This window comes from Cervus canadensis, chromosome 8, assembly GCF_019320065.1.
Source record: "Cervus canadensis isolate Bull #8, Minnesota chromosome 8, ASM1932006v1, whole genome shotgun sequence".
Lineage (NCBI taxonomy): Eukaryota > Metazoa > Chordata > Mammalia > Artiodactyla > Cervidae > Cervus > Cervus canadensis.
Window position 1 is genome coordinate 80,828,284 of NC_057393.1, and position 262,376 is coordinate 81,090,659.

Genomic DNA, 262,376 nt, shown 5'->3' on the forward strand with positions numbered 1-262,376 from the left:
TTAACTACAATCTATTATGATTTGAAGCATGCTAAATAAGCAGATTGTACTAAGAAAAAAAACACACAAAAAACCCACAGAACAAAACCCAAACTATTCTCAATAAAAATATCCATTTGCTGGAGCCAATCTGAGATTTAACCAGGATTAGATACAGTTTATATACTTTAAACTGCAACACTGCATACCAGAATACCATGAAATAAACATTTCTCCTGATTTGGATATCATCTCTTCCTAATGCAAACTTTACCCCGACCCCCACTCCCCCAAAAAATCCAAAAATCTCAAAACCAGCCAGCCAACAACAAAAAAAAAACCAAAGACCCAAAACCAAACAAAAAACCAAAGAAACCACGCCCATTACTATACTAGAATTCTCAAATATTTGAGCGTCTATGGTAACTGCTCAAAGAAGTATTTTTTAAATGCTCATTTAACTTAGGAGCTTCCTTAGTAGCTCAGTTGGTAAAGAATCTGCCTACAATGCCAGAGACTCGGGTTCGATTCCTGGGTCGGGAAGATCTCCTGGAGAAGCAAATGGCAACCCACTCAAGTATTCCTGCCTGGAGAATTCCACGGACAGAGGAGCCTGAAGGGCTACAGTCCATGGGGTCGCAAGAGTTGGGACACGACTTAGCGACAAAACCCTCACCATTTAACTTAAGAGCAGTGCAGCTTCGCCAAAAGTCGCCCTATTGCTTGAAAAGCCTAACGCAATCAAGAAAAACTGTTCACCATACCCCAAAACATAAAAAGGCGGGAATAGTTTTATTTCAAACTTTGCTTAGATGTTAGTATGTCACAAACTGCCCTCCAGGAAGCGCTCTTAGAGTCAGCGACCGTCAAGAAAGCCTGAAAACGCTGAAAGTGAACTTTAACCTTTTTGTAGCAGATCCTCCAGAAGGCTTTAGGAAAGAGCACGGAGTCCCATCTGAACACCCGCTGCCGGCGGCCAGCGAACAGGATCCCCGAGCTGTGCGCCCCCATCACCGGCGCGCATCCCGGGAGCAGAGACCTCCTCACACCTGCGGACCCACCGCGCCCGACGCGCACCCCGCGGCCCCAACTTCGGGCTCCTCGGCTGCACCTCCCCGACCCGAACCCGCGAGCCCGCGGCGACCGGGTCCAGGCGGCGCCCACAGACCCAGAGGCCGCCCCCCGCGGTAGAGGGGCGCCGAGCAGGGAGGGCTGCGAGCGCGCGGGGCGCCCACCGCTCCACGACCGCCTTGGGGCCCCGGCCCGGCGTCCTCACCCTGCGGCCGCTGGCGGCGACCCCGGAGCCGAGGACCGAGCGAGGCTCGCGCTCCTCGAGGCTGGAGGAGTCGGGGCCGCTGGCCGTTGGGCAGGCGGGGGCGCGCGGTGAGGGGCTGCGGGTAGAGCTGCACTTACTCGTGTCTGCGCTGCTCCCCGGTCCGGGGCGTCTCGCAGTGGGGACCGACCCAGTCTCCACCTTCCCTTCCCTCAGGACCGGCCCCGGGAGCTCAGGCGTCCCTGCGCCTCCGCCCCCGCCCCTGAGGCCGCTCGCGCCTGCGCACTCGCTCCTGCAGCCGCTCCCGCCTGCGCTCTCGCTCCGGGCCGGTGGGGGCGGGAGGGGCGTTTGTCAGCCTCAGGGCTCCCGGCTGGGATATCCTCATTTTACATTTCCTTCAAGTGTTTGACTTGATATCAGTCTTTTTAAAAATAAATGTCAAGTTTTCTTATCCTAATCATAATTTCATGACTATAGGATTCTGTCTCTGTAAGATTTCTTTAAGAATAATAATTTGTACTTGGTCAACTGAGTCAGATAATAGGTACCAAAATTATATATTGCTTCTATAAATTTTCAGTCAATACGTTTTAGCCTGTGAAGTTTTATTTACTGTGTGTGTGTGTGTGTGTGTGTGTGTGTATGTGTGTGTTACTACCAATCAGCCTTGGCAGGGGCAGAGTCTTGAGATGAAGGGAGAGTTAGGATCTCCTAGGCTAAGGCTGTCTCCCTGCCACATAGTTTGCTGTGGGAATTAGGGGTCCTGAGACCCCAGGATATTTTGGCAATGTGGAGTAGATTCTCTGGGTGTGCGCACAAGCATACACTGACACACATCAGAGGAAGGCACCATAGGGAGTGGGGTCAGGGGAGGGGTGGGCCTTGGGGGAGCAACACTGACAGAAACATGCGTCATCTTTCCTCGGACTAAGGCAAAGACCACCTTGTTGGACCTCATATGGAATCAAGGTCAGAACGTCTGCACTGGCTGTGGTGAGGAGTCCTCAGAAGGGCATTAGACACCCCACGGCTGAAGTGGGGGGAGGTTGAGGGTCCTCTTCAAGGTCCCTCCCAAAGCCCCTGGTTCCTGTGGATCCTGTCACATCCCCTCCTGGGGCCCAAGGAATGTTGGTGTCCTGAAGTCTCTCAGAGGTATGGTTTGTGCTGTGGTTTCCCTGCTTGGTGTGTAGTATGAGTGGTTCCCATCAAAGGGGTGATGTGTCCAGTCCTGGGGTGAGGAGAGTGTCCCTTGCACTCCTACACATTCCCCTGCCCCTGACCTGGCCTATACCTCCTCCTGTTAGCATCCGAGCTTCTCAGTGGAGGAATGGAGCCTCTTATCTACTCAATTACCAGCTGTGCCCTGAGCATTCAGTGGGGGCTGTGATGAAAAGAAGCACCAGGGTCACAGTCTGGAGGGGGAAGTGGAGAAACACAGAAGGAAGCAAGTTCTATGTTGAAAAACAGTAGGTGCCACAATGTGGTCATGGAAAGGCTGCACTGAGGGGACATGTCTGTCCCCAGCAGGGTAATGAGAAGGTGCCAGCCATTCACACATCTGGGGATAATTATCCTAGAAGAAGGCTCAAGTGTATGGACACACAGAATGTGTTTGTCCAGAGATGAAGCCAGAGGGAGCTAGTGTGGCTGGTGGGAGCTTGGGAGGACAGTAGGGGACAGCGGGGAGCGGGGGCCAGGGCCTGAATGCTTGATGGCTGTTTGAGTGGTCCATTCTGTGTGACAACATTAGCCAATCTTGAGTGACTTAAGCAGCAAACATTTATTGTCTCACACTATCTGTGGACCAGGAATTGACCATGATTCACCTGGAGGCCTCTGCCAGTGTCTCCCTGGGGCCTAGGACTGTGAACTCACTGAGTCAGGACCCAAGGGCTCCTCTGTCATGGTCTCAATGCTAAACCACACATGCCTCTTCAGATGGCAACTTGTAATATACAGGCTTGTTCCTTAGAGTGAGGGACCAGAGAGAGAGAAGGACGGAGAGAGAGGAAACTGCAATACAAATGAAGAAGTGGAAATTAGACACCTAAACTCTGGGGATTGTCAAATGGTACTGCTGCTGCTGCTGCTAAGTCGCATCAGTCGTGTCTGACTCTGTGCGAACCCATAGATGGGAGCCCGCCAGGCTCCCCCGTCCCTGGGATTCTCCAGGCAAGAACACTGGGGTGGGTTGCCATTTCCTTCTCCAATGCATGAAAGTGAAAAGTGAAAGTGAAGTCACTCAGTCGTGTCTGACTCTCAGCGACCCCATGGACTGCAGCCCACCAGGCTCCTCCGTCCATGGGATTTTCCAGGCAAGAGTACTGGAGTGGGTCACCAGGGCCTTCCCTGTCAAATGGTTACAACCACTGTATAGAACACTTCAGCAGTTTCTCAAAAGGACAAGCCTACAGTTTTCAGTCAATCCCAAAATTCCCCTCCTACATCAATACCCAAAAGCATGTGAATACACATATTCTCATGCCTGTACAGAGGTATTCAGAGCACCACTGTTCAGAAGAGCCCAAAGGTGAAAACTCTAATGTCCATCAACAGATGAAAGCCAGATGTGCTGGTTCCTGGATGGAATATTCTTTAGCAATGCAAAGAGTGAAAATGTTCTCAAATAGACATTTAATAGGGCTATGTAACATTGTGAATGAACTTATTGTAATTTACATTTACAGTCTAAGATAATCAAACTATTAAATTTTCAGTGAACTTTATATCATAAACAATTTAGTATACATTAAAGAAAATACCAAAAATGGACTTGCTCTAACTCTGGAGCTCTGGTGGGCAGTAGAGGTGTAGTTGGCTCCAGGTCTGGAGATGTCTCCAGAGCTTGTTCTGGAGCTGGTGCTGTAGTTCCAAGGAGAGAAAACATCAATAGGACTGCTTTTCCAAGTGTCTCCCAAAAACAGAAAGGAAAGCCTCTCACTGCCACTCAATGATCTCTCGGAGATGCCAGCCCCAGAAAGTCTTCCCAGACTGCAGTCCAGGGCAATAGTGATCTGAGCTTCCTCATTGCTCCTGGCCCAGGTCCAGCCTCAGAAGGTTCTGCTCTGTGTGGTTCAGCTCCCTCCCATCCTCGTTTGCTCCCATCACCTCCCCCTCTGCCTCAGTGGGCTCCAGGGTCTCCAGCTGTGCCAGGAGGTGTAGGGTTTGGGGCTCCAGGTCTGAGTCAGGCATGCTGAGCTCTATTTAAGCCAGTAGCATCCTCGGGCAGGGAAACTCTGGGGGCTGGTGGAAACCCTCAGGGTAATGGTGCAGCTAGGTGCCCAGGATGGTGGACATGGCCCTGGGGGGAGTCAGGTGGGCAGAAGAGTCAGAGACCTGGCCTTTCTCCCACTCTGGGCTCCAGGGCAGCCCCGTGGGGTCTGGGTCTTTTTGCCTTCTGCTCCTGCCCATTCAGAGGCCAGTTCTCCTCCATGTCACATCTCCCTTGGTGGTTCTTTGGAAAACTGAGTCCCTCCCTCTTGAATCAAAGTCCCACTCACATTTTCAGCTGGTGTAGGGGTCCACTGTCCTCATCAGAGTAAGGGAGGATGCATCCATACCTAGAGGAGGCCAGGAAGGCATCACATGGACAGTGCTGGAGACACGCCCAGATGTGATGGCCAGTGTGACAGTGTGAGCCCCGGAGAACTGAAGCCCTGGAGGGCAGGACTGCTGTCTGCTCAATGGATTACAGGATGGTTGTTCCTAGAAAAGTGCCTGCGCTTTTTTTTTTTTTTTTTTTATTAGTTTGAGGCTAATTACTTCACAACATTTCAGTGGGTTTTGTCATACATTGATATGAATCAGCCATAGATTTACACGTATTCCCATCCCGATCCCCCCTCCCACCTCCCTCTCCACCCGATTCTCTGGGTCTTCCCAGTGCACCAGGCCCGAGCACTTGCTCTCATGCATCCCACCTGGGCTGGTGATCTGTTTCACCATATATAGTATACATGCTGTTCTTTTGAAATATCCCACCCTCACATTCTCCCACAGAGTTCAAAAGTCTGTTTTGTATTTCTGTGTCTCTTTTTCTGTTTTGCATATAGGGTTATCGTTACCATCTTTCTAAATTCCATATATATGTGTTAGTATGCTGTAATGTTCTTTATCTTTCTGGCTTACTTCACTCTGTATAAGGGGCTCCAGTTTCATCCATCTCATTAGGACTGGTTCAAATGAATTCTTTTTAATGGCTGAGTAATATTCCATGGTGTATATGTACCACAGCTTCCTTATCCATTCATCTGCTGATGGGCATCTAGGTTGCTTCCATGTCCTGGCTATTATAAATAGTGCTGCGATAAACATTGGGGTGCACGTGCCTCTTTCAGATCTGGTTTCCTCAGTGTGTATGCCGTGCCTGCGCTTTGTGGGCTTCCTGTGTATTTCAAGAATGGATGAGCCCAACCAGCCCCATCTGAGTGCCTGGGGCACTACTGATCACGCCCAGGGACCCCTGCTCTCACTCACCCAGGACAGGGCACCTCTCACAACTCACCTTGCAAATGGGAGTCAGTTTGGCCCAAGGTCAAAGGCCAGAGACAACTGAGACAGAGACTGCCTTGAGGGGAGGAGGAACATGATGACTAAGCACAATCTCAGCCCCTCCAGCAGACTTTTCCATGGGGCCAGGTCCCCGGAAAGCACTTTCCAGCTTTCTAGGAAGGACCCACTGAGTCCCCACATTCACCCTGAGGGCTGGTTCTCCCTTTGCCCTTCTGTGCAGAGGGACCAACTGGGGCTTGGAGAGGTGGAGAGAGATTGCTGTGACTCCAGCTGGAACGGGGCCCACTCCCCAGTGTGCCACAGGGGGAGGGAAGTGCTCTCCTTGTGAAGAAGGCCCAGGACCTGCTTTGCTGTTGTTGTTCAGTCACTTAGTCCGACTCTTTGCAACCCTGTGGCTGGCAGTACACTGGCTTTCCTGTGCTTCACTGTCTCCTGGAGTTTGCTCAAACTCATGTTCACTGAGTCAGTGAAGCCATCCAACCATCGCGTCCTCTGTTGTCCCCTTGTCCTCTTGCCTTCAATCTTTGCAGCATCAGAGTCTTTCCCAATGAGTTGGCTCTTTGCTTCCATCAGAATATTTCCCATTGAGTCAGCTCTTCCCACCAGGGGGCCAAAGTATTGGAGATTCGCTTCAGCATCAGTCCTTCCAATGAATATTCAGGACTGATTTCCTTTAGGATTGATTGGTTTGATCTCCTTGCAGTCCAAGGGACTCTCAAGAGTCTTCTCCAACAACACAGTTCAAAAGCATCAATTCTTCGGTACTCAGCCTTCTTTATGGCCCAACTCTCACATCCATCCATAACCACTGGAGAAACCATGGCTTTGAGTGTATGGATCTTTGTTGGGAAAGTAATGTCTCAGATTCTTATACGCTGTATAGGTTTGTCATAGCTTTTTTGCTTTTTATATGCTGTGTAGGATTGTTATAGCTTTTTTCCCAGGGAGCAAGTGTCTTTTAACTTCATGGCTGCAGTCACCATCTGCAGTGATTTTGGAGCCCAAGAAAATAAAGTCTGTCACTGTTTCCATTGTTTCCTCATTTATTTGCATGAAGTGATGGGACCAGATGCCATGATCTTAGTTTTTGAATGGTGAGTTTTAAGCCAGCTTTTTCACTCTCCTCTTTCCCCTTCATCAAGAGGCTCTTTAGTTCCTCTTGGCTTTCTGCCATGAGGGTGGTGTCATCTGCATATCTGAGGTTATTGATATTTCTCCCAGCAACCTTGATTCCAGCTTGTGCTTCATCCAGCCCCACATTTTGCATGATATACTTGCATATGGGTTAAATAAGCAGGGTGACAATATACAGTCTTGATATTCTCCTTTCCCGATTTGGAACCAGTCCATTGTTCCATGTCCAGTTCTAACTGTTGCTTCCTGACCTGCATACAGGGATCTCAGGAGGCAGGTAAGGTGGACTGGTATTCCCATCTCTTTAAGAATTTCCCACAGTTTGTTATGATCCACACAGTCAAAGACTTTAGCGTACTCAATGAAGTAGATGTTTTTCTGGAACTCTCTTGCTTTTTCTATGATCTCCAATGAATACTGGCAATTTGATCTCTGGTTCCTCTGCCTTTTCTCAATCCAGCTTGAACATCTGGAAGTTCTCAGTTCATGTACTGTTGAAGCCCAGTTTGGCAAATTTGGAGCATTACTTTGCTACCATGTGAAATGACTGCAATTGAGTGGTACTCTGAACATTCTTTGGCATTGTTGTTCTTTGGGATGGGAATGAAAAAAGACCTTTAGGAACACTGCTGAGTTTTCCTACTTTGCTGGTATATTGAGTGCAACACTTTAACAGCATTCATCTTTTAGGATATGACATTGCTCAGCTGGAATTCCATGATATCCACTAGCTTTGTTCATAGTGATGCTTCCTAAGGCCCACTTGACTTTGCATTCTAAGATGTCTGGCTGTAGGTGAGTGATCACACCATCGTGGTTATCTGGGTCACTAAGATCTTTTTGTATATTTCTTCTGTGTATTCTTGCCACTTCTTCTTAATATCTTCTGCTTCTGTTAGATCCACACAGTTTCTGTCATTTATTGTGCCCAAGTTTCTTGTTCCCTTGGTATCTCTAATTTTCTTGAAGAGATCTCTAGTCTTTCCTATTCTATTGTTTTCCTCTATTTCTTTGCATTGATCACTGAGGAAGGTTTTCTTATCTCTCCTCCTTGCTATTCTTTGGAACTCTGCATTCAGATGGTTTTATCTTTCCTTTTCTCCTTTGACTTCAGCTTCTCTTCTTTTCTCAGCTATTTTGTAAGGCCTCTTCAGACAACCATTTTGCCTTTTTGCATTTCTTTTTCTTGGGGATTGTTTGAGAATGGCCTCCTGTACAATTTTTACGAACCACTGTTCATAGTTCTCCAGGCACTCTGTCTATCAGATCCCATCTCTTGAATATGTCACTTGCACTGTATAATTGTAAGGGATTGGATTAGGTTTTACCTGTATTGCATAATGGTTTTACCTACTTTCTTCTATTTAAGTCTGAATTTTACAATAAACAGTTCATGATCTGAGCCACAGTCAGCTCCCAGTCTTGTTTTTGCTTACAGTACAGAGCTTCTGCATCTCTGGCTGCAAAGAATATAATCAATCTGATTTTGGTGTTGACCATCTGGTGATGTCCATGTGTAGAGTCATCTCTTGTGTTGTTGGAAATGGGTGTTTGCTATGAGCAGTGTGTTCTCTTGGCAAAACTCTTGTTAGCCTTTGCCCAGCTTCATTTTGTATTCCAAGGCCAAACTTGCCTGTTACTCCAGGTATCTCCTGACTTCCTACTTTTGCATTCCAGTCCCTTATGATAAAAAGGATATCTTTTTCTTGGTATTACCTCTAGAAGGTCTTGTATCTCTTCATAGAACCATTCGACTTCAGCTTCTCCACCGTTAGTGGTTGAGGCATAGACTTGGATTACTGTGATATTGAATGGTTTGCCTTGGAAAGGAACACAGATCATTCTGTCATTTTGGAGACTGCATCCAAGTACTGCATTTTGGACTCTTCTGTTGACTAGGAGAGATACTCCATTTCTTCTAAGGGATTCTTACTCACAGTAGATAGCAAACGCCCTGTAGGTGCCCAGGAATGTGGGGAGGTAGGAGGGGGTTGCTGCCTAGGAAACAGGTACCAGGTTCCCACTAGCATCTCTAGCCTATGTCTTTGGAAACTGCACATCATGCAGGTCTCATGTCCCCTGTGGGACACATTTTCCCTCTGGGGTGTAACACAGCAGACACACAAGTCAGAGGCAGCACCACGGACACCAGGAAAGCAGGGGCTGGAGCTCAGACTGAGTCCCCTGGACTCACGGCAGGAGGAGGGGCAGGAGTGCCTTCTGCAGAATAAAGGTCCTGGCATCACAAGTGAACTGGTGCTTGGTGATGGTTTCATGTGTTAGCAACTCGGGGCAGTTTTGATTGGACAGCTCTCCGTGTGTTAACTTCATCATCCCTGTGGTGGTGACCAAAACATCCCATTCTGGGGATGAGAACTGGGGTGATAGGGGATGATCCTGGGGTGAGAGGCATCAGGATTCTCAGGCCAACATGGATACCTGGGGATGGAGTTAATACAGGATTAACTGTAGGAAAATGCAGAAAGGCTCCTTGGGGAACATGAAGGGAAATCCTATTACAACCTCTTACTGAGATTCCCACATGTACATGAACAGTGATTTTGCATCTGGACAAGTTAGGGCCTGGGCCTTGAGGGCAGGTGGGAGAGGAGATGGGGCCCAGGTGCCTTTGGAAGCAGGACTCTAGGAGGGACCCAGGGGAGGGTCAGGGTGCCTCTGGGACCTGAGCATGTGCCTGCCATGGGCTCTGTCGCTGGTGGGGGTTCCTGGCCCTTGAGCGGGGAGATGGAGCAGGGCGCTCCGAGGACCGGCTCCTGTCTGCAGTCCCGTGAGGAGCCCTGTGAACAAGTGCCCGGCAGCCGGGCAGAAAGTCTCAGGCCGCCGGCCAGCCGTGTGTGGTGCTTCTCGGACCCCAGACATCTCCCCTCCAGACACACGCCCACCACTCTCTGCACAGACCTCCACCGAGGATGCAGACACCCGACCACCCGACAGTCCTGGGTCCACACTGGCACAGAGAGGAGCACCTCAGGGATCCTGTTTCCCCACTGCCAGCCCGTCCTCAGGTGTGACCGTGACAGGACCACCAGGCCACCACGTGCCCACCAACCTGCTCCTGCCCAGAGGGAGAACCTCCCCTCAAGCCCCACTTCCCCGCCCATGGAGATGAGGGCAGCTGGCGCTGCCCAGGAAGGGCTCCCAGTGGCGGCCAGGCCTGGTGTGGCCAGCTCTAGGTCGACTGGGGTTACCTTAGGTGACCTCCTGGTAAAAGACCAGAGGCATCCAGGTTGAGCGCTCAACCGCCTGAAACATCTGAACAACCTCTCCCTCCAGGGTTTCCTGAAGCAGAAGCCCTGGCCAGTCGAGACGCAGCTGGAGAACATCCTTCTGGATGAAGACTCTCCAGCCGAGTGAGCCCCAACTGGCTGTGGCGCTGTTGCTAGAAGGTGGGTGCCTGGTTACAGGGTTCCGAGTTCTGCTAGGGTCTGCCATCCAGGAAGTGACTTCACCACCCGGGGGCCCTTCCTTGGGTTGACAGTGGACACCCCTGCACATAGCCCTCGGGATCCTGACCGCTCACCCCTCACCCACGCAGCCCCGGGCCTCACACGCTTGCACCACACAGCCCTCCACACGGCTCCCGGGCAGGCTGTGTGTGCAGCTCTGAGGAGACAGACCTGGGCCCAGACTCACCTCCCGCTTCCCACCTGTTCTCCGTCCTGGATGAGTCCCTGTCTCTCAAAGCCTGTCGGTGTCCCCACCTGCACACCTGAGGATGATGTCCTCAGACACAGGTGGGACAAGACCTGGAACATGTGGGAGTCGTGTCTCACGCAATCTGTGCCTCCAGCCCCTGTATATTCTTCTTATTACCTTCCTCATATCTGTCCCTCTTCTGATCCCACCTCATAGTCTTTATTATATTCACTGTGCACCTGTGTGTGTGTGTGGAGTGCTCACTCCAAGAGGTGAAAAGAAAACTACCCCCACATGGGAAGGGATAGGCATGAGCTTCCTAAGATTTTCCCTGGTGGCTCAGATGGTAAGAAACCTGCCTTCAATGCAGGAGACCCAGGTTCAATCCCTGGGTTGGGGAGATTCCCTGGAGAAGGGAATGGCAACCCACTCCAGTATTCCTGCCTGTAGAATTCTATGTTCAGATGAGCCTGGTGGTCTACAGACCACGGGGTCACAAACAGTCGGACACAACTGAAGAACTTTCTTTTTTTCACTTTCTTAAGATCCTAGGGTTCCTAATTTTCAAGGCAATTCCTTCATGGGGCTCACATCCTGGTAGGCTCTGCTTTTCTGGCTGGACTTACAGTGGGCCAGAGACAGATTGGGAGATGATGGGCTGCCAGCATCAGACAGACTTGACCATCTGATTTGCTGCTGCCTTTATGTCCCTGTCCTTAAACACCCCTCCTCAAGACTGAGGCTGGCTGTCTCATTTTATCCAGGCCCAACTCTATATAAATACCAGGATGAAGAGGATTTTTAGTTAGCTGGAGGTAAAAGCTCCTCAGCCTCACCTGAAATCCCGATAAGTAGTTGCTCCCAGTGACTTAATTAGGAAAGGGGCTTACAGCTTACCTAACTTCATAAGTGTCTAAGATTTAATTGGCCCCAAATTGCCCTCCGGACATCCCTCCCCCGCCCCCCACATCCATGCAGCAGCAGCTCCATCTCCCCAGCTGCTCAATCCAGGACCCCAGGGCTCCATCTGCTCCCTCTTTCCTCCTCACCCCCACATGTCATCACCCCATCCCCTGGCCTTAGAGCCCAAGTCTAGAATGCTTTCCTCACCTCTCTGCCCTTCCCTCCCCTCTCCTAGTCCAGGCCCCTGCCAACACTGTCCCTGATTCACTTTCTTCTGTTTCTCACTCTCTCTGATCCAGCAGGAGGAGGTTGAACAGACAAATCTGATCCTGTCACTCTGCTGACAAACAGGAAACCTATCAGCTGCACTTTGGGGAAAAGCTCCAGTCCTCAGCCAGACCTCAAGCCCCTCCTCCTGTCAGCAGATCCCTAGCCTGCTCCCCTCAGTCCAGTCACACTGGTCTCTGGCTGTTCTTCCAAGGATGCCCCCTCCCCAGCCTTCAAGAGCCCCAGACTGGGACCCCATTGAACACTTTACTTGGATGGACTCCTCCTTCAGGTCTTGCTGGAGGTTGTTCCCAGTGCTCTCTGTTCCTCCCCCAGGGCTATTTCCATAGTTCTGGGAGTTGTTCTTCTGGCCTGCTGGGCCCCAGTACTTGCCAGAGAGTAAGGCAGGAGGCTGGGACCCCAGATAACCTCAGGTGCTCAGACCTGGTAATCCTTCAGCCACTGGTGGGCAGGTGAGAACAGAGGGCTCCGTCGCTGCCTGGTGACCAGGGAGAAGAAGCCTCACAGTACTTTCTGAGCCTTGCCACCAGGCTGGTTTTCCAGTCGTAATTTGGAGACCAAGAAAGCAAGTCAGAGCTGGGGTGAGCCTCCAGAGCCCCGGCTCCCACCCAGGCCTCGCCCCCTTCAGTCTCCTAGGTTGGTCTCTTAATGATCAGTGCAAGGTGCAAATCCTGACTTCTGCTGTTCCACCATGCGGTTGGTATGGCTGTTGCATCATTTTTATTCTTTTATTAAATGTGCCTGGAAATATTCCAGAATCCAGGAGTGCCTGCCGACTTGGAGCTTACAACCTAGTGTGGGGAGACTGATTATCAGTACGTTTACCTGGATCTAGACTCTCCCATCCGTCTCCAACTACTACCCCATCGCTTCTTGTCCTTAATGCAAACACTGTCAAATGCATGTCTAGACTCCCCTCCCACTGCTCTGATGGAAAGACCTATCTGGGAGAAGAAGATTCTGGGCGGAGGAAATAGCCAGTGCACAGGCATGTTCAAGGGATTCAAATAGGCCAGCATGCTGGGGTGGGTGGGAGGGCACAGTGGGATGAGTCCTTGGAGGAAAGTGTCGTGGGAGGTGTGCTTTTCCTCCCAGGGAGGCGAGGGCAAGAGGCTTCCTGGCCTAGGAGTGGCAGGATGGACACCTGTAACTGAATTTCTTTGGCTGCTGAAGCTGAGAAAAGACTGCAGGGGACAAGAGATGAGTCTTGAGACCATTATGGGCTATTGCAATGGGCTGAGAAAAGGCTGGATTCTGGTTCTAAGTGGAAGACAGAGCAGACAGGATTTACTGTTTGAGGGTTCGAGGGATCTCAGAAGTTTCTGACCATCAGAAAGGTTGGAATTATCAGAGTGTCAAAGACAGTTGGAGAAGCATGTTTGGGGGAGGGGAGATGAGGAGCTCACCTTTGAACACGACCACCTTTGAACTGAGTAGATGACCTCTAGCAGTGATGCTGGTTACATGCTGAGGATACAAGAGCCAGGAGTTCACAGGAGATCTAGGCTGGAAATCAAGGTTTGGGAGTCACGGGCAGATGGCATTTAAAGCCCTGGAACCAGTTGAGACCATCCAGAGAGTGAAGGTGAAAACAAAAGAGTAAAACATGTGGCTATGCTGTGGGTGGGGTGGATAGTAGAGTAGACTGAACCGGAGAAGCCGAGAGGTAAGAGGAAAACCAAGCAGGAAGCTGGAGGTGGTAAGACCTAGTGAAGGGAATGTTTTCTGTAGAAGGGGATGACCATCTGGATCAAGTGCTGGTAGGACAAGATGAAGACTGAGGTGGGAATCCCAGGTTTCAGCAACATGGAGAGGTACCTGTGTAACCATCACCTGGGGTTAAAAAAATAGTAACACCTCAAAAAAAATCTTCCCAGTGCTCCTCTGCAGTCAGAATCTTTCCCTTCTGCCCTAGATGTATCACCAGTCTGCCTTCACTGATGTTATTTTAAAAATAATTTTGCCATCTAAATGTACTCTGGAACCATTTGGACTGTTATTTAACTTTGTTTTTTTAAAATTTTAGTTAATTTTTTCCAGCTTTATCAATGTATAATTGATGAATAAAATGTAAGCTATTTGAAGTGTACAGTGTGATATTTGATATGAGTATACATAGTGAAATAATTCTCCTCATTTTAATACATCTATTACCACTCATATTTACTTTCCTTTAGGTAAGAATATGTAAGTTCTACTTTCTTAGCACATCTTAACTTTATAATGTAGTGTTATAAACTATATAGAGTCACCATGTTATACATTAGATCCTGAGACCTTATTCATCTTATAACTGAAGGCTTATATCCCTTTACCAACCTCTCCCTATTTCTCCTACCTAAGCCCTGGAAACCACTGTTCAAATCTTTCACTCACTTTTTTAAATTGGGTGCTATTTTAGTTCTTTATTGTTGCATAAAAAACATCCTAAAACTTAGTGGCTTGTCACCAACAATAATGTACCTTGTTCACAAATCTTCAATATGAGCAGGGGTTGGCCTCAGCTGGGATGATTCAAGGCTGCGATCTGAATTAGCTAGACAAGGACTTCCTCACAGCATGGGGGTCCAGATACTGTCAGATTTCAAGGGCTTCTTCACAGCATGGGGGCCCAGATACCATCAGATTTCTTACAGAGCAGCCTGTTCCCCCAGAGCAAGCACTGCAATACATCTGGCTGGGAGCTGCAAGGCTTCTTCTGATCTGGTCTTGCAAGTCCTGTGTGTGCTAGGTCGCTTTAGTTCTGTCCGACTCTCTGTGACCATGGACTGTAGCCCACCAGACTCCTCTGTCCATGGCATTCTCCAGGCAAGAATGCTAGAGTGGGTTGCCATGCCCTCCTCCAGGGGATCTTCCCAACCCAGGGATTGAACGTGAATCTCTTACATCTTTTCCATTGGCAGGCAGGTTCTTTACCACTAGCGCCCCCTGGGAAGCCCTTGCAGATCCCAGGTGTGTTCTATTCATCAGGCAAGTCACTAAGGCCAGCTAGATTCAAGGGAAGGGAAATTAGATGTCACCTTTCACTGTGAGGAATAGCAAGGAATGTTTATTTCTTGCAGTTACAGTTTTTTTTTTTTCTTATTGATTTATAGAAGTTCTTCATATATTCTGTTTGCCTAATGTCATCATGTGTTTTGGAGTGCTCTCTTCCATTAGCTTTCTTTTCACTCTCTTTATATCTTTCCCCGCTTTGTGGCTAATGCTTTTTGAATCTTGTTTAAGAACTTTTTCTCTCCCTCAGGGTCATGAAAAGACTCTCTTAAAAAAAGCTTTCCAACTTCTATCTCTAAAAGCTTTCTATACCTTTTTAATTTACACCTTGAATCCACCTCTCTTTTAGTGAAGTAGAAGTCTTTTCCCCATATACATGTTTAAGTGCCACTGATTCAGAATATAATTTTCTCACTGTCCTAGTGTGCCACTTCTGGCAGATATCAACTGTTTGTGTGTGTAAATGTCTTTTTTATTAGTCTGAATGTTTCCTTGATATCTGTCTTGGCAAGATGTTTCAAGCTCATCTTGTACATTGTCTGCCCAAGACTAGAATCAGCTATTTCTTCAAGATGCCTTGGTTTCCTTCATTAAGAAAGGAATCCTCCTTGCTACTGGGTTGATCACTATTTTTAGTTCTTTCCCATGGGAAGAATTAGAAATTACATGTATGGTAAAATACTCTGAGTGTATATTGATACATCCAATTCAAATAGAAACTGTATAGCTTTTACTTAATTTCTTCTGTTACATCTGTATCTCCTTTCCTCTACACTGACAATTCTGATTCTCAAGGACATCAGAAATAATTAAATTTGAATATCTAATTAGTCACTTGTTTTATCTCAACTTATGCACACACAGGTTCAGAATAATAATATTCCTAATACCACACAAGATAGGATATACAAATAAATGGAAAGATATTCCATCCTTATGGATTGGAAGAATTAATATTGTTAAAATGTCCATACTATCTAAAGAAACCTATATGAGTCAATATAATTCCTATCAGAATTCCAATGCATTTTTTCACAGAAAAAGGGACAATAATCCTCAAATTTGTATGGAAACACACAAGACCCTGAACAGCCTAAGCAATCCCGAGAAAGGAGAGCAAAGCTGTCAGCATCACATCCCTACTTTCAGATTCTGTTACAAAGCCGTAGTGATCAAAGCAGTGTGGCGTTGTCATAAAAACAGATGAACAGATCAATGCAATGGAATAGAGAGCCCAGAAATAAACCTACATGTATACAGTCAAGTAATTTACAACAAGTATGGCAAGAATATACAGCGGGGGAAAGGGCAGTCTCTGCAATCAACGCTGCTGGGAAAACTGGACAGCTGCACATAACACAATCAAACTGGACCACTATCTTAACATCTTACACAAAAATAGATTCAAAATTGTTTAAAGTCTTGACTAAAAGACCTGAAATTATAAACCAGCTGGTAAAGGACCAGCTCCTTAGCATAAGTCTTGGCAATGAATTTTTCGATCTGACTCCAAAAGCAAAACAAACTAAAGCAAACATTGACAAGTTGGGATTTCATCAAACCAAAAAGCTTCTGCACAGCAAAGGAAACCAAATTAAACAGCCACGGGGGGCGGGGGGTGGGGAAGATAAACATTTCTTTTAAAAAGAGAAAAATAAAATCTCCTTCAAGGTATTATAAAAAATTAATAAACAGAAACCTCAAAGGGAGTTGGGAAACCAGAAGAGGGTGCTCCCAAGCTCTGTGAGGACAGCAGAGTCCAACAGGAAGAACTCCTCTCCTGGCAAGGACTTGGCCTCTGAGAAGCCATGGACTCTGTTTCCTGGAGCCCTCCCAACTTTCTTTGCCCCTCAGGAAAAGTTTTCTCCTTCCCTTGCTGTCGGAGGGCCTGCAGAAAGCTTGCCAAGGTTGCAGATCCCAAATAAACCCATCTTTGCTGTAGAAATAACTGGTAGTCTATTTGTGTTAGATCTACAGCATATATCTAGAAATATTTTTCTTCATATGCAGTCTGAAAATTAGGATTGTGTGTGCATAGATAGTTAATACATCCTTAATTCATAGTCCTAAATACAGGGTATTGTTTTGAGTTACGACAGCAGCAAAGTTCATGATGAAAGTTCTGGTGCATGTAAAAGAGAGAAGTCAATGCAAATAATGGTCTGTTTCAGAATTTTCCCTTCAGTGTAAATACTCCACCGTTTTATATAATAAAAAGCTGTTGCTGTATTATAGACCTTGGATTAAAAAGAAAACCAACCACATTCTTTGTTTATTTATAGTTTTATTTCCTTATTTCACTATTAAACTTAGGGGATAATATCACCATAAAGTTGCAGGCATCATTTTATAGTACAGACAATTGACTTATTTTTAGGAGAAGGAATAAAAATGGCATATGACATATCTAAAAAGACTACTGAGGAAGTGCTGGACACTAGGAAATAAAAACAGGTAAAATTCAGTGCCTTTGATAAAGATGGGGACACTAGTTTTAGATGCAACTATGATACATGCCTTTTGCTTACAAAGCAAATATATAGCCATCTCTTTGGACAGTGGTTTGTACATCCTCATGAATTAGAAGGATGTGAGCATCACTGAACACTTCACAGACATTTTCCAGAAAGCTTTCTGCCAAAAAAAATCAATGTGCTAATTCACTGACTTGGAAGCCTATTTTAATTATTCTTCAAACCTGTACCAAACTTAAGAGACAGTTCCCATGTGTTTGAAAAGAGGGGGGCATTCCTGAAAATGTCACCATTCCATAGCCTTAACCACAAGCCCCAAAGAAGTTCCTCTGGAGTGTTTTATGTAGGAGGCTGAAAATACCCATGTGTTATATAAGGAATGAATAGTGGATATGAAGAGTGGGCTTTTGTTCAATGCTTGCAGAACAGAATAGATTCTGTCCTAACTTTCATGCCAAGCAAAACTACATGCAAGGATGTTTTAAGCCAAACTACAGAACTTCACCTGTACAAACAGAAGATCTATTTATAGACTCTCCAGGCTCTCCCAATATTTCACTTACTAGGACTAAGTAGAGTTGACTAATCTGGTAAAAATTTCTGAATACTAGGGATCAAGAGTGGATTTTCTTTCTTCCCTGTCCTCTTAAATATATTTATTACTTCAAATCTATTAAAATGTTTCTCCTTGTTGCTTAGTAATATTTTATTAGAAAATCTCACCTGACTGACCATTTTTCATCTATTTCACTTTCCCTGCCCGATGACCTCTGGCTGCAGCTGAAACGTAGGGCATGATGTGCAGTAATTCTGATAACTATTTGCTGTATTAATCATAAAGAGTTTATTAAACATTCAACAACATTTATTGAATGTCTACTGTCTGTCAGATACTGTGCTAGCCACAGGACAAATAAGACCTGCTTTCTATCATCAAGGAAATCACAGAATCTAGGATAAAAATAGTTTGGGATTTGGAATGTAAATTACAGAATTAATAAGTATTTTGGATTTCAAGAAAGAACAAAAATAAACCTTTATAATCTGGGGATAATATTTTAGGATAAGGTTATTTGGGTAAGCGAAGTGTTATTAATACTTCTCTGCAACTGAGGGTTTGGCCTGCTTTTCCCTTTACTTTTCATGTAGAATTTCTCACACAATTCAGTTGAGAGTCACTTTGGATTTGGGTGATTATTTGGGGGTATTCCAAGCCAGGATAAGAGTGGTAGACTCTACTGAATCTTCCTGATTCTATCAGGGCAACCACAGTCTTAAAATTATATTGAAGTGTTTGGGGGTCCACTTCCATATGTCTAAGTGCACTGTCCATCTCTGTGTGATGCAGTAAATGTAACAAGTGTCCAATTAACAGCAAGACTAACACTTGCCTACTTTGAAATGCAGTGGCAAAATATTATGCATTTACAAATTTATGTTGAATATAGTTATTTTATGAACTTGTTTTTCTTTATCCATTTTTATAATCTCAACATGAGCCTCCTTTCTCAGACAGAAAAAGAAAATGTAATTCCCGGTTCTAAAGAGCTCTCAGCTACCATCCTGAAACCAATCTCTTGGGTCTGGAATACAAGGCACGAGTCCTGGTAGAGACTGAATTCCTACAATATAGAGTCATGAAAACACAAGGAAAGTCAGCCTAACCTAGGACTGTAAAGGGAAACAGAAAATACTCTTTTAGAGGAGCTGGTATTAATACAAGGAGAGATGTCAGATTGAAGAAACGATCACTGTTTTGGGTGTTGTGTTCTACAGTTTCAGTCCATTTCAGGAAATGCCACTGAGAAACCAAAACAAACACTAGCTACCCAGCAACTCTGCTTTTAAGGTCGTCAGGCCTTAGGTGATCATCCTGGACTGAGGTATTTGCAATAAAATTCTAGGTTTATCCACAAATTGTGAGAGTTCCTTAGAGTTTGCTGTGTTGAAATATAAGGAAATAACTCTGATGGATATATAAAATCAAAATGCTTCAAGTGTTCATCGACAAAGAATTTACATTCATCATGGTAGTTATTTACCTAATGCCCTGCCTCAATTTGACCTGTTTGCTACAAGAAGGCGATGCTTTTATGTCACTAATGAGTAGGAGCAGATGGAGATGACCCAGTGAGTTTAAGGGTAAGTGACAAGCATGGCAGAGGACACGTAATTACTTGTTGACAGAACTGGGCCAAGAGTTCAGGGTTCCTCATGCTAAGTTCAGAGCTTCTTTGAGGACCTTCACTTGTCCTCTGAAGCTGCTGTGATGAACTGTCCAGTTTATCAACTATATGTCCCCATCTGGGAATCTTCTCTACTTGGATAAGTCTTGGGGCACCCAGAATGATCCCCAGGCTCTGCCTCTGTCTCACATTGTCTCCAACAGGTTTCTCCACTGTGCCTGAGCCTTGGTGTCTTCTCCCTTCCTAAGATAGACCTGAGGCAGCTAACTCTGCATCAGAGCTGTGTACCCCACTTCTCACAAGTGATGCACAAAGGGCTCTCACCCCATCGCAGAGCAATGAACTTGCCTATCTGTACACAGAGGGGGTTGACAGAGAAAGCTCCTATGCCTTCTAGATCTTTAGATCCTGCAACTTCTAAAGCTTATGCTTTCTTATGTTTTTTTTTTTTTTTCTACCAGAATCTAGAACTATTATATGTGAAAGAGTGACTAGAAATGGAACTTATTTGGAGATTCAAGGCTAGATTTGAAGTCAAAGATGATTCAGGATAATACAGAGAACTAGAGAAAGGCCACAGGTATAGGTGATGGATAAAAGAGAGCAGTGAAAATGAAAAGTGAAAGTGTTAGTCACTCAGTTGTGTCTGACTCTTTGTGACCCCATAAACTGTAGCCTACCAGACTCCTCTGTCTATGGAATTCTCCAGGCAAGAATACTGGAGTGGTTTGCTATTCCCTTCTCCAGGAGATCTGCCTCACCTAGGGATTGAACACAGTTCTGCATTACAGGCAGATTCTTTACCATCTGAGCCACCAGGGAAAAGACAGAATCAGGGGGAATGCAGGATCATAGAGCTCACTTCTCTTAACCAATTGGTAGACCCTGGAGAATAGAGAATGGAAGAACATGTTTGTGTATGTTGGGGTGGGTGTAGATTCTTCACATGTAGTTTATTTAGGTTTGATTCTTTTACTTTCTCAATTTTACATAATCATGAAAACTCTGCAAACTTCATTTTTATGGAATGAAGCAATTTGTTTCCCATTTTGGGGATGATCATATGTAAATGCTGAATACCTTTGCTGGTGACAAGTCCTTTGAGAAATGCATGGTCCAGTTTTAAACATTTCACTACATCTTGATTATACTTCTAAATTCTTCGTGTTCAAAATAATTTTTCTTATTTTCCTCTCCTGATAATGATCTAAGAGTTGGACATACATTTCCATAAACAGAGTCAGTGGGACATACATTTCTATAAACAGAGTCAGTCAGTATTTAAAAGCAGTTTTCACCCACAGGAGATTTAAAAATAATTCTATAATTAAACCAGTAACACAAAAAGAGAGCTGATGTCTTAAATGTCTTTCATTTCTTCCATTGTCAGCATCATAAAGGGACAGGATTCAGGAGATAATCATGTTTAAGTATACCTGTTATTAAACTTCACAGTTCCACTAAAGCTTAGGGTTTCTCCATGTCTTAAATTTAATTCTATCTTTTTAAAATACAGGAAACAGCCTTTCAAGAGGAAGGCAAGATAGGAGTTTCAAAGAGAATGGGAATTACTGATGTACAGGGAGACTTAAATCAGCATTCACAAATTTATTAGTGCCAGGCCAACGTGAGTAATAAAATATAGATGCACTTGCTCACTAGACATTTCACAGGTTGATAATATAACATTCTGTAGTCTGCTACACACGTTAGAGAGTAGTCTCTGTTTTTTCTTACTCTTTGGTCAAATGTGGGCCCCAAAAAATCACTCTTTCAATTATGCAGATTTGCTTTTTACCCCTTGTCATGTGATTTCAAGCACACTGGTGGAGGGTTGCTTTGATCAGTTCCCATCAGGTTTAACTAGAACAGTATCAAACCATTACGATAAAGTTGCAGTTGACTTTTTACTACCTAGACAGAGTTAGGTACCTCCTGACACCAACAGGATGACGTTTTCCTCTTCTTAGCAACGAGAAAGCACAATATACCCTACTCATTGCTTAAGTGGACCTTAACAATCACTTTCAAGGGACAACCATTGCTGAAGACTGAAGAGTAATATTTATCAACATTAAATAGACACTTGGTGAAATATGCATAAATATGTCTTCTTATAAACATAACATGAAATTAAATAGTTCAGGAACACAGACACAACTGAGTACAGTTCCACTGTTGTCAAAATCTGCTGTAAACACCAGCTCACACTGAACACAGAAGCAGCTTCTAACCTGGCTCTGGGTTCACGACACAGAGACCCTGTACAGACAGAAGATTTCTCCTCAGCCCCCCGCCTCCCACCCCTCCCACTCCCCACGCAGCCCCCACAAGGAGAAAAGGAACCCCAACGACTATAGCAGCAACACAGATGACAGCCACAGCAGCGCCCCTCCCCTCCCCCAAACAGAACGGTTAGCATTTGGGTCAATTCAGAAGAGAACACAAAAATCACTTTTTAGAAACGTACTAAAGAAGTCAATTTGCAGCAATACTTTTCAGAGTGTAACACTTTCTTCAGAGGATTTGGGACTTGCCAACCCCCACCTATTCTGGGTGAAGGTCACACAAAAGCACTGGCCCCAGCAAAGTGACAAGAGTGTTAAGCCCTTTTGCTTTTAAAGATGTTGAGTAGCAGGAAATCGAATCCTGTGTTCCTCTCTGGCCCTCACAAGGTCTCTTCTGCTTTGCCCCAGGTAATGTTGTGCATGAAATTCAAATGTGACACTATTATTAAATTTCAAGCAGGTAAGATAGCAAAGGTTTTGGTTGGAAACATTCAGATTTGGACCATGAAATTCAAACCCGTGGATGTGACTCATTCTTTGGGCACAGAGGGGGCCCCCATTTGATTTAGCTTTGTTGAGGGTGTCAACAAAGGTGACAACTTACTCAGAATCTGGTCAGACCGTGGTGCTCATCTGACTCACTAGGCTGACTGTCCTACACAGATCAGCCCAGAGGGCCTGGCTGCTGTCTGCTGCCTATTCTCCAGGAAAACAGCCCTGGCTTCCAAAACACTACTGGGTTTATTTCAATCCTACGTTGCGTTAGGATCCTAGAGAAACTTTAGTCACCAAAGTACTGAAAGAATCTATTGCCGGAGTAATTTGCCAGTTCATTAATTCCCATTATATTATATACACTACGTGTGTGTGCGTGGAATTCACACACATACACACACACACACACACACACACATATATATCTACATATATACTTATATATCTTTTACTTGTATGAAACTTGAACTGCACAAAATAGTACTTTGCAAGAATCAAGTCCACAAAGAGAGTTTAATGACACACCCATGAGAAGACGGAGAGCTCTACTGGGACGAGGAGGTGCTGTTTTGCAATGTATGAAAGAATTTCAGAACCATGGATTCACTAGCCTGACATGTTCCACGTGGGATCCGATGGACACTTTGGGGATCCTTGGAGAGCATGTGACAATGGGCCAGCTAGTTACGCTCACCGGGATTCCAGAGCCCATGGGAATGAAAAGACCCAGGCAGACCAATCTGGGTGTGTAATTGCTATGAAAAAAATTATTTCCTTCTCTTTAAGAAAAAACAAAGTCTGTTTCAGAATAAATTCCTTCATATTCAGTAATGAGCTTACTTATTTTTGGCTGAATAGGTATTTGACTTTTGACATTAAAATGGGTCTATTTTAACGGACCGGGAAACAGGCAGCTTCTTTCACGTCTGGGTGATAAAAACATGTTAATCCGCGCCAGAGATCACCCCCACCCTCACCTTACGCCCTGCTAAGGTTCTGGGTTGACGTGTGCGTGTGCTGACGGCTGCTGAACGCACCCCGTTCTACAAGGCCGGCTCGGGCGCCCGCTTGTGGAAGATGACCGACTGTCTCTGCTGGTATTGCTGCTTGCGCCTCTTCCTCTTGTCGCACTGGCACAAAAGCAGCATCTTGAACGTGTTTCTGAACGTTTTGTTGCACAGGGCATAGCACACGGGGTTCACCGTGCTGTTGATGTAGCACAGCCAGTAGCCCAGATTCCAATAGGTTTTGGGGATACAGCTGTCACAAAAGGTGTTCACCAGGACCATGATATTGTAGGGGGTCCAGGTGATGATGAAGGCAAGCAGGATGGCGCTGAGGGTCTGGGCCGCTTTCTTCTCCTTGATGAGGGACATCCGTTTTCGCTTCGTGATCTGGCTTCTGGTCTTCAGAGCAAACCTCTTGGCCAGCGTGGCTTCCTTGAAGGACAGAGGTAGAGTGGCCGTGGTCTTACCCACCGAGGAGTTGACATCAGGGGCCTTGGCTGTGTCCACGGCAGACTCTAACTGGATGGGAAGCTTGGAGAAGCTTTTCTGAAAGCTGCCTCCGTCGTCCATGCTCTGCTGGGCCTGAAGCTTGCTGGTTTTCTTCTCCAAGCCCACCGTCCCCAGCTCCTCCTCCGGCACCTGCAGGTTGTCGGATGAGGGTAGTTTGGTGGAGTTGAGGATGGTGCTGTGACCTGGGAGCTTGAGCACGATGGAGTAGATGGCTCTGGTCTCTGAGCCAATGTCCTCCTCATCGGAGGAGGCAGAGTTCTCCAGGGAGGCAGCAGCATCATTGTTATTCCAGCTGTCGCTGCTGCTGTGGTCTTGATCCATCTGCTCGGCGCTTGGCTTCCAGCTCTTGGTTGAGAACCAGAAGTGGCAGCGTCCGTACTTCCTCCTGGCTGAGCGTTTCATGCTCTGCTGCTGGAGCTCATAGCTGCTGCAGCTTCGAGAACTGCCCGTGGGGTGGACAAAGTTCTCTGCCTCGGCCTCTGTTCCAGAGGCCTGCAGCCCAGCAAGTTCTTTGGTACGTTTTTCAGTTTCCTTATAGATCCTCCAGTATAAAATAGTCATGATGGTGACAGGCATATAAAAGGCAGCGATGGCCGTACCAAAGGTGATGGTGGGCTCACTGAGGAACTGGATGAAACACTCCCCTGGAGGCACAGTCCTCTTGCCAACAAAGTATTGCCAGAACAAGATGGCAGGAGCCCAAAGGATGAAGGAGATGACCCAAGCCAAACCTATCATCACACCAGCTCGCTTTGTTGTTCGTTTGGCTCGGTACGTGAGTGGCCTCGTGATGGAAAAGTATCTGTCAAAGCTGATGACCAGAAGGTTCATGACGGAGGCATTGCTAGCCACGTAGTCAATGGACAGCCAGAGGTCACAGGCCAGGTTCCCTAACGCCCATCGGTTCATGATGATGTAGGTAGTAAACAGATTCATTGAAATGACCCCAATGATCAGGTCAGCACAGGCCAGACTTAAGAGGAAGTAATTGTTGACTGTCTTCAGCTGCTTGTTGACCTTGAATGCCACTATCACCAGGATGTTGCCAATGATGGTCACCAAGGCCAGGACGCCTGTTAAGAATGCAATGAAGACCACCTGCCAGATGGTATGACCTCCTAGAGGGTCACTGGTGGTGCCATTTGGAGAGGAGAGATTCCCAGCTGCCCGAGAAATGTTGTAGCTGCCAAAATGAGTAACCGTTCCTGGGGGCAGCCCTGTATCCGAAGGGCCGTGAATCCAGGAAGAGCTGATGTTCAGAAACAAGGGTGAGGTTGTATTGTTATTGTGCAAGGTCATGGTGACTCTCTGACATAGTCTGGGGAGAAAAGAGAAAAGATGGAGTCAGGACCATTACTGCCCTCACTGGATTTGTTTTCTGCATTGCACCCTCTAAAAGACATGGAAGACATATCATCGGATGATGTGTGTGCCCCCAAGGACTGTAGCCCGCCAGGCTCTTCTGTCCATGAGACTCTCCAGGCAAGAACACTGGAGTGGGTTGCCATTTCCTTCTCCCGGGGATCTTCTCAGCCCAGGGATGAAACCCGGGTCTCCTACACTGCACGCGGAGTCTATACTCTGAGCCACCAGGGAAGCCCTGTTAATATGAACCTGAGACGGGCCTCCACATCAGGTTCATTCTCTCATTTTAAAGATCATGAGTTGTCAACTTTATTTCGATAAAAATAAATAAATTAAATCAAGGTGAGGAGCACAAGGCAGGCATAGATTGATTTGTTCGAGGTAGCACAAATAGCTGGTGGCATGCACTTAGCTTTGTGTTTTTTCTCCCCATTTTCCACATTTCTACAGACCACAAATACTTCCACATGATGGCGCTATCAAACAAAATCCTCCTTCCTTCTCATATTTTGAAAAGTATGGGAAATACTGGAGATGCAGTTATGATATCCAGCACCACTTTAGTCTCATGCTACATGAGAAGTTGGTCTTACTCACTTGCATTTTATACACCTGGGCATTTAGCTATCCCAGGCTTTAGACATAAGCAACTCTAAGGCAATTCCAGCTATGTCGGCTTCATTGGAATAAGCAACAACAACCTGGAGCAAGGGGGGAAGTAAGCATATATTCATGTCACTTGATATTTTCTCTTTGACACACAGTTAGAAAAAGGAATGTACTGGTTCTTTGTAATGGTTGGGAACAGTATACAAGGCAGCCATCTTATGCTTGATAATATGCAGAACCCTGATGAGACTGTTCTGAACTGAACAGTCTGAACTGAACCAGTTCTGAATATTTCTAGTATTTAGACATATTATCTCTAGTTATGAAAATGCCTTTAGTACCACACACATGCAATAAACAGTTGCAACACTAAAATTAGCTCTTTGAAAAAAAAAATTTTTTTTAAATTTGGCAGCACTGGGTCTTAGTTTCAGCTCATGGGATCTTTTTCAGCTGTGGCATGCAGAATCTTTTTTAAAGTTGTGACTTGTGAAATATAGTTCCCTGATCAGGGATCCAACCTGGAGCCCTTGCATTGCAAGCAGAGTCTTAACCACTGGACAACGTGGGAAGTCCCAGTTCTTTTTTTTTTTTAATTTTTAAATTTTATATTAGAGTATAGTTGACTTACAATATTGTGTTACTTTCAGGTGTACAACAAAGTGATTCAGTTATACATACACATATGTTCATTCTTTTTCAGATTCTTTTCACACAGAGGTTATTATAGAATATGAATAGAGTTCCCTGTTTGATATACAGTAGGTCCTTGTTGATTATTTATTTTATATATAGTAGTACATATATGTTAATTTCAAACTCCTAATTTATCCCTCCCCCACCCACATTTCCACTTTGGTAACCATAAATTTGTTTTCAAAATCTGTAAGTCTGTTTCTGTTTTGTAAATACATTCATTTGTATCACTTTTTCTTTTTTTTGCAATTAGTTCTGTCAATCACTTGTTACCAAAATAAATAAATGACCAAGAATGGTTACAATGAATGCATCTCTAGTAAGACCCTCTGTGCTGTCAGAGAAAGCCTTAGGTTGAGACCTGCTTCAACCTCTTAGAACCTCCAGGCTTGTACTTTCATGTCACAGCTGACGCTGGGATTCTCATACCACCAATCTCTGTGGACTTTATTCAGTGAATCATCCCTCAATGAGAGTCATACCAAAAATTCAACATTTGAGAATCACAGCAAAAATCTATTGAGACCACAGTCTAGTGTGTTGTGGCTCTTGGTTAAAAGTGTTCAACTGTAAACATTTACAGTGCAAATATGTTGACACATGCACATGGTAAGAGTCCTAAATTAAGCCTTTAGATACTGCAGGTCAGGGCACCTCTCAAAGGAGTGCAGTGAGGTTCATAGAATGCCTTCTGGAAACAGCTTAAGGAGTAGCAGGAAGATTCTGGAGTCCCAAAGGCATAGGTTCAAAGCTTAGTTCAAAAATTTCTGGGGGTGACATCTTGGGTATTATTTGAGTCCCAGTTTCCTCACTGAGAAATGAGTATGAAACATTTTGTATAATGGAATAAATTCAATCTAGAATTAGATAGTAACTGGTCAAAGAAAGTTTGTCTCTCATCAAAATTGGCTTAAAACTCTACATTCAGAAAACTAAGATTATGGCATCACTGCATGGCAAATAGATAGGGAAAAGGTGGAAACAGTGAGACTTAATTTTTTTGGGCTCCAAAATCACTGCAGATGGTGACTACAGCCATGAAATTAAAAGATGCTTGCTTTGTTATGACCAACCTAGACAGCATATTAAAAAGCAGAGACATTACTTTGCCAGCAAAGGTCTGTCTAGTCAAAGCTATGGTTTTTCCAGTAGTGACGTATGGATGTGAGAGTTGGACTATAAAGAAAGCTGAGCACCGAAGAATTGATGCTTTTGAACTGTGGTGTTGGAGAAGACTCTTGAGAGTCCCTTGGACTGCAAGGAGATTCAACCAGTCCATCCTAAAGGAAATCAGTCCTGAATATTCATTGGAAGGACTGATGCTGAAGTTGAAATGCCAATACTTTGGCCACCTGAGGCAAAGAACTGACTCACTGGAAAAGACTCTGATGCTGGGAAAGATTGAAGGCAGGAGGAGAAGCAGACAACAGAGGATGAGATGGTTGGATGGCATCACTGACTCAGTCGACAGGAGTTTGAGTAAACTCTGGGAGCTGGTGATAGACAGGGAGGCCTGGCGTCCTGCAGTCCACGGGGTCGCAAAGAGTTGAACGCAACCGAGCGACTGAACTGAATTGAAATGAACTGAAACTACTTAGATCAGTGCTTGCTTATAGCACATGCTGCATAAGTGTGGTGTCTGCCATTTTATTTTATTTTCATTTTATTCTTTACTGAACAGTGAATTTACTTTGCTTTCGTAGTCAAAGAGCTCAACGTAGTGCAATAATAAATGATAGAAGGAAATATTTATTAGACACTTCCTACATGGTACACATTTTGTAAGTTGTCATACGCACTATCTTATTTAATTTTTAAAATAACATCATTTTTAACAGGAACTTGAGACCCAGGTGGTTAAGTAATTTGTCTAACAATCAAACTAATGAGGAAAGGTAAAGGGACAGAGATTCATCCCCAGATAATCTGAGCCTATTGCTTCTTTGTTTAACTGTGGTATTCCTCTGCCTCACCATCAGGTCATCCACACAACTGTGCTGGGCTTAGTCACTCAGTCGTGTCTGTCTCTTTGTGACCCCATGGACTATAGCCCCCCAGGCTCCTAACTAGTCCCTCCTAACTGGGTACAATTCATTATATACCTCTTTAAAGTCTAACTGAAGAATATCTAAAGTGACTATATGTGGTATATATGTATCATGTGTATGCATATACGATTGGACATATGCAAGCACACACACCTTTACATTCATAAATACACTTATATACATTCACTTCAGCACCATTTGCAATAGTAGAATATTGTAACTAGTCTAGATAGAATGTATTATTATATTATATAGAAGAATAGTTTAAAAACTGTATAACCCATCACTATTTTCCCATAGATGAAATCTACATTGCACTAACTGCTGCGGTTTTTTTTTTTCTTCATTTCTTTTCATTTTTCTGGGTTTTATTAGGTGCTGTGAGCTCATCTATATCTCCAGCTCCCTCTCAAAGGGATGTCCATATTTAGGAAGGGCTACATGCTGTTTGGGGTACTCGACAGCATTTATGATTTCTTCCAAGGTACATAGGGATTCCCTGGTGGCCCAGCTGGTAAAGAATCTGCCTGCAATGCAGGAGACTTGGGTTTGATCCCTGGGTTGGGAAGATCCCCTGGAGAAGGGAACAGCTACCCACTCAAGTATTCTGGCCTGGAGAATTCCTTGGGGTCACAAACAGTCAGACACAGCTGAGCGAGTTTTGCTTTCACTTTCCAAGGTACATATATGGAAAGTCAATATGCTCTCCCTTCTCCATGCAGATCCCAGTTTGGCATAGTTCTAAAGGTGTTTGCCTTGGTACCTCCTCCACTGCACCTATAGCTACATATATGAGATCAGCCTTGTCTTTAGTGAGACACTTTTGCTCAATGATCTGCCTAGGAAATTAATGACCACTTTTCTATTAGGGGGTTGAGGATGCATCTCCAAAGTCCTCCACTACGTTTGTTCAGATAAGGGTTATTTTTTTTCCTATCACTCTTACTCACGCATTTCTCATTTTCAGACACCATACCCTTGCTAATTTTTTATATACAGACAATCCCCAGATTTTTGACTTTATAATGGAATAAAAGTGATATGCATTCCAGCAGAAATCACACTTTGAATTTTGCCGTCTTCTTTAGGTGAGTGATACGAGTTATGGGACTTTCTCGTGATACGAGGCAGTGGCGGAGAGTCACAGGTCGGTCAGCCTGTGATGACCACATCAGCCACATGATCAAGAGGGTAAGCGACTGATACACTAGCAGCCATTCTGTGCCCAGACAACCATTCTGGCTTTCACTTTCAGTACAGTATCCAGTAAGGAGTATGAACCATTCAACTTCATTATAAAACAAGCTTTGTATGAGACGTTCTTGTCCAACCATAGGCTCATGTGAGTGAGTGTCCTAAGTAGTTAGGCTGAGCTATATGTTAGGTAGGTTAGGTGTATTACACGCATTCTCAACTTAACATTTTCAACTTACAGTGGGTTCATCAGGAGTATCCCTATCATAAGTTGAGGAAGATCTGTGCTCGCTGAGTAGCTTTTATATTCCCACCACCTTTCACTCCACAGCTTCCTGGACACAGCAGCTGAGCCCCCTGGTCAGGGCTTCCCTGGTGGCGCAGTGGTTAAGAATCTGCCTGCCAATGCAGGAGACATGGCTTCGACCCCTGGTCTGGGAAGATCCCACACGCCACAGAACAACTAAGCCTGTGCGCTATAATTGCCGAGCCTGTACCCCGGAGCCTGGGAGCTGTACCTACTGAGCCCTCACTCCACAGCGAGGAACCACTGCGATGAGAAGCCTGTGCACCACAATGACGAGTTTCAGCCCCCACTAGCCACACCTAGGGAAAAGCCAGTGTAGCAACAAAGCCTCAGCACAGCCAAAAATACATGCATAAATAAATAAAATATAAAAACATGTCTCCTTGTCCACTGCTGGGGTTGTGTTCAGCTGATTTTACATTCCTCGCTTCATCTTACTCCCGCCTCACTCCAGTCACTTGCATGCTCTGAATCTCATGTAATCTTGTATAGCACCTTTTAAAGTGCCTTAAACACTAAGTTTCTGCTCCCATGTCATATGGAATTGATCACATCCTGCAGAACTATTTTCATCACTTAGGCCATGCTGATATTATTATAAATAAATACCATGGCTAATAATCCCAGTGCTTTATATAAAAAGAGAATATATCAGTCTTCTTTCTTTTTCTTTTTTTGCTTTTTATCAAGACCATGCAGTTGACGTTATTTGTCTTTCCTTCAGTCATTCTTTAGGAAGTGGCCTGCCATCCACGGTACATAGTTCTGGATAGGCATCAATCACATGGTTCTGATTCCTCTACCTTAGTTATGGGCCTGAAGAACATGCAAACAGGAGCAGTAAGAATAACTTTGGGGAACTGATATGGATGCTGGCAAGAAAGAGGGTAATTCTCTGTTCCTTGGGATTCTTGGGTGCTGCTGACTATTTACACCCACATGAAAAATTGGTGAAGCACGTAAACACAGAGGAAAGATATGGGGGAAGGAGAGAGATGGGAAGGAATATGAGGGAACAGAGATGATGTGATCATGATGGCCTTTCAAACCTGGATCAAGTCATTCCTGAAGACAGCCCCACCACTTTGAATTTGCCAGTTATATAAGCTAACCACTTCCTTTGCTGTCTGGTCTACCTGAGAAAGGTTCCTGTTACCTGCACCTGAAAGGGTCCTTATTAACATGACAGTCATGTGCAATATCAACCGTTTTCACTGGACCACTACTAGCTTTAGGTCATTAAGACCAGCGCTACTGAATTCAATAAGTCAAGACTCTGCCTTCCATGGACTTACACCTTAGATGAGAAACAGGACATGGATAAAACAATTTTCAAAAGCACATAATTTTTAGGCAATGTCAAATTGCTCCCTGGAAGTAACACATTATGTTTAAACTCAATATCAACTCATTTTGCTCATCTGATATAATGGTAAAGAATATAAGTAGGAATTTTGGAAATAAGCTAGAGACCAATTCTCTCTTTCAGTTCATTTCTGTGAATCGTCAGGAGCACCACAAGTTGTATACTATTCCAGTCCAATTATGCTTTATTGGAATATGGAATATAAAAGGAACAAGAATTGATGAAAGACACCTACAGTTCAGACCAGCTATTTATAATGTGTTCATTAAATACCTGCCCTAGTGTTCCAGGCATTAGGGGCTTTTTGACTCATCATTAGAAAGCCTGTGAATCATGAACTGTTAAGTGATATTTGAGCTGAATTCTTTGGCATACTTACCAGTGGTAACTGTTCTTTTTATAACTCAACATTAATTCAATATCTAATACCACTTAAAATTTCAGATACTGCGTGTACTAGCACTATGCCTGAAAAAACAATGTGCATACCTTAATTGGAAAATAATGCTATTGGAAAAATGACTCTGATAGATTTATTGATGCATGGTTGCTACAAACTTTCAATTATAAAAATGAAGTATCTATGAAGAGGAGTAAAGCTAAGTGCAATAAAACAAGATACACCTCTTCTGGCCTAAATGGACACTAATGTAGCCAGAAAAGCTCAGAAAGCTCAGAAATAAATCCATGCATATATGGTCAATTGATCTTTAAATACTCTTAGTAAAGACAGAGCTTTAGAGATAAGGTCTATTGAGCCGCAGACACATCGATCTTTGAGCATCAAGGGATGGTATAGTGGCCTAAACATTAGGCAAATGAGAAAGAGCTTCTCCCAACCTTCACTCAGGTCCCTGTATCTGAGACATTTTCCATGATTGTCTCTTTGGACTCTGTGTCACTGTTCCAGATTCATCTCATAAAAGGGATCCTCCTGCTCTGGGAGGACGTCTTACTGCTGTACAGTTTGACATCAGAAAAACCTGGTCAAAAGTTCATAAGGAGTATAATAAAAATATTAACAGAAGTCATTAGATATGACAGTCACTCAATCCCTTTCTTCCTGTGTAGTGATCATTTTATAAGTACATGTGACTTTCTAAGAATCAGGGGTTCTAGGTGAGACTCAAATGAAACAATGATAAACCTGGACTAATGTCTTTGGCTTAAGGTGCTTTTTCTGAGAAGAGATGATCACTTCTATGCTCCATATTCTCTTACTCATCCTGACTCAACAGCTTATATGCTGTATAGGCAGTAAATTTTGAGTCAAGAGAGTTCAGAGCTGATTCTCACTGAAGTGACTTATGTCAGAGAGGAGGCGAACTAAGGGAAACTTTGCTTTTGTATGCTCAAGAATAAACAGATGCTGGGACCAGAGATGCCTGTAAACCTGCTGCTTTAATACTTTATAAGTGGTCCCAGGCAGGAATTCTAGGAGTGCAGCCTGCGTAACGGCAAACGGGGTCATCCAGTAGGAGAAGAAGTGGGCAGGGGGCAGGCTCTAGGTCCCCTCTGGATCCACAGCAGGTTCCTGCCCTGTTCAGGTGGGAGCTGGTAACTGGGGTCCTAGGACATTTAGAGTGTTGCTATTGAAGTGGTCCAGGCCCCAGACCCCAGGCAAAGGAGTGCAAAACAACACAATCTGCCCGTGGGTGAGACCAACACCTTCGAGAGCCCTCCTGGGTTCTGGGCGGAGGACAGTTCTTTTATGTGGATTAGTTACAACTGTACATACAGGATGGCTCTTGATTTCATCTCTGAGTGTATATTTTTCTAGATTGTTTTCACTACATTCTATCTAGGAGCACAAGAAGAATGGATTCACTTAGTTTTTTAAAAAGTCAGGAGCTATAATATTAAGTGGGCCAGCATGAGAATAAACAAAAAAATAAATAGAATTGAATAGGATATACCAGAGCACGAACCACATAATGACCTAAGTATTATTTCACAGAAGTTCTGTTTAGCATGTGTGCACACACACATGCACAGACAAACACGTATTCAGTACACAGTCATGATGTGAAATGTATTTTGTACTGTGGGTCAAGATCAACCATGTTTGAAAACCATTGCAGTGGCTAATTTGACATCTTTTATTTAAATTTAAAAATAAGACTTAAAGAGAAAACATCAAAGAACAATTTGAGAGTACTAAGTTTAGGGGAAAGTGAAGAACAACCGTAAGAAATTTCCTCCCTTCCCCCTAGCTGTGGAATAAAAAATATTCGGGGTTAAACATCTGTAAAATATACAGATGACTTTTAAAAATTAAAAAAAATACATGTTTAAGATCACCAGCCCAGGTGGGATGCATGAGACAAGTGCTCGGGCCTGGTGCACCGGGAAGACCCAGAGGAATTGGGTGGAGAGGGATGTGGGAGGGGGGTCGGGATGGGGAATACATGTAAATCCATGGCTGATTCATGTCAATGTATGACAAAACCCCCTGAAATGTTGTGAAGTAATTAGCCTCCAACTAATAAAAAATAAATAAATAAATAAATTTAAAAAATACATGTTTAAATATCTGATATCTGTGAAAACACATGTGAAAGTTCTTAGAGAATCCTAAAAGGCCAATATAAATCTGAAAACTTTTAAAATAATGGATTCCAAGGAGACAAACTTTATTTTCTCCGACCATTCTGGCAGCTTATTCTGAAGAAAAGACTGAGGCTTCTCAATTTTTAAACCTCCTGAACTCAGAAAAAAATGTGTAGCTTACTTTTTAATATAAGTCTGAATGAGTTCGACTATTATTATTGTTTTAATCATGAACGGAGGAAACCAAAAATATCTTTGCAATTCACAAACATGCTTTTCTCTAAGACCAAATATGCTTCTTCCATATTTGGAATCCAGTACACATCATGTTGCAGGGCTTGTTTTGAGTCTCTCTTGGACTGCTTTCTTTGCTAAGAGTGTGTCTCTGTTTTCTGTCACAATTACCACGGTATTCAACAACTGAAACGACTTTTCCCAAAGCGAACTTGGCCGCACACAGGAAATGCCATCGCTGACCACTAGGTGGCAGAGCTGACTCGGAGAACAGCCACTCGGGCAGGCGCCAAAGCGCCGCCTGATCCCCCAGGCTGGTGACGGGGAAACTTCAGCTTAGTTCAGTCACGCAGTCCGTGGAGGATATCAAACAAGATCAACACACGCTAGGCAATCAAACATGTCTTTAAAGGGCATCCAACCTTTTCAGACGCGCACAGTCAGAATCAAACTCTGTGAACTTAGCTCGTGTGATTCATTTCAAGCCGCAGGGAGGACAGATGAGCCCTAATATGGTGCAGTCACTCCTGGTGCAAACAGAACATCTCAGAAGCCAAAACTGGAAGAGAATTTCATTTTTAAAAGGACAAAGCTTGTTTTTAAAAAGTGGATGCATCGTGCTGCCTCCCTTGGTTGCCACCTTTCATAGGTTTTGTTCAATTTGACAACAAAAATGAAGGATGCTTGGAAAAGTTCTTGCCTCAGCACTGCCTAGGCATAGCAATTGCTACTAAAATAACATGATTTTACCTCAAAAACAAAAGCTTAAGTGGGACTAACGGTCGTCTGCCTCAGTACTCCCAAGCCTAAAATCTCTGTTGTTAGAACTTCTAGAGATATGACAAGAAATGAGAAAACATAGGTGAAGATGTTCTTTCTAGATATCTGTAAGCCCCCTTTGCCCCCTGGAGCCCACACACTCCCCATGTGGTCCTTTTCTGAGGGAAAAACAGGAGCAGTGACCAGCTGCTGGATCTGCTCCCACTGCAAACCTTTATGACTGCAGATACATTCAGTAGGGTTTCAACATTCTGCAAATTCATTGCTATTTATTTCAAAGACTCTGCTTCTGTAATGCTATTAGAGCTAATATAATTGTAGAAATAATTCTGATTGGAAATCTTTTAGTGAAAACAGTCATTTGGGCTAAATATTTCTGACATTTTGGTTTACATTTGGAAAGGACACTTGGGAAGAAAGTTCTTTTGGCTTGATTTTGATGTCTAATGATTACTTTTTGGGCTTCCCTGGTGGTTCAGTTGGTAGAGAATCCACCAGCAATGCGGGAGACCTGGGTTCAGTCCCTGGTTTGGGAAGATCTCCTGAAGAAGGGAATGGCAACCCACTCCAGTATTCTTGCCTGGAGAATTCCATGGACAGAGGAGCCTGGCGTCCATGAGTTTGTAGAGAGTTGGACACGACTGGGCAACTAAGCATACAGCACATGATTAAATTAGAGGAGTTATGATTTTTTTCAAGGTCCACATATATCAGAGTTATTTATTTTTGCATCTGAACACAGACAATACATCTGATTTCCTTTTAAACTGCAGGCTGTATGTACCACCACCCCGTCATTCATCCATATACAGAAGACTGCAAAAAAGCAGAAGAAGAGGACTTGTAGAAAACAGTGTTAACGAGTCCTGCAACAGTGCATTAGGGCCAGAAACAGACCGACTCTGCCATGTAGGCAAGCTGTCTGAGCACTCTGATTCTGCTTTCTCATCTATAAAATGAGGATTATCATTCTTGAGGATTGGCTAGGATGGTAGAAAGCACTCAGGATAGTCAGATGGGTCCATGAAAGTTTCTCAAAATAAGGTTAAGACTAATTGAATAATTTTCTATGACTGTTTGATTTTATAGATTGGCTTTTTTCGAGGCTCACAAGAGCTGGCATTTGTTGAGCGTAAGACATTTGTTGGTTGATTTCTCAAACCAGGGTGACTCTGCCCCTATCTGGCAACATGTGGGGACATTTCTTGTCACAGTTTGGGGAGAACATGTTACCAGCACAAGGTGCGAAGAGGCCAGGAGATGCTGAGAAACATCCTACAATGCACTGGACAAGTCCCTACAATACGGAATCATCCAGTCCAAGAGGTCAGCAGTGCAGAAGTTGAGAAACTCTAGTATAAAGAGACAACAGAGATGTAGAAAATGTTGTAACATTCCATTTGCCAGGAAAATCTGGAAAACATCCTGGCACTTACATGCCTGGCATACTCTAAGTCTCTTCCGGAATCAGCTCACATTTAATTTCCCTGGAAATCACACTCTCCATCTCTCCCCACCAGGATGAATCTCCTATTCATTTATTCAGCTCTTCCATCGTTAGTTCAGATAGTCAGTGCGTCTGAGGGCTTACTGCAGGCCTCACACGGGGATCAGAGTTCTTGTTGTCCAGGAACCACTAGGAGACACCATCGACTAAACAAAATCCCTTCCACAAAGGGAGAAAGGCGAGGCTATTTTGTGAGTGTGAGGAATATGAGCTCCAGGCTGCCAAGCGCTAAAAGCAGAACACAGCCTTCTGAAGACCTGGCGCCGCCTCTGCCAAGCCCACCACTCCGTGGTCCCGCATGCCCTGCGCATCCTGCCATCCCAGCACACAGTGATTCAACTTGTCTCTCTCTCTACACTGGAGGGTCCATCCTCTGCTACTTGACGTTTTACTCTGACACGCAGCATAATTTCTTTCCCAGAGTAGACCCAGAACTACTGCCTCCGCCCAGCATCATCACTGGGATTGACAACATTACTGGACAGGAGAACTAAGACCAAGAACAGAAGGGCTCAGGGGATATACTTGGAGGATGTGAAGGTGGTAGGAAGGAAGAGATAGGCATTGTATTTGCAACAGGCTCAGGGCTCCAGATGTAGAGAGTGCTGAGAAACTACTCTGGGATTCTCAAAGTGACCTTAGATATGGCGGCATCTGGCTGGGACTGACCCCAGAAAAGGGGATTTGGTGGAATCCATATTTGTGAACTGGGAGAGAAGGTGAGGCTGGGAGAGAGGAGCCTCCCCTGGACCACCAGGCTATCGTCCAGAGCCACATCAGCCTCTTCCACCTCAGAGAAAGAGAGACCCGTTCCCAAGTAACCACACCCTCTCTTTCAAGGTTCATCTAGCAGTCAGCACAGTACAAAAGCAGAGTTCTCTGGAAAAACAGCATCACAAAATACACAAATATTGCAGTCCCTCTTTGCTGCTCCGTCATGTACTCTGGACTTCACACCCTTAACACCTATCACACACCCTGATGGCGTTAGGCCTCCTGCAAGGGGGCACCCTGGGTTTCAGTCCTTGCTCACTGCTCACCAGCTGTTGTGCCTCTGGTTAGTGATAAAAGCTCTGAGATCCTCAGTCTCCACATAAGAACATTAAGAAGAGCAATAATAGTAAATGGCAACCCACTCTAGTATTCTTGCCTGGGAAATCCCACGGACAGAGGAGCCTGGTGGGCTTTAGTCCATGGGCTCCCAAAGAGTTGGGCATGGCTGAGCAATGAATTTCAGGTCATAATAGTAATGCTGTGTGGCTGTGGAGCAGATTAAGTGAGAGGACAGGTGAACATCTAATACAACTGCCATCCCTCAACAGATGTTTTGTAAGTGGGAGGCCCCTCCTCTCCCACCGCATCCTCACACGCAGAACTGGGGTCCCTGGAATATGCCAGCAAGGTGGCCACGATGAGGGGACCACCTGGCCTGGCAGCCAGGTGCCTGTGCCATTCCTTGTTTTTAAATATTTGAAATATTACTCTGTGTATGTATGTATTTTCATTTGCCTAGTAGGTTATAAATCTTCAGGGACAGTACCAAAGCTTTATTTTTGCTTTCCTCTTTTCTTTCCTCCTTTCTTTTTTTCAAGTTTCCAAGTCTTTCTTAGAACTTTTAATTGTGATTAAAATAGAGTGGCTTCTCAATAGATAACATGTTTAGTGGATGGATATTTGATACACATGATTTTATTAATGAATTTTATTTTATTAATATAAAACATACATTTTATTAATATGAATATTCTTATTAATATAAAATATTTATATTTTATTAATAAATGCTAACTTTTTCTTATAAAAGCAAATCAGGCAAGAAAAAGGCATAGTGATCATGATTTCTCTCAACAACTTGAAAGCAAAAAGCCCTGAAGATCACAACAAATTCTACTGAAGAAGATGCATTGGAGGATGGGGACAGGGAAAAAACTCTACCACTCATCAGAGTAAAAACCTAGCAAGATGGCTTTAGATACTCAGTGAAGAATTGTATGCATGGTTAAGAGATTTAAAAGCATTGTGGGAAACTAAAACAACATTTTAAATCAACAATACTTCCCTTGTAGCTCAGTTGGTAAAGAATCTGCCTGCAGTGCAGGAGACCCAGATTTGGTTTCTGGGCTGGGAAGATTCCCTGGAGAAGGAAATGGCAACCCATTCCAGTATTCTTGTCTGGAGAATCCCATGGACAGAGGAGCCTGGCAGGCTACAGTCCATGGGGTTGCAAGAGTCAGATGCGACTTAGCGATTAAACCACCACCCTACTTCAATTTTTAAAAAAGCATTAGGGGAAGAATAGGAAACGAGGGAAATGAAAGCAAGACATCACAATTTTAATTTCTTTTGTCCTTCCAGGGACATGCTTTCTAAGTTCTTTTTTTATGACTTTGAGGAGAAGCATCATGATGACCTCAGAATGCTGCAGGTTTTGCTCTTGCTGTTTGCTTTTTGCTATTGTGATAACATCTGTCCTTCAAGGAGACGGGTGCTTTTCTAGGTGATGTGCATGTGTTAACTCATTGAATCCTCAGCATAATCACGTGAAAGTGAAAGAGTTAGTCATCAATCATGTCCGACTCTTTGCGACCCCATAGACTATATAGCCTGCCAGGCTCCTCTATCCATGGAATTCTCCAGGCAAGAATACTGGAGTCAGTAGCCATTCCCTTCTCCAGGGGATCTTCCTGACCCAGGGATTGAACCTGGGTCTCCTGCATTGCAGGGAACTTCTTTACCATCTGAGCCACCAGGGAAGCCCCATAATCATGTGAAGTGGAGACTATTGGGCTTTCCACTTGAAGCTGAAGAAACTGATACAAGTGCTTGAAAAACCTGCCCCAAGTTCACACAGCTACTAAGATGCAGGTGTCCTGGCTTCTAGCCCTAACCCCTACTCTAGTTGTGGACTTGTCATGAACAAGCAGTATTTCCACATAATACCTAAGTGTCTAAAGCAGAGATTCAGCCCTCTTGCCCTTGCCTCTTTCATTCTCATGCCCTTGAGGTAACCAGTGGTAACAGTTTACTTAGTAAGTAAATATTTGTTAGATAAATGGATATGTCCTTCCCAAATGTACTCTTCTACAAAATAGCACATGTGTATTTTTAAGCACTCACTATGCACCGGACACTGTTCTCTCTGTTTACACACATTAAAACCTTATCTGCACAACAGCCCTGTGAGTTGTGTCGTCTTTTACTTAATGTCCCGATGAGACGATGGAGGCACAGAGAGGTTAAGTGCCTGAGCCAGGTCACATAGCTCCTCAGTGGCAGAGTTACGATGCGAAGCAAGGCAATCTGACCTCAAAGTTTACTCCCAAACAATGTATATTATGTTCCCTAGCTTGCAGCTAACTAAAAAACATAACGAGGGACTGTTGCGGATTCATCTATTGGCACATCATGCTTTTTGGCTCAAACAGAATTTTCAGGGCAGGAAAGTGCATGAGATGCTGTGTCTGCTGAAGATTCTTTCTTTGAAGTGAAATAGTGTGGAGCCTTAGTGAAGCCAATACAAATCCCTGCTGCTGCTAAGTCGCTTCAGTCACGTCCAACTCTGCGCGACCCCATAGATGGCAGCCCACCAAGGCTCCCCCGCCCCTGGGATTCTCCAGGCAAGAACATTGGAGTGGGTTGCCATTTCCTTCTCCAATGCATGAAAGTGAAAAGTGAAAGTGAAGTTGCTTAGTCGTGGCCGACACTTAGCGACCCCATGAACTGCAGCCTACCAGGCTCCTCCATCCATGGGATTTTCCAGGCAAGAGTACTTGAGTGGGGTGCCATTACCTTCACCGACAAATCCCTAAGACACTCTAAAAAGTAAAATAGTAAGTATCTGACTCATTTCCCCCTGACAAGCTCTACTGTAATTTTATAAGGCCTTAAAGGGCAAGCCTCAGTTTACCAGTGTTTAAAAGAGCTATCCATTGACTACCTAGCCCCCATCACAAAATTGTGTAGAAAATCAAACAAATGAATAAATATGAAAGCACTCTGATGAAATACATGATGGATTGGGAGCTTAAAAAATTCTTAAAACACTAAACTCTAAAGGCATTTTCAGTTTCTGATCAAAATATAAAATGGAAATGAAATTATTGAAATATAAGTATGAAAAAGAGACTATTTTATTGAAAGTACTACCTATCTCTTAAAATGAAACAATGAGAACAGAAACTGTGAGAATTGAAATAAAATAATAATAAAATATATATTTTGGCACAGCCTGTATAATTAAATATCGGAAAACAATGATCTCTTGTTTTGAATTTCCTGAACCCAAATGGAAACTAAAGCTCACATCACTATTAATTCTGGCTCCATGGGATGAAAAACAAAGAGGCCAAGGAAGAAAGTTGAGCTAGTCCAACAAAATGGTGTGAATCTGTGAATCCTTACTCTAAAATGCAAGAGGAACATGAATTAAAAATTAAACCCTGAAGTGTGAAATCAGTAAAATGAAAAGATTTATTCAGGCAGAAAAGAAGAAATTATACTGGAGATTATGAACAAAAACAAACAAAAAAATAACTTCAGGTTGAATGCTGTGGTTTTGAGCCTGGAATTACTTTCAGAAGGAATTTGCTCTTCTTCTGAGTGATACACTGGCTGCCTGGGTCTTGCCTGAGGATCTTGACATGAGAATACCTTTCCCTGATGGGTTCAAAAGTATCATATCTCACCTTCTGCCTCTAAGCTCCCAGAGGTTAAGAAATTGGGCTCATATGCATATACAATCCAGTGAATGGATTATTTGAAGTCAGATACACCTGATGGCAAGCTGTCCATGTACACCTAAGTTACCTGGGCAGGTGACTTCACCCTTTGAGGTGAGGCTTGTGTTTCTCTTTCCTGGGATAATATAAGAAAAGAGTTGGCTTCCCAGGTGGTGCTAGTGGTAGAGAACCTGCCTGACAATGCAGGAGTCTTAAGAGATGCGGGTTCTATCCTTGGGTCAGGAAGATCCCTGAAGAAGGAAATGGCAATCCGCTTCAGTACTCTTGCCTGGAAAATTCCATAGAAAGAGGAGCCTGGTGGGCTGCAATCCATGGGGTTGCAAAGAGTCAGGCATGACTGAGCTCTCATACACACACACATATAATTCAATGGTTCAGATAAGAAGTGTCCATCTGTATAAGCTCTATCTTCCTGTTGATAACATGCATCAAACACTTCATAGAACTAATATGCAACAATGGGGTGACCATAATTCACCAAGGGAATTCTTTCAGCAATTGCTAGCCCCAGATTCAAATGATTTCAAGGTCTTCATGATCTAAGTGACCTAGCATGGAATACCACATTCATATTGGGGGTTGCACTGCATATTGTAAAGAGCTATGCATACTGCTGAACTGATATATTTCGGGGTCTACAACATGGCCAATGATGTAACCAATTCTATAATAACCAATGATACCTTTCATCCATTGAGTGATTACTATGGGCCATTCCACATATGGCATACATGTCTCCATAAATGCCGTATATATAATGTGTCACTCCATATAATGTTGGCTGTCCACTTGTTGTTAAAGAATGTTGCCTATGGCCTGAAATATACATGAAAACCCATTCTCAAGGCTTTGGTCTTTAAAGGTTTAACATTTTTACACTCATATAGAGATAAAAAGTTGCAGAACAGAAGATAATAATTGTCTTGTTGGAGGTTTATAGGAACAGTGTTGCTGGACCTACAAGGATGGCTGCAAGAACAAACCACATCTCATCCACTTCTAGTATCAAAGAAGCCTGAGTTTTAACTTGGGGAAGATAGTTCTTGGGGACACTAGTCTGCCATCTTCTCAGTCTGCTGGCTTTTCAAATAAAGTTGCTGTTCCTTGCCCCAACAACTCATCTCTCAGTTTATTGCCCTGCATGCAGGGTGCAGTATAAGCTTAGACTCAGTAACAATACTAACATGACCTGAGACCTCTGGGTCATTGTCACATGTCAAGGGAAGCGACACTGAGATCACTGCATTCTTCCCCTGATTCTAGCACATTAGGAAACCTGGCTGTAGGAAGTTATTGATGAAAATTAATTGTTTGGGGAAGCTGATTAACAAACTGGTTAGCTTCTTTGTGAGGGCATTGACATGTCTCAACTTTATCCAGTTCATTTTTCATTGCCATACTTAATTTAATGATATACGAGAGTCGGTATCACAATGCATCTGCCTCCAGAGAAATACATCACAAGGACCATCAACACAACAATAGCCACAACAAGAAGCCTTTCAACTCTGTGTGTTGGTCACTCAGTTGTGTCTGACTCTGTGGCCCCACACCAGGCTCCTCTGGTTTCCCAGGTAACAATACTGCAGTGGATTGCCATTCCTTTCTTCAGGGATATTCCTGACCCAGGGATCGAACCCAGGTCTCCTGCATTGTAGGAGGATTCTTTACTGTCTGAGCCACCATGGAAGTCTTTTCATCTCTAAAAGCAGGCTATATAAGAACAGGCTTTTAATAAAACTCATATTTCAATATATCCCAACCAGAATACAGACTTTGTGGAGACTGGAGCTTCTCTAAATGTATTGTTCTCCTTTAACAAAAAGAATACAAAATGATGAATATAAAATGCCCTCACTCCCGCTCCTCTCTCCCCCAGGGATCCTGTGTAAGTGAAAGAACTTAAAAGTTTTTGTCTTATTAAACTCACAGTAAATTTTCTCCTGATTCCAATAAAAACTGAGATGATCTAGTTATGATTATGATATTGAAAGTTTAAAAATCTCCGCACATAACTAAGTACTCAATATGTGTATTCCCATATTTAGAGGTAATGAAAGTCTCCCCAAAAACATCTCAACAAACACACGCAAATAGAGTGGCTGGAAATCCTGATGTTGTGAGGAAGGGAAATTCAGCTTGCCCAGGTATAATGTATTTCAAGGAATTAGACGTCTGATGGTGTAATCAGCTTTTTTAGATTGTTTGAGAACCCATGAGTTCCCACTGTACACCATCAAATGATCCCATCAGAAAAGAGGAGAATAAGGAAAGAAGGAAGAGTGAATTCCCTCTGATGGTAAGCTGTTATCAATGCCCAGCCAGAAGTAAGAGGACTCATCCTACAACACTGTGAGACACATAAGCAAGTCCTTTAAGGAGGACAAAAGGACCAATCAAGACATGCAAATATCACATTTGGGGGATTTAGTATCCCTGAGAATAATAAAGAATAACAAGTAGGAGGTCATTTTGATAAGACAATATGCCAAAGCAACATTTATGGGACAGTTTTCTCCCTGCATTTGGTACAATGTCATGCACCGATGCCCCGTAAGGCTGACTGGAGCCCAGCTGGACTACCACAGCATACCTGTGACAAATGAATGGTTCTATATCCAGCTGCAGGCCCGTGTCTACTGTATGTCCTGAAGGGATGTGAGGTTCAGCAAACTTAAAATTCTTAATTACAGATCTGGAACTGAATGCTAATGTGGTCTTCACATGATACGAGACCTGCAACTCTTATAAGCAGACCTACAGAAATCTAAGGAACTGCCCACAATTACGCAATTTATTTAAAGAACACTGTTGACCAGATGTTAGGCTATCTACGGCCACTGAAGAAGGCATACAGAAGGATTAAGTGAAAACTGATTCCAGGAAATGTTTAAACAAGATATGATAATAAGATAGAAGAGCTGGTCCTGAGAAAATGTTTCTATGGGAACGTCTATTTTCTCCTCCCTGTGATATTTTAAATTAGAATACATATCCATCAGGGTTGGAAACTCTCAGTGCACATACCCAAAAGTAGTATCATTGGTCTTTAGCATATCTCCCCGCTCTGCTGGCCATTCATGGCTCAAAATCAGGTTTGGGCTGCCTTCAATCTCAATCCAAGACTCTCCTCCTCACCAAAGTTTGGATATGAGAGAAGATTCAATTCAAGGCTTAGACTTTGTTTCCGCAAGCATCAGGAACCATTCTTACCTTCCTTGCTTACTTAACTGCTACTGCTGCTAAGTCACTTCAGTCGTGTCCGACTCTGTGTGACCCCATCCCTGGGATTCTCCAGGCAAGAACACTGGAGTGGGTTGCTTAAAGATATCACCATAACATGACTTACTCTGGCTTGACATAACAAAGCATACTTAAGGAGAAATTATGGGAGCAGACTGTATGGTACGAAATTTCCTAAAAGAACTCTGTGGATCACTTAGAAATGGTTACAAGATCATTTAGAAACAGTTTCAGGAGCTTTTTATTTAGTCTTCCCCTCAATAATATATTGGGGAACCAGAGAGAGGTTAGTTTCTATTTGACATGAACAGAGAAGGAGCAACATGTAGGACCAACTTCAACCTAGTGAACTTGTATCAGTTATTTAGCTTAGTTGCCTTCCACTCTATCAGAAGGGCCTGCTAGGGAGCTAAAGGTTCCCACTGGGACCTTTAGGGCTTCCCTGGTGGCTCAGAGGGTAAAACATCTACCTGCAGTGCGGGAGACCTGGGTTCAATCCCTGGGTTGGGAAGATTCCCTGGAGAAGGAAATGGCAACCTACTCCGGTACTCTTGCCTGGAAAATCCCATGGACGGACGAGCCTGGTAGGCTACAGTCCATGGGGTCACAAAGAGTCAGACATGACTGAGCAACTTCACTTTCACTTTCATGGGACCTTTAAGGGAAAAACCACAGCAGGTGTCACATTAACAGAGGATTAATGGCTTAGTCACTGTATGGATGTAGGAAGCACCGAGCAGGTGTGCTGGCGGCTTGATTAAAGTACAATCAAGTACCCATTTTAGGAAGTCATTGTTTAGTACCAACTTGGTCTCCTAATAAACTCAGCTGCTGCTAAAAATATGCTGAGAGCTTTAGTACAAAAGCCATGTAGTAATATTTCTCTCAGGGTACAAAAAGTGATTGTCAGTAACCGTCAACAAGCCAATAGGTTTACTTAGATGAGAATAGACTTCACTCATATGAGTTTCGTCAACCATTAGTTCTCAAGAACAGCAACTGAGTTTATTTGGTGACAAAGTTGGTACTAAACAATGACTTCCTGTTTCAGAGATATCAATTATTTTTCATTTCTTCTAAGCCACGTGCTGCCTTTTACAATTTTTTCCAATGATCTCTATAAAAATTCTCTTCAGTAATTACTGCCCATTTCCCAAACGACAATTCTTATCATCAGATTCTACATAGGCAGTTAGACTATGAGCACTTTGACAGGAAGAAGGAATCAAGACCAGTAGCCAGACCCTGTCTTCTAGCTGTAATACATCTGAGGTGGGAGCTAAGCATACTTTACTTGTTTTCTACATTCACTCGGCACCTTTCCTACGTATTCAGCCTTCTATGGCTTCGAACAATAATTAACAAACTTCAAGGCATGTATTTTTAACTCAGGGGTTTATAGTCCAGTTGAAAAGAATGAAACGATCAGAACCATTAAAGTCGTGAGACAGGTTTCCATTTTGCTTTCTTTCCACAACATCCAATAAAATGATGGGCAGACCTTCAACAAAGACATGCTGAATGACTGCCTAGGAAGAGTAATATTTAAAACTTACTAGTATGCACTGTCAGTTCAGTTCAGTTCAGTCACTCAGTTGTGTCTGACTCTTTGCGACCCCATGAATTGCAGCACGCTAGGCCTCCCTGTCCATCACAAACTCCCAGAGTTTACTCAAACTCATGCCCATAGAGTCGGTGATGCCATCCAGCCATCTCATCCTCTGTTGTCCCCTTCTCCTCCTGCCCCCAATCCCTCCCAGCATCAGGGGTTTTTTCCAACGAGTCAACTCTTCGCGTGAGGTGGCCAAAGTATTGGAGTTTCAGCTTCAAATCAGTCCTTCCAATGAACACCCAGGATTGATCTCCTTTAGGATGGACTGGTTGGATCTCCTTGCAGTCCAAGGGACTCTCAAGAGTCTTCTCCAACACCACAGTTCAAAAGTTCTTCGGCACTCAGCTTTCTTCACAGTAGGACTGATTTAATGTGCATGCACAGGCATGAACAGTAAAGCCAGAGTTACTAAAAGAAAGAAGATATTTCAAGATGCCTATGGTAAGCTATTTCTCTTAGGCCTTATCATCCATTTACACAAAAGAGGTGAACCAAATCAGCCTCAAAAAGCTTCATTAATGAAACCAAGAAGATTTAACATAATCATCATGTATCAATGTACTAAGTTTCCTTTGGCTGCCATAACAAATTACTCCAATTTAGATGGCTTAAAACAACAGAAATTTATTCTTTTGCAGTTTTAGTGGTTAGAAGTTCAACAAGATGTTGTAGGGCTACAGGCTTCTTCCAGTTTATAGTAGCTCAGGCATCCCTTGGCTTCTCTGCCTCCATGGTAACTTTGCCACCTCCTCTTTGTTTTCCCCTCTGGATATCTTTTATAAGGACACTTGTCATTAGGTTTGGGACCCTCATAGATAATCCAGGATGATCTCGTCTCAAGCTCTAAATTTCATCTCTAAGGATCCTTTTTCCAAATAAGGTAAATTTTCCAAATAAGGTAACATTCTTAAGTTCTCAGAGGTTAGGATGTGGACATATCCTTTTGGGGGCTAAAGTGAGCATAGCATAAAGCAGGCAAATTTAGCTCTTCTGACAACAGAACTTTCATCAAACAGGCTGATGTTTGTGTTTGTTGATGGGGTTCTCTTTTCATATGATGAATATATTTCCTTTGGGACACTGGCTTCATCAGGGTGGTTTTTACTTGCATTAAAAAAATTTTAAGAGAAGCACTTTCAATAATAATTCCAAAAAAGAAAGGGACCCAAAGATTAGAGGTGTGGATAAATGTATACACAGATGTAGGAGGTAAAGTGGCAGGAAAGCAGACATAGGTAAGCAGATATTTCATCCTCTGCTGTTTTACTTACAGTTCAATTTCATTTATTCATATGTTTGTAATAGGGAAGAACACATCTGACTCCTTATTAGTTCTGTTCCTTTTACTTTAACCTCTGTGCTCTGTTGCCTGTGCTTAGTCATGCTGGCTCTGCACCTTTCATAAAAGAATGTTGCCAATAGCCTGAAATATACAGGAGAACCCATTCTCTGGGCTTTGACCTTTAAGAATCTATCCATATAGAGATAAAAAAATTACAGAACTGAGAATAACATTTGTCTTGTTGGAGGTATAAAGGAACATTGTGACCTGACCTACGGGCACAGCTGCAACAACAAAGGCTTTCAACACCAAGAAGTTTGCAACTAATCGCACTCCTCCCTTGCTGGCCTTTAACAAGCCTCCTGAAATTCTTTGAGGGTTTGGGGTTTTGGGGGCACAAGCCACCCTCTCCTCGCATGGCCCTGTAATAAATCTTTTTCTGCTCTAAACTCTGATATTTTGGTTTGTTTGGCTTCACCATGGATTGGGCACATGAACTTGCATTCGGTAACATGTTCATACGTTCAACAAGAATTCAGTGTGTATAGACTGGTTAAAAATAATGGCTGAACACAAACCCAGAGTTAGTGTGAGTTCGAATTCTTATACATGCTTTGTCTGGAGTTGTGTAATAACCTAGAGGGGTGGGAAAGGGTGGGAGGTGGGAGGGAGACACAAGAGGGAGGGACATATCTATATTTATGGTTAATTCATGTTGATGTATGACAGAACCAAACCAATATTGCAGACAAAAAATATCCTGTGATAAACCATAATGGGAAATATGGAAAAAATATACATATATATTTATAAGATATGTATATAAATGTGTGCATATATATAGATATATAAAATTGAACCATTTTGCTGTATAGCAGAAATTAACACTGTAAATCAACTATACTCCCATAAAAATTTTTTAAAAAGAAAAAAAAAAATCCTTATACCAGTTTTTTGCCTTTGGGCAAGTTACTTAATCTCTTCTCCATGCTTCAGTTTCCTTATCTGTAAAACATGAAATGAGTGCCTGAGTAGGGGTTAAATAAATTCATTAAGCATTTCAAATGCAGAACACATATAGAATAGATTATGTTTGCTAAAGACAGAAAAGTGCCAGATTCTGGGCTAGTTTTTGGGATGAATAAGACAAATGAAAGGTTACATTCTAATAGTAAGGAGAATCCTTCAAAAAATGAAGGGACATAATTGTGTTGCAGCAAAGAAATAAAGCTCTGAGCTGCAGTTAAAGGGCCTGTGTAAACTGGAAGCTCGATTTTAGAAAATAAGGGCAGGGGTCAGGTCTCTAAGGAGGTGCCATTTAACCTGAGAACTGAAGCATAAAATAGTGGAGCCATGCAAAAAAGTTGGTGGAGTAGCACTGTGGACTGAGAGACATGGCTTCCTGATAAGACAAATTGTTTTACATTAATATTTGATAATGATGAGTCAAAGGGGGACACACTTATTCCCTTGAGTAACTGGTTAAATGTTGCCATTTGATATTTCAACAAAACCTATAGAGGGAACTTCCCCGGTGGCTCACAGGGTAAAGAAACTGTCTGCAACGCAGGAGACCGAGACCTGGGTTCCAGCCATGGGTCAGGAAGATCCCCTGGGGTTGGAAATGGCAACCCACTCCAGTATTCTTTCCTGAAGAATTCCATGGACAGAGGAACCTGGCAGGCTACAGTCCACAGGGTCGCAAAGAGTTGGACATGACTGGGCATAGCACAGCAGTCTATACAGGGTGAACACAGGTGGGAAATTCTCCAGAGTCACAAAGAAAACATCCCCTGCAGAGGGGATACATGAGTGTGTGTTTTCTAAGCTACTATAGCAAAGTGTTAGTTGCTCAATCATGTTCAGCTCTTTGTGACCCCATGGACTGTAGACCAAAAGGCTCCTCTGTCCTTGAGATTCTCCAGGCAAGAATACTGGAGTGGGTAGCCACTCCCTTCTCCAGGGCATCTTCCCAAGCCAGGGATTGAACCCGGGTGTCCTGCATTGCAGGCGTATCCTCTACTGTCTGAGCCACCAAGGAAGCTGTCAGCAAGATGACCCTCAACGATCTTGGAGAGAATCCTTCCCATTTCAAAAAGTAGCCTCAAAACTGTGGAGTACCCTGGAACAGAAATCCCACCACTGGTAAATTTCAATTTACTGTAGCTTTATCGGACACTGCCATGTGGGTGCAGCCAATTTGCCCTACACAAGGGGCTACTTTCTAGTAGTTCATAGCCTGTGACAAAAGACTCAGTCACAGTGGCCTTGTATAAAGATATGTACATATCAGGTGGAAATTTAGCATAGATTTCCTTTCAAATTTACTTTCCTATTGCTCCCATGTAAATTAACCATTGAACGACTCTCAGTGTTGCCTAAATATGCATGAATATAAATTATTGCTGTACCTCAGTTTCCTAAACAGTCAAGTGGAGATGACAACAGCACCCCCTGTCTTAGGATTGTGCTGGAATTAAATGAGTTAATTTGTCATTTGCACAGTGCACAGGGTAAGGACGCAGAAAGTGTTGAATGATTATAGTTATCCTTTACTAGTATCACCAGGAAACTTCTTAATTCAAAACTCCTTAATTAGTAATAGCAAGCCAAATGAACAGTTAAAATCACCAGCATTTGGAGCCGGTCTGCACTAATTAGCAGATGATTTGGGGCAAGTAATTATTCCCTGCAGGTTTTGTTTTCTCCCAGGTAAAATGAGGACAGTGGAAGGAATGGTTGTTCTCTAGCCGTAACTTTGTGTTTCTAAATCCCTCAGTGCTTCTTGCTGAAGGACTTCATTAACAGTCCATCAAGAGAGGGCCCTTCTTCCTTGCAGGGAAAAGAACCATAAAAAGGTTTTCTTCCGATGGTGAAACTGGCACACAACTTCCTTTAAATAGTTATTTAAAGGGCACAGGAAGCAGATGGTTGAGGGTGAGTTCCAACTCGGTGGCTTAGGGAAGAACCCTGGGGGAATTAAGGTAAAATCTGGAGATGGGGATTTTTCTGTTTGATTTAGGCTACAGGAAGCTTTTGGGGAAATGTGATGGAGGGCATCATGAGGCAGCTGACAATGATCTGAATGAGAACCCAAGTATATTTGTGGATGGAGCCCTGATCAATTTGCACTCTCTTTAATTTTTTCTCATGGCTTCTACTTTTTTCCCTTTCATTCTTACTCCTCCCACTTTCCTGTTAGGTGAGTTGGCAGCAGCTTCAGCAACTGGCACAAACTTCTGGCTGGGGGTTCTTTTATTGAGCACTTGCTTGCCACCTTCGTTTCTAAGTATCTTACCCTCCGCTTCCTCCGCTGAGAACTGGGATTGCTGCTGTTTCCTTTTTTGAACTCAGAGGAATATCAGACAGATTACAGCAACAAGAGATGTTTGAAACTCTCCACTGCATCTTCATGGCCATTAGAAACAGATACAATCAAAGTACGTCTAGTGCTGTTGTCATGACTGGGAGGCAGAGATTTTAACTGCAGCAGAGGGACCAGATATGAAGCTGTCTGTGAGCCTGGAGGGATGGTGGTTGACTGGCTCTGCTTTGGACCAGCAAGTACTTCTCTAAGGGCATTGAAGGGTGAGAAGGAAGGGAGCAGTTCTCTCTCTCTCTGGATTTCATCAGTCTGACTTTCTGCTCACCAGGTACTACCAGCCTGGTGCCTGGTGCCTGGATCAACCAGTTCACAGGGCGACCGATTTTCAGTTCGATGATTCATGGCTTCCTGCTGGGGGTGTTTTCAATTGAAAGCAGAAAACTTGGCAGATTTGTAGACGCTTTAGTAAACGTTTAGTGACACAAAATTGGTTTCTGAGGTAACATGGCTATAAACACCAAATTGATAAAACCTGGAAAGCAAAGCTCAATTTGAATGGCCGACAGAGGATTGGGATGTTTAAAGCAGTGCTTCTCAAGTCGGGGTAGGGTGAGGGGTCCCGTAGCTGCAGAGTCACTGGGGGGTTTGCTGAAAGTGCATGGTTCTTGGTCCTCATGCTAGACCTGCTGAGACAGAAGCTCTGGGGATGCCATCCAGCAATGAGGGTTGTTTTCATCATTTCTCCAGGGGATTCTGATGCTCATTCACGTTGGAGGACTGCCTGTTTTCTTCCTGCTGTATCTCTGCATTTGCCACTCTCTGGGTCTGGAAAGTCTTGCTTTACCCTCCAGGGTCACCTGGTCAAGCCCAGAAGATGCTGATGGAAAATCCCACCCTACCCCTTTCAACACAGCCTGGCTGAGCTGGGTGCCTCTGTTGGGCAGTCAGAACACCTGGCACATGTTCTCACATGGCAGTGATGAAATCAACTGCACTTCAGCTGCCCATCTGACCACCCGCTTCCCTTAGCACCTGTGGTCACCTGAGGGCAGATTTTTTTTTAAAGTCTAACATCTAAAAATGCTGAGAAGATAGTCAGCACATAAAATTTTCCATGAAAAGAATCTGAATTTTCTTCTCACAAGAAGAAGTGTATCAACTGACCCCTGGGTTTGAATTCCTTTACAAAACTGAGTTTCAGTGTCTTCTTCTGTAAAATGGATCAATTACCTTTCTGCAGCAGTGTTGAAAATTTATTTGAGTCTTAAAAAAAAAAAAAGGACTATGGTTTTCCTAAAGTTCCCAACTTCCTATAGGATTTTAGTGAGAAATGCCTTTATGTTTCAAGATACAAATCTTTGGATTAAGTTCTGAAGGAATGAGTATGATAGAATCTGTAAGTAGAAACTACCTGTGAGTGTCTTTTACATATTAAAATTACAAGCAAGCACAAAGACTCTTTGTAGACCTGTGTTTATGAGAGAGAGAGAGAGAAGTCCTAACATAAATTTGTTTCATTTTCTGTAAGCCCCTTCTGACAGAGTAATTGTCCAGACATTTTGTATTTGCCCTCTCTGTTGACAATATTGATGATGACTTGTGGAAAGTGAAAACAAAGTGATGTTTGTCTTTTCCCGAGAGCCATTCAATAAGCAAATGACTTTTTGCAAATTGGCCTGGTTTGAAACACTTTAGTGACCCCCAAAGTGAAACCAGAAATGGGTCATGAGCATAGAGAAGAGACTTATGGTTGTTAAAGGGGAGGGAGGTTGGGAAAGCGATGGACTGGGGGTTTGGTATTAGCAGATGCAAACTATTATATATAGGAGGGATAAACTACAAGGTCCTACTGTGTAGCACAGGGAACTTTAATCAATATCCTATAATGAACCATAATGGAAAATAATACAAAAAAGAATGCATGTATATAACTGAATCACTTTGTGCCAGAAGCTAACAGAACACTGTAAATCAACTATACTTCAATAAGTTTTAGAAAAGGTTATGAAGTGAGTGTTGACTATTATAGAAATTGATCATTGGCATTCCTTGGTGGCTCAGATGGTAAAGAATCTGCCTGCAATGCGGGAGATTTGGGTTTGATCCCTGGGTCAAGAAGATCCCCTGGAGAAAGGAATGGCTACCCACTCCAGTATTCTTGCCTGGAGAATCCCATGGACAGAGGAACCTGGTGGGCTATAGTCCATGGGGTTGCAAAGAGTTGGACACGACTGAGTGACTAACACTTTCTTTCACCTTTATATATATATTTATATATATGATACCAAATGTAGAGTAACTTCAATAGGAATCCCTCTGGTGTCCTAGTTTCTGCTATTTATGTGCTGGCACAGATGAATGGCCAGGGTGAGCTGACCAGAGCAGGTTGATAACATTCTCTCTCCCAAGAATGTATATTTGGGACTGAATGGCAGGCAGTGGGTCAGTGAAGATGTACCTTCAGGCTATGGATGTTGTCTTTAGCTCACCATTTACATATGTGTAGAAAAGCTTGGAGAGAGTTGGTCTGCCTGAAAAACTGGGGCACAGCTAGAGACACAGTCCTTCTTGGGGTTCTAATGGCTTTCCAGGTCCTGGTTAGGGCCCCACATAAATCTGGCCCTTTCCCGGCCCTCAGGTTTCCTGTGATACTTGCTTTCATCGCATAACTTCTTTGTTTTGCTTACACTACCTCCAGCCACTATGAAGCTGATAAACCACAGGAGCTGTAATGTGTCAGTCATAATGCATTCCAATATCTTAACATTTAGAGATCAGATCAATTTTAAGGATGTGAGTGAGGCCTCTTTATCTCTGTGTATCACTATTTTAAGTTATGCAAGAAGACACCTTACACTGAAGCTGGTTATTTAAGTAATTCCTATATGTTGGACAAATACTACCAACAGCCAAAGGAGAGCTGGAACCAGGAACAAGTGCTGGATTGCCGTTCTTTGATTGTGAATAATAAATAAGAGTGGAGTCATTCAGCATGTTACCAGTGGAAAAGGTATGGAAACCAGCTTTTTGTTGCCTTCCATCTCCACAATTTAAGGATTAAGATGCAGTCAAGTATTGGGAATGCTATTTACTTCTATAACAATGTATAAGCTACCTTCAAGGGGGAGAATTTTGGAAGGAGGTTGGGGTGGCAATAAGTGTTCTGATTTGGGGATGGAGGGAGCAACTCAATATAAATTTCTGTCCTTTAATTCATTTGAAATTGTCTTGGAAGAAACAACAGGAGAGATTATAATAAGCATTACATAGAACAATTCTAACTCCCAGTTAATTTTGACCAATTGCTACTCATTTCCCCCAACATGCTAAATCAAATACCAAGATGAGATTAACATTCTGAGGCTGAATGAACATGAAAAAACACAATGACTACACAATACTGTCTGAAGATTCAGCCCCTAACAAAATTACTATCAATAAAACATACAATTCAGCTAGGTCTTAATTGTCACACTGTTCCATAGACCAGGGGCTGACTGTAGACTAGATCTGGCAAGCCTTCCTTATTTTGTAAGGTCTGTTAAGAATGGTTCTTACCTTTTTAAGTGGTTCAACATAAAATCAAAAGAATAACATTTTGCAATGCATAGAAAGTATATGCAATTCCATCTTCAGTCTCTAAAAATAAAGTTTACTGGAACAACCAGCCCCATTTGTTTATCCTTTCATGCTACGACAGAGTTGAATAGTTGCAACCAAGACCACAGGACAGTGAAGCCTACAGTATTTGCTCTCTGGCCCTTCAAAGAAAAAGTCTGTGGCCCCCTGCCATGGAAACCTGTCTATGCTTCTTTGTAACACGCATCTACTCTCAAGTCTTATGGTCCTGAAGGGTAGGAATTTTGTCTTATTGCTACTATTTATCCAGTATGTGGCACAGGCTTTTCACATAGTTTGCATTCAGATATATATGTCAAATGATTGAACAGCGAACAACTATATTTTAAGGGCATTCTGCTAGAGAGACAGATACAAAGACAGAATATACTGACCCTGTCCTTTGTTGTTGTTTAGTCACTAAGTTATGACCCCATGGACTGTAGCCCACCACGGGACAGGCTCCTCTGTCCATGGAATTTTCCAGACAAGAATACTGGAGTGGGTTGCCATTTCTTTCTCCAGACCCTGTCCTTAGGTTTGAATGTAACCAGGGACACTGAACACATACATGTGTGTATGTTCTAAATGAATGACATACAATGTATATGCACACATATATCAGTTTATATTTATTTAAAATATATACATATCCTAAAACTAAAGTTACAAAGAGGCTATGTGAAGGAACCTACACACAGGGAAGTTCAAACTGAGTTCACGCTGAGGTCAAAACCAGTTCTGAAGACAAATACCGGCACCTTTGGCAAGTCACTTGTATTCCTGAGCCTCGGTTTCCTCATCTATAAAATGGGGATAGGGCCTACCTTTCTGGGTTCCTGTGAGGCCAAAATTAGATGATGTATGTAGAATTCTTAGTCAAGAGGTGGGCATGAGATAAATGACAGTCCTTGTGTATTAAGAACTGAGTGGACACCGTGGAGACAGATCCCGAGCCTTACGGACAGAGCTGGGAGAAGAGGGGGCCTTTAGCTGGCCTGCAAAGAACCAGATTCTGGATCTGAGAAGGCGGGTCAGCATCAGGAAGTATGTGGTGCATGCAAAGGAAAATGAAATGAGGATGGCAGTACCAGAGGGTTCATGTACTGGGAACCAGGAGAAAGTACAGAGGGAGAGAAACAGAAAGTTATACAAAACCCCTGCTTCTGAGGTTTTGACTCTTGTATGAAAATTACAGAGGTCAGCTACAGGAAGTGATAGCTGCAAGGTAGTTTTCAGAAAATTTCCCTCCACATTATCACGTTACCAATGTAGGCTTTCGGTTTCTTCGAGGTTCTAGCCTTGAAGACCCTGCAGACATTTGAATGCATACATCCCAATGTCCTTGCTGGGCCCTGCTGTGATTTTAAAACCACCTGAGGACCCCGTGAAGAGTCATGCTTCCCTAATAATTCCTGTTGTGGGGCCATTTCAAAAATACTTTCTGGAGATGACAACCTTCTGGCCCTAGATTCTGCGTGTGGTTCCAGAAGGAAAAATAAGAACCTAAAGGTTGTTCTGCAAATCTTTCAAGCTGAACAAGAGATATGTTGACTAAAGCACTGTTTTGGGCAGGTGGCTTATACTTTGAGGGACTCAGAGCCTGCTGACTCCTGAGGTCTGTTCATGACATGGATCACAGCATGTATATGACTTGAAAAAACAGACCCATGATGCCAAAAATAGTTCATAGTCGAGCCTGACTGCAGGCTGTCAGAATGTTATATTCTGATTTTTATACTTCCTGCTGATATTTGGACATTTTCACAAGTACAATGTTTACCTTTTTTTGTTGTTGTTATTTTTTCTTTATAAAAGTTGACTGTGTAGACTCAGGCTTAAAGAGGGCTGCCTAAGGAAAGGATGCTTGTCGAAGCCCGCCGTTCCTCAGTCATTCTGGGTAAATCATTTAGCCCCTGTTGCTTGTCTGTGGAGCTGATTTTGAGACTGGGCCCCTCTCACACATAGGCAGTGAGCTAGTTCTTTGTGGGAGGACCCCCACCATAGCTACTCCTCTTCCTGGCCTACTCATCCCTGAAGGTTTGTTGGGTACATATAACTGGAGCTTTGATCTGTCACAGAGTGTCCGAGTTGGAAGATATATCAGCTCGCCAACCTCAACAGACATGCCAGCTTCTCACCCATTTTTCACATGTGAAAACTGAGGCCTTTAGGGTTTCAGTCTAAAGCTGAGAAATGGCAGCATGACAAAGGTTCAGGTCTTTTGACTCACAGGAAATTGTGTTTTGACCATACCTTGCAGCCGCCTTTCTAAACACTCAAGTCTCCCCATGACCTGGTGTTTAATGAGCAGCTCCAGATCAGAGTGGACTGAGAACCCAGGCCTCATCTATGAAATAAACAGCAGCAATTTCCAAAGTGGCCAGGGTCTGGAGTGGGTGGGGTATATTGGCCACCTTGCCAAGTTTATCAGAATGACCAGAGACTAGTTGTGTGTGTGTGTGTTTTCCTATTTTAGAATTCAATCACTACAACTGTCTAAATTAATTAGCAAGATGTAGAAAGGCTACATATAAACATTGTGGCCCAAGCACTTTTTTCACTCTTGACTCCAGTTAAAATTTTTAGTTCACTCTTCATGTTTGGCCAGTCTTTGGGAATGCTGCCTTTTACTGATGAGAAAAGGAGGAATGATTCTAGTTTAATGTGCTTATATAAGTCTAAGGCAGTAAGCATTAGAGCCCCAGAACCCCTCTAAGGCTGGGAAGCCGATGGAACTGCAGGGATCTACTCAAAATATGACAGCAGAGACATATTACAAACAAACAGACCAAAATGAAGTAAAGAGAAGAAACAAACCAATACTCATATATTCTGATTCAGGTTTACCACACAGCACTTATTTCCATCCATACCATACATAAAACATAGGAACTAATAGTCCCATAGGTTACTCTGTAGTGCATTCCAGACAGCCTCTATATAAGTAATATGTGTATACATAAATGCCATTATAATTCCAACTTTCCACTTTTTTTGATCATCTTCTCTCATTAGCAATGTTGGGAGTGATTCCAGAATCCTAGCTTTGCAGAATCCTGTGGGACCATCTCTCTGCTGGGGTAGATCAGATACGGTACCTTAGATCAGAAGGGCAGCACATTCACGGTGAATGTGAGAAATACAAGGAGAAGGAAAGAATAATGTCACCTCTGTAATTGTTATTATTTCTGTCCTTGCTCCCTTGAAGTGAAGCTAGCTTTCAGGTATGCTGCAGGCGAAAATGAATGAATGTCTCTTTAGTCTAACGAGGATAAACACGCCCACCACCTGTGATCACTCACCTATTTAATGCACTGGTGAAAATGGATGGACAGCAGGATCTTCTTAGAGCAGTTCTGCTTTAGACAGATTTTAATATTAAGGAAACTGGCTAACAAAATGGACAGTTATCCTGGAAGCGTAACTGCAGAGTAACTGCCGAACACAGTACACACAGGAGGGGCTTCACTCCTCTCCAGAACACCAGGTGAAAATTTGGGGGAAAACATCTCAAGAACAAACAGCAAAAATCAGCCCTCAAACCCCTGAAACAGCTCACCTCTGAGATGGAGCCATCTCGTCAGCTGATTCATCTTGTATTTGAATTGTTCCTTCTGTCTAGCGCTTGCAGGAAGGGATGGTGTCAGGTGTCTGGCACCTTGCTGACACTCAGCAAACAATATTAATCCTTATCATATGACTTAATTGAAGGTCTGCACAGGAAACTAACAGACAAAGTTTCATCTGTCCTCCCTGCCCGGTAGGGGTAATTCCACTTATTTGGACAACTGTAAGGTGCCTGGGAAATGGACACGTTCAGCTCTTTGCTCCTCACTTCTCCTCAAGCCCCTAGGTCTAAACACATTACTGTTCAGAATATGTGAATTTTAGGTCTACTTCCTTCAGTCAGTCTTGCATACAAATGCCTACTCTTTACTTCTTTAGATAATAAACTCTTTGTGTGCAAAGACTGTGTGATTTACACACCGAGAATCTCCCCAGGAGCACCTCATAAAATGTTTCCTAATCCTATTCAGCTTTGGGAACCAAGGAGTAACTGGCCCACAAGAACACCAGAATGGCCCACAGCATGCCCAGTTTGAATAGAAGACATAGCTGGAACCAGGAAACAATGAGTTGAATGTGACCATAAGTGCTACTTCCCTTCTTTCCCCTTCTTTCCAGATGCCTGCAACCAACTGCACTCTCATAATCAAGGCTGATGGGCTTTATGTACCATCAACGAATATTTTCCAAACACTCAGGTAGAACAAGGCATATAAAAAATTTAGACCCAGGTATTCCCTACAGGTATTCAAAATTTGGGCAAATGAAGAGATATGCACAGAAAGAGAGAATACCTACTAAGAAGTGGTTAATACTGTAGTAAGTTCAAATTCAGAGCTGTGGGGGTGAGAGGAAGCAACCTTGGGTATGGATGCAGGTCTGAGTTGTGCATGCTCTGGGGAGCGCAGTCTGTTACTTCCAGATGAGCCAGGACTGGGGACTTGACTGTGGTTGATTGTGTGACCCAGGGAGAGGATCAGCCTCCATAAGGAAGCTGCAGGCCTTCAGTCAAGTAAATTCACTGTTTCACCTAATTGCCTAATTATCATGTTCCAGGCTACCAGACTGTTCCAGGCTGCATATTCTTCTCCAAAGGAGAGGTTAGAGATGGAAGTGGGAAGGAACTGTTGGCTTGTTCCCAGGGATGGAACTCCTCTCAATGGAGTTCCATCATTGTTTCAGGACCAATTCTCAACTCCTCCATCCACCTCTGCATCCAGCTTTCAGTCTGCATCACACTCCCTTGCACGTGGCTGACAGTCTGTAGTGTCACTACAATCCTAGGGCTCCTTTCTGTGCACACTGCTGGGGCCCCACACGTACCCCACTTGCACACACCCCTTCATATGCCAGGGTTGCACAGGTCCATTCTCACCCCTACTCTAGGTGATGCATCCTTCTAGCTACTTAGACCAGACCAGCCACTCATCTCTAAGTTCCTGCCAGGCTCCTCTGCCTTCCCCTTCCTTTTTTAATTTACAGTTTATTCATTTGCTTTTGAGAAGGTAATAAATTCACGTGGTTCACAATTTCAGAGCTCTAAATGGAAGTGTTTCCCTGACATCCTTATCTTGCAGACACCCAGGGTTCTACCCCACAGGCAACCAACGTTTTCAGTGTCTTGTGATTTCTTTTAGGGATATTTTATGCATGTTTAAGTTTATAGATTCTGCCTTCTTCTTTTCATACAAATGGGAGCATGCTGTAAACACATGGGAGTTTATACTATAGATATAGTTCTCCATCTTGCTTTTTCTCATGTAAAAATACCAAGGAGGAGAATAATTCCATGTCCTTTCACAGGGAGATTCCTCATTCTCTTCTATTGTATGGATGGATCATAACTTAATCAACCATTTAGATTTTTTCCTATATTTTTACTATCACACAAAATGCTGCAATATACATTCTTCATTTGGTACTTATGTAACACACGTCAGTATTCCTAGAAGTGGACTTATAATTGTGACAGATGTTGTCACATTCTCCATCTTAGAAGATGCATCAATTTACACCCCCATCAGCAACACTCAGAGGTGCCAGATTCTTATCACCCTTGACAACACAATGTGTCTCCATCTTTGTTAGTTTCTTTCAACCTGATAGATAAAAAATGAGATCTTGGGTAGTTTAATTTGGATATAATTCTATACTTAGAGAATTCAAGAGAATCGACTAAAAATCTTTCAGATTTCTGGTTTCTTTTTGGACTACAGTAACTTTAGAACTATTTCAGTAATAATGGGGATATGACTCCATGTTTTTTATGTTCCCATCTTTAGGAACCAGCCAACGGTTGTTCTATTTGCTATGCTGGTTGTTACTGGTTAGACAAGAATACTTCTGTTTGGTGATGTTGAGGGGCTGGGCTAAGGCCCTTCAGGGCAAGGTTCTGGCCAGTGAGGTCAATCACACTGCAAAATGCCACAGGACGTGATGTGTTTTGCTCTTGGGGAGTCTGAATCTGAGCTGCCCACACAGAAGAAGCAAAGTGGCCCTGGCTTCTGAGGGTCTCCTAAGATGATAGCTGGGTCACTGCAGGTGCTGCTATTGTAACCAGAATAAAGACCAGACACTATCCCCCTTCTCTCAGACGATAGCTGAGCATGTCATTCTGCTTTCAGGGCAACAAGGTTCAAGCTTATATGCAAACTGTCTCTTCCCTGCAACTTGCCAACCTACATAATATGAGGTGCTGTGGTTTAGCCATTAGGAGTATAGGGTTTGGAGTTCAACAGCCCAGGTTTGAGTTCTGGTTCCATCCTTTTGCAGCCTCCCACCACCTACTCCAAGCCTCATCAACTGACTGCAAGTTCCCTCCAGGCAAAAATACCTCCTGACGTCCTGAGACTCAAACAATTTATATAAACATTGATTCTGTAACCCAAAACTCATCTTAACGATCAAGCCTAGGGAAACTTTTCTGCGATTTTTTCCCCCACATTTTATTTAGAATTACAAGGTTGAAAATAAATTAGAAAACTGTTGTGATTATTTTCCTAAAATTGTCCCTTAATTTCATGGGATTTTCTGCTTTGACCTATACAGCCTAATAAAAAGAAGGTTCTGTGAATGTGGGCTGCACTTAGGTGATTCAGAGCCTATGAGCTCCTGGTTTTGCTTTCTGCTTTATGAAGCAGTGTGTGCCTTAGTTATATTTATTTTTACAACATGTTACTAACTAATAGGACACTTATCAAATGCTGCTGCTGCTGCTGCTGCTAAGTGGCTTCAGTCGTGTCCGACTCTGTGCGACCCCATAGACGGCAGCCCACCAGGCTCCTCTGTCCCTGGGATTCTCCAGGCAAGAATACTAGTGGGTTGCCATTTCCTTCTCCAATGCATGCATGCATGCTAAGCCACTTCAGTCGTGTCTGACTCTATGCAACCCCATGGACAGCAGCCCACCAGGCTCCTCCGTCCACAGGATTCTCCAGGCAAGAACACTGGAGTGGGTTGCCATTTCCTTCTCCAAGAAATCAAATGAATAACCATAAAACAGTAAATTTAATTATTTGCCAACATGTTCAAACACACTCTACCTGGAAATCTCTATGTCCAAGAGCTATGTTTAAATTTAAATTCTGTGTGTGTGTGCACGCGCGTGTGTGTTCTACTACTCTCTTGGGACTTAGCAAAGAAAAAAAGGAAAAAGAACCATGTCAATGGAATTGTCACTTAATGATTTCCAAAGCCATCAATGCACTGATTTTGATAAACCTGTAATTATGAATGTTTTCTTTGATTTATTCTGCAAATAAGTCAAAGTGATGATGATTGTCCAAGAAGTTATGCTGCAAAGATGTTTCAATTTTCTCATGCAGCTTCCTTTTTAACATCCTAGATTTCTCAGGTAAAAGGAAAATAAACTTGCATAAAAGTTGTTTTTTCTAAAAGCCTGAATAATTATTGAGAACCTTAGCAAACTTCCTCTTGTGTTTACATAGTAGAAAACATTAACAAAATCATGAGGGAACTCCAAGGACTTCAGAAGGCGGTTTCTTCTTTAATTTTGCAGCCTTCATTGAAACAAGCAATCCTGTCTAAACCTAAAGACTGTGGGTCTGTATACTGTCATGCCATTCCCCTACTGCAAACCAGAAAACTGGAGAGCAAGCCTGATTTACTGTAAGCTGTTCTTTTGGATTTTCCTGATGGCGCTGTCTTGGCTCCACACAGAGTCTCAAAAGAGAGGCCTATTTCAAAGAATTCAGTGTCCCACCTACAGAATTGTTCATCTCTCCCCAAACCATTTTTTTCCTACTAAAACATTTATTCACTTAAAAAAAATGATTTTATCAGTTTAACCCCTTACTATAATTACTTGAAGAAGTCCCAAAAGATAAATCACAGCAAGATCCTCTATGACCCACCTCCTAGAATATTGGAAATAAAAGCAAAACTAAACAAATGGGACCTAATGAAACTTAAAAGCTTTTGCACTACAAAGGAAACTATAAGTAAGGTGAAAAGACAGCCCTCAGATTGGGAGAAAATAATAGCAAATGAAGAAACAGACAAAGGATTAATCTCAAAAATATACAAGCAATTCTTGAAGCTCAATTCCAGAAAAATAAATGACCCAATCAAAAAATGGGCCAAAGAACTAAACAGACATTTCTCCAAAGAAGACATACAGATGGCTAACAAACACATGAAAAGATGCTCAACATCACTCATTATCAGAGAAATGCAAATCAAAACCACAATGAGGTACCATTTCACGCCAGTCAGAATGGCTGCTATCCAAAAGTCTACAAGCAATAAACGCTGGAGAGGGTGGAGAAAAGGGAACCCTCTTACACTGTTGGTGGGAATGCAAACTAGTACAGCCGCTATGGAGAACAGTGTGGAGATTTCTTAAAAAGCTGGAAATAGAACTGCCATATGACCCAGCAATCCCACTTCTGGGCATACACACCGAGGAAACCAGATCTGAAAGAGACACGTGCACCCTAATGTTCATCGCAGCACTGTTTATAATAGCCAGGACATGGAAGCAACCTAGATGCCCATCAGCAGACGAATGGATAAGGAAGCTGTGGTACATATACACCATGGAATATTACTCAGCCGTTAAAAAAGAATTCATTTGAATCAGTTCTAATGAGATGGATGAAACTGGAGCCCATTATACAGAGTGAAGTAAGCCAGAAAGATAAAGAACATTACAGCATACTAACACATATATATGGAATTTAGAAAGATGGTAACGATAACCCCATATGCAAAACAGAAAAGGAGACACAGAAATACAGAACAGACTTTTGAACTCGTGGAGAAGGTTGAGGATGTTGCGATAAGAACAACATGTAAATTATCTATGGTAAACAGTCACCAGCCAGTGGATGCAGAGACAAGTGCTCGGGCCTGGTGCACTGGGAAGACCCAGAGGAATCGGGTGGAGAGGGAGGGGGGGGGGGGGATCGGGATGGGGAATACGTGTAAATCTATTGCTGATTCATGTCAATGTATGACAAAACCCACTGAAAAAAAAAATAAATAAATTATAAAAAAAAAAAAAAAGAAGTCCCAAAAGAAGAAAACAAAATGAAACACTGGATCGGAAGATCTGAATTTCTCAGAGACATTTCCCAAGGATTCTAGAGATGTGCTTCCAGCTCTTAAGAGCTCAGCTAGGTCTCTGTGGGAAGGGGACACAGAAGTCCACGCGATTTGAACACAGCACACACATCGTCCTACCCCTGCCATGTTCCACTTGGTCACATGGATAAGTACAAGGTCTCTGTGACCCTAGGCTACGTCTCCAGCCTCATCTTGGACCTTTCTCTGTACCATCCTTGCACTCCAGTGCCTTGGTCCTCTTTCAGTCTCTAACACTGGCCTTGTTTCTTTTCAAAACAGGCTTTTCATACTGTTTTCCTCTGCCTGGAATGAGCTTTCTCTGTTTGGTCTTGCTGAGTCAATAAAAATTATCCTTTGGATCTCAACTCCATCATTACTTCCTCGGGATATCTCTCCAGGTTCCCCATCTACATCAATCTCCCACTGCAGGCTCCCCAAATACCAAAATAATTGTTTTTCAAAGACATTTCTGCAATTGTGATTTTTATGGGATTTTTTTTGGGGGGGGATTTTACATTTAATTGTGTAGTTACTGGATTAACAGTTCCTTCTCTTTCATATGCTCCACAGCTTCTTTTTCTGCACATTGAATCCCTAGGGTCTAGCAGAGGGCCTGACTCACAAAATATACTCAATAGGACCTAAACTGAATGTTATTAATAAAGATACTAATTATAGAAAGAAAACAACCTTCTAAATTTTAGCCATAATTACTCCACCAAGTGACTTATGAGATATTGGAGACTACACTTATTTGGCCTTTAATTTTCTTACCTTCTGAATATGAATAATAATAGTGCTCAAAGAACTATAAGAACAAAATAACATATGTGACTATAACTTCTAGGGATTAATCAAAAAGATATTTGAAATGTTTCAAAACTCTTAGATAAACTCTACCTCCTCTACATTATTTATATTAGCTAAGACATGGAAACAGCCAAAAAGTTCACTGACAGATGGATGCTGTAGATGTGTACATGCATACAACGGAATACTAGCTGGTCGTAGGAAAGAATAAGACAATGCCATTTGTATCAACATGGGTGGGAAAGACAAATATTATGTGATATCATTTATACGTGGAATCTGAAATATGACACAAGTAAACTTATTTACAAAACAGAAACAGACTCACAGTCACAGAGAACAGACTTGTGGTTGTCAAGGGGGATGAGGGGCAAGGGAGGGTTGGATTAGGAGTCTAGGATAAGCAGATGCAAACTATTATATATATAAATATACATAAGTGGTTTACTTTTAACAACTTTCATATTTAACATATGGTAATTATATTTATCATGTTGTACATTACATGGCTTCCCTGGTGGCTCAGATGGTAAAGAGTCTGCCTGCAATGCGGGAGACCTGGGTTCATTCCCTTGGTTGGAACGATCTCTTGGAGAAGGAAATAACAACCCACCCCCACGGAGTTGGAGAATCCCATGGATGGAGGAGCTTGGCAGGCTATATTCCACCGGGTCGCAAAGAGTCAGCCATGTCTGAGCAACTAACATTGTACATCATATAGTACTTACAGCTTTTATAATTGAAAATTTCTATGCTTTGACCATCTTCCTCTGATTTCCCCTCCCCGCTCCCTCCTACCTCTGGTAACCACACATCTGATCTCATTTTCTATGAGTTTGTTTCTGAGACATAATTGAACTACAACTCGATGTTAGTTCCTGTTATGCAACACAGTGGTTTGACATTTCTGTACATTTCAAAACAATTACCAAGGTAAGTCCAGTTACAATGTCACCATACAAAGATATTATATAATTACTGACTGTATTCCTCACACTGTATATTTCATATCATGATTCATTTATTTTGCATCTGAAAGTTTATACCTTTTAATCTCCCTCACTTGTTTCTTTCCTCTTCCCACCTTCGTCCCCTCTGGCAACCACCTGTTTGTTCTCTGAATCTATAATTCCATTTCTGTTTTGTTATGTTTGTTCATTTATTTTGTTTTTTAGATTCCACATATAACTGAAATCATACACTATTCATTTTTCTCTGTCTGACTTATTTCACCAACATAATACTCTCTAGGTCCACCCACATTGTTGGAAGTGTCAAGATTTCACTCTTTCTTAAAAGTGAGTAATATCCCATTATATGTATATGTTCTTTATCCATTCATCTACTATCTACTGATGGGCACTTTGGTTGCTTCCATATCTTGGTTATTGTAAACAATACTGTCATGAACACAGGGGTGCATGCATCTTTTAAAATTAGTGTTTTTATTTTCTTTGGACATGTACCCAGAAGTGGATTGCTGGTTGTATGGTAGTTCTATTTTTAATTTTTAAAGGGATCTCCATATACTTTTGATACCATGCTTATTGTTAAAGGCAGAAATGTAGGTATTCATATATTTAATAACAATAGTTTTTGTACAATACATTGTAGCTTACAATGAACTTTCACAGGCATTATTATGGTCCCATTTTATAAATGAGATAACAGGCTTCTGTTTATGCTAGGCGACTAAGTGTGCTGCCCAAGGTCACAGACCGAGTGAATGAAGAGCTGATGCCTGAACAGAGATGCTCTGATTTAAGTCTGGTCTTAGCTCTGATTCCCTGAGCAATTTCCGCCACCAGACAACTCCTTAGCAGCTTTCTCCTCATTGTGGCTGCATATGAGTTAGAGGAGATAGGTTTTCTTTTCAACTGCTGAGTGTCAAGTTCTTCCGGCTGCACATTTCATCCTTCTCACTGTTTGAGCCTAGGTCTTAGAGTCTTTCTGAAGCTCCTGTAATGATCACCTGAGGCCAGATGCCATCAATCACAGTACCCCAGGGACAATCACTACCACTGTAATGTACTGAGTGCCAACTCTGTTTCAGGTACTGTCCTGGATCCTTTTAATCTGCATCCTTTTTCATGAGGATCTTACAAAATAGTATATCCATTTTACAGTAAACAAATAGCCTTGCCCAAGTGGGCCAGACTGCTTGATGCCAGAAGGATGAATCAAAACCAAGTCTGGATTGAGTTCTTCCTAATATACTCCTGCCTCTTTAATTCACAGGACAGGATCTAAGTATGGAAGAGAAAGAGTGATTTTAGATAAGCATACATCGGGCTGACATACACTGTCATGGTCACACAACTGTTCAAGGACAGAATCTTTTTGGGTTGGTTAGTAGTAACCAAGCCATGTCTGTTGCTAAGTACTTTTAGACTGACCTTTGATGTTAGGTACACACTTGGCACCTTACTGTTTGCTGCGAGTTGTCAGACACTTCTAAAAAATCAGGTTGTGCTGGTTGGTTGAAATGTCTCTGCTCATGGCTGCCATCAATGGGCTGTGACAGATGGAGCCACCAAATCTTTGAGTCATATACAGATGCTAAAGAAAAAATATAATAGTCACATTTTTACTCTTTCTCAAAATTACAATTGGGTATGAGGAATAAAGATGCAAATTTTCCCCATAGCAGTTTAAGGGAGTGAGTGAATTTAAAATGAGTGAAGTTCATCTCTGGATCCTGGATCTCTAGGATATAAAAGCTTAAAAGCATTCTGACCCAGCAGAAGAACAAAATTCTCACTGTTGATAGACAAAAAGCAATCAAGTAATTATCCTACTTCTGGTATATTCCTGTATGACAGAATAGGAGAAATAATTTTGATATCTTTGGGTAGTCAATCATAAGTGTTAATCAATGGTGTAGTAAGAAAAGGAAGATATGGTATTCTTCCCTATGCTTGTTCTGTCTTTCCCTTCTAACTCATATTTATTGTCTGCAAAGTACTGTTCTAAATACTTTACATATAATAATACCATACCTATTTTGAGATTCAGTGATTATATATATATGTCTGTGTGTATGTGTGTGTTTTAATATATATAAACACACAAAACAGTACAATGCCTGACGTGGTATGTATGACACAAGTTATTGTTCAGTTGCTAAGTCATGTTTGACTCTGTGAACCCATGGACTGCAGCCTACCAGGCTTCTCTGTCCCTCACTAACTCCCAGAGTTTGTTCAAATTCGTGTCCACTGAGTCAGTGATGCTATCTAACCATTTCATCCTCTGTTGCCCTCTTCTCCTTTTGCCTTCAATCTTTCCCAGCATCAGGGTCTTTTCCAGTGAGTCAGCTCTTCACATCAGATGGCCAAAGTATGCTCCAATACTTCAGCAGCATCAGCCCTAATGAATATTCAGGGTTGATTTCCTTTAGGATTGACTGGTTTGATCTCCTTGCAGTCCAAGGGACTCTCAAGAGTTTTCTACAGTACCACAATTTGAAAGCATCAATTCTTTGGTACCCAGCCTTCGTTATGGTCCAAATCTCACATCCATACATAACTACTGGCAAAACCACAGCTTTGCCTATATGGACTTTTGTCAGCAAAGTGATGTCTTTGTTTTTTAATATGCTGTCTATATAAGTATTATCTATTATTTACTCATTCAATTCTTACTTTAAAACAGTACAATATCAACAAGCATGTGAAAAGCAGGCTCAACCTCATTCATTATTAGAGAAATACAAATCAAAATTACAATAAGGTATTACTTCCTGGCCATTAGGAGAGCCATAGTAAAAAAAAAAAAATCAAAATAAAATGAAAACAAGTGTTGGCAAGGACATGAAGAAATTGGAATCTTTATACATTGCTGGTGGGATGTAAAATAGTATAACCACTCTGGAAAACAGTCCTGGGGTTTTTCAAATGGTTAAACATAGGGTTACAATATGATCCAACAATTCAGAGAAATGAAAACACATGTCCACACAAAAACTTGCACACAAATGTTCTTAGCAGCATTATTTATAATAGTCAAAAGGCAGAAACAACCCAGATGTCTAGTAACTGTTGACTAAATAAATAAATGTGGTATTTCCATAAAATGGATTATTATTCAGCCATAAAAAGTAATATAGCAGTGATACATGGTACCATGTGGACAAACATCAAAAATATTATGCTAAGTGAAGGAAGCAAGACACAAAAGGTCACTCATTGTATAATTTCATTCATATGAAATATCCAGAATAAATAAATCCACAGAGACAGAAAGCAGATTGGTGGTTGCCAGGGCCTGGGGGTAGGGGTAGGGGGAGTGACTACTTAAGTCATACAAGGTTTCCTTTTGAAACTAGATAGAGGTCATCATTACTAATATTGTGCATATACGAAATGTCACTGAATTGTATACTTTAAAATGGTTAGTGATTAATTTTATGCTATATAAATTCTACCTTGATTAAAAAAAATCCTACAAACTATATGAAGCAAATATAACACAACACAAGCAAATACAATCTCCTTTCTTTTTTCCAAATGAAAATACTCAGGCAGGTTAAGTAACTTGCTGCAATTTTCAAAAGTAGTTAATGCAAGAGCAAAAACAGAAGTCTAGGCAGTCTGATTCTAGAACACACACTCAAACAACTACTTATTAATGTTCTTCTTACTATTCCTTTTGAATGTTCTTTGATTTGATTCAATGAGAATAAAAAGAGTTGATGTCCTAGAGGGTTGGAATGGGGGTAGGTCTGAGGGAGGTTCAAGAGTGAGGGGATATATATACACACACAGGGCTGATTCACATTGTACAGAAGAAAGTAAAACAACATTGTAAAGCAATCATACTCCAATTAAAAACAAATTTTAAAAAAAGGTAAGAGCCACTCTAAAGAGGGATATGTGGAGAAGGAAAGGGATGATCTAATACATACTTACAGTGAATGTATTCATGTGTATGATTAAAGAACAGCACCATTTGGCTGTGCAATATTGTGATATCAAAACAAGGATGCCAGTTTGTGAGAGCTCTTGAAAACCAATCAATGAATTTAATGTTGGTGCTTTCTTCCTGTCTAATAAAATGACTAGGGCATCATTGAGTGAATGAATTTGAAGTCATCTTGCTCACAGGCAACCAATAAGAGTTATGATGTACACAGTGTGAACTACATAACCTCTACCTCGTGCACATATTTATAGCCATATTTCTATGACATATAAATTGTTTAAACATAAACATTTTAACATCTAGATCACTTAACTGACTAGGGACCACGCTAATTAATGTCCAAAGCAAGTTCAGATCATGTTACAGCATTAAGATTTCAGACAGAGAGCAATGGGGTAAAATATGATTAAAGACTTATAGATAATTACGTTCTTTGTCAGCTGATAAATTATTTTAATCTTTGTGTCCAACTGAAGTGGAAAGTCTGACTGTGCTGCTATTTCTTATACTTGTCTAGCTACCCTCCAGGTCTCTTCATGACCTAGACAAGGTTAAAAAACAAAAGGCAGCTCAAGTAATAGCAGAAATTACAAACTACCCAAAGAGAGCCTCTGGCATCACTAAATAATAAGAGTAATTTTAAAATAGTATAAATAAATAAAAACAAATGGCACATATTAGTTCAGTTTCCTTAGACTTAGTTTGTAACTTCAAAATTTTTTGGAATTATAAATTTAAGAGGATGTTTTACTTATGTTTTAATTTTGATCTTTTGTTCCTCATGGATTTTTTTGCATCAGTTTTTTAAAATTTATTTTTTGGCCACTCCCTGTAGCATGTGGGATCTTGGTTCCCCAACCAGGAATTGAACCCATGCCCCCTGCAATGGAAGCTTGGAGTCTTAACCACTGGGTAGCCAGGGAAGTCCTGAATGTTTTATTTTTAACTTGATTTTTATTATATACATGCAATTTAAAAATCCATTTTTTTTTGTATTACTTTAAAATTTTTTATCTCGAAAGCAATAAATCTCATCTTCTCATCTTTAGGAAACAGACTAGTGTTTTGCCTGCTTGTCAGAGCATCATTATAAATCAAAGTTGGAAAGGCACCTTAGTTTTCATATACTAGATTTAAGGAGATTTTTGTTCCAAGTAAAAATGGTTTTTACCCTTTGGGAGGAGTGTTAAAATACTATGTTTTTTAAAAAAATATTGGGGTCAGTAACTGAAAGTTCCCTGTCTTGCTTTAGCAATTGTCTGTATGTCTCAAACTCACCACACACTCATTTCTACTCTGTGGCTTCTGATTTTCAAAAATTTTAAACAGTCTCCTACAAAATCGTCTAAGTTTTAAAGACAGCCCTAGATGCTAGTTGTCTTCAGGAAGTGTTCTCCAACCAAGTTGCTGCCACAAAGAAAGCATTGGCCAGCTCTACTTTTAATTTAGCAAGTGATTCATTACTTCTAATGTGCTATAGAGATTATGTTCAGCTGAAGGTTTGCTTAAAATTTTGTACTGAGACGGGCCTTGCCTACTCTCTTTATGAAATGTCATTCAAACAAATGTCAGCTCTTCCAAGGAGCCTTCACCTACTATCTAAGCTCATGGTTTCCCTTCCTCCCTTGTTCCTTCCAACCTTACACCCACAAACATTGATCAAGCACCATCTATGTGTCACATACACTGTGCCAACTAACCCTATCTTTCACGGATATTTCATGCAATATTATATGGCTGCCAACTGTCTTGCCAGTAATGATCTCATATAACCTATATGGCTATGAGCATCTTGGTTCAAGAACTCTGATTCATGGTTGCTAAAGAAATCAGCTCAGTGAAGGGGAAGGAATACAGATGGGAAAACAGAGTTAGGACAATTAGCATCAGTTTCAAGGGAGCAGTGGATGAAGCCAAAAAGAGAACAGAGAATATTGGATCTCTGCTGAAGCTATAAAAACTAGACTAAAATTTTCAGTAGTTTATAATACTTAAGATCACCTGAAATGATCCCCTCTTGGAAAATGTTAAAGAAAAACACCCACAACAACATAAAAATGAGTTACAATGATATGTTTCCTGAAATATTTAGGAGAACATGTACCGATGTCTGCAACTAACTTCAAAATCTACCAAGAAAACATGACAAATTATTGGATGGATGTAAGAGCAGATATGTGCTATAGCAAACATAGCACAAAACTGTTGGTTCTAGGAGGTGGGTTTAGGGACGTTGTTTAGTGGCTAAGTCATGTCCGACTCTTTGGGACTCCATCAACTGCATGAACCCACGTCTCCTGCACTGGCAGGCAGATTCTTTACTGCTGAGTCACCAGGGAAGATATTTACTGTAAAATATTTTCAACTTTTTGAAAACTTTTATAATCAATGTTGGGAGAGAAAGATAGTTATAATGTAAAAAGGCAATATAAAGAGATGTTCTCTTATTTTACCCATTGGTCAATCTATAGGCAGGCAAGTTTTTCTGTGAATAAAGTCTGTTTATATGAGTGTGTGTGTGTGTGTGTTGTGAATCTGAAAAAAAGATCCATTTGCTAGTAAAAACCCACTAATGTTGACTAAGTTTCCTAGGACACAGTGAAGTATTCAGTTCAGTTCAGTTGCTCAGTCGTGTCTGACTCTTTGTGACCCCATTGGACTGCAGCACGCCAGGCTTCCCTGTCCTTCACCAACTCCTGGAGCTTGCTCAAACTCATGTCCATCCAGTCGATGATGACATCCAACCATCTCATCCTCTGTCATCCCCTTCTCCTCCTGCCTTCAATCTTTCCCAGCATCAGGGTCTTTTCTTGTGAGTCAGTTCTTTGCATCAGGTAGTCAAAGTATTGGAGATTCAGCTTCAGCATCAGTCCTTCCAATGAATATTCAGGACTGATTTCCTTTAGGATTGAGTGATTTGATCTCCTTGCTGTCCAAGCGACTCTCAAGAGTCTTCTCCAAAACATACATTTGAATCAGTTCTAATGAGATGGTTGAAACTGGAGCCTATTATACAAGTGAAGTAAGCCAGAAAGAAAAACACCAATACAGTTATCGTTACCATCTTTCTATGCAAAACAGAAAAAGAGACACAGAAATACAGAACAGACTTTTGAACTCTGTGGGAGAAGGTGAGGGTGGGATATTTCAAAAGAACAGCATGTATACTATCTATGGTGAAACAGATCACCAGCCCAGGTGGGATGCATGAGACAAGTGCTCGGGCCTGGTGCACTGGGAAGACCCAGAGGAATTGGGTGGAGAGGGAGGTGGGAGGGGGATCGGGATGGGGAATACGTGTAAATCTATGGCTGATTCATGTCAATGTATGACAAAACCCACTGAAATGTTTGAAGTAATTAGCCTCCAACTAATAAAAAAAAAAAAAAAAAATAAAATAAATAAACATATGTAGACAAAAAAAAAAAAAAAAAGAAAAACACCAATACAGTGTACAAATGCATATATATGGAATTCAGAAAGATGGTAATGATAACCGTGTATGCGAGACAGCAGGAGAGACACAGATGTGTTGAACAGTCTCTTGGACTCTGTGGGAGAGGGCGAGGGCGGGATGATATGGGAGAATGTCATTGAAACATGTAAATTATCACATGTGAAACGAATCGCCAGTCCAGGTTCGATGCATGATACAGGATGCTCAGGATGGTGCACTGGGATGACCCAGAGGGATGGATGGGATGGGGAGGGAGGTGGGAGGGGGGTTCAGGATGGGGAACACATGTGCACCCATGGCAGATTGAAGTCAAAGTATGGCAAAACCAATACAAAGTTGTAAAGTAAACAACAACAACAACAACAACAACAACCCTCAGTTCAAAGGCATCAGTCCTTTGGTGCTCAGCTCTATGGTCCAACTGTCACAACCACACATGACTACTTGAAAAACCACAGCTTTGACTAGATGGACCTTTGTTGGCAAAGTTATGTCTCTGCTTTCTAATATGCTGTCTAGGTTTGTCATAATTTTTCTTCCAAGGAGCAAGTGTTTTCTAATTTCATGGCTGCAGTCACCATCTGCAGTGATTTTGGAGCCCAAGAAAATAAAGCCTGTCACTCTTTCCATTGTTTCCCCATCTATTTGCCATGAAGTGATAGGACTGAATGCCATGGTGTTAGTTTTTTGAATGGTGAGTTTTAAGCCAGCTTTTTCACTCTCCTCTTTCACTTTCATCAGGAGGCTCTTTAGTTCCTCTTCTCTTTCTGCCATAAGGGTGGTGTCATCTGCATATCTGAGGTTATTGATATTTCTCCCTGCAGTCTTGATTCCAGCTTGTGCCTCATCCCGCCTGGCTTTCGCAGGATGTACTCTGCATATAAGTTAAATAATCAGAGTGACAATATACAGCCTTGATGTACTCCTTTCCCAATCTGCCTGAAGAACTATGAACGGAGGTTCAGAAGTGAAATATTAATGTGAGTTTATCTTGCTTATAGCCTGCTTTGTCTACATGCAGTGAAGGAAATTCTTGTCTAACGTGGGGAGGAGGTAGTGTTTTTGACAACAGAAATTCATCTGAAGCTTATGTAAAAATATTTGATGTAAAACTGAGTTATGTAATTTTTTAATGGATTTCAGAATGAAGCTGCTAATCAAAAAGGTCCATCTCAAACCTAAAAATCCCTCTGTACTTTTATTTTTACTCAAGTACTAAAGAATGTTTTGGGAATGTATGATGACTCATAATCATTTTGACCATTCCAAAGCCATAATAATGGGAATTATTCCTTCTAATAGGAAGGCAAGGGTTCACTCAAGGGACGCCCATCACTTATGTTCCAGTAGGCATTCCCAAGACAATGGCAAGCAAGGTGGAATATGCTGAAGCGTGTCTGAAACACTTAAGACATCTGGATGAATGAAACAGTTTGATTTGCAAAGTCAAGAGTGAAGGACATTGCCAGAAACAACTGTATAATAAGTCTGTTCAATCTTTGCAGACTTTATGAATGAAATGACATCTGATACACAGTGAAAGAAGTACCTGACAAAAACTAGGAAATGGCTTTTATTCTTGAATCTGAGCAATGCAATTTGTAAAATGGAGCAATTAACTTTAAAATGCCTTCCACTTTTCTGAATTCTTTTGACTCATTCAGTATTAAGCCTTCAAAGAGTGAAGAGGAAATGCTAGAGCTTAAATTTTTCATGTTTTCCAAATAGGAAAATATTTTTGAAATCTCTAATAGCCAAAGTGATTTAGAATGAACAGATTGGTAAAAACTTTGGACTTATAATTCTTCCCTGTAAACAATAATGGCCCGTGTTTCATAGTGGATATGACTCCTTAGGCACAAATGCAAGGCAACAGGCAGTCTGGAAGGGATTTCATGTTTTTCCTTATGAACCCAGGTGGCATATGAGTCATAGCTTCTGCAAATCACCTACAGGCTAAATAGAGCCCATACAAGTTGAGTATTTAGGCATCTGCCTCTTTTTAAAAGATGCCCAATTTTTTTGTGTGTGTGTGTGCATCGGACAAAGGACAAATGTAAGCTTAAATGCCTATGGACTCAATATATCTTGCTAAGTTCCCTCATCATGGGACACAGCCACCATAACAGATGGTGTTGTTTAATGCTCTCAAATCATAGAGATGTAAGTGTATGTTTAATAAGAGACCAGATGATTTTAAGAAAGTCTTCAAATGAAATTACTAGCTTTTTAGCTTCTTTATATTTGGTCCTAGGGATTATGACTAAGAATTTTCCAGGTGTTATCAACAAAGAAATTTATACATAAAATAAAATGTGCTCTCAAGAATAACCAGAAGACAATCCACTTAAGCCTTCACATATCACTGACTGCTCAGTTCTCACACTGCATGCATTTCAAATGATCAATAATCAAGTGGGCATTAGGGTCAACTCTGTGCCCTATGGTAAAATGTAAGAGAAGTAGAACGCACATAGCCTCCACATGGCTTTTCAAGAGCTTGCAGTGTGGTTGCAAATAATTAGCAAGTGACAAAAGATTCAGTACAAAGCAGTATTAATGACAGTAGCATAGGTTATATACTTGGATTACTGTGATGTTGAATGGTTTGTCTTGGAGATTGCACCCAAGTACTGCATTTCAGACTCTTTTGCTCACTATGAGGGCTACTCCATTTCTTCTAAGGGATTCTTGCCCGCAGTGGTAGATGATGATCATCTGAACTAAATTCTCTGATTCTTGCCCATTTTAGTTCATTGATTCCTAAAATGTTGATGTTCATTCTTGTCAATTCCTAAAATTGTCAATGTTTGACCACATCCAATTTACCTTGATTCATAGAACTAACATTCCAGGTTCCTATGCAATATTGCTCTTTACAGCATTGGACTTTTACCACCAGACACGTCCATAGCTGGGCATCATTTCTGCTTTGGCTCAACTTCTTCATTCTTTCTACAACTATTTATCCACTCTTCCCCAGTAGCATATTGGACACCTACCAACCTGGCGGGCTCATATTCCAGTTTCATATATTTTTGCCTTTTCATACTGTTTATGAAATTAGAAGATGCTTGTTCCTTAGAAGAAAAGATATGACAAATTTAGACAGCATATTAAAAAGCAGAGATATCACTTTGCTGACAAAGGCCCATATAGTCAAAGCTATGGTTTCTCTAGTAGTCATGTACAGATGTGAGAGTTGGACCATAAAGAAGGCTGAGTGCCAAAGGATTGATGCTTTTGAACTGTGGTGTTGGAGAAGAAGGGACTCTTCAGGGTCTTGAGGGTCCCTTGGACTGCAAGCAGATCAAACCAGTCAATCCTAAAAGAAATGAGTCCTGAATATTCATTGGAAGGACTGATGCTGCAGTTGAAGTCCCAATACTTTGGCCATCTGATGTGAAGAGCCAACTCACTGGAAAAGACCTTGATGCTGGGAAAGAATAAACGCAGGAGGAGAAGGGAACAACAGAGGATGAGATGGTTGGATGGTGTCACAGACTCAATGGACACGAATTTGAGCAAACTTTGGGAGATAGTGAAGGACAGGGAAACCTGTTGTGCTATAGTGGACCTATAGTCCATGGGGTTGCAAAGAGCTGGACATGATTGAGTGACTGAACAAGAACAACATAGGCTATAGAAGTTTATTATTAATGAAACACAGAAAGCATGTAGAATTGATAAAACTGTATTAAATTCTCCTAACAGTATAACAGTTGGCCTTTTTAAGTTAGAGCCTTATAATATGGGAAGAGTGTGAAAGTTCATGGAAGAAAGAGATTCAGCTAGGCCAATTAAATTCAACATACTCATTAAAAATTCTACATAGGAATTTCATTGACATGTGTCCCTTTTGAGGAACATCTCTAGTCTTTATGGATGGCCAACAGGTACATGACTAGTGATGCTCAACATCACTTATCATCAGGAAAATGCAAATCAAAACCACAATGAGATATCATCTCACATATGTGAGGATGGTTACCATATAAAAGACAAGAAATAACAAGTGTTTGTGAGGATGTGAAGAAAGGGGAATAATTGCATATTATTGCTGGGAATGTAAATTGGTGCAGCCAAAATGGAAAATGGTATGAAGGTTCTTCAAATAATTAAAAATACAGCCACCTGGCCTCCAACTAATAAAAAAAAATAAAATAAAAAAAAATAAAACAGAAACTATGAAACAAACAAACAAACAAAAAATACAGCCACCATAAAATCCAGCAATTCCACTTCTGGGTATTAATCCAAAGGAAACAAAACCAGCAACTGGACAAGATTTATGCACCCACATGTTCACTGAACCATTAGTTACAATAGTCAAGACATGGAAACAAGCTAAGTGTCCATCAATGAATGAATATATAAAGAATATATACCCACAATGGAATATGTAAAAAATGGGACATTATTGAGCCACAAAATAGAAGGAAATCTTGTTATTTGTGGCAATTTGAATGAACCTTGGACCTGGAGGGCATTATGTTAAGTGATATATAAGTCAGACAGAGAAAGACAAAATTTTAGTTTTATGTGGAATTTTTAAAAAGCAACAAAAAAAATGAGCTTATAGAGTCAGAATACAGACTGGTGGTTATCAGAAATAGGGGATAAGGGATGGGTGAAATAGATGAAGGTGGTCAAAAGGTATAAACTTCCAGTTACAAAATAAATAAGTCCTGGGGATGTTAAGTACAGCACAGTGACCATGGTTAATAACACTATACTGAATGTTTGAAAGTTGCTAAGAGTGCAGATCTTAAAAATTCTCATCACAAGAAAAGAAAGTTTAAGTATGTGTAGTAATGAATGTTAACCAGATTTATTGTGATGATCATTTTGCAAAATATACAAATACTAAATCATGTTGCATACCTGAAACTAATATAATATTAAGTCAATTATATCTCAAAAACTGTCAAAAAACCTCAATTAAAAAAAGTAATTCAACTCCCTTCTCACACTTTCTCCTTTTTCATTCTATGTGTATATTGATTTATGTATGAATTTACCATCCTGAGAATACAAAGTTATATATTCACTACATCTATTTATGTCTTGACCTAAAGTTTATTAAAGAATCATATTAAAAGTATTCTATTTTATCTAGAAACAAATGTACTTGTGTCTCAAATGTTTTATACTGCCTTTTATCATAGGTTGCACTGATGTTTTAAATAATTTTTTCTCTCCAGATGTGTATATCTATATACATATATGCATATCTTTATTTCTATATTGGTAATTTTATTTTCAACCTTTCTCCTGAAACACATTTCTCTTAAAAAATATATGAATAGCATCTTTTTTTTTTTTTATTATTATTATTTTTTTTTTCCAGTGGGTTTTGTCATACATTGATATGAATCAGCCATGGATTTACATGTATTCCCAATCCCGATCCCCCTCCCCTCCCTCCCCCGATTCCTCTGGGTCTTCGTGCACCAGGCCGGAGCACTTGTCTCATGCATCCCTGATCTGTTTCACATATATAGTATACATGCTGTTTTTTGAAATCCCACCTACCTTTCTCCACAAAGTTCAAAAGTCTGTTCTGTATTTCTGTGTCTCTTTTTCTGTTTTGCATATAGGGTTATCGTTACCATCTTTCTAAATTCCATATATATGTGTTAGTATGCTGTAATGTTCTTTATCTTTCTGGCTTACTTCACTCTGTATAATGGGCTCCAGCTTCATCCATCTCATTAGACTGGTTCAAATGAATTCTTTTTAATGGCTGAGTAATATTCCATGGTGTATATGTACCACAGCTTCCTTATCCATTCATCTGCTGATGGGCATCTAGGTTGCTTCCATGTCCTGGCTATTATAAACAGTGCTGCGATGAACATTGGGGTGCACGTGTCTCTTTCAGATCTGGTTTCCTCAGTGTGTATGCCCAGAAGTGGGATTGCTGGGTCATATGGCAGTTCTATTTCCAGTTTTTTAAGAAATCTCCACACTGTTCTCCATAGGGCTGTACTAGTTTGCATTCCCAAACAGTGTAAGAGGGTTCCCTTTTCTCCACACCCTCTCCAGCATTTATTGCTTGTAGACTTTTGGATAGCAGCCATCCTGACTGGCGTGTAATGGTACCTCATTGTGGTTTTGATTTGCATTTCTCTAATAATGAGTGATGTTGAGCATCTTTTCATGTGTTTGTTAGCCATCTGTATGTCTTCTTTGGAGAAATGTCTGTTTAGTTCTTTGGCCCATTTTTTGATTGGGTCATTTATTTTTCTGGAATTGAGCTGCAGGAGTTGCTTGTATATTTTTGAGATTAATCCTTTGTCTGTTTCTTCATTTGCTATTATTTTCTCCCAATCTGAGGGCTGTCTTTTCACCTTACTTATAGTTTCCTTTGTTGTGCAAAAGCTTTTAAGTTTCATTAGGTCCCATTTGTTTAGTTTTGCTTTTATTTCCAATATTCTGGGAGGTGGGTCATAGAGGATCTTGCTGTGATTTATGTCGGAGAGTGTTTTGCCTATGTTCTCCTCTAGGAGTTTTATAGTTTCTGGTCTTACATTTAGATCTTTAATCCATTTTGAGTTTATTTTTGTGTATGGTGTTAGAAAGTGTTCTAGTTTCATTCTTTTACAAGTGGTTGACCAGTTTTCCCAGCACCACTTGTTAAAGAGGTTGTCTTTTTTCCATTGTATATCCTTGCCTCCTTTGTCAAAGATAAGGTGTCCATAGGTTCGTGGATTTATCTCTGGGCTTTCTATTCTGTTCCATTGATCTATATTTCTGTCTTTGTGCCAGTACCATACTGTCTTGATGACTGTGGCTTTGTAGTAGAGTCTGAAGTCAGGCAGGTTGATTCCTCCAGTTCCATTCTTCTTTCTCAAGATTATTTTGGCTAATGAATAGCATCTTTAGTTTGTCTTCTATACCATATTTTAATATTAATAGCTCACATCTTGTTCTCCAGGATTCAGTTAAATACCTTCTTTATCCATTTTAGGATTTAGAGAACAACAAGAATTTAGGTTGATATTAAGAACTCCCCAAACCAACACTCTGAATGAAAGCATGTGAACAGAAGAAACAATTTGTTTCCATTTTCTTACATCCCTAATTGTTTCCTTCTTTGCTGTACTCTAACCCTACTGATCTTTTCTTCTCAGAACTCTGTCGTCTGGGGAATGTTTACTACTAGTTTATAATACTATTGCTAGTGATTAGCATTCCTTCTTCCTCTTAATTTTCTCACTTGTACTTTCATGGGTAAAACATGTGATGCTGGGCTTTCACGCTCCTTGTCTTTCCTTTCTGCTAGAGGGAAGGATTTTGTTGCAATTATTCAGTGCTCCATCCCTTGTGTTGAGAAGCTTGCCTGACACACAGAAGGGGCTTAGCAAGTACTTAATGAATGAAGGTCTAAATGAAGAAATGTCTGTTTTTATGTCTTTATGTAAATTTTGCAATTCTAAAGAGAAGAATGAATTTACTTTAATTGGATATTTTTAGATGTCACGTGACTCATATCTTAAATAAAATGTATATCCCCCTCCCCTGAGAAGCTGCTGCTGCTGCTAAGTCACTTCAGTCGTGTCTGACTCTGTGTGACCCCGTAGACGGCAGCCCACCAGGCTCCCCCGTCCCTGGGATTCTCCAGGCAAGAACACTGGAGTGGGTTGCCATTTCCTTCTCCAATGCATGAAAGTGAAAAGTGAAAGTGAAGTCGCTCAGTCGTGTCCAACTCTTAGCGACCCAATGGACTGCAGCCTACCAGGCTCCTCCGTCCATGGGATTTTCCAGGCAAGAGGACTGGAGTGGGGTGCCATTGCCTTCTCCGCCCTGAGACGCTACATACACAAAAATCTTAAAAATTCTAGAAAACAGAGAGTAATGTATTTCTTACTTTCTCTACCAAGGTGAGCCTTTATCAATACTTTGAGAAAATCAGGTAGGATCCTTTCTTTGTATTTTTTTAAACTCTTCTTTTCAATTTAGTTCTAGTCCTTTATGAAATATGTAAAGGAGAGAAATAAAGATCAGGAAGATCACTTTTATACTTAAGTGTTTTATGGGTTTTGAGGTGATGTAATTCCATCCATTATCCCTTCTCCTTTCAACTTAATCTAATTTCATAAACACCAGTTTTCTATTGAGCTTAGCATAAAGGAGATGAAAAAGAGCATGCTGGTGAGTCAGACATGTTCCCCGCAGATGAGGACTATGCTATCGAACAGACACACACACTGACTACGTTTTTACACACACACATGGAGGTACAAAGAGTATTTCCTTTTTCAAGCTAAAAAAGCATTTAAATTCTACAGAAAAGGCAATTCTTTATAACATTGGAACATAGAAATATATTTCATTTTCCAAGTTACTTACACCTTTTTGGCACTGAAATTTAAAAAGTGTTTCAAAATGGATTTAGTTTTACTTTCTAAAATTTAGAAGGGTGTCAAATTACATGTCACAAAATAATCTACCTTTAACTTTAATCTAATAAAAGTAGAACATCACAACAAAAAGAACTTAACATTTTTAACTCTTTAAATATTTAAAACCACTTCCCCAAATATTGATTTGGTTGTGAGGAAGATACTGAGATATAAAAATAATAAATAAAAACTCAGAGGATGAGACCAAATCTTTGTAAGAAATTACTTTTTAGTCATAAAACATTTCACTATATTCAGGGAAGCCCCATATTAATAGAAGCAAAGAAAATAAACATCCTAGTATTTCATTTAAGAAGTTGTAAGAAAAACAAAGATGAAAACATCAAGGACTAAAAAGAAAAGAATATGAAAATAAATCGATAAATTAATCTGAACACACAAAAGCCAAGTATAACAATGGCCTAAAATAATCAACAACAGAACATATTCATTTTTTATGAGAGATCAAGAGAAAACAAAAATTACCATGTAATTCTTGTCAGTTCATAAAGTGGAATGTGTACAACTTCACATGCATTTTGTTAATAATACTACCAAGTATAAACTTTTTTCATTTTCATCTACTTTCTTGAAAATATTTTTAAGCACGTTAAATTTCTTTTATTTATTTATTATTTGTCCAATCACTGTTCATTTTTTTCCAGTTTTACTGAGATGTAATCATTATATAGCACTGTATAAGATGTCTGGCCTAATAACTTGACTTTCATACATTGTGAAATGATTACTACAATAAGTTTAGTTAACATCCATTATCTTATAAAGATTAAAAAAGCTTTTTTTCCTTGTGATGAGGACTCTTAGAATCTGCTTTATTATGAACTTTAAAATACACTGTATATAGCAGTGCAGGTAATTTCTTGAAAATACTTTACATCATCAATTCAAAGTACTGAACATTTGCTAAATAATTCTAGAGTATATGAAAAATTGATAAAACATGGGCAATTGAAACAATTTAGATTGACTGCTCATAATCCAAAATTATGGGCACTGTTTTCATTTGCATATAATTTCCTGAAGAATTTATTGGTAAGAATAAGTTTATTGGAATTTATTGGTAAGAATTTATTGATCTGAATGATAAATCAAGACACCTGGATTCCAGTCTTGGCCACTATCCATAACTACATGGTCTTTGTTACAAATGAAAGATTCTCTCCAGAAGGACATGGGTAGTGCTTGTATCTGAAATCCTGTGCAAAGAACAGAATTTTCTTTCCTGTACAAAGAAAAATATGCCTGTTGTTATACTTGAACAGGGACATAACATTATTTTGATAGGGACTTGTAATGTACGATTAGGTAGTGTCTAATTCATCACTTTCTCTGTTTTGTTAGACTGCTCCATTTTCTGCCACTTCTCTATGAAAGAAACCTAGCTTTTATTATGAAACAGACCTAGCTTTTAATAACAAGCCATTCTCAAAGTGTTATTCCTTGACTTGGTGACAGAACTTTCTTTACAACTCTTCAACAAATTCAGTGTAAATAAGATTAGAGCAAGTTAATTGAAGTTGAATGAGAGTTGTTGTCTTATGTTTCTGCTGATAAGGGTAATAGTGAACCAAGTCATCTAAGTCAGTACTTTTTAAAACTTCTGTGTGCCTACAGGGATTTTGTCAAATACACACTGTGCTCCCATGAGGAACTGAACTTATTCCTCAGTCCTAGCAAGTTTCCAGGTGGTGCGGATAGTGCTGGTCACTTTGAGAAGTGAATGTCTACTATAAAAAAAGGAAAGCCATCTGGGGGAAAGGTTTTCATTCTGCAACTAATTATATATAGACTCATCCACAAGTTGGAATCAAGATTGCCAGGAGAAATATCAATAATCTCAGCTATGCAGATGACATGACCTTTACAGCAGAAAGTGAAGAGGAACTAAAGAGCCTCTTGATGAAGGTGAAAGAGGAGAGTGAAAAAGCTGGCTTAAAACTCAACATTCAAAAAACTAAGACCATGGCATCCCGTCCCATCACTTCATGGCAAACAGATGGAGAACCAATGAAAACAGTGACAGGCTTTATTTTCTTGGGTTCTAAAATCACTGCAGATGTAGCCATGAAATTAAAAGACACTTGCTCCTTGGAAGAAAAACTATGACAAACCTAGACAGCATATTAAAAAGCAGAGACATTACTTTGCCAACAAAGGTCGGTATAGTCAAAGCTGTGGTTTTTTCAGTAGTCATGTATGGGTGTGACAGTTGGACCATAAAGAAGGCCAAGCACTAAAGAACTGATGCTTTTGAACTGTGGTGTTGGAGAAGACTCTTGAGAGTCCCTTGGACTGCAAGGGACCAGTCAATCCCAAAGGAAATTGATCCTGAATATTAATCGAAAGGACTGATGCTGAAGCTGAAGCTCCAATACTTTGGCCACCTGATACAAGGAGCCGACTCACAAGGAAAAACCCTGATGCTGGGAAGGATTGAAGCGGGGAGGAGGAGGAGATGGCAGAGGATGAGATGGTTGGATGGCATCACCAACTCAATGGACATGAGTTTGAGTAAGTTCTGGGAGATGGTGAAGGACAGGGAAGCCTGGCATGCTGCAGTTCATGGGTTTGCAGAGTGGGACACGACTGAGCGACTGAACAACAACATCACTAGAGGTAAGGAAACTATACCTTTCCTAGGTGAGCTTTATAGAGACAAGCAAACAGTCAATAGCTAAACAGTTTCTATAAATTAAGTCCTAGGCCAGTGCTGAGAGCAGCACATGCTTCTTCCATATCTATATTATGACAATCCTGGGTTCCTAAGAAGGTGTCAAGTTTTGCTAATTATTTCCTATCTGAAAAGGACTGTGGGTCTTTAACATGTTTCAAGAAAGTTGTTTTTTTTTTTTTAAATCAAACATGGTTGAAATCAAATTTGGATTCTTTTATACTTAAATTTGATTTGTTAGACAATTGCATTATGTGGAATAGCCTCTTCTCAATGAGTGAGTTAGGTAGGTAAGAGGCTTAAAAATCTTTCTATGGTTCTACCTGCTCCTGCCACATAATATTAGAAGATAAAAACACTTCACTTAAATATGCAATAATTTAGCAAAATATATGGTTCTTCTGGAATAAAAAGTTAAGAAATTATTTTTTCTTTGAATTTCCTTGATATTTCAGAGTGGTCACACTCCAATTAAAGTAGCGAGTCATTTCTTAATGAATGATTAAAAAGCACTAGATTGCTTCCTTTAAAGTTTGATTAATTTCTGAGATCAAGGAGTAAGTTTGCTAGGTAACATTACTCTCCAAAATGAGTTATACTTTTTCATTTATTCAGTTCATTTTATGTTTTCACTAGAAAGTAATAATAGTGAGCTTTTCCTTATCAATGTTGTTTTTCCTAAGCCAAATCAGTCTTGGTTTTATACTCACTTTTCCCAGAATTTCACTGTTTCCTTTGGATATAGGATCTGAATCTTATGGTCTGTAACAGGTCCAAGAATGCCACAAGTGTCATGGAAGCCCACAGTCTGGGGAACAGAGAAGTCATTTTCCTTCTGCTTGACATAAATATGTGAGATGGTAGTACCACTTATTTTCCTATATTGAGTGGACAGCATTTTATCTCTTACCAATAAGAGCATATAGCAAAAAACATTGTTAGAAGTTGGCATATCCCATAATTGAAAACTCATTTTTTATAGATAACTGGTTATAACATACTTCCCAGCAAATGATGTCAAAGTTCAAAAGATTATACATTTCTTAAGTATTTTTCAAGGAATTTAAACACATTTATATTAAAAGCAAATGCCAAAGTGTCAAAAAAGGGAGCAGATACATTTCAATAAAACCAGGGTTCATGAGCTGAAGATACCAATTACACCTATTATTAATATTAACAAGAATAGCTAACATTTATTGATCACTTACAAAGAATTTTATCCATGTTAACTGTCTTATTTCTTAGAAAAACCCCATGAGCAAGTATCATTATCATCTCATTTCATATATGAAGAAACTGAGGAAATAAGAAGTTAATCAACAAAGTCCACACAGTGAGTGAAAGAAAGGGCTTCTTTGAACAAATCAAGATGAATTTACATCAAAAGTTTGTACTTTCTAAATAGCCAGGACATGGAAGCAACCTAAATGTCCACTGATGAGAAAAGAATAAAGAAAATATAGTACATGTTATAGAATGGACTATTTACTCAGCTACAAAAAAGCATGGAATAATGTCATTTTCAGGGAAATGGATGGACCTAGAGATTGTCACACTGAGTGAAGTCAGACAGGGAAAGATAAATATCATATGATATTGCTTATATGTGAAATCTAAAACAATGGTACAAATGAACCTATTTACAGAAGAGAAACAGAATCACAGATGTAGAGAACAAATTTATGGTTACCAAGAAGGAAAGTGGGGGAGGAATAAACTGGGAGATTGGGATTGACATATACCAATTCAATGGACATGAATTTGAGCAAACTCTGGGAGACAGTGAAGGGACAGGGGAGCCTGGCATGCTGCAGTCCATGGGGTTGCAAAGAGCTGGACATGACTTACTGCCTGAACAACAAATACACCCTACTATATATAAAATAGATAACTAACAGGACCTACTGTATAGCATAGAGAACTCTATTACAGAGAACACTCTGTAATAACTTACATGGGAACAGAATCTAAAAGAGAGTGTGTGTATATGTAATATATATACACACACACACACACATATATATATGACTGATTTACTCTGCCATATAGTGGGAATTAATTCAACATTGTAAATAAACTATATGCCAATAAAAATTAATAGAAAATTGTGTCTTTTACTACCTTAGAATATGGGAAGAATGTAAAACTATTTTATTAGGGTCTTTTTATATTTTGCTGCACAATAAATATCTGTGTTTTGCTTCTTATAAATTATATCATCTCATATGACAATTTTTCCAGTATTTAAAGAGGTGAAGTCAACAACACCTCTATACAGGCAGGATTTTAGGTCTGTCTTACACTCAATCCCGAGTCATGCACTGCACTTATAATAGGAAGTATCTGTAGATGGAAAAATGTAGCCGTTGGTCTTATCTTTGTTCTGCAATGATACTTGAATCATCACCAGTAATAAAGACTCCTGGGACAGGGAAGTAAATATGCAAAATCAGAATGGTATTCAGCGTCTTCCTCCATTCACGTATTGGCTTTGCTAAAAACAGCCCAGATTTTGCTTGAATTGTAAACTAAGCAAATATGACTAGAGGATACATAGGGAACAGATGTTGATTTTTAAAAGACTACTTATCCATCATCACTTTTTTATATAATCAGCTGAAACTAGCATTCAATCCCTTTTCTTAAAATGGTTTAAAGTTTACCCATAATGATCAAGTCTCAAAGACTCCATGGTGAAAATGGAACCATTTATTTTGAAAACTCTATACTGTAATGATGGTCTGGTGAAATTTATTTTTTATGATCAAATTATTTTCAATTTTATAGGATCAGGAATATTTAGAATAGTATTCCTGAACATGTTGTGTAAATATCATGGCACATTTATACCATAGTTTAATGAGTCAAAGTTTATTATTCTTGATAATAAATAATAGATACATGTAGTTCCACTATACCTAAACACGGTGTATTGAGATGCCCTTGCAGAAACAAATTCAAATAGGTATAATAAGTATTTCTGAAAGGATGAATAGCTTCTTTCTAAGTTGGAAAAATACAGCATAGAATTTAAAAACTAAGACCAAAAAGCTTGCACCTGCTCGTTACTAGACGCAGACATCAGCCGGGTTGTTTAACCTCCCTGCACCTCAGTTTCCCTTTGAAAAATGGAGATAAACTGCTATGAGGATAAAGTAGCATAATATATATAGATCACTTAACAATATCTAGCAGTCAGTAAATTGCAACAGTTTTTTCTAATTTTTTGAATCATTAAAATCATATAAAACTGACTGCAACACCAGGATGTTTGGAAACTATTGAAAAGTAATGCATATTTTATACGGGTTTGAACTTAGCAGAACAGACAACTGAGCCAACTAGGATGATTTTGAGAATAACTTTGAATGATGGAAACATTGACCATAACTCCTCCTCCTCCCTTTCAAAGCATTTGTGATTCCTTAGCTCAGTCAGAGCTAATTTTATTATTAGGCAGTATGAAAAATTTCTGAATTTAGACAATACCTCCCTTGCCATGGATGGATATATCTATTACAATTAGGCAAACTTATGCATAAAAGTCTTAACAAAAGGATATTTTAATATGAGGGTGAAGACTGGGTTAAATATAGTGGTTATCTCATATATTTACAATAATGAGATCTGCTTCTCAATACCATGAATCCATGTGGTTATTTTTCATTTATTTATTTTTCCCATGTAGTTCAACCTTACATCTACTTTTATTCTTTCTTTTTGATTATGGGCTCATGAAATTCATACTAGTAAAAACATTAAAGTCACTGTAAATAATCCTTAAATATATCTAAATAAAATATATTTGTTATATATTGTTTTATATATTTTAGTGATTTTTGAGGCATGGCATAGATTCTAACAGCCTACAAAATACTTATTCTCCTTATGGCTCTGAAATAAAAAGATTCTCTACTTTTACTCATGTATATAACTACTTGGCTAAAAGACTACATTTCTAATATCTCTAGCAGTCAGGACTAAGTCTTTGCCATTGAGAAATAAAAGTAAATGCTGGCTGCACTTTCAGAAAGTCTCTTTAAAAGACAGGTGGTATATCATCCCCATTTTCATCTTATTTTTGAAATACAGATGTGATGGGTGGAGTTGCAGCAGAAATCCTTGATCATAATAAAGAAGACAGAACAGAACACTGGAGGGAGTTGTTGTTCAGTTGCTAAATCGTGTCCAACTCTTTGCAACCTTGTGGACTGCATCATGCCAGGCCTCCCTGTCCTTCCATATCTCCCAGAGTTTGCTCACACTCATGTCCACTGAGTCAGTGATGGCATCAACTCATCTCATCATCTGTCACTCATACTGGAGAAGACTTGAGAGTCCCTTGGACAGCAAGGAAATCAAAGTAGTCAGTCCTAAAGGAAATAAACCCTGAATATTCATTGGAAGGCCTGATGTTGATGCTGAATTTCCAATACTTTGGCCACCTGATGCACAGAGCCAACTCATTGAAAAAAGACCCTGATGCTGGGAGAGACTGAGGGCAAGAGAGAGTTTGAGGACTCTCTAAGACATGGAGCCTTGTCAATTCTGGCCTGGCTCCTAAACTTCTTTTACATGTAAGAGAAACAAGTCACTATCACTGAAGCTTAGTATCCTGTCTCTTGCAGCTAGATATATTCTAATCAATATGAGACAGGTCTGGGACCTGAGACCCTTTGCTGCAGTGCCGCAATGCTTACATCTGGACACACCTCTTCTTGAGCAACAAAATACAAAAAAACTGCATGGGACTAAAAATAACGGCTTGCATGTACAGTTAGGGAAAATTCTGAATAAAAGATACAGAGACCAAAAATCCCCACTGCCACTTTTGTAGAGCAGGGAGCAAAAGCAGGGTATTGCACATGTCCTCTGCATACAATACTGCCTAAAGGATGGGCAAACCACTTAAGCCACCCCTTTGGCTTGACCCGTGGACACACCGCTACCCTCACCCAATACAAGGAACAAGCTTGACCCCCTCTGAGAATGAGCAAGCAAGGGAACCTGTTGTTTGTTCTTGCTCCCCCCTGATACAGCAGGGGCCCCAGTAAAGCCTTGCCTGAATTTCTTCTCTGGCTTCTAGTCAATTTCTATTGATTGAGGAGGCCAAGACCCCTGGTTGGTAACAAATAGACAAGGAGTACTTATGCAAAGAGATGTTCTATCCAAACTGGATACTGTATGCCACATATCCTTAGAATCCACCATTCATAGTAACAAAATAACTATAAGAACTCAGAGAAGCCTGTAATAAAAGAAAATGCTTGACTTCATTAACTCATTGTTCCCCAAACATATATGGTCATAGCTTTTTAAATTGTTGGAATAACACCTTTCAATACCCTGGGTTAATAAATACCCCTTCCATACAATGCACCTTGGAAATGCTGTTCAGTGCTGTTGTTCCTCTGAATTAGTATGTGTCATAAATTATCCCTATCGTTCAGCCTTTTGCTAACCTGCTGCTTGGGGAGCTCTGTCTCTGTTTTTTCTTAGATCTTGGCCAAACTAGCATGTCTGGAGTATATTTCATTGCGTTGTCCACTGGTGCATTAGACTGAGAATCCTTTCCTTATGTGAAATGGAGGCAATTAGTTTGACTGAGTTTAGATAAAGTCTGTTGGATTTTTCTTGGGTTTATAACAAAAAAAATCTCTAGATATCTACTAGGAGTAATAATTTTTCCTTTATGTCCAGATAAATGTTCAAGTCTCAAACAGCCAATAACTATAGTGGTCCCAAGAATATAATTTTTCTTATAGGCCTTTCAAGAGAAAGCATTCTCTGAAATTTACTTTAAAAATGACACTGACACTGCCATCTATGTCAGAAAGAAAATTTACAAGGAAGCAAGGCAGAGATTTATTACATCAGCAGGAGCCCTATCCCAGAAAATGTCTATTAAATCATAGCTTTTTAAAAAAGTTAGAGGGTTAACTTCAAAATCCCTGAACTTGAGATAAGTGGGTTAAGATACATTTTCTTTTTTAGCAGTTACAGTTTTATTAGTGTGCATTTAAAACTCATTCCCATCTAGTCCTTTGTTGATAAACTACTTTCTACCAAACTTTTATTCTACAAAATCAATACAAATTTAAAATTCATTTCCATAAAGGCAATGCTTAAGGGTGTTCCTTCTTTGCAAAAGCAAACATAAAGGAAGATTAACCATAGTAAGCAAGGGCCCATGTGACAGTATATGGTTTACAGTGATATATGTGTCCACTCTTTTTTTAAACATTTATTTTTATTTATTGTATTTAGTTGCAGCATGTGGGATCTAGTTCCCTGACCAGGGATCAAACCTGGGCCCCTTGCATCGGGAAAGTCCAGCCTTAGTCACTGGACCAACAGGGAAATCCCTAAGTGTCCACTCTTGACATGTGTTTAGCAGGCATCTGTAAAGTAGGTCACAAGCTATAATTTGATATGCAGGGCTAAACTTTGAACTGTTTTGTTGCTGCTGTTCTTCAGATTTGCTTAAAGTTTTTTCTTCAATGCCTCTTTATACAAAATGGTTTCAGAAACAAAATGATGTTTTATTCACACAGTGAACTCCAACAACTTAAAAAGTACTCTTAAAGTTAGAGTAAAGTATGGGGTCCATGCTCAAACGACTACATGAGCTGGACAACAGGCTGAGTGAAACAAACAAGGTATAAGACCAGAAGGTATGATGGGAACCTTCTGGAAACAAGGATTCAGGTCTCACTGTGCCAGATTTGACTTTTCAAGGCAAGCATGTAGGTAAACATTTTGGTTTTAAAATGTGTGTGCTGTGCCCTGTTATGTGTTTTCTCTTAAATATGGGAAAAGAAACCTGCTTATAATAAATATTTTTAATAATCTAAAGAGCCAAATCTGTGTCCCCAACTTGTTTGTTGAAATGTATGCAGCTAATGAAACACTGCATATTTTCAAAAAAACAATAAAATAAAATGTGTGAGCTGTGCTCTGTCGCTCAGTCATGTCGGACTCTTTGTGACCCTTGGGACTATAGCCTGCCAGGCTTTTCAATCCATGGGATTTCCCAAGCAAGAATACATGGCAACTGATTATTTGAAAAGCCAAAACAGACACAAAATACAACCCAAATTAGCAGAGTAAAAGTCAACTGAAAGCTAAAAAACAAACTGGGTCTAATTCCTGACTTGGCCCAGTGACTGCCAGCTTGCTACTTCTTGTTATGCCATCTCTTTTCCTCACTTCTCATCTCAGTGAGGAAGCATCTCCTACAGTTTTCCAGTATCTCTTCGTTCACTAGCTCTTTTGTAGGTATTATGTAGCTTCTTAATACTGTGACTAAGTAGAACTTAAGGGAAACTCACTGACTACAAGCTGTTTTCTGCTGAACCATGCCACTCAACCCATCTTTGACCTTTACCTTTAAAAGAGTACATCCTTTGGAGGAGGCAGATTAAATCTCCCCAGTCTGGAGGTTGGAAACAATTTCTAAGACATCTTCTATAAGTCCCTTCTCTTTGCACTGCATTCCATCTACAACCTTCTCAGGCCATCGTCTCCCCATCCTTCCCCCTTCTCTACCTTCAATGACCAAAATGGGTATCAATATCTTGGTTAAGAACCTGGGCTTTGGTTTCCCTGGCTGTCTAGTGGTTAAGATTTTGCCTTCCAATACAGGGGGTATGGGTTTTCTTCCTGGTTGGGGAGATAAGATCCATCATGCCTTGCAGCCCAAAACCCAGAACATAAAATAGAAGCAATATGGTTACAAATTCAATAAATATTTTAAAATGGTCTACTTAAAAAAAAAAACAAACTTAAAAAATAAAAGGAACCTGGGCTTTAAAGTCAAATGTATTGGGGTAACTACTTGCCCTGCCACTCACTCACCAAATAATTACTTAGTCTCTTTGTATCTAAATATTCTTATTGGTAAAATGGGTTTGATAGGTAGGAAAGCTGAATGGAAAAAGAAATCAGAGTCTGCTTTATCCTTAATAGCAAATATTAGCAAGAGGTACTCATTTTATCATCATATGGTTCTAATTTCCAGGGAATTCTCCCTGAATTTGAGCTAACATGTCATCTGCTGGCCCCAGTATTACTTATTAGGATTGAAGCAATCATGTTTCATCTTAAATGTAATCTCAGAGTGAATAGCGTGGCTGGATTCATGTGGAAAGGGGATTTACTATCACCTCTTTTCTTCTGGATACTGACTGCATTTCTTTTCCCATTGTCTGGGATCACATACGCCATAGAAAATAGTAGTGACTGATATTAATGACTCATATTGAGCTCATTGATACATCAGATCTCCTAAACTTTGATTTTTGAACCTAAGTGTAGAACCTTACATTTTTTCCTCCCCAAGTCTTAGTGGAAAAAATATAATTTCATATAAAAGTCAGCAAATAATCTCCTCTAGATATTACCTGTCCATGATGTTGAAAGGGAAACTAAAAGTAACATCTTTATGTCCTTGTTTAAATATTTTATCCATTTCTTTACTTTTTTTTTTTGAGGAGGGAGAGGGGCCTGATACTTTTATATGGACAACTAAAGTTTTTTCAGCTCGGTAACAAGTGGATAGGCTAAGGATACTGGATTAATCGAAATTTTAGTATGGGAAACTCTTGTTCTTTTATTGATAACTAAATTTTCTGCTGAATTTCTTCCTCTCCCCATGTACAATTGCTGAATCATTCATGCTTCCAGCTAACCTCTATAAAGGCAAACGATAAGGCCTCAAAGGAATGCCAAGAAAAATGAGAATCCAACAGAATTTCTAATAGAATAGGTAAGAAATACCCATCAAAAACTATAACTTAAGTCAGCATGGATCCTTGGGTGTTATAAAGGTACTGTTATGGAATGATTATGGAGGTAAATACCATAGTCTACATTTGTGCCAAGTTTTGAAGGATGGGCAAAAGTTTGGTAAATGGAGGTAAAGAGTATAATGATGATGAGCTTGTGGGCAGAAGGATTAATACTAGTAAAGCCTCCATGTCACCAAAGCACAGTCCTTGTTTGGGGTGCCAAATTTATATTACCTGAAAGTAAGAAGTAAAAAGGTTGAAAAAGCAACAGAAGTAGCTTGGGACAAGAAAGCCACATTGGAAGTTTTGTCCTTAATTCAGTAAGTGGTGGGATCACATGTACTGAAATTTATCATGTCTACTGAAGAGAGGAATCATCAGTGAATTATGTCTACTGAAGAGAGGAATGAGACAATCACCACAAAACTTAAGGCTCTGATTTAAAGGATAGTCAAAACAACAGAGGTTCCAGAGGCAAGAAGACCATCTAGGAGTCTGATGAGATAGTCTGAGTGAGAGAGGATGAAGATCTGAATCCATCATAGTAGCCATGAGAATGGAAACCCATGAATTCTGAGATGTGGTGATAATATATCAACATTTTTCTAATCTGCTGCTATACTTTATGTTTAAAAGGTGTGTGTGTGTATGTATGTGTGTGTTGGAGTGGCTCGGATGATCCATCTAATTTTGGGGCTTTATGAAGACAGATTCCTGATATTTCAAAGTGATAAAAAATGTGAGGTAAAAAAAGATGCCTATATAGTTCTGTAGTCTTCTCATGTATTTATCATTCTTCATTTCCCCTTCTCCTCTTCTCTCCTTCTAGCTCTCCCCAACCATCATCAATAAGGAAGAAGGAGAAAACGAGATTTTATAATTTGATGATATGCAATAACCATAAGGCATGCAGATGGGTGGCATGGATTAAAATTTTAACTTTGTTAGAAGTTGGGTAGCCTTAAATAAATCTTTCAGTATCCTTGAACCTCATTAGTAAAATGAGTGGCAACCCATTTCTGGGGCTTTTGAGGCTACCCTTTGGGGCCATCTTCCCACTGGAGACAAAATAAGAAGCTGATTATGCCAATGCCTTGAGGGCATTATGCAAGAATCATATACTACTCTTGACTCCAAAGGGCAAGTGAGGTAAGTCTAGTTAGCTCCTGGGGCCTTGGCCATCCGACTCCTGGGATTCATTTTCTACCTTAACTGCCAATGGATTCAGGATACCAAGTCCCAAAGACGTTTACGTTTCTAATCATATGAAAAATCTCATGGTGGAAAAGTCTGGGAACCTGTGAGGCTAATGAAACATAGCAATTCAACAAATAATAGAGCTTTATTTTTCCTTTCCCGCCCCTTAGTGACAGCTGGAAGTTTGTGAATCTGCACACAATAAAATACTACAGTGAATCCCAACAGATCATCAGAAATGAATATAATTCTGTTTTACCAATGCAACATCAGGTTCAGACATGCCCCACCAAATCCCACATTTCTTCTAAATTCATCTCCAGAGCATGTTAGCTCAAGGCTCATATTGAAAGTTCTAGTAAACTGTCCCCTCAAGGGCTAATATCTAACATATACTATACTGGTATCATTCAACAAGAGGCTGATTCCACAAGAAAATTCAGAGTTAAGTGTACTGAACTTTATCAAGTTTGAAGTCACTGCTCAAGCTTCGAGGATCAGTGAAAGGCAACACTACACAGTCTCACTTAGTCTGTGCTTATTACTGAAGAAGACACCTCGGGTCAGTTTCAAAGCAGACAGAGAGGCAGGGTGTCTTGAAGTACAATGTAGATGGATGACCTTGGAGCAGTCTGTTCTGGTAGGCCATTTGTAAATGGCCTAAAATTACGATGCTTTCTCTGTGTCTGCTGCTGTCCACACGTGCACCATGAATCAAGACCCAATCACTTCATATGCCAGAATGACAGCAAAGACTGTTAATCACAAAGAAGGGGAACAAACAGTGATTGTGCTCAATTTCTGAAGAGCCTGCCTCAAATTGAAGTAATCCGAAAGTTTTGAAGAGGAAACACCATGGTGACTCTTTCTATTATGCTAACTGATGCTATTTGAAATATGGGAGGAACACACAAATGCAAAAATGAGATTTCTGTTGTCCAGATAGATTTTTTTTTTCTTTTTTTTTTATTTTTTATTTTTTTGTCCAGATAGATTTTGTTTGGTGTGACTTTTTGTTTGTCTTGTTACTGTTGTTTTGGCAGCACCACGTGACATAGGGGATCTTAGTTCCCTAACCAGGCCCTGAAATGAAAGCATGGAGCTCTAACCACTGGATAGCCAGGGAATTCCTTGTTAGGTATGACTTTTAAAATAACATCTTTAAAATATTTTCTTTTTATACCAGGATAACAGTCCATACTTCGTCAGTAAAAATTAGAAATTTAGCATCCTGCAACAGATGAATGGTGTTTGCTTCTGCTGCCCATGTCTTTTTCCTCAGGCCAGAAGACCACATTTTGATAATGATATTTGCTTCTTTAGAGAATTTTCTTTTGTATACTATCTGTCACTTTCCTCCAAGTATCAGTTTGTCAGGAGTTCAACTGGAAATGCAGACCTGACTGCTTCTTTGGGCATGATTAAGAATAGGAAATCAATGCCCTGTCAAGAGGCCAAGGGCTGTCATCCAGTGACAGGTTCTTGAATAAATTATGGGGCATAGAGAACAGGTTAACGGGGTGAATTCTTTAATTTACACAGTGTCCAAAGATAATTGACTTCTTAATATCTTTAATAGGATGCAAAAAAGAAAAAAAGAAATAAAAAACCACAACCAAAGGAAATCCATGTATTTCTGAATATACACATAAAAGTAAATTTATAGACAACTGGAAGGATACACCCAAAATTGAAGAGTGTGGTTACATCCAGGGAGGGGTGTGATACTAGAGTGCTAGTCAAAGAAGATGTTCATTCCCTCTTGACTGTTTGAGGTTTTTGGAGTAAGAATGTATTTCTTCAGTACTGTCAAAATTAACAATAAATAAAATGTGCAACAATTTCAGCAATGACTTTAAAACTGAGGCTGAGGCTGGACTGGCTCTGCACCAGAACATGATATTCTTCCTAGAAGGCTGGAAGGAGAACCCATGTCTATCTCCTTCCATCTCTCTTTCCCTCTCCTCCTCCAGCTCTGGGGCGCTGTGCAAAAGGACAGCTCACATCCCACACTGAATTTAGCCTCAAACCTCTCAAAGCACTTACGGATTCGCTGGCCCCTTTGTAAGTCAGTTTACCCGTGCCTCTCTGTTTAAAGGATAGATATGAATGCCTGGACCCTCAGGAGGTTCTCATCACTGACCCTGAAAGTTTCAAAGCATTTAAACAGTTAGGAATGCAAATGGTAATGTTGCTCCCAAGCATTCTATTCTGAGATAGCACTTCCCAAAGGCCAAACAAAGAACTGTCCCTAGAAAACCTAAAAGATGTGGTTGATGACCATACAGGACCACTGGAATAAATATTTCCCAAACTGAATGTATAGTCTATAATACTTTATTATTTAATCATCTCAAATCATCCTTAATTATGAGTCAGATCTAAGGACAGTGAAAGTGGCTTTGAATTAAGAGTCACCCAAACTACCAGCACAATTTTTTTTTTTTCAGTTTTTATTTTATATAGCAATATAGTTGATTTACAATGCTGTATTAGTCTCAGGCGTACAGCAAAGTGAATCAGTTATACACGTATCTGTTCTTTTTCAGATTCTTTCCCCAAATAGGTTATTACAGAGTCTTGAATAGAGTTCCCTGTACCAGCACAATTATTTACTAGCATGGTCTGGGGCAAGTTAATTAGCCTTGATATTCTTATTTACCAAAGGAGACATAATAATACCTACCATGCCTTTCCTGTGTGGTTATTTAGAGGGTCAAGTGTTTTGAAAATACCCTGAGGGGTGATCAGAGGGAAGGGATATTTACTTTGCATTCTATATTTTTAAGGATGTAGCACTCCCTTATTTTTGCTCCTCCTCTTAGAAAATAGCTTTAATTTTCTAGATGACATGACACTTTGCTTGACAAATTCCTTGGTCTAAGTTGGTTTTTCTTAATTATTCTCTGAATATATAAAATAATCCAGCTGCATTTTTTGAAATGTCAGTTTCCCAGAAAATCCTTTCCAATTTCTGCAACAAGAGCTCTCTCCTTTACTTATTACAATGTTTTACACATAAAAGGACCCATAGTATTTTACAGGGCTTATGGTTACCAGTACAAGAACTGTGTGTGTGTGTGTTGGGTGTTGGGGGTGGGCTGTCATACAATGGGGGAATTTCCTGGTTCTGGAGGGAGAAGATTCCATTGTTCATGTAGTTACTAACTGTCTATGTGACCATACGACAAATCACCCAACCTCCTTGAGAGTGCTTCCCTTCTTCTGTACATTGGGATAAAGCTTCATTGGCTCCTGTGCGGTAAGGAACAAACGAGATCAGTTTCATACAAAATGGGTGTGGCAATTTTAAAGAGTTTATAAATGTTCAGGGGAACAGTGGAAAAAGGAGTGCGTCTGCCATGTGTTCCGTTCCGGTTACAGCCAACATGATCTCTACATATTGCTGTGTTATCTAAAACTGCAAGAAAACAGATGGTATTTGTGTAGCTTGGCATCTTTAACCACAAACATCTGTTTCTGATCAAATCTCTCTCTTCTGCCCAAACACCTTCCCTGGTCCTCACAATCTATAATCAAGTTGAAGCTCTGTTGCCTATGATTGTCAGACTCTAAGCCACCCTTCTAACTTTATGCCCCATGTTTGCATTGCTGCTGCTGCTAAGTCACTTCAGTCGTGTCCAACTCTGTGCGACCCCATAGACGGCAGCCCACCAGGCCCCCCCGTCCCTGGGATTCTCCAGGCAAGAACACTGGAGTGGGTTGCCATTTCCTTCTTCTGCATTAATTACGCCCCATTCTTTAGTCAAAGCAAACTGCTTCTTGTGCACTTAATACTTTCTGAAATTTCCTACATCACTGTTTATCCATCACTTAGCACACTGTCTTCCATTTTTAAATGCCCTGGTTTTTAGGACAAAATTCAAATATCATGCTTTCATGATTTTTGAGTCCTACATTCTGAGGTACTCTCCCTGTTCTTCAAAATTCCACAGAATGTTGCCATTTTACTATTTCTACCTTTCAACATTATTATATATGCACACAATGTATCTTCCCAATGACACTAAATTCGAGGGTAGAACCCAGTCTGTTCCAGTCTCATAGTAGCTATATGGTGTGGACCACTGCGTCGCTTAACAAGAGACTTAGCAAATGGAGAATATTCATTCTCTGAGAGAGTCAGACAGACAGACAGGGGCTACTTTCAGTGGATACAGATAAGAGATTATCAAAAGGAGACCTCCAACTCTAAACCTCTTTAGGAGATTGGGAACTTGAGACAAACAAGTGAAATCAGCAATGGATGAAATTCTAAAGGAGAAACGTTTAGTAATGGTTATGCGATTGTGTAGTTAAGTGCTTAAGCACAAAGCTATTTTGCAGGAACTCAAATTCACTACAATCACACAGGTTTTATTGCTGTGCTTCTCAGCAGTGTTCTGAGGAATCTAACCTAAGACTTATGTAACGTCATGGAGCCGTTAAGTCTCTGGAATTAATTGGTTGCAAATATCTGTCAGGGTTTGCCACTTTCTAAGGAGCAAGGCAGGGCTAAGAGAGGGAAGCAGTGAGGACTTGTACCTGACCCCTTCTCCAGGGCCCCTTCTAGTTTAAAACTAATTGGCAATGTCAGGTACAGGACAATTTGGAGAGAACAGGCTGGGCTCATGATCTCTACAGCTTCATCCTAATTTTGCAACTCCCTGGGCGTTTTTTTCTTGGGCTATCTTAAGGGATGTGTCCAAGGTATCATTTTATTGGTTCTAAATAGACTCTTCAAACGGTAAGCATGGAAATGAAAGAAAAGCAATATGTGTTCCCACGGCTTCACACCCTGAGGCGCTACAGATCCTCAATTCCTGGCTTAGCTGGCTTTTCAGTGGGAGACACACGAAGCTCTGGGCAAAAGTGTTCCATTTCTTCTCCCACAACCCTCCCACAATGCATCTCTGACAGCAGGAAATGACATTGACCATGTGTTCAAAAAGATTCCTCACCCCTCTATCCATCTTACATTTTAAGAAACTTTCCTTTTGTTATTGATCTCCATACACATCCACGGTGTTCCTTCCAGGAATCCTAGGAGACTCTGCCGTCAGGTGAAAAGGAGCTCTGAAGTTTGTGTCTGGGGATGGTGGGAGTGAATCTGGACCCCATACTTGTAGCAGAGGAGGGTGCTAAGGACAGACTGGCTCCTCTCTCAGCTCCAAGGCAAGAAAAATACTGGAAGTGGAATCACATAATCACAGGGTTTCTTATATTTTTATCAATTGGAATATATTTATATTCTGAGTGTTTAAAAAAAAAGAGAAAAAAAATGATTTGGTGTGGCTTCATTCAGCAAACACTGTGCCAGGCTCAGACGCTTGGCCAGGCAACAGGATGGAGAAAAGCATGCTTCCTCTAGAGCTGCACCCTTTCTTGGTCTGCGGATCAGATTTTGGTTTTGAAATAGCTGAGGGAAACAGGACTAAAATAACTTGCATTTCCTGATGCTTTGTTAAGTCTTCTGATTCTCACTTGTGGATTTGCTGGTTGGGGATCTGGTCACCTGCACTTTATCATGATGAAGCTAGGGATTTCCCTGGTGGTCCAGTGGGTAAGACTCCATGCTCCCAGTGCAGGGGGCCCAGCTTCAATCCCTGGTCAGGGAACTAGATCCCACATGATGCAACTAAAATTCCTGCATGCCACAGCGAAGACTGAAGATCCTGTGTGCTGCAAGTAAGACCTGGCACAGCCAAATAAAGTAAATATTAAAAAAGATGAAGCTAATATTCCCCTTGGTTAAAACAAGAGGTAATACTAGGTGACTGGCTGGAATCTGTGGCCAGTTCTATCCACAAAATGCCATCCGTGCCTGTGTACACATGGCACTGAATGCCTTCTTCTCTGCTAATGTACCTCCATCGACTCAAAAGAAGCCGACCTCTAAATAACCCTGCCTGAGTACATTCTTTCTGCAGTGAATATATTATTGTGTATGCATGCTTGTATCCTTTTGCACTGACTTTATGGGCTATACATGGTATTATTTCCTGGATATTTTGATACAGTTTTCACAGGGAAAACAAATGGGTTTCTGGGGACATTCCCAGAGCTCCATGAATTCAAATATAAGATAAGGAGACTGACTTATTCCTCTCATACTAGTTGATTCTTCTTACATAGTTTCAAACTTTGTCCCTAGAATTGGAAATGATTCTTGAATTGGCCTTTTATAAGGTAGGTTCCCTGCCTGTCTGGCAACACCACTCTTTCTACCTAGGTCCTGTCCTCTGGAAAGCTCCCTGCGACACGCCTCAAAAACCTGCTTCATTTGTTCCTATGCATGTGATACTTACTTTTTAAAATGAGACCTAATGCATTGTTCTGCTTTGTTTTCCAGTGATGTAACTTTTTCTTATCCCTTACTAGATGACAAACCCTTTAAGGGCAAGGAGCCTGTTTACATACCTGTGTTCTCAGTGACTGGCACGTAGGTGGTTGATTCATATTTTTTACATTCAATTTGAAGATAAAACTCTAAAGATTATTTTAAAAGTCTTTAAGGTGTTCTTTCAGTTGATGAAAAAGATGTGTCAGGGATATGGCTGGCTATTTCTCTAAGAAGACAATACATGAAACATTTAGACATCAAGAAAGTGATCTGTGTATAAATGTATGGTATATGATATGTATAGAAAATGACTTCAAGGAAAATACTAAAAGTGCTTATCTCTGAGATGGGGTTATAGGTCATTTTTCTAAATACTGTGGTGCAATATGATGAATATGTGTCTTTGATATAATGCTGCTGCTGCTGCTGCTAAGTTGCTTCAGCCGTGTCCGACTCTGTGCGACCCCATAGACGGCAGCCCACCAGGCTCCACCGTCCCTGGGATTCTCCAGGCAAGAACACTGGAGTGGGTTGCCATTTCCTTCTCCAATGCATGAAAGTGAAAAGTGAAAGTGAAGTCGCTTAGTCGTGTCCAACTTTTTGCGACCCCATGGACTGCAGCCTACCAGGCTCCTCCGTCCATGGGATTTTCCAGGCAAGAGTACTGGAGTGGGTTGCCATTGCCTTCATCAAATGATGATAAATTTTAGTCAGAAGACAGATACAAGTTCTTCCCATCAGTCTCCTACTTGTTATGAATATTAATGGTTGAAAGAGGACATTCAAAGAGTTAGTTCATTTAATTCCAATACTTCATGATAGAATTCTTAGAGGTAAGAATTTAATGCAGAATTTACTGGTCCTAGAAAAGAAGTTATAAAGTGGCACAAATGTGATGCAGCTTTGGCAGTTGGAATCCATGAAGCTTACAGATTTGACATTGAGTCCTTTCACTCCCATTTCTCATCTTCAATTTCTGTAAAACTGAATTGCAGTGATTTATACACATGTTCACTGATTCTTCATCAGTGGGCTTTTAACTTTTCAGACTATGTTTTACAGAAAATAAAAATTCTACTTTGTGATTCAGTGCACACACATACCAATTCTACTGAGAATAAATTTCATGTGACAATATCCTCACTTTGTGGGAGGTGTTCTAATGTTTTCTATTCTATACTATCTAAATAAGTAAAAATGCTCCTCCAAATCTACAAAATTGATTTCACAACTTGAATTGTGAAAACCACTGTTTGCATGTGGACATGGAGGGGGAAGAAGAGGATGGGATGAATTGGGAGGTTAGGACTGACATATAATACACTACCATGTATAAAACAGACAGCTAGTGGCAAGCTGCTATATAGCACAAGAAGCTCAGCTCAGTGCTCTGTGATGACCTAGGGGGGTGGGATGGAGGTGTGTATATACACAAGCACACGCACATACACACACACACACACAGCTGATTCACTTTGTTGTACAACAGAAGTTATCACAACACTGTAAAACAATTATACTCCAATTAAAAAAAAGAAAACCACTGTTTGAAACTCTAAGGACTTTGAGGTCAAGAACCAGTTTTTATTCATCTCTATCTTGTAATGCACATTCACACATAGAAGAAAGTCAAGAAATGTTGTTATATAAATATTTTTTTCTGAGTAAAAGGAATAATCTCTTGGACAGCACTGCCCAAACCATCTTCTGATTTCTCCCTCTGTGTTTTATGTGCTGCAGAGAACATAGTGGGAACTGGACAGTTGCTTGCTGTCCACAGTTTCTAGACCACAGAACCTAGAAAAGATTCATACTTCATTGCCTTCATTGAAGGAAGGAAGAAGAAAAGATTTTTTTTTTTTTTAAAGAAAGAAAGGCAGCCAGCTCTGTTCATTCCAAACAAAAGGCATAGGACTGAGCTGGCAAGGAGAAGCCAGAAAGACTGAAGATCTGCCGAGTTTCATGTTGGCCCTTGAGAACTCCATGTGATTAATATTTCATCATTGCTAGACAAAACACTGCTAGCAGGGAAACATGTTAAATCAAAATGGCAATTTAAGGTAAAAGGGTACTTCTTCCTTGATCCCTAGCCCCACCACCTGAATCTTCACCAGAGATGGGCTCAAACATCTCCAAGTATGCGTGCTCAGTCACTTCAGTTGTGTCTGACTCTTTGCAACCCTATGGACAGTAGCCCACCAGGCTCCTCTGTCCATGGGATTCTCCAGGCAAAAATACTGGAGTGGGTTGCCATGCCCTCCTCCAGGGGACCCTCCTGACCCAGGGATCAAACCTGTGTCTCCGGCTTTGCAGGAGGATTCTTTATTGCTGAGCCACCAGGGAAGACACTTTCCAAATAATGAAAGCCAACTAATTTGCTAGGAACCAAAGCATGCCCATATCTTCATTTGCTTTTCCTATATCTTTGACTTTAACTACACAACTGTGTGTCCATGTTAAACTTTAGTCTAAACAGATTGTTTTAAGAACCTTTCATATTCAAGCCATATTCAATGAGTGTCACTGAGAACTTGATCCATATCAGGCTCAGTGCTAAATATCATGAAAGACAAGTGAAACCTGAATAGCTCTCAGACCGTTTGGTACAGGCAGCTGTGTACACAGTAAGCTTTGCTATGGCATTTCTTTTTTTTTTTTAATTATCTTTTTAATTTTTATTTATTTATTTTTCCATTTATTTTTATTAGTTGGAGGCTAATTACTTTACGATATTGTAGTGGTTTTTGTCATACACTGACATGAATCAGCCATGGATTTACATGTATTCGCCATCCTGATCCCCCCTCCCACCTCCCTCTCCACCCAATATGCTATGCTATGGCATTTCAAACGTCGGACCATACATCTGAGCAAAGGGCCATGCATACACAGATACACAGAAGAAACTAGAGGATTATGGTGGGGAGTTGGGTATTTACTGGGCATTTAACCATGTACCACTGTGTTTATTCTCTAATTGTTGAGAGTATGTAAAGCTTCCTCAGTGCTTGTGATGTGGAATTAAATAGCTGGAAGGAAACTCAGGTTATTTACCCCCAAGCCACTGATTTTATTATACATGAAGAAACACAAGTATAAATCATTTGGTTAAAAGGGTCTTTTCCCAAGGATTGGAGAGAATTCATCCCATTTGCATATAGATAGAAAGCAATCTTCCTGCTGCTGTTGTATAGACTGGCACTTAGTCAAAAAGAAAAACAGCTCACTGTTTATTTAAATTGAGCAGGAAGGAAGTGCAGGAGCAGGTGGGTGGACCCGATAATCTCACTATTCAGGACACAGAGGAGTTTAGTGTAAAGGTAGCTTTGATTTGGACCCCTTCCAAGGGAACTGAGCTACAGGAGTACCAGGAGGACTTGGTAATAAGGCAGTTTTATGCCAAAAGTCATCACAAACCAGGGCCTTTGGACACCAGGGTGTTTTAATTCAGTCACGAACAGCACATAGAGAAGGTCTTCCCCTTCTCTGGGGTTTAAAAGAAAATTCTCCTTAGTTGGTGAACGAAGGAATTCCTCTGTGGTAACAATAAATTTGGGGGGAGAGACCACCCCATGAATAATACCGTGAGTCTAAGGGTATCAGGGGCTTTCCAGGTGGTGCTAGTGGTAAAGAATCTGCCTGCCAATGCAGGAGACATGAGAGACGTGGGTTTAATCCCTGGGTTGGGAAGATCACCTGGAGGAGGGCAGGGCAACCCACTCCAGTCTTCTTGCCTGGAGAATCCCCGTGAAACAGAGGAGTCTGGTGGGCTATAGTCCATAGGGTCACACAGAGTTGGACACAGCTGAAGCAACTTAGCACATAAGGGTATCAGCCTTCTTCGAGGGGTCTTGTTTCGACCTCCTCTGGGATAAAGATCATAGCATAATGTAAGGTTGAAAGAGGATCTGAGAAGTCACTGCCTGGAGAAATTTGAGAAGCCTTTCCTCTCAGGCGCTAGTTCCCAATTTCCTCGGACATCAAACTCTGGGTTGTAGGACCCTACTGACTGTAGACCATATTCATCCTAGTGACAGAACAGGCCTGGGTGTCTTTGCATGAACAGGCAAGAAACTCACTGAGAAAGAGCTCATCCCGAATGAGGACAGGGTCACAGTAATAAGCTCAATTCAAGGAAAAAGCTTCACTTCCAAGGGGAGGGAGCGAGGCATCTAACTATGGCTCAGCCCTACTCAGTCACTTGAGGAAGGTGGACCCAAATCATGTCAATACAAAAGCCGAGTCACACTAACTTTCTGGGAGAGTTAAGCTATAAGGTTTTGTAGCTTTTGCAATTGTATCCTGCACAATGGACCTAGTGGCAATGTCCCTGTTGCTCAAGAAGGTCAGGGTACCTTTCTTAACATGCTCTTAATAAGGAAGGGATCCAGTGGAGGGTTTCTATCTGTCTAAGAATGAAGACAAATGCTAGCAGTTTTGCAAAGGAAAAAAAAATAAGTCAAAGTTGAACGAGGAGTCATGGAAATCCAGATGTTCTCACAGGCAGCATGGACACCAATAATCATTTGCTTTTCACACAATGTGGCAGCCTTTGTCTCCATTCGACAAAATTATAACAGAAGAACAAGAACAGGACAAAAGGTAATTGGCTGGAAGCTAACCCATGGAGAGGCATTGCTTCCTCCAGAAATCAGGAGGTCGGCATTACAAGGGAAGGACTGCATGGATTCACATGCAGCAGGTCTAAGTGATTTTACCATAAAACATGAAGTGATACATTCTGTCCAAGACCACAAGCAGGGAGAGTTAATTTTTTCCCTCATTTCCATAAAGGTCATGAGAAAAAAAATGAGCATGACAGCTGAAGCAAAAATGTAATGGCCTTGTCGTAAGTACATGGAGAAAGCGTGTCACATAAAGAATGCTGATGTCCATTTGCTTTTGAGGAAGGATGCTTCTAAGAGGAAAAAAGAAGTCTAGCTATTTATTTCTTTAAAAGTTTTACTGCTTATTTCTGGTAAAATATACAAATATTGCCTTCAAATAGTTCTGATCATCACATGACACTTAGTAAATTATGTCCCTAGAATGCTGTGAGCATCCCACAGGTGGGCTTTTGCTCCATGTCAGGGCATCTCCAGACCTCACCCCTGGTTCAAACTTCTGACTTCATTTTCAGAGAATGGATATTTGCCAAGGTAACTTTGGAATGATACATTATCCCCTTCCTTGGGACTCGCAACAGTATGGATTCCATAATCTCTTTGATATGCCTTCTGCATTGGAGACAAAACTGCAGTGGATGCATTTGCATTTTTCTGCTCGTATGTGTTAAAATTGCCAGAACATCTACCATCATAATTGGGAATAGCAATATATTTAAAAAATTCTCATACAAAGAAAAACGGTTCCTTCAGGTATTCTGATAATGTGCCTAGTTCCCTCAAGGTGTTAAGAGGATATTTATAAAACACTTGATGCCAAAAGGCTTTCTTGAAGGCATGAACCACAGAGATCAGCGGCCTCCCACCCTACCTTCCTGGCCCACCCAGGCCCTGCAGTGTAACCATGTCTGAATTTCACCTTCTGAATAAACTGCTCATGGAATCAAAGGATTACAGATGGAGAGAAGACCTTAGAAAGCATTTGATTCAGTATCTTCCATTGAGAGTTGAGAAAACGCAGAGATGAACTGATTCCTCCAAGAGTTTCCTGGCTCCTGTATCGTGTTGTGGGAGCAAGCCCCTTCTTATGATTCTTGGCCCAGGCTCTATCCTTGGAGCTAAGCTGCTTTTACCCACCTCTCTGTCTGACACGTGATGGGAAAGTAAATAATGCAATACTGTATAGCTCTGACGTTTCTTAAATGAACTTTTAGAATACAAAGCCCACGTTGAAAAAGAAAAACAAACAAACCAACAAACAAAACTCATCAAACACAAAGAAAGACAATTTAGAAAAATTCCTCATGAAGTGAACAGGGGGATTTTCTGCCTCCTCAGTCTACCAGTACTAAATGTTCTGAAATTGGGACAGAAGCAACACAAAATAAAAACACAGTAGTTTCAGGGCAGTGAGAGGCTATAGAGGGGTCCTGCAGAGATCACATGTTGGCAGTGCCCACAGTCCAAGTGTCTCATCTGTCCCCCGTCACCCACACAAGTCACCATATATATGGCCTCGCTTTCTTGTAAGCAATTCTCATTTCATTGTGTTCCATAGAAACATTTCATTTCTGAATCTTGGGGATATAACATTAAATTTTACATATGCTGTTTAAGTGAAGCAGGTTTTGACTGAGGGTGAAGGATAAAGTAATACAATATATTTTCTAACACTTTACATACATTATCTCCTTTAATCCTTACAACAACCTCGAGAAGTACATATTTTAATGTTTATATAACAGATGTTGGAATAGAAACTCAGAAAGAATCTCCCCAAAATACAGGGAGCCAATAAATAAGCAGGATGGGAGTAACTGAGTTCTTTCTGTTGAAAATTCATGGTGTTATAAAAGGCACATTTCACAGTCTTTCTTAAATCACAGTTTCAGGGCATGGGCATCATTTTACCATTAAAAAGAATTCTTGGAAAGAGACACAGATGTTTTAAATATTAAACCTTCTTCAAATTCTTTAAAAGGAGAGGTACAGTATTTGAGCAGGGAGAAGGAATGATAATTATAAGCAAGTCCTATTCAGCTTTCCACGTGTCAGGCAATGCCCCAAGTGCCTATCAGACATGAATTCATATACTCTTCATAGCAATCCTGTGAGGGACATACTGTTGCCATCTCCTTTTCAGAGATGAACAAAGTGAACCCAGTGAGGTTGAATCATTTGTTCAAGATCACACAGTTAGTAAGAGGGGGAGTTGGGTTTGAGATCAGGTGGTCAGAGACCTTGCTGTGCCCCCTCTGTTGGCTGCCTTTCCCAGCCCTCCCCAACCTGCACACAGATAAGGCAGGTAGGAGGGTTTTTAAGGAAAGCTGGTACAAAAAGAAATACCAAAGACTGATAGACTGAAACTGATCTGAAAATAAATGCTTTTTAAATATGAAAAGTATAACACTGTATTAGAAAACAGGTGTTTTCAAACCCCAAGGTTGCTGGAGTAACTCTTGACCTCAATGGAAACTAAGCTAATCAAGTTTGAAAAGTGTAAAGTTCTTTGGTGACAAGAAAAAGAAAGAAAGAAAGAAGGAGTCAGGGGAATGGAGGGAGGGAGGATGGAGAGAGGAAAAAGAGAGGAAAGACAGGAAGGAAGGAAGAAAATAAACTGGCCCTTTGAACAAGCTGTTTCCATAGCTTCTGGCAGGAGAATAATATAGATTCTCAGAGTCCGCAATTTTTCTTACCTTATAATTAAATAAAGTGAGACTCAGAGAAGCTATTCCAGTACTCTTGCCTGGAAAATCACATGGGCAGAGGAGTCTGGTGGGCTGCAGTCCATGCGATCACGAAGAGTCGGACACGACTGAGTGACTTCACTTTCACTTTTCACTTTCATGCATTGGAGAAGGAAACGGCAGCCCACTCCAGTGTTCTTGCCTGGAGAATCCCAGGGACTGTGGAGCCTGGTGGGCTGCCGTCTATGGGGTCGCACAGAGTCAGACACGACTGAAGCGACTTAGCAGCAGCAGCAGCAGCAGAGAAGCTAAGATTCCCACTGTTGGAATTAGAATTGCTAGTTCCATGCATAGCTACAGTTAAACAACCCAATTCACCACATAGGTTCATTTCTTTCACAAAAGGATGGAAATAAGTTCACACCAAACCAAACCAGGCAACAACAAAACAAAAGCAATCTGGCATAAAGGACATTTCAAGAAAGCAATCCCCTGCATACCTATTGTGGCAAATCACACTTTGCTTGTCTACAGAATCTCTACCATCATCTACTGTCCCTTAGTACCTCCAGCCCATTGGCGGGTGCCCATGGCTCGACTTCAAATATACCCAGAAACCTAGTCAAAGCTGTGAACATCTCCCACAACAGTTTCCTGTGCCATCTACTTCTATCACCTTAGGCCTCACACCACGCATTATACTGACAGCAGCCAGAGGGGGCACTTAAAAACATGAATCATCTCTTTCTTCAGCATAAAACCCCTCCAATTTCTTCCTATTCCATACAGCAAAATCCAAATCCCTGTTACATCTCCTAGTTACCTTCCTGAATATCCTTCACATCATTCTTCCCCTTACCCACTGCCACATAGCCGGTATACGCTGTTCTGTGATCACTCCAAACATGCTCCCACCACAGCGCCTTTGCATCACCTGTCCTCTGTTTCCTGAACTAGTCACTTCCTATACAGCAGCATCACATCATTCAATTTTTTACTTAAATGTCATTGCATCAGAGTCCACTCCTAATTACACCAGATAAGTCATCTTCTTCATGCTATGCCCTCTTGAATAATTTTCCTTCACAGATGTTGCCCTATAATATTATGTGTGTGTACATGTGTGTATATGTATGCATGTATATTTATGTATGTGTGTTTGTGTACATGTGTGTATATATATGTATGTTGTGTTTGTTTTTACTAATGGAAACACAAGCTCCACGGGAGCAGGGTCTTTGTTTAACTCATCATTGCATCCTTTGTGTCTAGAACAATGCCTGAAACATAATATGCATGCATGCCAAGTCGCTGCAGTCATGTCTGACTCTGTGCGACCCCATGGACAGCAGCCCACCAGGCTCCTCTCTCCACGGGATTCTCCAGGCAAGAATACTGGAGTGGGTTGCCACTGCCTTCTCTGAAACATAATAAGTGCTTAATAAAAATGCGTTTGATGAGGAATGAATACTTTATGACTGTAACAGTGAATTTGAAATGCAAAGAGAAAATTAAATTACCTCCCACATATTATAACACAAAACTTAAAGAATTATATGGTGCACTTTATAACGTTTTCTTATTTAAAGCACATTAAAATTATCCTAGCATTTAGTACTTAGGTACCATAAAAGTCTTTTGCAGTTCAATGTGATATACTGCCAAAAATTTATGGACAATTGAGGTTTTATTGTTAGGTAGAAATTATGTTGAATATTTTTTTAGTGGGTTGTTTGTACTGAAATTTTTTTCTTATTCTTTATTCATAGTGAAATTTATTATGGCTTCTAGGTTTATCTGGGCTTCCCTGGTGGCTCAGCTGGTAAAGAATCTGTCTGCAATGTGGGAGACCTGGGCTTGATCCCTGGGTTGGGAAGATCCCCTGGAGAAGGGAAAGGCTACCCACTCCTGTATTCTGACCTGGAGAATTTCATGGACTATCCATGGGGTCACAACAGTTGGACACGACTAGGTGACTTTCATTTCACTTCACTAGGTTTATTCAATCACTTAGCAGAAATAATATGAGAAACAGCTAATATTTACTGAAGCCCTGGTCTAAACCTGTCACCTTTTCTAATTCGTTTTATCCCAGTTCTAACGTAGGAACTATTATGACTTCCAGTTTACCAATGAGGACACTGAAATACAGAGAGTTAAAATATCCTAGGGACTTCCCTGGTGGTCTACTGGCTACAACTCCACGTTCCGAATGCAGAGGGCCTGGGTTCGATCCCTGATCAGAGAACTAGATCCCACATGCTGCAAGGACAATCAAAGATCCTGCATGCCGCAACCAAGACCTGGCACAGCCAAGTAAATAAATAAATAAATATTTAAAAGAACAAAATATCCCAGTGGAGGCCACAAAGCTCATTAGCAGTGGAGCCAGGGTGACAACAATGTCTTCACACTTCTATATATTTAGTCATCCATTATTTAAAGGTTTTTAAAATAACATTTCTTAAAAGTTAATGTGTGCATAATAGGAAACCAAAAAACATAATTTGTAGATATATGATTTTGTTAGGATTCATATGAAATACTCTTAGAAATGGAATGATCAAAATAATCAAACCACCTCTCTGAGCAGTACACATTATTTTATTTGTGCTGGTTTAGGAAGAAAGTGCAAGGGGGTTATACCAGTATGTTTACAGTTAGGCAAGATTAACCACTGTCCCATAGGTGTCTCTGCATTTTGTTTTACTTAGCTGTGTATATAGTGTACACAAGTGTAAATCTGTACAAATGTCCAAATTTATAACACCTAGTCTTGCTAGATGTTAAAGAGGTTGCCAGTGTTTGACAAAAATAACCGATAAATACATTGTGTATGCTTGATGCTAAAATTCATAGGAAAGACTTCTGAAAACAACTGGCGGAAGTGAAATTGTTAAAGTCCACTCTAAGCATTACAGATGCTTATTAGACTTGTCCACTGGGTTGATGGAGATGAGAAAGGGCAGGGTTCTTGGCTAGAGTGTTCCTGTTTGGATGACACTTGGAGACTATAGCCTTTGTGTGCAGTGTATTCGGTGCTACTATGTGTGTGTATAGTGGACAAACTTAAATCCTTATTTGAAACATCTAGCCCTTCTAGATGTGTAAAAGTACACAACCTATTTTGAAAGCAGAGTGTTAAACATTTTTAAAGTATTTTTTTCTGTTAATTCATAGGAACGGTCGTATTTGAGGAATGGAATAGTCATCCATTTTTAATTTAAAAACATCTATAATGAAATTACTTGGAGTAGGAAATGGCAACCCACTTCAGGATTCTTGCCTGGCAGATCCCATGGACAGAGGAACCCGGCGGGCTGGGACCTGGTGGACAACAGTCCACAAGGTCACGAAGGGTTGGACATGACTGAGCAACTAAGCATTTTACATAGCTACATGTGTCAGGCACTGAGTAACAAAATGCAACACAGTGATGTAGCTCCTACCCTCACATGAAAGAGAGGCGGCCAAGAGGCCAGGCTGCCCGAGAGGTCAACCCTATGTGGGGTGATGCTTCACTGGACAAGGACTTAGTTCCTCTTCAATTTTAATTCCCATTTAGTGCTGGGGTCATTAAGCATCGTGGAGTGATCCAGGTTCTCCCTCATCATTCCCTAGAGTCTTCTTCTGAACACAGAGACGAAAAGGGCTATTTCAGTAATAAGCTGCCTAAACCTTTCGGTTTGGTTCTGTGGGTGGCCTTGAATCTGTAACTCTGCAGTGTGCCACTTTTGCTGTGCTTCAGCCAGGTTTTTCTTGACATCTGAAGAGGCAGTGTCTCTAGGGAGTATATTTTTGTATTTCTCCATATGCTGCTTTTTGTCTCCTCACATATATTGCCAATAAAACTGTGAGTTCCACCACAGGCCAGCTCTGCAAGTTGCGTTTAGTGTTGGCCCAGAAAGACATATATTATTATTTCCATTGGTTCATGTCTTTCCCTCTATTGCAGAAATGCTACTTTCTTTCATTTCCCCTCAAAATATTGATGCACTTTCTCTTTATTTCACTCATATATCTTATATGTCTCATAGGTTTCTTTTATTCATGATTGTGCCTGATTCTACCCTGTTTCAAAAATCTATTTAATAAAGCGTCCTGCTTCTATATTTATCTCAAAGCTTTTCTATTGATTACTTCCCCCAATTCTTTTCATTTTTCCAATCCTGTGGATTAAGGCAATTTTATTGTTGTTGTTTGGTTCTTTGCCATGGTTCTCTCCTTAAAATATCTGCTACATTGACCTTGGTTTAATCAGACTATGACTCCTGCATGACACTGAAACCAGAGGAAGGACAGAGATGCTTTGATGTTGAAAAAATTTCTCTCTCTCTGTCTCTCAGGTAATGTCATTTTGCAACCCCATTTAAATAAATCTATTGAGTTTGTTTTCAGTGTCTAGAGAATATAACAAATGACATTGACATTATAAGACAGCAAAAGAGTCTGATTCACAACTGATTATGTATGAGTAACTGTGTAAAACAAATTTTTAAATTGTGATAAAATACACATAAAAGTTACCATCTCAACAATTTTTAACTATATATTCAGATCAGTGGTATTAAGTACCCTCACACTGTGGGGAACCATCATCCATCTCAAGAACTCTTTTCATCTTGCAAAATTAAACTCTGTACCCACTCAACGATAACTTCTATTCCTACCCACCTTCCTCATGCCTGACAGCCAACCACTATTTTACTTCTCTCATGAATCTGACTTCTCTAGGTCCCTCCTATTAGTGGAATCACACAGTATTTGCCCTTTGGTGACTAACTTGTTTCACACAGCCTGATATTCTCAGGGTTCATCCACATTGCAACATGTATCAAAATTCTATTCCTTTTTAAGGCTGAATAATACTCACTGTATGAATACACCACATTTTGTTTCTCATTCATTTGTCCATGGACAATGCAACTTAGGTTGCTCCTTCCCTTTGACTACCATGACCAAAGCTGCTATGAACATGGGTGTGCAAGTATCTCTTCAGAGTGTGCAGTCTTAAAAGGCTTAAAGTCACAGAACAACATCAATATGGGACAAGAACTGTGCACAAGTGCCAAGCTTACTGAAACTACTGAAGTCAGGTGGGAGCTCTGCAGAAGAGGGAATTGTTGAGAGGCACTTTCAAGGTGGCAAGAGATGAGTTTTGAAAGCAGTACATATGGATGGCTCTTGGTCTATTAGTGTTTTTCACAGAATAATCCTACAAGTTGAGAAATGAGTGAAGTGGGGGACAGAGTGGGAGATGAGCTGTCCTCTAGGCTAGAAGGCACAGTACTGGTCAGAACAAATGAGGCAAACGCTATACAATGGATATAAAACATTAAACACCATGATTTTAATGCTTCTGCAAAGAAATGATGACAATGAAGACATTGTGAGTTTCTCAGAACTAAAGAACCATCCATTGGACTGTACCTCTCTTGAGGGCAGGTCTAGCCTATCACTGTCCCCAGTGCCCAGAGAACAGTCCTTGCACTTGTACCCAGGGCACTCAGTGAATACCTGTTGACTGAATACTTTGGCCACCTGATGTGAAGAGCTGACACGTTAGAAAAGACCCTGATGCTGGGAAAGATGGAGGGCAGGAGAAGGGGGCAACAGAGGGTGAGATGGTTGGATGGCATCACCGACTCAACAGACTTGAGTTTGAGAAAACTCTGGGAGGCAGTGAAGGACAGGGAAGCCCGGTGTGCTGCAGTCCATGGTGCTGCAAAGCATCAGACACAGCTTAGCGACTGAACAACAAAAGGCACGTCACATTCACACAATTGAAAAAGATGCTTGTCGCTGATGAAGATAGGCTAAAAGAGAAAGCTTGTGCTGCTGGTCTTAGTTGAAGGAACTAGGGATGACTGGCATAGCTGTAAGAAATGCCAAAAGTACCAGACGTATCAGATCTGAAAAATTAAGAAGGAAGAATCTGTGAGACAAAAATGCTAGAACTCCTTGGCGAGGATTTTGTTCATATCTATTGTCAATACTCAAACATGTTAGCTTTTCTAAGCTACTTTAACTTTTTATAACCAATGGATATTTTAATAAGGTATTAATTTCTTTCCCTCTGCCCTGAATGTGTTCTCAATCACTATCTTTCTTTTGCAAGGCTCACCCTGTAGTCAATATTTTTGTATTAAGATACTTGCAATTCTAAAGGAAACAGAAACAGACTCACAGACAAAGAAAACAAATTTATGGTTACTAAAAGGGAAAGGGATGGAGGAGGGATAAATTAGGAGTTTGGAATTAGCACATACAAAATAGAAAAGATAAACCACGAGGTCCTACTGTATAGCACATGGAACTACATTCAATATCCTGTAATAAACCATAATAGAAAAGAAAATGAAGAAAGTATATATATGTTTTCTAAATCACTTTTCTGTACACCAGAAACTAACACAACATTGTAAATCAACTATATTAATAATAAAAAAAGAAACACAAACATTATCCTAATTAAGGACATATTAATTTTGTTTTCTTAGATTATCCTATCTTTTTTTCTTCCAGGGGGATAAAGAAACAATGCATTCATTAATTATCTTCTGTTTATCCACAAACACCAGAGGTTTTACTTATTTATTTTCATGTAATTGTGATTATGTGCCCGCAATAAATGGATGTCACTGCACTAAAACTGGATACTAAGATTTGATGATTTTGCATGTGAAATAAGCCAAGGCAGAAAGTTTAGTCTATGCTTCCGCATTGGAAATGCCCTAGCTAAGACGCCAAGTCTACCTTGTGCATCCTTGCGGCTGAAACGGAAGGTGATAAGTGTTTGCTGCCTATTTCTAGCTCATCTTACCCTCAGCAAGGTGATGAAATGACAAGGTTTTTCAATCTTAGTCTCAGGAGATAAAACAAATGTTTACAGACTTGTGGTTGCCAAGGTGTACGAGGGTTGGGGAGGGATGGATTAGCAGATGCAAACTGTTATATATAAAGTGGATAAAAAACAAGGTCCTACTGTATAGCACAGGGAACTATATTCGATATCTTGGGATAAACCACAATGGAAAGAAATATAAAAAAAGGATGTATGTGTGTGTGTATAAAACTGAATCACTTTGCTGTATAGCAGAAATTAATAGAACATTGGAAATCTAGTACTATAGTTCAATAAAATACACTAAAAATGTTTTAAAAACCAAAGATATTTAATAAACATGGCATGAGAAACTGGACTGAAATGAGGCATTGCCATCGTGGGCTGGGGCACCACCCCCTGCCTGGCCTTCTCTCTGGGAAGCATACTGCCATGCACATGCCTCCAGGCACCGGCCCAGGCACTTGGCAGCCTCCAGCTACTCTCAGCATTTATTATTTGGGAGTTGTTTTCTTTAGATGTTTGTGAAAGGTCAGTGTCTGATCTCGTTCCACCTACAGTCACACAGTTATAGTTTCCCACTCTGCATTTGCACTCTTTTAGTATCATTTGACATTCTCTTTGCTTGCCAGTTTTCAATTCCTTTTGGAAAACTATTTTTTCCCAAATTTGTCATTTTACTTAAAAAATGTGTTCAGGAGCTGTCTACTTTTTCTGTCTTTCCTATTTGAAACACCTTCCATAAGCCACTTACTTATGAGAAAAATAATTCATTTTATCAGCATCATAAAGTTGTAACTGTTTTTTGAGCTGTTTCTTGAAGATGATCTCAACTCTAAGTAAGCTATTTCACAAGGAATCTTTTGAGTGATCAATTAGAATATATTCTCTTGATGATACTGACTTGAGGCTGAGAGGCAAGGGAGTTGGAACAGAGGCATAACAGTCCACTTGCTGGATACATAGAATGCATAGGAAGTAAGCAAAAGCCAGGCTCAGCCTTGAGCATCCTATAAGTGGCTTCCTAGAGCAAGGCTAGGGGAATTTGTCATCATCTGCTTGTCAACTTTCTTGGGAACATTAGCTACCATCCTCCTTAAAGGCATCAGGCATGACCACATGGTGCCTTGAGGCCTTTTCTGGTTCTGTTATTCTAGAAGGCTGTTGGTTTTTATATTCCCAGATGAATATCATTATGTTACTGATTCCAAGTCTCAGTTTTTGGAGGACTGATCACCTTATCTGCTTCCTTCAACAAGGTTTCTCAAAAATTAGATAACATGATATAGGACACAGTGCCTTGAAATTTATAAACTGCTGAATAAAACTTTGAGTCTATTAGTTTATGTATAATGGCAATGATCTGACTTTGACATATATCTGTGATAAACCTCCCACCATTGGTTTGTAATATTTCATTCCCAAACTTCTGAGTACCTGGCCAAACAATTCTTTCAGATATTAACTTCTCTTCCTCCTTATTATTATTTTAAATTTTTTTTTTTTTTTGATGCCAGAGTTCTAGTCTATTTCTTTGCCAGTTTATAACTGTGGGGAAATGAAAACCTTGGGTTTATTTCTTCATGTATGTCCCTTTTATCTTTTTCATTATTATTATTTATTTTTTTCTGTTTGATTGCTACTCTGGGTACCTATGTTAGGTAATAATGCAAACAATGCAAATTTCCAAGGCTCCTCAAAGGCACAACTTAATGAAAAACATTTCTACGTCTCATTTATCAGCAATGGTATTAGCATTCATAATACAAGTTTCACTCCTATTGATTATTTATATTTGTTTATATTTATACTTATTATCAATATTATTTATTGATTATATTATTTTTGTCTTGCATGTTATGATACATGTGGGTATAGATAATTGGAATCCCTGCTTACTAAGGTTATATGGTAATTTACTTAAATATAACTCAAAATTTCTTTCCTAGATTGATATTGAAAAGCAGGATTTGGGTCTCAGTCTGAACTTTTTCTTCTGTTTGGTAATTTTTCTAGTTGCAAAAGTTGTTTGGAGAACTACTCACGGAGTTTCTTGAGAATAACAATTCTTCAATATGCTCATGTTTCATGCTGGGTAAATCATTATCAGTGTACACCCACCTTTACATGTGTTGAAACAGATCCTGGTTAAACAAATGCACAGTCCCTGGAAGGTAGCAAAAAGTTTGTCTCCTGTGACGCCTGGTACTGTTCTTAGCTACCTCTGTGCCAATTTTCTATCTTGGCTTTAGAAACTCAAACACAAGTTATAAGACACTGTTTAGAAATCCCACAATCATAATTAAGTTATATGTATTGTCTTTTGGTTATAAAAGGGCAATTATTATTTGTGTTGGTGGTTGTCATAATTTTTGAATGACATTATAATTTAGCAGATTAGATTTCCATCCAGAAATACTTCTATTAATATTTCTCTTCTATTACTTTCCTAATGTTCAAAGTGCAGTTTTAGAAACCTGTATTCTCATTTTTGGATGTAAAGATTCTGTTCTTAACCTTTAATAGAGTAGTTTCAAATGTGCCCCTTTGGGGATTTCCCTGGTGATTCAGTGTAAGACTCCATGCTTCCAATGCAGGGGATGTGGGTTTGATTCCTGGTCAGGGAACTAAGATCCCATATGCTGTGTTGTGTGGTCAAACAAACCAAAAAAAAATTGCCATTTTTCTATTTCACAGTGAAGTGAGCCCTGGTGTGCATGTTAAAGAGTAATGTCTGGGAGATGGCACAGATAAGGTCTGTGTTCCACCCCTACCCTGCCCTTCATCACTGACACTCCCTTAGGTAGTGCAGAGTGGAAAGTGGCCATAATCAGAATGTGCACCAGAGAATTTCTGGGAATATCTTAATAACTGAAGTGAGTGGGGAGTCACTTCAAGATTCAAAGTAAAGGAAACAGAAGGGCCCTGTTGCCTTGTTTTCTTGGAGACAACTCAGATCTGATCCACGAACTAAAGTAGATTAACTGGGGCAGAGGATGGGAAAGCAACTGTCTTTAAATCAAACAGAGATTAGTGTTTATGGGACACTATGATTATAGACTTTAACCACACTATCACTGAAAGAACCGACTGACATTATCCTGAACGATGGAAATACTGTAAAGTAAATAAAGCTGCTTGAATTTTAAGATCATATAGATCCTTTCTACTAGAAACTATAGATCCTTTACTATAGATCCTTTCTGCTAGATTTAGGATGACCATCTAACCTATTAAGTCAGAACAGGTAGCTCTTCCTGCTGTTTGCCTCCTCTTATGGTCTGGAGGGACATCATAAGACAGTAATAAACCTACTTAAATCACCATGGGTTATGCCTTTTCTAGTTTGCCTTCAATTTGATGACATAAAAGAATGTAAAGAAAGAAAAGAAGAAACTTCAGTCAATGCCCCTGTTGCGTGAATCCCAAGTGAACAACATATACAGCCAGCTGGCTATAGCGTCAATGAAATTGTTTAAAGAAATACATAACTGCTTCTGAAATACAAAGCAGAGAAAGCAGACATTTTGGCCACTTGTTTTGCTGTCTGTCTTGAAGATCAATGAGGTATCTTCCTATTTACTGTGTTGTAGAATTGCTGGTTCTTCTGGGGTTGGGAATTCGAAAATGGATTATCTGAACACCCTGGAGGTCTTGCCCACCTGATAAATACAGAGCGTGGCCTTGTCTATGTCGTGGCTGCCCTATGAGCTCAGAGGCAGGGGGAGGCCCCTGATGCTGTGTCTAGGAAGTGAGGTCTGTGAATGAGCTGTGAGCAGGGTGGGGACCAGGATGGGAGGGGAGTAGGCCCCAGACCAGTCACAGAGCTCTTCATTTATGAGAACCAGAAGATGACTGGTAGGGCAAAACACCTCTAGCTTTCTCTGTATTTCAAGCTTCACTGTGAACAACACATACACAGGATGATGGCATTCTGATTTAGTAGGTCAGTATATGTCTGAGCTCATGGTAATAGGACTTCAGTGAGATTTTTTCCATACATGGTTCTTCAATGATAGTGAAAGTGTTAGTCACTCAGTCATGTCAGACTCTTTGTGACCCCATGGACTATAGCTCACCAGGCTCCTCTGTTCATGGAATTCTCCAAGCAAGCTACTGGAGTGGGTTGCCATTGCCTTCTCAAGGGGATCTTCCTAACCCAGGGATCAAACCCGGGTCTCCTGCATTGCAGGCAGATTATTTACCATCTGAGCCACCAGAAAAGCCCCAGTGAGGTAAATACTTATTACAGCCATCTTATGTCATTATATAATCTCTACACTACAGGCTTTTGTACATGCATTTAACTTTCCAGTCAACTCTCCCCAATCCTTTAAACGTGTATGCCAGATCTCAATGCCTTCAACTATATTTCTCATCATGGCTAGGAAATAGTAGAAAATTGAGGTCAAATGCAGGCTGAACTAGAAAAGGACTGTAGACCCATCTGTTTGCTCTTCTCCCTCTGAAGGAACAATAGGTCCCAGGAGGATACCTGATCTCTGGAAATATAAGACAAGTCAGCTGTAGAAAGTGTTGACTGCACCCTGTTGCATGAATGTGATGAAGGACCTGACCACGTGCCTCCCAGGCGGGACCTAAGATACACTCCTGCAACTGTGGGATCCATGCCCAGCAGCCTCCTTTATCCAAGGTGACGCTGGTTGGGGGCAGATCTCCCACAGGGGTGCCGCTACTCAGCTTGGCCCCGAGCTCTGGTTGGGCAGGTGTGCTGAGTGGCAGGGGGGGCAAGCGGATAACATACAGGGGAGCAGGCATCCCTAGGAAATGAGATGCTCTCAGGGACACAGATGGCCCTGGCCACTGGGAGCCTGGCTACACCTATGATACACGACCGTGACTCTCAGGCAATGCGTTACATTTGAGTCAGGACAAGAGGGACACACACATTTGATTTAATAATTGGAGATTAAGGTGCTGCCAGGCGGTGGGAGGAGCACAGGAAAGGCAAGAGTATTATTATTATTTTTTGGCCATGTCGCGTGGCGTGTGGGATCTTAGTTTCCTGATCAGGGGTGGAAACTTCACTCCCTGCCTTGAAAGCACAGAGTCTGAATCACTGGACCACTAGGGAAGTCCCATGAATATCATTTACTGTGACGTGTGCTATAGACTGAAATGTTCCCCACCTCCCTCTCAGTTCTTATGTTGAAGCCCTAACCTCTAAGGTGACCGTGTTTGGAGACAGTACAGTAAAAGAGGCAATTAAGGTTAGATGAGGTCATAAGGTTGGACCCCTAATCTGATTAGATTGGTGTCCTTATGGAAAGAGGAAGAGACAGCGGGGATCTCCTTCTAGGCATGCGCAGAGAAAAGGGCATGTGAGGACACGTTGAGCAGGTAGCCATCTGTGAACCAGAAGGAGATCTCACCTGAGACCAACTCTGCTGGCATCTGGATCTTGAACTCGTCCTCCTGAGACATGTGAGAGAACAGATGTCTGCTGCCTAAGCCACCCAGTCTGTGGTGTTTGTTGTGGCCACCAGAGCTGACAGAGGCCATGTGGCAGACACGAGAGGTACTATTAGGTCAATAAAGTTTCAAAACCTCTGTGTGAGGCAGGCCTTATTGTCACCATTTCAGGCATGTAGAAACAGGCTCTGAAAAAGAAAGCCATGTCTGTTAATGCCCCAACAGTAACAGAGGAGCTCATTTATTGACTGAATCATAGTTCACTGAGTCTGGAGAGGCAGGGTCTAGTTATGATTTAAAGATCTGAGCTTAGAGGTCCATACGAGCTTGTGGGGGCCAGTAAGTGGAGTAGTGGGCTTGGGCTGAGAGTGGAGGTTGTGCACATGAATGCTTGTGTGTTCAGGGGAGGCATCAACTGAGAAGAGCTGGGGGAAAGTTAAGGCAGAGGGAGCCAAATTCAGTGCCGCCAACAGACCGTGGGAGGCTTCTACATGCCTTTGAAAGATTCTGGGTGGTTCCAGGGACCCAGAGGCAGCTCTGGCCCATGATGATCCCAGTGGGGCTGTGTTCTAACTTGAAGATCTGGGCAGTTCTGGGGCTTTCCAGGTGGTGCTAGGGGTAGAGAACCCACCTGCCAGTGCAGGAGATATGAGATACTCGGGTTCAATCCCTGGGTTTGGAAAGATCCTCTTGAAGAGGGCATGGCAACCCAATCTAGTATTCTTGCCTGGAGAAGCCCATGGAAGAGAAGCCTGGTGGGCCATGGCCCACAGGGTTGCAAAGAGTTGGACACGCCTGAAGTGACTTAACATTCAAAGCACAGGGAAATGAGAAAATATGACTTACATCAAACTGACTGAGAAATCCCTGTTAGGAAGGGAAAAGTAAGGAGAAAAATATAGTTCAGCAAAGTCTCAGGGAAGGAGACCTTGAAGGAAGAGCTAACCTGGATTTAAGTAGGTCTTCAGGATCTAACAGGGAGTTTTAGTGACAGACATTCCTGGCTCCCCAGGGGGTCACGAGTGCAAACTCTTAGGTAGTACTTTCTATGTCCAAGTATTGTGCGAAGCTTTTGGCATTCCTCATCTCACCTATCCTCACACGTGCTTTGTGAAACCAGTGCTCACATCCTTAGTTTATAGACAAAGAAAGTGAGGCACAGAGAGGCGGGATGTAGTTTCTTAGGTCATGCAGCCAGTGAAGGGGCAAGGTTTGAACCCAGGCAAATTCACTCTCTTTTTCATGACCACTAAATCCCACCACCTGGTGAATTCCTGAAGAAATGCATCCTGTTGTGTACTTCCTGGACCAGGAGGATAGGCAGGGATGGCCAACAAAGGTTTAAGCTTGGTATTAGAAAGGCTGAGACTGACGCTTTTCTTCCTCTCCCTGTATCTCAGTTTTCCTTCCTTTAAACAGTGCCATTCAGTTCAGTATAGATCTTACTTACAGACTCTCTGTGGGGTTAGTAAGGGAATTCTTAGAAGTTATTAATAATTCTACTCAGGAAAACAGGATTATATGGATTAAAAAAAAAAAGAAAGAAAAAGAAAAGAACAGCCCTGCTGGAGTAGTAAAGCAAGACTGTATTAGGAAAGACCATCTCTTTGAAGCAAGACAAACACATTCCCTTAGCCTGAATCAGCCTCCTGGGAATGGGCAGCAGCAAATATCACTCATGCTGAGGTGTAGCCTTTCTGCCTTCTAGAAGCTTCTCTGCAGCCTGGCAGCTCTGCCAGCTCCTAGAGCACCCAGACAGCACCAATCATTGAGTCCTCTGAATATGTAACGCTGGGAGGAGAGTCTGAAAGAAGAAAGCTGACTACAAGTCTGGCTTATTTTATTTATTTTTTGGCTTCCTGAATGACAAAGTCTTAGCCAAAATGAAAGAGAAAATAAAAGCACGCCAGAATGAAATGTATTGATGTCTGATGAACTGTAGTGACCTACTGTCCAATTTGTCATTGAGATAAAAGTGCCACATTGATTTTGCTGAAGTGCTGTCACTACACATCATTCATCTGGAGAAGAGTCAATTAAGAGTGCAATTCAGAGATACATAAACTCTGGCTGGAAGGTGTAGTGAGAGAGAGACCCAGGCGGCATGTTCCTCAAAATCAAATATAGGTCCCAAGATGAAAACACCTTCCTCCTCCTCCCAAAGTCAATTTATCTCTATTCATATTCAAAAAACATTTTGTTTCACATTTGATTTAATTGCCTGTAGGTTGAGCTAGACTTACCTGCTGGAAAATATTCTGCAATTTTCTTTATACTTGGGCCTGTGAGCTCACATCCTCCCACTTTTAAGGTTAGTTTCTTTTCTTTTTTGTGCAAAAGTTAAGCTTTCAGAAAGGCTGTACTATATTATTGGGTTTAATTACTGTAAGTTCTGAAATGAGTACTATTTCAATGAAGATACAGACTTATGCATAGTTTATGGAATCAGATAAAAAGACAGAAGGGTTCTGACAATGTTTTAGACAAATCTCTTCATTTTACAAATAAAGATGGAAGAAAAAATTTCCACATAACAAAGTAAACAGAGTTTAAACGCCCAGTTCAAAATCACACATTCCCTTGACTGGGTGAGTCATGAAAATGGCTATGCGCTGACTTGCTCTGATGGTACAGAGAAGAGTACACAGAAATCAACACAGCTACTTTCCATTTTATTCATGAGCCCTTTTCTGTGAACTTTGACTGGCAGAATTGACTTTTTCTCTGCCTTCTTAGAACATGATAAGGTGCTAAAATGTATAAAAGGGATCGATGGGTGGTTTGCCAGAGGAAAGAGAAAGAAAAGTGAGTATATAGTAAGCTGAAGGATCAGGAGGTTCAAACACTAAAAATACAGTTACCATATGATCCAGCAATCCAGCTCTGGGGCACAAATCCAGATAAAATTATAATCTGATACATGCATCCCGATGTTCATAGTAGCATTATTTACAATAGTCAGGGTATGGAAACAACCTAAACGTCCATCAACAGAGGAAGGGATAACGAATACACGGTACATACATACAATGGAGTACTATCCAGCCATAAAAAGAAAGAAGTAACGCCATGTGTAGCAATGTGGATGGACCTAGAGATGACCATACGAAGTGAAGCAAGTCAGAAAGACAAATACCATATCATATCACTGTATGTGGAACTAAAATTTGGCACAAATGCACTTATTGATAAAACAGAAACAGACTCACAGACATAGAGAACAGATTTGTGGTTGCCAAGGTGGATGGGGTGGCAGAGGGACGGACTAGGAGTTTGGGATTAGCAGACGTAAACTATTACATACAGGATGGGTAAACAGCAAGGTTCCACTGTACAGCACAAGGAGCTATATTTAATACACTGTGATAAATCATAATGAAAAGAATATGAATTTATATATATAACATTCTAAATCAGCTATACTTCAATAAAATAAGTTAATAATAAAAAGAAAAGAATCAAGAGGAGCCAAAATCCTGTTCCTATCTCTGAGGTCGACTGAGTCAACCTCAGAAACCTCTTGCTGGGCTGAAACACAATGCCTCATTTACAGCACTTCTGTGTGCTGCCTTCCATCGACCATCTTTTTTCCAAGCTCAGTCACTCATCAGTGTGGGATGACAGAATCAGCATTATAGGCAATTTTACTGACATCCATAATGCTGAAGGTGCCAGTGGGTACACGTGGCAGTTATTACAGGCAAAAGGAAAACAGGTGCATTTTCTCCCGGGTTGGGCTGTGGGAGGGAAAGGAAGCTTTGTGTGCCTCTGAAATGCACAGTATATTTGTCTCCAGGCCCAGGCAGATTTGATGTGACTCAGGACTATTTCTTTCATGAGTGACTAAGAGGATAAGCAGGCAACAATGCAAAGCAGAGATGGCTGGGTCTGCTGAGAAACACATCAGATAAACTCTACACTGCCTTTCTTAAATCCCATAAGCAAGAGTTAGACAATCCATATGCATTTTGTGATACTGAGAAAAAGAGAGAGAATAAAAGAGTATGAAGAAAAAAAAAAAAGAGTATGAAGAAAGAGAATCAGAAAAAGAGAATGAAAGAAAGAGATTTAGAAAGAGAGAGCAGTGAGTGAGAGAGAGACCACATATTGAAATTCATTCTCACTTTGATATTTACCATTTGATCCCTAGACCATGAGTACCTAAAATGATTATAATTTTTCATTTAAATACAACAAAAAATCTCAAATTGGCCTTTTGAGATTGTTTCATCAGTTTTTTCCTAAGGAAAGTTAATATCTTTCACAGGATTGTTATGTGTTGAGTGTGAATAAAAGGAAAGGATTTGTCATTGGGAAGGCCATCTACAACTTGATGTATGACAGCTACCTTTATTTCATAGTGGAAAGCGGGCACATTATAGAATGTGTTAGAAGAAAATACATTGGTCCATGATTGCACCTAAAGAGTTCTGCAGAAAGCTAGTTCCATGCAATTTTCTTTGGAAAATGGATTTAGCTTTCTCAGCACCACTTATTGAAGAGAATGTCTTTTCTCCATTGTATTTTCTTGTCTCCTTTGTCATAGATTAATTGGTCATGGGTGTGCGAGTTTATTTCTAGGTTTTCGATCCTGTTCCACTGATCTACATATCTGTTTTTGTGCCAGTACCATGCTGTTTTGACTACTATAGCTTTGTAGAATAGTTTGAAGCCAGGGAGCCTGAATCTTTGGCTCAGTTTTTCTTTCTCAAGATTTCCTTGGCTATTCAGCATCTTTTGTGTTTCTATACAAATTGCAAAATTACTACCCTGCCATAAAAAAGTATGACATAATGCCATTTGTAGCTCCATGAATGGGCCTAGAGATTATCATACTAAGTGAAGTAAATCAGAGAGAGAAAGACAAATATCATAAGATAGAAATTATAAATTTCATAACACAGATAGACATGGAATCTAAAAAGTGATACAAATGAAATTACTGACAAAACAGAAATAGACCCACAGACATAGAAAACAAACTTTTGTTTATCAAAGGAGAAGGAGAGGGAGGCAGTAATTAGAAGTTTGGGATTAACAGATACATGAAAAGTGAAAAGTAGAAGTCAGTCACACAGTCATATCTGACTCTTTGCGATCCCATTGACTGTAGCCTGTCAGGCTCCTCTGTCCATGGGATTTCCCAGGCAAGAGTACTGGAGTAGGTTGCCATTTCCTTCTCCAGGGGATCTTCCCGATCCAGGGATCAAACTCGGGTCTCCTGCATTGCAGGCAGATTCTTTACCAATTGAGCCACTACTATATATAAAACAGAACCAACATGGACCTACTGTAACATGGAGAATTATACTCCATACTTTGTAATAAGTTAAGCTACAAGGGAAAAGATACTGGCAAAGTGTATGTATGTATATATAACTGAACGACTGTGCTGTACGCCTGAAACTAACATGATACTGTGAATCAACTATACTTCAATTAAAAATGAGTTTTAGCAAAGGATGCCCACTATATTCTCTTCTTCAGAGAGTCACAATACATGTCAGTATATTAACTGTCCTGAGAAGTAAAAGCTACATTTAAAAAGCAATGGTTGCGGGGGTGGGGGGGTTAGGGAGAAAAAATTATAAGTTCAACTAATCAGCATTTCAAACACTTATTTGACCAAAAGATCTTCTCCATGATCTAAATTTGGCAAATATTCCTCTTTCTCAACTGCTCAGCAAACATTTTATCTCCTACTTCCTAGTCTTATTCCACACGGGGGAGAAGGCACTAAGAAATCCCAAACAAATGAGTAGCAACAGCACAGGTATTAAGTCCCCAAGGTCACCAGCAAAGAACTTGCTGCCTATGAAATGTTTAACAATAGACTCTATAGTTTCTAGGAAGCCATATCACATGCATCTTATAAGCAAACATGTACATGTTTGTGGGAATATTCCCCATTTGGTGGGGGAAATTCAAACAAATGGTTAAGGGAATTGTCCCAAGTTTCACCATCAGTTCTGGGAATACCTGAATGAGACCCAGGTTCTGTTGCTCAGCAATCACCAACACCACTGGATACAATCTCCCATCCCACTGCTGGCGAGTCATCATAAAAGCAGGACCAGATAATCTTTCTTCTACAAGAAGTGATGGTTTCTATTAGATACTAGATTATAGCAAGAGATTCCAGGGGACAGAAATCCTTCTCCACGATGGTGGCAATCAGCCAGTTCGTGCATGCCTGAAATGAAATCAAGCTTTACTTCTGGTGTTGATTTCAGGATCCATGCTGCTGAGTTGGTAGCCATGGTTTCAGGCTCATACACAAATCCTAGGTGTACTCTATACACAATTGATATTCAAAGGTCTAAGAAATGGACTGAAACATAGTAAATAGATACAACTGCAAAGAGATTAGTATTATCAAAACTTGTTCACAGAACTTCCTAGTACAAACCATGAAACTTAAAATAAGTCTACTTTAAAGGTTTACACGGGGAACCCACTACAGTTTCTGTCCCCACTGTATTTTATATGTCCCTCTTTCCTATAATGGTAACTTGTATCATTAGTTTTGTAAGGCAGAGACCATATTATTTTTTGGAATCCCCCTGACACATATCAGGCTCTTGATATATTTTGTCAAACAGATGAGTGAATGAATTTATAAATGGATGTGGATTAAAAAGTGATCTGTACCTTATACTTCGTTTCATGCTGATCACTTGCAAAATTTATTCATTGGTCACTGAATTGTTTTATCTTCCATTCCTCTTGGTTGTCTCCTCATTTGTGACACTTTCTGCTGCTATAAATTCTGCTTCTTTTATCATGTCTTTAATTGGCTTTAAAACATCCTTAAACTGTGATTACAATAATATAGAAGGGTTCCTTCTTCCTCCTGAAATTTCTCCTAGAGTGACTTTGACATTGCATGCCTGATAACCATGTAAAATATGCAAAGCAGGAATCAACACGCAGGTCTCATTCCCACATATCCTTCCCTAACTGCTAAAGGTTAGGAAGCCAATGGAACTAACACATGCCTTATAGACCTTGGTTTATGTATCCTTGTTCTATTTTGGTAAGCTGTGCTAGTGAAAACAAGGTATCAGAAATGTCAGGTTGTGTCAAAAGAATCTGAGAATAGCTTTGTTTGGCTGCAGCAAAGGAGGTGGTGATAGGAGATCAGGGGAAAATCTGTGGTTCAGGGAGGGCCAAGCCCCAGCAGCCAGAGAGAGGAGGCTGAGGCTAATGTGAAGGGCTTCAGGAAACAGCGAGAATCTTTCAGTGCCAGAGTGACAAGATCAAAGTGGCTGGCAAAGAAGATAATTTTCACAGCGGTCTTGGATGGCCTGAATGGGAGACAATAGGTCCTGTGGTCAGCACGCTATCTTGTGCCAATTGAGCTGCCACATCATAAGTGCAGACTACCTGGGAAACACAAAAGGCAGAGCCTCATTGTAGCCACAGTCTGCTCACAGTTCATAGGCAGAGCATTCTCAGTGATATCCTGAAATGCTACCCAGACTGTGAATTAGGGTGGCTTTTACCAACAAAGTCCAATCATGAGCAAGTGCAAAACCATAAAGTATGTCTTGCTTCAAAAAGAGAGGAAGCTTTCTGAAAAATCACACATATATATTGAGTCTGCTTATGCCCTGAATATGCAAGATATCAAGGTTGCTGTATGCTCTCAGAAGCAAAACTTAAGAGTGATTCTAAGGGTATCCTTGGAAGCCGTAGCTCAAGTTACACACAGGTACACACACAGTGAACTTGACAGTTACAGATGGCCACTTTTAGAAATGCTACCAGGGCCATATTACAAGGTGTGAAAGGTTACATGAGGACACTGTTTTCCTTAGCCTTAAAGAGCTGATAAGCAAGTAGCAGTGTTTAATCACAACTCTGTGCTCCAGATCTCTTTGTTAGTTCTTTCTAGCAAGTGATCAAGGTATCTCTGAATTTGGCCAAGGACACACTAAAGATAACTGCAAGTGCTCTGAAATTTAACATGATATGCTACTGAGAAACAAAACTTCCAATCAATTTCAAGAAAATGACATTTGAAGTAAGTGATATGGGCTTAAATTCTGAGATCCTAAGCACATGATTTGGAAATCCTCCCCCTTCCTGGTCCTCCAGGCATGTCCCCCTTGAAGCTCCTGGGATGTGTTTCCCTGACAGGGCCTTTCCTTTGATCTCACAGGGGGAAGTCAATGTTTCCCTGGGCCAGCCTCGCTTTCCTCTGGAAGATCGGCAGAACAGTCCCCAGGGCCACGGTGAAGCTACAGGCAGTGACTTGGCCTCCAAGGGTCTGTAGGCTTTTCATCAGAGCTTCAGCAGCACAGCACAGCATCCCTTTCATAGCCTGGGAATCCAAAGCAGCCCAGATCCCTTTTTGGTGAGGATTACCTCACAGCTGGCATTTCGACCCAGCCCCAGGGACTGTAGAAGATATTTGGAAGAACAGTCATTACATTCTGGCAGTTACAGCACACAGGTCAGCTTGAGTCCCCTCAGCCTGTGGCTTGGCCCAGCCTGATAAGCACAAACAATGTGGCCATATTCCACGTGTGGGCCTCCTGAGAGTCCACTGCATCTCAAGCAGAGGAGGAGCCTTTCCGAGTCCCAAGATCGAATGGCCACAAACACCTGCTCCTTCTTGAGGCTACCTTGGCCTCTCTTGAGCCTGTCTACCACCTACGTGGAGAAGTTAGTGGATTCTTTATCTTCTCATGTGGTAAATCAATTCAGCTGAAAGGGCAAAAAGAAGCTTTGCTGAAGCAAAAAGGGAAAAGAACAAGTGGGCAGATGATGTACTCCGGGAAAGGGCCAGCATAGGGAGGGTGAGCAGGACAAAGTGGGGTGGGAGACACGCTGGCTTCAGGGTTGAAATCTTAGATCTTTCTAAGACATTTTGAGAAAAGAAATGGACTTTAGAGTCATAGACCCCTAGTACAGACTGCCTTATCTCCTCCTTTTGTAAAGACTAACATGCAATGCTTTACTGGGAGCTTCTCAAGATACTACTGATAGGAAAAGACAGTATTATAAATAAGCCTTTTCAATAACTACTTGTCCACTGCATCAACACGAGCAGTCATCTGTGCTGGGTTTTATAGAAGACCTGGTTAATTCTTTTTGGAATCAATTTCTAGGAAATGCAAATACGTTAGACAACTGTCTAAAAGGCTTACAGAGAGTCTATGCAAAGTTAAAGGTTATGAAGAACATTAGTGGTTTGCCCTGAATCATTCATCCTGATCCATTTTGAGTTTTAGGAAACAGAAGGGATGATAGTCTTATCACACTTGATTAATCAGCCCTATAGACACAGCAAAGATTATCACTATGTACTTTTCAGGTGACAAATAAGAGACTTCTTTATTCCTCTAGGTTTGATATATCCTTAGACCTTGAAAAGATCACCTGTATAAAAAGTGAAAATAGTTCACACAACATGTAATTAAGGCAGCAGGAGGTTATCTCCTTATCCATAGCATAATTCTAGGGCAAATTCTTATTTGTCTCTCTTTGTTTGAATGGCCAACAAGAATTCCCATCTTCTCTGTTGCAGATTAATCCTGCCCATAAAACAGCTTAGCATTTTATTGAGTGATGAGGGCTATACTGATTTACCTTGCCTGAAGGTTGCACAAGGGGAGAGACACAAAATAGACTTGCAATTCCTTTCTGCTTATCTGATTTTCAGCTATGACTTGTCATGGATATATGCATGCATGAGAGCTTTCTGGAAGGCTGTCTTTATTGAACTCCCATGGAGTAAATACTTCAGAAGAGCCTAGTTGCAACTGGACATTGGGACTATTCAGATATGCATTAAAAAAAACCAATGTCTTGAGAAAAACGAATATCATACAATATCACTTATATGTGGAATCTAAAAAAGGGTACAAATGAATGTATCTACAGAAACAGAAAAAGAGTTACAGATGTAGAAAACAAACGTATGGTTGCCAGGGGGTAATGATGGGAAGGAGGGATAAATTGGGAGACTGAGATTGACATATACATATTACTACATAGCTTCCCTGGTGGCTCAGCTGGGGAAGAATCCACCTGCAATGCAGGAAACCGGGGTTTGATCCCTTGGTTGGGAAGATCCCCTGGAGAAGGGAATGGCTACCTACTCCAGTATTCTGGCCTGGAGAATTCCATGGACTATACAGTCCATGGTGTTATGAAGAGTCAGACGTGACTGAGCGACTTTCAATTTCACATTACTATGTATAAAACAGGAACTAATCAGGACCTCCAAATAGCACAGGGGACTCTACTCAGTATTCTGTAATAGCCTATATGGCAGAAGAGTCTTAAAAAAGAGTATATAGTTATACATACACATATATATATGTGTATGTATAACTGATTCACTTTGCTGTACACATCCTGACCCAGGGATCAACCCAGGTTTCCTGCATAGTTGGCAGATTCTCTACCATAAGCCACCAGAGAAGCCCAATGAAACTAACACAACATTGTAAATCAACTACACTCCAATAAAAATTTAAAAATAAGACAAAACCAAACAAAGCCCCTAATCCGCTAAATAATCATTGTCTCACAATGGCAAAATGTGGAAGTTTACTGACAAAGAATTCAAATAAATTTTGGAATAATTCTCTTTAAATGTCTTCACTTTTAAATAGTCATTTATAGTCATATGCATGGTAATGCACAGCCATAAAACAGCTTGAAACTAGAGGAAAGAAAAGAATAAATGAGATCATCATAATCTCTCATGATGCAGCCACTAAGCATCAACTACTTTATTATTCTGGTGTATTTCAACATTGAGGAACATGCATGTGTAAAGTAAAAAACCTCAATTATGTGTATTTCCAGCCCCTTACAGCAAATCTGCCTCTGTGATATGCACTAAAAGAAATAAATTAGATTTTTTATTTGGTGAAGCTGATGAGTTAAAATACAACAGGGTACGTAAAGATCAAAGACAAAGTGAGGAAAGCCAGAAAATGTCTCACTTAAATATTTGAATGCAATGCATGATTACTAAGCCAAAGAAAAACTATTTATCTGGCCTGAAGAATGTTATTTAAATCCCAGGCTCATTCATGCTAAACAGAGGCAACATTTTCCATTCACGTCTCCAAGGCTTCTCTTCTCCTGGAAGTAACTCCCTTTTCTCCCCCTCTAGCATTCCTATTTATGGGCTTAATGCCCACAATTGAGAATGATAAGTTTAGAAGGTGTTCACTGCCAAAATGATGATATTTAAATGGTAGGACAATTTTAAACAAGGTGATTTTTTTAAGGTTGTGCCAACCTATAAATGTTACTCTTGCCATAAAACTATAAACTAAAACCTACTAATAAAAAGGCCAGAAGAATAATTATTTACAATGATGTATTAGAGAGTTTGAGCTACTTTTCTTTTCTGAACAAGTAAAATGGAACTGATTTTTAAGATTAAAAATGCCACATGATCTTCTACTCAACTAAGACTTTTGCTTCTTTTCTTGTATTCTCATTGTGTTAACAACTCAAACCTGCAGAAGGATATATTGGTCAAATCCTGGTACTTTGCTCGATGCAATCATCTAATACCTCAAAGAAAGTGCATGAACTCAAATTTTCATTATCATCACCTTCAAAAGTCAAGTGGAGTCAGAGCCATTTGAACTGGGAAGACCCAGAGGGATTGGGTAGAGAGGGAGGTGGGAGGGGGGATCGGGATGGGGAATACATGTAAATCCATGGCTGATTCATGTCAATGTATGACCAAAACCACTACAATATTGTAAAGTAATTAGCCTCCAACTAATAAAGATAAATAAAAAAAAAAAAAAGAAATATTCGCTGATCAGGGAGCAGCCTACAGAGGGTGACAGAATACATGCTTCTTTTTGGTTCTTCTGTGAACTATTACCTTTATATCTTGAAAGAAAATGGATATTAGTACATCTAATATTTCTAGCAGTCTTATATTTCTAGCTTTTCTTTCAGCGTTTAACTTTCTGAGCCAAAACTGCCTATATTACTATACAAAATAGGTATAGATATACAGGTACAGAGAAAAAACTAGTGGTTATCAGTGGGGAGAAGGGATGGGGAAGGACAAGATAGGGGTTGAAGATTAATAGGTACAAACTACTATGCATGAAACACATAAGCTACAAGCACATGTTGTATAGCACAGGGAATCTAGCCAACACTTTAAAGTAATTTCAAACGGAATATAAGCTAAAAAAATACTGAATCGCTATGCTGTACATCTGAAACTAACATAAAATTGTAAATCAACTATGCTTCACGTTAAAACAGACAAACCAACCAAAAATCCGCTACCCATTCTGAACCAGGAGAAGAAAGCTATAATTTGTCTAGTTTTTTAGAAGGAGAAAGAGCACGCAGGCATGTATTAGTTTTCTATGACACATAGGAACACAGTAATGGCCCATTTCTCAGAGGGAGGCTGGCCCGATGGGCTGTGAGCTCACGTGAGGTTACGTGACCTGCAGCGCTGTATGTCCCTACTCTGTAGGCCTACCGCATCTGGCCCACTCATGCCCTTACTGCTCTCAGCTTAATTCCCGCAGTCAATCCTATTTTCTTGCTAAGCAGGCCCATCTGTTCCTGATGAACTCAACAATTATAATTTTTAGAGGCCCACATATGTGCACATGGGGTATAACTCCATTTCAAATGGCAGGGCTCTGCTTAACACCTGGAACAAGTGTTGTTGGTTTTTTTAAGTGAATGAGGCCACGACAATGGTAAGCAAGCAGGCAGGACAGTGGAGGAGCAGGAGTTCTGAGATTTTCTTTCAGGTTTCTTCATGAGATGGTAGCTTGAAGCTGGGCAAAAGCTGCCATTGAATTGGAGGCTGGCAGTGGAGGGCTCATTCTATCTCAGAACCTGTATCCGGAACCTGCAGACAGAAGTGGGTAAAGGCTTTATGTGGAGCCAAAGGTGTCCAGGGCAGGCTGGGTTCCTTGACATCTTGGCCCAAGAAATTAAAAGCTTTCAAAATACAAAACAAATTCAGGAGAGATTCTGTTTTTTAAAAAATGTAGCACCGAAGTACCAATTATTAAGATGCTGGAAAGAAACAGTAGAAGGAAAGTTATTTAGAATTCATCAGCAAGGGAAATCAGATACTTTGAAGTTAGTGTGTGCGTTGTGTGTGTGCGTGCGTGTGTGTGTGCATGCACTCTCAGCTGTGTCTGACTCTTTGTGACCTCATGGACTGCAGTCTGTCAGGCTCCTCTGTCCATGGGATTTTCTAGGCAAGAATACTGGAATCGGTTGCCATTTCCTACTCCAGGGGATCTTCCCAACTCAGGGATCGAACCCATGTCTCCTGAATTGCAGGTGGCTTCTCCACCACCAGCACCACCTGGGAATGCTAATCACTTCCTTCCTTGCAGAGTGTTTTACATTTCACAAAGCATTTTAAAGTACCCCAGTTCATTTAGCTCTTACAATCATATGACAGGCTACATGGCACTAGTATTCCCATTATTCAAAACATGTAACTAAGATCTAAGTATATGTATAAAGAGATAGGACCAATGGGGCTAGAATCAAACCCAGGAGTTTTTTCCATTAATGCTTATCCTGCTCCTAATCCCCTTCCTTCCTCTCTTTCTTTTACCTATTTCATGATTTTATGATGGATTTGGTGTTTTGCTGGGTGATATTATAGCTGAGGGGAAGAGAGCCCAGAAAGGTACCCTTTCCATACTGGTTAGGTCAGTGAAATATGATTTTGAATCACATGTGCATGCTGTATATTTAGATTGAAAACTAAGAGTGTGAATTTTTATACTTAGGTAAACCAACTTTACAGTTGCAAAATATATTTGTAGTTTTCTCCTTGGCAGGAAGAAACAGCCTTCAATTTTATGGGAAGGGGGTGAGTGAGACCAAGATGAACTCATCCATTCCTTGTCCACCCAATTTAAGGCTCTGATGCCTCATCTCACGTTCCAGCATGCTCTGGATTCCTGGAGAGCTTAGCTGGAGTGAAGGTTTTAAAAGCACAGACAAGCCAGCTCTGTTTTTCTCTTTTCAGCTGCTTCTGTTGTCCCTTTCCCTCCTCTTACTCTGCCTGATCCTCCACTATGTCTACCTATGATACCCAAATTTATGATTTCTTAAATACTTAATATATAATTATTGATAGGTTTACAGTAAAAGGAATTTATCAGTATCACTGGATACAGGTCAGTGAATACCCTGAAAGAAATGGCATAAAATTTGTTCCAGTTCATCGGAAGCCTATGAGTTATAGCTCATAAGCAAGCCATGGCTTTTTTTTTTTTTTTTTTTTTTGGTGACTCAGATAAATGGCGCTGGACTAGCAACTCTGTCAGCTAATCATTGTATGAACCTCATTGATTTTCATCAGTTAAAAGAGCATGATACCACCCTCTCATTTGCAGGGATTAACTGAGATGCCAAACGTGAAGTATGTAGCCCAGTGTGTCCTGAAATATAGCAGCTTCAACATGCTATACTTATTACTCTCAGCATTATGACTTACTTTAAGTCTGTGTGTGTGTATGCTCGCTTGACTCCATGGACTGGAGCCCTCCAGGCAACTCTGTCCATGGGACTTCCGAGGCAAGAACACTGGAGAAGGTTGCTATTTCCTACTCCAGGGGATCTTCCCGACACAGGGATCGAACTCACGTGTCCTGTGTCTCCTGCACTGGCAGGTGGGTTTTTTACCATTGTGTCACCTGGGAAGCCCCTACTTTAGGTCTAGAAGGGACATAATATAAAAGGGAAGGAAATGAGAAAAGGATGACTTTAGGATAGTGGAAGAATAGGAGATGGAAATGAGTTAATGATCTCTGAGAAGAATGAGAAGAAATGAAGAGTAGGTATATTAATACAAGGAAATGATAAAGAAGAAAATTTTTAGAGGGAAGAAAAAGAGTTTGCACAAATCACAGCCAGAGAGACACCAAGAGGAAAAAAATATGGGAGTAAATGGACACAGAAAGGAAAAGGATCAAGGTGAGAAGCGAAGGAAGATTTTGAAGAATGATACAGCTCCATCTTCTGCTGCTTCGTCAGCCCCGGTTAGGAGGAAGGGACTGTATTTCACTCACACTGAGTCACAGGATTTGAGGATGAACTTGGTCAAGCCCTGTGGGCCACATGATGTATGAGAAAGATGCTGTGGAGGTCAGGATCCCCATCAGCTTGTTTCCCTTAGAAACCTGACTGCAAAACAAACTCCCTTCAAAACAAAAGGCAGTTCTGATCGAAATGAGGATAAGACTTCCAGCAGTGAGAAGAGGTGGAGTGGCTCTCCACCTAAGCCAAGCAGGAAGAATGCAGCTCAAAGGCCCGGAACTTTGAGACTTTCCCAGAGAATGTCAAACAGCAAATGCACAAGTCTTTGCCACAGGAAGAACGGTTTCCACAGTGTGGTGCATTCTGAATAAAGAAATGCAATGGATGATATGTGAGGATGCAATGGGAAGAATCAAGTGAAAAAATGTCAATTTCCCCTCATAGTAACGACATCTCATTTTTCACTCCCAAGTTTTATTCAGCTTCTGCTTTAAAATATGGTTTCCCTTTCCTGTGCCATTGCCCTTGGAAATATCTCAAAAGACAGTTGATTTTGTAAAAGCACCTTCCATGGATTTTCACAGTAAAATCATAAAGCTGTCATCACCCAGGAGAGACAAATGTTCCCTGAGCAGGGGAAGGTTGCCTTTCTCCCATTAGCATAATTCCTACTGCTCTTGGAGACTATAAATCCTCTAATCATCATAGTTTAAAAAATACATTGGTTTGGTTGGCAAATTTGGCAAGTCGTAGAATGGCAAGATACCAGTCTGTCTGGTGCTGTACCCAGGTCTACCACAGCAGAGTTAAATTCAGACAAATGCCACTTTGATGGCATTTAAAGGTAGTGACTGAGAGCTCCAATAGACATTTCTGAAAGGGAGAGATGGTGCCTTGCTTCTCTGCATCACCTGATGATCGGTCCACTCTGCTTGGGATGTGTGGTATATACCCTTAGGCTGCCTTGCATCATTTAACTTGTTAACCATGTGTGGTGCTTAGTCATTCAGTCACATCCAGCTCTTTGAGACCCCATGGACTGTTGTCTTCCAGGCTCCTCTGTCCATGGAATTTTCCAAGCAAGAATACTGGAGTGGGTTGCCATTTCCTTCTCCAGGGGATCTTCCTGATCCAGGGATCAAACCCATGTCTCTTGAGTCTCCTGCATTGCAGATGGGTTCTTTACCACTTTCAGATTTTATCTTAGTGGCTAAGACTAGAAAATTCATACTAAGAAAAAAAGTTGATCTTTAAGAATTTTGTCTATACTTAAATTTGACAGTGAAATGATCACAGTGAGGATGAGTAGAAGATTTGGTCACCTCTTGAAATTCAAAACTCTTTGTATCAGCTCCAGCTGATAAAAAAGGAAAATGTTTCCCAGGACTCTAACGTAATGTGGTGATACAACACACTCTCTGGTAAATGTAATGTATGTCTTTTAAAAAGGATCTGGTAAACTGACTCATGTTTTTGAAAAGAGTGTGATGAGGAAGATGGTTACCCTGTATTCTTTAAGTACTTTATTCTTTCTATTTCCCCCACTATATATCCAAGTTAATAAGTGATAAAGCAAATATGTACCTAAGTTCAGCGGCAGGATGTGCTTTTAAAAAAGTGTTTTCTGATTTGCTGCCATGTGTTAGGCTTCGTGTTTCAATAACATGCATGTGTGTGTGCTCAGCTGTGTCTGTGGACTGTGGCCCACCAAGCTCCTCTGTCCATGGGATTTTCCAGGCAAGAATACTGGAGTGTGTCATTTCCTCCTCCAGGTGATCTTCCCAACCCAGGGATGTCTCCTATGACTACCTGCATTTGCAGGCGGATTCTTTATGACTGAGCCACCCAGGAAGCCCACTGTAACAGGAGATTATATCAAAATGGCTCAAGCAGAAAGGATACTTCCTGGAAAGAAGGTATTAAGACCTTATGTCCCTGTACATTAGGAAAATATAGCTTTCCACCCTGTTATACTAGGAAGGAAGAGCCTGAAAATGTTTCCATGGTGTGATCTGCGGAACTTAATGTATTATTTTTTCTCAGGGATATTTGCATTATGAAGACAATGGGAAGAGCAGGGTCTGATTTAGCAGGAATCACAGTTTACATAGGGTGGATTTTAAGCTTCATTAGAGGACATAATTTCCTACGGGGCAGCTTCCCTGTGCCTCTCAATTAAACGTCAAATTAAAATTTAGAGCTGACTACCCATGCTGTTCACATGTAGAGTGAGTTCTAGGACCCTCAGCTTTGTACTCTCAGAAAGTCTATACACTGCTTATGGCTGCTAATAAACAGATGACACCAATAAGTTGGACGGGGTGGTTAGCATGTAATTCACAGGCATGGAAGTGTTTTGGTTTTTTAAAATCTGTTTTGGTTTTTAACTCTTATATACAGCTTACTTATTTGCCACACTGTGTGACATGTGGGCTCTTAATTCCCCCACCAGGGATTGAACCCAAGCCCCCTGAAGTGGAAGCGTGGAGTTTTAAACAGAAGTTCCTGTGGAAGTGTTCCGAACTGCTTTGCCATGCGGTGTCTCAGCTCCTGTTGTATTTCTTGCTTAATGAGCTTTGTTAAATTTTTACATATTCTCAGCCATCAGTATGAAATAAGTTTCAAAATGATGATATTGTGCGGTTTAGATTCATATTTTTCCTTTAACATACACTTAATGGTTATTAGTTTAATGAGAGAGAAACAAAACTTCATGGTTTCCACTTACCCTGGGAGCTACAGATGATCTCAGTAATGTCAGACTGTCTAACTTCAAGGTGGCTTGCCTTCATCCAAACCTAGACCTCTACAAAATATCTCACTTCACAGAAATGACCTGGAGTTTATCACTTTTGGAAATACCAAGGATTAGAAGGAAGAGGAAAAAATCTGGTCTATTTTTATAGGACGAGAGAACCATAACACACAAGAAAATCAGACCTGACACTGGGGCTGAGGTTTCCACTGCACCTGCCCCTGGTCACCAGGTAGATCGGGGGCAGCAGGTGCATCTATCCTCATCCCAGGATGTTGCTGTTATTCAGTCGTTTAGTCGTGTCTGACTCTTTGTGACCCCACGGACTGCAGCACGCCAGGCTTCCCTGTTCTTCACCATTTCCTGGAGCTTGCTCAAACTCATGTCCATTGAGTCAGTGATGCCATCCAACCATCTCACCCTCTGTCATCCCCTTCTCCTCTTGCCCTCAATTTTTCCGAGCATCAGGGTCTTTTCTAATGAGTCAGCTCTTCACATCAGGTGGCCTAAGTACTGGAGTTTCAGCTTCAGCATCAGTCCTTCCAATGAATATTCAGGATTGATTTCCTTTAGGATTGACTGGTTTGATCTCCTTCTAGTCCAAGGGACTCTCAAGAGTCTTTTCCAACACCACAGCTCAAAGGCCATCAATTCTTCAGTGTTCAGCCTTCTTTACAGTCCAACTCTCGCATTCATACATGACCACTGGGAGAGCCAGGACGAGCTCAGTGCGTACTTGTTACCCCAGACAAGGAAGGTGCAGTATGCCAAGCATGGAAAAATCTAGATGATGAATCTGGATAGCTTCCAGAATGCTGAGTTGAAATGCACAGAAGTGGAGCAGCCACTCTTTCTAGTACTCTGGGCACTACTCTTTTAATCCCATTTGTATAAGGAATGAAACCAATTAACTGTCACCTAGTAATGCAATTTATAAAAGCTCATTATAGACACTCTTTTCCTTTAACACTGAAGGCTGCTTGGCAGGAAAAGCACACATTAGTGAGAAAGTACTGATTTCTCTGAGCCTAGAACCAGGGCTCAGTTACTGAGCAGAAAACCTAGGTAATCTGCTTACTGTTATCATGAAAGAAACAGGAAGGGATAAGTATCCTGATTCTTACTAGACACCATTCCATAATTGTCAAAGGCACTCTTTAGAAAATCTAAGCAATGCCAAGTGCATCTGTCTGCTTTATCCCAGCCTCTCTGTGGCATCCTGGACAGAAGTGAAACAATCCGGTTCTAGCCCCAGCTCAATGTAATTCAGGAGGCTCTGAAACACCATCCTTGACAACAGGGACTTTGAGGTAAGTTCTGGGGCAAACTATCCAGCTTCTTGAAGCCTCAGTTTCCCCAGATACAAATAGGAACAACAGTGACTTGAGAAAACTAGCCTGATATTAAATGTGATACAATATGTTTTCTACACAATGCATGGCTCATATGTAGTAAGAGTCCAGTAAAAGTTAGTTATTATTATACTATGTAGGTGTTACTGTATAGCCCAGGGAACTATGTTCAATATCCTGTGATAAATCATAATCGAAAAGAATATAAACCATATGTACATACACACACACATACATTTACATATGTATAACTGAATTAATTAGCCACATAGTAAGAATTAACACAGCAGTGTAAATCAACTATACTTCAGTTAAAAAGCCACTTCCCCGGTGGCTTAGTTGGTAAAGAATCTGCCTGCAGTACAGGAGACTGGTGTTTGATCCCTGGGTTGGGAAGATCCCTTGTAGAAGGAAATGGCAACCCACTCTGGTATTCTTGCCTGGAAAATCCCATGGATGGAGGAAGCAGGCAGGCTACAGTCCATGGGTCGCAGCAGTCAGACATGACTTAGCCACAAAACCCCCACCACCATGCACGTATAACTGAATGGCTTTGCTATACAATGAGAATTAACACAACATTGTAAATCAGCTATACTTCAGTTAAAAATAAATAAAATTTATTATTATTAAACAAACCAGCTACGTGAACCTCCTTGGGGGCCTATTTCTTCATTAGTATTATATTAGTGCTTCTCAAGCTTTCCCACTAAGGTGCCCCTAAGAGCATCTGGTGCATCCCCTGGAGGCCGGCTGGCAGTGTAAACTGAAGAGGGAATTCTCAAGTGAAAAAAAGTCCCTTCCATTTGTCTTACATTTTTGTAACAGCTTATATTTTTTTTCTTACAAATTTTCTTAATCACATTTTGCATTCTGCTTCATATTAAATCTTTATTGAAATTTTTTTTTAAAATGTCATGGTTCAATTTCTCTTCAACCACCTTTGACACTTCGGGAAGAAGAACTTCGATCATCTTGTGGCTCTGGGTCCCCTCAGCCCACCCACAGGAGTGGGTGGCCCCGTGGGAAATGCACTCCATGGATCCCTGCTATGCAAAGTGTGGTAGCCGCATCCCTAGGAGCTGCTGGGAAATGAAGAATCAGGCCTCACCGCGGACCCACAGGAGCTGAGCTGCATGTTAGAAAGATCCTTGGGTGATCAGTATGCCTGTTAAAGCTGAGAAGCATTGAACTTGATCATCTCCAAGGAACTGCGGGCTCTAACCTACTGTGATTAAGTAAGATGGAGAAATCAGCAAACAGTCATTGAACATCTAATGCGAGCCTGACATTGTGCTAAATGGTGTGAGGAACGCGGAGATGACAGTGATATGTCCTCCCTCTCCTGAGGGTTTTCTCACTGGAAACCAGGCCGGAGCGAGCAGTGAGCTGGTCCTACAGGAACCTGCCAGCTGCTCCATTAGAAATTTACTTAGCTATTCTTTAGAGATCATCCACTTTAAAGAGAAGTGAAAAATATAGGAGACGGGTGCTCTTTACCTGGAAATCTTGAAAAAAATGCCTTAATTGTCTTTCTATCTATTCTCTTCTCTACTTCACTACCTATCTCCAGCCCAATTAACAACTGCTCAGTGTTCTAATATATTACGCTTACATCCCTATACATATCACTAGTGTTGAACAAAAAATAAAAGACCTGGTGTGAACAAGAAATTAAAATCCATTTTCAGAAGACCAGCAATAAGCAGTTTTTTTATGGCAACTCTTAGAGCATGTAACGAGTTGTGTGTGCTCTCCAGACACCTGTATGCAGTTTCATCTTTGACATGTGCTCATTTGACTCTGTCGCTAATAATTCATGGGTTCGTTGGAAGCTGCCAGGCAATGAATGCTGTTCTGTACTTTATAGAGCTCTTATTTTCTCTCTAGGACAGTGCCATGCTGAGCAGTATTTTCACCTTAATACAATAGGATGTGTCATGTTAGGAAAGATGGTCAAGCAGAAAAGGCAAAAAGTCAATGTAAGTCCAGTTGGACTGTTTCTGCAGATACCTACAAGGGGGCCTGTGTCACTAAAAGGGACAAAGCTGGTGGAGCATCTTCTATAGTATGGCCAGATAACAACAGAACTGGTGGGTTATCTAAGATGATGGACTAAGATATTCTTTTTCTTTTTTGGGGCCATATGGCATGTGGGATCTTAGTTCCCTGATCAGGGATTGAAGCTGGGTCCCCTGCATTCGGAGTACAGTATCTTAACCACTGGACCACCAGGGAACTGGTTAATCCCAAGGGCTGAGGGATTCTGTGAGGAGGCTCCTCTGACCTGGGAACAGGCAAAGAAAGGTGGCTTTCTCTCCTGCGCCTCCTAAGAATAGTTCCCTCACTTCCTAATCATGTTTATATCTCGGTCCTTTTCCTGCCTAAATTCCTGAGCCTGTTATCAGTACCAGCCACCCAGCTGTCCCACATGCTCACTCTGAAGCCCATCCCATCCAGCCTGCATCCCTTTCCATTACTTAAATGGCGCACAAAGTCTACCCATGACCTTTTAAGCTTTAAGTCCAATGGCCTTCCAAGAGTTCTGCTTCTACTAGACTTTTCTTCATTATTTGAAATGGTTTTGTCTTTTAATGTCTTCTCTTCCTTTGACACTTCATTATTTGGCTTCTTTTCAACATATCTGGCCTTCTCTTCTATTTTGCCTTTCATGATTTAACCCCTCACCCTGTCTGTTAAACACAGCCACTTTCTGAGGTCCAGTCTCTGCCTTCTTTAGCTACACTCTCCATTTTATATACTCATCTACTCCCATAGCTTCAAATGAGGCTCCACTGAAAATACCTCCAGGATATAGACATAAGCATCTGTGGTTTCTATTCCTCAGAATCCAGTAATAAATCTCCCGCTGTCTCCCTGATGTTTGCAGATAATCGACAATCTCTCCATTGACTTGCATCTAATTCTTGCATCTGCCTTTTATCCTGGCCTGAACCCTGGTCTCATTTGGACGGTGAAGGCTTCAACGACTTCTAAGCCTGTAACAATCCCCCTCTTCCTACTGATATGTGCCAGTTAGGATTTGCAAAGTAGTCTTTGCTCTTTGGTAGTTTTTTATTTTTATTAAATTTTTAATGTATTTATTTATTTTTGGCCATGCTGCATGGCATGTGGGATCTTAGTTCCCCAATCAGGGATTGAACTCATGTCCCCTATGGCGGAAGTGTGAATTTCTAACCACTGGACCACCAAGGAGGTTCCTGTTCTTTGGTATTTTACAGAGCTACTTTTCTCCCCAAGAAGGTTCAGCATTGAGAAACATTTGACACTGTACAGAGTAAGATTTCTGCCTTGCATTACTCATTCATTTAACAATTATTTATGGACTCTCTGCTGTGTGAGAGGCCCTGTTCTATGTGCTAGGAACAGGAGTTGACAAACAGGGTTTGCCATCAGGAAGCTTCTATTCCACAACAGGACGGGGACCTGGCCAATAAAATATATATCTATTTTATATATCTATTTGTGGTGTTAATAAGCACCATGAAAGAAAATAAATAAAAGTCATGAGGAAGAAAATGACCTGTTTGTAGAGAAAAGCTACTTATTTAGGGGTTGCCCAAGGGGGCCTCTCTGAGAGCCTGATAGTGGACAGAGGTCCAAGGGAAGAGACAGCAAGGCATGACGACAACTTAGGAACAGTAATATCAGGCGGCCCCCCCAAAGAGCATGTGTACTGTGTGGGAACACAGAGATGAAGCCAGTGTGGGCCAGGCAGGGAGGGGAGAGGAAGGTTGTGGGAGGTGACATTGGAGAAGCATCAGGGGCCCCTCACCTGGTGCTCAGTGGCCAGCAAAGAGTTTAGATTTTATTCTGGATGAGAGAAGAGGCGGATGTAGAGCTTTCATTAAGGATGTTGAGAATGTAATGGATGTAAGTGTAAGAACTGTGCTGGCTGCCACATTGAGAATATGGAAAAACCTGCGTATTCAAAGATGGAAGCAGGGAGTGCAGGGAGAAGATGATTAAAATGACTCAAACGAGAGCTGACGGTGAACTGGACTGGGAATTAGGTGTGGGGCTGGTAGAATTGGCTGGGTTTTTTGTTTTTGTTTTTTTTTTTTAAGAGAGAACCAACAGCAATAGGAGAGAAAGGAAAAAGTAAGATAACCCCAAAGTTTTAGACCTGAGCAAACGGGAAAAAAAGAGGTGTCAAAAGACAGAAGGAGCAGGTTTGGGGCTATGGGAATATGGAATTTGGGTCTGGACCTTTTAATTTTAAAGTGTGCGCATCAGGCATAGAGTCAAGGCAGCAATTTGTTATATGTGCCCTAGTTGCCCCTCTCTTAGTCGACTAGTGCACTGAACATAGAACTTTTAAAACACTGTGTAGCCAAAGGAAATGGATCCCACAGGGGAAGAAATGAGGCATATCATACAAGCTGCTACTGTTGTTTTGCACACTACACACTGAAGACAGCCATCTACTATATAAAGAGGTTCCTATCACATAATTGAGGTATTCCTTCCAACAGGCCTAACCATTTTCATATTTTTAAACCAAATTATTTAGGTAAAATTCAGGCCTCTTTGTCTTACTTTCATTACAATAACTATTAGTGTAATGTGAGAGGAAACACTTATGCAGTTGAAGAATTCATTTACTTGGTTTACAAACAACAGTGAATGAAATAGACTGCAGTATGAAGTGATGGATGCTAAGAAAGAAAAATGGGAACATGCCTTTCATCAATGCAGCAACGGACAGAAAGCCTTTAAGAGGTGGATCAGCTAAGTAATCTGACCGTGGACCCCTGCCAGTGGACAAAAGAGCCTAAAGCAAATAGCTAAGTGCACCAAAATGTACACGAAGTCCACACAACTGATTTCCAGTCCATGTTCATTATTTATGGAATAACTGGAAACTTACACTGAAAGCCCTTCTTGGGATGTTTGTTCATTGTGAGACCCCTATCTCTGAAAAATGTGTCACGACTTTCTCCCCTCTGTGACATACAGGTAAAATCACTGTTTTCCATTCCCTCGCACTTTTTTCCCCCCGTGATTGCTTTTTGCTTTCCTCTACTTCATCTTATTCTAGTTTTATTTCTTCAATTCTAATAGAAAAGATAGAGTACAGAGGAAAGAGGAAAAACATCAAAACTTATATATATATATATTTAACTTTAGATGTTCTTCTAGAAAGATGAGGTTCCATCTGGGTGCATACTTAATACATATTCGTTATTAACAGTAGTAGTTAACAAATGTCCTAAAACAAACTACAACAGCATTAGGATTTTCAGCATTTGCATTTCTCTGATGAACTTAAAAAATATGCGTAACTAGAAGACTATAAAAAAAGTCTCTTTTCTGCTCCTCATGCCAGAATGCAAATGTCACCAAACACAGTCAACATAAAAATACCAGCATAAACTCCCCTTATACCTTATCATGTGGAAATAATAGTTTATTTATACTCAGCTCAGACTAAGACAAATTGGTCAGATCTACTGTGCTGCCAGATAAATAAACAAACTTTTCAGTTCTTTCAAAGTGCAATTCTTCTAAATCTGAAAAAAATAAAAAAAACTGCTGCTGTCGAAAACACAAGAAGGATCAACTTTTGGTTAAAAACTGGGACCCTTTTCAATGTTTTCCTCATTTCTACGTTACAGTAAACCCACTTAAGGAGTCCATTATTATCATACATTATTAAAGCACTTTATAGAGGGTGGAAATAAACAAAGAAATTAAGAGAAAGGCCTTTGTCTTTATTCTCCTGCCTGATTCCAATAAGCATGTACTTGGACAATTAACAACGACTGGATGAGAGCCAACTCAGACAGCAGGCATGAAATCAGCCTCAGAAACGATTAATCAGAACACACCCTCTAAGAACCGATGTGCGAACTCACAACACAAGGGGCTGAAACCTCCAGTGCTTATTCCAGTCACTCCTGATGCAATTAAACTCCACTGGTGAAAAAAATTAAAGTCACTTAGTCAACGGCATATATTCTCTTGGAGGATCTCAGGAAAAATGACTTTTAAGATTCCGCAATAAAAGTATTCATTAAACTCATTTACTTGAATAAAACTATTCTTAAAGATCATCAATAAAAATATTCCTTATTTTCTACCTCTTTATGTCAGTTCATTTTCAAAATGCTGCCCATCAAATCAAAGAACTGTGGATAAGTTAACATCAGAGAAGCTAATATTTCCTTAATTTGGGGTTTTAAAAAAACATGGTTGCTGCAGCAAGATATTAATTGTTTTTTTCATATAAAAAGTATAAAATAATTATTAAAGATGATTGTACACTCTTACGAATAACCAGTTTAATACTGTAAAGGTTTGGAACATCAACAGTTAGTTTGTAAATGTGAGTTAATGAACAGATGAATAATCTGTTCTCAGATAAAGATAATATAAGCTTCACTGGAAACTATCCAATATTAGTTATTTACTGAGATGTGACAACAAATTAAGTACTGTTATCTGGTCAACATAGTGGCCATCCTTCTGTTTAATTTCATTGATATGAACAGAAACATCTTAAAAATATAGAATGGAAGAGAAAAATGAAATGGAGACACAGCAATGAATTATTATCAATTACTGATTCATCTTAGAAGTGGCTTCATATCTTATAAAAGTGTGCAAATTAATAAATAGAAACACTACTGCTTGTTCAAAGGGTGGTAATTATAACCACCAAGCTAGAGCTGAAAGAAACCTTCAGATTTGTAGAGTCCAACTCCCACATTTTACTAGTAGGAGAATAAAAACACAGAGAGATTAGGGATCAAGTGCCCAAGTGACAGTAATTAAGACAAAATACAGATTGTATACAACATATTCTTGGTTACAACTCCTTTGGCCCTAAATTCTGAAACCTTGCATGTTACTGATACATCTGTTTGAGTTATATGATGGTCATACAATCAATCTAATACAAATGACAGGTCGGCCCAAGGGGAAATGATAAAAAAGGAAGAAGCTACTAAGTAGGTGAGACAAAACTCAAGTTCATGCTAAAGTGTTTGCTACACTTGTAAGGTTTTCCCTCAACCATGTACACACCATCATTACAGCAAATACTTAGCCTACCATTTATTATCCTGTACATTCTGTATTGTTTCCTGTCAGAAATGTTAGAGGTAATAGCTGGAGTATCATTTATTTTACCGTAATCTCTATATTTTCCATGTAGAAATATTGGCTACACAGAAGAGAAAAACGTTCTGACCTAAACAACTGACAGCAGGTAATTGGAGGAGAAATTACATTTCATTTCTTGTAAGTTATACATTTGCTCACTCCTAACCTGGAAGGTGGTAATAACTCCCTAAATTCCTCAAAAAGCTAAGGGGATATGCCCGTTCCACCATTCAGGCTCCTTTGCTTAATGCTAGTAGAGGAAATGTTTTTACGCTTAAAAGCTCAAAAGATAAGAGTGTTTACAGGGGCTTTCACTCCATGATTTCCAATCTGATATGTTTAACTTTTCTGCCCAGGGCACAACACTCAGGTTTTAGACTTGACCCTGTGGCCCACGATGTGAATGTCTTTTTCTGTTAGGTAAAATTTTGGATGTCTCTTGGAATCATTTTGCTTCGGATTTGGATCTGATTGCTTACCATCAGTTTTGAAAAAGTCCCTAATATGGGTAAGTTCCCCTTCACTCTTTTTTGGAATTGTGATAACGTGGTGAAAAATCTGAGAGGTGATTCTCATCAAAAGAAAGCCCACTGGTTTCATTAGAACCCTCCCCACGACTCCATCCCAGCAAAAGATGGTGAGATCATCATGATTTTATTAACCCCTCTTCCACAGGCGGACAAAATCTTAATCTCTTGAAACAGAAGATAAAACCACACTGAAAGAAACAATCCTGATGTAATCCCTAGTGAATTAAGAAACCAATGTTATAATATCTCTAAGAATGGAGACTGATTTTAAGGCAAAATTAAAAAAAAAAATTTCCAAGGCAAAATTTTTAAGAAAGCACTGTTTTATGGAAGCTCAGTAATTCATATTCTAAAATTTCTAAAACACAGCCAAGCATGAGACACAAGATGAGAAATGACCAAAGCATAGGTGTAGTGTGTCCTGAAAAATAATTGTGAGCCAAGTCAAACTCTCTTTAGCTGAGAAGAACAGCCAGCAAGTTCAGGACTTGCCTTCCTATTAATGCTTGTATCATGAAGGATAGTCATTTCCTGTTTAATGGCATCTGTGACTTGTCTATTCACAAACACAGGCTAAGTCTAGCTATAGAATGCCGATCATAGCTGTGTCACTCAGGCATGTCATAATTTACTGAAGACTCCAGTAATGCTACAGTTTAATGAACAAGCCTCAAGCCCAGGGCACAACACTCAGATTTTAGACTTCACCCTGTGGCCCACGATGTGAGTGTTCTTGGAAAGAACTAGGTATTCTCTGTGAGCCATGAATTCCACCATCTCTAAAATTCATTCAAGTCCTAGCATCCTGTAGTTTCATACAAGCACATTTTGGTTTTAACAAATTGCTATAAACAAGGGGAGAACAATGCATTTGGAAGTCATCTAATTTATAGATTTGAATAAGAGTAAAAAATAAAAAAATGATCTCACCCACTTGTGAATATTAAAAGACAAGTTGCTAGTGAAAGTTTCTCAAGGTTTGTTTTGACTAGGATCTACATGAGAGCAGGAAAGTGACTCTTATTTCTATCTTTTTGAAGGTTTTACCAGGAGGAGGCAGGAGAAGGGGATGACAGAGGATGAGATGGTTGGATGGCATCACTGACTCAATGGACATGAGTTTGAATAAACTCCAGGAGTTGATGATGCACAAGGAGGCCTGGCGTGCTGCAGTCCATGGGGTCGCAAAGAGTCAGACACGACTGAGCGACTGAACTGAACTGAAGGCAGTGAGGCTTTTTTGGCTGATGTCTGAATATTAATTCTGCATCTCAGAAGCTTTTTGCTGAACAGAATGAAAGCTCTCAGTGGGCAGAAACTGCTGTTCATCACTATTTTTCTTGTGTCTGGTATAATGCCTAGTTCATAGCAGGTACTCAGTAATACATAAACACACATATAAATAGCAGGTTTTTTTTTTTTTCCTTCCATGATCTTGGTAGGGGAAATCAGGGAGAAAAAAGGGAACAGGAAAAAAATAGGATTTTTTTTCTACTAGCCTAATGATGCAGTGGCCAAGGAGCTCAGAGAGAAAGAGGTGGGAAAGTAGCCAGCGTTGTGGACAGCGGTGACAGTTAGATGCAAGGAAGGGGAAGTGAGAAAACCTGTTCTGTATCTTGAAAACCCAAGAGCTTCTTCTTTACACTGGACCCTTCCTCTTCCTCTTCTTTAGACCAGTATGTGGAGTCGGATTTAAAAGACTACACACTACTACATAAAAAATAGATAACTACAATAATAAGAATCTACTCTATAGCATAGGCTTCCCAGGTGGCACTATTGGTAAAGAACCCACCTGTCAATGCAGGAGACATAAGTGAGGCGAGTTTGATCCCTGGTTTGGGAAGATCTCCCAGAGGAAGAAATGGTAACTCACTCCAGTATTTTCACCAAGAAAATTCCATGAACAGAGGATACTGGAGGGTTATAGCCAACGGAGTCGCCAAGAGTTGGACTCGACTGAATGTCTGAGCATGCACTCACGCATATAGCACAGGGAACTCTACTGAATACTCTGCAATGACCTGCATGGGGAAAGATGCTAAGAAGAGTGGATACATGTGTATGTAAAACTGATTCACTTTGCTATATACCTGAAACTGACACAACATGGTAAATCAACTATACTTCAATAAGCATTTTTTTAAAAAGACTGAACACACACACACACACACACACACACAATTAAAGGTCTTCCTGTACCTGCCCACACACCCAATGTGGTTCTGGCATGCCCATTACTTTCTCATCTTCATATCTGAATCCACAGACTTTCAATCCTGTCTCCTCACCCAACTTCACAAAGACCCCATTCCCTCTTTTCCATACCATCTTAGCATCTGTATTCTAATGAATTCTAATGGAATACTTTTTTTTTTCCCCTCCTCAAATTCTCAGAATTAGCAGAGATTACATTCACGCTTCTATTCAGTTTAAGATCTCCCAGAGCAAAGCAAGCCTCAGGATGGCCAGCAAAATGTATCATTACCTTGAACCTCAAAAAACATAACTGATGAGAAAAACTGAAATACCACCAATCACATTTCTACAGCTGCTAGAGATGCAGAGATTCTCAGATTATTCACTCAACACAATGCTCCTTGTCAGCAGATCTTTAATGATATTACTAAAATTGCTAAATGTGCCCCTTCTAAAGAAACCCTATTGATCTTGACAAGCTGTAGGACTTGCTAGCTTTTCTTCAGGAGAGACTCCTGCACATATTTGTCTATTTTGTGTGAGTGTGCGCATGTGGAATTTTGCTAGTAAAAACTATACAAAGCAGTTTGTGAATAATTTCACTGCATGTTTTCTTTTAAACTTCTTTTCAGAAAGTTACTTGTTTTGTATAACTGCTGAATAGATGACTCTCTACCGTCCAACTGACTCTGATGTCAATAAAGTTGTATTTGGAGGTACAAGCCAGGTCTTGGCTTTGTCGTGTTTATGCTCTAGGAGGTTAACGCGATTTAGGAACTAATATTCTGTGCAAGAGGTCAGAGAACTGATCTTCCCACTTTTAGTTCTGCTGCTAATAATTTTGTGTTTGCCTCTGTTTAAGTTGCACAATCGCCAGGCTAGAAAAAAAGATATTTATCTTAAGTAATCCTCAGAAGACTAATGAGGAATTATCTCAGGTAATCCTCAAAAGACTAAAATGGAACTAGCTGCATATTTATTCAATGTGGCTGGGAAAGTGGTATTCTGGTTAATAACAGTGAAAAAATATATGCCTTATTTCATATTGCTTACATACTAGGCATACACTGGCTAATTATTACCAAATTCATTTTCTCTCCTTCTGAGCATATAGCTAGATGACTTTCTCCAGTGTCTTTCATAATAGGTAGGTCTGAGTGCTATCAGTGGGACATGGACAGAAGTAATATGCATCACTACAAAACCAGCCCACGGCACTCCCTCCCATGCCCAGTCTTATATGTTCTTTTCCTTCTCCCAGTGGTTGTGATGGAGACATCCTTAGAGTGGTTGTGAAACCATAGCAGACATCATAAACCCAAAGGATGCAATGATCCTCAAAGGATTGCTTAGGGAAGAGACTGCTGACCATAAAAATCCAAAGTGGATTCTTGCATAAATGTAATGTAAGTTAACACTGTTGTAATTCACTGAGTTTTTGGAGTTTATCAGTTACATCACCTAGAATTGTCATAAAGAATACATATTTAATATCTCTTCAAATAATTAAAATAACATGTGAATGAAGTTTCATCCTTCTTTGGTGATTTAACACAGATTTTCATTTGGGGTCATTCAAATAAAACATGTAAAAAAATGTCTAGCTGCTGGAGTTCAGTGGTTGTCTGATTTTCTAATATTAAAATATTTTCCCAACATGAGATTCAAAGGAAGAAAAACAACTATTTAATCTAAGAATTACAGTTAAAAGTAATACCCATTCACATTAACAAATTACTTTAAATACATCTATGTAAATATAATATAGATTTTATATGTCACAAATTTGTTATAAATATCATAAAATAAAGAAAATGTTATAAAAATATGTTACATATAGATATATGACATATATCACATACAATATCTTTTATATGTAAAAGCCTTTTATTTACATTGGCACATTTAATCCCCCAAGTATTCCCTGAGATGCATAGTATTAACTTCACATGTCAGAAAACTGCCGGAAAGGTGTGTCCTCACCTAACACAGGACAAATTGTAAATGATGGGGTTATAGTGTGAACTCAGTTGTGCTGGTTATCATGTTCCTGCTCCTTAGAAGGACGTGCTGTCCCCACGTCCTCTGAGCATGGGCCAGCCGGCTCACACTGTGATCTAGGACTGTTTGATGCTCACTGACCTGTCTTCACGTCACAAAGACCTCTGAATTGCTGAATCTATTGATCTTTTTCCTATTCTTATTTGACTTATCTCTCAGGAATCCAGGTTATTGAACATTTTTACTTTGGTCACCTGATGTGAAGAGCTGATTCATTGGAAAAGACCCTGATATCGGGAAAGATTGAAGACAAAAGGAGAAGTGAGCTGCAGAGGGTGAGATGGCTGGATGGCATTACTGACTCAATGGACATGAATTTGAGCAAACTCTGGGAGACAGTGAAGGACTGAGGAGCCTGGTGTGCTGCCGGCCATGGAGTCACAGAGAGTCAGATGTTACTTAATGACAGAACAACAACAAAAATACTCACTGTAGAAAATTGAATTGTTTCTTTTATCCATGTAGTACCAAGGATAATCCTTAATATCTAGCATATTTGTAATAAACAGTTGTTGAATCAATATTAAAAAAAAACAAAAAACAAACAAACAAAAAACCAAAATTGAGCTTGCCATCTCTCCTTTCCCACCTGGTCTTCCCACATTTTCTATATGAATTAGTACCATTCTTCTATTTACAAAAGCCAATACCCTAGGTTTGAACCTTTTCATTTTTCCTCTGGTTTATTGCAATTGCCCACTAATTAGTCATCCTGCCTTCTGTGTGGCCCCTCTGCATTTAAATTGGAACCATCTCTGCATTTAAGCCAGAATGGTCTTTCTGAAAAATAAATCTGAATCACTGAATTTGCTTACATAATGTCCTTTAAAAGCACCTCTCTCCCCAGGCCCTGCTGTAACTTCAAACTGGTTTAGCTAAGAGATATTCCACAACCTGACTTACTGCTCTCCAAACTCCTGTCCTGCACTGTTTACCCAGTTCCTACCTTGACTTCCACTGTGAAAATGACGCCCTAAGCTGTTTGATGCTATACTTCTGTCTCTCTTGCCTAATAACAGTCTCTGTCCCAGAGGAATGTTGTGAGGATTAAATGAGGCAATACCTATAAGGCACTTAAAATGACACTCAGCACATAGTATTTTATAAGCATTGGTAATAATTACAATTTGCTTTTGCCATAGCACAGCCTAACAGAGTGGGCACAAAATGTTAATATAATGAGCTATACATAAATGAAGGCGAGATGGCTCTTAGGATGTATTTTAAAAATAAATGAAATCAGACTTCATCTTGACGATAGCAATGCACAGTCCTCCTAAAATTAAATGGACATCAGGAGTAGTACAGGCTAATGCTATCATAGAGGAAACAGAAGTATGGATTAAAGGTGCAGCTGATGAATCCTTTAATGTATATCAGTAACTTGAGATAATATTTAAAATATTATTAATAGATCAGTTGATATCATGCAAGCCCATGGACCTACTATCTAAGATCACTTATCCATATGTACATACATACACAAACACACACACACATAATTTTTTTAAAATATATTTTTACCCAAAGAAAATATTTGCACTCCCTTGCATAGGAAAGGCTACTAAGGCCAAAGTAGGAAGGATCTACAAGCTAAACTCTTCTGTGAAGATTAAAATAAAAATTATAGGCTCTTGGTGACAGTTGTTCCCATAATTAGTTTAGTCCCCATTTCTTCCTGAAGGAACTAATCCTTGTCAATCTCGGATAATACCTGTGGGATCAGGAGAAATCATCATCCAAGGCAAACATGAGATGAAAAATCCACTAAGTATCACCGAGATAATAAGAAATTACATAAACATTAAAAAAAGAGAGAGAAAGAAACCTTATGCTGAAAGAAGACAGAGGAGTACAGCAAACATCTCCAAGAACATAGAGACAGGGTAAGACTGTAACAAAGAAAACAAGCTATGTGGTCTCCATGCAGGCGGACAGAAAGCCAGGGGCTTAAGTGATTTATTTTTCTATTTTTACATCCTCAAATGTTCATCTCAACTAAATTCCAAAATCCATTTAAAATCATGCAGGCTTTATAACTCAGAATTTAACTTGAAGAAGTCACATAACTAGATTTTATTTTTCCCAACTCATTAGGTTCTAAATGAGGTCACAGGGGGTTCATCTATAATCATGGGCCAAGAGGATATTGGATGTGTCCTATGTGGTTTACAGGGGAGCAATTGCACTGGCAGGGGCTGGAAGGCTTCCCTCTGCCTCTCTGGTTCTATTTATACTGAGACCCTCATATCATGCATAAGGAGCTGCAAGCTTTGCTGCGAGGTTGCAAAGCTGGCACGAGGGTGGTGGAAATACTGCCAAGTCAGCAAACGGACAGATGGCAAATTGGGAAGAGAGCAAGGGAACTGAGGAGACAATGGAAACGCTAGACAACTGTGGGGTGCAATGCTGATCAGTTTTAATTAACAATTTGGTATGCAAATCTAGTAAGCAATAAAAGAAAAAAGAGACTTAATGAAAATCACTGAAAAATAGAGCTGGAAGAGGTATTAGAGATAACTTAGCCCCTCTCTCCCCTAGCACCCACTCCCAATATTTATACAGCGAGGCTCAAATGATTTATATAAGGCATTGTTACTACTAAGTTAATTCTGTCTCTAAAAATATAAAAAAAATAAAAACAAATTCGCAAATCAATATTGATTAATAAGTGATCACTGTAAATAGAAGGAAAGGAAAAACTGTCCACTTCTCCTTCTGACAGGTGACAAGAAGTTATTGTTCGTCTACACTTTTTGAAGGAAGAAGGGTGGAAACGGAGCTGCACTTGGAGACATCACCTTTCTGAAACTATAAGTGAGTATCCTTTAAGGATAGGACTTTATATGGTCATGGCAAGTGTTTATAATCAGAGAAGAAAAAGTTGGACAAAAAAGGCCAAAATGAATAGGACCTGGCATCCCTTATAATTGTGGCTCTAAGGAGAGGAATTACAGGATTGCGTGTGGGTAACGTCCAAGTCATTTCTGAACCCAAACCAAATCCCCTCACTGCTATCAGGAAAACACTGTATGCAAACCAGCAATTCACAACCATCCACCTCACCATAGGGACTTGAGTTCCTCATTACTGCCCTGGGAGAATCCTATAAGGTTACTGGAGTGGGGCCAGAGCAAAGGAGTAGGAATGACCACAGTTAGGAGGGGGTTGTTAAATCTGTATAAATTCTCATCTGCCAAGATGAATGTGGAAGAGGGAGCTGATGGAAGTCCACAGAATTAAAAAGGAATGGGAAGGGTAAATATGGAACTTTTATAGCCAGATGCTATTAAAACCTGGAGATGGAGAGAGGGTGGTGAGGTGATGCTTTGGAGATTTCAGAAGTCAATTTAGCCCAGGATAAATAAAAGTACTGCCTAATCAGGGTCTAGCAAACTTTTGTCACTTATTACTTCAGGAATTGGTAAAGGTTGCAAATACATAGAACTCTAAAAGACTTGCATAATGTCAAGTCAAATTGTGCAATTTTATGTTTTGAGGCTAGCTTGCTGCACTGCTCTTAGGCAGAATACCGAGGCGGACGATCAAAAGCAGACTCAGTTCTGTGTTTCTTATGTTCCCCTGAAGAAAAGAAACTGGCCAAGGGTATATTATATAGGTATCTAGAAACACACCCTCTAACTATGTGAGGGATTTAAGTTTGTTGTGAATGTCTTACATAAAAATCTAAACTACAGCTGGCTCTCTACAAGCTTGTTTTCTTTCTTTTTTTTTTTGCACTTCATTTGCATCTAAATAGCATAAATCATTAGTCAGCCTTATAACCTAGCTGTGCAAAAAATAGGAGAAGGTTGTGTCTTTTTCACCTCTATGTAGTCTATCCTGCAATTTCCTTATCAAAAACTTTGTGCCTCACCCAAATTTGGGGCATAAAGTTTACTGACTTAAACCTGATAGAGTAAATGTTCCGTCTACTTGAAGTCTTTGTTGCAGTTGATTATAATTATCTCACCCCATGAAGCACAATTTCCAGAAAAAAGTTTTATGAAATAATGTTAGTTTTCTTTTTTATAATTATTGGTCTAATTAATCATCCATCTCCTTGTATTATTAAGCAATCTGTACTCTTTTCAAGCACTGAACCCAGAGAAACTGTATCAAATATCTTTCTGTAGTCAAGATATCCTCATCTGAAGTCAAGATGCACACTGTTTAACTCTACTAATCTCTTCTGCTAAAAAAATGATGATGTTGGTTTGGCATGACTTCCTTTTGGGGAATTCTTATTTATTCCTAGAGATGTCTTCTATTTTCCCACTGTTTACAAACATCTGTTTAACAAACCTTTCTAGAATGCATATAGTACAGGGCATTATAGAAACTCAAAAAACTTTGGTTGAGAGAATTATTGTTCCAGCTCTGAGATGAAGGAGGTACTGCTTTATATTTAGGTCTACAGTTAGTTCCCTGGCATGATCTTCATTTAGTATATCCTTTCCCGAGGGCAGAGTGTTGCTTTCTTCTCCTCCTCCTTTCCTTTCATAAAATTTTGTGAAATTTTATCTATCTGGCAGGGGGTGAGAGAGATATGGAGTTTGGCATCTAGTTTTGAGTAGCAACATTGAGAGAAATTAGAATGCATTGAACAATCCTTTATATTATCTTATTTAAAAACAGGTACTATGTTTTAAAAATTAATTTACGACATACTTATATAGGTGTTCAATATGTTTCAGACATGTTTTAAGGACTTTAAAATCATTAATTCATGTAATCTTTATAACAGCTTTATAAGATAGGAATTAATATTATTCCAATTTTACAGATGAGAAAACTGAGGCACAATGCTGGTAACAATTAGAACCCGGATTCAGACCCAAGGAGTCTGACTCCACAGTCTGTGATTTTAGCCCCTATACTATGCTGCTATGGAAGTAACAGGAGAAACATCTCCAGAGGTCAAATCATCATTTGATGCCCCTTTTAACAGAGAAGACAGTGGAAAGAAAATGAATGGATAAACAATAAACAACAAGCACGAAAGAAAAGAGAGATGCAAAAAGCTTATCAGACTTCTCTAATTAAGACATGCATAAAACATGCTATGACCTCAGGTGTATACCTATAAGTGTACCAGGTAAAAGCCTCTTGAGGTTGAGATGTTTCACCAGGGTACTACAGCCAAACTAATCTTTCCTAGAAATCTCCCTTCTTATAAACTCACCTGTACTGAACTAAAACCCTTTTTGTTATCACTAGCAGTAGCCCTAAACCTCAGGCTGCTTCTCCTCAATTTCTGCCCTAGGATAGTCTGTTTGACCTTTGCACTGATTATATACTGACAAAGTGCAATACACAAGATGTTTGTTTCTCCCACTATGTGAAGATATTCTACAATTCATTTTGTACAATGCTTTGTGCTTACTTTCACCAAGCAGCCTAAAATGGAATCTTGATCAAACATACTACAGGCATTGTATGTATACAACCAGCCGAAGGAAGTAGCAGCTGCTACTTTGAGAGATTTTGAAAGTTCTCAACGTACAAGTTAAAGCTGAACTGAATTTTCTATTGATGTTTCAGGAGACTAAGGACACTTCTTTGTTCATATTAGAAAAGATAATACATGTTTTTAAACCTTATTCACAGCAGGATTCTTTTAGGTAAGGTTTTGAAGACAGAAAATCCCTCCTATCAGGGTAGAAATTTACCATTTGTCCAAGACAGTCCTGCACTTTTAAAAAAGATGACTATATTAAATAAAAAGAGTACCTGGAGTTTCCCAAATAAGTACTTTTCAGAGAGCAATACTTAATTGTGCAGGGCTGCAGTTCAAATATTCCTGAAGAAGTAAGCAGGAAAACTTTTAAGCTTCAAACTATTTCTTTAATAATAAATAGAAGAGTGTGACTGGATTATTAATGTGGGTGTCAAAGATGAAGTTATTGTTTGATATTTTAGTAATTCTCAAAACTATTCTGAATTCTTTTTTTTAAACTTGCCTAAAGAAATAAACTTTCTCCAGAGCCATGACCCCAAATTAGAACAGATATGGAAGGCTGTCAGACGAGGGAGGGATATAAGACAGCACTTATTGCAAAGTTCAGTTCCGTAGAGCTCCAAAAAGGTAGAATCCATATAATGAATGCATGGGAGGTTTTTGCTTTTTTAACTGGAAGATAATTGCTTCCCAGTGTTATGTTAGTTTCTGCTGCACGACGTGCATCATCTGTAAGTGACGCCTCCCTCTCAGGCTCCGTCCCCCCACCCCCTCATCTCACCCCTTAGGTCATCACTGAACCGAGCTCCCCGTGCTGCATAGCAGCCTCCCACTGGCTGTTCATTCCACACATGGTAACGTATATATGTCAGTGCTCCTCTCTCAATTTGTTCCACCCTCTCTTTCCCACCCTGTGTACACAGTCCAATTTCTACATGGGAGACTTTCTGATTTTTGGATTTTTTTCCAAAATCCTTTTCCTCCATGGAGTCGACTCCCTCTTTTTGGCAGGAAGCATTCCAGAACTATTGTACACTAAGCTTTAAGGAAGTTATTTCCCCTTCCCCAAATCTTTCTGTCTCAGCACCCTGCACCACGGTAGCTGTTGGGAACTGTCTGGGTGGTGCATGGTGTATTTTTCCTCTGTGAAGGGAAAAACTTCCTGGTCCTTTTTATAGTAAGGGTTTCTAACAAGGGCAGTGGGGGGCGGGTGGGCGGAAATCAGATAATTCTTATTTCTAAATTGAGGGACTTTAGCCACATCCTTCTATAAGGATCCCCAATCCTTATAGATCCCCAGTGTTTGGAGAAGTTGCCAGAAGGAAAGGATGGGTGAAGAGTCCTGGATGGTCAAGACTATCTATTCTGAAGTGCAAAGCAGTCCCTGAGACTCATTATTTTATTTAATGGAACGTCTGTCTTTTTGATGAACAAAACATTTCATTTAATCAAAGCTATGTCATCTAAGGTCTTCAGAGTCAAAAGATACTTCATTTTGCGTTGGTTCCTAAATTAAATTTTCTTCTTTTACATCCTGATTGTACAAATTTTTCTTCTCTCCATGTTGAAAGAGTATTTAGCTTTCACAATTAAGTAACACAGGAACTGCTCTGTGTTGTGAGCACCTCATCACTCTCCTTAAATAAACACATTGCCAAGGTATTTCTACTTTGACTATTTAAATATATATTTAGTGCTTTAAAAGCACCTAATTTATATCTAGCCTGACACAGTCATGACTATACAAAGAACAGTCACACCAGTGGACTCAGATGGAGACTGAAACTCAAGGATGAAGAAGAATCTACCAAGCTCAACCCCTGTGCCAAGACTAATAAAGGGGCCTGGCATTGCTGGCATGACAGCCATGTGGTACACTGCATCAGGATTTGAGGAACGCCACCTTGACAGAGCCCTCGTAATAATCCCCTAACACATACAGTATTCTCTCCTATTTTATATATAGAGCAAAAAGTCCAGAGAAGTTAAGTAATTATTTCAGGACCCCATAGCTGCTAAATAGTAGAACTAGAATCCTATTGTATAACTGTAAATTCCATGATATTTTTTCTAGTATTTTTTTTTTTTTTAGTTCCATCACCTACCAATCTGACAATGGCTAAGCAACACTGATGTAGTTACTTGTTTAGTAAGGACTCATCCTCCTTCTGTTTTCCATTCTAACAAAATCCTTACATACTGAAGCCAAGACATAGAAGCAACCTAAATGTCCACCGACAAGATGAATGGATAAAGATGTGGTACATATACACAATGGAATACTATGCTGCCATTAAAAAGAATGAAATAATGCCATTTGCAGCAGCATGGATGGACCTAGTGAGTGTCATAATGAATGAAGTAAGTCAAACAGAGAAGGAGAAATATCATATGATAGCCCTTATATGTGGGATCTAAAATAATGATGCAACTGAACTTATTTACAAAACAGAAAAGACACACAGACTTAGAGAATGAACTTATGGTTCCCTTGGGGGAAAGAAAGGGAAAAAGGATAATTTAGGAAGTTTGGGATTGACATGTACACACTCTATATTTAAAATGGATATAACCAACAAGGATCTACTGTGTTGCTTAGGGAACTCTGCTCAATGTTATGTGGCAGCCTGGATGAGAGGGGAGTTTGAGGGAGAATGGGTTCATGTATACGTATGGCTGGGTTGCTTTGCTGTGCAGCTGAAACTATTACAACATTGTTAATTGGCTAATACTCCGTGTTAATTGGCTACACTCCAATATTGTCACCCTGCTTACTTAACTTATATGCAGAGTACATCATGCAAAATGCTGGACTGGATGAAGCACAAGCTGGAATCAAGATTGCTGGGAGAAATATCAATAACCTCAGATATGCAGGTGACACTACCCTTAAGTGAGAAAGTGAAGAGGAACTAAAGAGCCTCTTGATGAAAGTGAAAGAGGAGAGTGAAAAAGCTGGCTTAAAACTCAACATTCAAAAAATGAAGATCATGACATCTGGTCCCATCACTTCACGGCAAATGGATGGGGAAACAATGGAAACAGTGACAGAACTTTTTTTCTTGAGCTCCAAAATCACTGCAGATGGTAGATGCAGCCATGAAATTTAAAGACGCTTGCTCCTTGGAAGAAAAGTTATGACCAACCTAGACAGTATTTTAAAAAGCAGAGACATTACTTTGCCAACAAAGGTCCGTCTAGTCAAAGCTATGGTTTTTCCAGTAGTCATGTATGGATGTGAGAATTTAACCATAAAGAAAGCTGAGTGCTGAAGAATTGATGCTTTTGAACTGTGGTGTTGGAGAAGACTCTTGAGAGTCCCTTGGACTGCAAGGAGATCAAACCAGTCCATCCTAAAGGAAATCAACCCTGAATATTCATTGGAAGGACTGATGTTGAAGTTGAAGCTCCAATACTTTGGCCACCTGATGGGAAGAACTGACTCCTTGGAAAAGACCCTATTGCTGGGAAAGATTGAAGGCAGGAGGAGATGGGAACAACAGTGGATGAGATAGTTGGATGGCATCACCAACTCAATGGACATGAGTTTGAGCAAGCTCCAGGAGTTGGTGATGGACAGGGAAGCTTCGCATGCTGCAGTCCATGGGGTCTCAAAGAGACTGAGTGACAGAACTGAACTGATACAGCAATATGAAATAAAAAGTTTAAATTAAAAAAAAATCCTTACATATAGAGATAATAGGTGGAAAGGGTCTTAGGGTCTAAGGGTTATATCATGACTGATTCAAACTAATCATCTTTATCTCACATCCCTTGACTAGATTGACATGAATGGCCCTCAGTAAGGGCCCAAATGAAATGAAAGGCAAAGACTGTTAGTAAAGACTTCTCTTTCAGAATTAAAAGACAAAGAAGGGAAGGTCTTTTTTCTTATAGTTTAATTTCTTCCTGAATGTGGATGTGATTCTTGGTGGTGGAGTAGCCACTCTGCAACCATGTAACATATCAACAGGATGGGGAACAAAGCCAGTGTGATAAGAAATAGCAGAAAATGGAAAGGGTGTCTAACATTGAGCAGTTAATTCAAGATCAACACACCTGCCTTCCTCTAGACTATTTCATATTTGAGACAAGAAAGTTCTTAATATTCTGTCATTTGCAGCTGAATATGTTCACTACAAATATAGCCATAAAATTAACATTTTAGAATAAAGTGTGCTGTTTGACTTATACTGCAAAAAGCTTCTGTTTATTTTGGTTGCTTAGATGCTGCTGAAAACTCGTAGGCCCTAAAGCACACTTGAATGTGTACTTTTCTGTTACAGATCATTAACGGAGAACCCTTTTCTAGGTGGGGATATTTAAAAATTTTTGCCATATGAGTCTATGTTGTAGGCTTTTTGAAATATTTTAAATTTCATTGAAAAATCTCCATATTATATCACTAAGATACTCAAAACATTTCCTTAACTCGAAGTCTTCATCGGCATAGTAATGAGTAAATACTGGGTGCTGAGCTCTGTGCTGAGTGTGGGGATTCAGAAATGATAATAAATTAATAGCAGATATGGGAAATGGAACCAAGTGTCCATTAAAATAAAAGGTTGGGAGCAACTTCTGCCTGAAAAGACAGGAAAGCTGTGAAAGAAGGGGACATTGAGGTGGGGCTGTGAAATATGAGTAAGAGTTTGTCTGGAGGAGAAGCAAGACAGAAGTCATTTAGAGAAAGGGAAGTGGCCTTTGTAAAGTGAGGGAGTCATGAAGAGGCAGGGAAGTCTTGGGAGTAGGATTTTGCAGAGGAGGCAGGAGGATGGAAGATGAGACCAGAGCAGGCACCTGGGCACATCGTGAACTGCCTTTGATGCTCTGATGAACTGCTTGGAGTTTATACTACAGATGATGCAGAATAATAGAAGGTCTTTGAACACTGGAAGTATAGAATCAGATTTGGGAATAGAATTCATTATTTCAATGCTTTTCTATAACAAGAATATAATATGTAATTTATGTAAAAGTTTAAATAATACAGAATATATTAAAGTGTAATATATAAAAATGGAAAGTTTCCTTGCCTTCACATATATTCTATCTCAGGAGAATTTTGTAGTAACATCTGGTATGTGTTTTCTGGATTTCTCTTTTTCACACATACTGTGTCATCTAGTTTATCTATTTATTTCTCTGTTGTATCTATCTTCTTCTGTCTGATATGTATCTATCTTTTTAACAAAAATAGAACCACAAACAAAGACAGGATAACAAAGAGGATGTATCTGTAGCGTGCTGAATTATGGGCTTCCCTGATGCATCAGATGGTAAAGAATCTGCCTGCAATGCAGGAGACCCAGGTTCGATCCCTGTGTCCGGACGGTCCCGTGAAGAATGGAATGGCAACCCATTCCAGCATTCTTGCCTGGAAAATTCCATGGACAGAGGAGCCTGGCAGACTACAGTTCATGGGTTGCAAAGAGTCAGACACAATTGAGCAACTAACACCACCACACCACACATATTGTGGATATCCTTTCCTGTTAGCACTTGCAAATTAATCTCACTGTCCTTAACATCTGCATGGTAATCTACAACAGGATTGGCAGCCCATAGGTTAATGGGCCAAATTAGCACAGCTCTCTGTTTTCATAAACAAAGTTCTATTGGAACACAGTCAGACTCATTTGTTCACATGTTGTCTATAGCTATTTTCTTGATACAAAAGCAAACCTTGGCCTGAAAAGCCCATAATATTACTATTGGCCCTTTACAAAAAGAGTTTGCTGCCTGCTAGTCTATAATGTGTATGCACTAGAACAAATTTCATCATTTCCACGTTGACAGTGAGGTCACCCAACTGTACTGATGCAAATAAAACTGAAATTAACATTTTGATACATATTTGTTTATCTGTTTAAGTGAGTGTTTCTGTAGAAGTTCTCTAGAATTAGATTTGCTATGTTTTCCTCTTTTTTCTTATTTGGAGAGAATCTTGGTGGCAGTGTGAAGAGTCTGGAGTAAGTAGTTCTTACAGCAAATGGATCAACTAGAAGGCGGTTCCTATCATCTAGGCTAGAGATTAGGCAAGTCCAAAGGTGGGAATGGGCAGAGAAGTTAGAATTGAAGAGATTCATGAGGGTATGCTGAGAATGCCACATTGGATAAAGTCAAGGTGAACAGGTGGTGTTAAATGCTTCTGAGGTTAAAATGCTTCTGAAATCAAGAGGTTAGGCAACTCATTCATTGAAAAGAAGCACAATGAGAAATATGATTTTAAGGAAATATATTTCACTTGAATATCACTGTTACGACAAATTGACATAAAACTCACACAATTACTTTCATTTGGGGACAAGTGTGACTCTGAACAAAGGTTTGGATTCTTTTTATTACTCAGTTTGACAAAATTCAGTTTGTTTTTATTGAAGTCTAGTGGATTTATAATATCTCATTAATTTCAGGTGTACAACCAACACTAGTTATTTTAAATTCAACAGTTTCTGGTGTGGTGGTCATCACCCTGCTGTCCTTCCACTGTCTTTCATTAGCTTTCCCTTGGTCACCTAGGCAGTCACCTCCCCTGCAGTCCTGTCCTGTGTCCACCCAAACAGTGAAGAAAACTTCCAAGGCAAACATCCTTGAATCATTAAATTTGAGACTACTGAAATGTTTATCTTGGCATCTAGTCCCATCACTTCATGGCAAATAGATGGGGAAACAGTGGAAACAGTGCTGACTTTATTTTTCTGGACTCCAAAATCACTGCAGATGGTGACTGCAGCCATGAAATTAAAAGACGCTTATTCCTTGGAAGGAAAGTTATGACCAACCTAGACAGCATATTAAAAAGCAGAGACATTACTTTGTCCGCAAAGGTCTGTCTAGTCAAGGCTATGGATTTTCCAGTAGTCATGTATGGATGTGAGAGTTGGACTGTAAAGAAAGCTGAGCACCGAAGAATTGATGCTTTTGAACTGTGGTGTTGGAGAAGACTCTTGAGAGTCCCTTGGACTGCAAGGAGATTCAACCAGTCCATCCTAAAGGAAATCAGTCCTGAATATTCATTGGAAGGACTGATGCTGAAGCTGAAACTCCAATACTTTGGCCACCTCATGCATAGAGCTGACTCATTTGAAAAGACCCTGATGCTGGGAGGGATTGGGGGCAGGAGGAGAAGGGGACGACAGAGGATGAGATGTTGGATGGCATCACCGACTCAATGGACATAGGTTTGGGTGAACTCCAGGAGTTGGTGATGGACAGGGAGGCCTGGCATGCTCTGCTTCATGGGGTCGCAAAGAGTCAGACATGACGGAGCAACTGAACTGAATTGAACTGAACTGAAATGTTTATCCAGGCGCCTAACTTTCTTCTGAATTGCATTTTCATAGGAAGTCACATATGTCCTGCTAATATCTTCACATCCCAAGTTAAAGATGTTTTTACGTTTCACTGAGATTATGTCTTTCACTTGACTGATTAAGCTAAGATTGCCAGAAGGTCACAAAGTCCCATGAATATATAATGTGGATGCTGCCTGGGACCCTTCCCCAGTGCCACAGCCCATTCGGATCTAGGTCTCTACAAACTCATATCCATCAAACTTGAGAAGCAACAACACACAGTCAAATAAAAGCAAATAAATCAGAAAATGCCATAGGTCAGCTGTGTTTTCTAAGTACTGTGGGGTTTTTCACAGTGGGCAGTTAACGTGATTTATTACAGAGCCTTGGTGCACATTAAACCAGAGTGCTCTGAAATCTATACGTTTTTAAAATGAGGTAGTAATATGATTACATTTGGGGTTTGGTTTCTGCAATTTTTAAGAGGAAAGGTGCTCCAGGGATGGACAGAATTTGACCAAAAGAAATGAATTGTTAACATGAAAGGAAAGAGGTGGACCCCACGTGATTCTGGAGCCAGTGATTCTGGATTCTGGAAGAAAAAGTGGATGGAATTATTGAGAATATCGAGTGATCGAGAAAAAGAAATTACAGAAACAAAGCTGATAGCAAAATGCCATGATCTCTTTTGGAACATGGTACTTGTACCACTGCTCTATATACTGAATAGGTCAGTAATTCTATCACCAAGCTCACATTGTGAAGTAAAGGAGGTCTTTGCTACTAAAGTTCGCTGGCAGCTCTGGTGATATAGCAACACACAGATGCCTTGTCCTGAGACCTTTGAGATCAGATCCGGGAACTTTCATACAAGACAGATCAGAGGCTTGTTAGACCAGCTAAGGGTGCCATGGGCATAACTCACAACACACGGTCACCCCTTCTACCGCTTGCCTAGGTTCTCCTGATGCTGGAAGGGAAAACAGACCACAGGTCCCACTCCACCCCCAATAAAGCAACTGAATTAACGAAGAAATGCAAAACCTAGATATGCAAAATCATGCAGGACATATTCTGAAGAAAAATAAAATCACTGATATTCTAGCCTGGGCCATGGAAAAGTAAAGCAAAGAAGAAACTTAGGATTCAGGAAAAGGCTAAACCTGAAAAAGGAGTGAGCCTTCTGTACCTCTCTGTAAGCAATCCCTACCATGTCTAAGATTTCAATAAAGGAAGCATAGATAAAGAAAAAAAGTAGAATTCCAAAGTACTAGTAAAAGCTTAAAATTAACAATTTCTCCTATTATTTCTTTTTTTTCACCCTGCACATAGAATTCATTTAATCCTGCCCTGCAGTTAATTTTTTAAGCATTTATTTTCACCAGGTTGATCTCTCCTTGAAGGCACAAGTCGTGCTTTATTCATCTTTGTATTCCCTATTCACCGCATCCCTTCCCAACTCTGGCAACTACCTGGCTTATATTAGGCATAATAATGGTTATATAATTTTACCCTCTCCTGACTACTGTTTTATTTCAATTTTTTCAGGAAAAAAAAAAAGTTACCTTTAGGCAGTCAGCCTGATGGAATGCAATGCTTCAGAAGTGAACACTAATCCTGTGCTATGCTTTACAAGAAAAAATTCCTATTGCCAAAACAATCTGAAAAATGGGGTATATACCATTCACCTCTGGAAGTCACATGTACATTAGTATTGATAATTAAGGGCTCTGAAAAAACCTGCATTGAAGTGATTGGTTCCGTCAGTGATTGGTTCCGTCCTGGTAGCTCCTTCTCTCTTGTTATGTTGAATAGGAGTACTTTTTTATTTAATCATTTTTATTAACATACTCTGGAATGATCCCACTTTAGAACCTTGCTACTTGAGGTGTGGCCCATGGACCAGCAGCATTGACATGGCCTGGGAGCTTGTTGGAAATGCAGAATCTCAAGTCTTTGACTCCAACCCTACTGAACCTGAGCCAAAATTTTAACAAGATACCCAGAGTGACTCACCTATACATCAATATTTGTAGGACACACTTAAGGAAATTCTGGTATAACTAAAAAAGGCTTTAGCTTTGTAACCAGATGAATCTGATTACCATGCTATCTCCTGAAAGACAGTATCTTGCGCAGTCATTGTGAAGATATGGTAAATAAATCACCTGGCACATATAAATAGTGAATTACAGTTATCAATACCATTATGATTATTATTCATACTCTATATATATTCCACTCACTATATAATGTATAATTATTCATTTCAAATGACCACCAGAAGTGATCTGTTGATAGTTTTGATTCTATAAGGATAGTATAATGAACATTTATTGCAATGAAAGAGGAATTTCATAACCTCAAAAGTTCTCTTTTACTTCTCCAAAGGAGTTGTTTTTATTACAGGGACCTACACGTTCAGAGAAATAGGAAGTTGTTTTATATAAGTCTGAGATGATTCTCATTAGGTTGCTTTCCTTTTCCAGCAGGAGAAATGGAGGACACAGAATTGGAATTTAAGTCTCAGGTCTGAAATGTGTAGATTCCTGAGGACACATTTTATGCCATTAGTTTTTAAAAACTTCCTATTTTTAATTGGAGTATAACTGATTAACAGTGTTGCCATAGTTTCAGGCCCACAGCAGAACAACTAAGCCATACATATACATGTATTCATTCTCCCCCAAACTCCCCTCCCATCCAGGTTGCTACGCCATTAGTTTAATACCCTAATATTTAATCAGCAATTTGACTTCAATTTATCTTAGGCATGTACAAAAGATACTTATTTTTAAAATAATCATACTAGTTTGCTTTCCATGTTGCATGTAGTAGAATTTTATTGAGATTTTGTCAGAAAGAAAAGTATACAAAAGTCAATTGGGAAAGAGGTGAAACTTAACAACAGAGATCTGATCCGCAAGCTTAAATCCTTTCTGCCAACATTTTCTATTTTTGATACTTTATTTAATATATATCCTACGAACTCAATTTGTATTTTGTACCCACATGAACTTTAAATGGCCAAAACTTTACATTTTTTCTTAGAATTAGAAAGTCCTAGGAATCATGTGTTTTGATTTCTCTATAATCTTCTCTTTCTCTCTCTCTCTCTCTATATATATATACACACAGACATATATATGTATCATGTATCATATATAACACACACACACACACACACACACACATAATATCTCCTTTTAAGTGTTCAGAAGGTCCTTTCTCATTATCCCTCTTTATGTCTCACAGTATTTTCCTAGAAGAGACAAAGTATTTTTTTCTTCTTTTAATAGGATGCTTCAGACCCCTGAAGGATTTAAGAAGCTTTTTTAAAAAATCAGTTTTTATTGGCACATAGTTGCTTTACACTGTTGTGCTTGTTTCTGCTGTACAGCAAAGTGAACCCGTTACACGTATACATATATCTCCCTTGTTTTGAATTTCCTTCCAATTTAGGTCACCACAGACCACTGAGTAGAGTTCCCTGTGCTATACAGTAGATTCTCATTAGTTACCTATTTTATACATATTTATTATATGTATGTATTTGCAGTATATATATTTTAATCCCAATCTCCCAATTCATCCCACCCTCAATTCCTTCCCCTTTGGTGTCCATATGTTTGATATCTATTTTGTGTCTCTATTTCTGCTTTACAAATAAGATAATCTATACCATTTTTCTCGATTCCACATATATGCACTAATATACAATATTTGTTTTTCTCTTTCTAACTTACTTCATTCTGTATGACAGTCTCTAGGTCCATCTGCATCTCTACAAATGACCCATTTTTTTTTTTTTTTCTTTTCAATGACTGAGTAACAATCCATTGTATATATATGTACCATACTTCCTTATCTGTTCCTCTGTTGATGGATATTTAGGTTGTTTCCATGTCCTGGCTATTGAAAACAGTGCTGCAATGAAATTGGGGTGAATGTGTCTTTTTTAATTATATTTTTCTCTGGGTATATATGGGCTTCCCACATGGTGCTAGTGGTAAAGACTCTGTCTGCCAATGCAGGAGACATAAGAGATGCAGTTTCGATCCTTGGGTTGGGAAGATCTCCTGGTGGAGGGCTTGGAAACCCACTCCAGTATTCTTGCTTGGAGAATCCCATGCACAGAGGGAGCCTGGAGGGCTCCAGATCATGGGGTCACCGAGAGTTGGACAGTACTGAAGTGACTTAGCATGCACACACGCACTGGGTATGTATAGTTTTCTATGTACAAGTCTTTTAAGGAACTTTTAAAGGACTTTTAAGAGATACAGTGTTAAGAGATTTAAGTGTTAAGACTTCTAAGAGATACAGAATAAGATACCAGGGTTATTGTGAATTTGTTATTTTTGTTGTTTTGTATTACATCTCTTTGCCATATCTACTACTGAATCAATATTAAGCCTTCTGGAAGTTTTTGTTCTAAAGTGTGAGTCTGTATGTTCTTAGAGTAGTTTATCTGGTTGAAAGTTTGACTGTTTTCCTTATGTAAAAACCACTTCCCCATCCACCTGGCCAGGAGGGTTAGTGAGATTCATGATCTGAGGTGCATGAATGTCCTTCCTTCTGGATTCTCCATATCTGAAATCACATGGAGAACACTTTGTAAGAGGATGGGTCAGATATTTCATGAACTCTCTATAGCTCCCTATGCATGCTTACTAAAATCAAGAAAAAAAGAAATGACATTAAGACTTCACTACATTCTAAAGGGGAATATTTTTAAACTTCTTTATCTATAGTTTTGGTAAATAACTATTTATTTATAATATTATGCTTCAGTTCAGTTCAGTCGCTCAGTTGTGTCCGACTCTTTGTGACCCCATGAATCGCAGCACACCAGGCCTCCCTGTCCATCACAAACTCCTGGAGTGTACTCAAACTCATGTCCATCGAGTTGGTGATGCCACCCAACCATCTCATCCTCTGTCGTCACCTTCTCCTCCTGCCCCCAATCCCTCCCGTCATCAGGGTCTTTTCCAATGAGTCAACTCTTTGCATGAGATGGCCAAAGTATTGGAGTTTCAGCTTCAGCATCAGTCCTTCCAATGAACACCCAGGACTCATCTCCTTTAGGATAGACTGGTTGGATCTCCTTGCAGTCCAAGGGACTCTCAAGAGTCTTCTCCAACACCACAGTTCAAAAGCATCAATTCTTCGGTGCTCAGCTTTCTTTACAGTCCAACTCTCACATCCATACATGACCACTAGAAAAACCATAGCCTTGACTAGACGGACCTTTGCGGACAAAGTAATGTCTCTGCTTTTTAAAATACTGTCTAGGTTGGTCATAACTTTCCTTCCAAGGAGTAAGCGTCTTTTAATTTCATGGCTGCAATCACCATCTGCAGTGATTTGGGAGCCCAAAAAATTAAAGCCTGACACAGTTTCCACTGTTTCCCCATCTATTTCCCATGAAGTGAAGGGACCAGATTATGCTTAAAGGACCCTTATTATTCACCCTGTATTCCAACAAGCCTTGGCAGGACAGTGTGCTGTGACCGCTGTGCTGTTTTTCCTCTTGTTTTCCCTTCATCTTATTATTTCTTCTATATGACAGCATATCCATTTATGGTAATCCCATATTTGATGATAAGCTCTCAGAATTTCAGTTATTTATATATACCACTTCTTACTTATCTCTCCCACTTCTAGCATATATTTTTGTTAAGAAAATGCTCATTCATTTTATTAAATTTATTTCCTTTCCAGTTTAGTTTTTTCCCTCAGTTTGATTATGTACATGCATCCTGAATGTACTGACCTCTCGAGGGCCTTTCTAACATATTTAATACATTCGTACATCAAATAAAATACATAAAAGTCAAAAGTTGGGCTCTTACCCAACAAAGCCACTTTTTGAGTAAGGAAAGAAGTAGACTTCTGCTTTTATGACCAACCTGACACCAGTAACATCAAGAGGATAAACTACTGATATTTTGTCGTAAAAATGTTGTTTTCAGCTTATTTCTGTCAAACGTCACAGACTGTCAAAATAAAGTCTGCATAAGTTCCTATTTTCTGTTGCTATAAGCAATTAGCATTACAAACCGCATAACTAGAAAATAATAGAGCATTAACCGGATTTGACCCTGAACAGGACTTATTGCCATAGTGATGAGAACTTAACAGTCAGCAGGGCCCAGGGGTCAACAGCAGAGGGATCTCCCTGCTTCCTAGGAGGCCATGAGGAGCAACAGGAGGACAGAAACAGATCCCAAGTCTCTCCAAATGGAGAGAGATCAGTAGAGAGGTTAGCTGGCTCCCACTGTGAAAGATCAGCATTTTCCTGGAGAGGCCTGGGCAGCAGAACTGCAGCATCGCTAGTATCAATACCTCCTGGACCACTGAGTAAGGCACCCTGAGACTGGTAGAGTCTCCTCATCTCTAAAATGAGGGAAGAAAATTATGAGCTAGGTCCCTTTCCTTTCTAGCCTGTTTCAAGTCTGTGATTCCAGAAGGGCCTTGAAAAAATTTTTTTCAAGAGTATTCTGAGTTGGAGACTATGAAAAGAGGCAGAGGAGACTTTCTAGAGTCCTATAATGTTACCTCAGTGGTAGCCAGTCAGCAATATGACTAAATTCCTTCATACGATCACACTTGTTATTCAATCAAAGGCAATTTCAGGCTCATCTGGACAAGACTGTCTTCAACAGTAACTATGTGGATATGTCTTTACCTGTTCAAAATTTGTCAACTTTAGAGATAAATCTTGATGAGACGTGTCTAGAGAGTCATCTCTTCTTGCCAAAATTATTCTGTTGCGTTAACGTCACCTAATTTATTAACCCATTATGCTAGGTTTGGACATTCAGAAGTTACCAAAATTGCTTTCTATTATGAAAAACTACATGCACATAGAAGGGATATGAAGATATTTTGAGAAATGGGGTTTTCCGGGCAGCTATTTAAAACCCCTTCAAAGTCAGAAAGGAAAACAATTATATTTTAATGCATATATGTGGAATCTAGAAAAATAGTATAGACGAACTACAAAGAAGAGATAGAGGCACAGATGTAGAGAACAGACATGGCTACCAAGGGGGATAGGGAAAGTGGGATGAGTTGTGAGATTGGGATTAACATAGATAAACTGCTTTGTACAAAGCAGATAACTAATGGGAACAGACTGCATAGCACAGGGAACTCAAGGACGACGGGATACATGTAGACATATAGCTGGTTCACTTTTTGTACCGCAGAAACTAACACAAAATTATAAAGCAAATATATTCCAGTTTAAAAAAATAAAAAGGGTAAGCACAGGAAGCTTGTCTGGAAGGCAGCTATGCTCACCACTATACCACTAACACTACCAGAAGCTGGTCTGAATTTGGGTCAACCTCAACCGGGATACCTTGGTTTGATTCCTGGGTTGGGAAGATCTCCTGGAGAAAGGAGTGGCAACCCACTCCAGCACTCTTGCCTGGAGAATTCCATGGACAGAGCAGCCATGGGGTTGCAAAATGTCGGACCGACTAACACTTCCATGGAGGAAACAGAGTTTTAGTAAAGTTCCAATGAGATAACGGCCAAATTCTGTCTTTATCCACCCCTGGTGTTTGTGTACACATCTGGATAAATCACACTCGACCTCTCCTCACGCCCAGCTCTTCTCTAGTGTTCACATGTGGAGATAGCACCTTGTTCCCAGCAGATGAATTGGTAAAGATGGCAACTTGAGTATCAACTTCGATCTGAAAAGTAAAATCCATTGTGTGACATTATACTGACTAAAAAAAAAACAACAAAAACCCTCCAATTCAAACTCCTATTCCACTTCCTCATCTTTCTCATACCCAAGTCTGAGGCCCAGCACACACATCTGGGCAGCTGATCTGCTCCAAAGAATTCACTGAGGAAGACCTGCCACACAGCCTCTGTGCCAATTCATCTTTCTTTTCTTTTTGTTCCAATGGAAGAGGAATCTTCTCAAAGTAAAGGATAATTCTTCAGACTCAGCATCAATTTTACCCTTTTACATCCAAATTTTTGACATTCAGTTCAAGAGGCACTGTTATGAACTTAACATTTTTAAAGAGGAATACAAAACAACAATAACAATAAAACAAACAAACAGAGGTGGTACAGTAACATAAACAACTATTTTTACACAGTGGGAAAGAAGCTTGCAACATCATCAGCTTGTGCTATTAATGGCCACCATACTCCCAAGGGGTCAATGAAATCAAGCCTCTCTGAGGACACAGGTCTTAGGTTTTTTGTCCCTTCCATTTCTAGTGCCAGATATGTAAAATAATAAGATTTTTTTCTTTTGGAATGTTGAAGGGATTCACTGAAATTCACAGGAGTACTTTTTCAGGAGGGCATGATCTCCAGAACACAGACAATATTAATAATATTTACCAGTTTAAAAAAAAATACATAATAGTTGCAGCAAGTGGCATCTGTTTTTTTTTTGTTTGTTTGTTTGTTTGTTTTTTAGTTCCAGCATGCAAACCCTTAGTTGCGTCATGTGGGATCTAGTTCCTTGACCAGGTATTGAACCCAGGCCCCCTACATTGGGAGAGCAGAGTATTAATCACCAGCGAAGTTCCCATTTTATAGCACTTTGATGCATTCAGAGTACTTCCACATATATTCAACCATTTGTTTGATGCAGTACTGTAGAGACCTCTATATTTGTCTGGACTAGACCGATAGCTACTTGACTTGAAATACAATTCATTTCTCTGAAACTACTCAATTTTATTTTCTGTAAAATGGAAATAATATTTCACAGAATAGCTGTGGGGCTGAAGTGGAATTATACATTCATGACATGCTGAAAACACATCAAAAGAGCTATTCGATTGCTAGGTGATGCTTTGTAATGCTTCAAAAGCAGTTAGTACAACCACCAAAAACCTAGTGAATGTTAATGACAGTTTGTCATGTTTTTCATTTACTGACTGACTAACTAAGGCCATTGCTTTCGTTTCAGTAAAAGGCAGCGGTTGTTCTCTTTTGTTTGTGTGTTTTCTTTGTTACAGCATGCTAATTTTCTTTACACACACCTTGTTCTTGCAGAAAAATGAAAAAGCAAAAGGGAAAAAGGTAGGTATCTTTTCTTCTTGACATCTGTTAGCAGCATTTTAACAGCCTTCTTCTTAAAACCCTATATTTGTTAATGCTCTCAAGATAAAAATAGACCTCAAAAATGCCACTGAATTTTATAAGGGTTTCATAATTATGACTATAAAAGGATCTTTCCCACTGTTACATAGCATCTTAAAACAACAGGAAATTTCTTTTTCGATGCATTTTCAACTTGTGGTTTCACTATGGTTCTTATGATCTCACTTGGTTCCAATCATTTCTATCATATCATGCAGCTTAGTTTCTTTCTAAAATTTAATACCTGGTAGTTTCATTTAATTTTACTTATTTATTTGTGATCATTCATCCTACCTGCCAAGGATATAGTTAGCTCTAATCTTATATCTAGAAATTTAATGAACATGCTTATTCTCTCATTCCTCTCACTGGTAAAACTGTGCAGAAAAACAAATGGGGAAGCACAGCGAATGCAAATATAGACACATGGATTTCATTCATCTGTGATGTTAAACACAGGCCCAAGTTCTCACATTTTAATTAATGTAAATATATTATCCAAGGGGGTGGGAGGAGGAGAAGGATGGATTGAGGGTTTGGCATTAGCAGATGCAAAATACTATATATGGAATGGATAAACTACAAGGTCCTACTATACAGCGTTGGGAACTATATCCAGTATTCTGTGGAAAACCATAATGGAAAAGAATCTGAAAAAGAATATGTGTATATAAATATATATGATACACATATATGTATAACAATCACTTTGCTATATATTAGAAATTAATACATCATAAATGAACTACACTTCAATAAATATACAAACACATTACACATACATTTGAGACTATTAATCATTCGATTGACTTTTATCAAGCACTCTCTGTGTACAACACATTTTGCTATGTGCAACGGGAAATTTAGAAAAGAACGTGTCGTGGATTCTGCTTTCAAGAAGCCTATAATTCATTGAAAGGTAATTTGTGAACCTTGAGGAATAATATAAAGCAGAACAGAGATGTGCAGTAATGCTGGAAGAAGTAAAAAACTGGAAACCTGTAAATGAAGTCACAATTATTTCTCTTAAGGATAAAAGGGATCCATAAACTTTCATCAGGGAGGTAATACAGAACTACATAAAATATATGACATCATGGTGACATCCGACAATAGGAAGCAAAGGCAGGGATCCCCAGGAGAAGAGAAGTCCTATTACAGTCCCTGTTTATGGCCTAGAGAACATTTTCCAGGTTGCAGTGCAGGAAAGAGAAACTCAAACAGAAGCAGGGTTCTCTCTGAGTTGGAGAGACCAAGTTGAGAATTCCTGAAGAGAAAAGTAAAAAGAGTCAGCAGTACAGTGAGGAAACAGCTGCAAAAAAAGAGAGCTCCAGAAGTCTGACAGGCATGACTGATGGGCGCAGGAGTGTGAACAAACTACCTGTGGCCCAAGAAGGGCCTACCTGAAAGGAGCATCACGATCTACCTCCAGAGCACATAGGCCAGGAAGAGTCCGTATTTCCTCCAGCCAGAGTGCAAAGGCCCCCTGACCCTCTGGACACCTGCAGAATATTTGTAATGGCACTGACTTGGCAGCCTTAGACTAAAGGAATGTTTCGTCCTTCCTAACAAACCTTAAAAGCAAGCCTGGTAAAGATGGAAATGTCTCCAATTTAAATGCATCCCAGGACAATGATAAAACATTTGTAGGAATACAAAAATAATAGTACTCAATGGTATAAAACTCACAATTCACAATATCTGCCATCACATTTTAAAAATATTCTCAGACATGTAAACAAGTAGGATCATATGATCTATAAATCAGAGAGAATCAACAGAAATAAACTTAGCCAAGACAAAGATATTAAAAGAGCATAGATATACACGCACACACAAATGTATTCTCTCTCTCTGTTTCAAGAAGTTAAAGGAAAGTATGAACATGATAAGAGAATCATACAAGATAAGAAAAGAATCAAATCAAATCAAATATACAGTATCTGGGACAAAAACAAAGAATGGAGTATATTGAGTAGTGGGACATCATCAGATAACCATATAAATGGGTAACTGGAATGTCATGAAAGGGGAGAAAAGAGGGAAATGGATAAACACTCTGAAAAAATACTGACTGAAATACGTCCCAATCTGTGAAAGCTATATCCATCAAAAATGCCAAGCAAAAGAAATATGGAGAAAAACCACACTCAGGAACATTAAAATCAAATTGCTTAAAACTAGTGATAAAAGAGAAAATCTTAGAAGCACTCAGAGAAAAAAGCTGAAATTATATAGAGGAGTAAATGTAAGAACGACAGCTGACTTCTGGTTGGAGACAATGCAAACGTAAGTAAGCAGAGGAGCCCCTTGAACTCAAAGAACACCACCTGCCAACCTAGAGCTCAGAGTCAGAGAAACTGTCTCACACATACAAAGGTGGGATAAAGAGAAGACAGAATGTACAGAAGGAGAAGGAGCTAGTGTAAGAAAAGGTGTGTGGGTAGGAAGCAGTAGTGTGAATTCAGGAAACAGGAAGCAGACAGGTTGCACCAGGGTTGTAAACAGAGGCACAGGTGTGGACAGGTCACCAACAGAGCTAAGAGATCTGTGACTTTCAAGCTACCCTAAAAATACTGCTGTTTTCCAGTAAAGTGGGGACTTCAGTGAAAATTCTTAAATGGGATAATACTAAAATGTGTCCTTTCATGTCTATTTATTTTTCACAGTCATATTCAAGATAATCCTGTGTATCTTCTGTAATATGTAACACTGTTTTATAATATGTAACTTTATATATTTACATCAGTCATCATCAACAACCCACGTTGTTCAGTTTTGGAGCCTAAGAACAACACAACATTGTTCAGTATGTTAGAGACCTTGTTCTGAATAAAGACTGGAGAACCAACTGGTGAGGCGAAATTTTTAGAAATTATATATATACATGTGTACTTCCCTGGTGGCTCAGATGGTAAAGAATCTGCCTGCAATGCAGAAGACCCCAGTTCGATACCTAGGTCGGGAAGATCCACTGGAGAAGGGAACCGTATGGACAGAGGAGCCCGGTGGGCAACGGTCCATGGGGTCGCAAAGAGTCGGACACAACTGAGTGCACACTTTCACTAGATGAAGGACTGAACTGATGATGACTGATGTAAATATATAAAGTTACGTATTATGTAACAGTGTTATATATTACAGAAGATACACAGGATTATTTTAAATATGGCTATGAAAAATAGATAGACATGAAAAGACATATTTTAGAAACTGGTTAAAAATTTTTCACCTACACTTTTCTAGTATTTAGAAAACGATGTCATATTTACTACTTATGTACTATTTACTAGTACTGAGGGCTTCGCTGATGACTCAGATGGTTAAGAGTCTGCCTGCAGTGAAGCAGACCCAGTTTCGATCCCTTGGTTGGGAAGATGATCTCCTGAAGAAGAAAATGGCAACCCACTCTAGTATTCTTGCCTAGAGAGTTCCATGGACAGAGGAGCCTTTCAGGCTACAGTCCGTGGGGCAGCAAAGAGTCAGACATAACTGAGTGACTAACACATACACACAGAGATTAAAATTACACTGTAATCAACTAAGTACTCAAAACTTTGTTAGACAAGGACGAGCAGGAGCCTACACTCATTTATTCTGTTCCTTCCTGGCTGCGAAAAATGGGCGAAACATGGCAGACACACCTATTTTTACGTTTCAAAATCTCTTAAATTTACAGTTTACTTTAAAACAAATTTAGAGGAACAATATGATTATTTTTTGCTATTTTATACACAGACTGAAAAAACAAATTTAGATATCAACGAACAAACAAAAAGCCACAGTCAGTTTTATTTCATTTTGGATGCTACAAAGGCTAGAAAATGCTGTAGATTAAATCCCTTAGTCCCTTTTGTTTCGTGGTTACAAGGCCAAGATTTATGCGGAATACCAAAAAGCCTGCTATTTCTTTTGCTTGCAGCTCCTTTTTAAAAGTGTGAATGGTATCCCTACTCATCCTCACTTCCTCTTTGATAAATTAATATGAAACAAAACCCCAGGTAAAATTAAACAGATATCAAAGAGCTTGCTGCAAAATAATGTATTTTTTTATTGAGTTAAAATTCAGCCCAAACTGTGTATGCATATATTTTAAAATATGAGTTTCCTCTCTGCTAAAGCCCACAGACATTTTGGATAAGCCTCTTAAACTAAACATCGAGTTAGGAGGAAAATATCCAAGTTCTGATTGGTCTTCCACTCCTGCTCTGATGATTTAAGTATGGAGCCATTTAATAAATCTGATTGCTCGACCACAAACCTACAGATTTAAGCATCAAGTACCTGACTGTGAGACAATCTGTACTGCTGATTCCCTGACTTCTCAGAAAAGATGCCTGAGGCTTAGAGTTTCCTGGCATAGCTTAAATAGATGCATGAGAATGAGGAATCCTATTCATCAAGCCCAAACTCTATTATATGAATATTTACAAAACAAACTTGTCCACGTCTGAACTCAATCAATAACCACAATAATTCACCACAAGAAACACAATGTCAGAGTTTTCCTAAGGAAAATGAAATCATAGAAGTGGGAAAAAATAGACTTTCCTTTGAGCCAGTTATGTTCAGAAATGCTATTAATAGACAAGGCAATTTTTTAAAAAAGTTCAGGCATTTAACAATTTCTGTTACCTCAAACTGAGGAAGCACAGAGACAACTCCTAAAAAGTTGGGTAAATCTGGAATCACCTATATAAATGTTTTTAGATAGTCATATCCCAATAAGCAATTGGCAGCCATTTTCATGTAAACTTGCTGCTTCTCCTATTAGGGTCATTATAATCATTACATACCACCTTGTATGCTGGGGTGGTGGGGAAGACATCATGTAGTGTACCATTCAATGATTCACTTAGCATTTACTTACCAAGAATGACTACATGCAGGAACAGAGCCAGAGGCCTGGGAGAGCACTCAGAGGAACAAAAAAATATCTTTTCTCCTATCTAGGACACAGTTATTAAGATACAGGCTATAAAAGCCTCTTTCCTAAGGATGATTTTGAGACACTAAAGTTTCAAGAGCTACAATCCTTCAGTTCAGTTCAGTTGCTCAGTTGTGTCCGACTCTTTGTGACCCCATGGACTGCAGCACAACAGGCTTCCCTGTCCATCACCAACTCCCAGAGTTTATTCAAACTCATGTCCATCAAGTCGGGAATGCCATCCAACCATCTCATCCTCTGTCGCCCCCTTCTCCTCCTGCCTTCAATGTTTCCCAGCATCAGGGTCTTTTCCAATGAGTCAGCTCTTCACATCAGGTGGCCAAAGTACTGGGGTTTCAACTTCAGCATCAGTCCTTCCAATGAATATTCAGGACTGACTGCCTTTAGGATGGACTGGTTGGATCTCCTTGTAGTCCAAGGGACTCTCAAGAGTCTTCTCCAACACCACAGTTCAAAAATATAATATTATATAATTATATTAATTATATTATTATATAATTATAATAATATATCAATTCTTTGGTTTTCAGCTTTCTTTATGGTCCAACTCTCACATCCATACATAACTATTGGAAAAGCCATATCTTTTTCATACAATCCTTGGAAACATATTATATTAGGTCATTGCAAGTTGTTTCTTACCCCTTGTTTTCAACTGTGGTCTTAAATCTGATGTTTAACTCACTGTATAAAAAAAAATATGCTATTTGCTAAATTTTTATATTAATTTTAAAATATTTTGGGGAACACAGCCAGAGTCTAACCTTACACTAGTGACAAGTGAAAGAAAAGGATTCCTCTGAAATCAATGATTCTATTATGTCCAGGGAGCCTGGGCAGTGTCAGGTATCCCTGTTAAGGGCAGGTGAGTTGGGTAAGGTACTCAGGTATTGATATATAAACCAATATCAATAATTGTTATCTATGCAACAAACAGTTAAGATCCAGAACTACTTCGCGGGGCAGTGCTTGGAATTATTGAATTCTACAAATTAACTTAGATTTCTTAACCACACGTAAGATGTTTGCAGTTTACCTGACTGCTTCCGACTTAGAGTCACCCAGGAAGAGTGAATTGCATTTAAACATCTTCCCATCAACAGGACTATGTGCGTCAGCCACTGATGCTTTTATTAAGGTACCTGCTTCCTTCTGTCTGTTTCATGAGATGGGAAAATAGAATGCATTAACATTCAACATTCATTTACCAAATGTTTATTGAGCTTTAAAGTCAGAGCAGCAATGGATTAAAATGGATTGCTTATATTGAACTTCTACTTCATAAAGCTGCTGGGCAAGTATGCAAAAAGTACCTCCATATCTACCACTCAGACATTCTTAATAAAGAAGTCTTCCCTACAGTTATTTTAAAAGAGGCTATATATAGTTAAAGCTATGGTTTTTTCAGATGTCATGTACGGATATGGGACCTGGACCATCAAGAAGGCTCAGAGCCTAAGAATTGATGCTTTTGAATTGTGGTGCTAGAGAAAACTCTTGAAAGTCCCTTGGACAGCAAGGAAATCAAAACAATCAATCCTAAAGGAAATCAACCCTGAGTATTCATTGGAAAGACTGATACTGAAACCAAAAAGAGGGCAACAAAAGATGAGATGGTTGGATGGCATCACTGACTCAATGGACGTGAGTTTGAGCAAACTCTGGGAGATAGTGAAGGACAGGGAAGCCTGGCGTGCTGCAGTCCATGGGGTTACAAAGAGTTGGACACAACTTAGTGACTGAACAACAATATATACTGAATGGAGACATAACATGTTTATTAACTAGACAGGAAAAGATAAAGACATATGAAGTTGATCTTTCAGTATCTCACTTCTTGAATTAACAACTAGATGAAGACTGGGATAAAGAAGAATTTAAACTACTTCATGAATGAGGAAGATAAATTAAGAACTGCAACAATATTCATTTCTGTACTGAAAAACCTTTTAGCACCTTTGTCTTGAAATTCTCGAAGTCCTTTTCGAACAATATTCACCATATGATCATGTGAGGAAAAGAAATGGTTATTTTATTCTTAAATGAGAAATATGAGGCTAAAGCATTGTGTATGTTCTATTTTAGATTCTATTAACTAGATTATGTATAATTATATAGCTTTTCAATGATTATAAGTCAGTTGCCTAATGCTTAAAAACGCATGTGATAACCTACATCTCAGGATTTCCTCATAAACAGTCTAAAAACTTACCTCTGTGTCGTAAGAGGTCAGAAATATTATGTCAAAAACTCAGGCAAGAATAAGACAAGCATGGCAACATTGGTAAGAACAACCATTTGCCTATGCTGCCTACTTTGTATATCAAAAGGTAACTGTAACTGGATGGTTTGATAATTAAAAACTTTACATGGAAAACAGGTCAGCCTTCCTCCCATCATTTTTTCCCCCTAGAGCATTCTGTTCATTGTCTCAAAGCACTCCCACTGTTTTATCATCATTTCAGTAACTATGACATGTGCTCAAGTTCAGTCACTAAGTCGCGTCAGACTCTTTGCAGCCCCATGGACTGGAGTCCGCCAGGCTCCTCTGCTTATGAAATTTTCCAGACAAGCCCTCCTCCAGGGGATCTTCTTGACCCAGGGATTGAACTTGCATCTCTTATGACTCCTGCTTTGACAGGCAGATTCTTTAACACTAGTGCCACCTGGGAAGCCCAACTATGACATTATCTTCCTTATTATACATTGGGTAGTAGACCAACAGTGATCTAGTATATACAAACATTTTACGTCTATGCATTTTACTCTATCAACAATGATTAGTCTTTCTCAGAAATAAACTGATTCCACAGAAATCATACTCCACAAATGCAAATGCAATTATATTAATCTAAGTGTTATAAACAAAAACATAAAAATAATGTAATAAGCAAGCTTTAGTTATTATGTAACAGCTATCTTCTACTTTGGTAGCATCTAATTTCAGTCCAATTCCTCAATCCTTTTTAACCATACTAGTGCAAACCCAATAGGAGAAGCACTCTCCCTCCATTTTAATAAATGTTAGGAAATGACCATCCTTTGCATGAACCAGCCTGACCATACCCATTCACATGAGAGTGAGCTGTGACAAATCCAAGTGTGCATATCAAGTGAACTACACACAGTATTAGGAAGTCTGTAGGTCAGAAACACATCTATTCTTTGAGGGACATGAGAAAACACAGAATTGGCTGTGTTTGGCTTTGAATTCTTCCAATTTTCAATGGTAGGTTTCTCAACTGAATTTTACATGTAACTGTCCCATCCATCCAATTTTATTAAGAAATAAGACATTCTAAATAAGTATTTTCCCCCCAGATCACTAGGAAAGTGTGCAAGTGTTAATTGCTCAGTTGTGTCCAACTCTCTGCGACCCCATGGACTGTAGCTCACTAGGCTCCTCTATCCATTGACTTCTTCCAGGCAAGAATACTGGAGTGGATGGCATTCCAGGGGATCTCCCTGACCCAGGGATTGAATCCAGGTCCCCTGCATTGCAGGCAGATTCTTTAACATCTGAGCCACCAGGGAAGCCTCTAGGTCACTATAGCTTAGTCTTATAATTAACACGATTTAAAAAATTACAAATTTGAGGGGAACTTTTTAAAAATATGCCACAAACTTCTCTCACTTCTTACAACATGGTTACTGTGATCACCAATGACTCTCCCTAGCTAGATACTAGCCACACTTCAGGAACCACCTGGATGGGATGGTTCCTCTGAACATAACAGCATGGTCCAGACTCATGGGGTTTTGAACGTCCTTTATTGTTTCCAAATGTTTGAAACCATTTTTTTTTTCTACCTTTCCCTTCCTAGGCTATAGGCAGTCTCTGGCTCCAGTCCCCAACTTGAACTAAAAACTACTCTGGCTGTTCATTTTCTAATCTGTTGCAAGGTAGAGAACCAAGTAACTAAGTTTATCAGAACTACACGGAGACTGAAAATAAATTGACTCCCAGGAGAGGCCAAAAGTTTTCCATTTGGGGCATAAAAATCAGGAACTTTGTTCCCTGAGTTTACCATGTCCTAGATATTTGAGGCTCACAGATAAGGCACTTCCTCATAAGTGAGGTTTTTATTGTGTTACTGAAATAAAACACAATGGCTTGCAAAATTAAGCCTGGGGGCTGCCTGACATACTTAAGGTAAATGAAACCTTTCAGAATGTGGATCACAACATCCCCAGTGATTCTGAACAGATTTCCTTTAAAAAAAAAAAAAAAAAAAGATAGTCTTCTGGAATGTTTAACTTGGGTAGTAGAAGCACTGATAAGGACATGTTTTGGATTTAGTTTTAAGAGAACAAAGAAAGGATAAATCTCATCAAGATTAAAAACAATTCTACCTCAATAAAGTAGGAAAGTTCTTATAAGCTTTGATGGAACAGAAAAGTCCCTTAATCTGATCCATAATCCTTTTAAGACAGGGTAGGATAGCCTTGAGTCTGCACATTTAAAATTCATTAATGATCTTAACCTGAGAATTAGATTGGACATTTTTTTCCACAATCAGGAAAATTATTAAAGAAAATCTTCCTTTTTCCTTCTGCCTCTTTAAGCCTCTGGAGGACAAGCCCATAACTCATTGCTTTGATGGGCTTTGATGCTTTTTCTCCGTTACAGTCCTTTAGTTAGGGTTAACCCCAGGACCATAGCTACCCTTATAAACAAAGCATTGGTCATCACAGATTCTGATATGATTCTTCTGTCCTGTGCCTAGTGTGGGAATAGATTGCCTTTTTATATGCTTAGCCTAGGACAGATATCTAGAGCAGGATCTTCAGACCACAGAAAGGGAGAAGAATGACTTGATCTCTCCCAGTGTTTCCAAGTGGGGAACCAGTTTCATTTCAGGTACAACAAGCCTCTGCAGTAATGAGTCGCAGGGAGTCTAGGCATCTTGGCCTCTGCCCAGTCTTCCCATTCATAGTGAGAACTGGAAATGCCTCAACATATTTCCAAAGGGCTTCTGGAGAGGTCATACTGGCCTCAGCTGAGAACTGCGTTAGTCTTTGTGCTGTGCTGAAATGTATGTAGAAACCACCACCACCACCATCTCAACAAACAGATTAAAGTTAGGCCAGCACTGACTTTCCCATTAAACAGTTGCTAAATCAATATGCAGAAGATATTTAGGTTCTAAATTATTTGTTCACATGGAACACAAATATTTAAATCTTGTAATTGTGATTATCAGACATATTTCCTCCGTACAAACAACTGCAAATGAAAGACGTTTGCTTGGACCACCCCAACCTTACCAACCTCGCCTGGAACACCTGGTCAGCATACACCTAATAGCCTGGTGACTTGGCTATATTTGCCTCTGAACTATAAACCCATTTAGAACAGGTTATCATATCCCTCCTTGTTTGTAGCTATAATCACAATGCTAATAAACACAAGGTCTGGCATAAATACTAAAAAAAAAAAAAAAAAAAAAAATACATAAAATAAACAAATACTAAAAACCAATAGTAAATTAGTAAATGAATGAACACAGCAAAGTCTCTTTCAACCACTTCACACCTACAATCAAGCAGGAATGAGCTTAGTCACACATGATATATGATGTTCAAAACGTCAACAGAGGAAACTGCTTACTTCTATTGAGTTAACTTTATTTTTACTCTGTCAAAAAACATCTTTAAAATAATCTCTGGGGATAAATCCACGTACCTATGGACACCTTATCTTTGACAAAGGAGGCAAGGATATACAATGGAAAAAAGACAACCTCTTTAACAAATGGTGCTGGGAAAACTGGTCAACCACTTGTAAAAGAATGAAACTAGAACACTATCTAATGCCATACACAAAAATAAACTCAAAATGGATTAAAGATCTAAATGTAAGACCAGAAACTATAAAACTCCTAGAGGAGAACATAGGCAAAACACTCTCTGACATAAATCACAGCAGGATCCTCTATGACCCACCTCCCAGAATATTGGAAATAAAAGCAAAACTAAACAAATGGGACCTAATGAAACTTAAAAGCTTTTGCACAACAAAGGAAACTATAAGCAAGGTGAAAAGAGAGCCTCAGAATTGGGAGAAAATAATAGCAAATGAAGAAACAGACAAAGGATTAATCTCAAAAATATACAAGCAACTCCTAAAGCTCAATTCCAGAAAAATAAATGACCCAATCAAAAAATGGGCCAAAGAACTAAACAGACATTTCTCCAAAGAAGACATACAGATGGCTAACAAACACATGAAAAGATGCTCAACATCACTCATTATCAGAGAAATGCAAATCAAAACCACAATGAGGTACCATTACATGCCAGTCAGGATGGCTGCTATCCAAAAGTCTACAAGCAATAAATGCTGGAGAGGGTGTGGAGAAAAGGGAACCCTCTTACACTGTTGGTGGGAATGCAAACTAGTACAGCCGCTATGGAGAACAGTGTGGAGATTTCTTAAAAAACTGGAAATAGAACTGCCATATGACCCAGCAATCCCACTCTGGGCATACACACTGAGGAAACCAGATCTGAAAGAGACACGTGCACCCCAATGTTCATCACAGCACTGTTTATAATGGCCAGGACATGGAAGCAACCTAGATGCCCATCAGCAGATGAATGGATAAGGAAGCTGTGGTACATATACACCATGGAATATTACTCAGCCACTAAAAAGAATTCATTTGAATCAGTTCTAATGAGATGGATGAAACTGGAGCCCATCATACAGAGTGAAGTAAGCCAGAAAGATAAAGACCGATACAGTATACTAACGCATATATATGGAATTTAAAAAGATGGTAACGATAACTCTATATGCAGAACAGAAAAAGAGACACAGATGTACAGAACAGACTTTGGGACTCTGTGGGAGAAGGCGAGGGTGGGATGTTTTGAGAAAATAGCACTGAAACAAGTATACTATTAAGGGTGAAACAGATCACCAGCCCAGGTTGGATGCATGAGACAAGTGCTCAGGGCTGGTGCACTGGGAAGACCCAGAGGGATGGGATGGGGAGGGAGGTGGGAGAGGGGATCGGGATGGGGAACACATGTAAATCCATGGCTGATTCATGTCAATGTATGGCAAAAACAACTACAATATTGTAAAGTAATTAGCCTTCAATTAATAAAAATAAATGAAAAAAAAAGTAAAATAATCTCTGGGGAAATATCCACTGTTGTGTTTGTAGCAAGTGCAGTCACTTGGTAAATGACATCTTCCCAATCTGCAGATTGCTTATACAAGCCCGGAGTCAACTGGGGTCTCCTTGAAGCTCAAACTTCCACAATCATCCATTCATTCAATAAAATATGAAGACTTACTGTCTCTATCATCTGTATATGCACCTCTATCTGTATCCATATCTATGTCTATATCTACCATCATCTATGTGATAGATATAGATATAGGCACCCTTCCAGATCCTGGAGCTGTCCCCCTGGCAAATAAGACAGATATAACTCTCACCTTCAAGACACTATAAAGAGGGACCTCCAGTGGCTAAGACTACACTCTGCCAACACAGGGGCCCAGGTTCGATCTCTGGTCAGAGCACTAGATCCCACAAGCCACAACTAAAAGATTCTGCATGTGGCAATGAAGATTGAAGATCTTGTGTGCCCCGACTAAGGCCTGGCGTAGCCAAATAAACAAATGTTGCCGTTGTTGTTTAGTCATGCATTTGTGTCTGACTATTAGAAAAATATATAGCTCATCAAGCTTAGTTTAGAAAAAAAGAAACTATAAAGAAATTTCTATGTTTTTTATCTAAAGTCATTCCAAGTGCTAATATCTCTGGGAGAAGTTCATATGCTCACTCTAGATTTCAGAAAGAATAAAAATGATTCTCTTACACACAGTAGTTTATGTGTTTGCAGTCTTGCCCCTAGCTTAAGCAGCTTATCAAAGTATTTCTTCCAAACAAATACTCTGCTGCTTAAAAGAAGAATGAATTTAAAAAAACATTACCTATTAACATTGCACATAAATATCAATAAAAATGATGTGTATCATAAACTTCACATTCTCTTTACCAAAATATGACGAGTCTAACCTTAAACCTGACCCTAATCCTTTTCTTCTCCTCTAATTTCGGATGTGAGTCCCACAACAGGTGAAGCCTAGTGAAAGTATACTTTAAAATATAATTATCACATCAAATAGATAATCATAGGAATTTTAGGATTTTCCAGTTCATAAAAGCAACTTAGAAAAACCAGCATGACTATACTACCCTACTTGTTTTTAAAATGTTTGAATGGCTAAGTTGGCAGTTGTTTGTCATAACTTCATACTTAATGTTATTCACATGTGAGAATGGAAAAATAAATCCACATAGTACTTATCATATATTTTTGGTGGTAATTTTTCAATTAGGAAAAATATTTAACTAAGGTGATATTTTGCTAAAAGTCAGTATTCTCTAAATCTGTAATACCAAGAACTGGAAACGATCCTGTAAACACGTTTATTTCCACTCCCTCATTTAATAAAAGGGAAACCACAAAACTATAAACAGTGGACAGGCTGGCTTATAAACGCTAAAGGTAGGCAATTTCCTTAAGACTGGTGTGTGCCCTGCCAATCTTCCAAAAACGTCAATCTCCCACAGGAGACTAAGAGCTCAAGAAAACTTCTTCCTCTTCTTCCTCCATAGAAGCAAATGGCCGCCCAGCTACATGTCTTTCCCGTCCTCCTTTACAGCTGTGAATACTTTTGTGAATATTTATTCCCCCGGTGCAATCTGAGTGGACCTGAGAGGTGAAATTTCCATGTCTGATCTCAAATCTTCCACATTTGCTTTTCCATGTTCTTGTGGCCTTTCCATGTGCTTTTGAAATGAGGCTAACCACCGAGACTTTGAAAATGATCATATAAAATAGCACCCGCTGACTTTGAACACTTGTTAAGGAGGATTAAGTGAACAATACATAAACTGCATTCCTTGAGCCCCTGGACTACCAGGGATCCTGTATTAGGACAGTGTAGCGTTCTCTAACTAATACATAGTCCTGATGGACTCTTTTTTTGAAAATTTTTTTAATTGGAATATAATTACTTTACAGTGTTATGTTAATTTCTGTTGTGCAACATTATGAATCAGTCATATGTATAAATATATCCCTTCCCTCTTGAGCCTTCCCCACCATTCCACCTGTCTAGGTCATCACACAGCGCTGGACTGAGCTCTCTGGGCTCTATAGCATCTTCCCGCTGTCTATTTTACACATGATAGTGTATCTATGTCAATGCTACTCTCTAAATTTGTCCCCTCTTCTCCTCCCCGACCCCAGTGTCCACAAGCCCATTCTCTATGTCTGCATCTCTATTCTTGCCATGCAAATAGGTTCATCAGTACCATTTTTCTAGATTCCCTACACATGCTGGGCATATACCCTGAGAAAACCATAACTCAAAAAGACTCAAGTCCCTGAATGTTCACTGCAGCACTATTTACAATAGCCAGAACAGGGAAGCAACCTAGATGTCCACTGACAGATGAATGAATAAAGAAGATGTGGTGTGTATATATAATAGAATATTACTCAGTCATAAAAAGGAATGAAATTGAGTCAGTTGAAGTGATGTGGATGAACCTAGAGCCTGTCATATAGAGTGAAATAAGTCAGAAAGAGACAAAAACATCATATACTAATGCATATATATGGAATCTGATGGATTCTTTAACAAATTATCTTTTGTGTCTTCTTGCGTCCTTTAAAACAATGCATTAATATTATTATAGCAGCTCTTTTTACAATGCTTAGTTTGTGGTTCACCCAGTGTTAAACACGTTACATGGATATTATTTATTTAATACAAATTCTCAGGTAGATTCTATTTTCTCCATTTTGTAGTTGAGAATACTGAGGTTCCTTGAATAACTTGGTGGATCTGAGATCACAGTCCCAATGCATCTGACTGTCTGTGTTCTTTCTTCTAACCTGACAATTCTTTGCTTCTCTGGAATTACACTAGCTAGTTATATACATGAACTGCGGCTCATAAGTCCATTTCCAAAAGAAATGTTGTTATGAGTAAAAGCATTTTAATAAGAAAGTTTATAAGAATCCCAACAATATGAATTTTATTTAGATGTCCAATGTCTACTTGTTCTTATCTTAACAGCACAAGTTAGTTCAAGATGACCGAGGCAAATTGCAGATTTACATTGCAGAAACTGACTGGGAGGTTAGCACTTTTAGCATAGACACATTACCTTTGCTTTCCCTTAGAGCAACACAGAAGATGCAAACAGGAGGTGGCAATAATTATTCACTGAATATTCCTTCAAGGGATAATTATTTTACACAATTATTTTTGATGCAAGCAAGAAATCCCAAAGGGTTCCTTTATCCTTTGTTAAGGATAAGATGTAACATTGGGAGATACTTGGCAAGAAGAACATTTTTGGGTGATGGCAATACAAAATCTTTGAATGAGAAGTCCTCACATGGAAAATGGAATCTGAAGAGTTAACTGAATGATGGCAGTAACACAAGTTATCAAAGAAAGAAATCTCTGTATAAATTGGAAAAGTGCATTTGATTACAATAAATACATATCATTTTCGACTTCCTAGAAAATTCATTTACCATAGGTATGATTTTTTACAAATTCCCTATTATAGCCTTTCATGTACTTTCTTTCAAACCTATATCTGACAATCTATTATTTTCCATTTATATCCTGCACATACTTACTAAATCCTGGGTCAGCCAACTAACCAAGTAAGCTGCAGATTCTAACGCTGAGTTGCAGGTAAAAGATGGAGGTAAGTACAGGTCAGAACAGTTAGGGAAAGGAAAGCTCCACAGAAGAGTAGTAAGGGAAGGTATTGCAGAATGGGTGATGTTTAAGATAAAACTTGATGTAATGGGGTAGTTATTATCTGGATTGAAAAGAATTCGATCTATGAATAACCATTTCTTCAACAGCAGTCATGGAGTATTCTAACCCTTAACAGAGACTCTATGTGACAGGTTACATTATTTTGTACCATTCATGCAGATTCTTATAACTCAAAGTATCCACTTACCATTTGAGTAAGCGAGTTCTTCCTAAATGGACTATTTTGTAATCCGAGGTCAGGATGTCCTAAATTTTAATTTGCTTACAAATTACAAAAGAAATTCTTATTTAACCAAATGCAGCCATTCTGGCTGGGCTTCCCAGGTAGTGCAGTGGTGAAGAACCTGGCTGCCAATGCAGGAGATGTGAGTTCGATCCCCGGGTCATTCCCCTGGAGGAGGAAATGGCACCCCAATCCAGTACTCTTGCCTGGAGAATCTCATGCACAGAGGAGCCTGGAGGGCTACAGTCCATGGGGTCGCAAAGAGCTGGACACGACTTTGTGACTAAGCACAGCAGCACAACCATTCTGGTTAGTGATTAAGTTGCTGTTGTTAAAATGGGTTTCCAGCACCCTGAAACTCAGCTCACACAATACACAAAGCCATCCTTGAAACTTCACGTCCAGCTCTCAGAGTGTGGAGGGATAATGCGAACACATCTGCTTTCCCACTTCAGGGTTTATCTGTCCCATGAAGCCACATACAGTGGTCTGATCAAAACCAGTCCCCCAAAAGGAAAAAGAAAAGGTCCCATTTCACTACTGCAAAGTTGTAAAGGGTCAAAAGGTAAAGTTTCACCACTGCTAACGATTCCTTTCTCTAGCACATAGTGTCTAATCCAAATTTTACTAACAGAGAAAGCAAACATCAAGGGGTGAAACATAAATGTGCCTATGGCCCTATGGCCTAGTGATAAGCCCAGTCCGTGGCCTTGGTAACAACCTGCTCATGGCCCAGGTAATCCTTTTCTACACCTTAGCGAGGAGCCATCATACTGTGCATTTCAGTACTGATACTCATTTCAGCATCTGTTTTAAACTTCCTTCACAGAGCCGCCAGTGCAGCCTTGGTGTTCCACACACACAATTTTCCCTCAAGAAAGCCATCCCCTAAACAGGAAGGTCAAGTCCTTCTCAATCCTGCATACATCTAGAGAAGGGCTCACGTAAAAGACAGGCACACCAAAACTCGCATGCACCTTTGTTTTCTGCAAATTGTTCCTTGTTTAATGAAGTTGGTGATTTACGGCTAATTGTATTTATCAGATGAATTCAATTCATCCATTTTGAACTAATCACATATTCCCTGGCTGTCCCTTCTTTCCTTCCTGACACTGAGCTAACAATGAAGTGAGATATATGCAAATTGCTTCTAGTTAATAACTTCATCGTTGAAATTTTTCTGACCTCAAAATCAACTTCTGCACAGAATTTACTACTTAGCTGTCCAGACATTCTATTAACTGAAAAACATGTATTCTTAAATTTTATGGAATTAAAAAGAATCAAGGACTGGTGGGTATTATGATTTATCCTTTAAGAGAATTATGGCTGAGCAAAAGCACCCTATTGGATGGGAGACGGATCAGGCTGAAAATTAGAAAGAAATGCCAATAAAACTCAGTTCTCATAACAAGAGAGCATTGATATTTGGAAAACCAAAATAAGACAGAAATGAGGAATGTGACTTTCAAAGTAAGAATTAACAATAAAAAGTAGTCAATACTCAATACAAATATTTTAGATTACTGCAGATAATAGGTGAGTGTATGTACACTTTCTCCTGGATTTTTAAGATAACCCAAGAGCTGATAATCCAGAACAATTTTATGAAACAGTGAGATATATAGGTGTCTGCTCAAATTAAAGTAAGATAATTTCCTCATTCTTATTTTGATAATGTTCACATCAATATTCCTCACGGATTAAAAACATTATCCTACTTGTAAAACTGATTTACAACATTTAATCAATGCATTTAAAACCTTGAGCAAATCACACTTTCTCAAAACAAGAACTCTGTGCCTTGTATTTTCTTATATTCTCTCCATGTTTGACCAAAGGGTGGTCTTATCTTCTTTGATAAGAAAAGAGGAGCCAGAACAGTTTCAATGGAGGAAAAATGTGAGCAGTGCCACTTCTGTCTACGAAAGTCTCTTAGTCTGAGGGACCTAATCAGAATCCTCTATGAATTTATAAAGCATGCGAACATCCTTGGATTCTGATGGTAGGTACTCTGCATCTGTAAACTGCTCTGTGGGTCATTCTGATGTACATCTTTCATTGAAAATAACACAAACTTTAACTGGATGCCTGCTCCCAAAAGGCACTGATTGTTGTTTATTTTGTTTACTGTTCTACATTATTCAGTTTCCAGAACAATGCCTAGTAGGGAGTAGGTGCTCAAAAATACTCATACTATGAATGATATTTATAGAGTTTCTTGATGAGAAAATGACAGTAGAAATCGGTCTGTTTGAATGCAGGAAAATTCAAATAATTTATCTTTTTTTTACATCACAGAAGAATAAATTTTGATTTTTCTTTTAATTTCATCAATTATTCACCCAAATTAGCCAAACATTTTGTTAATGGATTGACATATTTAGAGCAATAAAAGCTAATCTTTTAGTAAGACTTTTAAGTCCTGGCAACCCACTCCAGTATTCTTGTCTGAAAAATCCCATGGATGGAAGAACCTGGTAGGCTATATATAGTCCATGGGGTCGCAGAGTTGGACAAGACTGAGTGGCTTCACTTTCACTTTAAGTCCTGAAGGGCAAACAGCCAAAAAAAAAAAAAGAAAAGAAAACAAATAACCCCTCTTGATTGAATTATACCTAATCACAGTGTTTTAAAACTTAAATGAAAATTCATGTGAAAGTTGCCAGGCACAGAATAGACATGCAAGAAATGTGGCTTTGCTCTCAATCTCCATCAAGAGGGAGAATAGGCTCCTGTCTGATAATGAGGAATCCCTTTAAGCAAGCTTTATGGGATACGTATTTCTGGCTCCTACAACTTTTATTTGGGCTAAACGCTCCATTGTTTTTCCAGAATGAAATACTGCAATTTGACCAGCATTACATGGCTAATGGTATCCTGGAATAGAGAGAACAAAGACATTTCTCAATTGCCATCTTTCTTTTTTTCACATATCCAATTGAAATGGGATTTAATCACAAGTCAGTTGGATAGGTTTCTTTAGAAACCAAGTAAAAATAATGAGCTAATTGTGACACCTGAAAGTCCTGTGGACAGAGATGTGAATATTTACAATGTACTCAATATAAGTTTAGAAGGACAGTGGTCAAGATAAGAACGGCCTTTAGGAAAAAGAAGTCAGTCACAGCATTATCCTCTAACAAAAATTATAATAAAGTGTAACATCACTTTGCTGTATACCTGAAACTAACATAATATTGTAAATCAACTATATTCCAATATAAAATAAAAATTAAATTAAAAACTATAAAGCACCTAGGTTGATGTTTTCCTGATGGGTGTGAAATAAACTGTGAAATAAATATATTTACATATTTTAATTGGAAGGCAAAACAAATTAAAATGAAATGATAAAGAATGATGCTGTAATTGTTATAGACAGAAGCCCCTTTAATTTGTGCTTGGAACCGGCTTTCTAAATTTCATTTTAAATTAGACTGTAAGGTGAAAAATATAAACTGAACTGATATAGAAAAAAAAAGTAGCATCAAACACATTGTCCTTTCAGAAATATTTTTCAGCATGAAAGAGGTACATATAATCTTTCCATAGCACTTAACCTATACATTGTGTGACCAGCAGTTTCAACATTGTTGACAGTTATTATACACATGAATTAAAGTTTTCTTGTCTCCAATTTAACCTTCACCAGTCTGACAGTTATTCTCCTAAACAATGCATCTGATCATGTCACATTTCTGTTTAAAAGCCTTCAATGGCTCCCACCTTGTTGCAGAACAAATACTAAATTTCTTAGCAGGCCCTATAAAGACGTTAGCAGCTTGGCTCCCCAATCTGTTTCTCTAACCTCTAACCAGCCCCTCTCTCACATCGTTTCTTCCCTCCAGGTACTGTGTCCTGCATGCGGCCACATCCGACATTGCTCCCACACTCCAAACCTTCCCTTGTCCAACGTCATCATACAAAGCCGGTCCCTTCCCTGGCCGGTCCTCTTCCCCAATTTCTGCTCCTTGATCTCATGTGACTTCTTCAGGATCCTTCCCAGAGAGCATCTCTTCATGGACAACTTACCACAAGCTTGCCATTCTCTTCCCTCTCTGAGTTGCCACAGATTCAAATGCCCTATGAATTGTTGATTTCCACAGGGAGGTACCAGCCCTACTGTCCTCTTGGCACTCTGGATTCTTTATCTATGTATCTCTTCAACATTTCCCCATGGTTGTTTAATAAGCATCCATGAAAATTAAAATACCTAAAACAAACCCTCCCCTCCCAACATGCCCTTCTTCCCAATCTCAGTTAATCTCCCTTTGCTGGCTGCCTTCCAGCCATGCTGGCCTCCTGGTTCTTTCCTCAAAAGCCATTCATACTCCTGCCTCAGGACATTTGCAATTTTCTTTGCCTCTGCCAAGAACATCCTTCTCCCTAGCCACTGGGCCCCTCCCTCAAGTCCTCCAGGCTTTGACTCATCTACTAAGTAAGGCTTTCCTTGACCTCTATCTAAAATGGATTCAATGACTCCTGCATCACCACCCCTGCTCCACACACCTTTCCCTTTCCTATTTTCCCTATAGTTTTTTTTTTTTTTTATCACTTTTTTATAGGCTGTATATTTTATTACAGGCATGATGGATGAGCTTTGCACCAAAGTTCAATTCAGTGATGCTGACTGAGGAAGCTTGTTAGAAGGTGTAATGCCTGCCCTCATTTACAGAAGTGAGTAGGAGTCAGGAACCCCAGTTTCCAAGCTCCTTTCTGAGTAACTCTGAGCACATTTCATAGATTTTCAAGATCCATCTTCTATAAATTAGCATTAAAGAGGATAACTGATTAAAAGTACAACAGACACTCAAGGAACCTTAGTGAAATGGCAGCTGTTGTTACTGTTTTCATCATTAGCTAATTTAATTTTTATTTTTTAAAAATTATATCTTAAATTTATTTAGCTGTGCTGGGTCTTAGTTGTGGCACAAGGGATCTTCAATCTTTGCTGTGATCTTCAATCTTTGCATGAAGGATCTTTAGTTGCAGCATACAGGATCTATTTTCCTGACCAGGGATCAAACCTGGACCCCCTGCATTGGGAGCTCGGAGTCTTAGCCACTGGACTAAGTAAGTTCCTCTTTAGCTAATTTTATAGTAGCATGTGATTTAGGGGGTTGTTCCCTAAACACTTCAAGCCTAGAAAGAAACTTGTTGCTAAATGTAAATATATATATGTGTGTGTGTATCTTTTCTTTGAAAACTAATTTCAGTTTTGAATTCAAATTATAAATAAAATAAGTAGAAAATGAAGGCATCCTCATTATCTAAACAATTGCTAGTTTCTGTTTAAATAGAAGTCATTTATTTTTCTGACTGGTCTTACTTTTAGGCTCCAAGGCATGGCTTCATTAAATATGACTAGATGTCAACATATCCCCAAACTGCTCCCTCTTTCAATAGATTATAAAAATCTGTAGCTTTTTAAAACTTCTATATTCATTTGAGGTTTAGATAGAGCTAGATGGTGGTAAGTATCAGTAAAATGGAAAACAGCAATAAAGCTCTTTCATTTTCTTTCAACTATTACAGGGCCATAGTTTCTGAATGAACCTTATTAGAGATTTAAAAATGACACCAGATGCTTGTTTCATTGATATTCAGTCTTGCAGCACGAAAATCTTATTTCTCTTATTTGCATATTTACTACTAATTAAATGAACTGGATAAAAATTAAGATAATGCTAGATTAAACATGGTCACAAATTATTTCCTGCTCTTCCCCTCATGGGATTATACTTCCTCTCCTTCCTTGAATCCAGGCTGGCCTGTGGTTTGCCTAATATTAAGTCTTCCAACATGAAAATCTTATTTCTCTTATTTGCATGTGAAAGAAAGTAAAGTTGCTCAGTCGTGTCCGACTCTTTGCGACCCCATTGACTGTAGCCTACCATGATCCTCTGTCCATGGGTTTTTCCAGGCAAGAGTACTGAAGTGGGTTGCCATGTCCTTCTCCAGAGGATCTTCCCAACCCAGGGATCGAACCTGGGTCTCCTGAATTGTAGACAGACGCTTTACCATCTGAGCCAGCAGGGAAGTCCACCAGGGAAGACTTATTTGCGTATCTACTGCTAATTAAATGAACTGAATAAAAATTAAGAAGATGCTAGATTAAACATGGTCACAAATTACTTCCTGCTCTATATTGTGGAAGTATATATCCTCTCTTTCCTTGAATCTAGACTGGCCCTGTGACTTGCCTTGACCAAGGGGATATGAAGGTCCTGACAAGTGTAACTTCCAAGTCTGTTGCTTCTGCTCTTCCCCTCCTGGACTGGCTAGACTGCCACAAGAAAACAGGATATCCTTCCACATCAGCCAAGTGAAGGAGGGCTGAACTACCTGCAGACAGCCCTGTCAGCTGTCCAGCCAGGCTAGTGAGACAATCTGGGACCACGTGATCCCAGCAGAGACTCCAAGTTCATGAGTGACCCTTGCGGGAACCAATCCAAAGTACAGAAATGTCATCAACAGGGAGGACTTCCCTGGTGGTCCAGTGGTTAAGACTTTGCCTTGCAATGCAGGGAGCGTGGGTTCATTTCCTGGTCCGGGAGGTAAGAGCGCATAAGCCTTGCGGCCATAACACCAAGACACAAACACAGAAACAATACTGCAACAAATTCAATAAAGACATTAAAAATGGTCCACATAAAATATCTTAAAAAAAAACAACAAAAAAAGAAATGTCATCAATAGATGCTTATTGGTTTAAGTCACTAAAATTTGGGGTAGTTGTATAGCAACTGATAACTGAGGCAGCAGTTCTTAAAATAACTTAAATCACAAAAATATTTTCTTAAATATGTCACTTTAATGTGAAATTTCTCTTCTATCAAGTTTAGCCAAGGACATATAAACAGAAAAGAATGAAAATATATATGCATGCTGAAGCAGTAAGATGAAAATTGTAACATTCTGTTCAGGCAAACACACAGGGCAATTGTTTTCATGTATCTTTTTTTTTCCCCTGAAAAAAAATGGATTCATCCTATCATGGAAGAAATTTAAAAGTTGAGAGACATTACTCCAGAAGTGTATTATAAAACCAACTTTTACGTTAGTTCTCGACTAACTGAAACCATGAAGTGCCTTTTGGGTGCCTCACATAGTACCTTGATCGTGACTCATAAGACAGGACGCATACATCCTTTTACATATGACACAATTAGGAGGCAGAAATATTGAATTACTTAAGGGATAAATAATTCTAACCTCTAATACCTATAGGTCAAAACTGGAATGCAATAGATCTTCAGAAGAACAAGAGAGGCCTGGGGTTTGGAGGAGAGTGAGAAGGGTTGGGACAGAGCAAAGGTGGCTGGAGAAGACGGTGATAGGGTGAAGATCTCAAGGGATGAGAAGTCACAACTATCACAACGGATGGGGCTGGCTCTGCCTCACGCAGACAATACCTGAGGGGCAAGCAGAGAGGAGGCTGGTAGGCAAAATGAGATTAGATTTAATTTTTAGAAAAGAAGTTTTACTTTTTCCTCCTAATCTGCCACGACTCTATCTTGTGGAGCTAAATATATCTTTGACTATGTGGACATGCAAATATGAGATTGTGTGAGTGTGTGTGAATACAAGTGTATGTGAGAGGGTGTGGGGCTTATTTAATTGCAAACCACCATCACCACCACCAAGAAGGCTTTAACTGATTGAATTCAGCCAATATCCCATTGGCTTCAGTGATGGAATTCTTTTATTTGTTCAAACTCAGATGTCTTACTAAAAGGATATGAGATGGCTTACAGAACACACACAAAGAACTGAGAAGAAAATATATGAATACATCAAGAAAGAATAAAAACAGGGAGTGGTAATAAGGTTAAGCTGGGGAAGTCGTTTTTAAAAACAACAACGATTTATTTAACTAAACTTAACCTTCACCGGCGCCTCAGTGCATGTTGTCAAAACATCCTCAATGTCAACTTCCTTGGAAGCCAGCGGCACCTCAGAGCAAGCAGCACTCAGGTTTCCTGCCTGAGCGGCTGTGATGGAGCCTAGGACATCTTGTCAAAATTCCAAACTTCCAGCTTTGAAAATCGGTAAACAATTGTAAGGAAAAAAAGAAATATTATTTTTCCCCCTTAAATCCTAGGCAAAACACTTCATGGTATTATTTTCAAGAGATTTCCAGTTGTTGTTTTAAAGGACAATAGTTTTATTAACTTGAGTTTTAACCTGTAAAATTCCTGGCCTAGAGAGCATCCTATTTCCTGCCTGGAAGAAGAAGGTTGTAGGATGCAAGGTGACCTTTGCAAGAGGCACCCATATGTCTCCCAGCAGGATGATTTTGCCACTATTACTAATCATTAAAATGCTTGCTCCTTGGAAGAAAAGCTATGACAAACCTAGACAGCATATTAAAAAGCAGAGACATTACTTTGCCAAAAAAGGTCCATCTAGTCAAAGCTATGGTTTTTCCATTAGTCATGTATGGATGTGAGAGTTGGACGATAAAGAAAACTGAGCACCGAAAAATTGATGCTTTTGAACTGTGATGTTAGAGAAGACCCTTGAGAGTCCTCTGGACTGCAAGGAGATCCAACCAGTCCATCCTAAAGGAAATCAGTCCTGAATGTTCATTGGAAGGACTCATGCTGAAGCTGAAGCCCAATACTCTGGCCATCTGACACAAAGAACTGACTCATTAGAAAAGGCCCTGATGCTGGGAAAGATTGAAGGCAGAAGGAGAAGGGGACGACAGAGGATGAGATGGTTGGATGGCATCACCAACTCAATGGACATGAGTTTGAGCAAGGCCCAGGAGTTGGTGATGGACAGGGAAGCCTAACATACTGTAGTCCATGGGGTCACAAAGAGTTGAACAAGACTGATCGACTGACACAACAACAACTAAATCATTATTGCAGTCATCATGTAGAATATTTCTATCATACCAGAAAGTTCCCTTTTGCCAATTTGTAGTTAGTTCCTTTCTTTTACCTTAACCTTTGGTGATACTGACCTTTTGTTCATTATTTCAATTTTGCCTTTTCTAGAATTTCATACAAATGGAATTATTTATTCTGTACTCCTTGTTGTCTGACATCTTTCATTCAGTGTGGTGCTTTTGGGATTTATCCACATTGTTGCAAGAATTGATGGTTTGTTCCTTTTCCTGGCTGAGAAATATTCCTTTTTGGGATATGGCACAATTTGTTTATCTATTCACCAGTTGACAGACACTCCTTCCCCTAACCTAAGTTTTGGATATAACAAATAAAAATGGTATGGAAAGTCAGGTAAAAAAATAAAAATATTAGATTACTTAAAAAAAAAATCAGACATTAAGGTTTTTGACATCACTTTCAGTATTTTCCCTGAGATAAACTGGAACACACTCCCTTTTTTCCTGTTATAGTATTTAAAACAAGCCAAGAAAGTATCTATGTCTACATTGATACCTATATCTCCTCCAGCACATGACTGTGGCTATCTGGGTGTATAATATGCTATTGAGTTCTTCAGTAGAATCACCCAATGCCATGGCATTATCCCTGAACTGGCTATTTCCCTGGCTGGGTGGGGAAGCCAGGCATTTACCACCTTCATTCAGTGTGAATCTTGTAATATCTTCTGCACAGAGGAAATATCTTGCCTAATGGGAATGTGATTCAGTTCTTCTGACTTCAGTTTTAAGAGCTAAGTGATGTTATGTGGAAAGATGGCTGCAGTTGGCTTGATTGGTACTCTTTTGGAAAACAAAAGCTCTTGGAATTTTTTTTTCTAAGACAAAAAGGGCAATACAAGCACAAGTCTTGAACTCCTATTAATAGTCCCTGCAAGCGCAGCAGCAAAGCCAGTGCATGCCTGTTTCCAAGCGCTTCTGAAATGACAGAGTGCTTTCAAACAGCACTGGGTAGTGCATTTTTCCAATGCCAATGCATGCTGGTGCTGCCGGGCCCTGTCAAATACATAATACTGAAATGCCCAACTGGACACCTATTGGCTACAATGTTCTTGGCTGTTCTCCACCCATCATGTCCTGATATAAAATCTACTTAGAGTAGCAAGTCTATTCTTAGGTGCTTCTTGCAGTGAACACTAACTAAATGATTGGAAGCTATGAAAACAGGTAGGGATGGTTAGAGGATAATGGGGTGGAGGGCCGTGTAAAATCCCATAGGAACAACCTCTGACAAGACAGGATACCTTCCCTTGCTTCAGCAGCGACCATGATGAGGATCCCTACCTGAAAAACAAGCCTTAAATGAAACCTACCCTTTCTGGAGCCCTTAATGGGTGGTCATTTTCAATCCTTTCTGAATAATATCTATTTTGTACACAATGCTTTTCAAAGCACACTGCAAACCTTCTGAGAACAGAAAAAGTGCCCAAGTGGTTAATTTTCTTTCTCTGTTCCCAGCGCACAAGAACTAGAAAAAGAAAGTATAGGTGAGGCTTTTGCTTTCTCTTTCTCATTTTATTCCTCATGACCAAACATCTGTTTACCAGGTTTCTAACAACAAACTGACCACATACCCCATTCCAAGACACTTTCACTTTTCTGGTGAAGAAACACTTTTTTCCCCCCACCCTAGTATTAGTGTATCCCGTCTCCCATTTATACACAATCACTGGCTCCCCAAACCTTCCTGAGCCTGACCCTGGATGATAATCCCCACCATTAGCCAGCTGGGATCACCTTCTTTCCCAACTGTCAAGCCTCAGTGCGGACTACAAGCCAGGGTTCTCCATATGGGGTGTGGATGCATACAAAACTGAGGAATTTAGCTTTTTCTTCTAATTCTGTACAAAGAGAGGTAGATCCTACAATCACAGATGGCATCAGAGTGAGAAATGAAGATCACAAGGTTTTCAGGGATGAGGATGGGACCAAAAGCTGATTTCCAAAATGCAGGTACAGAGTAAAATGAAAGAGAATGTCCAGTCACATGGATGCTTTCCTGCAAAACTGTCATGGAATGAAACTTGTAACCCTCATCACTATTCATTATTGAAAGCAACTCTCTTAATTCCTGCTAGCAATTAAAGAAACGGGCAAACTAAAGAAGCTAAGTCCATGCTAAGTCACTTCAGTTGTGTTTGACTCTTTGCGACCCCATGGACTGTAGCCCACCAGGCTCCTCTGTCCATGGGATTCTCCAAGCAAGAAGACTGGAGGGGCTGCCACGCTCTTCTCCAGAGGCTCTTCCTGACCCAGGGATCAAACCAGTGTCTCTTATGTCTCCTGAATTGGTAGGTGGGTTCTTTACCACTAGTGCCACCTGGGAAGGCCAAGGAAGCTACACCCATGAGTAATTACTATCATTTATAATTGACCATGAGAAGTAAACAGTTTTCATATGTGTTCCGATAGATCACTTTACTTCATTTGTGGATTCTCAAAGATGCGATCTCAAAGGTACCCAGACAGGCATTTTTGTAATCCAACATGATTCTCTTCTAGTCAGGGTATCTTAGGAAGAATTTCTAAGTTTTCTGTTACTTCAAACAAATCTAAACAGCAGAAACAGAAGTCTCATGTGATTAACAAAGCCAGCTCAACTCTGGAAAACACTTCTCTGCCCCAGGTCAACCAACAGTGCCAGGTCTAAGCTGCAAAGAATAATGATGCAAATATGAGAGAAGCAAGTGGTATACCTTCAGGGTGAGGAACAGAGGATATATGAAAAGAACAAGCAAGGTCAAAGCTATTTGGCAGAGCTCTAGCTTTGTAACTATGTGCTTGGAACTTTGCTAAATGGTATTTAAATATTTAAATATCTGTACCTATGGTTAGTTGTATTTTGCTTTTTCCTTAGATAATCTGTAGCAATTGCCCCAACAGTTACATTATCAGTTTCCTTGAGGAATCTTAGATCTAGAGATTAGATTTAAATTCGGTTATTTACTCAGATTTTCTGTGGAAAATCTCTTTTCCAAAGAGATCATTACAAAGTGGCTACACCCCTTACATTTGGTGACAGAGGACAATAAAAATCAACAAAAGGAAAAAAATGTCAACAAAAGTTATGTTGTCATTTTATTAAAATGTGGCTAAAAATACTGGTAAACAACATACTAAACTAAACGCTCTCTGGATGACCAATGATTATAAATAGACTCAGACACATCATTCTCAGCATTCAGAGTGCTATACTGTGGAGTGAAGTAGTACATGAAAAATGCAGATATCAAGTCAGATATATATGTAATGTCCCAGAAGTTAGTGCTATATGGAAAAAAATCCCTGAAATAAACTCCAAACAATAAACTATTCAAAAACACTTCGGCAGCAGTAATTCCATACAAATATAAATGTGCTATATAAGTGTATTCACACTTTTCAGCAAGACTAAACTTTCATACAAAATTACGTTAAAAGCAGAAAATCGATTTGTGTGATTACTCAATGGAATATTTTAAGTGGATTCCAAGTTGCAGCCATTTTAAAAGGCAACATCTTTACAAGTTACTTTATTACACTTTATTATGGTTAAAGAAAAGGAACATTAAGGACTCAGTGCTGCCAATTCAACGCTGGAGATGTGAATTTTGTTGGCATCATCTGTTATGCAACTAACATTAGCAAGATCAGCAATTAATCTTGGAAAAATTCCCCAAACAAAAAACTGATGTGGAGTTTCAAATCTATGATAGAAAGCAATATCTGTAGCATTCTGCATTAACCTAACAGTCATTAATTTCAAAATCTGATAAGATACCCTGAAATAAATCCTTTATTCCCACAGCATTTACTGTGGCACACCCATGTCCCTATGTATAATGCAATTGAAGTTGATGTCATTGATGTTTAGGACAGTATTAAAGTGAAAAGTGAAAGTGAAGTTGCTCAGTCGTGTCCAGCTCTTTGCGACCCCATGGACTGTAGCCTACCAGGCTCCTCTGTCCATGGGATTTTCTAGGCAAGGGTACTGGAGTGGGTGGCCATTTCCTTCTCTGGGGGATCTTCCCGACCCAGGGATTGAACCCAGGTCTCCCACTGCAGGCAGAGGCTTTACTGTCTAAGCCACCAGGGAAGCTAGGCCATTAAAGTGAAGATAGAGCTAAATAATGATATATCAAGTTTTACATTTTTCTTCCTCTCCTTCTCCTTCTCCTTCCTCTTGTTATATTACTTGGTGATTGGTTATGTCTGTAACTGTACATTATATTTTGTTGTTGTCATTTATTCGCTAAGTCATGTCCAACTCTTGCAACCCCGTGGACTGTAGCCTACCAGGCTCCTCCATCCATGGGATTCTCCAGGCAAGAATACTGGAGTGGGTTGCCATTTCCTTCTCCAGGGGATCTTCCTGACCCAGGAATCGAATCCAGGTCTCCTGCATTGCAAGAGATTCTTTACTGGTTGAGCTACAAGGAAAGCCCGTATATTATTTTTTAGTAGATATTTTGGTTAAAATATAAAATAGTCATTCTCAAAGTAGATGTATTAATTAGATATTAAAAGTGCAGGGTTCAGAGCAAAAAGCAGAGCTCAAATCCTTGTTTTCTAACCTGTAGGCTTTAGGGTGGCTTTTTTCCTGGACCACTAGTTTCTCATATGACATATATAATATATACTTACAATAATAAAGAATAACCTCCTTATGGGACTTCTGTGCCATACCAGCTTCCCTGGTAGCTCAGCTGGTAAAGAATCCGCCTGCAATTCAGGAGACCCCGGTTTGATCCTTGGGTTGGGAAGATCACCTGGAGAAGGGAACAGCTACCCACGCCAGTATTCTTGCCTGGAGAATTCCATGTACAGAGGAGCCTGGTGGGATACAGTACATGGGCTTGCAAAGAGTCGGACATGACTGAGTGATTAAGCACAGCATAGAGACTTCTGTGAAGATTAAAGGTCTTGATATATAAAAAGCACTAGAGCTATATATGACACATGGCAAGAGAGCAGTTTCTAATAGCTGCTCTCATTTAGTGGAGAACATCACAACAGTAAACTGTGTTTAGTTCTTGTCCTCTCTCTCTCGAGAAGAAGTAGTAGAGATGGGGATCAAGAGGTCATTAATTTGTCCACAGCGTTTACAGAAGGCCTGCTTGATGCTGAAGGTGTGACCAGCAAACCATATGGCACATCCATGCATCTCCAAGGAAATCCTCCTCCATGGTCTCAGCAACTAAATTATTTCAGCATAACTGCTTTTCTGATGTATTTGGCTTGTGTGAATTATGCAATAATGTTAACTTGTCAGCATTTATCTTAGGGGAGGCAGTTTTCTCTTGTGGCACATTCCAGGGACAAAAGAAAAACAAACTGAATGAAACTCAGTCTTCCGGAGGTAATGATCAATCAAATGATGTACTATATATGGTCAGGAAAAAGAAATGTGACGGCAACTTATGCCTCAAGGCAAAATACTGTTTCATTAATTATTTATTATTTTTATTCACTGCTTTTATTTTACTCAAAAGTAATAAACCCATGTCTGGGGAAAAGTTTGACAGTGACTTGTTCTGATAAAAAACATTCAATACTAGTCCATGATTTTTAAATTGGCTTATCATTTTTTGAGAATAATAAAAGCAGGGAAAATTTGTCTCTCATTTAAAACTTGTCAGCTACAGGAAACATGTTGTTGAAGCAGATAGATAGTGCTGAGCAGGATTATTTGGCAGTACAGGAAACAGACACATGTCATGTGCTCTGAATACCCAATTTACGAATCGACCAAATCAACAACATCTATAACATGATGATAGAAACTATTTGACTTTTGCTTTGACAGAAGACCCATGTGGGGGCCTCTGGAGATTGAGATCAGTCACAGCGATCTCGGCCAGGGTGACATCAGAGATGATAAACTCACGTTACACTGATTTTATAGTAAAGATTTATGTTTCTGTATCAAAGGTCTTATGTTCAGTCTGCTTTCTCTCCTAAAAAAATAGGTAAATTATAAGTATGAAAATTCATTTCCCGTTCTAACATAACCACCATTTTGAAGAAAATGCAAATGCCGTGTATTTCAAATGAGGATACTCTTTAGAATAAGAAATGTTTGTTTTTATGTTAAATAATGGAAAATTTCCAATATACACAAAAGTAGAGATAATGAACTCCATTACATAGCTTCAACAACTGCCAATGTAAGGCAATCTTATTTCATCTAAATCTCCATCTACTCCTCTCTATTTTGGATTGTTTTGGAGCAAATTCCAGTTTTGCTTAAATAGCCACTTATATATAACCACTATATCAATATCACATCTAAACAGTTAACAAAGATTCCCTGAGGTTTGCTTATGACATTTCTCTGATTATATCATAACTGTTATTTTATGGTTGGTTTGTTCAAGTCAAACATGTGTTTGACCTTAGTTCTCTTTAAAAATAGGCTCTCCCTCCTTTTCCCTTTTTTTTTTTTTGTAGATCTTAATTTATTTAGCATATGTAAATTTCTCATGAGCTTTTCTACTAATGTTTTTTGACAGTGATTGATGATCCCTGCTCAAGTTCATTATTTCATTTACAGGTTAAAAAAGGGGTGATTCCAAATTTACCGTTCTTTCTAAGTTAGCTGGATTTCTTCTAAAAAGAACATTTCTTTGATCAATTACGTGGTACAACCCAAGGTATAATTTGCAAAGGAAAGACAGAAAAAAATTCTTTCCTTTATTTACCAGTTTTCATAATATTGAGTACCTAGTATTCTTTGAAAAGTACTAATTTTTTAGTATTATCACAAATCCACAGAACTGTAACACATTTACTGTATTTCAGTTATATATGAATATACTTTTTGATTTTCAAATCGCTCCATCTCTAACTTGTGGAAGTCCATTCAAGTTGAATCCAAATCATTTTGACATGACCCGTCTCTGGATTCCTCAGCACAAGACACTCAAGGCTCATTCTGAACATCTCCAGTCCCATGTCTGAAGCCAGCCATTTCCATAGGAGTGAATCTGTTCCTTAGATGGCAGATGATTTTTGGAGACCAGAATCTGAATGCCTGAGATGCTCATCGCTATTAGGTTAATTGTCTTTCATGAATAAGTTCTGCTTTGCAGAGTCAGAGGTAATAGCAATGTCACCAATAAAAGTAACATCTGACTAGCACCTTCTATGTGGTGTAAATGTGTGAAAAGTCTGCAGAGTCCAATAGTTTCTGTTATTTGAAAAAACTGCCTGCATAAAAATAAAATTTGAATTCACATCTAGAGTCAAGTTCAGCATAATTTAATAACATATGAAGAAGTGTAAGGAAATGTTTTATATTAAATTTAATTAAATATGACATAAGGTTTGAAAGGAAAGGAACTAGTAATGCCTGAAAGATGACAGATGTTTAATAATGTTGACTGTTTATCTCCTTTCACCCTTCCCTACATTTGGAAAATGTACTGGAGCCATACTTTGAGTAATATTTAAGTTTGATTCTTGATTTACCCCAATTTCCTATTTAATCCTCATCTTCAACTTCAGTTTTTATAATCTGTAAAAATACCGAATCACTATGCTGTATACCTGAAACTAATATAATACTGTAACTCAACTATACTGAAAAAAATTAAAAGTTAAATAAATGTGCTTTGTGATAATAACTAAAGTACCTTTATGAGCACCTACAGAGGGTGGTAGCAAAGTAGGAACTTATTGCTAATCTCTAATGTAAGGTTATCTATCTTGAAGATGACTAAATGATAATGTAAAATGAGGAAATATTTCTTGGATGCTAACTATATGTTGGGCCTATATTGGGCTGGCCAAAATTTCTTTCTGTTTTTCCATAACATCTTACGGAAGAACTCAAACAAACTTTTCTGCCAACCAAACATATCTACAGATAGCTATTTGCCCACTGTTCATAGAACTTTTTGCCTCAATTCTCTCCAATTGTTCCTAAGTCTTTGAGGCACCTGGAGAAACCTTTGGAGTCCTCATTATAGTTCTCCGCATCCATCTGGCCCTTGGAGCCTCGTCCTAGCATGCACAGCTGGGGGATCTGTCCAGATGCTGGAGCTGTCTCCACTTTGTCTCATGGCTGACTGAGGCAGTTGGTCTTATGGTTTGAGATCAGAGGCCACAGCAAGGTAACTTAAACAGCTGAAGACTTTGGGGAATAGAAGAATTTGGTCAACAGGGTTAAATGATCAGGAAAACAGGATGAAAGGATACGGATGCCGTGAAATCTTAACTGAATAAAATGGCCTATAAACAGTGGAGACATGGGGGGAGGGGATTATCACTTCTAAGAATGGAAGTAGTGTTAAAAAGACATTTGTTCCTCTTTTTGAACAAAGTTCACCCAATCAAGCAAGTAAAATGAGACTTTGTGATTATTTAAATGTGATATGGTTTATTTAAATAACTTCATCTGAATCACTGAATTTCACCTGCATGTGGGTAGGGGCTAACCAAGTATAAATTTTTGGAAGAAAGGCCTCTGCTCAAGCAAGCTGTGTTCCATAGCTGATCATTTTCTAGACTCAGAGATGCTTCTGAGTTAGAACTGAAATTTACAGGTTCCTAAGCAATTGTGCTTGAGCCTAATTGCTTGTACTTGCTCTTTATAGTCTAGAAATACAATCTTTATAAACCAATCTAATAGACATTTAAAAATGCAAAACATAAGCACAAATGACTAATTATTGGTTAATTTTTTTTTTTTTTTTCAATTCTGGACCATCATTTCTGCCAAATCACTGAGGGCAGTAGTAAAGACTTTTGAATGTTTTTTTTTTTTTGAGAGAACAATCCTCAGCTATTTGTTATGGATCACAAATGATTGGCAAAAGATGCATTTGAATCTAGACCAAAACTGAAACATTTTCTGTTATCTAAATGCTGCCAAATATTTAAATAGGGAAAATTTGTGCTAGAGAGTATTATAGTTTTCATACACATTCACTACACTCTAAGCACCTCCTCCCTTCCCTCTACTCTCCTATTCTTGCTCACACAAGAATGTATACAAATAAAAAATATTAATGGCATATACAGACTAACTGTGACAGAGAATCAATGGCTGAATTCATCAATTACGAATACATCACTAACTGAGCTCTTCCTTAAACTCAACCTTAGGTTAACTCAAGTTGAAAACAAAACTATTAATATAACCAGTGAGGCTAAATGAACTATTGATACAATAGCCAATATCACTGGCAGCATTAATTCCTTCTGCCTTGTTCATCTCTTCCATGTTGATATCCCTTAGATTTCCTACGTTCTCATCCTATACCTACTGTCTGAGTGATCTCAGTCAGACCTACGGATTTGGCTGACACCTATATACACTTGTGTGCTCAGCTGGTAAAGAATTTGTCTGCAATGTGGGAGACCTGGGTTCAATCCTAGGGTTGGGAAGATCCCCTGGAGAAGGGAACGGCTACCCACTCCAGCATTCTGGGCTGGAGAATTCCATGAACTGTATAGTCCATGGGGTCGCAAAGTCGGACACTACTGACTTTCATATATATATATACTGATGGCTCCCACATCTTATTTTCGGTCTCTCTGTTTCTCTTAACAGATGTGCACACTCAGCTGCTCATTGGCTCTTTCCAACTGATGACCCATAATCATATATAGCTCAAAGTATTAAATTATATTTACCAACAGCATCCTTCCCCAACATTTTCCCTCCTTTGTCCTCTCACTCAAAGAACGACGTTATTGCTGTCCAACCACCTAAGCTCCAAACTTAGGTATTGTTTTCACCTTCTTCGTTCTCTTCGGTATTCAGCTGGCTCCCAAGTCCATAAATTCAACCTCATTAGCCTTGCTCAAATCCACTCCTTCATCCTCTCCACCCCTACCACGCTACTGCCTTAGGACAGGCTTTTATCAATCCTTCTTCAAACTGTTGTAACAGAGTCCTAAATTACTTCTCCCTCTGCCAGTTCTTTCCTGAAACCCGCATGAGCATCTATACTACTGTGAAGGTTTATCTTTCTACCAGGGGAGTCTTTCAATTGCTTCCCACACAGTCAGAACCACATGCAAGTTATATAGCTCCAGCTTCAGTACCCGTGGCTCACTCATGAAACATAATTGTGCAGTTTTCAGAAAACTGCCATCAGGAGTTCCTCTGAACAGACTGTTCTTTCTACAAGAATGCCCACTCTCTCCTTACTGGCCTAATGTGTACTTGAACTTCAATATTCAGATGAACTTTTAAACTCAGATACAGTGATATTTCTTTCAAGAAGCCTTTCCTGTCTCACCTGTGAGTTACAAGTCCTGCCTCTCTCTCCTTATGGTATTCTTACACATTTCTATTTCAATATCACATGAGATGTAATAGCTGCATTCCTTGTTCTGCTTCTCTACTAAACCACGAAGATGGTGACTTCGTATCTTTGATTCTGCATTCCCATGTCTAAAAAACTCAAAATTTCTGGTCTCAATTCCTCTTTATACTATTAAAATTACTGAGTACACAAAAGATTATTTGTTTATGGGACTATATATTAACAATATTTACCATACTTAAAGTTAAAACTACTAATTTAAAACATAATTTAAAAACAATAAGCCAATCATATGCTAACACAGATAACATTTTTTTTTTGCCGAAGAGTCGTTGCATTTTCTAAACAAAATCTTATTGATAATAGTAGCATTGTTTTACATTTTTATAGATTGTATTAATGTCTGACAAGAAGACAGCTAGATTCTTATCTCTGTTTCTGAATTCAATACATTAATGAGATATGTAGTTTTGCTTCATATATATGTAGAAAATCTACCTCCATAAAGATATAATTAGAAGGAGAGTATTATTTTAATACCCTTTTTTCAGATAATTGTAGCTATTTTACTTTGAAAATATATCTAAACTCAACAGTAGTAGTTCCTTAAGTATGAGATGCAATGTAAAATCTAAACTATACTTTTTATACAATGTGATATTGAAACCCATGGCATTTTGAATGGTTCTTTTAACCAATGCATAATTCTGTACCATCTTGCATTAAAAAAAACAAAAAACAAAAAACATTGGTTCATTACCTTATGTAGATCTTCCAGATTTCAACATTTGTTTTCAATACAAAATAGTTACAATAATATCACTACCAGTCTCATTATATCTGTCTCAAACCTTTAAAATATTACTAAGTTGTCAAACTCATGTGATGGATATAATTCTTTGAAAATTTTAATTTTAATGGAAAGCTTAAAATTACCATTGGCAACAGGTACTTGTCAACTATTTTCCTTTAAATGACAGCTCATCTCATTCATTTTAAGGAAAATATCCACAAAATATTCAAGTGTGAATAACCAAAGTTTGTCTGTTAGTCATTCTTTCAAGTACAAATGGTGTTCCAAGAAAAAAGTGGTTTGTTCAGCTTGCATCTGAAATAAGCACCTGTTTTTTTTTAAAGCCAAACATCATGCTTCAGTATGAGACAATTTTATGCATATTTCACATTATGCACACAGAATATTAAACTGATGTGTTCTCAAGGATGGAGATTTAACAAAATTATTTGGCTTTAGCTTTTTTAACTGCTTCATTGCACTCAAGTGAAATCTGCGTGGGCAAGAGGTAGTGAAGAATACAATGACCAGTACAGTTTTGTGTCCCTGCCTTGATTCGTGCTAAGGAATCAGTAGTTTTACTTACTATTGCTTTTATACCATCAAGGTGGCACTAGTGGTAAAGAGTCCACCTGCCAATGCAGGAGACTTGGGCTCTATCCCTAGGTGGGGAAGATGATCTGGAGGAGGAAATGGCACCCAACTCCAGTATTCTTGCCTTGAGAATCGCAGGGACAGAGGAGCCTGGTGGGCTATAGTCCATGGGGTTGCAAAGAGTCAGATATGACTGAGCATGCGAGCAGCAGCAGCTTACACCATCAACATAAATGTCAACACAGTATAATTATAATCTTAGTATCTTAAGAGTTCTGACCTGGTGTACCCTGTTCTGGGTCAGTCTTAGGGGAAAAAAATACATCTCAACAGACCACACTTGGGGAACTGATTTAGACAACACCTTAAACATGATGAATGCACAAAACATTGCAAATGAAGAACTGAATGAATGAACCTGTGTTGGCTTTATCTGTAACAGTGATAGTCTTTTTGGTGGCTCAAAGAATATAAATAAATATGTATGCATGTGTGTGTGTGTACAATGAAGACCTGTCTGCTTGATGAAAAGTAGACCCTTGAGTCAAAATTGGAATGAAAAAGATAGACTGTGCCAAAATTTCCATTGTGATTTGGGCATATCCTAAAGCAAAATGATTAAGTGATTCCATTAACTGCACTACCATCAACTACAAGGGAATACAATATTTCTTCATTTCCTGTAAAGACTTGTACTTAGGCCATTTTAACTATTTTGAAAAAAATTATCTATGTAATACATAACTGAACTACTATTACAAACTTATAAAATAGGGGACAAAGATGGGAAGATTTTAAAGACTTAAAACTGAGTCAGGAATACTGACAAATGGACACAGTGCTTCCTAGGAGATGTAGTTTTCTACATTACATCCTTAACCAGAGAGTTGGTCACAAAATAGGTATATCTTAATGTTACGTAAATCAGAAACTCCAGATTTCTGGCAGAATCCCTAAAATCTCCCTGTCTTCAATCCTAATCTCATTCAAATGGCCTGTAATCCTGATCATCAGTGTTAAATTTAGCTTCTGTCAGTTAGGGGGGTTTGACATGAGTGTGTGTATATTCAGAGAGAGGCAAACTATTAGTTTCACTTAAATGGGAAATCCTTATCAACAACAGCAGAGAGGTGGTTAGCTGTAATTCTGCTGACATTGTGTGGAAAGGAAGTGGGTTATGTAAATAGATTTGGTTGGGGTATCTAACACCTTTTTAAGAAAGATATTTCTTTTCTTGTACTCTTCCAGAGTGACAAGTGTAATCCTGGAAAATTTTAATACAGAGACTACAAAGGCAGCAAGTGTTCCTGACAAGACAGTGAGTAAGTAAGTATATTAGGTGTAGCGTGTATGAGGTGTCCTTGTCCCAGGATTTTCAAATTGTGCAGACAGAAACTAAACAGATGTGGGGTGATTAGCTGTTCACTCCAGGAGCACAAATGTGGAGAGCTTGTCTGTCAGTGGAGCAAGTTTGCAAATATACAACATGGGAGACTTACCAATGGCCTTAATGAAGCATAAGCAATTCAGTGCTGAAAGCAAGTAGGAAGACTGTTTTTTTCCCTCTTTTTTCTCCCTTATGTAATACTTCTCTCATGTACTCTTAAAAAGTCATTTGATCCTTGCTGATCTGTGGAGGCAGAGTGCCCAATTAAATTACTTCCATTATAAAAGCACATACAGCCAAATACTTTTTATAGCACACGATTCCAAACCTATAATAAGGATCAAGGAAAAGTAGCACAAAAGCTTTTTAAAATTTAATAGAGACTTTTAAACAATTGGTAATACCAAAAAAGGTCAGAGAAAGTGCTTCCCTGTCAAGGGCTCAATTGGCAAAGAAATTATGAAACTGACATTTTGAAACGAGAGAACATTTTAATATTCATTCTATTGGGGTCAGGGCCAGGCTACCTAGAATAACAATTATATCCAAACAGAAGATGAAGACCTTCCAGGAAGAATTACCTTCAAGACAGGCTGTATACCTCTTCCCTTGAGATTTACACTAATACATGATAATAACTTATATATACGAGTTGTCCATGTACCAAGTACATTGTTAGCACTATATTTGGATTTTACCATTTGATCTTCACAATAATTCTATGAAATAGGTACTGCTATTATCTGTATCATACAGGTGCCAAAACTGTGGCTTACAATTTAACTAATGTGTGTAAAGTGATTGAGTGGTGCAGCCAATATCCAAATGCAGGGTTGCTAATTCTAGATGCTACATTCTTAACTATTGTTCTGGTAGCCTTCTAGTACATCTGCAACTCCCTATTGCATCATTATTAATTTAGATAATAAATAACTAATAAGCACTGTTATCAGGCACTGTGAGATGCTGACATCATAATAGTAAATAAATCATTCTTACTTATTCAGAAAAGCACAGTTTCATCAGCAGATCATTTCTTGGAATTGGTTCCATAAGACATTTATTGTCACGTCTGTTTTTCTAGAATGAAAACTAAAATATAGATTGCCCAGGATATTATGCTCAATGGAAAACAGAAGTACTGCCCACTGATTTCAGACAAGTGTTTTGTCCACTAAATATTACCACATGTCTTTTAGATAATCAGAAAAGTAACTGCTGACACCATAAAGTGCTATCCCCCCAAACTTGATAAACCACTTGATAAATCTCTAGATATAGGAGCTACATTAATATTTTTTACTTTGAAGTCTACGATAGTCATATTTTTAGAAAGGTAAACTGAAATCAGTGAAAACATAATAGAAAACACTAAATGTCTAACAAATGGGGTCTAGTTTAGTAACATAGGGCACATGAACTCCATGGGTATTGTGAAATTACCATTTATTTATTTTGGCCATGCCCTGCAGCCTGTGGGACCCTAGTCCCTCCCCGCCCACCAGGGATTGAACCCAGACCCCTGGCAGTGAAAGCAATGAATCGTAACCACTAGACCACCAGGGAACTAGTTAGCATTATTTTTTATTCAAAAGTTCAGTGCCAAGATGAACATTATCATAGTACATAGATAAAACATAATCACTCACAATGTATAAAAATTACATATTAATATAATTAAATCTAAAGAAAAAATTGAAGAGCTAGTATGCTAGATCAAGAGTTAGCAAACTTTTCATTAAAGGATCTGAGAGTTTCTATTCTATCTGTGCAAATGGGTGAGCATAGCTGTGTTCCAATAAAAATTTTACTTAAAAAACAGTCAGTGGGGCACATTTTACTTGAAGGCTATGGTTTGCTGACTCCGGTGCCCGACTATGGAAATATGAAAGAGTTTAAAGACATTTACAGTAGTGTTTTTAGTCATATTTTATAATACTGCTTAATAAATTTTAAAAAGGGGAAATTGTGTACTGTTCCTCATTTAAATTCAAATTAGTAATTCAAGTTAGTAAATTTTAATAATTAAAATTTATTATTTTAAGCCAATTAACCTTTACTCCCTCGAAATAATTTGCAAATCCAGGCTAGATTTTAGGGCAAGCAATCTTTATATTTATCAGACAGCAAAACTCTCCTAATTGCTGGGTAAAGTAACTCAAAATTCATGATCTGACCCTCAAGCTAGTCAACAATCATTTACGGAATGGTTACAAAGTGTTTTGTCTTTTCTAAGCATAGTGGGAAGCACCTTTTAAGAGTTTCCTTATTGTCAAGAAGCTTAAAACCTAACAGATGAGGCAACTACATCACCTTAATTTATGCAGTGGGACATTTGGCATAAAAAGTATGAATATCCATAGAAAGAACTGTCATGTCTAGTAACAAGAAACAAAAAGTACATCAGTTTTCAGAGGGTGGAATTACTCTAGTATATAAAAACATATGCACTCTTGTAGATTTTAAAAATTACTCTAGTATATAATCTAGGTGGTTCAGTGGCAAAGAATCCACCTAGCAATGCTGAAAACGCAGGACACACGGGTTCAGTTCCTGGGTTGGGCAGATCCCCTGGAGTAGGAAATGGAAATCCACTCCAGTACTCTTGCCTGGAATATCCAATGGACAGAGGAGCCTGGTGGGCCACAGTCTATGGGGTGGCAAAGAATCAGGCACAATGGAGCGACTGAGCGCGTACACACACACACACACGCACGTGTGCGTGCGTGTAATCTAGTATGTCAGTATCCATCTTAAGTAGATGTATATTCAATTTTAGTTTACATTTACATATTTCTTGGAGAAGGAAATGGCAACCCACTCCAGTACTCCTGCCTGGAGAATTCCATGGACCAAGGAATCTGGCGGGTTATGGAGTCACAAAGGGTTGAACATGACTAAGCTACACACACATGTATATTTCTACCTAATGTGGTATGCATTTAATTTATAATATCTTAGAAACAAATGATCAATACTTTAGGCTCTTACTTAATATTTATTTTCCAAGCTTCAATTTAATGGTTACAATGGCAGAAAAAATGGCCCAATTACTTGGTAAAGTATACTAGCATTATACCACAAAAGCAAAGAAAATATAGGGCCATTATTCTCCAGACAATGATAAAGGTGAACTTTTTCTAATAGCTAAATTATTTAAAAAAAAATCATTTCATAGGTAACTTCCAAAGTGCAAAGTATGTTGAGGAAGGAAATTATGTTAGAAAGGGAGGTAGCAGCCAGATCAAAAAAGATGCTGTCCTAAAATTCTCAGCTTACAGTCACAGGTGATGGGAAGAGTGCCACAGTGAGCATGTGCTGGGGAGGGAGCGATGGGGACATCTTAGGCAAAACTGAACGTGAGAATAAGTGATTGCTGCTTTAGGTCCAGAGAAGACAAGGGCCTGAAACAAGGAACTGCTATAAGAAAGCAGAAACTTTAGAAATATTTACATGGCAAAATAATCAGGCCTTGGTAACTGATCACATGTGGGAGACAGAGAAAAAAAATAGGAAGCAACTAGAATCTCTAGCTTAGATGATTAGGTGAAAAGTTGAAATATGGAACACTGAAAGGAGATTAAGGCGTTCTATTTGAGATAAGTTGAAAACATCCATGTGGAAAAAATGCCAGATTAGTGAATCATTATTAGATGCTATTCTAACATTAGCATTTAATATATGTGTTCTTTGTACCAGGAACTGTGCTAAGCACTTGCTTGCACATGTTCATTGAAGTCACATGATAGCCCCACGGGAATACACATTCTACAGGTAAGGCACCTAAAGTCTAGAGAGGTTAATAACCTCCCAAAGCACACACAATTACATAAATGGTAAAACCTGGTTTTTAACCCATTAAATCATACTTTTCACATTGACTCTTAACCACTACCATATCTTGTACTAATAAAACATCTCAATTTGAAGAACACTCCAAAAGATGATCCCTTTTTGCCAATGCTAGCCCCATAAGTGTCTCATCAACAAATGACTTGATAAAGAGGGTCACCCTGTACTGCACTTCACTAAGAGGTCAAGGACGGTTTCCCAGGTAGCTCTGCAGTAAAGAATCCATTTGCCAATGCAAGGAGATGCAGGAGATGAGGGTTTGATCCCTAGGTCAGGAAGATCCCCTGGAGGAAGAAGTGGCAACCCAACCCAGCATTTTTGCCTGGGAAGTCCCATGGACAGAGGAGCCTGGTAAGCTATAGTCCATGGGGTCGCAAAAGAATTGGACACAACTTGGTGACTAAATGAGAGCTTAACATATTCTTCTGTTAACTGGGGAAGTTCATACAAACTAGAATGTATCCATGCCCTCCTAAGAGAACATTTCAGCCAAGGTGAAATCTACAGCATCTACAACATTGCCAGCAGAGGCATGGCTTCTGGCTTTGGCCAACACTGATCTGGATAGAGACAAAGGGGCAGATTTGTGAGTTTTCAACTATATTTGAAAATAACAGAGATTGTACTGCTTGCCTTTAGTGACTATCATCTCAAAGTATATGTATTCATAAAATGAAGCTTGTTTCCTGACTTTTTGTGGTGAAAGTCCCTGATTTTTGGCAAGTTCTGCAGAAGATATGAAGAAAAGGTGGCAAGAATACACAAAAGAACTGTACAAAAAAGATCTTTATGACCTAGATAAGCATGATGATGTGATCACTCAACTAGAACCAGACATTCTGAAGTGTGAAGTCAAGTGGGCCTTAGGAAGCATTACTATGAAGAAAGCTAGCGGAGGTGATGAAATTCCAGCTGAGCTATTTCAAATTCTAAAAGATGACGCTGTGGGAGTGCTATACTCAAGATGCCAGCAAATTTGGAAGACTCAGCAGTGGCCACAGGGCTGGATAAAGTCAGCTTTTATCCCAATCTCAAAGAAGAGCAATGCCAAAGAATGTTCAAACTGCACAATTGCACTCATTTCACAAGCGAGCAAGGTAATGTTCAAAATCCTTTAAGCTAGGCTTCAACAGTACATGAACTGAGAACTTTCAGATGTACAAGTTGGATTTAGAAAAGGCAGAGGAACCAGAGATCAAATTGCCAACATCCATTGGATCATAGAAAAAACAAAGGAATTCCAAAAATATACCTACTTCTGCTTCATTGACTATCCTAAAGCCTTTGACTGTGTGGATCACAACAAACTGTGGAAAATTCTTCAAGAGATGGGAATACCAGACCACCTGACCTGTCTCCTGCAAAACCTATATGCAGGTCAAGAAGCAGATGTGGAGCAACAAACTGGTTCAAAATTGGGAAAGGCATACATGAAGGTTGTATATTGTCACTCTGCTTATATGCAAAGGACATTATGTGAAATGCCAAGCTGGATGAATCACAAGCTGGAGTCAAGATTTCTGGGAGAAATATTATCAATAACCCCATATATGCAGATGACACCACCCTAACAGTAGAAAGTGAAGAGGAACTAAAGAGGTTAAGTGAAGCTAAAGAAGCTAAAGAGGAGCTTCTTGATGAAGGTGAAAGAGGAGACTGAAAAGGCTAACTTAAAACTCAATATTCAATAAACAAAGATCACAGCATCTGGTCCCTTCACCTCATGGCAAATAGATGGGGAAACAATGGAAATAGTGACAGACTTTCTTTTCTTGGGCTCCAAAATTACTGTGAATGGTTACTGCAGCCATGAAGTTAAAAGATGCTTGGTCCTTGGAAGAAAAGCTATGACAAACCTAGACAGCATATTGCAAAGCAGAGATACCACTTTGCCAACAAAGGTCTGCATAGTCAAAGCCATAACTTTTCCAGTAGTCATGTGCAGATGTGAGATTTGGACCATAAAGAAGGCTGAGCACCAAAGAATTGATGCTTTTGAATTGTGGTGCTGGAGAAAACTCTCAAGGGTTCCTTGGACAGCAAGGAGATTAAACGAGTCAATCCTAAAGGAAATCAACTCCGAATATTCATTAGAAGGACTGATGCTGAAGCACATACTCCAATTTTTGGCCACCTGATGTGATGAGCTGACTCATTGGAAAAGATCCTGATGCTGGGAAAGACTGAGGGCAGGAGGAGAAGTGGATGACAGAGGATGAGATGGTTGGTGGCATCATTGACTTAACAGACATGAGTTTGAGCAAGCTCTGGGAGATAGTGAAGGACAGGGAAGCCTAGTGTGTTGTAGTTCATGGGGTTGCCAAGAGTTGGACACAACTGAGCGATGAACAACAACAATTTGGCCCTCAACGGAACTGGGGCTGTAAAGATGAAAAATGCTACTGGTCTACATACTGTGGCCTCATATTTAAGTTGCAGAATTAGCAGAGGCTCAGTAGTAAGAACAGTTCCCCAAAAGAGCTGCAGTAGCCTTGGGTCAGTCACATTGACCACATAATTTCCAATCTAGCTCTAGAATCATCTCATACAATTTTTCCCAAAGGAAAAGATCATATGTATTCACTTGACATCCTACACATAATTAGTGTAATGAGATACAGCATATAAAGTACCAAACACTGGGTATGGTGCACACAAATTGTTCAATATATGTTAGCTATTATTGTAAGTCATAGCAATATACTATAGTAATAACAATAGGGAAGCTTAATAAACATTTGCGCAGTTGTTGAACTTGCTAGTTCTTATGATCCAGAGTGCACTTTAAAGATAAGGTTGAAAATATCAAGTACAAAAAAGTAAAAAATGTAATTCTGTTTATGTCATTGTTATCAAAGGCAATATAAACTATTTATCTTTCAAAGAAAAATTAACATTTAAGATATTAACATTTAAAAAGGTGAAAACTATAACACTTTAGAAAACCATTTTATCCTTATAATAAAGTGTCTAGAATTTACTTAGACCCTGTTTTATGCTTACTGAAGGGAACTGTTTCATGTGTTTGGTATCTCTGGTAAATAATTGAGTGATGTTGCTTTGTATGTGGCTACAAATATTGAAGTAATGGCTCCTTTCTCATGAAAGCAGATTTAGATACCACTGACATTGCAACTCAGCAATATTTTTCACATTACAGAGGAAACAAGAGATAGAAAGCAAAGGTATTGAGTAAATTCATACATTTCCATTGACTCCAAGTGCACATCTAGGTTCTCTCTCCTTCGCGCTCTCTCTCTCTCTCTCTCTCCATATATATATATATATACATATATATATATAAATAAGGAATTGTTAAGCCTTAATCAGAATAAATTAATATACTGATGATCAACCAAACCTAATCTGATTTTTATTCCTTTTAACTTTTTATAACCTCTTGAGTGATATCTGCTCTATATCTATCCTGAAATATACTTAAGAAACCCACATAAAAGAAATAGAGGATTCAATAAAACTCAATTGTGTTTATAAATGTTCTTAAATAAATGCATAGTTTTTCTAGACTGAGAAATAAGTCATTTGAAAGGTCATCATAAATGCAACTCTTGCATATGTTGGTTTAGCTCTAAATGAAATATATTACTTATACATTAGTTATCTTAAATATTGAATGTTCTTAACTCCAATATATTTGCATTGCAGACAAGGCATTTGTACTGCTCAGTGTGATTAATGAATAATAATTCAATGAGGAACTTCCCTTGTGGTCCAATGGTTAAGAATCTGCCTTGCAACGCAGGAGAAGCAGGTTTGGTCCCTGGTGGGAGAACTAAGATACCACATGCCTCAGGCCAACTAAACCCGCAAACTGCAACTACGGAGTCTGTATGCCTTCTCAAGAGAGAAGTCCACATGTCTCAACAAAAAGTCCCACATGACACATCAAAGATCCTGTTTGCTGCAACTAAGACAAAATACAGCCAAATAAATAAATAAATAAATACTGAACCAAAAAAATAGTGACTCAATGAAAGAAAACTAAGATGAAAATAAGGTAATTGATTTTACCAAAGTTACAACTAAGAATAACTACAAGACAAGAATCTACGTCTTCAGATTTTATTTGTATCCTTTTAACTATTAAACCATGAGAGAAAAAGTTTTGTAAGTTGGTAAACATAATACTTAAATGAGGAGGGGCAGATAGCAATAATATCTGTTCATGCAACTAACTGGGTACCTGTGAGTGTTTAGGCCCATATGGCCAATGGGTGCTAAGAAACATACAGTGGGTTCTCTTGGTTTTCTCAGCTATCAAGTCAAATTGACTGAAACAAAGGCACATTTCACAGGCATGGAAGACAACTGATTTTGTTCAATCTTTTTAGCATTTTCCAGGTGACTACGTCTTCATAAACTGCCAGCAAAATCAAGTGGTTAAACTGCCTCACAGACTTTGGCTAGAGCATTAGAGAAATTGAATGATTTATGCAGGAGAAGATCAAGTAAGTTGCACTGTTTCCAAATGCTTGTACCTTGAACGAAAAGCTGAATGTGTAGTAAGAAAATAATTATTTTTCATTTTCTTCTAGAATTTCATGGTCTGGAATACCCTTCCCTATCTTTTGTTGAGGGTACAAATTTAACTCATTTTCAAGGTCCTGGAAATTTCCCACATCAACTCCTTTGCCTTTCCTCACCTTCTGCAACAATTACTTTTTCATGCTACATTTTTATATTTTTTGGTCTTGTTTGTATTTTTCTCCAATTAGTTTATAGGTGCATATAAAACAAATGAGTGCAAACAATCTCCTACCAGATTATATAACACTGCTTTTGTATTCTGCATACTGTACCAAGAGAATATGTATTGATTACCCCATGATAAATTATTGGTGTAGGAACCATTTCACTGAAATGTTCTTTATTTGAACTGGAATATGTAAAGATTTTTTTTCATTCTTTTTAATCTGCTACGAAGGTACTTTTTCTGTCCATCATTAAAATATAATCTCCCATTTTGACTTACTCTTAGTTTGAAACTTTGTACTACCTGTTAATGAAATGCATTTATGTTGTTCATGGATGACACATTATTGTGTTTCAGAAGCCCTGAAAATGGGACTTCCCTGGCAGTCCAGTGCTTAAGACTTGGTGCTCCCAATGCAGGGGGCACAGGTTCAATCTCTGGTAGAGGAACTCTGTACCAGAGATCTCTGTACGGGAATCTCTGCTAAGATCCCACATGCTGTGTGGTGTGGCCTCAAAACAAAACAAACCAACCCCCGGGCCTCTCTATGGCTCAGTCCACAAGTCAACATAAGAAATAAGGTTCAATTCTTGACCTGGGGGATGACATGCCGTGGAGCAACTAAGCCTATGCCTCACAACTACTGAGCCTGTGCTCTGGAGCCCAGGAGCAGCAACTACTGAAGCCCACACACCCTGGAACCTGTGCTCTGCAACAAGAAAAGCCACCGCAGTAAGAAGCCTGCAATCACAGCTAGACAGTAGCCCCCACTTGCTGCAACTTGAAAAAAGCCCTTGCAGCAATGAAGGTCCAGCACAGTCAAAAAATAAAATTGCAAATAAATAACAAAAGAGAAGTCCTGAGAAAATTAATGATTTCTCAGTAAAATGCCAACCGTAAGGTTTAATGCTAGGCCTATCATTTCAATGTTTTTCTTCCCACTTGATCCTGAAAACTCCAGGATTATGATCTAAGGAGAGAGATAAGAACTGGGGGAAAGGTGGTCCTATTGTAAGGTGAGCTGGAGAAGAACATTCCTTTCTTCCCTGTCACTAACCTCATCTTTTGTATTCTGCATTCTCTTTGAAGAGAATTTCACTCACTGAATTAGACAGGGACTCTTTCACAGCGTCTGTTCTAAGAACTGAAACACACTGGATTTTCTGAGAAATAGACGTGCTTACACAGCACAGAGTTTGGGCTTTTGACATGTTCCCACTTCTTCAAAAGACCTTTTACTGGGCTGTGTGTGCGTGCCTGATCAGCTGATTCAGTTGTGTCTGACTCTGTGACCCTTTGGAGTGTAGCCTGCCAGGCTTCAGAGGCCAGGTTCCTCTGTCCATCACCTCCGTACAGTTATGATTATTTAAAATATCACAACACATAATTCCCATATTATAATAATTGATGGAAACCTTTCCTTAAACAAATATATATTCTTCTCAAATCTACTTCAGTTGAATGCAAATAAAACAAAAATAAAATTTAAAAATGCATACTGCCTCTCAACAAAATCATTCCCTGTCACAGATATTTCAAGAAGGAAATTTAATTGACAAAGAAAAAAAGTGCATTCAAATAAACCTAAGGGGAAAGTATCTGTCTTTATTTTCATTATATACAAGGAGATGGGTACTTTGATCTAAGGATCAAATACAATATTCATGATTTCCAACATGAATTTCATAAGACTTTGTTTTCTCTTTAAATCATGCCTATTCTTGAACTTTATAGTAAAAGCTCTAGAGATCACATAAGAGAAAGATATAAAAAAGAAAAAAAATACACTTAAATTTCCATATCTCTACAGACAAAACCCTTGAAGACTTGGGAGTAAGCATCTGATATATCAGGTGCATTTAAAACGTCACACTGTTTACTTGGTAACTGCTTGCAACATGAAAAAGTCCCAATTTTTGCCCTGAGAAAATGGGAGTCACATAGCATTAGAGAAGTAATGCTTCATTTTAATAATCCAAGCCTAATTTGTAATATAACATTCAATTCTATTAAAAATCTTTTGATTGGGTATTCCTCTGTCTCTGAATAAATGACAAGACTGTTAATTGCCAATGGCTCTATGAAACACAATAGGAAGAATATAAACAAAAAAATAGACAAAGTTTCTAGTTTTAGCAAAATAGATACTTGTATTCTATATATTTTGGATCACCTTCACTGAAACAACAAGTAGTAACTCACTTCACTACTACAACATGGCTCTTAGTCTGCAGGTTGGATACACAGCTCGTCAAATCCCTTCCCCTGAACCATAATAATGAGAGTAATGACAAACCTATAACATAGTTTGCAAGTCTTCATTCTGCTTCCAAAACTTAATGCTATCATAGGTCTCCTGTGTATGTATTTTTAGTGCCCAGTTCCTAGTTCAGTGTTTAAAAATCTTGCTGATCCTGGAGTTGGAACAAAGCTTTCGGAAGCAATCAACTGCTCTTGCCATCACAGGTGCCAAACACACACACAATGTCCTTTTATTTATGGAAATACACACAGATCTATTTTGCATGTGCTCAGAGCCTGACACAAACACCACCTCTTTCCCACAGGCAGCAGGAAGGATGTGGTTTGAAGGACACGGTTGCTTCATCCAAGTGTTGTTTTTCAAAGAACTCTTGTTTTACACAGAATTGCTGAATGACTATCTAAATTTACGAAGATACAACTGGGCCGTGTCTGAAGTCCCCACTTTCATTTAACTAAAACTGGCATTAAAACAGATCATGAAATAGTTTTTCCCTTACCTTGAATGGACACATGCTGAAAGTGCGCTCATAATCAAAAGACATTTCTGTGAGCTGGTGACCCAGTAATTCCTTATGTCTAAAGGTCTGCTGCAACAATACAGGACTAGAATCGCCAGATGAAATGGTCAGAATTACCCAGTGGCTCGGTAAAATCAGCTTACTTTGAGTCTAATCCAAGGATAAATATATAGAAATCTCCAAGCAGTGGAAACTGTAAATGTTGTACATCTGCCCCCAAAACAGTAATACTGGAAGGTCCGTCATCATCAGGAAAATAAACATTTGCTAAATTCTAGGGCATTATCTTGATTCTACCTGAAGGCAAACAAGGACTAAATAATCATAAGTCTACAGTCTAATGGAAATATGGTTTAGTGGAAAAATGTAACATGTAGTACAAGGGACTAATTTCATCCCTCCAAACAGCAACAAACTCAGAACAAGCAATCCATCAAACCTGATTATCCAGCATTCCTGGAGCTCACTGACTTCATCATTTCACTTCCGAAACGCTCGAACTCTATGAACCTTTAATTTACAGCCCCTCACTCTTTTTTATTTTTTCCATTTTCTGGAGTCATCCCCCTCTTCCAGTGTATTAATCTACAGATGATCTCTCTTTTGAAGTCTAGCACCTTGCATTTCCCTGGAGCTTTAATTCACCTGGTATTTCTAAGCTCCTAAGAGAGACGCAGATTTTTCTACTCTGCAGATTAAGTCTTCTCATGACTTAAACTTACCTTCGAAAAAAGATGTATTGTTAGTTACCAACTGCTTCTTCAGCTTTGCATACAAAGTCTGGTCTCCTTTACAATTCCCCCAAAGAGTTCTGAGCTCAGGAGAATCTAAAATTTGAGAAAACAACTTTGGCAGCAAAACAGGTAAATTGCTGCTAGTGGTTTCTCTTGAATTACTGGAAGTTAATTCTTTTTTTTTTCTCTCCAGCCACTTCTCCTTTTTTTAACTAGTTTTTACTATATGTGATAGATAAAGTTACTTAGAACTACTGGAGTAGACATCAAATGATAGAAAAATGAAAGCCAGATGAAAATATTTTATTGGCAATACAGAGCTAAAAATAGCACCTTCTGAGAAAGCATACACAATTCCATCCACCAGGTAGAATATTACTCCCACCCCAAGGTATTAGATAAGCTTCCACGTTTCTTCCCCAAGTAGAAACAAATAGTTCTGGACCAACTGTCTGTGCCCCAGTCCTGCAGAAATCCATATCTGGCTCTTCTAAGATGCCAGGAAAATTTCACCTTGTGTCATGTTTCATGCTGAGAAGTTTGTGTAGCTCTTGTATAAACCTTGGTCTCTAAGACACATTCCAAGCTGAATTTATTTCAAATTCCAAACCAAGTTTATTCCATTCCACTCACTTAAAATTCCAATTGTGATTGGAACATATACACTTCATTTACTTTCTGTGCAGTGTTCAATGAACCACTTGCCATGTTTCAACTTTGTAAGCTGCATTTCAATCCTGAGTGTGTCTGATTATCAGTTAATTAAAGCTTTGCCATTATTTGAAAAGAACGTTATAACATGCAGTTATCTTTCTCAGCATTTTTTGCTACCCTAACATAAGAATTCTGGCAAAATAATATGGTGGTTGCTACTCTTTCCCCTACACCTATGCCATTTACTTGTCAGTACACAAAATCATGCTTCTAATGAAGCAGAAATAAATGTAGAAAAATCAACTTCCCTGTCCTATTGTGGCTATGTCACTCAGGCATGGCATAAAATGAGCTTGTCTGATAAACTGCTGGAGTCAAGAACAAATTACTACCAGTTAGCCAGAGCAGGACAAGTCGTTTCAGGACATTGCCTCAGGGGATGTCAATTTTAGAGGAGGAAGGATAAAACTCAAGTTAGGGAGCTGGTTCTTTGTTCAGTGTTGGTGAATTTGCTGGACAATGTTTAAGCCGGAAGTGACAGGTAGCATAAAAGAGTAAACCATACTTTGAGAAAGCAGACAGTGTATAAGCATCCCCAATCTCATATTTCTGCCACAAAGGACATTACCACATAGGTCACTGCTCACATCTGAAGAGATGTCACTTCAAGCCCTAACCAATGGATAACCATCAACAACCACATTTATGTTACTCTTTAGTAACATAACTATGAAACTATGATAAATATGTGCATCTGTTCCTTCTTAAATTCTGTATTAGGGTTTTCCAGTGGTGATGAACCCCTTCATGGATCACAGCCTTGTCATGAAGAAGGTGCTTGTGTAACTCAATGAAGCCATGAGCCATGCATTGCACAGCTACCCAAGACGGGTAGGTCATAGTGAAGAGTTCTCACAAAATGTGGTCCACTGGAGAAGGAAATGACAATCCATTCCAGTATTCTTGCTGCGAGAACCCCATGAACAGTATGAAAAGGCAAAAAGGTATATGACACCAGAAGATGAGCCCTCCAAGCCAGCAGGTGCCCAATATGCTACTGGGAAAGAGCAGAGGGCAATTACTAATGGTATTAGAAAGAATGAAGCAGCTGGACTAAAGTATCAATGATGCTCAGTTTTGGATGTGTCTGGTGGTGAAAGTAAAGCGTGATGTTGAAAAGAACAATATTGCATAGGAACCTGGAATGTTAGGTCCGTGAATCAAGGTAAATTGGACGTGGTCAAGCAGGAAATGGCAAGACTGGACACCGACATCTTAGGAATCAGTGAACTAAAATGGATGGAAATGGGCAACTTTAATTCAGATGACCATTACATCTATTACTATGGGCAAGAATCCCTTAGAAGAAATGGAGTAATCTTCATAGTCAACAAAAGAGTCTGAAATTCAGTACTTGGGTGCAACCTCAAAAACAAGAGAATAATCTCAGTTTCTTTCCAAGGCAAACCATTCAATATCACAGTAATCCAAGTCTAGGCTGTATATTGTCACTTTGCTTATTTAACTTACATGCAGAGTACTTCATGCAAAATGCCAGGCTACATGAATCACAAACTGGAAACAAGAAAAATATAAAAAATCTCAGATATGCAGATGATACCACTCTAAAGGCAGAAATTGAAGAGGAACTAAAGAGTGTCTTGGTGAGGGTAAAAGAGGAAGGTGAATAACCTTGCTTTAAACTCAACATTAACCAAACTAAAATCATGGCATCCAGTCCCATCGCTTCATGGCAAACATATGGGGAAAAAGTGGAAACAGTGAGAGACTTTATTTTCTTGGGCTCCAAAATCACTGCAGATGGTGACTGCAGCCATGAAATTAAAAGGCATTTGCTCCTTGGAAGAAAAGCTATGACAAACCTAGACAGCATTTTACAAAGCAGAGATATCACTTTGCCGACAAAGATCCGTATAGTCAAAGCTGTGGTTTTTCCAGTAGTTATGTATAGATGTGAGTTGGACCATAAAGAAGGTTGAGCCACCAAAGAATTGATGCTTTCGAATTGTGGTGCTGGAGAAGACTCTTGAGAGTTCCTTGAATAACAAGGAGATCAAACCAGTTAATCCTAAAGGAAATCAACACTGAACATTCATTGGAAGGACTGATGCTGAAGCTCCAATATTTTGGCCACTTGATGAGAAGAGCTGACTCATTGGAAAAGACCCTGATGCTGGAAAAGACTGGAGGAAAAGAGAAGGGGGTGGCAGAGGATGAAATGGTTAGATAGCATCACTGACTCAATGGACATGACTTTGAGCAAACTGCCTGAGATGGAGGAGGACAGGTGAGCCTAATCTGCTGCAGTCCATGAGACTGCAGAGTCGGACACGACTTAGCAACTGAACAATAACAACAACGGTAATGGAATTGTCTGGTAAGAAAAATACTTCTATTTCTGCCAAAGGAATGGCCCCAACTCCCTTCTGTGATACTGAAATGTCCAGCAAGGCTTCTATCATTCAAAAGAGTGTTCTGTGTTTTCCTGGTACCAGCATAACAAAGTCAATACAACTGGTTGCTTTTAAGGCCAGTAGCTCCCTCCTCAGCAAGCATATAGGTCCAGAACAGGTATAAGACTTCCTGAGAGCCTCAATTCATCTATGTTCTTACACTTGAACTTTTTCTTTTTTGAAAGATGCAGTCATGACAAATTTATCCATGCAACAAACAGTGAAGGTGATTAAGAATACCTATGTCTTTCTGGAACTGAAGACATTTCAATTACTATCCTGAAAAGATCATCCTATAACTATCTTCAGAAACATATTTTTCAAACATGTGTGTGTTAATAGTGAAAACCAAAGTAAATTAACAAGCCTAGACCGGGTCAAACAATCCAAAACCCTTTTGTGCATTCTCATCTTAGAAGAGAGCTGCTTTCCCTGATAACCACCTGGGCTGCACCTGGGCTTTCTGCTGTGCCTACTAATGTTTACTGAAGTGCAGGATCTTAATTTTTTAAAAAATCTTACTGTCTCAGAACCCAATGACTAGCTTTCTTCATTGTCCAACGAAGCATGTTCTCTTTTGAGGCCTAAACTCTTTAACTATTCCCCATTTTTTCTTGCAACTGGCTGCAATCCCAGGGACCTCCTTATATCCATCAGAGACTTTGGCACATGGTTTAAGATCTTAATATTCAATCCGAGATCCTCAGTGACTATAATGTCCTTTGGAATGAACACCCAATGCCCTCCCTTACTCAGTGTAATGATCTTCACCTCCACTCGGCTTCAGTCACATGCATAGTCACCAAAACTCTGTTCCCTCTTTACTTGTTCTCTCTGTGATATTCCCTCACCAGCATCCCCCCATCTTTTCAGCTATCTCCATTTCATAGTTCCTCTACATCTGTCCAACAACCTCACTAAGACTTTGACTCTCTGAAAAGTACCATTTTCTTTGGGTTGAACAAATCTTTTCGGCTTTACGCTTTTCTCTTTTCATCCTAGACATCATAGCCTCTCTCTCTAAACATGCTGTTGTTAATATTCACCGCTCCCCCAAAGCTATGCCCATCCTTCACATTCTCCTGCAAAATTTCAACCCAGGAATAATGCAGTGGTTTTCATTTCTATGCTGCTATATGCTGCTGCTGCTGCTAAGTCGCTTCAGTCGTGTCCGACTCTGTGCGACCCCAGAGACGGCAGCCCACCAGGCTCCCCCGTCCCTGGGATTCTCCAGGCAAGAACACTGGAGTGGGTTGCCATTTCCTTCTCCAATGCATGAAAGTGAAAAGTGAGAGTGAAGTTGCTCAGTCGTGCCTACTCTTAGCGACCCCATAGAGTGTAGCCTACCAGGCTCCTCCGTCCATGGGATTTTCCAGGCAAGAGTACTGGAGTGGGGTGCCATTGCCTTCTCCATGCTGCTATATATCTGTGCTAAATTCTGGGAATATCCATGCGGCTGCAGAATGGTGCTGATACGAAGTCCTGGGATCAATATCACTGGTACCTGAACACTGTCCAACTCTCCTACCACATTCACTTTTCCTCCAAATATTACTTATTCCTTCCAATCCAATATTATATACCAACCACCACGTCCTTCCTCTCAGCAAAGCCCTCTTTGCCTAATTTACATGGGCTTATGCTTAGCCCATGAAGTGAGAACTCACTCAACATCATCTCCTCCAGTATTAACTTATTCCAACCCAAACCTCTGCCTCCCAAATTATTACAAGTGATATATTTTCTCTGTATGCTGAGTTTCCCCTGTGTTCTTGTTTCTGCTCTCACCATCCTTACACATTTTATTATATATTTCATTTCGCACACAGACCTTTAAGCTTTCTCATTCCACTGGTTTCTACACAGTGGTACACTGGAGTTGATGCCTGATTCTAGGTATCTGTATCTTTTATCTGCATTTAGTAATATTATCCTTACAGCTTGACTTCAGTCATGGTGGATTATGGTAACCAAGACAATGGCAAAAGGTATAAATCAGGGCTTCTGTTTCCCTTCTCTTCCCAGTGGTGCTGGTATCTCAGGGCACCACCGCACACAAGCCTGCTCAAAACAAAACAAACCAAACGTTGACAAAAATCCTTGCATTGAGCATATCTCCTCTTCTAGTTATACTGCCCTCTCCTTTTATGTCCTAGCTACTTAAAAATGTGCAATATACTCAATCATTCACTCCTAAATATGTCTTCAATTCTTATCATTTCTTCACTGAAGTTGATATTTTCAAGGCAATCAATAACCTCCTAGTTGGTAAATCTAGTGGATATTTGTCAGAGTTCACTAACTTAGTATTTGACACTACTGGTCACTCCCTCCTTATAATTCTCTCTTGCCTTAGCTTCTAGAATATCACCATTTCCTAAATTGTCCCTTACCTATCTGGCCAAAGTTTTCTTAGGTTTTATTTTCAGGGACCCACTTTTAACAAGTTCTTCTCCAGTGTTCTTTCTTCTCCTTCATTTATTTAATACCTTCATTATTTAATACCTTACTCATTTGAGTCTTATTCAATAGTCCATGGCTGTAACTACTGACAAAATTCTGATCGCTCACAAAGTCATTTCTCTCCCACATCTACTTCATTTGTTGCATTTACCAGTGTATAATTGTTCATTTAGATGGTCCAGTACACCAAGCACCTCTAACCCAAAACCCACCAAATTGAGCCCATCAAATTCCCAGCTTAACCTAACACTTAATTCTGTGACAGGTAACAAAATGATCTGGAAAATTATCCCAATTGATTCTTACAACCATCTAGTAAAGTAGGTATCATCCTTCTCACTTTATAGATGAGGTGATTGAGATTTGAGATATTAAGCAATGTTCTCAGGTCACATTTTTAATATATAGTAAATCAAGTCTGGAAACCAGATTTGGTGTCTGCAAAGCCTTGAATCTAACTACTATGACACGTTGCCTTAATCATTAAGCCTTAAGGATTTTAGGCTTAATGATTGTTTTTCTTGTCTTTTCATCACCACTGTCACTACCTTGGTTCAAATTCTCTTCTCATGTTGGCTTTGCTACAGAAGTCTCTTTCTTACTTTCATACACCTAGTCTTGACTCTCTCTAGTCCATCTTCCACACTGCAGCCAAAGAAAGCTTATGAAATCTGCTCATAACACACACCACTCAAAAGTTTAACTATAGGGGGTAATTTAAGACTGAATATCCCAGAATGTCCTCATTTTGGGTTCTCATCTCATTGTCCTATTGAGATCATAAGATAACAAGATACCTCTTTGCTGGGAGGTTATTTGTTTTCTTGTTAGACGGGTCATCTGCATAGTCAATTATGGGGAGATGATCATCTCAGAAAAGGAAATGAGGGCCAAGAACTTTATAACTGGAAGAAGAAAGACATGATCTTACTGCAGAATTTTGGACCTTAATTTCAAGAAGCAGCCACATGGGTGAAATCACTCCTGTTGGTGAATATAAGCCAGCCCTTGAAAGCTGATGGTATTTTCTAGGTAAGCAGTGATACACCTTGTTATAGGCTCTGTGAGGATGAGTGTGTGTTTTGGGCTCCAAAAGTAGTTACTTTGGGGTAGTTTCAAGTTCAGTTCAGTTCAATCGCTCAGTTGTGTCCAACTCTTTGCAACCCCATGGAATGCAGCACTCCAGGCTTCCCTGTCCATCACCAACTCTCAGAGCTTGCTCAGACTCATGAGTTTCAAGTTACTCTCTGTTATAATTCTCTTTTCTTTCCCCTGAACTTCAGTATAGTCTTCTGAAAAAGAAAAAATGCCCCAGTTATCCTCCTGGGGAATTAAGATTAAGGTCTCTGCCCACTGTTGAGGATAGCATCCCAGTCCTGGCAATAGAATGAACACAAGATTGGTCAGATGGACAGCTAAGGTGAAAGATGAAAGGCAGCCAAGATGCATTTGTGAACCATGAAGTTGCCCAAGCTAGAACTGGAAGTCTTTTTCTTTTTTTCAATTTCTATTGGGGTATAATTGCTTTACAATGTTGTGTTAACTTCTGCTGTACAGCAAAGTGAATCAGCTACACATATTCATATATTCCCTCCTCTCTGGATTTCCTTTCCACGTTGCCACAGAGCAATACGTAGAGTTCCCTGTGCTATTCAGTAGGTTCTCATTAGTTACCTGTTTTATACATAGTATCAATAGTGTATATATATATCAATCCCAATCTTCCAATTCAAGCCCCCTCCATCCCTGCCCTTGGCATCCATACATTTGTTCTCTACATCTGTGTCCTATTTCTGCTTTCAAATAGGTTCATCTATACCATTTTTCCAGATTGCACATATATGTATTAATACACGACATTCGTTTTTCTCTGAGAAAGAGAAAAGTCATTCTTGGTATGTGATCAGATTTGTGCTTGGAATATATCAGCTCAGCTAAGTTGTGTAAGATAGACTGAGAGGCAAGGGAACCAAAGTAGGAAAGATGACAAGGTAGGAGGCTTTGATAGTGGTCCTGGCTGGAGATGAAGTTAGGACAGATTACTAAAGGAGAGACATATGCTGGTTTGATATTCAGGAGGTAAAAATCTGTAGGTCAAGGTGATAGGTAAGATATGGGAGTGTGAAGATTAGGGTGGGACCAAGAATGACTTTCATACAGAATATCAAACCAGCATATTTCTCTCCTTTTGTAATCTGTCTTTCTTCATCTCCAGCCAGGACTGCTATGAAAGCCTCTACCTTGGAATCTTGCCAGGACTGCTATGAAAGTGTTTACTCTTGTTCACTTGCCCTTCAGTCTATCTTATATAACTTAACTGAGTTGATATATTCCAAGCACAAATCCGATCACATACCCCTGGTTTAAAACATTCCATTTTTTCCCTACCTCTTGTGATACTGCTGCAGCTTCATCTCCCATGAGGCCTTACCTGACTTCTATACTGTGTTTGTGTAAGTTCTGGCCTTTGTTTCCCTCCCAAGTCTTGTGCCCATAGTCCCCTCCCACCACAGGACCTTGGCACAAGCTTTCTTCCACATCTACTTTTCTTTCTTCACCAACGTAATGTTGACTTAATCATTCTGATCCCAAATCAAATGACTCTTCCACAAAGAAATATTCCCTGAATATTCCTGATCACTCAGGTTCCCCTATTGTCAGCTTTCAGAGCAACCTACTACTCCACCTCTCTTTTGAACATTATCAAAAATGCAGCTTTGTGTTTGGGTGATTAGTAACATTTGCTTCTCTCTTTAGAAGGTGAGCTCCATGAAGGATGGTCACCTTCTTGCTCACAATTACACTCCTGAGCTGTTTATGTCATGCTAGCTGTGCTGGTGCTATAAAAATTTATTGAATGAATGCAGACCTTGGGAATTTCCAGTTTTTCAGGTAGGGAAACTGGTAGACTAGATTCTTTTCAGCAAGCAGAGGACACTTCTAAGCCAGGAAATTAAGGCCTTGACAGAGCTACAGTTTGACTTAATAAACATTGCTGGTTAGATACAGCAGATGAGTTACTCAAGTGATATAAAGAAATCTGCTGTTTTAACAGTATGTATAGTCTCAAGATCAAGCTTTAAAATCATAAAGAGCTGTATATATTTCTCCAGTTTTTTGCTTAGTCCATGTTCTATATGGAATATATCAGAACATCATCATTTATGCTTAAATAGAGTGACCATATAGATTATCATCCAAACTGGGGCATTTATTGGTGAAAAAGGGTAATATTAATAATTATATCAGGATAACACAGGTGGACTGTGGAGGTCCTTGGCAAACTAGGACACACGGTCATCCAAGTTTTAGTTGACAAAGAATAAAATAGGTAAATACTAAATTCTCTGAGGGTGTAGAACTGTGTTTGGAGCCACAGAATGAACAAATCCATTACACAAGAAGGCTTCTTACAATGTGGTGTTGGCAGCCATAGAAAGCAAACTCATGGTTACCAAGGTGGGGGTGAGGAGGAATAAATTGGGAATTTGGAATTAACAGATACACACTACCTTACATAAAATAAACAACAAGGACCTACCGTAAGAGAACTACATTTAATATCTTGTAATATACAATAATGTCAAAGAATTTGAAAAATATATATATATATTATATAACTGAATCTCTACTGTACATGTGAAACATTTTACTTTACTAAACACTGTACTTTAATGAAAAAAATTAAAAAATAACAACAAAAATCGTGTAGTGTGGGTGTTTATGCAAACTACTGAATAAGTAATGTATTTCCAATAATGCATTGCTGATAACATAATTGCATTAATCATTCTATATTTTATCTGGATCTTGTTCTTTTATTTGATCACCACAACAAACCAATTCCTCAAAAGGCACTTACTGAGCACTGGGCCAGGCACAACTGCAGATGTGAAGGAAGCACAAGATACTGATCACTCTGCAGAGTAGACAGTTTAACAATAAGGCAAGTGGCACTGCCCACATTTACAGATGGAGAAACTAGCACCCAGGACTCAGAAATGACTTCGGTAGAGTTATGCAGACAATAAATCACCGAGCTGGAATTGTAATTCAGATCTCTGACTTCCAGTTCAGGGTGCAGTTTATTTCGCTAAACTACTAAAATGGAGACAGCACCCTTAAATGTGTTTTATGCTTTTGTCCACTACCACACAGAAATGCCCATGAAGGATGTTTACGCAATCTCCGCAGAAGCAGTATGTGCCCAGGCTCGGCGGGCAGAGTTTGTATTGCCTGTGTGGACTTCCTTTCTAGGCACTGGGAACTGGCCCTGTGACAAGGATTTAAAGGGGCTTTAGAATGCCAAACACATCTATGATTGACTCGTCATGTATCATAATCATGTTTAAATCCTGGGTAAATTAAAAGGCCAAAACTATGCCCTTTTATTTTATGGTCAAATTCCACTTCAGGGGAGTAATGAAATAGTCCAGATTTAGCTACCCTTGGCGATCAAACCATGTCTACCACACAAAACAAGGTTATCTGTCCATGATGGAACATTTCACTTTATCATTAACAGATGAATTCTAATTTACCGGTGCTCTGGGGGTATCCTCAGTCTTTACAAAATAGATCTATCACTGCTGTCAGGTTCTTAAAGGAAACTGCTTTTGAGATTGCTATTATGGAGAGAGAGGCAATATGCCATCATGTTTATACTTTATATGTTGGCAAGAGGAGCTCATTAAAATGGTAGGTATTTTTGAATAATCAGACATATCCTCCCACTTACAAAGACCTGTAGGTTTTTATTCATCCTAACCATAGAGTGCTATTAGTATATGATCCTAATGATCAACTCATAGGTGAATTTTGATATTTTTAGTTTTTTAAAATCATGTATTTCACTTATTTTACACAAGTATTTCCAAGTAAGAGATGACTTTCAGACAGTCTAGTTTTCTTATCTGAGGAGAATTTTGTAAAGGGCAAAGGGAAAATTAAAATAGCTCACAAATCAATTAAGTCATTCAAATCACAACCAAGGATGCCCAAAATAGACTTCTAAAGTTGCCTGAAATTGATCAAGGACCAAGTTAACTGAGACAACACAGTCAATAAAAGTATTTTCTGTTTAGCATCTACAAAAATTTTGGTCTTGTGCTTGTGACAAAGATGAATAAGACTTGCGATAAAGACAATTGCTCCCTTTCTGTATAGTCTGAGTGTTTCTCTTAAAGGGAGAGCTTTGTTGGAAATATTTCTGAATAAGCATGCTAGGTATAAAAACTGAGATCCTGAGGAGCCTAAGTCTAGCAGGAGTTGCCCTGGGTGAGCTCGGGGGAAGGATGGGGCTGTAGGTTTAAAGGGGGATAGGGAGAAACAGGGAAAGTGGCAGGGTACTGAGGATTTGTTGTGTTTTGTGATCTTTTTCCTCATAACGCCTCAAATCTTTGATGAGTCATTAACTAAGCTCATCAAATTCCAAGGAAAGTCAATTTTTTTTTTTTTTTTCTGTAAAAAACAGAAGGGGCTGAGTGGTGAGTCTGGTAGGAAATTACTAAGTGAGAGTTAGGGATTTACTAAGACACATTGAGCTTGGAATGAAGACATTGGTGACTGAACAGAAATTAACTCAAGTAATTCTCAGGACTTGCGGGGAGAACTCTGGATTCTAGCACAATGCAAAGCTAGATATGAGTGAGTCAAGTTTACCAAATCTCAGAGGAGCAGAAAAATTTCAACTTGTTACAGACATAATCTATGCATGGCCCCAAAGCCTCATGGAGTAGAAGGAGAGACAGACAGATGGGCAAGCAATGAACTAAACTGAAATAATCTCACCTGTGCCAAAGTGATCACATTTGCACAATGCAATGGGGGCCCCCAGTAGGCAGCCACTTATCTCACCTGAGGACTCAGATGGCATTTTTAGAGCATGAGTGGTTACATAATTGTGAAAACTGAGACCAGTATCCCTTCCATCCCCAAAAATAAAGCCAAACAAAACCAAAAAAGAAAAGGATGGGCTTTCCCAGCAGAGGGTAGAGCGTTAATGAGGCTGAACAGGAAGACAAATAGGTTATCTGGGGAGTAGTGAAAAATGCTGCTTATATGGATGAGAAGTGCTCAGAGACAGGCTGTATTTTTTGTCTTTATGCATAGAAAGGAGTGATTTCTTAAGAATGAGACACAAGAACATTTTATTAAATTACTTTATGTAAGTGTGATATTCAGTTATAATTATCAAATTCACCTGGCTAAATAATTAAATAATACGCAGTAAATTATTTGAAGTCACATGCATAATAGAGGCTTGTTTTGGAAGTGAACCTCAGGGCACCCCCTTCCCATCTCTTTTCCCAAATGTCACATAAGACCCACAACACATCTATCTCTGCAGTATTAACAATCTTAATCATTCACAATGTTATGTTATTTCTTAGTTGCGATGTATTTCCTTGTATTATCTGCCTAGGACATGGACATGAAATTGCTTAGACTTTATGAAATCTCTGTCCAACTTAGATAAGAGAATTTTGCAATGATTGATTTTCAGTGATTTGAATATAGTTATAGATAATCACAATGATGTGATCACTCACCTAGAGCCAGACATCCTGGAATGTGAAGTCAAGTGGGCCTTAGAAAGCATCGCTATGAACAAAGCTAGTGGAGCTGATGGAATTCCAGTTGAGCTATTTCAAATCCTAGAAGATGATGCTGTTACCAAAGTGCTGCACTCAATATGCCAGCAAATTTGGAAAACTCAGCAGTGGTCACAGGACTGGAAAAGGTCAGTTCTCATTCCAATCCCAAAGAAAGGCAACCCCAAAGAATGCTCAAACTACCGCACAATTGCACTCATCTCACACGTTAGTAAGGTAATGCTCAAAATTCTCCAAGCCAGGCTTCAGCAATACGTGAACCGAAAACTTCCAGATGTTCAAGCTGGTTTTAGAAAAGGCAGAGGAACCAGAGATCACATTGCCAATATCTGCTGGATCATCAAAAAAGCAAGAGAGTTCCAGAGAAACATCTATTTCTGCCTTATTGACTATGCCAAAGCCTTTGACTGTGTGGATCACAATAAACTATGGAAAATTCTGAAAGAGATGGGAATACCAGACCACCTGACCTGCCTCTTGAGAAACCTGTATGCAGGTCAGGAAGCAGCAGTTAGAACTGGACATGGAACAACAGACTGGTTCCAGATAGGAAAAGGAGTACGTCAAGGCTGTATATTGTCACCCTGCTTATTTAACTTATATGCAGAGTACGTCACGAGAAATGCTGGGCTGGAAGAAGCACAAGCTGGAATCAAGATTGCCGGGAGAAATATCAATAACCTCAGATATGCAGATGACACCACCCTTCTGGCAGAAAGTGAAGAGGAACTAAAAAGCCTCTTGATGAAAGTGAAAGAGGGGAGTGAAAAGGTTGGCTTAAAGCTCAACATTCAGAAAACTAAGATCATGGCGTCTGGTCCCATCACCTCATGGGAAATAGATGGGGAGACAGTGGAAACAGTGTCAGAATTTGCTGTTTGGGGCTCCAAAATGACTGCAGATGGTGACTGCAGCCAAGAAATTAAAAGACGCTTACTCCTTGGAAGGAAAGTTATGACCAACCTAGAGAGCATATTAAAAAGCAGAGACATTACTTTGCCAACAAAGTTCCGTCTAGTCAAGGCTATGGTTTTTCCAGTGGTCATGTATGGATGTGAGAGTTGGACTGTGAAGAAAGCTGAGCGCTGAAGAATTGATGCTTTTGAACTATGGTGTTGGAGAAGACTCTTGAGAGTCCCTTGGACTGCAAGGAGATGCAACCAGTCCATCCTAAAGGAGATCCGTCCTAGGTGTTCATTGGAAGGACTGATGCTGAAGGTGAGACTCCAATACTTTGGCCACCTCATGCGAAGAATTGACTCATTGGAAAAGACCCTGATGCTGGGAGGGATTGGGGGCAGGAGGAGAAGGGGATGAGAGAAGATGAGATGGCTGGATGGCATCACCGACTCGATGGGCATGAGTTTGAGTAAACTCTGGGAGTTTGTGATGGACAGGGAGGCCTGGCATGCTGTGATTCATGGTGTTGCAAAGAGTTGGACACAACTGAGTGACTGAACTGAACTGATAGATGATATATAGATATAGACAGAAAGAGTGTTTACCTTTTAGCATTTAATTGGGCTATTAAATTGTCTCATTCACAAACTTGTCCTGAGTTCCCATGACAAGTTCAACAACATTAACCAGTCTTCAAGGTCAATGATGATGAAAAGAAATTGCCATTATAAGAATCATGACCAGCTTCTTTCTTATCTGGCCATGTTATAGAAGGACTGCATAGTTTGTTTTATTTGCACCTTATGATACAATGACATTTCATGCCAAATGCCACGTAACATCAGTTTAAACTTAATATGAATATTGTTTTGATTTATGGTATTAACTTTTTTAAACAATTACAGTTTTTAATTTCTCTTTTTGAAAATTTATCTATTTTTAATTGGGGGATTATTGCTTTACAATGTTGTATTGGTTTCTGCCATATATCAACATTAATCAGTCATAGGTATACTTTTGAACCTCCCACCCACCTCTCATCCTATCCCACTCCTCTAGGTTATCACAGAGCAATGGGTTGAGCTCCCTGCATCACAGAGCAAATTCCCTCTGGCTGTCTCTTTTATGGGCTTCTATTTTACATACAGTAATAAACACTTAGGTGTTAAAGATAAAATTAAACAAGTAACTTTGCTACCAGGCAATTATTTGTCAATAATAAGGAATTTAGACACACCATTGGTTATCTCTTTAAACTTACTTGAAATATAGTTAACTAGAACTTTACAACAAATTTTTTAAAAAAAATTCCAGAAATTGCCTCTTAAAGTTAGAAAATTCTTAAAAGCCTGTCCTTGTCAACAATTATTCCCAACAGCAGCCAATACAGTTTAAAGGGTTCCTTAAACCCCTCTTAGCAGCTCCAGGTCTATAAGATGGATTTCATTCATCCATTTATTCCCTTATTCATCATTTTTTCAACAAATATGGAGTCCTAATTACACAACAAGGATTGTTCTAGCTTGGACTACAGGGATAAAATAAAGTAACTGATGAAAAGGAACTGTATTCTAAACAGGGGAACACAAAATAAAGCAGCGAATGTGTGTAAAAGGAGCAACTGTCTGGAGTAGGACAATTTTAGACCTAGTCGCCAGTGAAAACTGCCTGAGGGTGCAGACATTTGAGCAGACCCTTGTTCACCAGGGGGCAGTCTGAAAAGCATTCCAGACAGTGGGACCTGAGAGAGCAAAGTCCTGGGGTGAGAATCAGCTTCACAGATCCTAGAAGCTGCAAGGTCAGTGTGACTGTACTAGGTTTGAGTGTTAAAACTTTTGATGAATATTGGATTTTTGCAGAAAAATAGAATGCAAGAGAATAGAATGAATAGAATAGAATAGAATGCATTTTTTTTTATCTTAAAATATAAAAATAAACATAACTAGGCAGGGCTAGATAGAAAAAGAGTTTTAGAAACTTATTTTATTTTATTTTTTTTTAAGTTGGAAATTTCTTTCTGGCAACATGGACTTTGAAGGCTGGTTGATGTTACTGAACTTGTCATGGGATCACAGGAATGAACTATTATGAATGGAACAATTTAACAGCCCAACAAAAGATAAAGATAAATAAGCTCAAGTCTATCTTTAGCCTTCAGGCTCAGAAACCAGTTCTACACCCAAGGTGGAAGACAAGCTAAGAGACTCTAAAAGTTATTTAATTAACTATTCTAGCCCTTTGGCCTCTGAGGAGTAGCTACCTACTTAAGTTACCTTGCATGTTTCATAAAAGAAACTCAAATATGTATCTTATAAGTTCATAAACACCACTTCCAAGAAGCAGGAAAAGCTTTTTTTTGTCTATTTTTTTGCTTAAATCCTCAAAGTAATATTCATTTAGATATCCTAATTTCTCAGAAAATTAATTTTATCCGTTCTTTATGGAATATTTAAGCTAACATTGTAGGTTTATTTTCTTAAGAAATCCAGACACAGTCTTATTAACTCTGCTAAAACGTCTTTCTAATTTGAAATATATTTTCTTTCTTGGTTCCAGGAAGTGGAAACCTGAACAATCAAACCTCAGGAATTATATTCTCAGGCAAGACACAGAACATGAAATCTTAGTGAAGATCAGAAAGAACTTGCTGCATGGTTATTTATAATTTTGAAAATACAGAAACATTGAGATTACTAGAAATATCTAAAAATAGAGAAAATTTAATAAGACAAAAGACTATTTTCTGAAATATAACTAATAAAAGAATTATAAATTTAATTAAGCAATGTAAAAGTCCACACCATAATGGAAAATTTAAGATTTCCAAATACAATATCTGTAAACTTTTACACATACTCTGATTATAAATGGGGAAAAAGGATAAAAATGTCAACAGCTGAGGGAAATCATGATTACTTTCCTATTTTCTAAAAAAAATTATGTAGTATTATATTGCTAGGATTGGTTTTTTGCTTTGTTTTGTCTCCTGGTTATTTTTTTAATCCATAAAGAAAGGAGTTATTACATAGACTCACACATCCTGCAGGCCACATTCTTTCCCATGTTCCAGAATTATTACATTCAGATGCTGCTATGCTATATTCTTCAAAATGAGTATTTCAATTAACAAAATATTCCAGAGCATTTATTTACCAAGTTAGACACAGATCGAAAGAAAAAACTAAAGCTGTACATATAAAAGCACTTACTGTCTATAATTGTATAAAAGATTGTTTCAAGGGCAAGGTTACCCAATACTTTCTATATTAAGTTATCCCGAGGTATGTTTATCTATCTATGATGAAGTTTAGCTACAGAGTCAGGGATAAAGTGGGATAAGTGAAGGTATTTAATTACTGTTCTGTTTTCTACACTCTCAACAGAATAATTGCTGACAAACTGTTGCCCAGAAAATGTCTATTGGAATTTCGGCATACAAAAAAATACAAAAGCAATGAAAAAAGGAGGATGTTTTATTTACGTCTTATTTCAAAACCTGTGCTTCTGTGCTAGTCTGTCTTTGCAGGCCCAATATTACACAACTGCATTAAAAGTTTAGGACCTTTTTTTTTTTTTAGGATTGTTTTTTAAGTTCTTCCAACAGTACTGGTATATGCATTTGAAAATGTCGACTTTATTTACAAGTAAAACAAGTATTAAGATCTCATTATTCAGAACTTCTGGGTTTGCAAAGCTAAACAAACTGAAGGAAACTTTACACAAGCAATAGTTACCATTTCTGCTAAGAATCACCACAGTGCCACAAAAGCTGTGTGTTTTTCTATCCACAGATTCAGATGAAATCTTTTATTATCTAGTTAAATTCTTTCAGCTTAAGATAGCAAGTCAGTCTAGGCATAAGCACATGTTAAAATCTATGGAGAGTAACATCTAGAATACTTTTGCTTATGAAAATTAGAATTCATAATAATGAAAGAGTTATGTAACACTGTGCTCTTTATATAGCTTATTCCACCTAATCCTCCAAATAACTAGTTGACATATTTATCCCCAACTTACATAGCACATTAACCCAAGCATGTAGGATTATTTCACTTGTCCAAAGTCACCCAGAAAATCGCTTGTGGAGCTCTGTGTAAGGCTGCCTGCCAGATTCCAAACTGTTCCCTCCTTCTACTTCTTAATGCTGCCTTCACTTTCCTCATGTATGTTAAAAAATATCATTTGGATTTTTACATTTTTACAAATTACTTATGATAATAAATTTAGTTTCTGTATGTATCCCCTTAAATGACAGTTGCTCAGGCATGTCTGACTCTTTGCAACCTCATGGAATAGTCCATGGAATTCTCCAGGCCAGAATACTGGAGTGGGTAGCTGTTTCCTTTTCCAGAGGATCTTCCCAACCCAGGGATGAAACCCAGGGCTCACGCATTACAGGCAAATTCTTTACCAGCTGAGCCACAAGAGAACTCCAAGAATACTGGAGTTGGTAGCCTATATACCTTTTCCAGGGGATCTTCCCGACCCAGGAATCGAACCAGGGTCTCCTCAATTGCAGGTGGTTTCTTTTATCAGCTGAGCTACCAAAGAAGCTCCCTCAGCATTTTTCTATATCTGGCATATAAGTGCTAGCATGCCTGTTGGTGCCTGTGTATGTGTGTATGTATGGGGCAGAGAAGAAGCAATTACTTTTTTTCTAGATGCTAAGTTTCAAGGAGTTAGTGTAAATCTCACTCAATCTGCTTCATGGCTAGGAAATTCTACTCCCTTTAGCCTTTCAAGAAGCCAGCCCATCAAACCCAGGAGATGGTGTCTGAAAACAGGGTTTCAGATATTAGCCTAATGTGCACTGGGGAAATAGTCTGCACACTGGGTCATGGAATGGCCTTGCTGTTTTCAGTGTGTTTTCCATCTCTTGGAAGTTGAAAAAAGGCGTTATTTTCCTCACTGAAATTTCCATCCATCTTATGATAAACTGACCATTCGCCCTATCCAAAGTCCTCAAGAGTTATTTTTTTAAGAGTTATTTTTTTTTAAAAGCTGTATTTATTGTTGTCATCAAAATCATTTACATCTATTCTTTCTTTACAACTTTGCATCCCAATTACATTTATTAGCTTATTAGCTATTCTATCCCAAGGTAATTAAATCACCCTGCACATATTGGTCACAGAGCTTCCCTCTGAGAATAATGTCTATATTCCTTATTATGAATATCCAATCCTCTTAATACATAAAGAGAATATCTTTTCAGCCCAAACTGTCATTTTTATCTTCTTTACGTACTGTCATGGTATATAAAGGACAAGGATTTGCATCCCTTCCAAAAGGTATGTTAAAGTCCTAGCATGTCATAATCTGACTTTATTTGGAGACAGAGTCTTGACAGAGGTAATCAAGTAAAAATGGGTTCATCTGGGTGGGCCCACATCCAGTGACTAAGGTCCTCATAAAAAGTGAAAATCTAGATAAACAGACATGGGAGAATGCCATCCTAGAGATGAAGGCAGAGACTGAAGAGAAGCACCTATAAGACCAAACACATCAAAGATTGTTGGCAGACCTAAGAAGCTAAGAGCAGACGTGAAATAGATGATCCCCTCCAGCACTCAGAAGCAGTCAACCCTGCTGACACTGATGTTGGACTTCTGGCTACCAGCATTCTGACACCATCAATTTCTGTAGTTTAAGTCCTTTAGTCTGTGGTTACTTTTTATAGCAGTCCTAGGAAACTAAGACAAGTATTGTTACTTAAGCTGCTAAATTGTGTCTGACTCTTTGCAACCGCATGGATTCTGGCCTCCAGGCTCCTCTGTCTATGGGGTTTCCAAGACAAGAATACTGGCGTGGGTTGCCATTTCCTTCTCCAGATGATTTTCCCAATGCAGGGATCAAACCCAAGTACCATCACTGCAGGCGAATTTTTTACTACTGAGCCGCCTGGGAACCCCTACCTTGAACTATATTCAAAGATGGCTATTTGCTTTTCCTCATACATGTTCCATCCTTTCTCTCTTCCATATTTATTTGGAGAGCCTTTTCTTTTCATATATGTGTAAACAATTTCTCATTAATGTTTATGATTAGCACAAAGATGATTTCCACATAAATTCTGCAAAACTCTAGCTGAAGTAAATTTATTTCCTCTATGTTCTCTCTAGTAGTTTATTTATATCTTTATAATAAATATTACTAAATTCTCTCTTGCATTGTGGCTACTCGTATACATATCTTATCTCCCTCTAATAAATAAACCATGTCCTTTGAGACAAGGGCTACCTCTTCCTCCTTCTGGTATTGCTCATGATGTTGATCAAAGTGCTCTGTAGAGAGAAGGTGCTTAATATTTATTTTGCTATTTCAGTTGCACAAGAGAGATTTGGCTACTTGGGAAAAGGTTGCAGAGAGCCATCTTCCTGCTTATGGGTTAAGAAGCTAAAATATAATTTTGATTGTTTATCGTCTTTTCAACATTCTTTCAAATTATGTCTTCTTCTTGGATCTGGTTTACTAAAACTTCCCTTTCTGTAATCCATACAACAATTCAAATCACCATTCTGCAAAAAGTTCTTCTCTGATTGATTCATCAGTTAAATGGAAGGAAGAATTCCCCCATTTACATATAACTTCCATGGCCAGCTCTTCATTGCTTGTTTTACCCCAAACTTCCTCACTGGCGAAAGAAGCAGAACCACTCTGAAGTTTGTACATACTTCTGATGTATATGTGCAGCTCTTTCTGCTTTTTTTGTTATCTTCAAAGTTACTTGTGAAGAAATCACAGTTGATAGAGACTATTTCCAAAAAGCTGTGAAATGGTGTTTCAAAAACTTATCTATAATCCTTTAGGATGAAGAAAGCTAGATAAAGCCTCTGAGACCTTCATAAAATGTCTAAAGGACAAATGTTTATTACCATTCTGAAGAACTATTTCCCCAAAGTTCTTCCACTTCTTTCCAGCTGAAATTCAAATTTATGCAAAAGAGTTGCTCCTGCATTAATTAATTAATAAGTAAATTCTGAATAGAGGTGAATCTAACATATTTTAAGTGGATTCACCAATTAATTCTTACAAGATGACACTGTTACTTATTAAAGTGATATATACATCAATTAAGTTCAGTTCAGTTTAGTCGCTCAGTCGTGTCTGACTCGTTGCGACCCCCGGAATCACAGCATGCCGGCCCCCCGGTCCATCACCAACTCCCAGAGTTTACTCAAACTCATGTGCATCGAGTCGGTGATACCATCCAGTCATCTCATCCTCTGTCATCCCCTTCTCCTCCTGCCCCCAATCCCTCTCAGCATCAGGGTCTTTTCCAATGAGTCAATTCTTCGCATGAGGTGACCAAAGTATTGGGGTTTCAGCTTCAGCATCAGTCCTTCCAATGAACACCCAGGACTGATCTCCTTTAGGATGGACTGGTTGGATCTCCTTGCAGTCCAACGGACTCTCAAGAGTCTTCTCCAACACCATAGTTCAAAAGCATCAATTTTTCAGCGCTCAGCTTTCTTCACAGTCCAACTCTCACATCCATACATGACCACTGGAAAAACCATAGCCTTGACTAGACGGAACTTTGTTGGCAAAGTAATGTCTCTGCTTTTTAATGTGCTATCTAGGTTGGTCACAACTTTCCTTCCAAGGAGTAAGCATCTTCTAATTTCCTGGCTGCAATCACCATCTGCAGTGATTTTGGAGCCCCCAAAAATAAATTCTGACACTGTTTCCACTGTTTCCCCATCTATTTCCCATGAAGTGATGGGACCAGACGCCATGATCTTAGTTTTCTGAATGTTGAGCTTTAAGCCAATTTTTTCACTCTCCTCTTTTCACTTTCACTTTCATTCACTTTTTAGTTCGTCTTTACTTTCTGCCATAAGGGTGGTGTCATCTGCATATCTGAGGTTATTGATATTTCTCCCGGCAATCTTGATTCCAGCTTGTGCTTCTTCCAGCCCAGCGTTTCTCACATGTACTGTGCATGTAAGTTAAATAAGCAGGGTGACAATATACAGCCTTGACGGACTCCTTTTCCTATCTGGAACCAGTCTGTTGTTCCATGTCCAGTTCTAACTGCTGCTTCCTGACCTGCATACAGGTTTCTCAAGAGGCAGGTCAGGTGGTCTGGTATTCCCATCTCTTTCAGAATTTTCCACAGTTTATTGTGATACACACAGTCGAAGGCTTTCGCATAGTCAATAAAGCAGAAATAGATGTTTCTCTGGAACTCTCTTGCTTTTTTGATGATCCAGCAATGTGATCTCTGGTTCCTATGCCTTTTCTAAAGCCAGCTTGAATATCTGGAAGTTCACGGTTCACATATTGCTGAAGCCTGGCTTGGAGAATTTTGAGCATTACTTTACTAGCGTGTGAGATGAGTGCAACTGTGTGGTAGCTTGAGTATTCTTTGGGGTTGCCTTTCTTTGGGACTGGAATGAGAACTGACCTTTTCCAGTCCTGTGACCACTGCTGAGTTTTCCAAATTTGCTGGCATATTGAGTGCAGCACTTTGGTAACAGCATCATCTTCTAGGATTTGAAATAGCTCAACTGGAATTCCATCACCTCTACTAGCTTTGTTTGTAGCGATGCTTTCTAAGGCCCACTTGACTTCACATTCCAGGATGTCTGGCTCTAGGTGAGTGATCACACCATCGTGATTATCTGAGTCATGAAGATCTTTTTTGTACAGTTCTTCTGTGTATTCTTGCTACCTCTCCTTAATATCTTCTGCTTCTGTTAGGCCCATACCATTTCTGTCCTTTATCAAATCCATCTTTGCATGAAATGTTCCCTTGGAATCTCTAATTTTCTTGAAGAGATCTCTAGTCTTTCCCATTCTCTTGTTTTCCTCTATTTCTTTGCATTGATCGCTGAGCAAGGCTTTCTTATCTCTCCTTGCTATTCTTCGGAACTCTGCATTCTAATGGGAATATCTTTCCTTTTCTCCTTTGCTTTTCGCTTCTCTTCTTTTCACAGCTATTTGTAAGGCCTCCTTAGACAGCCATTTTGCCTTTTTGCATTTCTTTTCCATGGGGATGGTCTTGATCCCTGTCTCCTGTACAATGTCACGAACCTCTGTCCATAGTTGATCAGGCACTCTGTCGATCAGATATAGTCCCTTAAATCTATTTCTCACTTCCACTGTATAGTCATAAGGGATTTTATTTAGGTCATACCTGAATGGTCTAGTGGTTTTCCCTACTTTCTTCAATTTAAGTCTGAATTTGGCAATAAGGAGTTCATGATCTGAGCCACAGTCAGCTCCCAGTCTTCTTTTTGCTGACTGTATAGAGCTTCTCCATCTTTGGCTGCAAAGAATATAATCAATCTGATTTTGGTTTTGACCATCTGATGATGTCCCTGTGTAGAGTCTTCTCTAGTGTTGTTGCAAGAGGGTGTTTGCTATGACCAGTGCGTTCTCTTGGCAAAACTCTATTAGCCTTTGCCCTGCTTCATTCTGTACTCCAAGGCCAAAGTTGCCTGTTACCCAGGTGTTTCTTGACGTCCTACTTTTGCATTCCAGTCCCCTATAATGAAAAGGGCATCTTTTTTGTGTGTTAGTTCTAAAATGTCTTGTAGGTCTTCATACAACCATTTAATTTCAGCTTCTTCAGCATTACTGGTTGGGGCATAGGCTTGGATTACCGTGATATTGAATGGTTTGCCTTGGAAATGAACAGAGATCATTCTGTCGTTTTTGAGACTGCATCCAAGTACTGCATTTTGGACTCTTTTGTTGACCATGATGGCTACTCCATTTCTTCTAAGGGATTCCTGCCCACAGTAGTAGATATAATGGTCATCTGAGTTAAATTCACCCATTCCAGTCCATTCTAGTTCGCTTATTCCTAGAATGTCAACATTCACTCTTGCCATCTCCTGTTTGACCACTTCCAATTTGCCTTGATTCATGGACCTAACATTCCAGGTTCCTATGCAATATTGCTCTTTACAGCATCGGACCTTGCTTCTATTACCAGTCACATCCACAGCTTGGTATTGTTTCTGCTTTGGCTCCATCCCTTCATTCTTTCTGGAGTTATGTCTCCACTGATCTCCAGTAGCATACTGGGTACCTACTGACCTGGGGAGTTCCTCTTTCAGTATCCTATCATTTTGCCTTTTCATACTATTCATGGGGTTCTCAAGGCAAGAATACTTAAGTTGTTTGCCATTCCCTTCTCCAGTGGGCCACATTCTGTCAGATATATACATATACACAAACATATCAATTTGTGGTATAATCTGATTAAACTGTTTTCAGCCTAAATATTTGAACACAGGTACACCAAAATTTGAATTAAATGATTATTATGTTTCCTTCTCAAAAAAGTAAGAAGACTTTGCTTTCATTATCTGGAATAAGAGGACATATAATTAGGAAAAAAAAAAAAAGAGAAAAGAAAAGATAAATAGGTAATAGCTATCAACTGGCAGCCTGATGAATTTCTTGGTTTGTAGTGTAGTAATTTTTCACATCTCTACCAAAAACAATCAAATCAAATAATATAAATAAATATTACTGTTTTCATGTTTTCCTTAACCTGACATCTCCTGAATGTGACTGGGTCTGGAATTTCTTCACACTTCGCTTTTTGCCCACAGGCACAGCAGCAGAGCAAGCTAAATCATCCAGTTAAGAGGATTTCAGTGTGTGGGAATATGTCATCTCCAGACAATTTAGAAACTTCCTCCGTCATCCTAGGAACCAGAAACTGATGCAAATTTGCAAGAGAATGAAGCAACAATGAGTTTCCCAGGGGAATAAAAAACATGGCTTATCTATTTTGCTTTTTTAATGTAAGATGGAACCTGATGTCGTGGCTAATTAGGGGCCTAATCAATATATCAATATTTCTGGGATGGCGATACAACTTTGAATTATTTATAACATAAAACAGAGGTAAGTGGTGGAATAGTCTGGAATTTTGAAGGCACTTTAAGATTTTATCACTTCAACAACATGATAACTATTCAAGAGTGTAAATGTTGTTGAAATTAAACTATTGTAAATCAGGACAAACAAAATAAGTTACACACTGCATGCTACCTTTTTGAATGGAGACTTGGGTCTCTATAGCAATGTATAACTCAAGTGTTGTTGCTGTTCAGTTGCTAAGCTGTGTCCAGCTCTTTGTGACCCCATGGACTGCAGCAAGCCAGGTGTCCCTGTCCTTCACCATCTCCCAGAGTTTGCTCAAACTCATGTCCATTGAGTCGGTGATGCCATCCAACCATCTCATCCTCTGTCGCCCCCTTCTCCTCCTGCTCTCAATCTTTCCCAGCATCAGGGTCTTTTCCAATGAATTGGCTCTTCACATCAGGAGGCCAAAGTATTGGGGTTTTAGCACGAGTCCTTCCAATGAATATTCAGTGTTGATTTCCTTTAGGATTGACTGGTATGATCTACCTGCAGTCCAAGGGACTCTCAAGAATCTTCTCCAGTGGGTTGAAATCAAATCTTAAAAATGTTACTGTGTAGCAAATGAAGAGAATTTTGTTTTTGTAAATGTTATATATTGATTTAGTATGTGATAGGAGTTAAAAAAAAAACTGAGAAAAAGGCACTGTTTACTTTTCTAGACTTAAACTGAACACACAAACAATGTGTTGTGAGTGAACATTTGTGAAAGATCAGAGAAGTGACTGTTATTCAGCAAAGGGAAGAATTTACATGCAGTTTCTAAAAGAAGAACTACATCCAGTGTGGTCTTCAGTAGTAAAGAATCTGAACCCAGGTGGTTCAGTAGTAAAGAATCTGCCTGCTATGCAGGAGATGTAAGAGATGCAGGTTCGATCCCTGGGTAGGAAGATACCCTGGAAAAGGCAATGGCAACCCACTCCAGTATTCTTGCCTGGGAAATCCCATGGACAGAGGAGCTTGGCAGAAACAGTCCATGGGGTTGCAAACAGTCAGACACAATATAATGACTAAGCAACAATAACATCTCATAGTGTCCTTTGATAGGAATGCCAGAATTGAATCAAGATAGCCATATTTGTGGAACGAGTAGACAGATCTTCAGAAATATTGTTAGAAGAGTTGCAAATAAATCGATCACTCCCAAAAAGTGTCCTCAGCTTGAAATTTCACAATCAATACATTACTCAAATTAATTCCACATTTAATCAGTGATTCATTTAAGCACCACATTCCCTTGCAAGATAACTGTATCAACCCAAGAGCAACATTTACCAAGCATCAACCAGAGGTTTAGTGTTATTTCAGGAAAAGTAGTTTAAACCCAAAGTATTAAATGACATGGCCCCTTCTCAGGGCACACTTACTCTTCAGCCCAGAAGCAAGGAATATAACACACGTAGAACTATTAAGAAAGTGATAACAGAATAATCATGACCTAGACATCAAGAGTTGACTTAAAGTTGACCAGTGTGGACCAGGGTAAATAAATTATAGAGGAAAAGCGATTAAATCTGTCCTTTAAAGAATACATAAGAACTGGATGGTCAATAAGGAGAATAAAGAATATTCTAAGCAAAAGAAACAGCATGAATAAGAAAGGAGTGAGAATGAGCAAACATATTTAAGGATACAGAAGTCTAGGCTGCTTAGGACAATGGGTGAGTTTGAAAGGAAGGGGATCATGGAGGCCATGAACCCCACGGAGAAGAATCTGCACTGCTAACTAGAGCCCATTAAAAGATCAGAAGGTTTCCCTCGTAGTCCAGTGGTTAAGAATCCTCCTTGTAATGCAGGAGATACGGGGTTTAGTCTCTGGTGTGGGAACTAAGATCCCAAACGCCTTGGAGCAACTAAGCACAGACACCATAACTGGAGAGTCTAGGCACTGAGACTAGAGATCCCACACAACTCAATGAAAATCCCATCTGCTGCGGCTAAGACCCAATGTAGACAAAAATAAATAAATAAAAATAATTTTTAAAAAGGTCAGGAGCAGAGCAGACATGACGAGAGTGGTATTTTAGGAACATGGTTGGGCAATGATATGAAAAATGGATTAAAAGAGAAAGAGCCGGCTAGTCAAACCAGTTGATTACTCACAAGATATAGGCTTAATTAGATGAGGACTACTCCTTCCCAACCACGAGAATGACGAGAAGAACCAGATAGCCATTTGAAAGTCAGACCTCCCATACCTCAGTGTCAAGTTTTGGTGAAGGAGGAGAGACTCAAAGATGAGAAGGGAGAGCTGAATTTGGGGGGAAAAGAACATTTGCAGATCCCCGTTTCTAGGTACCTGCCTCAGTTTGGTTCTGTTCACCAGCTTATCAGCACATGACAGAGACAGAGCTTTCTTGCAGACAAAACAACCCTATATAGGACTGATGGAACCAGGACCAGAAAGTTCTCCAATTCTGCCCTGGTGGACAGAACCGAGGAAGAGATGAGCAGTTGTAATAAATGCAAGTCTTCAGCTTAGGTTCAGAAACCTAACTGCACAAGTAAAAGACAGCAGAGACCAGAAGAATAACGTATTAATGCATATATATGGAATCTAGAAAAATGGTACTGATGAACCTATTTGCAGGGCGGGAATAGAGATTCAGACATAGAAAATGGACCTCTGGACACATTGGTGGAAGGGAAGGGTGGGATGAATTGAGAGAGTAGAACTGCCATATTTTACACTACAATGTATAAAGTAGACAGCTAGTGGGAAGCTGCTGTATAGCACAGGGAGCTCAGTTTGGTGCTCTGTGATGACCAACAAAAGTGGGATGGGGGTGGTGGAAGAGAGGCTCAGAAGGGAGGGGATAAATGTATAATTATAATTGATTCAAGATGTTGTACGGCAGAAACAAACACAACATTGTTTACAATTATCCTTCCTTTAAAAATAAATTCAAAGGCTTCCCTGGTGGCTCAGTGGTAAAGAATATGCCTGCCAATGCAGGAGACATGAGTTCGATCCCTGGTCTGGGAAGATCCCACATGCTGTGGAGCAACTAAGTCCATGAACCAAGAACAGCAACTACTGAGCCCTCACACTGCAACTATTGAAGACTGTGTGCTCTAGAGTCCATGTTCCACAACAAGAGAAGCCACCGCAGTAAGAAGCCCACACACCACAATGAAACGAGAGAAGAGCTCATGCACAAACCAAGACCCAGCACAGCTACTAAAAAAAAAAAAAGACAGCAGATAACTTACTCAAGAGGGATGTAAAGAGTGGAAAATGGTCTTAGGAATTTAAGCTATTATCAAGAAGACAAATGAAGAGTAAACAAAAGCTGAGAGCATAAATGGCTGATAAATGTTCTACATTGATTTTAGCCCACTAATGACATGTAATGAAATGCAGGAGGTGACAGCTCTCTTTTCCTCCAAGCTGTTCAGATCACCTACAGTACTGAGGTGAGTTGAGGAATCTACCCTTGAAGACAGAGGCCACAGAAATGTTTCCAAAAGTTGGCAGGTAACTTAGATGACTCATGACTTCTAGGCATAAGGAAATAGGGGAGAACATGCCAAATTAATGAAATAATGCCATTTGTATCTTTCCTTTTTTCCTTTCAGATGCACAAGGATCAAAAACGAGGCTGCAGGCTGTGGGTTTATGATACCTACTATCATAGGAACAGGCCCACAGTTGAGAGCTGAGGTGACAGGATTGCTAATGGGACTCAAAGTCATATCCCACAGGGAGAGGGGATGGACTGATAACATTTATCCGTGAGAATGTGGATTCTATAGCTGTTTTCAAATTTCTGAAGGTTTTCAAGTCAAAGTGGAATTAGATTTGTTCTTCATGATTCCTCCAGAAGGTAATACCAGTATTAACAGGAAAGGTGTCAAGCTTTTGGGCTTGCTATTTGGGGCAATTTTCCAACAGTGAGAGATGAATATCAATAAATGAGACTGGCTTGTGAGATAGTGAGTTTCCTATCACTGAAGGTTATTTAAGATTAAATGAACACTTGCTAAAGATGTTACAGAAGGAACAACATATATTAGATGGGATGTTAGGTTGATAGCCTCTAAAATCCTCTGCACATCTAAGATTCCAGCATTATATAACATCGAGTCTCAAGTAGGAGAGAATAGAAAAGAACATTGGTACCCTGACAGAAAGGTACAGAATAAATTTAAAAACTGAAGGCATATTGACCCAAGATTCTTTTTCCTGCTAGAGTGAAGGAAAATATAAGCCTGCTGAATGGGAAGAAAATTAAGAGAAGGGAAAGGAAAGATAAAAAGATTAAATGTCTTCCCTATTTTCCTAAGGTTGTTCCAAATATAGCGCTGATATTCTGACTAATATTTAGAGAGCTGTGATCATGTTTTTCTGTTCAATGCTGTAGCTTGAAGACATTCTATTTTTTTTTTCATATTCTGTTTGGCTATATCAGTCAATTCAGTTGCTCAGTAGTGTCTGACCCCATGGACAGCAGCATGCCAGGCTTCCCTGTACATCACCAACTCCCAGAGTTTACTCAAACTCATGTCCATTGAGTCGATGATGCCATCCAATCATCTCATCCTCTGTCTTCCCCTTCTCTTCCCGCCTTCAATCTTTCCCAGCATCAGGGTCTTTTCAAATGAGTCAGTTCTTCACATCAGGTGGCCAAATTATTGGAGTTTCAGCCTCAGCATTAGTCTTTCCAGTGAATATTCAGGACTGATTTCCTTTAGGATGGACTGGTTGGATCTCCTTGCAATCCAAGGGACTCTCAAGAGTCTTCTCCAACACCACAGTTCAAATGCATCAATTCTTCGGTGCTCAGCTTTCTTTATAGTCCAACTCTCACATCCATACATGACTACTAGAAAAACCACAGCCTTGACTAGATGGACCTTTGTTGGCAAAGTAATGTCTCTGCTTTTTAATATGTTGTCTAGGTTGGTCATAGCTTTTCTTCCAAGGAGTAAGCATCTTTAATTTCATGGCTGCAGTCATCGTCTGCAGTGATTTTGGAGCCCGAAATGATAAAGTCTGTCACTGTTTCCATTGTTTCCCCATCTATTTGCCGAGAAACGACGGGACCAGATGTCATGATCTTAGTTTCCTGAATGTTGAGTTTTTAGCCAACTTTTTCACTCTCCTCTTTCACTTTCATCAAGAGGCTCTTTAGTTCTTCTTCACTTTCTGCCATAAGGGTGTTGTCATCTGCATATCTGAGGTTATTGATATTTCTCCTGGCAATCTTGATTCCAGCTTGAGTTTCATCCAGCCCAGAGTTTCTCATGATGTACTCTGCAAATAAGTTAAGTAAACAGGGTGACAATATACAGCCTTGACATACCCTTTTCCCAGTTTGGAACCAGTCCATTGCTCCATGTCCAGTTCAATCTGTTGCTTCGTGACCTACATACATATTTCTCGGGAGGCAGGTAAGGTGGTCTGGTATTCCCATCTCTTTCAGAATTTTCCACAGTTTATTGTGATCCACACAGTCAAAGGCTTTGGCATAGTCAATAAAGCAGAAATATATGTTTTTCTGGAACTCTCTTGCTTTTTTGATGATCCAGCAGATGTTGGCAATTTGATCTCTGGTTCCTCTGCCTTTTCTAAATCCAGGTTGAACATCTGGACGTTCATATAGCTCTAGTGGCTGTGAAGTCCAAGATCAAGGTGTCAGCCAATTCAGGCTAATGAGTACTCTCTCATCATAGCTTGTAGATGGGCACCTTCTCATTAAGTCTTCCCAAGACCTCTTCGTGTTTGTATGAAGAGAGAATGAGCTCTCTGGTGTCTTTTCTTATAAGGGCATTACTAATATTATGAGACCAGAGCCCCATTCTCAGGATTTCAACTAACCCTAATACCTCCCCAAAGACCCTATTTCAAAATACCACTAGGGTATGGAATTCGCTATAGGAGTTTTGGGGGCAAAGAAACATTCAGCCCATAACACTATTCAACTATGTGTTTTATAAAACTATATAATAAAGCCTGAACATACTCTTGATATATAAAGTAAAAAAGAGGATGGACTTAGAGATTGTCATACAGAGTGAAGTCAGAAAGAGAAAAACGAATATCGCATATTAGCACATATATGAGGAATGTAGAAAAGTGGTATAGATGATTATTTGCAAAAGAGAAATAGACACAGACATAGAGAACAAATGGATAGACACCAAGGGGGGACAGAAGGGGTGGGATGAATTGGGAGATTGGGATCGACATATATACACTATTGATACTATATACAAAACAGACAAATAGGAACCTACCGTATTGCACAAAGAACTCTAGTTAGTGTTCTGTGGTGACCCAAATGGGCAGGAAATCCAAAAAAGAGGGGATATACATATGCATAGTGCTGAACTAAAGCACAATTGTCACTATACTTTAATAAAAATTAATTTTTAAAAGGACACAGAAATTACATATGTAATATTATTAAAGTCATGGGGGGAAAAGTTAGGGGAAAAAAAACTCTTTAAGGAAAAATACCAATATGCTAGTTGTGATTGTGTTTTGTGATAGGACTGAGTTGAAAAAAAAATTTATTTCCCAGGCTTTAATAAATAAGTATATACAGCTTTAAAATTATGCTAGAAGAATTAAGTTTGTGAGAATACATCTGCCAATTAACTCTCAAGAACTAAGTGTCTACAACCTGTGTAAGACAGAGACTCCCAGGAGCAAGAGAGACACGAACAAGCAAGATCCTCGCCATGTGGAAGTGGCATCCATACACTGCAGTCACAAACCAGAAAACACATGGTCCACCCTCAGTAACTGGTTATTTAACTTACTGTTGCTGCAATAAGACAGTCTGAAGACAACAGGGAAAATGGGAGAATCAGTGTGGTTTTTCCCCAAGCAAGTGGGTGTATTCTAGTTAACTAACCTTTTTTATTTGGAAGAATTAACTTTTGCTAAATGCATATATACTTGGCTGGAAATACGTTATATTTATTGTGATTTAACATATGGGCTTCCCTGGTGGCTCAGCTGGTAAAGAATCAGCCTGCAATGTGGGAGACCTGGGTTCGATCTCTGGGTTGGGAAGATCTCTTGGTGAATGGAACAGCTACCCACTCCAGTATTCTGGTCTGGATAATTCCAGGGACTGTAGAGTCCATGGGGCCGCAAAGAGTCGCACATGACTGAATGACTTTCACTTTCACTTTTACAATCTTATGTACTGCTGAACAACTGAATGGCCTCATAGAAATGTGTAATTTATTCCCCCCAACAAAATGCAACCTATTCACTTCACTGTTTGTCAGTGAAGTACTTAGTAGAATTCCAGAATTTCAGGCATATCAGGTAGGCATGATTCTATCTTTTCAGGGGTTAACAGCTGTAAACTAAATTACTGCCCTGTGTAAAGAATAAATCTGCTTTAAACTTTTAAGTTGTCTTCCATATATGCTACTAAAGCACTGTAACAGTTCAGATTAATGGTTTAGGACTAACGACCTTTAAGGAGGAAACAGGAGTGATTTCTCAGGATTTGAAATAATCTATTCTTAATTGTGTAGTAATGTCAAGTACTGACACTGTAGCGTTCATATAGCTGTCACTGTGCATAGTTTTGCAAAATAGCAATTACCGCTTAATGCCTGTTTTTAGAAGACGAATTTGACAAACTTGGTTTGTCATTTCTTTCTTAGAATCTTTTTTTTAAAGTTGTTCCTGTGTATGAATAATTCGCTAATCCATCTGCATAAATCCAGGAATGTCAAATTTCCTTCTCTTCCTCGTTTTTTCTTCTGCCAGTTCTCACTCACCATCCATACACCAGGACAATGGCTTTGGACCCCATAAGGATTTAGTGATCTTTCCTCTTCCTATTTCATTTTTCTTGGGAAAGGACTAGAAAGTGGTTTATACATCCTGACCCCTCTTCCTCTGTCTATGTGGATAACTCTATAAACCAGCTTTGGAGACACCCCTGAAAATAGGGCAGTCAAATACTATGGAAGTGTGAAAGTGTTACTTGCTCAGTTGTATCTGACTCTTTGCGACCCCATGTACTATAGCCCGCCAGGCCCCTCTGTCCATAGAATTCTCCAGGCAGGAATACTGAAGTGGATTGCCATTCCCTTCTTCAGGGGATCTTCCTGACCCAGGGACTGAATCAGAATTTCCTGCATCTCTTGCACTGCAGGCAGATTCTTTACTACCTGAGCCATGAGGGAAGCTCAAAATAATATGAAGGCAAGAGTGAAATCAGTGAAATCAAAGCAAGGGCAAGTGCTACACTTATTTAGTCTTGGCAATATTGGAGTGATTAACAGTCTTTGTTAAAACTACTACAGTTTTAAAAGTCTTTTTCAGAATATTTTAATTAAAAAAATTCTTATTGGAGTACAGTTGCTTTACAATATTGTGTTAGTTTTTACTGCACAGCAAAGTGAATCAGCTATATGTATATATATATATACTCTCTTTTTTTGGATTTCTTTCCCATCTAGGTCACCGCAGAGCACTGAGTAGAGTTCTCTGTGCTATACAGTAGGTTCTCATTAGTTATTTGCTTTATACATAATATCCATAGTGTACATATGTCAATCGCAATCATTGCTGACAAAGGTCTATATAGCCAAAGCTATGGTTTTTCCAGTAATCATGCACATATGTGAGAGTTGCATCATAATGAAGGCTGAGCACCAAAAAATTAATGCTTTCGAATTATGGTGCTGGGGAAGACTCTTGAGAGTCCCTTGGACTGCCAACAGATCAAACCAGCCAATCCTAAAGGAAATTAACCCAGATATTCATTGGAAGAACTGATGCTGAAACTGAAGCTCCAATACTTTGGTTGCTGCTGCTGCCGCTGCTAAGTCGCTTCAGTCGTGTCCGACTCTGTGCGACCCCAAAGATGGGAGCCCGCCAGGCTCCCCTGTCCCTGGGATTCTCCAGACAAGAACACTGGAGTGGGTTGCCATTTCCTTTTCCAGTGTATGAAAGTGAAAAATGAAAGTGAAGTCGCTCAGTCGTGTCTGACTCTCAGCGACCCCATGGACTGCAGCCTACCAGGCTCCTCCGTCCATGGGATTTTCCAGGCAAGAGTACTGGAGTGGGTTTGCCACTGCCTTCTCCAATACTTTGGCTACCTGATGTCAAGAGCCAACTCATTGGAAAAGACACTCATGCTCAGAAAGATTGAAGGCATAAGGAGAAGGAGGCAGCAGAGGATGAGATGGTTAGACAGTATCACCAACTCAATGGACATGAATTTGAGCAAACTTTGGGTAATTTTTGAAGGACAGGGAAGCCTGGTGTGCTGCAGTCCATGGGGTGACAAAGAGTCCAATGTGACTTAGCAACTGAACAACAATGTCAGTACAAATCTTCCAGTGCATCCCCCCACCGGCCCCTTCCCAGCAAAGTCTTTTGCTTCTTTTTATCTTACACTTCCTGAATATCTGCCTCCCACCCTGTCCTCATGCCACTAGTTTCCATTCTTAGGGACTGGTTTCTCTGCAACCCAAATTCATCCTCTTTCTATTGTTGTCATCTATTTACCTTGGTTTTCCCTGAAATCACATTTGCTCAAGTATTCTTCCTTCTGAAACATGTTAAACAGTGATTATATTTCGATGGCTGGATTGCTAGTGGCTTTTGTTTGCTCTTGATGCTTTTCTGTATATTCTGAGCTTTTAGTGTACATATGTATTATCTAGTGCAGAAAAAGAAATAGTATAAAAAAATCACTTTTTCTTCTAAACATAGACTACACTGAGCATGTACTACAAAGGCCAAATACAAAAATGTGTCATTATGCTGTCAAATATGTGCATTTTAAAATAAGATAATAATGATTATTATTTATTTTATACTCAGAAACTGCTAGGCTCTTCTATAAGTGCTTTACATATATTTTCTTGTTTTAAACTTCACTTTGACCAGGGAGGGGAATGTTTTCATAATTGCTGTTTGGAAGATGAAGAAATTGAAACTCAGGAAAGTGAAGGATCTTATCCTAAGTCAGTAGGCTGGTAAGAGTGACAGGAGTGAGGTGAACTGTACAAGGAGTTCATGAGTATTTATGTTTCTGCCAAGACACCTACGCTGTTTCCCCAATGAGAGCTTATATTTTTAAAAATTTTAATAATATATCTTATTTAACCCTATATGAAGTTGAAAGTTGTTAAGAGAATACATCTGAAATTTTGTCACCACAAAAAGAGATGTAATTATATATGAGGACAGAGGTGCTAGCTAACTTTATTGTGGTAATCATTTTGTAATATATACGTGAATCAAATCATCACATTGCACACCTGAAGCTTATGTAGTTACATGCCCATGTCTCAATAAATCTGGGATTTTTTAAATGAAAAGGAACAAATAACAAAAAAGACATTACAATAAAAAATATAAAATTATGAACAGAAAATTATCATCTGTGGCTAGAATATTCACTGAGGGAGCCACTTGCCACATGTGGCCATTGAGCCCTTAAAATATGCTATAACTGGGAAGTCAAGCATGTTATGAGGACTTACTGTGAAAAAAAAAATGTATAAAATCATATTAGTAATTTTTACTACATGTTGAAATTAGAATTTTAAAAAATTGAAAATTAAATTTACAAAATTTATGTAAAATAAGTTTATAAAAATTATAATTTCAAAATGTAACCAATATTACTAATATGATTTTATACATTTTTTTCCCACAGTAAGCCCTCCATAACATGATTGACTTCACACTTTAGAGCACATTTTAAGTGATGAATAGCCACATGTGGCAAGTGGCTCCCTTAGTGAACATTCTAGCCACAGATAATTTTCTATTCATAATTTTATATTATTTATTGTAATGCCTTTTTTGTTATTTGTGCCTTTTCATTAAAAAAAAAAATCCCAGATTTATTGAGACATGGAGATGTAACTATATAAGCTTCAGGTGTACAATGTGATGATTTGATTCATGTATATATTGCAAAATGATTACCACAATAGGTTAGCTAGCACCTCCATCCTCATATATAATTACATTTCTTTTTGTGGTGATAAAATTTCAGATCTACTCCCTTAACAACTATCAACTTCTACAAAGTGAGAGCATACAAGAGCTTGCCTTTCTATTGTATGTTACAGTTTACAAAAGATAGACTTACATTTTTGACCTGAGATGTTCATGCAAGTCACAGAGCAAGTACTATTATTTCTATCTTAATGATAGAGTGGAGCTTAGGGAGGTTAAGTGGCTTACTCACAGCCAGAATTTTTGCAAGTAACAAAGATAGGGCCAGAAAGCATGCTCTCTGGTTTCAAATTCAAAGTGTGCTTTCCACTATTTACTTGATAAAGATGGTTTACACACTTTCTGTGTTGTAAATAATATTCTTAAGAGAAAATCTGTTAGTGCAAAGATGGGAAGGTTGAAGAGGATGTTGAAGTTAGGGGTAACACTTCCTATATATTTTTATGCTTCTAGATATAATACATGCATTAACATGAAAAAAGATACATGATTTTGAGTTAATTAGGTCACTTGAATTGTAGATATCTTCTAGTGTATTTTCCAAGTAAGTGAAATTAAATAACTGTAAGTCTGGTTCAAAATCCAGTTAAAGGACAGTGAATCTGAAATATTTCAAAGAAAATGAAAATTCTTTCCCTGGTTCTCAAAAATAAAAATGAGTTTTCTTTCCTTTTCATTTTATCTAAATATGCCTACCCTGAGGCATATGAGGGAAAAATTTCCTTCTTCCTAACTACAAAAATAGTTTAAAAATTTTATAGCATACATTGAATTTTCATCACTTGAGCTCACAGCAAGAACTTCAACCTTTATCATGTTACAGGTAATGACTGTAGTTGACTACACAGAGTTCAGGTGATGATTTTAGGCACTGGCTTCTAAAGATCACCTACATTTCTCATTAAAGTAAGAAAAAAGTAAATTTATGAATAATATAAAAGTACCAACATGTCAAAGTGGTAAACTAAATTTCCCTAAATAAAAATAACCTACAAAAATACTATTCTATTTTGTTAGTGCTGTGTATAGTAACATATTTTGAAAATTTATCAGAAAAATTCCAAAAATAAAATTAAAATATTCTTTAATAATCAACTCCAATTTTATCTGTGTCATCATTTCTATGGTTATTTTTGCTTATTTGTTTTTGCTTGCAGCATAGATGTCAATGAAAAATACACATATACCTCTCAAAGGTAAATGAAAGTTAATGAAAATGGAAGCAGTTTTTATTAAAATTACCTGTTCATTATTAATAAAATTGAGGATTTTTTTTTTTTGCATTGATGATGCAGATCAAGATTAGCTTGATAATTTTAGGATGTTAAGTTTATGTTAAAAGGCAAATGATGACTCAATTTTTTCTTCAGTTCCATTTTCATATATTCATTAATGTGTAAGAGAATGGAACATTTTAATTCCTTTGATTTTTAAGCCCAGTTTCAAAGTAAAAATGAAATAAAATAGTTTTAAAACAGAGGGAGGGAAATCTCTAATGTTCTAACACCAGTCAGAGAAAAAACTAATTTATCATTATGCAAGAGCAAATTTACATTATGTAAGCACTTTACTCAATTGTGCCAGAGACCTTTTCTGATTTCTTGCAACATCTAATCTCATTTCAAAGATTCAGAACTTAGATGGCTCATTTACACATGGCCACCATGTGGGAGCACAGACATAATCATATGCCTAGTTTGGCTGAGGTCCCTATAACCTGTGACAGATGATTTACACCTTGTTCTTTTTGACCCAGGGAAGCTCTCATGTACCCTAATGGTAAATGAGGCAAAAGATCTTGCTTGTATTATGCGACTTCATATCTTGAGATAATCTAAAGTTATCTTGGGACTTCCCTGGTGGTCCAGTGGTTAAGAATCTGCCTGCCAATGCAGGGGACATGGGTTCAATCCCTGGTACGAGGGGATCCCATAAGCCTCGGAGCAATAATGCCAGCCTGCCAGAAATACTGAAGTCTGTGCGTCCTGGAGCCCATGCTCCGCAACCAGAGGAGCTACGGCCATTAGAAGCTGGATAGAAAGCTTCTGCTCGCAGGAACCAGAAAAAGCCCAAGCACAGCAATGAAGACCCAGAAGAGCCAAACACAATATTTTTTTTTTTCATTTATTTATTTTTTTCATTTATTTTTATTAGTTGGAGGCTAATTACTTCACAACATTGCAGTGGGTTTTGTCATACATTGACATGAATTAGCCATGGAGTTACATGTATTTTTTAAAAAGAGTAATAACCTTTAAAAAAGGTGTCTTCATTGTGACAATAAGGTTTGGTTACATATTGATCTAAATTTTTAAGGATAAAACAAGTTTGAGAGGTAGAGAAGCTCAAGCTGAGGCAGTGTGGACTCCACAGAGAACAGAACTGATAAGCAGTATACAGCCCAGCGGAGGTATGGACACAGACTGCTTAGCTCAGCTCCCACTCCTGAGACCTGCACAAACATCCTTCAGCCTTAATTCCTCAACTGAGAGGTGGGCACAAGATTCACAGAGCCTACCTCAAAGAAGGGCTGCTTTGAGGAAGAGAGAAATTAGTAAGTGCAGAATTATTAGAAATTTCTATGGCTCAAAGATCTTCTAGGTCTGAGGAGTGTATAAATTTGCCGGGTCATACTGAATCCAAACAGTATCATGAGAGGTTTCTACACTCAGTTATAAGCTTCTGTAGGGCATCACCTATCTTTGAGACAGTTCTTAGATTAATGTCTATTACTGGTTTCAGTCTTTCATTCTGGATGTTCATTCTTTCAAGAGCAATTCTTATCACTCATATGAATACATGAATATAAGAGCGAAACAGTTTTGTTCAGTGACGTTTTAAACAGTAATTATCCAAGAGAAAACGTGACTAAATTCAAGCCTTCCTAAGCTGAAGACCTATTGTACTGGTTATAGGTATCAGATCACTTGGCCTTCAATTGGCAGCCATAAGTCTTCAACTGTTTTTCATATAGGACTCTCCTCTATATTTTACATTTTTGAATGTTGTCTTCTGTCCTTAAAGGTCTTAAATTTTGCAGATGCCTAAAGATCTGAAACTTGCATGCCACACATAACATAAAGTTCGTGGCATCTCAATACACAGTATATAATATATATATGAAAAAAAAAACTACTACTATGTGATAAGGAACTAAATATCATCTTTCTGAAATACAGCTTTCTGTCATTCATATATTCACCATAGGCCAAGTCATCTTGTAATGATCCTGTAATCCAAACCTCTGTTTTCACCTTAATAAAAATTGGTTGAAGACACATCTGCCTCAAACTTTTCTCACCATCTTCATTTTACCCCTGATACCTTGAGTTTCCCTACCTCTCACCTCTCATCATTTGAAACAAATGAAATGATCAGAGTCAGGTAGCAAACATTCTTCTGTATATCAGTGTGCTCAGCCTGCCATAGCCAAATGCTATACACCAAGAGGCTAGATAATATAAACACTTACTTCTAACAGTTCTGAACATTAAAGATGAGGGTTCCGGTGGATTTGGTTTCCAGTGTGGGGATAGAGGCCACCAATCCTATGCTATTAGGACCTTTATTTGTGAGATCACTTAACCTTAATTGCCTCCTGAAAGTCCTGTCTCCAAATAAAATTGCCTTCGGGGTTAGGGTTTCAACACAGGAATTTGGGTGTAAACAATTCAACCCAAAGCACCCTGAAAAGTCAAGAACTATTGTAGCTTTGTGAACAAAAAGGAGGTGAAAGTGTGTTAGTTGCTCAGTCATGTCTGACTCTGCAATCCCACGGGCTGTAACCTACCAGGTTTCTCTGTCCATGGGATTCTCCAGGCAAGAATACTGGAGTGGGTTGTCATTCCTTCCTCCAGGGGATGTTCTGGACCCAGGGATTTAACCCAAGTCTCCTGCATTGCAGGTGGATTGTTTACCATCTGAGCCACTAGGGAAGCCCCAAAAGGAGATGGTGTGAGTCTATTTTGAACTATGTGGCCATGATTTTGTAGAGTGCTGAGGGCAGCAATCATTACACTTTTCTTACAAAGCCATGTGAGGAAATACAGAGGAGGCACAAGTGTGTATGAATGCAAAGCAAGAATATAGATACTGGGCATGATCTGATGATCTGATTTCCTACTCTTAAATTTTCCACTTCAGATGTATTTCTCTGAAGTACATGAATAAACTCACGGAAACAGTTAGAAAAGACAAAAGAATCAATCTGGGTCAGAATTTACTGAAGCCAAAAAACAGAGGAAAATGTATCCTCTCCTCACCCTAATCCTTCCAACAACTCAACTTTATGATCTCTTTTGGTTCCCACTCCTGTTAGCTCCCAAGTTTTACCATCAGGGAAGTATTCTCTTCCTGCAGTGGAAAGCCCTCCAGCCAGGAAGAGAGCAAACATGAACACCATCTTCCCTTAAGGAGCTGCTCATGAGTTTCAAGACTATTGATATTCTTGATGAGTTCTTCAGTTTTCCTAACTCTTCCTGCCTTTTGTTCTGGTACTCATCTTTGCGATTATCCTTCAAACTCTCTTCAAATTCACCTCACTTCTCTTGAGTTATGGAACCAATATACTCATTTGGGTCTCATCAGTAGTGAGCCTAACAGCAGGATAACCTTACTATTTTTGAAAATAACTGGCAAAATTTCAAAACAGAGAGGCACAACACTTCCTTACATCATTTCATCTGCTATTTCTTATTCCAGGAGAGTCTGTCTCTCAAAACTGCAACTAACCACAAGCCTTCAATTATTTTTGACATAAAAATAATCTTGAACTAGAGTTTAAATCCCAGAGTGTTGCTTCTTGAAACTTTAATTCTCTTAAATGCCACAGATTTACTGCACCCGCCCCCCCCCCCCCCAATTGCTTGGCCCATGCATATGCAGAATTCTTTGCAGGATGAATG

General features: G+C 39.6%; 1 protein-coding gene and 2 non-coding genes across 3 annotated transcripts; all 3 read right to left on the reverse strand.

Moving 5' to 3' along the window:
* Nucleotides 1–17,009: 17,009 nt before the first annotated feature.
* On the reverse strand, nt 17,010–222,582 carry CHRM3 (cholinergic receptor muscarinic 3). The gene is made up of 2 exons (XM_043476991.1): nt 222,509–222,582; nt 17,010–25,018 (listed from the first exon to the last, which is right to left on the reverse strand). Exon 2 carries the CDS (start codon nt 24,997–24,999, stop codon nt 23,227–23,229), a length of 1,773 nt encoding a protein of 590 aa, XP_043332926.1. The 5' UTR covers nt 25,000–25,018; nt 222,509–222,582; the 3' UTR covers nt 17,010–23,226.
* TRNAR-CCG lies at nt 140,845–140,917 on the reverse strand. Its single transcript has one exon. It is a non-coding gene; the product is annotated as a tRNA-Arg (tRNA).
* Nucleotides 194,458–194,529, reverse strand: TRNAC-ACA. The gene has a single exon. It is a non-coding gene; the product is annotated as a tRNA-Cys (tRNA).
* Nucleotides 222,583–262,376: the final 39,794 nt, after the last annotated feature.

Bases quoted from the DNA above. Each gene is read 5' to 3' on its own strand.
- CHRM3 (XM_043476991.1), bottom strand. From the start codon at position 24,999: ATGACCTTGCACAATAACAATACAACCTCACCCTTGTTTCTGAACATC.